Here is a 257,798-nt window from a genome sequence, read left to right on the forward strand (position 1 = left end):
TAAGGATCCAACTCTAAGTATACCAGTGTTATCAACAAAGCAATTAGTTCTAGTAAAAATCTCTTGAAACCCGAGGAAATTAAAGCTCTAAAAATGATGAACTCTTCAGCACCTTCCTTGAAAGGTCTCCCTATGATTCACAAGCCTGAAATTCCTATACGCCCTCTTGTAAATTTCACAACTGCACCGGCATATAAGGTTGCTAAAAAACTCGATCAAATACTTAGATTACATTTTGAGTTCTTAGATAGCCACAGTTTAAAGAACAGCTTAGACTTGGTCGTGAAAACAAAAAATATAGAAGTAAGAAATCACCACACACTAGCCTCATTTGATATCGTTAATTTATATACTAACGTACCCATTCATGAGACATTGCAAATCATTGATAACCATCTTAAGAATACCCAATCTTTAACATCCGAGGCTAGAATTGAACTGATCAACCTGCTAGACATAACCTTAAAACAAAATTACTTCAGCTTCAACAACAAGTATTATTTGCAATCTGACGGCCTTGCTATGGGTTCCCCTTTTTTAGGAATTTTGTCTGAAATATTTTTGAACTACATAGAGAATACTTATATACTTTCAGAACAAAATCCAAAACAGAATAAAATCCTGTTTTATTACCGCTACGCTACGTCGATACCCTGGTCTTATTTGATATTAATGGTAATGCTCGCCAACTGCAGTTACTAAATAATTATCTTAACAACAGTATATGTCCGAAATTAAATTTTACCCTCGAAACAGAAAGCGATAACAAGATTAACTTCCTGGATCTTACAATAGAAAAGCTCAACAATAGATTCGATTCAAGTACAGTATATACAGGAAACCTACTACTACCAACCAAACTATACACGCATCTTCATACCACCCTATTAGCCACAAACTAGCTGCCTAGCATGATTAATAGAATGATCAAGGTACCACTGTCTCCAGAAGATTACAACACCGAAATAAATATAATAAAGCACATAGCACGATCTAACGGCTATGAAACAAAAGTGGTTGACAAACTTTTAATTAAACAGTTGAAAAAACAGTCGTCTGATAAAACTGAACAACAAAATGAAATAAAACCTAAATACCTCCATAATTTATTGAAGAAAGTACTCAAACCATTCAACATAATTCCAGCACCTAGAACCTCCAATAAAATTGATAGCCTACTTAAACCCAAATCACAGCATAATGATAACCAATTAGAAAAAACTGGCGTCTACAAATTAAAATGTAATGACTGTGATAAGTTTTACATAGGGCAAACAGGCAGATCCTTTGCCAAAAGGGCTAAGGGATAACTAAGCAACATAAACCAAATCCCCGAATAAATCATCAAAAATCAAGTTATGCTCAACACATTATGGACGAAGAACATTGCACTGGAAATATTGAAAATAAAATTGAGATAATTGAAGTTTGCAACAAAGGTACATGATCATCAAAGGTCATGATATGGTGCTCTTGACACCCTCGAGGAATTCCATATTTATAAGGCCCTAAAACAGGATAGCAATAACGTATTGAATTAAAAACTAAATTATAGTTCACACTTAATCTTTAATAAAATCATCCAAACATCAAAAGTTCATCAGGCAAGTCTATCTTCAACAGACAACCCCCACAGGACGAGTCCATATCCAAAGAAGGTGCAAGGGTCATGTAATCACAGACGCCGTCGCCCTCAGTGTTCTCCTGCCGGCTCCCGCTACGGTACAAGTAAACTGTTCACCACAGGCCTGTGTTCCGTCCACGAGAACCTTTTATTTTAATCAATGTACGTGTGTGTTTATGTCCGTGTTTGTGTAAATATCGTCCAAGCGACCGACTATGACAAGGATACTTCTCGACTTGCTAACTACGTGACCATGACGCAACTAGCGTCGAAACCATGGTTGTAGATATTACAACTTTTTATTGAACTGGGACGAAAGTAAAGGTAACTAAACCACTATTATTTTATATTACCAGTTCAGGGGCAAGCCACAACAATGAGTAAATTAGATAGCACTCGACTTTTCTATTTTTAGCTTTTTTTCCTCATTCGTTCGTTTAAGGGTTGTTTTAGCCACCACACTGAACTTTTTACCTTAATTTAATAGCATATACCTAATTTTAACCTTACATTTTACGTTTTCATTTTACGGGTGTTTTTGGCTTCTGGGGACCTCAAAATGAAAAAGTAAATCGGTCCCGGATCTAGGTCTTACCATGAGACCTACAGTAATAGCTTATTCCCTAAAAGAAAACTGAATTAGGCCTAACAAAGTGCTGCATTTCTTAGTAATCATTTAAAGAGCCGATTTGCAAACTATGGAAACGGGAAAGTCATAGAACACCATGGTGGAAGTAAATAAGGTGTGCTACTCAGCCGGACGAGTTTGAGACCGTTCTGCGCATCGCGACGTGACGTCACCTTGGGGGCAAACCGCTTCGCGCGCGTATATAGCTCAGCGTGACACTGCTCTATTAACATCAACATTTTGAACTGTTAGAATTGAGGAAAAATTATGAAACTTGACATGGACATCAATCATAAGTGGACGATGCGTGTTGTGGAAAAATAGTTTGTAATTGTTAAAAACTTAAGCGTGAAATCACTCTTTATACTTGGCCTTTCTTAAAACAAAACTAAACATGTAAAAGTTAGTCGGCTACCAAATCACGTACTATTTGGTTAGAGGCATTTGACCAGCGGGAAAGTTTTAGATAAAGATCCAAATTTAACTTTCCTTCAAACTATATACCGTTATGGGCGTTATTTCCTGAGATATGCTAAGTTATATGAGCGCGTGCTGCGAGTCGAGTCAGTTGCCAAGTATTAATCACACATTGCCATCCAACAAATAATGTAGTTTCATGAATATAGTATCATTGATATTTTTATTCCTGTATTTATATTTTTATGTCAAAAAATTTTGTTCTGTTGACTTCAGTGTGTTTTTCCCCGTTTGAATATGGGTTATTTCGTAATAGTTCACAGAGAATATATAATAACTAGGGGAAACCCGTCGAAATCGACGGTTACTTTCAAGGCTTACATTAATTCATCTAACTGCGATGAATTGGGTGAAATATACATATTTTGAGCATTTAACATTGTTCAAAGAGTAAGTGTAAAAACAATAACAATATTGCGTTAGTTGCCAAATTTGGTTGTTCATTCAATGATTAAAATATTTTCTATCCTGTACGTCATCGGAGTTATTATTAGTATGTTATATGGTATTTCTTCCTTTGGTAGAACCTTTAAATAGTATTTAAATCGTATTGGTGGATCTTGTAGTTAAACACTTCCGCGACTTCACCAGTGTTTGAGAAAAAATATATGTTTGTTGAGAAGACACGTTCTAACTTCAAAGGGAGGTATATCCGTTACAGTGTAAGTTTGATTTCCCTTCGTCACGTCGCGTCAGCTCATATCGTACTTCTGTGCCAATGAATGAACCCTCTAGCATAGTTTTGAGAAATTGACTGTGAGGTTACTGATAAAGCTGGAATTCCTTGACATGGGGGATGTCAGTTAGTTGTCTCGGCCTTATCAATAACATAAAGTTGTCAATATAATCTCTCTACGGAATGTTAGGTGTAGTGGAATACATGAAGTAAAGTTGGCTTTTATTCTTGAACTGTTAGGGGCCTCCTAGTTCATATGATCTTGGTGGCTTCATTGGCAATAAATAATGCAAATGACAGCAATTGAACATTTCCAAAAAGCAAAAATACTGTAAAATGGCTGTTACGTATATATTGACGTTTACATATTGTTAATCAACGTATATGATAAATACTTTAATCCTTTAATACGTTTTTTTTTATGGCGACCATTCATAGTAGGTAAGCCAAGTATGAATGGCGATGAGTGTAGGATGAGTGGCGCGATCTTGAAGTCTTGTTAGTTACTAAGGCCGACATTCCTTAGATACAGCTGTTAATTAATAGCCCATACAGCGAATGGCAACCAAGGGATCTACAGTTTTATAGTTGAATTGGAACCCAATTTTTTTTGCATTGTTATTTATGAATTGGTATAATTATCAGGATAGCACTGCGGGTTGTCGTAGTACTCACTCGTACGGACGTTAATCCACACCAGGGAGTATCGCATCCACAGTGCATTCCTATAAATATCCACAATTCGTGACCTCCTAGTAGTTGGATTACAGGACACGCCACCCGTCCCAGTCAAAGGATTATGTGATCTAGTTTAAAAGGAATATGACCTTTCTGTCATGAGAGTAGCTGCTTAAATAGTATTTTCTCTTTGTACCATATTTTACAGCCAAAATGTCGTGTTATTTTCAACAATGTTACTAATTCAGTGCGCCAAAGTCCGTAATATAGGCAGGTGCAAATTATTTGTCAAGATAGGTACCATTTTAGGCAATGTTTCTAAGTTTGGATTTTATTAGACACAATAAGAGCAGATATTTCTACATAAATATTTGATATTTTGTAGAATAATATGATAAAATGTAGGCAAAAGTGGTGAAAAAGGCACACACCAACCCGTACAATAGATATAAGATAGTTCAATAAGAAATAATTTAAGAATTGCTGTGATAAAATGATTTTCCACTGATTTCGTAATGGAACGTTATATTGCAAAACATGGCATGATAAAGAAGAAATTCAATTTTAAAATCAGAAAATAACATTGCAAATACTTATTTGGTAGAATTCAACTCCCAATAAATATGTGTTGTTTGAAATACAATTTTAAAATGAACAGCTGTTTCATTAAATAGTTATTTGTGTAACTAGTGGTGAAAGTGGCACTTTGCTGCACACGAGAGCAATGTTTACGCACGAGCCGCAGGCGAGTGCGGAATGATGTCGAGTGCAGCGAAGGCCTTTTTCACTCGTGTTACACATTATATTTTTCCTACAGTCACTATAAAGCATATAAATAATTAGTCTTTCAAACACTATACAACACGTTTTTAGGTTCAGCTGGCAACATAAATGGTGCCCTAGAGAAAGTAGTACCCGCGGTCCACATCACTCCGCTATTTTTCCTCGGCAAGAAATGTGCTCCGCGTTTTGAGAATATAGTTCCGTATGTTTTTCTAATTTGAAGTGGTTTCCGCAACTAAAAAAAATGCTTTAAAGGTATTTTCTTGTTTATTAAGATCGTAGGCATGTTTTAAAAACGTTTAAAAGAAAAGTCCAGAAAGTTCAGAAATACCGAAACTATAAACACGAAATGACAGGTTAAATCGTAGTTATAATAGTCAATCAGCTGCTCATAGTATTATTATCTTTAAGTGTTGCCAACCTATTTCCAAGCGTACACGGATTACGTCCATAATAAAACCACGCTGTTTTGTGTTGTTTCGTTGGAATCCTGATGTGCGGCAAAGTATAAACCGTACGGCAAAGTATAAACCGTACGGCAAAGTATAAATATGCAGCAATTAGCAGCTTTCTGTACTATAAACAGTACAAGGAAGCCAACTTTGTCGGGTGACTGTAGGGAAAAGTATTATTCTCATGGCCAAAATGTAAACAACTCTGTGGAGGGATCTTTAAAGGCTTCTGGGGCAGAGTCCTAAGGGATTTTGCTTAGTTTTTCTTTTGATAACTCATCTACAGACCAAGACCTTTCTTTGGACACCTCTACCAAGTTTCTACGCCCAACCGTTCTCTCAAATTAGTGGGGACAAAGTTTCCAATCAAATATTTAGATTCCCCCATGTTAATCTTATGGGAAAAACTCCAACTTTGATGGCCTGTGGGGCAAAGCCCGAGGATTTTTACTACATGAATTGTGAAAGGGGGTGTCTACACAAAAAATATTTTATTTTGACTCGTCGTTTGTAAAAATCCGTCCATTATTAACGGAGGAGTAGTGTTTTCAAGAAATCGCCTTCACGTATTATATATTATATATTATACGTACCTTATATATAATACGTGAAGGCGATTTCTTGAAAACACTACTCCTCCGTTAATAATGGACGGATTTTTACAAACGACGAGTCAAAATAAAATATTTTTTGTGTAGACACCCCCTTTCACCAATTCATGTAGTAAAAATCCTCGGGCTTTGCCCCACAGGCCATCAAAGTTGGAGTTTTTCCCATAAGATTAACATGGGGGAATCTAAATATTTGATTGGAAACTTTGTCCCCACTAATTTGAGAGAACGGTTGGGCGTAGAAACTTGGTAGAGGTGTCCAAAGAAAGGTCTTGGTCTGTAGATGAGTTATCAAAAGAAAAACTAAGCAAAATCCCTTAGGACTCTGCCCCAGAAGCCTTTAAAGATCCCTCCACAGAGTTGTTTACATTTTGGCCATGAGAATAATACTTTTTCCTACAGTCACCCGACAAAGTTGGCTTCCTTGTACTGTTTATAGTACAGAAAGCTGCTAATTGCTGCATATTTATACTTTGCCGTACGGTTTATACTTTGCCGTACGGTTTATACTTTGCCGCACATCAGGATTCCAACGAAACAACACAAAACAGCGTGGTTTTATTATGGACGTAATCCGTGTACGCTTGGAAATAGGTTGGCAACACTTAAAGATAATAATACTATGAGCAGCTGATTGACTATTATAACTACGATTTAACCTGTCATTTCGAGTGCATTTATAATGATGTCGAGTGCAGCGAAGGCCTTTTTCACTCGTGTTACACATTATATTTTTCCTACAGTCACTATAAAGCATATAAATAATTAGTCTTTCAAACACTATACAACACGTTTTTAGGTTCAGCTGGCAACATAAATGGTGCCCTAGAGAAAGTAGTACCCGCGGTCCACATCACTCCGCTATTTTTCCTCGGCAAGAAATGTGCTCCGCGTTTTGAGAATATAGTTCCGTATGTTTTTCTAATTTGAAGTGGTTTCCGCAACTAAAAAAAATGCTTTAGAGTCATTCCATGTCAAATCACCCGGGTCATGAAACCCACCATCTCAGAATTTGATGAAACTTTGTGAAAATGTTCATTCCTATGCCCTAAGTAAAAATACAAAAAATTTCGAAGATACTGCTGATACTTTTTTTTATATTAATTTTTTTCCGATACGCCGTTTTTACCATTTCAGGCCTCGGAATCGACAACCAAATATAGCCTGGGCGACCAAAAAATTTAATTATTCACAAACCATTTAAGATAACACTTTCAAATTTTTAAGGCATGTTTCCTATGTCTTGAACATAAATAAAACAATATATAGGTCACTCTAGAGTATAATAAAAAAATTATAAAATTATTATATATTTTAATTTAATTTTTTCAAATTTGACCGTCATGGATTGTGAAAAACGGCTATAACTTTTTTCTCCAACCAGCTAGAACAATTATTTTTTTTGCAGAATTTTCCTTAAGCTAGTACCTGTTTGAAAATATAAAGATATTAGTGGTTTTCTATGTACAGATATTGGAAAAAAATAGTTTTATTAAAATATTATTTGACGCTAAAAATTTAGTAACATATATTTTTTATCTTTAAAAAAAAATACTTAAAAGAATTTGCAGTTATGAAAGCTTAATTCACATAAGTCCTGTACTTCTATGACAATAATAAATTAAATTTTTGAAGATTACTTGATATTTCCTTAAACAAATTTAAAGCTAAAAGCTTTTGAGACGTATACCTTGAAATGGTTGTAACAAAATAGTTTAAAGTTTTTTTTATTATTGGCTAATTTACAGCTTGAGTAAATTTTATGGCATGAGAGATTAGTCACATGACATAGTTATTTTGATTTGAAGTCCTTCCTGACTAGTAGCCATTTCTTTCTCTCCGCCGGTGTTTGGGTTCAGGTTTGATTCAGCCAGCTCTAAGTCCTTGGTTGTAAAGCTCGTTGAAGGCTTACTTTTCTGTGTGTGCTTTTTATGGTACCTCCAAGACCATCTCAGGTTGACTTACCACAGCTTGTGGCATAAAAGGAGTGCTTAGCATTAATCCCAAAATCGTTTTCATGCTCATATATATTTTTAAAGTTTTTCCTGTTTTTATATTGCCTGTCACATCCATCCGTAGAATAGTGCACCTTTTTGACTGATGGAAAACTGTCTTTCAGCCATTTCATTAGTTTTATTTGGACGGCACTAACAAAAGAGACATCACGATCCAAGTCATCACTACCTTGATTTTACACAGTGATTTTAAACCTTTAGTTACAAACTTCGAACTTCAAAATTTGGTTATAACTTCGAAATTCTGCCAAATCAAAATAACTATGTATGTGTGTAATCTCTCATGCTATACAATTTACTCAAATTGTAGTCCTTCCTGACTAGCATGCCATTTGTTCAGGCTTGATTCAGTCAGCTCTAAATCCTTGGTTGTAAAGTAATAAGTTCTACCTGTAGAACTTGTTTGTGGAGCACCAACTGAACATACAATGTTACTAAAAGGGATCAAACCCAAAATCGTTTTCATGCTCATATATTTTTTAAGTTTTTCCTGTTTTTATATTGCCCGTCACATCCATCTGTAAAATAGTGCACCTTTGTGACGGATGGAAAACCGTCTTTCAGCCATTTCATTCGTTTTATTTGGATGACATTAACAAAAGAGACATCACGATCCAAGTAATCACTAATAAAACAGTGGTTTGAAATTTTTAGTTCCCCCTCACTCGCGAAATAAACACATACGGGATGAAGTGTACAACCGCCTCCTGACCAGTGATAGCTCTGAATCTTAATTTTATTTTGAATCACAAAACAATAGTTCTCACTAAAGTCCAACAGTATTACTGCATCATTAGGAGAAAGGTTTTCTGTTAAGACGTTTTAAAGATTTAGCTTGGTATTTTGCCATTAGTACTTTGCTCTTGTGAGGAATACTTCAGATGAATATGAAGACGCTGAACTAGTGTTCATGCATCCATATGGTGCTAATAAATCATTTTACTGGCCACAAAGAGAAAGATTCCGGTTTGATCCCTTTTAGTAACATTGTATGTTCAGTTGGTGCTCCACAAACAAGTTCTACAGGTAGAACTTATTACTTTACAACCAAGGATTTAGAGCTGACTGAATCAAGCCTGAACAAATGGCATGCTAGTCAGGAAGGACTACAATTTGAGTAAATTGTATAGCATGAGAGATTACACACATACATAGTTATTTTGATTTGGCAGAATTTCGAAGTTATAACCAAATTTTGAAGTTCGAAGTTTGTAACTAAAGGTTTAAAATCACTGTGTAAAATCAAGGTAGTGATGACTTGGATCGTGATGTCTCTTTTGTTAGTGCCGTCCAAATAAAACTAATGAAATGGCTGAAAGACAGTTTTCCATCAGTCAAAAAGGTGCACTATTCTACGGATGGATGTGACAGGCAATATAAAAACAGGAAAAACTTTAAAAATATATATGAGCATGAAAACGATTTTGGGATTAATGCTAAGCACTCCTTTTATGCCACAAGCTGTGGTAAGTCAACCTGAGATGGTCTTGGAGGTACCATAAAAAGCACACACAGAAAAGTAAGCCTTCAACGAGCTTTACAACCAAGGACTTAGAGCTGGCTGAATCAAACCTGAAAAATGGCTACTAGTCAGGAAGGACTTCAAATCAAAATAACTATGTCATGTGACTAATCTCTCATGCCATAAAATTTACTCAAGCTGTAAATTAGCCAATAATAAAAAAAACATTAAACTATTTTGTTACAACCATTTCAAAGTATACCGCTCAAAAGCTTTTAGCTTTAAATTTGTTTAAGGAAATATCAAGTAATCTTCAAAAATTTAATTTATTATTGTCATAGAAGTACAGGACTTATGTGAATTAAGCTTTCATAACTGCAAATTCTTGTAAGTATTTTTTTTATAAGATACAAATATATGTTACTACATTTTTAGCGTTAATTAATATTTTAATAAAACTATTTTTTTTCCAATATCTGTATATAAAAAACCACTAATATCTTTATATTTTCAAACAGGTAATAGCTTAAGGAAAATTCTGCAAAAAAAATAATTGTTCTAGCTGGTTGGAGAAAAAAGTTATAGCCGTTTTTCACAATCCATGACAGTCAAATTTGAAAAAATTAAATTAAAATTTATAATAATTTTATAAATTTTTTATTATACTCTAGGGTGACCTATATATTGTTTAATTTATGTTCAAGACATAGGAAACATGCCTTAAAAATTTGAAAGTGTTATCTTAAATGGTTTGTGAATAATTAAATATTTTGGTCGCCCAGGCTACATTTGGTTGTCGATTCCGAGGCCTGAAATGGTCAAAACGGTGTATCGGAAAAAAATTAATATAAAAAAAAGTATCAGCAGTATCTTCAAAATTTTTTGTATTTTTACTTAGGGCATAGGAATGAACATTTTCACAAAGTTTCATCAAATTCTGAGATGGTGGGTTTCATAACCTAAATTTTTTGGGTGATTTGACGTGGAATGACTCTTTAAAGGTATTTTCTTGTTTATTAAGATCGTAGGCATGTTTTAAAAACGTTTAAAAGAAAAGTCCAGAAAGTTCAGAAATACCGAAACTATAAACACGAAATGACAGGTTAAATCGTAGTTATAATAGTCAATCAGCTGCTCATAGTATTATTATCTTTAAGTGTTGCCAACCTATTTCCAAGCGTACACGGATTACGTGCATAATAAAACCACGCTGTTCTGTGTTGTTTCGTTGGAATCCTGATGTGCGGCAAAGTATAAACCGTACGGCAAAGTATAAACCGTACGGCAAAGTATAAATATGCAGCAATTAGCAGCTTTCTGTACTATAAACAGTACAAGGAAGCCAACTTTGTCGGGTGACTGTAGGAAAAAGTATTATTCTCATGGCCAAAATGTAAACAACGCTGTGGAGGGATCTTTAAAGGCTTCTGGGGCAGAGTCCTAAGGGATTTTGCTTAGTTTTTCTTTTGATAACTCATCTACAGACCAAGACCTTTCTTTGGACACCTCTACCAAGTTTCTACGCCCAACCGTTCTCTCAAATTAGTGGGGACAAAGTTTCCAATCAAATATTTAGATTCCCCCATGTTAATCTTATGGGAAAAACTCCAACTTTGATGGCCTGTGGGGCAAAGCCCGAGGATTTTTACTACATGAATTGTGAAAGGGGGTGTCTACACAAAAAATATTTTATTTTGACTCGTCGTTTGTAAAAATCCGTCCATTATTAACGGAGGAGTAGTGTTTTCAAGAAATCGCCTTCACGTATTATCTAATATATAAAATTCTCGTGTCACAGTGTTTGTCTGCAAACTCCTCCGGAACGACTTCACCGATCGTTATGAAATTTGGTGTGTAAATTCTGTAGGTATGCGAATAGGAAGTAAACTATTTCCCGTTTCGAAATTCTTAAAAGGGCTCCGCCCCAGTGGCTCTGGAGTTTCCCATGTTAACCTTATGGGAAATGGAATTAATGAATCTTAACAGCTGTTTCAATTAAACAAGTTGGTTCTGTTCTATGATGTTCAATGGCATTAAAGTTACAAGGATTACCAACAGGGTGCAGCACTATTATTTCTTTTACATTTATGACAACAGCTAATTTGCAACCAAAAGGTGAGTGAGCGTAGCGAACGAACTTCAACCTGGAGGCGAGTGAGCGTAGCGAACGAGCTAACCTAAAGGCAAGTGAGCGCAGCGAACGAGCTCCAACCTAAAGGTGAGTGAGCGTAGCGAACGAGCTCCAACTCAAAGGTGAGTGAGCGTAGCGAACGAACTTCAACCAGGACGTGATTGAGCGATGCGAACGAGATCATCTTGAAAATTAAACGTAACGGTACTTTCTTTCCATCGGTCTGTCTTAGGGGAAACCTATAACTTAGGCGATACGAAGTTCGCGGGGTCAGCTAGTATATTATATATTATACGTACCTTATATATAATACGTGAAGGCGATTTCTTGAAAACACTACTCCTCCGTTAATAATGGACGGATTTTTACAAACGACGAGTCAAAATAAAATATTTTTTGTGTAGACACCCCCTTTCACCAATTCATGTAGTAAAAATCCTCGGGCTTTGCCCCACAGGCCATCAAAGTTGGAGTTTTTCCCATAAGATTAACATGGGGGAATCTAAATATTTGATTGGAAACTTTGTCCCCACTAATTTGAGAGAACGGTTGGGCGTAGAAACTTGGTAGAGGTGTCCAAAGAAAGGTCTTGGTCTGTAGATGAGTTATCAAAAGAAAAACTAAGCAAAATCCCTTAGGACTCTGCCCCAGAAGCCTTTAAAGATCCCTCCACAGAGTTGTTTACATTTTGGCCATGAGAATAATACTTTTTCCTACAGTCACCCGACAAAGTTGGCTTCCTTGTACTGTTTATAGTACAGAAAGCTGCTAATTGCTGCATATTTATACTTTGCCGTACGGTTTATACTTTGCCGTACGGTTTATACTTTGCCGCACATCAGGATTCCAACGAAACAACACAAAACAGCGTGGTTTTATTATGGACGTAATCCGTGTACGCTTGGAAATAGGTTGGCAACACTTAAAGATAATAATACTATGAGCAGCTGATTGACTATTATAACTACGATTTAACCTGTCATTTCGAGTGCATTTATAATGATGTCGAGTGCAGCGAAGGCCTTTTTCACTCGTTTTACACATTATATTTTTCCTACAGTCACTATAAAGCATATAAATAATTAGTCTTTCAAACACTATACAACACGTTTTTTGGTTCAGCTGGCAACATAAATGGTGCCCTAGAGAAAGTAGTACCCGCGGTCCACATCACTCCGCTATTTTTCCTCGGCAAGAAATGTGCTCCGCGTTTTGAGAATATAGTTCCGTATGTTTTTCTAATTTGAAGTGGTTTCCGCAACTAAAAAAAATGCTTTAAAGGTATTTTCTTGTTTATTAAGATCGTAGGCATGTTTTAAAAACGTTTAAAAGAAAAGTCCAGAAAGTTCAGAAATACCGAAACTATAAACACGAAATGACAGGTTAAATCGTAGTTATAATAGTCAATCAGCTGCTCATAGTATTATTATCTTTAAGTGTTGCCAACCTATTTCCAAGCGTACACGGATTACGTCCATAATAAAACCACGCTGTTTTGTGTTGTTTCGTTGGAATCCTGATGTGCGGCAAAGTATAAACCGTACGGCAAAGTATAAACCGTACGGCAAAGTATAAATATGCAGCAATTAGCAGCTTTCTGTACTATAAACAGTACAAGGAAGCCAACTTTGTCGGGTGACTGTAGGGAAAAGTATTATTCTCATGGCCAAAATGTAAACAACTCTGTGGAGGGATCTTTAAAGGCTTCTGGGGCAGAGTCCTAAGGGATTTTGCTTAGTTTTTCTTTTGATAACTCATCTACAGACCAAGACCTTTCTTTGGACACCTCTACCAAGTTTCTACGCCCAACCGTTCTCTCAAATTAGTGGGGACAAAGTTTCCAATCAAATATTTAGATTCCCCCATGTTAATCTTATGGGAAAAACTCCAACTTTGATGGCCTGTGGGGCAAAGCCCGAGGATTTTTACTACATGAATTGGTGAAAGGGGGTGTCTACACAAAAAATATTTTATTTTGACTCGTCGTTTGTAAAAATCCGTCCATTATTAACGGAGGAGTAGTGTTTTCAAGAAATCGCCTTCACGTATTATATATAAGGATGTCTCCTCGGTGAATAAGGTTAACGTTGCCAAATTGCCTTTAAAGTATTGCAAATCGTTGTTGATTAGTTAAAACCAAAGTTTGCAAATAGTGGTTTAAATAGTAAATGATCTTTAACGCAAAGGAATGTATTTAACGTAGTATATAAAATAAAATGTACTCTGTTAAAAAATAAGTTGGTGATTAAACATTGTATTTATAATTAGGTTAAAATATAAAATTGTTTCACTCTTGCAATACCATGATAATAAAATGTGATATTCCAGTTTAAATCGACAGCTAGGATCCTATTTCACTGGGGTTGTTATCTATGTCGCAACTTTGGCTCGGGTGCGGGGGATGATCACGTGTTGTTTGTTTTGTTTTCGTTTCTGTGTTCACCGCGAGTTGCAGTAGATGTCAGTTTTCCATAGGGCACACATCTTTCTACAAAAATGCCCTATTGTGCAGTGTACGGTTGTTGTAATAGTTCGAAAAATAAGAACACGCAACCAAACGTGCGATATTTCAGTTTTCCTCAACAAATCAACAGGAGGCTTAGACAATGCAATTTTGCTAGTGGCGAAAAAAGTAAATTTCTAAAGAAACTTAAAAAAGTTTAGAAAAATCCAGAGGTGATGAAATGTTTAATTTTTTAGATGTTTACTTTCAGGTCGTAAATATTTTTATAAGATTGCAAAATGTAACAAACTATGTTTTTGGTTAAGGAAATGTTATTCATTTCCGATCCTACAAATTTTATGGCAACTTGTTATCAAAGAGAGTTAATTTGTATAAAAACGAAGATGTTGCAACGCATTTTAATGTAAAACTTATTATATCTGTCACATGTTAATATTACATATTTCATTTAAAATGTAGAATACAAAGTATATCCTTATAACATGTAGGTACAGTGTTTTGGATAATAAATGCGTGGCCTTATTATCCAATAAACGGTGGCATCGGCTGAGCGCGCGCTCCGTTGCCGCTTGATATAATTCTTCGTAGCTAAAAAAGTAATTCTTTTATCGAAATCCAACCGATACTACAGTTAAATTAGAACCTTTCCCTAAAACTTTCCCGCAGGTCTCATAAACCTGACCAAATAATACGTGATTTGGTAGCCGACTAACTTTTTTGTGTTAGTATGAAAAAGTTTGAAGTTTGATCGGTGGTTGAATGGTTTTAAATTCAAATAAATTAATAAAATTTAAATCATAAGCATCCTATGTTAATAGTCCAAGACTTTGCAAAGTTTCAGAAATTTTTATCGGTTCTTACTATTAAAAATTACAATTTTATTAGAGCGGCGTCACTGCTCGATATGGTCGCGAGGCATGTTTGCCCCCAAGGTGACGTCACGATACCCCTCCCCCGCACCGCCTGCAGCCGGCTACGATGCGCAGTAGCACACCTTATTTACTTCCACCATGATAGAACACCACCAAGGTGAAGAAATAGAAATAATGTTTTTATTCTAGAATTTATAATTGTTATTATGGATAACCTAATGTGGCTATGAGTAAGACTATTATTTGTAGAAAACACTAAAAAACAAGACCAGCTTTTGAAAAATGATAAGATGATTACAAGAAATGTTGATTATATTGATCTGTTATGTACATCTTGAGTATTTCCATAAAATGAGTCTGAACCTTTTAAAGTCATAAGAAATTATGACTGTTATTCATTTTAAAATAAGGCCTGTAATACTTAGCAATTACTTGAATTCGAGCAACAGGTACACTAGTAGGCTTTTAACTCTTTTAAGTAAGCATATCATAACATCATGAAGTGTTGATTTAGGTATGTTCAACTGAAGACTTCATCATGCAATGGATGTTTTTAGGCTTCTGATGCAGAATTGTTGGATTTCTTCTACTATGTCATCGCTTGTTCTTAGCCGGCCAGGTGAATGTCTTTTCAAAACACTACGGTGCCATGAAACTCATTAAATCAGCGTCAAATTTATTTATCATCAAGTAAATTTAAATTCAGTTGATTTAGCAATCATAAACTCTGTGAAGCCCAGATTACACTCTGTTCCTTCTGTTGCGCTGTAAACATTGCACTGGCATCAGGCGTGTGAGGCGCAATAGCAGCCTACCAACCCGCACCTGTTTTGCACATGCCAAGGTCAAAGTTTCCTCCGTTGCTAACAGGGGAAACAAAACTTTTTAGCTTCAATTTGATGTATAAAACGTTCAGTTACCTAGAATACTATCCAAGCAATTACCATTTAAAATCCCGGCATTCTTTTATCAACATTCTGTATTTCTTAGATTCTTCTTTGTATTCTTAAATTTATTGATATTGAGATTTTTTTTAACTATCTAGACACTATCATAAACAAGGATAAAACCACTAAAGGGAAAAAATAGTCAGGATTTTGAAAATTTACACTTTATTTAACCTTAAGCTAAACGTTTACAAAAATAACAGTGTCATTAGAGCCTAAAATCTACAATTGGCCTTAACTCTCACTAGATAAATGGTTAAATTACATTAAAGTGATAAACTGAAATTCGTAAATTGACTATTAAATCCTCAGGTCATGGAAAATTAAAACAATTAAGTCTACCAAAGGAAGAATGAACACAAGCTAGAAACTACAATAGTTATCACAATAAAATACATAGGTGTGCAGTTATTCTTTTACCCAACCACTTTCTTGAGATGTTCGTCAAACAGATAGATAGCAAGGCTGGGGTCTTTGTTGCCCTTGATGAGTTGATGAAGGTCGTTAGCGTGGCCGGCCAGGTCTCGGATACTGTCAGCATGCTTGGCAACAAACTCTGTCTCCAAGAAGTTGATGGTCTGCAAACAAACATTGAGTGTGACATTTGGTAAAACAGTACCACATGGAACTGTTATCCTAATGGTACAGCTGAATAGAATTTTAAAAATAAGTTTGAGGGAATGTTTTTTGTTGTTCGTATAGAGTATTTTGTTTACTACCGTACACATTTCTTGCGATTTAACTAGCCTAATTTTAAAACCTTTTTAACCAGATGAAACAAATAACTACAGCAATCGACTATGTTTTAATTGGTATTATAAAAACCTACCCTAAAATAAGATTTCTATGACTTTTTGTTTGACATTGCAACACATATTGTGGTTAGCCTACCTCTGCATCATGGAAGGTCTTCTTGCGCACGGTCACTTCACTGTGGATCTCGTGGGCTGTCTCGGCCAACACCTTCTGCATATCAAGAGCAGTGGCCAAACTGCTCAGCTCGGACATCTTGTATGACTGGATCTGGACCTGCAAACACCCATGTTAAAAACTAACCATTCATCGCTGTTGTGAATATCGTCCCAGTAAGGGCATAGGCTACTCCCAGAACTGTGATATTCAATTGCAGAATTGGTTTGTGTGATATTCTACGAAAATGTATTTTGGTAGGGTTTATGACATTGCTAAATGACAAAAAAATTGTAACACCTATGTTGCTGTGTGTTGACGAACTGACTGTTCTTGGGGCAGCCACCTGTCTTGTGGCAGAAAAGAGATAGGAAAACGGATCTAAATTCAAATTCTTTAGTGTTTTTTTTCTGTTTGCCTATTTGTAGTAAGGTATGCCAACAAAATGAGACAGCTTTTCCCCTTTGTGCATATTTGCTACCATTACTACAGGTATTGATATTACATTATAAAATTAACATGAATTTTGTCACCAGTTAAATAAACATTGTTGTCATGGGTGGGTTAACAACATCCACCATTAGCAGTACAGAGTGCAACAGCATTCTGCCCAGCTGTACTACTATTCTACTACATCAATGACATTTTTAAAAGTGTCTTTGACAACCGTAAAAGGTTTGTTGGCCCGTACCAACTCACTACGGACAAAATTGAAAAAGCATTGTACGTTGATTGTCAAACTAACTTACTATAACCCTCTTGTTAATTTAGTTAGCCCTTCAAATTATCCTTTTTGTTCATAGTAAACAAAAGACGTCTTTTATTGAAGAATATATCGTAAAAACAAAGAGGCCCTGTTCGTACCTTCCTCCTCGGAGTTATGTTGTAGTCCATGTTAAAGCCACGTTTTGCCATGTACTTGACAATGTCCAAAGTGTCCTCCCATGCATCATCAGCCAGCTTGCGGTACAGCTTACTGAAGCCCTCTCGGTTAGCTTCATAGTTGTTGAAATAGGCTGACTATTCAAAGACAAAAATATGAAAATCAGACACATCATTAAATGTGATGTGTAAAGTGAAAAGGGACCTCTTGCCGGCAGGGCCGGATCTAGACAATTTTTGAGTGGGGGCAAACTAAAATTTGCCGCCCCTCCCCCCCCTTCACCCACAGCAAAAAATCCCTCACAAATTAAACCAAAATGGAATAGGTAAAGTGGAATAGGTAGATATAACGAATTCCTTGATATAACGAATTTTTTTTAATGCCCTAGAACTCTCCATAAGACACAATGTATATTTTACCTCGACATAACGAACAAACTATAACAACGACCTTGATTTAACAAATTTTTCGTGATTTCGGCTAAAATAAGACACCTTAATATAACAAATTTATCATTGTCAGAACCTCTACATTGCGAATTTAACCTCTGCATAACGAATTGTCTACGTCTTTCACTCGATATAACAAATCCCCCACCCAATTATTGTTTTGGGAAAATCTGTTTCTTTATCAAATGAAATGGAAAGGTCACGTCATCGCTTGCGCTAACATTCGTCTGCTCCGTTTTACATCTTTGTCTGCTGTCTCTGCGCGCGCTACGTTGCAACTGAGAACAACTGATTTCATTCACTGAGGACTGATGACGACGTAATGTTTAGTAAGCTGTGATTGGGCGATATGGGATAACTATGGTGAATTGTACAATTTTTTTGATAAAGAAAAACCTAAGAAAGAATATAAAAACAAAACCAAAGAGAAAGAATAACAACATCGCTATTTTAACATTCCTTTTACGAGTATTTTTACTATCCTTAAGTTGGCTATGATTATACACTTTTATAATGACTTATCTAATAATTTATTGTTTTCAATACGATTTGTTTCAACTAGCATTAGCAACACCAATGCTATAGTTAATGATTATTATTGACATTCCTCTGTTGTGATAAATCAGTACTGTACTGTAAGTAGCCTACCGGCCTATCGCGAGCAGTAGCTTACAAAACTTTCTACTGTTTTGTTTTGTTCTTTACATAATTTATGACTATGCAATACAGTGTTTGGCTAGGTTTTAGGAGGGTTAGAACAAGCTGTGATTTTAAACTTATAGTTTTTAACCTGTACCAAGGTCAATGCCATTGTCATGATTGCGCAATATTCAAGATCCCTCCCCTTTATTATGCCGGATAATTTAGGTTCTACTGTACAATGTAAACACTGTACTGTAAAGTATTGTAGCCCATGCTACTTTAATTGTACTGTATTTTAATGAGGTCAAGTCCCGACCTATATTGATCGACGCTGGTTCTGAACCTCGACTTAGAGAAATGAAATTCCTGCAAACCTAACCTCTATATAACGAACCACGGCAGTGAGGCAGGGCGGGACGGCGCCTTGACAGGGATGGCGATCAGCTGAAATTGTAAACAAACTTTGCTGTGCTTAGGTCTCTCAGTGTTTTCTACTCCGTTGCAATTTATATTGATTTCTATTGTAAAATTATTGTTTGTTTATTACGTTATGCAGTTTTGAAATTACTTAATTGACGTTCCTTATGACGTTCGGCTCATTAAAAACTTTTACAAACTGTATTAACCAAATTTTCTGCAACCAGAAATTTGCCGCCCCTCAACCCTGCCGCCCGGGGCAACCGCCCCTTCTGCCCCCCCCTTGTTCCGGCCCTGCTTGCCGGGGATGCAAAATTTTCAGTACGGCCAATATAAGTAATTGAGGTCGAAAATATCAAAACTCGGTTTTTTATCGATTGTTATAGGCTACCTCATTTAACAAAGAACAGGACAGTATTGGTTAAAATTTCAAATTGAAGATGTAGAAGGTCGAAATAAATAATTTTGTTAGCCTCTGCACGGTCTGAGAAAAGGTAACTCTTGTCGCTCAATGTTATTTCGCCATAACCACATGAGGTCCCATTTCTAATATTTACTTTATAAACAGACTTTAGTCTTAAAAATGAATTGTACTGCATTCTAGTGGAAATGAGAGATACAACAAAGTTCAGTTTACGGAGAACAAAATATCTCACAAATATTGCGGTCCCGACAAGAGGTCCCTTTTCTGAAATGTGATTTTTACGACATGCTTCGATAAAACCATTATTTAAATGAAAACTACGGTGAGTTGAGACGAAAATTGGTAGGCCTATTGCCTCCAAAGAGGACGTAATAAGTTTTCTTTTGATACCAAAATCGTTTCTTAAATAAGAAAAAAAACTTTTTTGCGTATTTGAAATGTTCAAAATTGTTTTTCTGAAAATGACCCTTTTCCATAACAACATTTCAAAGTCCTATAACTTTAACAACAACAAAAAATCGTAGATGCGTTTGGCTTACACCAAGAGCGATTTGGAATTTAATAAGGAATTCAAATATATAGGCCTATATAACTCAAATTCAAAAATTCCCGACAAGAGGCCCCTTTCCGCTTTCCACATCACATATCATGAAATCCTGAATGAACAGCATGACTCAAGTTTGCCCCTTAAAATATAAAAAATATAGTTAGCCTACATTACACATCATGCTATGGTAGGCCTACTTTAGAGTGCAACCACAAAAGAATAGTGTATTTACAAAAGTTTTTTACCTAATTTTAAGTTGAAGAGTGTAAAACCATTCATTGCCCCTGTTAACAATGATATCAACTGTAAAAAAGCGGGGTAGAGAACATTAAAAAAATATTGTTTTATAGTCGGCCTAAGCAAAATGCATTTCCTGTAAAGAGAGTTAATTGTTGTTTTTCGATGATTCTAGTACCTACTCAACTTGTATAGCCTAGGGTCTACTTAATCTCGATGTTATTAAATATAAACAAAAGAAAATTTAAGATAGGGTAGGTCAAAAGTGAGCTTAACAGATTTTAAAACCTGTTTAACATGTCCTTAATTATTTGTGTAGGCTTTAGGGGTATTCCTAGAATGTGCTCACCATCAACAAGTACTTCCAGTTCTGTTCCAAGTGGGTGGCTGCGTAGTGCTGCAGGTCTGATGACACTGTGTTGACTCCGGAGTAGTTGGAGTTGCAGTTGCCAATGTCGCCACCTGAAACATCACAGACCATTGACTGCATATTAGGCCTACTGTATTTCTTATGTTCTCTGACGTTGTCTTTAGAAATTTAATTTTAAGAAATGACAATAACGAGATCTTAATCTATGGATCACAAGAAAATATAGACATTGTAGTTGACTACTAGTATGCAAGACACTTTTGTCGGAAACTTTTATCAAGCAAGAAAAATGTCTTATAACCATTGCATGCAGTCCTACGTAAACACAAGTCTTTTGATGAAATTGTTCATCACTTTCTTGTTCAAATGTTGTAGAATTTGATGGATAGACAAGAATCTTTTAGCTTAGAATCAAGACACCGTTTGGGAAACTTTGTGAGCAACAACTGCACAGTTTTACAAGCTATGACAAGTGGCTTGTTGAAACCTTTTAAAAAAACTTAAGTTGTTCAAATCCTAATTACCACCCAATTCAAGCATTCAAAGTTGTTGCCCAAAATTAAAGCTCAAAATATCCTAACTTTCTCCGTTGACTGTATAGGCCTTAGTGAAATTGCCACGAGCATTCTCCAAAGAAAAAGAACCAATCGTGACTTTGTCTTATAATGTGAACCAAACGTTGAAGGAAACAAGTAAATCAACTCACCAATTGCTCCACAAGATCGAACAACGTCATTGTAGCAAAATTCACATTGAGCCACATTGGCTAAGCCCAAAAGGGAAACTGTCAATAGGGTTAAAAACTTCATTGTACTGCTGAAACAAAAAAATTAAGTCAATATGAGTACCGTACCATTTTAAAAGTAATATATGATTAACCCTAGCAGTGGCCAACGATTGTTCGCCGTAACGCCTAGAATGGCCACCATCGTAATGCGATAGTATGGGCCAAAAATTTTTAACGGTAAAACAATCACTTATATAATCAACTCAGATGTGAACAATATATATACCATCCAAAAGATCACATTCTGAACTTTCATTTTATTACATAAACAAACCCTGTATCAGGTAGGGCCTATATAACAATGTCATGACGATTAGAAATCAAATGATTTTTTGATGCGGCACTGTTCTAACATAGAGAATGAACTTGACTTTTGCAGCTGACACCTGAGAACAGTCTAAACAGGACTTGTTTGGCATTACCCTGCTCGGGTAATTTTCGTCTTGGGATAATGCGGGTGGTACCACTGGATAGCCATTGAGTTTATTTTCATTGTGGTGTTAATTTTAAGAACGAAATGTTGATTGGACAACAGTTACGATTTTATGAAAACAGCTGTTTTCGAAATTTATAACAAATGGCTAACCATCTCAATACGATAGTACGGAAAATACAAATTACTTATATACAGTGTAGGCCTAAGTTATTATTACTAGTAATATAATATGTCATTCTGAAGAGGAAGAAATAAAGCTTTAGAGAGTGGCAGCCCTTTGCTCATGATTATTTCCGTTTGCTCTCAGGAAGACGAGGAAAGTGTGTCACTACTGTCAAGGTCTCATACACAAAGTGCCTTGTATTCGTCATTGCGTGTTGTTGTTGGTGAGTTCTCGCTCTCGTGTTATCCACGATTTATTACTAAATTTGTTATTATGTATAACAGTAATCCTCAGAATGCATTTTATTAAGCATGAATAATAATGAATAGTGTGAAATAGTGTTTATAAAAGGTTGTATTTTTCTTGCGGTTGTATTTTACGGTTTTTCGATGCTAACCAACACACAACCTAAGTTATTTACACAAAAATGTAGTTTATCCGGAAAAACGGTGCTTTTTGGGGAAAATGACAATAATTTTTGAATTCAGGACGTTATTTAGCATAAATAAAAAGGAAAAATATTATTTTAGCGTGCCATCCATGATTGATATAATTACCAAGAACTAGTGATGTGGGCCGGGTAAATACCCAGTGGGTAGGTAAATATAAATTGGGTTTTTACCCGGGTATTTACCCCAGGCCCGGGTAAATACCCAAAAACTGGGTATTTATAATATTTATTAAAGTTAGAGAAGATTGAGATGTTTTTTTGCAATTATTACCCTGGAAGGATAGTAAAATGATGATAAAATGTGTTAAACAAAATTTCATATGGTCACTACTAGCATTTTACTTCTGGTTATAATCGCCATAAATACCCAGGTCTGAGCATAAAGCATAATCAGCATAAATACCCTGGTCGCATGGTTGCACTGGTCCTGACTACTTATGATTTTTTAATTTCTATACTAGATAGATGAATTTATTTTATTGAAAGTGAAGAAAAATAATTTGTAAAGTAATAATTATTATTTAGAAAGACAGGAAAATTTAACCTAGTAGTGGCCTATGTGTAAACAACTTAAGAAAATAAGGGTACACTTCCATATCTGTTGGCACAAACAACCGAATGAGTAATATTGATTATTCGACTGTTAAATTCGATATATCGATCAATATTTTCATTCCATTGTTTGTGCCAACAGATATGGAAGTGTACCCGAAATAATTAAAATTCAATCTGTAGGATGGCAGGATTTAATATTTTTGTTCTAGATATTTTGTTAGTGTCGGTATCAACATTTAAAAAAATAATTTCATAAACTTGTGATACAAAACATTTGAATCTATAGCACAATAAGTATTTTGAAATTATATTGAGTTAGATATACATCCTTTTTGTAGGTTTGTCCAAATATATTATTGTTTCCAACTAAGCGGTAACACAGAAAAGTTTAATTACTTTTAGTATTCTGCCATTCTGCCTATGTCAATCAAGCCTTAGGTCCGTCTAGCCATCCAAGCCATTTAATACAATACAAATTTTACTATCATAATTTAATAACATTTGGATATTAATAAATTAAAATAATTTTGTTTTATGCTATTTAATTGAAAAAAAAATCATGAAAAAGTTAAATTTATTGAACAAAATTATGAAATGAAAAAAATTGAAATAGCCACAACCTTTTTTAATATACTATTTTTAGTAAGTTAAATTTTACTGATGTTACTCGATTTAAGACACGAAACCCCATGCCTTTTGGAAACTTTATGTATTTTTTTTTTTAAGTGCTTCAGTAAATCATTAAATAAAAAGTACTAGCAAAGCTTCAAGTTGCTGTAAAAAGTGTTTTAGACTATCCTAATTTATCATGTAATGATAACAATAACATATTTAGGGGTAAATATAAATTAATTTCAATTGATTTCATAAATACCCAAAATACCCGGGTATTTATGGATTTTGGGTATTTACCCGGGTAATTACCCAGGGTATTTACCCTGAGTTTTAAATACCCGGGTATTTTACATCACTACCAAGAACACATAGTGTAACTTAGGCCTAAAATAATTTCAATAACCAGATAGCTTATAAATTTCACTCTAAGTTAAATTTTGAGAGGGATTATGTGATTGCTTGAGTTACAACAGAAGAAACAGAACAGCCTGAACCAATTTTTTTCAATTTAAAAAATGTAGGCCTACCGTAGCATTTATTTAAATTAATATCACTTCCATATATTAAGAGTCTTCATCACCTCTGGTGTAGGCTTATGTAGTTGCGTTTTTTGAGTATAGCCTTGGGGGGGGGGGGGAAGGTGATGAGAACAATGAGTACCTTAACTTAGTGTGGGGTGATTAAGTTAATTATGTGCGCCATTCTGAAAACATCGTAAACACACAACTACTAAAACGAATTGTCGGTGACTCATCTGCTGCCTGAGCCAAGTTTTGTAAAAGGCTAGTAACTTAGCGCAGTAGGCCTAGCCTCGGACAATTTTTTTTCAGATGCAGTTTTTCAACAGATTCTCTTTAAACTTGGTAACAATGTAACTTACCCTAGTTGAATGAATCAGTAAGGCCTAGTTATAACATTTCAAGTCTTAAGTTAATTTACTTAATTGAAAATGAAAAAAAAATTGTTTTTTCAATGTTTAGAAGTACGGTAACTTGGGACTTACTTAACTTCTAGGCTAACTCAAATATACGTTACTTTAAAGATGTTTTGTAATTAATTGGTGTGAACCTGGCAATAACTCCAGCCATAAGTAGTGCGCGCGGCCAAAAAAAATTATTGCTGGCCGTTTTGCGGCAAAATACGTCCGCGAGCAATATTACCGATGATGCCAACAGATAGAGGACACTTTAACGGACACGACAGTATCAATATCATGTACCTGGGGGATAAGTTAAGGGGGGTAAAACCAGCAATAAGTTGTGCGCGCGCCCGAAAAAATCTATTGCTGGCCGTATTGCGGAAAAATACGTCCGCGAGCAATATTACCGATGATGCCAACAGATAGAGGACACTTTAACGGACACGACAGTATCAACATCATGTACCTGGGGGATAAGTTTAGGGGGGTATAACCAGCAATAAGTAGTGCGCGCGCCGGATAAAATCTATTGCAGGCCGTATTGCGGAAAAATACGTCCGCGAGCAATATTACCGATGATGCCAACAGATAGAGGACACTTTAACGGACACGACAGTATCAATATCATGTACCTGGGGGATAAAATAAAGGGGTTAAAACCAGCAATAAGTAGTGCGAGCGCCGGATAAAATCTATTGCTGGCCGTATTGCGGAGAAATACGTCCGCGAGCAATATTACCGATGATGCCAACAGATAGAGGACACTTTAACGGACACGACAGTATCAACATCATGTACCTGGGGGATAAGTTTAGGGGGGTATAACCAGCAATAAGTCGTGCGCGCGCCCGATGAAATCTATTGCTGGCCGTATTGCGGAAAAATACGTCCGCGAGCAATATTACCGATGATGCCAACAGATAGAGGACACTTTAACGGACACGACAGTATCAACATCATGTACCTGGGGGATAAGTTTAGGGGGGTATAACCAGCAATAAGTAGTGCGCGCGCCGGATAAAATCTATTGCAGGCCGTATTGCGGAAAAATACGTCCGCGAGCAATATTACCGATGATGCCAATAGATAGAGGACACTTTAACGGACACGACAGTATCAATATCATGTACCTGGGGGATAAAATAAAGGGGTTAAAACCAGCAATAAGTAGTGCGCGCGCCGGATAAAATCTATTGCTGGCCGTATTGCGGAAAAATACGTCCGCGAGCAATATTACCGATGATGCCAACAGATAGAGGACACTTTAACGGACACGACAGTATCAACATCATGTACCTGGAGGATAAAATAAGGGGGGTATAACCAGGGTATTGTAACAAATTTTGTTACAATTTGTCTTGTCTGTAGTAAATTTAATGTCACAAACCTCATATTTACTTAGTCTATCATCAAGAAACACTTTACAAACTAAATTTTTAGGCTGCATATTTAGAACAAATGAATTATGATTCAATCATGGAATTTTTGGGAAAGAAATTTTTGAAATGTTACAGAAAGTTTAGTTAGGATATTAAAGAACAGCAGTTTCCTTTCAGAATGCTGCTATCAAACGGAATTTTAAAATATTGCAGCAAGTTTGGTTTAGGTTTGTTTAGCACAGTTTTATTTCATAATCAATATAGTTGTGGGCAGATAACGTGAAGTTTGGAGGAGAGGCATTGCCGTTCCTAATATATACTGTACTAGGTTTTCTGGTGTTAAACCTCTTCCCACACAGTTATACAAGTAACTAAGTTAGTATTTATAATATTTATAATCAAACTAAAACCATACTAGCAGAATCGCCTCGCCAATTCACCGAAGTTATGTTCTATGTTCCAAAATGTAAACATAACAAATTAGCAGATGACACTAGTTCAGAAACAGCTGATCTTGTGGTTCACCGCCGGGCCGCGCATCAGTCGCCCGCGCCTGCGCAGGGTACAGCCGGGGTACAGCGCTGGATGTGCGCGGCGCTCGCCGAGCCGAGATACTAGACACTAGACTAGACAGTGAGTCTGAGTCGCAGTCGGGGTCGGCGACGGCGAGGCGGGAGCATCGATGTATAATAACTACATCGATGGGCGGGAGTCGACAGCAAGGTGGTTTTTCAAATTCGTTTTGTTATCGCGTAGGTCCGTGAGAACACGGTGTTACCTAAAATAATGTGTGGTGTTTAGTTTGTAGTCAATGTTTATTGTAATCTATGTATAAAGTCAAAAGTACCCATGAACTTTTGAGAAAACTACAAGTCACAGCCCCATAAACCATATACTATACTTGTTCGTCATGACGAGAAACCTTGCGCAAAATTATTCATTATTTCATAAACTGCCCTATAAGGTCGTAATTGCTTTCCAAAGGGAACTTTCCATTTACCTAATGTTAAAAATACCTCAGCTGTTATTATTTGTTTGCATTACCATTACTGTATTCTGTTTTGTTTATTTCATCTTAACTTAACCAATCAATAGTTTTATTAATACTATTGTAGTAACAGGGGTGGAGCCCGTGGGTAACAGATAGTTACTGTAGCAGCAATTCAGCTGTGAGATATTTGATTTATGGGAGTAAAAGAAAATAGTTGATTTATTAGAGTGATTGTAATTTTTTGCTGGCTTCTTTACTAACTAACACGCTTTCATTTGTTTGTATTTCAGAACTGTACTAACAATTGCTATACCATTGCTGCACTAACCATTAATCATTGTCTGTTATACTAGAACCAGTGCACAGTAGCTATGTTCTATGTAGTCGCTTAGCCGCTACTTATTGCAATACTTATTGCTGGTTATACCCCCCTTTACTTATCCCTAAGGTACATGATATTGATACTGTCGTGTCCGTTAAAGTGTCCTCTATCTTTTGACATCATCGGTAATATTGCTCGCGGACGTATTTTTCCGCAATACGGCCAGCAATAGATTTTATCCGGCGCGCGCACTACTTATTGCTGGTTATACCCCCCTTATTTTATCCTCCAGGTACATGATGTTGATACTGTCGTGTCCGTTAAAGTGTCCTCTATCTGTTGGCATCATCGGTAATATTGCTCGCGGACGTATTTTTCCGCAATACGGCCGGCAATAGATTTTATCGGGAGCGCGCACTACTTATTGCTGGTTTTACCCCCCTTTTTTTATCCTCCAGGTACATGATGTTGATACTGTCGTGTCCGTTAAAGTGTCCTCTATCTGTTGGCATCATCGGTAATATTGCTCGCGGACGTATTTCTCCGCAATACGGCCAGCAATAGATTTTTTCGGGCGCGCGCACAACTTATTGCTGGTTTTACCCCCCTTAACTTATCCCCCAGGTACATGATATTGATACTGTCGTGTCCGTTGAAGTGTCCTCTATCTGTTGGCATCATCGGTAATATTGCTCGCGGACGTATTTTGCCGCAAAACGGCCAGCAATAAATTTTTTTGGCCGCGCGCACTACTTATGGCTGGAGTTATTGCCAGGTTCACACAAGTTTGTAATTAAACTTATACAATTGATTTTTTTTCAGATCACTTTACCAGGTAGGCCTATGAGGGCTCTAAGCAGAACCAACATTAATATGTAGGGGAGAAAGATTTTAACATTAAATTTAAATCTTACAAGTTCCATCAGGAGCAAGGGACTTACGAGGCATGTAAGTTATTAGGCCTAGCGTTTCCCCAGGGGTGAAGAAGACTCTTCATAAACAAGGCCTAAATAGGCTAACTTACTTACCTCTAAACCTTTATACACACTGGTATAGAAGGTTAACTATTTGAATCAGAAGTCTTCTTACTGCGACTTCAATATACCTAAACAAAGAGGGCAAAATCCGATTGATAACCAAAGTGATAACTTAACTTAGCCTAACTTAGACAATTATAAAATGTCTGAGCCTTGACAAATATTCGAGCAATAGAAAACTCTACCAAGACTATGGCATTCGAGATAAAAGCTCAGTCGATTTGAACAAGTTATACGTTTCCTTTGGGAAATAGCCAAATAATTTTAAATTCAAGACAAAATGCGTTACATACCTTATCTAGAACTCTCCCTGACTGACGTACGGACAGTCGCAGTTCGCAGTCAAACTCAAACTCGAGTCGGAGAACCAATCTTTCGGTTTCTGAGAATTTTTTTAGTTCATGAATCAACAACAAAAGTCCGGAAAAATACCAGCGGAGCATGCGCACTAACTAACTGCGCATTAAATCTCTTCTATCATTGGTCAATGTAGATTTTTTTTCTTCAGTCATCTGACTTGCTATCATCAGTGTGCTTCACATAGAGCTGATAAAGTGTGGTTATTATTTGAGTGCAAAGTGTAATTTGAATTTTGGACATTTAAGTGGCCTTCTACGCCAGTGTGTGTAAAGGCGAACTTGAGACAACCTGTTACTTTCGAACTAATCATGAAGAATTTGGCTGTTTTTGTTCTCATTTTCATTGTTCCATTAATAAATGGTGACCAACTGCATTGTAAGTGTAATCTTAGATTTTTATTGTCTATTACTAATATAGTATATTTTTAAAATATAACACTAGCCTAGGCTTCAAAACAAAAGAGCATTAGTCACTATGTCTTAGCTAAGCATAAATTATTTATACCTCCAAATGTGCTAGCCTCTGCTAACTTAGGCTAAATAAGTTAGTTTGAGTTGGTGTCCACAACACAAACAATAAACATGACTGAGTGTCAAAATCCTTTAACAAGACTATTGTGGCTGATTTTCAGGGGATTTTATTGAGTTCCACCTTCACATCCTAGTATGTTACCACGAGACCAGCTCACTCGCCGGGTAGACTTTCATAGGCCTAAGTGGGACCAAAAACAACCGAATTAATATATTAGTTATTTCATTCAATATACTTAGGCCTATCAAGTTGGGTTAGTTAACTTAGGTTAACCTAACCTAACAAACCAAATGAAATAATTGATGTCCTATTTTCATTCGGTTGTTTTTGGCCCCACTCATGAAAGTCTACCCCACTCGCCAATGTCTGGGTTTATTTTCAGGGGATTAAGTTAGATCAACACATTCTTACAATTCGAATGTCTTAAGGGTACCTAACTTAAGTTATAAGCACACTGGACACGACGCGGCACGATGTGACGAATCCAAAACAAACACTTAGAGTGGCACGGGTCTGTGGGGTGGCACGTTTCCATTTGAACCAGTCTAAGTTAAGTAGTTTGATATTTTGGAGTGGCCACACACGTTTTCCGTATTGGCTAACTTAGTCCTAGTGCTGGATGGCGGATGCCTTATTGACAAATTAAGTTAAGTTACTTAACTTAGATTGTAGTTGTGATTTAACTTATGCTGCATCCCTACAAATTACTGCCACATGTGGCAGGTGAGGCATAAAAATTACATGAACAGAGGGATTTTACCTTCATTAACGTGACCATGGAAGTAAGTGATTTATCTAACTTATCACCAGAAACTAAATTTTTAGTTATTTCAAAGATAATGGTGCAAACATTTTTACGGGATCAAAAATATCAACTGAACTACGGCTGTTTAATGTTGTTTAGGGGCTGTTTTAATCAGTCTCAAGACATAAGAAGTGTTTTAAAAGGACATTCGGCTGTCCACAAACATGTTATGCTGAAGTCTAAGAGAAATCCGACAATACTGCATCAGAAGCTCAAAAACAACAATTGACCAACAAAGTTTTTAGTTAAACATAGGCCTACCTAATTCGACTCTACACAATGTTATTTGTAAAAGATTGATAGGCCCTACTTAGTCCATACCAAATTCAGTTTTTAAGACAGATATTAAACCCGCTGATCACATTTGAAAGCTTCTAACCTACCGACTTTGCCAGTTTCATACTTACCGGTACCATTTAAGATTGATGACAATTTAAATTTCATACAATTTTCCAAAATTGATTTAGGTATGAAAATAACTAGGCCTATATGTTCTTTTCCCTTCAATTTGACATCCAAATAGTTTAATTACCGGTACCTATCTTTAACACGTTCGCTGCTACAGACGTTCCGGAACGTCAAACGGGCCATGGCGCCAGGAGCTAGTGAACGTTCCGGAACGTCTATTGATGTTTAACGTTGCCATGGAACAGCCAGCTCGTCACGAGCGTCCTATATTTCTTTGCAGCTCGCGGGGACCAGGGCCGTTTGGAACAGGGCTTTTTCCCACCTCTTTCCTGCTAGATAGCGACACTACTTTACCGACTGCAACCTGGGTAGTGCTGCTATCTATCAGAATCACTTTATTACTATGTCCAAAGCCAGTTTTATTGCGGAACATTGCCATCCAGTACAACTACTGTTGTTTTTACTGTAATTCAGTGTATCGGCAGCAATGTTTACGCAGCGGCGAGCGTTTGTTCAGCTCCTGGCGCCGTTCCGGCATCTAGCGGTCAGCAGCGAACGTGTTAAAGGTAGGCTACCCAAGCAATGGCTGTTTGAAATCCTGGCATTCTTTTTTGGACACCCTGTATTTAGAAAGAAGATTTATGATCAATTTTCCAAACCTATAAGCCTATTACAGTAGGTAGGTAAATACAGTTAGTAGTTAGGCCTAACTTTGAAAGGCCAGACCACAGAAAGATTATTTTAATTACGGTAGTGAATTAGTTCGGTATAAAATTGCAGTCTAGAAGCAATGACCTTCTTAAGAGCGAAGGCGAGTGCATACCGTATATGAATTTTGCTATTGAGTTGGCATGATTGATGACTGTACGAACAGTACGATATTCGGTTGTTGGGTACAGTTATTAAACCAGGAAGGATCTCATGCCATTCAAAACGACCGGGTTGTTACTACAGTGGAACCTCGATAGTTCGACATAGGCTGTGATGACATGACATGTCATCAGCGGCCGTCGACAGGTTAGCCAAGGTAAAAAACTAGAGCCTTCTTATTGTTTTTCGTGCATGCAAAAGCTCGATTCAGTTAGAAACTCGTTTACACGACCCTCAATGACAAGACAACCTCGATTATGCCTACAAGTGCACTTTTAAAATTCCCTTGAAAATGCTATAGCACCTAATATTAAATTAACGTCTAAAATATTAATATTTCCTTTATAAGAACCTCAATAAGACACCTTTTTCCAAATCACGAGGCAACTCCGTCACCTCTATGACAAGTTGTTTTGAGAACTCAACCTTGATAACACGACTCTTACCTATCTATATGAAAGAGCCCCGACGGGTTTTCATCAGAACAGATGGCGGAAACAACATCAATTCAGTCTAAAACTAATACAATTGCTACTCCACACGCTACTAACTCCCATTTTACAGAACATTAATTAGGCTATCTTCGACAAATCAGTAGAATGTCTATTCATTGCGGTCTAGGTCCTCGTTGTAATACTGATGGTCCGTTTTATCTTAATTCCATTATGCTATTTTGTTGTTTAAATGCTTGTGACCTTTGAAAGTTTTGTTTGTCTGCTGTGTGGTAGCCTAATCATATCTGAAAAAGTAAAATAAATTTATTGTCAGTATAATTTAAAAGAAAGGTGATTGAACATGTAGAAGAAAATCTAAATAGGCCAAAAAAGAAAGCTGATGTTTCTAGGGAATTTATTATTTCATCAACTGCGTTGCATACAATTTAGAAAAAACAGTTTGAAGAGGAAAAAGGAGTTGGTAAACGTGTGAAGAATGAGACGGTATTTCAAGACGTGGAAGGATGTTTAATCAAATGGCTGAAACAATGTCGTTTAAAAAGTCAAACTCTGTAGTGTTTTTTATTAGGCCTACATGTGTACTTATATTTTATATAATAACCTATTAAATTAATTTCTTGAATTTCTTACACAATACAGAACTGCAACTAAATTTTATAATTTGAAATATTTTGTGTTTGCAAAAGTTTTGAAATTCACTCATTAAAAAGCTGATCAGTGATTGTATTAACCTTGATGACACGACTACTGTCCGAAAAGACATTAAAAAAGCACAACCCTCGGCAAGAAGAGCTCCTCAATAGTAAGACAATTTTCTTGAACCCACTGAGACACGTCTTATAGAGGTTCTACGGTACTTGAATATCCCATTAATTTAAATTTTTTTCTAACATCTTAAGTGTAAAGCAGTTGAATATTACAAACTCTTCTATACAGTAAGACGACTAGGAATGTACAGTAGGCTAGAGGTGTAAGTTGATAAAGTTTGTTTGTCTTTGTCAAGTTTAATAGGTACTAATTCATTAAATTTGTTCACTTTATCTCATGTTTTAAATACTCCCAGGTGTATGAATGTCCAATATACTGCCTAAAATTTGGCATTTCAATTGTTGGACACCCCCTTAGTCCACAAAGTATTGAGCTATCGAGGTTCTACTCTACAGTATTTATAGTGGGTCTCTGTCTCTACCTCATGCACATCTTTATAGAAACAGCCTGAATCACTTCCCGCATATTCATTCTTTTCCTAGATTCAGTTTTATGCGTGTTTGCGTAGAAGATTTGTCAGTTCGGCCGTGGGTGAGTTACAGATGCAGTGTATTGATTTTAATAATGAAATATATAATTTGACTCCTGCAGTTGGTACACTAAATCAATGTAGGCCTACCTAATTATTACGTTCGGTACACTGAATTAGAATTTTAAATATTTTTGAACTAGTGTGTTCAGTGTTTGCATTTGTCTTTAAAAAACACTATAAGTAATCAATGACAATAAAGCTTTTTTAAATGTCTTGTTAATTTGCAATTTAATTTCACAGCGTTTTGATTTTCTAGCAAGTTGCCGTACCACAGCTACGGTACCGTACCTCTAGTTGTATTTTAGCTCAGTGTTATTATAGCACATCATGCATTTTAAAATATACACGTTTTCTTATAAATCGAAAAAGTGTAGAGTGTAGATTTAAGTCAAGTTGACTAAGTTTGGTCCTATTGGTCTAAAAAGGTATATATCACCAGTGAATATTACTCCCAATGCTGATAAGTGTTACATAGTGACAATATCAAATCAATTAATCATACTTTTTTAACATTACTTTTTTAACAATTGGTAAAATTTACAATAAGTCACAAAAGTAATATTTGATCCGTTGTAAACTCTACATTGGCCAGTTGGCATCTAAAGGCTGTAAACAATTTTATTTTGACCAGCAAGTATATATACAGGGTGTTTTTTTAAAAACTTGCATCTTTATTTATGTAAAAACCGCAATAGATAGAAATATGCAGTTTGCGGGAATCATCTATTGACGTAGGGGGACCAATTGTTTTGAATTCAACGTTACATTCACATTCCCCCCCTTTCCCCCCTTGCCCCCAACTTATTTTTTTTTAATAGCAAGGTACCCCTTGTGACATATCAAATAAAAGAGCATAAAAAAAGAAAATGTTTGATGGAAAAAAATTGAAAATCGGTTCATAAATTTGTGAGATATTCCCCCCTCACCCCCCCGGAACTTTTTTTTTTTAATAGCAAAGTACCCCTTGTGACATATCAAATGAAAGAGCATGAAAAAAGAAAATTTTTGGTGAAAAAAAATTTAAAATCCGCTCATGAATTTGTGAGATAATCACCCCCCTTTTCCCCTACCCATAACTTGTTTTTTAATAGCAAGGTACCCGCCCTTGTGACATATCAAATGAAAAATAAATTTCGCCAAAATTTTTCTTTTTTCATGCTCTTTCATTTGATATGTCACAAGGGGTACTTTGCTATTAAAAAAAAAATTAAGTTCCGGGGGGGTGAGGCGGGGAATATCTCACAAATTTATGAACCGATTTTCAATTTTTTTTCATCAAACATTTTCTTTTTTCATGCTCTTTTATTTGATATGTCACAAGGGGTACCTTGCTATTTAAAAAAATTAAGTTGGGGGCAGGGGGGGAAAGGGGGGGAATGTGAATGTAACATTGAATTAAAAACAACTGGTCCCCCTACGTCAATAGATGATTCCCGCAAACTGCATATTTCTATCTATTGCGGTTTTTACATAAATAAAGATGCAAGTTTTTAAAAAAACACCCTGTATATAAAATTTCTTTTTCTAGAATAGTAAGCATTTGATATGTTTAAGTTCCTTATAGCAAGCAAGTTTAAGCTATCTTGGTAAATAGCTCATAAATAATATTAAGTTAGATTAACTAGGTTTATTATTGTTTTTCCATGCCTTAAATGGTTTATAGGCCTATAGGTCTAGATGGTTAACTAGGCTAGGCCTATATGAATGAATTGTTGTGGCTCTTAAATTATGATTGCTGGTTGAATCAACGTTTGAGAAAAAAACAAAACGGTTCCTTCTTCTGTGTACGTACAATGCCTCTCTGTTCAGCCAACGCTAATTTGCCTCATTTATAGCTATCATCCTTTCCAATGAGTGTGTGCATTCAGTGAGGCATTGCACCTTACAATTCTTCCTTTAGGGGTTATGTTTAATATTTTGTTTAGTACAATATTATCAATGCAAATTTTGTATTTTAACCTGCAGTAAAGAAACTTTGCAATTGCTATTTTTGTATTTTTATTGGAAGTAATCTAAGTTATATCATAAAAGCAGAACTATTTGCATGCTATCAATGAGCTTATACCAGATCTTAAAAACTATACCACCAAAAAATTAGATTTCTTCATAATTTATGAACAGATTAAGTATTTTTTTTTTTATTTAAAAGTTAATCTTTAATAATTAAAGGACTGACTTAAACTGGTTTAATTTTTTTATAGTTGCATTCTAGTTACCGTACTGTAACTTATGTGACTTGAGCAAATTTAACCTCTAACTTAGTAAATACTCATGGAAAAGTTTTGTTTTAGTTCTAGACAATATAACCTACTCCACCTACCTCTGATTTGTATCAGATCATCAACTATATATATATATATAGCCTACAGTAGGACCTTAATAACTCAAACCTTAATATATCAAATTCTTTGATGTCTCAAACTGTTTATAATTATTTTTTAAATCCCTATACGCCACTATGTTTAAGTACCTCTATAAGTTGAAGGTTTATAATATTTAACCCTGGCAATAAGTCGAATTTGAATTGTTTCCTATCAGTAATATTCATCCTCTATAAATCAAATTTTCCGGATATCGGGCCTCAGTAACTCCAAGTTTTGCCTTGCAGTGCAAGTCAGCTGTGTTTTGATTACGGTCGAGACATGAAAATCAAACTTCCTTTTCGTTTGGAACGGACTACAGTACTAGTCTGCCTGCCAGTTATTTAGATTATACTGTGCGCGTTGGACATAATGTTGTCAGTTAAGAGTAAGTGTTAAACTTGACACACAACAAAAAAAGAAGAGTTATTAAGACAGTTGACAATTGGTTAAAAAGGTGGGAATCGCCAGAGAATTAAAAATTATGCTTAACACTTTATTTAAGATTTGGAAAAACCGGGGCAAGTATGTAGCTGTAGGTGCAATAATAAATAAGAAAATGTAAGAAGTATATTGACTTTAAAGATGAAAACGAATTAAGGTTCTTAAAACAATGTGAAGATTGAAACATTCCTATAGCCTATCAGGTTCGATTTTGCTTCCACAGTTATGCTTCAGTATATATAAATAGCATGATTTTGATTTATAAAGGTTTAAAAAAATGTCATGTTATATAGGTTGTGACGTAACATCACTGTCAGAATCCAACACTTCGGTATCTCAAATTTTTGGTATTGCACCTTCATAACTCTAACCTTGCTTACTCGAAAAACTCGATAACTCAAATTATATTTCCACCCCCTTTAGATTCGAGATGCAAGGTCCTACTTACTATAGACATTGACTATATATATCTAGTCAATGCTATAGACAACACTACTACTAGTGTATATAGCCAATGATCAGATTCAGTTATCATTTGTGTAAGCCTAAAATAGATGAATTTAAAAGACATTTCCAATGATAAAACAAAACTGTAAAGAATTATTGATTCAAGAAAAGTAAGTGTGTGTATCCATTGACTAGTCAAAGCTATTGGATACTGAAGTATCAATAGTCAATGGTGTATCATCATATTAGATTTTTGCTTTGTTAAAAACCTGCTTTACCTGATGACCTGAAACAAAGTTTTTTAATCTGGGTAATAAAACATTGAGTTAATACGAAATAACCCAAGCCTTGCTATTTTATTTCCTCGTTAAATTATAAATGTAATTTTAGTAATTTGTTTAAAAACAATACCGTAGTGGAATTTTATTGTAGGCAATATATATAGAGAGACTAAATAAAATATGCTCTTTGGGAATTTGATTATTTGAAATAATAATACAGTTTACGAAGAAATGTGTAAGGAAAACTCTGTGTTTCTTTAAATATAGTGTTGTTTAAGTCAGATTGTGTGAATAATTATTGTTAAGCTTTGTTAGTCATGAAGATAATGACTTTGCCTAATCTAAACAGTAAACAGAGACCAAATGTGTGGTAAATATGATAAGATTGTTGCCTACACATTCCCTCTTGATTATTTCAAACTTTGGCCATACTTCAAGGCCAAATCATTTCAATTCATTATGTTTTGAAAACTATTACATATTACTATACATGGGAAATTTATTATAACATTTTTCTTGATAATATTGTACCGTATTAATTTCCTTCTAATAGACTAAAATAACTGCAATATTTCATTTTTATGTACCTAATTTAGGTTTATAGAAACTGAATACATTTTGGAGTCCCAGATCAACAACTTTTTCAACCCTTAAAAATTTTAGTAAAATTTTACCATCAAATGTATAAAAAAAAAATATTGAGACTGTAAATAATGTAAGCATTTGAAAGTAAATAGTGAACACTTTGTCTAAACGTCAAACTTGGTAGGTTGCAGCCAATGTCGAACTAAAACATTCAACGGTATTGAAGTAGCCTATGAACAATGTATTTGATGAAGAAAATCAATTCTGTCATAGCGAATGAAATGATGGAGGGTGAATGCAAGGTCATTATGAGGTCAGTTGAGGTGGCACTGGCAGTAACCTTCCTGTTGTGTCTAGGCCATCCACTGATTGCAACGACACACTTACCACTTACAGGAAATATAGCAAGCAACACCCTGCTAAAATGTACTTTGCGACAGTTAGATGTATAAAACTACGACTTATTTTTTTACCTAAAAAAAGACAAAGTTGTGTTTTTAAGTTGCTCTAGGAGTTTGTGAATCATAAAATGGACTTGAAGTTTATCAAAATGTTACTCGTATGTTAACTAGAGGACCAAATCATTTCAATAATTGATTGTAATATAAGTAGAAAGTAAAAATGTTTTCTCATTTTTTTTTAAAGCAGATGTGTTTATTGTATAGTTTTATCCATTCAGTATAATTTCACTAAACATATTCTGATCAAAGATTTAACTTTGAATTCAATTTAACTCCTTGGATTAGAGTTTTAATTTTGGTTCTTTGAACACTTTTTAACTTATAATATAGGCCAATAAAAGATTTTACGTGATTTTACATTTGGATAGCTTTAATTGTCCTTAAATTTAATTAACAAGGCTTGCTGGATACATTGTAACAGTCTTGTCAATACAATCTTGTCAAGTAGAACTGTAGATTCAATTTTACAAAGTTTAACAAAAATATTTCTAATTCAGTATTTTCTAACAACTATAAATTCGGAGGTTGCTTAGCCTTTTTGCAAATAAGTTTTAAATGGTGAGGAAATCGACACTTGAAAATAGAAACATGAATAAAGCCGTTTTTAAAGTATTCTTCTTTTTTTTACTTTTTCACTACCTACTGTACAAATTTTTAATCAAATCAACCTGCTTAAAAACACAAATTATAATTTTCATTAACCCATTAATTGACCAAATCAATTCAGTAGAACTGTAGATTTAGTTGTACAAAGTTTAATTAAAATATATCTAACTCGGTATTTTCTTCCCACTATAAATTCGGAGGGTGCTTAGTTATTTTGCAAATAACTTTTAAATGGTGGGGAAAAAGTGGTAGATGGTATTCTGAAAGATAATATAATTTCCTACAAATTAGTACTAAGTACTAAGTACTTAGTACTAATTTCTTGAAAATACCAAAAAAGGCAGTCATAACTTGCTTCGAAATAAAAAATGTGCAAAACACAGTTTTCAATTGAATATTAATGGAAAACGTGTTTTATTTTTAATTTTTCATCATAATTCATAACAAAATAGTAGTTTACGCAACGATTGCGTTAAGTGAGTCTTTACGACACGAGTAGAAATTTTAAGGCACGAGCCTTGGCGAGTCCCTTAAAAACTTCTACGAGTGTCGTAAAGACTATTAACGCGAGTTGCGTACACTACTTTACCTACGACCGTTTTTTAATTACTATCAATCTGGATTTAATTACTAACAATAACTACTGATAACTTTTTAGAGAGGTTATGTTTTCGTGTATTGTCATTGCCACTGAAAGTGATGCAACGGCTTGTTGTATAATCAGCTGATTTCCTGTAATTACGTGTTTGTTAAACTTCGTTAAATATTACATTGCTAGCAGCATTCTTACCATAAATAATATTGTATCAGGTACAATTCGGCAAATATTTCATTTATTTTTAGACTTCCACCAACTTAATTAAGAATACGTGAGTATCAACATGAACAAGTCGGATCAACAATTAAATTGGTCAACTGATCAGCTGATCAGCTGATTAGTTGACGTTTGAAGCATTACAATTTTAATTCTTTTCTCTCAATACTTGAACCTCATTGGTCCGTTACCTGTGTGGATATGAGAAAACTATGCGGGTATGAAATGAAACTATGCGGATATGAAAGTAAACAGCTGTAAAGTGAAACTTTTCAATTCTAAGAACTGGACTGAAATGGCTACTTTAAAAAACGGTCGTAGGTAAACAAATTTTCATAATTATTTACAAATCTACATGGATGAAGGTTACCATTGACCTATTAATAAATAAAATCGGTTCAGTAAAACTGTATTTATTTGTACAAAGCTTAACAACAATAATCTCTAGTTCAATATTTTCTCATCATTATAAATTTGGAGGCTGCTTATCTTTTTTGTAAATAACTTTTAAATGGTGAGGAAATCTACAAAAGTGGAAGGTGAAATTTTGAAACAGAATACAATTTTCCACAAATTACTACTATGTATTTCTTGAAAATACTTAATAAAGGCAGCCAAAAGTTGGCTATGAATTGAAACTTGAAAACAGAAACTTGAAAAAGCAGTTTTTAATGTATTTATTTTATTTTTACTTTTTTGCACAAATATTTAATAAAGTCACACTTTTATAGTTTATTTGCAAATCTACATTAGTTAGGCTTTCCAATGACCCATTAATTGACAAAATCGGTCCAGTAGAAGTCTAGATTTAGATGTACAAAAGTTTAACTAAAATATCACTAACTCAGTATTTTCTCACTACTTTATAGGCTATAAATTCGGAGGTTGCTTAGCTTTTAGAAAATAACTTTTTAACGCTGAGGAAATTGACCAAAGTGGAAGGTGATATTCTGAAAGAGAATAAAATTTCCTACAATTTGATACGCTGCATTTCTCAAAAATACTCAAAAAGGCAGCCAAAAGTTGTATTGAAATAAAAAATGTGAAAACCTCTGTTTTCATTGTATTTCTAATGTTTCATAAATCATAACAAAAACTTACTTTTGTAATTATTTGCAAATCTGCACGAATTAAGCTTTCCGTTAATCAATAAAATCGGTCCAGTGGAACTCTAGATTTAGTTGTACAAAGATTTTAAAAACTGAATTATACAGACTGTCCCAAAAGTCCCGGACCGGTTTAATATTTCCTAAACGACAACAGATAAATCAATAAAATTTTGCACATCAACACCACACTAAAAAATCTACTTTTTTAAGGAACTATCAGTTTTCTGTCATATCATGGGGACGTCCCACGAAGAGTCAGAAGGAAATCTTAAATAGGAGCATAGGTCAATATGCACATCAGTTTAAAGGGCTTAGCTAGCAGAGTACAATGCCGGAAACCGCGCCTCGAAAGGATCACCCGTTACAAAATGGCGGCCGTTCAAAGATTTCTTGAACCTGCCATTTTGAATCTTTGAACGACTGCCATTTTTTACTCAGGCGTTCTTTTGAGCTTGAATTTACGGCATTGTAATCTACTAGTGAAGACCTTTAATTTGATGTGCATATCGACCTATGCTTACGCTAACAAAAATGTTCTGACTCCTAGGGCTCTGCCCCCAAATGTAAATTAAATGAATCTTTGAACCACTGTTACTCTTGACTTGGTTGTCCGTTTGAGTTTAAATTTGCAGCATTATATTCTGCTAGTAAAGACCTTTAATCTGATGTACATGTCAACCTATGCTTCTATTTAAGATTTCCTTCTGACTCCTTGCGGGACGTCCCCATGATGTGACAGAAAATTTATATTTCCATAAAAAAGTAGATTTTTAGGTGTGATGTTGATGTACCAAATCTTGTTGATTTATCTGTTGTCGTTTAGAAAATATTAAACCGGTCCGGGACTTTTGGGACAGTCTGTATATAAGTAGGCTAGATAAGAATGGGGGGATCATAACATTAAAGAAAATGCTTGTGGACGTTGTGTATTATATCATTGTATGATTTGACACATTGTTACCAACTTATGGTTGACTTTAATAGGTGGGAGGAGTTCCCTTAAACATGTAAAGTGATCAAATGACAATAAAAATAATTGAAAGTTAATCAGTGTTTACAACTATAAATCAAATAGGTTGTCCAGTAATTTAAAATTATTTTACTTCAAATAACAATAGTTATATGATTCCCAGTTATTTTTACCATCCAAAGTGTTTTGTCGTTGTTGTTCCAAACCTTTGTTTCAACGCTTGTCCTACATATTCAGATGGCTACAAAGTCCCATCTCCCAGCCACCACCGAATACCTATTGTAGTAATCATGATTGAACAACAATGGCTGCCTGTTACCACTTCATTGTGATATCTCTACTCAGTGTTATCACAGAATTAACTTTGTAAAATCAAATAATAATGAAATTATTAACTTTTAATATTTTTAAGTAATAAACCAAAAACTAAAAAAAAATATTGTTTGGTAACGCAGTTACAGGATCATGCATTTTATATGGGAAAATTTAGTTTTTGGTTTATTTATTTTAAATGGATTCTTCATATGGGATTTCAATTAAAAGCTTGTGCTACTTTCTGGTGATCAGAGGGTAACTTCATAATAATATAAGTATATATGATCTATATTCAATCAGTTACTTAGTTGATGGCAATGACTAACCACTTAAAATTCAGTTAAATAGACATCGTTTTTGAGCGGTTGTTTGAGTGATTGTTTTTAAAAAACGTGGTTGACATTATAACACTGTGCAAAAACCAATAATAATAGATTGATTTTACCTCAAGAGAATTCCTGTGGTTGCATGGTTAAGAAGCAAACTAGATTAGCCTAAGCGTTGAATTATAAACTCCTAACAAAATTGTTGACTGCAATAAATGTAGGAACATTCATGTATTGAAGGTTTAGTTTGCTGCAACAGACAGGTTATGTGTTTGTTTGTATGTATGCTGCCTGATGTACTGATTACTCAGTTTGTATGCCTATGTTTGTAGGTAAGCTGCCTGATGTCCTGATTACTCAGTTTGTATTCCTATGTTTGTAGGTAAGCTGCCTGATGTCCTGATCCCCACAGAATGGAAGAGCATGGTGACAGACTGCACACGCAAGATGAGGGACCAAGTCCAGATGGAGCTTACTGCATCTGTCACGTACATGGCCATGGTGAGTAACTGTTACTGTTCCTTGTTTACACTATCAGCTGCCAACTGGAGATAAGCCATGAGGATTGTGCAATCACTTCATGTTGGTGTCACAAAGAACTCAATTTGTTTATTATTTTGTGCCACTTTCAACTAATCAAGTTTTTCCTATATTAACTAGACACTTTCGATAAACAACAAATTCTTTTAAACTGTGGCAACAAGTAATTGAGGCTCTGTTTGTTGATATGTATTATAGATGAACAAAAGTAAGGTATTACACTTAAAGCGGTGATACGTAATACTTAATGTTGCTAATGGCGTAGAGTAGCACCTAATATCCAATATTTTGATGATTTGCTAAACCTAAACACCACTGGTTGCTGGTGTTCAATACCAAAACTTCATGTATTTTAACACAACAAAATCTACTTAATCTCTATAAACAAAAAATAAACGTTTAAACCTGTGGATGGCAGGTGTTAAAATTAATCAGAAACAAATCTAAATATATAAAAGGCAAAGCCCTCACTGACTGACTCACTCACTCACTCATCACTAATTCTCCCACTTCCCATTTACCTAGGAGGCTGAAATTCAGTACACCGATTCTTTGGGCATTAAATAGGAAAACTAAGTAGTTTTTATTCTGATCGGGCTTTCGGGCTCCGCCCCAGTGGCTCTGGAGTTTCCCATGTTAACCTTATGATTTTTCATATTTAAAAGGAATTAATGAATCTTAACAGCTGTTTCAATTAAACAAGTTGGTTCTGTTCTATGATGTTCAATAGCATTAAAGTTAAAAGGATTACCAACAGGGTGCAGCACTATTATTTTTTTTAAATTTATGACTACAGCCAATTTGCAACCAAAAGGTTAGTGAGCGTAGCAAACGAACTTCAATGTGGAAGCGAGTTAGCGTAGCTAACGAGCTAACCTGAAGGCAAGTGAGCGGAGCGAACAAGCTCCAACCTAAAGGTGAGTGAGCGTAGCGAACGAACTTCAACCAGGACGTGACTGAGCCATGCGAACGAGCTCACTTGTGAAGTTAAACGGGGCAAAGCCCGCGGGTACAGCTAGTGAGAAATAAATTAGTCTTAAGGTACCCAGTTATAGGCCTAAGTTTTTTGTTTATGCCGTAGTTTTATGTGAACGAACACAGATAATCATTTCCTTCTGGTATGATTCTTGTTCTGTTCTTATGTTACACAAAATTAACTTCCATCGTGGTTTGTATAAAAATTTATTTCAAAAATCATTTATTTTGACAGGGATCCTACTTCCTTCAAGACACTGTAAATCGACCAGGCTTTGCTAAGTTCTTCCTAGAGAGCGCCAGTGAGGAGCGTCAGCACGCACTCAAGCTCATGGAGTACTTGCTCATGAGAGGAGAACTGACCACTACAGTTGAGTTCGACAAACTTATTGACAACCCGGTAAGTGAAAAGTTCCAACTATAAACTTACCAAACCTAAGTGGTCCGAATATCAAATTATAATAATAAATACCATTTAATTCATAGTAACACAGTCTATCTGGGAGACGGTATTGAATAGGTAACTATCGAAGTATTAAATTTTTTTTAAGATTTTCCCCTTCATTGCTGAAACCTAGACAATAATTAGTGTCATAATATTCACTTATTCATGTTCAAACTAAAGATAACTTTTATTTATGAAAATGAACAGTAATGTTTTGTTGTGGCAGAAACCCCTGGCTACCTCCTGGCCCAACGGAGTAGAGGCACTGAAAGCAGCCCTGGACCTGGAGACTAAGGTGACTAACCGCATCAGAGATATCATCGTCACATGTGAGGAGCCCTCCAACAAGTACAACGACTATCACGTAAGTCTTGCAATTGTCCAATTACATCTTACGTTGTTAAGAGTAGTACATTCAAAACGTCAAACTATATTTTTCTTAGGAGGAAATCGTGGTTTAGGACGAAGTATTAGGTGGGAATGATGAGTTATTTGTAGAAAAGGCAGTGGTGTACGCTCACGAAAACAATAAGTAGGCTCTAGTCACTGATCGGTGAACCATTCGAGAACACTATCGGTCGCTGCTACTGTCATGTTGTCACAACCTGTGTCATAATATTCTTGTTGAACTATCATTTGTCAATGAACTGTACTTGGTGACTTAGAATATTGTGTGGATAGTTAGAGGATTTTTGGTAAAATTTGGTTTTGATTGAACACTCTTTTGTTACTTCGTAATATGAGATGATGATCGAATCACCTAATATTAGTTTGATGTGTACATTAATCTTCGTCAATGGTTCAAACCTCGGCCATTTATCACATAGACTAGTTTCCCACTGGACAAGTAACACTCAAAACACTATGAGTTTTAGAATTTTTCGTCAATAAAAGAAAATTCTGTTATGGTTTTTGTAAAGTCATTTTTTTTCCACGACGGGACAAGTTAGAAACTCTGATGAAAGCTTAAATTAAAGCTCTTAAAAAGATACAAATGAAAAGTTAAGCTACACATTAGCTAAGTGGTTTTTAATAATTAAAATGTAACTATAATCAAAGCTGTTCTGAAACGCAATAGTGCGTGAAATTTGTACCGATATCGATCCGCAGGCAGGGAGTTCTCCCTTCCGTGACTGGTTTTGGCAGCACGGAAGCTCGAATGATGAATCATACATACCCCGCGAGGTTATCTGCCTACGAACCACCCTTACTCGTACCACTGAGTCATACTTAAATACCTACAATCCATCCCTACAATGTTATTATTGTGGTCTGAACATATTTTCCTCAGTCTGTCTGTGTTGTTCATTGTAGTCAAGATGCCCAGATCGCCACATTTAGAAGGTGAAATCACTATGATTTTAAAGGCTCGGTTTTGTTTTAAAAAACGAAGGTGTCAGGTGTAATGATACCCAGTTTATCAGAAGGTTTCGGAAGCGTTGGGAAGTCGATTGCATCAGTAAAGAATAAATATATGGTTAGGGGTAGGTACATTGTAGTGATAAGGTCCAGCGGTTTGGTCCGTGCTGCCAAAACCGGTCCCAGCAGGAAGAACTCCCTGCCTGCGGATCGATAGCGGTACAAATTTCACACACTATTGCGTTTCAGAACAGCTTTGATTATACGTCCATTTTAATTATTAATGACCACTTAGCTAATGTGTAACTTAACTTTTCATTTGTATCTTTTTAAGAGCTTTAATTTAAGCTTTCATCGGAGTTTCTAACTTGTCCCGTCGCTGAAATAAAATGCCTTTAAAAAACCAAAACAGAATTTTTTTATATTGACGAAAAATTCTAAAACTTATAAATATGATATATAAGTATATGTTCTAAAACCTATACAAATTTCAAGACGATTGGATCAGTAGTCTTTTTGTTATAAAATATTAAAGTCACCCGTTGTTGGTAAAGCGCCGAAAAACCTGTACTTTTTTCATTCAACCCGCTGAAAGTTTGAGTTGAAAATGCATAAAAAATTTGAAACCATCTCACATAAACGCAGAAATAAATTCGTAAAATTATGATGTAACTTGTATTTTCTTACGTCTACTGGTTACGGTGCAATTAACCCTCAAAGTCGAGTATCTATACTTTTTGACCCGACAGTAAGTTTGTAATTTTCAAGACCAATATTTATTTTAGTAGGAGTGTCAAGAAATGGGTCTTGTTTGTCATTGCAATCAACTTTATAGAATTTAAATTTTCATGTTATAGCCATTATTCAAGTTGTAATACTATTATATAAAGTTGGCGAGAAACATGTGTATTATCTTTGTTTGAAAAGCATTCCACTTATCTCAAAGTACTTGTGGCCTCAGATAACTTATCAGAGTTTATACAATCAGGTTTAGACTTTATCAAACTTGTTACTGTGGAAACAATTATTGTAATATCACTTATCTGTTTTCAATAATTAGTTTTGAGTTGGCCAGGATGTAACTTGACTATCCATTCCCACGTTAATTTGTCGCCGGGTTGAGAATAAAAATGAATGGTTGAAGTGAGCGACTGACAGAGGGCGCTGATGTGATTTACTGATTTCTCTCAAATACACCCATTTTCTAACCAAGCCAAACTGAAGGGATAACACTTTGTTAACTTATGTTATGTTGCATCTTTTATGTTAGAACAACTACCACAGTAACAAAAACTTCATTTTAGAAGGGAGAAAATTGCATTTTAGTTTAGACGACAGCTAATTCAACTTATGTTCTTTTGGAATGAAGAATGGTTCAATGCTGGTTCATAGATTGGATGTCTACTTCAGTATCTAAAAGAAAATGTTATAAGTTTTTAGTACTTTCATAAAACCCCCAGATACTACATTTAGGCGTAATTGAAGCAATTGCTAGTTTATTTTTGCCACACCTACTCTTTTGGACCAGAAAGTCAATATTTATAGAAAGGGACCGATAAAGTTAGCCGGAGTACGGTAGAGTCAGCTAGAGTATGGTAAACTTACTGGTCAGTTTTGCAATAAGTTACAACAATGTTACACTGTTGACAAAGCTACTCCTCCTTAGTGTGTACAGACTTGTCCGCCACATCAATGCGGTCAATCAAAAAGTATCGTACGCAACTCACCTGGAAGGTGTTTACAGTAAATCCCACGATCGGCAAGTCTTCCACGGGAATTATCATGCTCGTAACAAACACCTACAACCTACTTCCCAGCCTTGTATCTTTTGTTTACTGCACTGTGGTGTTTGTTGTGTTACAGTTGGTAGACTGGCTGACCGCTGACTTCCTAGATGAGCAATACAAGGGTCAACGAGAGCTGGCTGGCAAGATCTCTACCCTCAGCAAGATGATGAAGGAACACGGAGTTCTTGGCGAGTTCCTCTACGACAAGACTATGTAAACCATGACATCAGTTACATGTCACTTTACCGAATTTGAGCGACTTGATGATATTTTTATAGTGTGTAAATATAATATGTTAGTTAAGCACGATGATTTCACTCTAGACAATTACTTGTTAACTCTTACGTGCAGACAATGCAACAGTCAATTTTTACTTTATATGTAGACTAGTGTAAGATGTTCAATAAAGTTTTTTAAATATGTATTTGTGTATTTACCATTATTGATGTTTACCTAACAAAATATGCACCAATAAATTTGGATCGTACAATTTTTGCATGATCTCTGTTGTAAAAAACATTTTAAATGAATCTATAGTTATTAATTTATGAATCAATCATGCATTTTAATTTTCTAAATTTACTTTTCTGTGAATAGACTAAACTTTAGTTAACTAAAATGCGAAGAGGCACTTCGCTGCACATGAGAGAAATGTTTACGCACAAGCCGTAAGCGAGTGTGGAATGATTCTTGAGTGCAGCAAAGCCACTTTGCGCCCGTGTTACACATTATATTTTACCTACAGTTACTATAAAGCATACAAATAATAAGTCTTTCAAACACTAAACAACACGTTTTAGTTTAGGTTAAATCCAAGCGTTAAATCAAACACTGCACCTGTCACACCTGAAACACTGATCAAAGTCTTAGTAGGTGTTGCCTTTCTTTAAGTGTTGCCAACTTATTTTCAAGCATACACGTATTACGTTCCGAATAAAAGCACACTGTTTAGTGTTGATGGTTGGAGTACTGGAGTGTGGCAAAAGTAAGTAAATGCAGCAATTAGCTGCTTTGTGTGCCATAATTGGTATAAGAAAGCCCATTTGTCAGGTAACTGTAGGAAAACAAATTTATAAAAAAAAACTTTTTTAAAACAAAACGTTTTTAAACGCACTAAGAAGTAGAAAATAATTTATAAATATGTGGAGAGTATAAATACTTGTAAGATTTAAAACGAAAAACGTGGGGTGCATTCCCATTTAATTTTGAACCCCATTGTTTTTATTCACTGTGTATCCTATCTTCGTCTGGAATCATAATTAATCAAGATTCAAGAATCAAAGTAAATTTTATATTTTGAAGCTCTACATTTTACTTAATGGTTAATACGTACCTATCCATATATATAATACGTGAAGCCGATTTCTACGAAACACTACTCCTCCGTTGATAATGGATGGATTTTTACAAACGATGTGTCAAAATTAGGTATTTTTTGTGTAGACGCCCCCTTTTACCAATTCCTGTAACCAAAGTCCTTGGGCTTTGTCCCACAGGCCATCAAAATCCCAATGTATTTCTTATGAAGAAAAGATTTTGTTTACTTTAAAGAGACGAATAATTTTTGAATTAATATTACAGCTGTTTATAGTAAACACATGATACCATGATACACACAAGAGTTTTCAGACTGAGTTATCATTTTCAGTTTTGATAACCGAAGTCGAGTGATTGATTACATTGTCTTTGAGTTGACTCTTTTAAGTCATTGGAAATTATGGCTGTTATTCGTTTTGATAACGCATGTAATACTTTGCAATTGCTCGAATTCGAGCAACAGGTGCACTAGTTTTAATTATTATTGACGTAAAATCAAAAAAAGCATAAACGTGACTAATTTTTAATTACAAAAATTATATTCAAGCTACAATTAATTATTGGATATTTATACAATGCAACACTAATAAAAATATGTTATTTTAATGAAGTAATCTTTCTTTTGAGTAGTTTTAGCTTCATACAACTATTATAAGTTGAAAAAGTTTTAAGCTATAGCATTTTTTGTAAAAATTTGCAAGTTAGATTCTTTTTGCCGTCATTATCCAAGATTGCGGATTTAGCTGGAGTGGGAATTTTTGGGAATTCTCAGGAAATTTTAACCCATTGGGGAAGGAATTAATCCGCTACCTGCAGCACCCTCTGGCTGCAATTAATTTTACCAAATTTGTAGACTTTTACTCTAACTGCTATAGAAAGAAAACCTTAGGTAATAAATTAATAATTCTTTCACCATTTTGTTCACAGTAAAATTGTCTACAGAAAAGTGTTAATTGGATAGTCAAAGTTCAAAAATAAAAAAATATATATATATAAAGATTATAAAAATAAAAATTTTAAAAACAATATTTTGAAAGTAAACTTGATATACAAATTCCAAGATGAATCCAGACACCAAATAACACTACTATTATAAAGGTCAATCGATTCCCTACGTAGAAAAATCAAAAGTTGTGTACTTTTATAAGTAATAACATTTAAAAAAAAATTGTTTGTTTACCTTACCGCAGCTGATTTTTGGTGATATGTGGTTTCCATAGCAACACAAAATTTTTTGTTATTCGCTAAAATAAATGAGTAAATACGCAAATCAAGAAGCAAGATATTTATAAACATTATAATAGTAAGAAGAAACAAAAAGAGCAAAAAATAATAACAACTAAATAACAAATGGCGCTGCCTAGCGGTGACACGAGCAGCTCTCGTAAGTCGGCCTCCGGGCCTGCAGCGGCCGTACGAGTAACGCTCGTAAGTCGGCGCCAATGGGTTAAGGGGTGTGTCCCAAACATATTCCGGAAGAGTTTACCTTTGAACTAACTTGTTCTAGGTATTTTTTTGCATAACTGTCCTGTACTATGACTTGTGTTGTTGAGCAGGCTCTAGAATTTGGAACAAAAAAAACACTCAGGTTTACTGCTAGGCACTTGGCTACTCTTGCAACAGCATGCCAGCCAGCATTGAAGTAGACCCTGCCTAAGACAGACAGATTCAACATAAATATGCCAATGTTTTTCATTTTCAAGTTCGAGTGGGAACTCAGATTGAGTGATGCGCGATTGTGAGATGTGTAAACAATCTAAATGTTCCTTCTCAAGATGTTCCGCTCATCGGTTTTTTCGATGGCTTAGCAAAAGGTTTGTACGATCGAAATATTTTTCTCAATTGTTGCATTTGTTAAGCCAAAATGTCTATCTGCAACTGTTTACACTTCACGAGCAGTCACGAGGAAGTTAATTATTTTTTTCCAGATTTCTTATAGAATAGTATTGTGTACAACATACACTTTTGACATTAGAATAAACACTTTTGTCACTCCGTGATGTCAGCAGCAATTAACAAATTATTTTTCAGTAATAATAATACTGTTAATGTAACATTGTACAAGAAATTTCAGTCTTGCTACAAACATTTTGCTTAGAAAAATCTCTTTAAAAGATTTTATTAATTAAACCTATTGTGACTACAAGACTACATACATATCACTATTCTGTAGATAAAGGAAGTAATATCCATGAACCTTCCTCATTTTTGAAGTAAGAAAGGATCTCTCATTGGAGGAGAATCCCCGGGAGATACAAGAGAATATGCTAATTGCTCACGACGTGCTATACTAAACGATTGCCATGAGCATTGTTAAATGTCTCTCAGTAAGGACTTCTTGGTTCTCGTTCTCACTGAGGGGAATATGATAGAAATTATATACTTATGCCGTGCTAAACCGTAACAATCGCCACGAATATCTTGTTAAAAACCTCTCGCCACACAAAATACAATCAAAATATAAATAAATAAAAATACCTTTTATTAGCAAGAGCTCCTCAGTACAAACTGTTTTACAGGTCACACTTGTCAATTAACCTAATGCTAACTTAAAACTAATGTCTGAAACAAAATGCAGATCAAACACCTATTTACAATATTTTAGTTATCTACAATTGTGTATACATTTTCTTCAGCCTAGATAAAAAAGCTGGGACACTCAGCATCTTAAGGTCACAGGGGAGGTCATTTTACAGTCATACAGTTTAGGCCTAAAGTACGCAAAACCTCTCTTACCTTCTTCCAACCTCACCTTCGGGAAATGAAGCTGTTTGTCTTGTTGGGTATTGCGCTGAGACACAATCACGGGTGACCAGTCTTTCAATTAGGTAGGCTGGTTCCTTTTCGGATAGTACCCTACCCTGTGTACTAGAGTGCAGGTTTGCCTCCTGCACACAGCTGCTGAGAACAAGAGTCCGGCAGTTTTTTTTTTCAAATTGAGATATATTGGCCTCGTTTCCACAGACTATATACAATTCTCACTGCGGTGTTCTGCAGTCTTTGGAGCCTGTCCATGTCCTCCTTTAGTACAGCACTGACAATACAAACAATTGCATCAACTGATTCTTAGCTGACTCAGGTAGGATGGTTCGGCATTTGTACAGATCCTGCAGTCTACCCAACGCCAGCTGGTAAACGTGGGTGATGTGATCAGAAAAAGTAAGACCACTGTCCAGTACAACACCTAAAGTCTTAGCAGTGTGGCTCACCTTTAAATCCATCTGATCAAGTTTTCACCTGAACGTCTCCATCAATCTTTGGACAACGTTGGGCAGAGCAATGTGGAGAACAGTGCATTCAACTTGAGACCATGTTTCATTGACCCCTCATTGACGTTTTCCAAATCCGAGTTCACTCTCGCAACAGCCTGGTCAACTGAATTGACATCATAGGATAAATTCAACTGACAGTCATCAGCATAGGCGTGCACATTACTTTAATACTTTCTTATTAAATGGCGACCATACAAAGTAGGTATTTTAAGCCAAGAATGAAAGGAGATGAGTGGCGCGATCTTGTAGTCTTGTTAGTGACTAAGGCCGACATTCCTTAGACACAGCTGTTAATTAATAGCCCATACAGCTAATGGCAACTAAAGGACATACAGTTTATAGTGGAATCCGAACCACATTTTTGTCTTGGTATATACAAATTGGTCTAATTATCAGGATAGTACTGCGGATAGTTGTAGTACTCACTCGTGCGGACATTAATCCACACCAGGATTGTGTGTAATCCACACCATTGTACATTGCAGTAGTGTACGCTACTGGAAATGTTAAATATCTCTAGAGGTTCAAACAATCAAACATTTTGATCGTTCAATTTTTTTTACCAAGTCAAACTTATGGAATAACTTATAGTTAGCTATAGCAACTGTTATGACCCATCAACCATGTCAGCATCAAAAAATAAGGTAGAAAATAGAATTTTAGACATTAGCGCATTCTGTGACTGGCTCATACAACTACATTCTTTTTTAGTAAAAAATTGGAGACAGCTGGTCCATTTAGATGGGATGTCTACTTCTGTATCCAATAGTCAATATTAAAATTCATACAGGTGTGGGCAAAATTCAAAAAATAGCTTTTCATCCTATAAAACCACAGGACTGAGAATAAATGGGCTAACAACGGGCTTTTAGGATCATTGGTCATTGATGGATGAACAGTAGTTAGTTCTTTTTATAGTATCAGCTCAGTAAGGTACTTACAATTGCAAAAATACCTCGCATAATTTAGTAAAATCTTACAAAATTAAATATTGTAAATAGTCTAGTGTAAAATATGTTTGCTTTGCACTTTTTTATATTTTTAAATGTTTTTCCACTTTTTTTAACAAAATTTAGTTTGCACAGAGGCTTAAAAATGCAATTTTTGTGTAAAGAGTATACCTTTTTTTGACCCGCTACTTAGTTCTTTTTTTTCAAATATAGGAAACTTGGTAAGTTACCTAAAGCTGAAATTGATTTGAATTATTTATCATTGTCTGATAAATTACAATAATGTGATGTAACTTTCATAGATAGGCATCATAAGTATAGATTGGCGTTTCAAAGGTTGAGAGGCAAACATGTCAAGTGAATGCTTAGGATATTGAGCACCTGATCATGTGCTAACTGAATGAGTACAACTCAACCACAACATGTCAAATTAAATTGAACTGTTGTAATACTTTTTAATACAATGTTAATTAACATTTTGAATATACAAAACTCTCTTTAAAAGTTAGTGTTTCAATAATATCTTACTTCAGAATGCAGCACTTTTTTGCCATAACGTAGAATTATAACTTTTGTCCAAAATTGTTCTAACTTCAGGCCTTATGGTCTAAGGTTTACCTGTTTTATTGATGCTTTTCTCCAACCTGCCTTATGACCTTTGACCAAGGTTTTCTTATCATGATAAAGCGAATTCCCTCATTTATGGTCCTGTCCCAATGTCCCAAAGTACAGTCCGCTTTTAGTGGAGATTATTAATTTGATCTTACTTTGTGCTAAAACTGCTTGGGGGGATTCTGCAGAAAGAATGCAATTACCATTAAGAAGGATTATTCGTATGCATAGAATTGTCTTCGTTCATTCTCATACGTGACTTTGGAGAGTAACGTTACTCTTAGTAATTTTGAACACTTTTAAACAATTAAGGTGAAGAATTTAATCTAGATACTTTTAACCCAGATATTTTTCTAGATTAAAAGTATCTAGATTAAATTCTTTAATATCTAGATTAAAGAATGGAAGAATCTGCCCATCTCAGTAACTTCTACTTGAGTTGTTTCATGTTTGACTTCATAAAAATGCAAATGCTCATTATTTGAGGTAGGCCTATGTTTCTTCAACCAGCTTTAGTATGGTGGATTCCTTTGCCTCTCAGGTATAAGAATATAAATTTGTAATAACGCATAACTAGTTGAGTTGAAACGATCCTACCTTATGCCTGCCAGTAATGAGAGATATTTTTATGAATGATTTTTAAATTTCTGCTGTAGATTAACAAGAGTTCACACGCATTCTGTCATTTTGAGAGTAGTGTCCTGAAAAATTCAAAAAAAAATCTTCAAACTTCATTAGTATCTGTCCTGAAATTTATCCGTGGTCCTTAAATTGTATAAAGGGGAGAAAATTTGTAACAAATTACTTATAAACAAAATTGTATATATTACACAATATGGTACTTTCCTGTTAAAGGGAACATTCATTAATATCAATGATTCATTTTTTTGATACATCGATATTTTATTTTTCGATCCGATATATACAATATTAACAAATGAGATACCAGCTGACAACTAAAATATACAGGGTGTCCAAAAAAAACGTTTCAGGAATTTGGGAAATAAATCCTCATACTAAAAGAAAGAAAAAAGTTTATGAGAAGTTATGTCCGAAAATGCATATTTACCCAGTTGTCCGCCATTTTGTTTTTATGCAAAAATATTTTTATCTGTGAAGTGTTTTATTCGATGATTATGAAATTTGGTAACCATGTTAACATACACAAGACCTATAATAGAAAAATAATAAAGTTGTTCAGAACGTAAGTTTCAAAATGGCGGCCGTTTGAATTTTTCTAACTTAAATAACTCAAAAACGGCTAGTTCTATGAAAAATGTCAAGGATACTTTTTTTGTATTTTAAATTCCCTATCAAACGATACCAAGATTAAAAAGATCAGACAAAAGATAACTGAAATATAACGTTTTTTGTGTAAAAATAAGGCGAAATTTAAGGGTTCCCGGACTAACTTTCCCTTATTTTTACACAAAAAACGTTATATTTCAGTTATCTTTTGTTCGATCTTTTCGAGCTTGGTATCGTTTGATAGGGAATTTAAAATGCTAAAAAAAGTTATTCCTGGCATTTTTTCATAGAATTAGCCGTTTTTGAGTTATTTAAGTTAGTAAAATTCAAACGGCCGCCATTTAAAAGTTTACAATCGGAATAACTTTAATATTTTTTCTATAATAGGTCTTTTGTATGTTAACAAGGTTACCAAATTTCATAATCATCGAATGAAAAACTTCACATGTAAAAATATTTTTGTATAAAAAACAAAATGGTGGATAACTGGGTAAGTATGCATTTTTGGACATACCTTCACATAAACTTTTTTCTTCCTTTATGAGGATTCATTTCCCAAAGTCCTGAAACGTTTTTTATGGACACCCTGTATAAATATATTGTTCAGTATCAACAAACTATTTAAAAAATACTAGGTGGCATTCGTAGAAGCATCCACAAATTTGAGCGGAGTCATCAAGGGTTCATATTATATTATTTTCGTCATACTGCAGTAAAACAGTAGTTTTTAATGCACGCGTTGCAGGTCTTAAGTAGCATTTTTAATATTTATTGAGTAAAAATCGTTTATAGCCTCTATGGAGTAAAAATATGATGAGTATTTTATGTTGTCAACTCAGTAAATTTCGATTGTAAACGATTGCATGTATCGAAAATATGTATCGATTCGTGCTTCGTAATCATTTTAACATTCAGTCTACAGTCTCTTCCCATAGCATTTAATGATTGCAGATACATTAATTTAATAGCCAAAGACAGTTCCCACACTCTGCACTGCTAGCCTTACTACTTCCTTCACCACTTCCTACGTCGTGGGGCCTGTTTCCTCCCCTTCTCATAGCATTTTAGGATTGAAGATACATTAATCTAACTGCCACAGACGGATCTCACACTATGCTTATACTTTACTACTTCCTAAGCCACTTCCTACTTCGTGGACCTGTATTCATAACTTTCCATAGCATTTTAATATTTTAGATACGTTAATCTAATTGCCACAAACATTCCCACACTCCGTACTGCTATAGCCTTTACTACTTCCTTCACCATTACCTATGTCGTGAGCATGCTTCCATCCCTTCGCATAGCATCTCAGCATTGCAGATAGATTAAAACTGCTACAAACGGTTTCCAGTTCCCACACTCCACACTGCTCACCTTACTACTTCCTTCACCTCTTCCTACATCGCGGACCTGTTTCCCTCCCTTTCCATAGCATTTTAGGATTGCAGATACCTTAATCTAATCGTCATAAACAGTTCCCACACTCCGGACAGCTCGCCTTGACTACTTCCTTCACCACTTCCTATGTCGCAGACATGTTTTCCTCTCTTCCCATACCATTTTAGGATTGCAGATACCTTAATCTAATCGTCATAAACAGTTCCCACACTCCGAACAAGTCACATTTACTACTTCCTTCACCACTTCCTACATCGCGGACCTGTTTCCCTCCCTTTCCATAGCATTTTAGGATTGCAGATACCTTAATCTAATCGTCATAAACAGTTCCCACACTCCGGACAGCTCGCCTTGACTACTTCCTTCACCACTTCCTATGTCGCAGACATGTTTTCCTCTCTTCCCATACCATTTTAGGATTGCAGATACCTTAATCTAATCGTCATAAACAGTTCCCACACTCCGGACTTTTTTTTTTTAAAGAGGTTGGCGACCTCTTTTAACCTTGCATTTGCCCGTCCACATAGACTACAGATCTGTGCGTGGAACGTATCAAGTAAAGCAAGGGGTGAGCCGGTACAGTACAAAGGTGAACTGTACTGATACAAGTTTGTGGCAGTGACCAGGATCAGAACCCACGACACTACTGCCTTGGGCCCGAAGTCCGCGACGCTACCAACTGAGCCACCAACTCACCAATCTCGCCTTGACTACTTCCTTCACCACTTCCTACGTCGCGGACTGTTTCCCTTCCTTCCCATAGCATATTAATATTGCAGATACCTAAATGTAATTGTAATAAAGTTCCCAAACTCCGGACAGCTTGCCTTGACTACTTCCTTTACCACTTCCTACGTCACGGACCTGTTTCCCTCCCTTTCCATAGCATTTTAAAATTGCAGATACCTTAATCTAATCTTCACAACCAGTTCCCACAGTCCGGACTGCTTGCCTTTACTACTTCCTTCGGGCAACACTTCCTACGTCACGGACCTGTTTCCCTCCCTTCCCATAGCATCATAGGATTGCAAATAACTTAATCTAATGGTCACAAACAAATCCCACACCCCGAACAGCTTGCCTTTACTATTTCCTGCATCACTTTCTACGTTATGGACCTGTTTCCCTCCCTTTCCATAGCATTTTAGGATTGCAGATACCTTAATATAATCGCCACAAACAGTTCTCACAGTCCGTACTGCTTGCCTTTACTACTTCCTTCAACACTTCCTACGTCACGGACCTGTTTCCCTTCCTTACCATAGCCTATTAAGATTGCAGATACCTAAATGTAATCGTCATAAAGTTCCCAAACTCCAGACAGCTCGACTTGACTACTTCCTTCACCACTTCCTACGTCGCGGACCTGTTTCCCTCCCTTCCCATAGCATCATAGGATTGCAAATAACTTAATCTAATGGTCACAAACAAATCCCACACCCCGAACAGCTTGCCTTTACTATTTCCTGCACCACTTTCTACGTTGCGGACCTGTTTCCCTCCCTTTCCATAGCATTTTAGGATTGCAGATACCTCAATATAATCGCCACAAACAGTTCTCACAGTCCGTACTGCTTGCCTTTACTACTTCCTTCACCACTTCCTACGTCACGGACCTGTTTCCCTTCCTTACCATAGCTTATTAAGATTGCAGATACCTAAATGTAATCGTCATAAAGTTCCCAAACTCCGGACAGCTCGCCTTGACTACTTCCTTCACCACTTCCTACGTCACGGACCTGTTTTCATCCCGTCACATATCATTTTAAAATTGCAGATACCTTAATCTAATCGTCACAAACAGTTCCCACAGTCCGGACTGCTTGCCTTTACTACTTCCTTCACCACTTCCTACGTCACGGACCTATTTCCCTCCCTTCCCATAGCATCATAGGATTGCAAATACCTTAATCTAATGGTCACAAACAGATCTCACACCCCGAACAGCTCGCCTAAACTACTTCCTGCACCACTTTCTACATCGCGGACCAGTTTCCTTCCCTTCCAATAGCATTTTAAGATTGCAGATACCTTAATCTAATCGTCATAAACAGTTCCCACACTCCGGACTGCCCACCTTTACTACTTCCTTCACTACTTCACACGTCACGGACCTCAAGCTAGTGTCGTCATTTGATTATATTTATGATCCATACTGTTTCCGTTCTAATATCTGTGGAATAATGCTATCAGCTATTTCTTTATCTACTGCATTCAAAAGTCAACAGCTGATCATATGTCTTTGTTTATGTGTCAAATACTGCTTCCATAAGGATTACATTGAAACTTTGAGACCCAGTGGGGCGGATTCCTGAGAGACTTTTTTAACGCCATATAGATGTTGGCACTCACCGATATGGTCTTTATCACCATGCAAAATTTGAAAACGATTGATTCCGCCGTCTAGGAGGAGTTTGCGTATTACGAAATGCATAAGAGTCGACGTATAAGAGCTTCGCTCAATTACCTACATTGAAATTAAACTGTTCTAAACTAACCTTACCAACCAACCAAACTTGCGGTAACATTTCAAAATTCTGTTTCTTATTCATGTAGGGCCTTTTCATAGCTGATATGATAATGTAATGAAATTTTGAAATGGTACAGCAAATTTGGTTAGATTTGTTAGGTTAGTTTAGAACAGTTTCATTTCTGAATCTACACATTTATTATTTTTGCCTAAACAAGATCAGTTTTCAATTTGTAATTTAAATGTGTTTGAAGATATTAAAAACAGAGAAGGGATGGATCGTAAAGGAAAACAAAAATATCGATAAGTAAAAGAAATAAGTAATGTCCTCTTTAACAGGAAAGTGCCCACAATACTATGACCAGGGAATCCCTGTAATTTTTCTCTAGAAAATCTGGGGGGTCCTAAAAATAATTTTTATAGATCATCATAATCAAATTAGTATTGAACTGCTTTAATCCTCACACGTGTGATAAGGATATGTCATAATGCGATTATCTGTTATCATGCCAATCAAAGTGCACTTAAACCACTCCACATTATTACAAATACAATTATAACTAGGATTGCTTTCATAGCAGTGAAATCCAGTTGAGCGGAGCAATCATGTTTCAGGGTTTTTAATAAAGCAATAAATTAAAAAAATGTTTATAGGTATAATACAAAACACAAATGTTCCCACATTCTGCACTGCTAACCTTTACTACTTCTTTCACAACTTCCTACTTCCTAGTGGAAGTGTTTCCCTCCCTTCCCATAGCATTTCAGGATTGCCGATACGTATTAATCTAACTGCCACAAAGGGTTCCCACACTCCTACGTCGTGAACCTCTTTCCCTCCCTTACTAGAGCATTTTAAGATTGCACGTACATTAATCCAACTGCCACAGACGGTTCGCACACACCGCACTGCTGGCCTTTACTACTTCCTTCATCGCTCCCCAAGTCGTAGACCTGTTTCATTTCCTTCCCATAGTATTTTTGTATTTAAATAAGTTAATCTATCTGCCCCAATGCATTCCCAGACTCCACGCCGCTAGCCAATACTACTTCCTTCACCACTTCCTACATCGTTGACCTGTTTCCCTTCCTTCCCATTGTATTTTAGTATTTTAGATAAGTTAATCTAACTGCCCCAAAGCGTTCCCACACTCCGCACTACTAGCCTTTACTACTTCCTTCACCACTTCCTACGTCGTGGACCTGTTTCCCTTCATTTTCATAGTATTTTAATATTTTACATACATTAATCTAACTCTCCCAAAGCGTTCCCACACTCTGCCCTGCTAGCCTTTAATACTTCCTTCACCACTTCCTACGTCGTGGACCTGTTTCCTTCCCATAGCATTATAGTATTGCAGATACAATTAATGTAACTGTCACAAACGGTTCCCACACTTCGCACTGCCAGCCAGCCTTTACTACTTCCCTCACCACTTCCAACGTTGTGGATCTGTTTCCCTCCCTTCCCATCGCATTTTAGGATTGCAGATGCATTAATATAACTGCCACAGACGGTTCCCACCCTCTGGAAAGTTCGCCTTTACTACTTCCTACGTGGACCTGTTTCCCTCCATTCCCATAACATTTTAGTATTGCAGATACATTAATATAACTGCCACAGATAGTTCCCACACTTCACACTCCCAGCCTTTACTCCTTCGCAACTTCCTACGTCGTGGACTTGTTCCCTTCCCATAGCATTTTATTATTTTAGATACAATAATCTAACTGCCACAAGCGTTTCCCAAACTTCTTGCCTTTACTACTTCCTTCATCACTTCCTAAGTTGTGGATCTGTTTAAGTTTTCCATTTATGAGATGGATCCATGAATGTGATTTACCTAAAAATTGTTTAGGATAAAATGTTATTTGTTATAACCTTATTTAGCTACGTAAATCAAATCTGATAGATACTGCACTTAAGAAAGTATTATTTATCTATGACTGTACCTATTAGATCAGTGGTTGTTACCAAATTTCGACTTAAATGTAAACCTAAGACTTTCTTTGTATTATTTGATCAGTAAGTTGTCATCATTAATTTTTTTTTCTTTTTACTGTGTTTATGTTGTGGCTTGATTTGAACTTATGCTATGATTCTTTGTTTTGTTTACATTTACGTTATTATTTTGTAACCATCATGCTAAGCAAATTTCCATTTCCCTGATTTGATTTTCAATTAAATATATTTAAATAACATTAGGTTTAACCATAGACTAACCAACACAAGTAGATTTCTCATCCCATTGTAAATTTTTAAGCTCGTTTTTCATGTCTAGTTCATGTACGCCACACTGGGCGCTAGTGTCGACGAAATTTTGTTTCTATTATTTTAGGGTTAATTTCTTGATTTGTACTTTACTGTTTGGTTAAATAACTAGGGGACAATATATTGTTTATGATTAGATCGTATTATTTGGTTAAACGAGGTTTTAAATGACTGTATTAACGGGAAACAAATTGTAAACAAAACACAACCTCTACATAAACCGTACAGAACTAACAATAAAATTGTCTTCAGCTGTTCCATTAGGATGAGAAATCTACTCAGGGAGTATGTTTTACCTATGGTTTAACGAGAGCCTAGGTTTGCTTCTACAGTGATAAAGTGTGTTTTTCCACCACTTTTGGGAATATTAACCTCCTGAAACCCTAAAGACTGGATTAGCAAAACTTGTATTTTTGTTTCAGTTTGAACAGTGTATAAAAGTAAATACCACCGCCGCAGCAAACCTGTAGACTAAGCGAATTTCAACTCGTCTGATTACATGTTTACAAAAATATTTCCATAAATAAGACATATTAACTCCAAATTTAAATAACATTAGATTTAACATGTGCTTAGGTTTGCTGCTAGGGGGGAAGGTAAAAAGTGTTTTTGACGAAACGGTAATAGCATAGGATGAAATAAATAAATTTGCCAAATTTTATTAACATACATCCATAAAAAAGTAAACTACAACAGTTTTCATTTCCTCCATAAGAATAACATGGGAATATTAAATTTACACTTTTTCTGAATTTTCTCTGTAACCGTTAGACATACAACAGCGCATCAATATACTAAATAATTTCTTTTTTTAAACTCTACAAAATAATTTAGAAAGAAATTTCAAAATGTTCTGTGTTTAGGGTCAAAAATGGGGAAAACCCATTTTCATCCCATAAAACCCCCCATAAACACCCCTTCCCATGGTCCAATCATGCTGATTCGCAAACTCGTTCAAATAAATGTAAGTTTACACATTTATACCAAATTTCCAAAATCAGATAATTTTTGCTCGAGTTATCTTGCTAACGGACACATACAGGGTGATTGATATAAGTGTGCCAGCCGTTTTATTTGAAAACCATAAGAGATATCAAAAAAAGTTAAATGGTAACTGCCTTGGACTTTTTATTTAAAAAATTGTAGTTAAGTCGAAAAAATTATTTTAGCCACCATTTTTCCAATATGGCCGCCAACTTAGATTTTTCTAATGGAACACCCTGTATTTTATGATGTATTCTGGTAGAAAATGTAATTTTAAGACGATTTTATTCTTGTGCTTTTTTTTATAAACCTAACCGTTTCAAAGATATTAATGGTTTAAGTTGTGAAATTTTGAATGGTTTTCGAATAAAACAGCTGGCATGCTTGCTTAGGCCTTTATCGAAACTCTTTCTCATGCAGAAATTTCAAAACTTTAACCATTATTATCTTTGAAACGGTTAGGTTTATGAAAAAAAGCACAAGAATAAAATCGTCTGAAAATTACATTTTCTACCAGAATACATCATAAAATACAGGGTGTTCCATTAGAAAAATCTAAGTTGGCGGCCATATTGGAAAAATTGCGGCTAAAATAATTTTTTCGACTTAACTACAATTTTTTAAATAAAAATTCCAAGGCACTTACCATTTAACTTGTTTTGATATCTCTTATAGTTTTCGAATAAAACGGCTGGCACACTTATATCAATCACCCTGTATATAATATAAATAATACAATATATAAATAAATTTATATATGTATATAAGTTTGAACGAACGGTGTTTTTGGCCTCTGGGGACCTCAAAACAAAGAGGTAAATCAATCCCGGGTCCAGGTCTTACCATAAGACCTACGGTAATAGCTTTTTTCTAAGGGAAATTCGCTAAAACATAAAAAAACCCCTTGTGTTTACTAGTGTATTCAATCCACTAAAAAAAAAAGGAGATTTAGACCTCAATAGTGTAGGATATGGTTGGAAAGCTTATAAAACATGCAGTTTTCAACATATTTTGCTACCTTCTTGTATACAGGGCATAGAAAAATGCAATAGACCAATGATTTTTTAAATTTTCATTAAAGACCTTAATTTTAATCTTTGGAACGATTTACAATAGAGTTTTTATTATTGATCCTCCAAAATTTGCAATGATTCTTATTCTAAATCTAACGTAGAACACAAAAATTACATCATCTACTTAAATCCATGTTTTACCATACAGGAAAAGAACCTTCTTTAATAAAGAATTTGGTTTTTTACGATTTTAAGCTAGTTACCAGTTTCCTCAAACAAAAATAACTTTTTAATAGTCCATTACAACTTGTAATCATGTATTATAAAATCAGTAAACTAAATTCATTAGCATAAATCTAGGGTAACAAAACAACAGCAGTTTGTTTAATACCATTTTAAATTATTACATTTCCATTCTATAGTTATAAAAACTCAAACCAAAAGTGCACATTTAACCAACTAAGATTTTTAAATAAGTCCCAATATACCGCTAAATGTGTATTTTTCGAATCTCAAACTTTGCAGAACCTCTATGACTTGATCTGTCAATTTTTGTATATCATCTTTCATCAAGAAAAATGTTACAAAGTATGTTGCTGAAGTGATAAACATCTGTAAAGATACACAAACATAGAATTTAATATTATTATCCATTAAAATATTAATTAACATATTTCCTCAAATGATTGATTGGTAACTATAATCTATACAAAAAGGCAAAAGGCAATTATCTATATATATATATATATATAGTCCAGCATCTATAGGGGGTTGAGTATGCACTGAAAGTGTAACTCTTTTTGACTTTTGATTGTTGTTAGGGGCATCTTGTAGATGACAAAAACCGATGTTGTCGCCCTCCCAGCAGGTGCACAACTTAGGTGGGAGGGGGGGAAGATGCTCTGAGACGCGTTCTAGGAAATCGCTTATATCTCGTGAACTTGGCACGATAGAAACAAGCTCTAAACGGCATTGAATTACCAACTTCATCTGCTTTAAAAAAGTATCCAGGAAAAGTCCCGTATCTATGATATTAGTTGAGTTATTTATTAATTTATTTAAAAATTTGAATAAAAACCCCTAAATAACGTTAAACTATCCATTAAAACCCCTTTAAAACAACAAACAGTACAGTTTTTCATCGAGCATAATATGTTTAACACGCTAAAGTGACTTTATATGGTAATTATACCAAAATATTACAAGGTTATGCGAGGTTTCCGATGAAGCGGCACGGTGACGCGGGGAACGCCGTTGCGCGGCAGAAATCAACGTGTAGTACAGACTTGTAAACATTGGGTATGTACTGAAAGTGTAACGCATTTTGACTTTTGATTGTTGTTGGGGGCACCTTGGAGATGACAAAAACCGATGTTGTCCCCATTCTATCAGGTGCACAATAATAATTGAGTTATTTAACATTTTATTAGAAATTACAAATTTAAATTCATAATACCGTTTATCTACCTTTATAACTCTCATAAAACAATGAATAGTAGGCTACTGTGTTTGGAATGTATTCTATGTTCAACACACGAATTACAAACAATTAAGTGTACTGTATTTTCCTCAAAATAATATGTACGGAGTTCTCGAGTTAGCGAGAAAATATTTATAAGCTGTTTTTAACACTAGGCTATTTTATATATAAAATTTAAACCTAAATCTAGGTACAACTACCAAAGAAAATGCTTCAGTTTGAAATGTGTATACGGTTTTTATTAAAATAATATTAAAATAGACTTGGAAATGCTGTACTTCATTTTAAAACTTAACTACCATATAAATTACACATAAGAAAACAATGGATACTATTTCAGTTATCTTGTTTGAAACGGTCTTAATGATAAGGATTTCTACAATTATTAAAACATTTGCAGTAGGAGCAGCAGGATTAAGAAGAAAAGGAAGCACCTGCAATGACAGCCGCTATATAGCAATCACAACTAATCCATCTGCCGTCAAGGACATTAGTAAAATGCCTTGCACACCGGACAGCTTCAAATTACACCTGTTACGGTGTAGTGCCCAACTATATTTTTGGGTAAAGTCCTCAACAGCAGAAATAGAGCCTTTAGAACTATTCCAGTACGGATTTTTGAAAGACAGCTCAGGAAAATTGCGCCCCCTTCTTATGACCCTGCCCCCGGCTCCTACAAATTTGCTAAAGCCATGTAAATGCAAGACTTGTTCTAGATCAACTTGTAGCTGCTTTTCAAACAAGTCATCCTGCAGATCCTACTGCAAATGTTTTAAAAATTGTAGAAATCCTTATCTTTAAGACCGTTTCAAACAAGATGGCTGAAATAGTATCCATTGTTTTCTTATGTGTAGTTTATATGGAAGTTAAGTTTTAAAATGAAGTACAGCATTTCCAAGTCTATTTTAATATTCGTTTAATAAAAAAAACCATATACATTTCAAACTGAAGTATTTTGTTTGGTATTTGTAACTAGATTTTTGTTTAAATTTTATATTTAAAATAGCCTAGTGTTAAAACAGCTTATAATTATTTTCTCGCTAACTCGAGAACTCCGTACATATTATTTTAAGGAAAGTACAGTACACTTAATTTTTTTTATTCGTGTGTTGAACATAGAATGCACTCTAAACACAGTACTATTCATTGTTTTATGAGAGTTTTATAGGTAGATAAACAGTATTTTGACTTTAAATTTGTAATTTCTAATAAAATGTTAAATAACTCAATTATTATCATTGATATGGGATTTTTCATTGTAAAATATTTAAAGCAGATGCGGTTTGTAATACAATGCCGTTTAAAGCATGTTTCTATCGTGTCTAGTTCACGAGATATGAGCGATGTTCTAGAACGCGCCTCAGCGCTACTTCCCCCCCCGTCCCACCAAGTTGTGCAACTGATGGAATGGCGACAACATCGGTTTTTGTCATCTCCAAGGTGCCCACAACAACAATCAAAAGTCAAAATGCGTTACACATTCGGCACATACCCAATTTTTACAAGTCTGTACTATACGCTGATTTCTGCCGCGCAGCGGCGTCACCCGCGTCACCGTGCCGCTTCATCGGAAACCTTGCATAACCTTGTAATATTTCGGTATAATTACCATATAAAGTCACTTTAGCGTGTTAAACATATTATGCTAGATGAGCTGTACTGTTTGTAGTTAAAAAGGGGTTTTAATGGATAGTTTAACGTTATTTAGGGGTTTTTATTCAAATTGTTAAGTTAATTGTTAAATAACTTAACTAATATCATCGATACGGGACTTTTCCTGGATACTTTTTTAAAGCAGATGAAGTTGGTAATACAATGCCGTTTAGAGCTTGTTTCTATCGTGCCAAGTTCATGAGATATAAGCGATTTTCTAGAACGCGTCTCAGAGCATCTTCCCCCCCTCCCCCCTAAGTTGTGCACCTGCTGGGAGGGCGACAACATCGGTTTTTGTCATCTCCAAGATGCCCCTAACAACAATCAAAAGTCAAAAAGAGTTACACTTTCAGTGCATACTCAACCCCCTATAGATGCTGGACTAATATTGGATATTGTAATTTCTAAAGTGCTTTTTTTGTCGGTATGCCATAATTTCCTTATTTCTTCCCAATTTTCATAAATGAGGTGTCATCTTAAAGCTATTTTTTACCCACTACACTGGAAAAATATACAAATCACTCATTTTTCAGTAGTTTTTCGTAAAACCAATCTATTATATCATTCTGCAAGTAATTTTGAGTTGAAATGTTTATTTACATTATTCGATCAGCTGAAACATGTGAATTAAATTAATCAAAACAAACAAATATTTACTTCTTAAATCCTACACTATCAAAGCGAAGTTGGCCGACTTCGGTCATACTACGCAATAGTCCGTAATCCTTTCAAAGTGACTAAGAAGTAATTTCCCTTAAAAGTTACCTTTACCATGACTTTAAATAAGCCACAAGGACAGACGCTAACTAAGGAAGGATTACACGCGCTGGACCTGGTAGGAGGTTTTAGCTCAGGTTTGCCAAAACGTCAATGAACTGTAGCAAATACATTAAGCAAAAAAAGTTTTGCGGGAGTGCACTCAACTTTCCCTCAAACCGCTTAAATTTTGTGAACAGACTATAATAATTGTATGAAACTTTATGTATATTTACTTACAGATAAAAGCAAGGATTTATTTACATCAAACAGCCCGTCAGCTGATATCACAACTGGGTTAGCTTCTATCTGCTGCAGAAAAAGCTTGACCTTAAATAAAATAGTCAATATAGTAAATTTTTTACAATCTAACATTATAGTTTTTAAGTAAAATCACGATTACTAGAAAAATACCGGTATGGATCATAAACATAAACAAATGACGTTGTTGGCCCAAATCCTATACTAATAGCTTTGAACATATGTTTTGGCAGTTCCATTTAAGCAATATTAAATAATGTTTATTTTCGGGCCAAAAACGACATTTGTTTATGTTTATGATCCATACCGGTATTTTTCTAGTAATCGTGAGTAAAATGTTCATTTTTTTACATTTTACATTCATAATTTTTGTGGTTTATTTTGAGACTGTTAGTGTTTTGAGCAGATTCTTGTGACTTTTACAAGAAAAATATAATTATTATAACGCAAAATTTCCACTGTAAGCAATTAAGTACAAAATATACTGGTTGACCCTTATTAATGTACGGTATGTTTTTTTTACAGTACCTTACCTTGTTAAGTAACTTTTTTTTTTAAATAATTTTCTTTAAAAAGTAACTAAATGTGCCTTAAAGGCAAACACCAACTGTGCTTAGAAAATTACTATAAGTACCTGGGCCTTGGTCTCTGATGTTACATTGCAAAGAGAAATATTTTTTAATATTTTAGTCATTTGTTTGCTCTGAAACAAAAAATATAAAGTGAGAGCCATTATTTTCAATTCTTTGTAATCTAAACTCTAAAATAAAGGGTTTACCATAAGTACAGTGCCAGTCTAGGAAATGATTCTACGGGTTAGAATAAAGAGCAATTTATGAAAACGTTTTGTTTACAAAAGATATCTGGTGTTTGTTTTACGTGTTTCATACAATAATTTTTACCTTTGACTTTGAGCTTATTTAACTGATCTTCACGGAACTCTTTATGTATGCTTTAAGGTAGAAAATACCTATTTGGAAAAAAGTTTATTTCCTTCAATGAAAAATTTTTAAATGGCAGCCTTTTAACATTTTAAATGTCAAACTCCAAAAAAAGTCACTAAATCGAAATGATACAAGACATAAAATCAAAATCCAACTGCATTGGTGAAAAGCAGTTGCAAATCAGTTAGTAAATGAATTAGTATCAACATCAACAACTGAACAACTTGTGTATGGGACAAACAGTGTAAGGCATTTTCTCACTGGCTCACACACCAACATAAATTGAGGATTTGAAACACCTCTCTGTGAAGTCTGGTCTACATCTCATGAGAAGTTACCTGCAGCAGAGCATGCTGGGAGAGATCCACCTAAACTAGACAATAAATGACTCAAGTGGAAGTTGACAAGATAGGTGGAAGTTTTCATAGACTGGGACGGGTGGCGTCGTCCTGTAATCCAGCTACTAGGAAGTCACGAATTGTGGATATTTATAGGCATGTACTGTGGATGTGATACTCCCTGGTGTGGATTAACGTCCGCACGGGTGAGTACTACGACTATCCGCAGTACTATCCTGATAATTAGACCAATTCGTAATTACCAAGGCAAAAATGTGGTTCGGATTCCACTATAAACTGTAGGTCCCTTAGTTGTCATTAGCTGTATGGGGTATTAATTAACAGCTGAGTCTAAGGAATGTCGGCCTTAGTCACTAACAAGACTAGAAGATCGCGCCACTCATCCTACACTTATCTCCATTCATACTTGGCTTAAAATACCTACTTTGTATGGTCACCATTTCATAGATCAGTATTAACAGTATAGTTTGGGTCAAAAAAACATTTTTGGAAACGATTCTTTGAAAATAATTTTGACTTTTGTATTCATAAGGTGAGGTAGGACTAATAATAGGTCTACAGTATTTAAATCTCTGAATAACGCCTGAAATTCACCACAGTTTTTTTTTAATAGTAAAAAATAACTAGGTGGCGTTCGCAGAGGCATCCACAAAATTGAGCGGAGTCATCAAGGGTTCATATTATATTGTTTTTGTCATACTGCAGTAAAAACCATGATCTATTTATTTTCCTTCCACCATGAATTAAAAACAGTAGTTTTTAATGCATGTGTTGCAGGTCTGGGTCTTAAGTAGTATTTTTAATATTTAGGGAGTAAATATCGTTTATAGCCTCTATGGAGTAAAAATCTGCTGTTGTCAACTCAGTTGTAATTGTAAACGGTTGCATGTATCGAAAATATGTATCGATTCGTGCTTCGTAATCATTTTAACATACAGTCTACAGTCTCTTTCCGTCGCATTTTAGCATTGCAGATACATTAATCCATTCCCAAACTCAACACTGCTCACCTTTACTACTTCCTTCACCACACCCTACGTCATGGACCAGTTTCCCTCTCTTCCCATAGCATTTTAGCATTGCAGATACATTAATGTAATTGCCAAAGACAGTTCCCACACTCTGCACTGCTAGCCTTACTACTTCCTTCACCATTTACTACGTCATAGACCTGTTTCCTTCCTTTCTCATAGCATTTAAGTATCACAGATTAATTTATGTAACTGCCCAAACGGTTCCCCCACTCTGCACTGCCAGCCTTTACTACTTCCTTCACCACTTCCTACGTCGTGGGGCCTGTTTCCCTCCCTTCTCACAGCATTTTAGTATTGAAGATACATTAATCTAACTGCCACAGACGGATCTCACACTATGCTGATGCTCATACTTTACTACTTCCTACGTCGTGGACCTGTATTCATCACTTTCCATTGCATTTTAGTATTTTAGATACGTTAATCTAATTAGCACAAACATTCCCACACTCCGTACTGCTAGCCTTTACTACTTCTTTCACCATTTTCTATGTCGTGGGCATGCTTCCATCCCTTCTCATAGTATTTCAGCATTGCAGATACATTAAAATTGCTACAAACGGTTTCCAGTTCCCACACTCCACACTGCTCACCTTACTACTTCTTTCACCTCTTCCTACGTCGCGGATATGTTTCCCTCTCTTCCCATAGCATTTTAAGATTGTAGATACCTAAATCTAATCGTCATAAACAGATCCCACACTCCGAACAACTCGCCTTTACTACTTCCTTCACCACTTCCTAATCGCGGACCTGTTTCCCTCCCTTCCCATAGCATTTTAGGATTGCAGATACCTTAATCTAATCGTCACAAACAGTTCCCACAGTCCAGACTGCTTGCCTATACTACTTCCTTCACCACTTCCTACGTCGCGGACCTGTTTCCTTCCCTTCCAATAGAATTTTAGGAATGCAGATACCTTAATCTAATCGCCATAAACAGTTTCCACACTCCAGACTGCTCGCCTTTACTACTTCCTTCACCACTTTCTACATTGCGGACCTGTTTTCCTTCCTTCCCATAGCATTTTAGGAATGCAGATACCTTAATCTAATCGTCATAAACAGTTTCCACACTCCAGACTGCTCACCTTTACTACTTCCTTCACCACTTGATACGTCACGGACCTCAAGCTAGTGTCGTCATTTGATTATATTTATGATCCATACCGTTTCTGTTCTAATATCTGTGGAATAATGCTATCTATTTATTTATCCACTGCATTCAAAAGTCAACAGCTGATCATATGTCTTTGTTTATGCATCAAATACTGCTTCCATAAGGATTACATTGAAACTTTGAGACCCAGTGGGGCGGATTCCTGAGAGACTTTTTTAACGCCATATAGATGTTGGCACTCACCAAAATGGTCTTTATCACCATGCAAAATTTGAAAATGATTGATTCAGCCGTCTAGAAGGAGTTTGCGTATTATGAGATGCATAAGAGTCGATGTATAAGAGCTTCGCTTGCTTCGCTCGCTCCGCTCAAAAACTTAACACTAATACACCAACAATACATGACATAAAACAAGTGGTGAAAAATCAAATGCTTAGCCTGCATGCACAGTGCACACATCTCACCTTGTTTTCCAATAACTCTGCTTTGCTGGTCAGATAAATAATAGGGAAAAATTCGTCCGGAATCAGTAAACTAATCCTCTCAAGATCAAATGTTTCATCCACAAATTTAAGCAGTGAGATTGCCTGAATAAAGCAATGTAAATGTCTGATGAAAAGTGAACCAAATATCCGGAACCCAAAGCAGGTGTTGATTTTACGGACAACACGACCGAGAAAAAAGTAGTCAATTCTGATTGATTCGATCAACTGACTGAACTCTGATTCTCTGGAGGAGAACTTGATATGCGATGATAATTTGTCACAGAGGGAAGTGTAACGAACTGAAAGTTGTTCATAAACTATTCCAACAAGGGACAACGTCAATATGTCTGAGAGAAATACTATCGTAGTAATGGCTATAAGCATTCTGTTTACCCCTATAAGAAACCTCAGAAGTGTTTTAACAAATGTATAAGAAATCCAACAAATACTGAAATTGGATCTTGTTATTACTTTGCGTTTGAAGATGACTTGTTGATCAAAATGTTCAAAATCTTTAACAATTTCAATAATTTGTTTTTCGTTAATTAGTGCATCTATCATCATCAATACATATACAAATACAATGATGTATAGACAAATTAAAAATACGGTAAGCAACTTTTGACTTATAGGTGTGATAACAGTCAGTTCTACAAGACATGTATAAGTCAACCCTATAATCACTAAACTCCACAAATAATAAAAGTAACCATGAAAGTCAACTGGTCTGAGTAGCTTTGGGGAGTAAAGTCCCAACACTTTCATGCACAGCAAAATTGGAAAGACTGGAGTCAACATTTTAAATTAGTTATCAATTTCCTCCAAATTTCAAAAACAGCAATTTAATGTTGTAAAGTTTTGCAACATATCTTCGTTGGTTCTAAAATGGCTATGGCTATCAGAAATTAAAACTCCTTTTAGTCTTCCAATGTGTTCACTTGTTAGAGACTGAACTGTGATAATTTGTATAACAATAAGTCAAAGACTGTTAAAACCTATTACAACAATTTGATCTATGTAAACTTGTGGTTGCCTCAGTTAAATTCAAAGTTGACAGCTGAACACACGTAGATTAGATCTAGATCAAGGGAGATACCTCTTGTCATTTAGTAAATTTACCTAAGGTTTGTTCCAATCTAGTTGTTACGACAATTATTAATAAAATATAAAATAATTATGCAACTTACAAGTGTATTGCCTTGAAACACATTAAATTGTGGGAAACTAAATTTAGGCTAATGATGAAAAATTGAGAAAACGTATTGTACAATATTGAATCTAGCTAGATGATCTCAACTCAAAAGTTAAGGATGGTACAGTAGTTACTTTTTAATTTTATTCTTAAAAATTGTAGACCCCTCTAATCTATTAACAAATTAATAAGATTCATTGCACTGACTTGTATCATTGGACCTTGTTCAACACTCCCAACAAATACACTTGCCATAGCCTAAGATTGACTCCCAGGTACAGCAAATGCCAGGTATACTTTTTAGCTGTTGTAGCGAATTTCCCATTTACCATAGGTCTCATGGTAAGACCTACCATTATTATGGAGTTTAATAGGGATTGCACACAACACCTTGCTTCTTTTTACATTAGTTAGTATAGAGGGGTAGGTCTCAAAATTTTATTTTTTTACTTTTATTTCGGTTAAATAAGGAGATATTGTGTTGAAATAAATATTATGATAAAATACATAAAAGGACATCACCTAAATAAATAATTAGGCCTAACAGAGAAAAATAGGCTTAAGGTGTTAAGCCTATTTTAAAGATTGCTTAAATAGAGAAAACTATAGGTATAGCAAGAAGGAAATTAATTTCTCAGTTATTCTTTTTCCAAACTAAGCATAACATTTAAATCTGCATAGAATTCACTACATTTTATGTAGGTAGACATCTTGCATTTTTTAAAGTAAATCTAATGGTTTTAACAGAGTTTAGGATTATTTAATAAAAGTAATATTTATAAGCTAACATTTTGAAACGGTTTTAGGATTTTATTCATATGTTGTAATAAGTTTATAATGGCAATATGTATAATGGCCAATAAGATGAAACATTTCATAGAACCTCAAGGCTGTGGTTTAAACTGTCAAGGAGTTATGAATGTTTTTGTAAAAAACACATGCGGACAGATAGACCCTAAACGGAACTAGATAGGACATAAACTTTTGAGCTTGTTTTGACCAAAGGAATTACTAAGTACATCATATACCTTTGCCTTTATATACCTTGTATATAAAAATGACATCAAGTTCACCCCCATTGGTCAATTCTTTTTTTTCCAATTTGTGGTGGCTGTCACTTTCTACTGAGTTGTGATGGATACATTTCTAGGTTTTGATGGACACCTTTTTTTAACGGTATTATCTTCAAAACCTACATACCAGGGTTGTCCATAAACTAAGTGTCTCAGTCACAACCAAGCAAGCTCGTTCAAATCAGAAACCTATCATCAATTTTCCTTCACATCATTGTAAGCTACCATAACAAGACTTATCAATATCAAGCATATAGGTGGGAACCAGCTATAATAGTAGTAATTATCTTAAGAATACAGCACTGGTATTAGATTTGAACTACTATGCTTGGTCACTATATTACTTAAGCTAGTTGGAAACCTTACAGAAAATCCACATAGAGCTGTTAAACTAACAGGACATACGAAAAGCTTGTATAAAGTTTTTAATAACCCAACTAAATTTCATCAGTTGGATGGTAAACAATCTTATATGGCAGTTCCCTGTTTAATACTCAACGGGCGGGACATGCAGTAGTTCTTATTTTCATAGCAAGAGCTACATGCTGGGTATCTACCAGCTTTGACTATTCTGATAGTCAATGCTACCAGTTACCCAAAGATAAATTATTGGGATATTCATTCAGTTGTTTCACGACAATCACAACATGCACATATATTTTTGTCGTACTGCAGCAAAACAGCAGTTGTTAATAGATGCGTTTTGTTTCGGGTCTAAAGTAGTTCTTTTTCTCTCTAGGGAGTAAAAATCAGCTGTTGTTATAAACTTTGATTGTAAGCAATCACATGAATCGAAAGTATGCCATTGTTTTATTCGGTTTTAGCTTATTATTGCATTCTTGTCAATAGTTTCACATTTCGATGGTACAATGTACACTAACACAATCGTAATCTATACTTATAAAAGGCAAAGCCCTCACTGACTCACTCACTCACTCACTCATCACTAATTCTTCCACTTCCCATTTACCTAGGAGGCTGAAATTTGGCACACCGATTCTTTAGGTATTAAATAGGAAAACTAAGTTGTTTTTATTCTGATCGGACCCTCGGGCTCCGCCCCAGTGGCTCTGGAGTTTCCCATGTTAACCTTATGATTTTTCATATTTAATGATCCAAAGCAGATCTTCCCCCTGTGTAATATGAGTGAAAATTATTTCTTGAGCTAAAGAAATGTGAATTTTGTTTTACAAAAATAACACACTCTAATATATACAAATTTACAGTTGTCAGGATACCTGTTGCTTTAGAGGTTTACAATGGTCCCTCAACCCTGAATTGGTCAACAGTCTTACAGCCTTTTTTTGAAGCTTTATGACAATATGATATTATCTCACTTACTAAACAGATGCATTAGCTCAATTGAAAGTAGTTAGAAGTAGTTTTGAAATGAAATGAAATTAAAAATGTCTTTATTTAAGAGGCGAAGTTAGGACTTGCAAGTCCTCTCTACCACTTAACCTCTAAAACATAAATAAATAAAAACTTATTCACTTATATAAGTAAATTTAAATAATCTAAAGTAATACATTAAATTTGTAAACATGAAAAAATAAGTTAAGTAATCCTAAAAAAAAAAAATCCCATTCACACAAGCCGCCAACAACCCCTCACACCAGCGCCAGAGACTCACTCAAGCCTGCTGCTCAATATAATAGATTTGAGAGGTTATCTTTACATATTAATAAAGTATTATCATTTTGTAACTTAATTTGCTTAAATAATAGTGCAATATGATGAAAAGTATAGTTCATCACACAGATAAAAAGTGTCTTATCAAACCTCACTCATTTTCCAATTAAGGCGAAGGTCGTGAAACTTGAGCTCAGGTCGAAAAAAGTCACTTTACGCTCTAGTGATAAAACATACTATTATATGCTGTAAAAATAAATTCTAAATAATGTAATACTTACCATAAGGGATTGAAAAACTTATAAAAATTAACAAGTAGACAAATTTTTAAAGTCTAAACAAACGACAAACAATGAAATTACGTATGACTCTTACCTTGTTTGCCAATAAATCTGCTTTGCTGGTCAGGTAAATAATTGGGAAAAATTCATCTGGGAACAACAAAATTGCCTTTTTGTAGCATAATGTTGGATTTAAATATTTAAGTAATGCATTTGCCTTATTGAAACAGAGCAAATGCCTGTTGAAAAGAGAACCAAATGTCCAGAATCCAGAATAGATGTTGACTTTATGGACAATACAACCAAGAGAAAAGTAGCAAATTCTGATTGATTCAATCAATTGAATTGAGGTCTTGTGTATCTCTGGATAAGAATCTGATATGGAATTTGTCAGATAGAAAAGTGTATTGAACTGAAAGTTGTTCATAAATTATTCCAACAAGGGTCAACATAAACATGTCTGATAGGAATACTATCATATTTATTGCTATAAAGGTTTTATTTAGTCCTGCATGGACCTTAATTTGGATTTGAAAAATTCATACAAGATCCAACAAATACTGAGGTCGAATTTGTTGAATGCTTTGCAATTGAAGCTGATTTGTTGATCAAAAACTCTAGCATCATTTAAAATTTCAAGAATTTTCTTCTCATTGACTAGTGCTTCTATCATCATAAACGAGTATACCAATACAATGGTGATTTGACAAATTATAAATAGGGCAGAATACTCAAATCTTAGATCGATGGTAACACTCAATTCTATAAAGCACACCAAAGTCAGACCTATGATCACAAACCTCCACAAATAATAAAAATAACCATAAAAATCTACTAGTCTAACTAATTTTAGAGAGCAAAATCCCAACACTTTCATGCACAGATAAATTGGAATGACTGCAGTCAACATTTCATACTAGTTTTTCAATTGTGTAAATCTTTATAAACATCAATTTGAGATTGTTAAGTAATACCAAATTAGTTAGTTTAATGAACAAGAGATATTGTTACTATAGCTTTCCATTGTTCCCACTATCAGAGAGACTGAACTGATGATTTGTATAGCAATGAACCATTTTTTATTGACATAATTTAAAAACATTATAGTGATTTGACTTGCCTATATATATATAGGCTTGTGATTACTCCAGTTCAATATTAGTTGGCAGCTAGAGAACACATAGATTAGATCAAATCAAGGGAGATATGTCACTGATAAATCAATTCACCACAATAGAAAGTATATTACAACAGCAACAAAATTGGAAGGAAAGTCCCAAAGTTGTCTTATTCTTTTTGTTTGATAGATAATATCACTAATATTTATTTATTATTTTGAAGATTAATGTTTATGTTTTTAGGGAAATAAGCTAATACCAAGGGTCATGAACGATAGTGAAATGAAGTTGTTTGACGAGTTTATCACTTTATTGTAGTATATGTTGGTTCCATTTTTTAAAGGTCCAGTTTGGGTTTTGGCTGAAAACGGTTCTCGGTTACGAAAAAAAAATACACAAGCTTTAATTTATTTTAAACATTTGAGTTTATTTAAAAATTACAAATACTTCTGTTGGTTGCCGAGAACCGTCTTTTGGAACCAACACATCACTACTTTATTGCCAACCATGATTATTGTACAGCAAGAATTCAGATCCAAAATTAAGCTAGTTGAGGGCCTGCATAGGTTTACTTGCTAAAAAAGATGAAAAAACTATTACATTTTGTCAGTTTATTGAACATGAGGCAGAAGTAGTTACTGTCAAGCAACTACGCTATTACTTGAGAGAGCAAGCACCCTAAGAATAGGATTGATAAAAGAATTAAACTCCTTAAGAAATAGCAATATTTTATTTACAACTACAATAAAAAGTGCTTGATTTACATTGTATCAATCATTATCTTCTGGTATTTGGCTATCTTCGACTGTCTTACTTGACGGATAATAGACTTTGAAACCAAATTCTCCTTTTGAAAATGAACCCTAAAAATACAAAAGAGTTAGTATTAAATTTTATTCGTTATTTTATAGACTTATATGTGAAAATCACGAATAAAAATCAAAATTTCAAAAAAATTAAAAAAAAAAACAGGTTATACTATGGATTAGTTCCCACATACCAAATGTCAAAACCGGACAACAGGTGTATTCTGTAGCTCTGTACACACACACACAAAGACAGAGACATAAATTTGGAAACCCTTTTTCTGGGTTCAAGAGGACCCAAAGGCTTTTACCCACCCAAAACAAAAACAATAATTTCACCATATACATTGTATAGGGGGAGAGAAAGTAATGAAAATCAGTAAATATGTCAGATATTATTTAATTTCAGTTGTTGACTTATTGGATACAGTTAATGTTATTGTCGAATGTCGAGCATATAAAATAAATTGTGATGTGTTGATATTATTTTCCCAAAGTTAGTTCTGGTACTAGTTTGGCCTGAATTGATTCTCGATTCTCAGTATTAGTAACATAAATACCTAATCAGTGCTCATAAAAGTTACAAACATAGTGTATTTGGGTATGTTGCAAGTATTGACACATGTTCACAATAGGACATGTTCATGCTATAATAATATGTTGGTATTAGTTACCGGTACATACAATAGTCATCAATTTTGTGATTTCTTGGTATAGGCTATTTGTGATGATTGAAGAATTGGGATTGGATGCAGTGTTGGGATTGGGATTGGGTAAGATGTATGGGTGCAAAAATTGGCAATTTCCACTATTTCCAGTTAATGAGCAACTTCAAAACCAGGTCAAATGAAGAACTTTGTAAGTTAAATTACAGCAGATTAAATTACTTCCACTTGCAAGTATTTTAGTTTTTTTTATTGTAAATTAAATAAATTAGTAATAGCCAGGGTGTCCAACCAACTAAGAAATAAGGAGAACCAGGAATTGTACATGAATTTGGATGACTGAGAAAAGTGTGTGAATGGTGCAGAAATTCTGTATTGGACAGTGAAATTTGAATTTTAAATAATTTCCATTGATAGCCCATCGTCTACTGTCCATTCATAACTGTGTTATGTTGGTTCTCTTTTCAACTTGCAACATCAAGCAAGAAAATAAAGATACTGTAGCAGGAAATGATAATAATGTAGTTATGATGATCATAAATATCCCTGTGATTGCAGGAGATCTTTATGATGTTGCCGTATCACAACTGTTGCTTCCGGATGTTACTGCTCTTTTACCAGCTTTTCCTTGAATGTTTCAGGGGTTTTAAGTTTTAGTTTAGTATAGACACATTTCTGATGCAAGGAAAAATTTTATGTAAGTAAATGAACAATGAAAATAACTTGGCACCCATGGATGGATTTACGTATCTGCTTACTGCTAAGCATTATCCTAACAAGCTTGCCCCACTACCCCGTAAATAGAAGAAATAGGAAAAACCATTTGGCCGCCTTCTCGATCATTCGCCTGTGATTCGTTTCATGCCGTGGCTTGTAGTCACCAATTGGCTTGAGCCCTGGTGGTGCTAAAGCACCGGTACAAACATTTTAACGTCAGCTCCTGGTGTCATTACTTTTTTCAAGAACTGGGGGTACCGGGAATCACCTTCAGATACAAACTGTTGGTATCTGTTATGATGTGTTACACATCACTAGTTTTAATGTAAGGTTTTACAGATACACCAAACACCCCTTAACATTACTTACAATTATAACCCGCATATCCAATATTTTATGCATTGTGTGAGAAGTAAAACATTTCATGATGGTAACTCTTTCACCTTATGCAAGGATGTTAACTAATGAAAAGAAAAATACTTTTTTAAATCACCATGATTATAAACCTTATTGATAGTAATACTTTACCGGGTTGATAATCGAGCAGTTCATATGACTTGTAGTGAACGCTTTCATCTGATCAGCCACTACAACAAGGTCTGGTAGAGGATAGAGTCGTAAAGCGTGATCATGGTCCCAGTAGACAGGACAAACACAAGGTGGCAGTGGAGCAAGGTGGGCCTGAGCCACCACTGTCTTGGCAAACTGTCAACAATCATCAAGTGTTAGCATTAGATAGGACAAACACAAGGTGGCAGTAGAGCAAGGTTGGCCTGAGCCACCATTGTCTTGGCAAACTGTCAACAATCATCAAGTGTTAACAGTAGATAGGACAAACACAAAGTGGCAGTGGAGCTAGGTGGGCCTGAGCCACCACTGTCTTGGCAAACTGTCAACAATCATCAAGTGTTAACAGTAGATAGGACAAACACAAAGTGGCAGTGGAGCTAGGTGGGCCTGAGCCACCACTGTCTTGGCAAACTGTCAACAATCATCAAGTGTTAACAGTAGATAGGACAAACATAAAGTGGCAGTGGAGCTAGGTGGGCCTGAGCTACCACTGTCTTGGCAAACTGTTAACAATCATCTTGTGTTAACAGTAGATAGGACAAACACAATGTGGCCTGATAACCTATAACAAAGAATGACTAATAAGCAAGGAACTATACTTTTAGTCTAAACCTTGGATTATTATTGAGTTTGGCATATAAGTAGTGAGTTTTGGCAATTCCCAAGCATGTTATTTGTACATTTCTAAGAATCCTTGACATTAAGAATTTTTTTTTACTATCCATCAATAATAAATTATGTTCACAATATTGTTAGGGCTTACTTTTTTGGCATTTCTTTTACAAAAACAGGTTGATGTTAGATAAGTTAGGTTTCATTTTTAGCTTGTTTCTAAAATTATTTTCAAACTTTCAAACTTACATGGTCAGGTATATCATCGGTTGTTGGAAAATGCACACAGTTCCGACACAACTTGGTGACAATATCTTCTCTTATCACCACAATCTCTTGGGTGCAATATTGGATACGGCATGGATTTGTGGCAAATTCTATGTTTGGTATTTGTTTCTTTAGGTCTTCAGTTATATATGAAATAAAAGCTGGCCTGAAATAACAATTATATTCAATTTATATTCTGCTGTGTATACATTTAATCAACAGTGACCTTACACTGAAAAGTACATGTCAGAACACTTAAGTGTACAATTTGAATATTATGCCATCATCTTGTTGAGTAATAAAGTCTTATGTGTTGAGTCGTTGGAATGATCGAGTAGTTTTTTTGAATAGTTGATTATTGTATTGAAACGTAAAATTATTGCTGTAAATTTAATCGATACGAAATTAATTGTATGGTTATTTTTATTCTTCCGATACCAATAAGTGTTGGTACTGAACTAACCAATCACTATTTTATAAATTTAGTAAGGCCATAATTTGAATGTATACTTCATAATTGTACTGTATACTGGTTGTGTATGAGAACATAGTTCTTATCCTTAATCAATTTTTAAGTTTTCAAACTTTTTGCCCAAAGACAACCATGTTGATGAACGTACATCTGATTGTTGGCAGAGGTGAATAGAAAATAATTCAATCACAAAGTTGCTGAATTTACATATAGAGAGCTAGAGATAGGAAATACCGTTACTTTGCAACAATAGTCAGTGACAGTAACGTTCCATTATATTACTTCATTGTCCAGTACTTTTAAGCCAGTTGCTGTTAATAGGGAAACATGGTCAGCGTTTTTTCACTCCCTCGTTCCAACAGTTCAGACGATCTTACAAAAATAATATGGTATTCTAAGTAATCTATTGCCAAGATAATAGATGATACTTCAGTAATAGTGTTGTTTATCCTATAACTTAAAACAATGCCCACCCCTATTGAGAGCATACTTTAATGTTAATACCTAGGCAATATATTAGCTGCCAGACAATCAGCAGGTCCTGGTACTATGATGATCTTGGTATTGGTGATGAGGTTGCGATACTGAGCCAACAAGTCTGCCAACTGCTTCATCTTGGCCTTGAGCATAGACGAAAGTTGGCTACCCTCCTTGCTGGACAGAAAGTTTCCCATCAGGACCATGGCGGTGGGTGGGAAGTCATCGTATCCCCCAAATAAGACTTTTAACTTTTCAACAACCTAAAAAATAAGATCAAGAATCATTTTTAGATTTCATTTTAGAAGCTAGCCTCCGGATTACGTTGAATATATTAAATTGGCGTAAATACCTGCTTCTTGGTAATCCTATTGTTGCTAGTGTCGCAACTAGTTTTGACTTTCTACAAAGTCATCTTCAGGCGAAGGCGTCAAGGATGTCAAAGGGTGGTCACTTCATATGAAGGTCGTCATTACACATAAAGTACATAAAAACACGAAAACGAACACGGACATTAACACGTAAAAACGGCACATTTAACACGATTAAACGAACAACGGTAACTGTTAAGGAATGATGTGACACGACCGGGATGGATGCAAGGTATGTATATTGAATCAAGACTACCGGTCAACGTGGTCGGTCGGTGCGATGACGTCACTCCTTTTGTAGATAGATGCAGTACTGTCATGTTGTTGTCAATATTTGTATAATTATGGTTATCTGAGACAAGTGTTCGGCAAAAGTTGAGGTTTGAGCGGCTGTTGTTTTTCTTGGTAAATGTTCTCTGAATCTTTTTTTGAAGGAACGAGCTGTCTGGCCAATATAGTATTTAGAGCAGTCGTCACAATTTATCTTATAAACGCCAGTCTTATCGAAAATTGGAGTTGTCGTTTTGGGTCGTTCTTTCAATAAATATCCGAGTTTGTTTACTGTTTTAAACGACACAGTGACGTTGTGTCAACGTATGTTTCAACGGAATACGGCTCATCTCTAAGTACCAAATTCAAAAATATCATGGCCAAAAACAACGTCACTGTGTCGTTTAAAACAATAAACAAACTCGGATCTTTATTGAAAGAACGGCCCCAAACAACAACTCCAATTTTCGATAAGACTGGCGTTTATAAGATAAATTGTGACGACTGCTCTAAATACTATATTAGGATTACCACAAAGCAGGTATTTACACCAATTTAATTTTTAGATTAGTACTTTTAATACTTTTTAATACTTTTCATTGAAATCACGACCATACAAAGTAGGTAGCCTATTTTAAGCCAAGTATGAATGGAGATGAGTGGCGCGATCTAGAGTCTTGTTAGTGGCTAAGGCCGGCATATTCCTTTGACACAGCTGTTAAATAATAGCCCATACAGCTAATGGCAACTAAGGTACCTACAGTTTATAGTGGAATCCGAACCACATTTTTTGCCATGGTATTATTACACATCTTCATCAAGCTCATATTGTGATACACTTTAAAATAAGCTATTTTAACACACCTTTATACCCAATAACAAAATTTTTGAGTGTATATTTATACCTGTGAACTCGTCACAATGTACATTGTGATGAACTTCAAATTGTAATTGTAAAAATAATTAATTAACAAAGTATGTGACAAATTATTAGGTCTAACATTTTTTTTTTACTAATGTAGCCTACCCGTATCTTAGTATTTCTCAAATGTTATTACTAGTGATGGGTCGGTTGCTGATTTTATCGGTTCGGTTTCTAGTTGCAAGTATTAATGTTCTGCTTCTAATATTTTTGCTCATTATTTTTGCTTTTCCTTGGTATTTTTCCTAGATAATCTGATGACAATTCACCTCTTGAAACAATTTTATCTCTAAACTGTGATTCCTAAGCTTTTACTGTAAAATCTCATGACTGTCAATTGGCTGTGAAATTAGCTGATGTTTTCGTAAATTTGTTATGGTGGTAACTATATCTGGCTTTACATTTCTTAAAAGTAGATTTGATTTAAGTGGAATTCAATGAATCGTAATTACCTTGTGTTGATCCAACCAAATGTCTGAAATAAAAATTATCATAGCTTCTGAATTGCTCTCCTCAATTTTCTTCAGTTTTTCTGAGCTTTTGACGTTTAGTTCATCCAACCCCCCAAATATGTTATTACAGCCAAAATATATCCTGAAACAAATTTTTTTTTTATTTTAACAGAGGTCAAAATACAATATTTACTGTACCAAATTTTTATAAACGGTCTTTACTAGCTGAATAGTTTAAAATCGAAATTTAATAGTGTTCAATTAGTTAGTGTTATTGGTTAACGTCAAATTATTCCATCGATGTAGCCGCTACAATGATTCAAGCTGCACTTGTGGACTCGTTTCGCTGCAAAGCTGCAGAAAGTAACCGTTTCGATTCCTAACGATTACTTCGTTACCGCCGTTACAAAGTAGCCGCAATCGACCAATTGCACTTGTAATCATCATGGTATTGATACTCTGATGTATTCCAGTTACGGTAATGGATTTTGAATCAATGTTTACAGAAGCTAAATAAATATTTGTTTGTATTTGTATTGCAATAAATACAAGTTTAAATGAGTTTCTAAAATATAGGATTCATTAATTCAAATTTGTATATTATTACACAAATGTATACAACCAATTACTGTAGTAATTTGTAACAATTAAAAAATTCTAAGAAAGATTAGAATAAGCAAAATTACAAGATATGTTTTTGCACAATGTAATTAACACAATTTGAACTAACATTATTTTCAAATCATGGTGGATTAATTTAATCCGATAAACTTATTTAGAGTTTGCATTTAAAAACATCAACTGTTCACCCACGAGGGCGTGGCGGGGGCGGAGTTAGTTTAGTATTAGTGTTGGACTGGACTGTTGGAATGGGGTTATCTCACTTGTCAAGCTGGACACATTTACAGAAGCAAAACGACGTGGAATCATCTTCTTTAAACGATTCCAGACACATTGATTTTGCAACTATAACAAAGTAATCAGAACCGGTACACTGATACTTGAGTAACGATTACTTTAGCACCAACCATGCAATGGCTACAAAGTAACGATTCCAGTAATTCGTTCCCACCTCTAGTCTTGATTGACACACTTGCAGTAAACAGGTTTATAGCAGGAAATAATTCAACCTTTTCTAACAAGTGGGGTTGTTGTGTCAAGCATGTATTCATTGGAATTAACATTTTTAAATAATGTCACAATAAAAATTAATGACTTGAAAAAAGAGAATTGCTTGAAATCAAGGATGCATTCTGCTATTCTAAATTTCATATTTAAGAGAATACTTATTGATGAACAAAAAATATCATGTGTTCATGTATAGTAATATTCAAGTGTTACACTTTATTTATCCAAGAGAGAATCCTAAGAAAGACACAACACAGATGAGATCACAATTTTATTTTAAATTGTTAACAAGATTAAAAGAAGTGGCTTTAATTGGGCTAAAACAAATCTCTACGTTTCTGATCAATATATTTAACCCTTTGAGGTCAAATTTTTTTCCCAGTTTTCGGCGAGTATAGTTTGCCATTCGAGCAGTCGGTAAAATGGCGCCCGGCAACCTATACTCATTCATTGATCTATAATGACTATATTGACCTATATTGAACTATACATTGACCTATACTCGCCATTCGACCGCAATGGGTTAATAGCAAACCTGGCACACGGAATCATGCACATAAGTACCAAACATCTCGAAGCCAAGTACCAAGTACCAAGACACTTACTTTATGGGCTTTTATGTTGGATATGTATATATGAATTTGAATGTAAGAATTTGAATATGAATTGGAACGGATGGTGTTTTTGGCCTCTAGGGACCTCAAAACGAAAAAGTAAATCGGTCCTGGGTTCAGGTCTTACCATGAGTACTACGGTAATAGCCTTTTCCCTATAAGGGAAATTCGCAAAAAACACAACAAATGTTGGTAAATTTTGCCTTTGTTTTTAAAACCTAATTTAACCTTTAAAAAGTGTTATTCAGTGAACACCAGTTTTTTTACCACAAAAATAAAGTAAGCCTCAATATTATTAATCTTTCCAACTAACCTATTAAATTATTTATAGCACATGTTTCCATTTCATGTTCAACATAATCAGCTGTTTCAATAGCTATTTGTGTAACCAGTGGGCGAAGTGGCACTTTGCTTTTGCATTACACATTAGTTATTTGTGCAACTAGTGAGCAAAGTGAGCAATTGACTCACTCGAGAGAAATCCTTACTCACGAGCCATAGGCGAGTGAGGAATGGTTTCTCGAGTGAGGCAATTGCACATTGCACTTGAGTTGCACATTATATTTTTCCTACAGTTACAATAAAACAAATAAATTAGTAAAGAAACATGACATATTTTTACACAGAAGTGAACTTTTAATATGACATTTAATAATCAACACGATCAACAACAGTACAACAGTTGACCAGCTGATTTACAGCCAGTGCTGCCAACGTATTTCGCGCGCATACGACCTTGTCTGCAGGTTACGCGCTCTCTATTTCGTGCCTTCACGTTGCAAATCTGGAGTGAGACAAAGTAATTAGAGTGAGACAATGTTAACATTGTTTCACTGATGAGCGAATTGGCCACTTTGCTTTCTCAAATCAGTGAGAGAACATGTACATTGTTAGGTAGGACAGTTACTATAAAGCATTTAAATAATAAGTCTTTCAAACACTGTACAGCATGTTTTTAGGTTAGGTTAAATCCAAACATTGAACAAAATGGGAAACGCTGCACCACTTGATCATAGTCGTAGTATTTTTAAGTGTTGCCAACCTATTTCCAAGCATACACGGATTACGTGCATAATAAAAGCACGCTGTTTTGTGTTGTTTTATTGGAATACTGGTGTGCGACACAGTAAAAAACTGTGCTACAAAAAAGTGTAGGTCAAAGTAAGTATATGCAGCAATTAGCAGCTTTCTGTACCATAACCAGTGCAAGGAAGCCCAATATTAGTGTAAATTTCAAAGCATCTATCTGTTCAAATGTAAACAAACATCTTTTCCATAACAATAACATGGGAACTTAAAAGGCCACTGGCGCTAGGCCCTGATGGAATTTAAAAAGTTTTATTGTTTTGTTTTATGGCAAATCTATGTTCCACGACCTATCCAACGACGCCTTGGACATGGTGATCAGTTACATGACAGCTTCAAAACAACTATCACAAAATTTGTGTTTCTCTATTTTTCTAGTTATATAATTCTATGTATAAGATAGATAGATAAAACTTACCTGCTAATTTCAGCATTTTCTGGTGGTGGAAAGCCAAGTGCTTGAACATGTAGAATTTTGTCTTTGTAGTTTCCTTCCACCAAGACAAAGGAACTTTCAGTAAAGAAACCTGTGTGGTAGTTGTATATATATGTCAAGGATTATGTATGGTATCATCTATATCTATACTATTATATAAAAATGTAATGGTGTCTGTCTGTATGTGTATTACTAATAGGTGCAAAAACTACTGAACCAACTGGGCTTAAATTTTACAAAAATATAGCTACCATACCAAGGACCATTATAGGACTATTCACATTTCGATACTGACCGTAGGCTTTGCCCAGTTGGCTTTAAAAGTTCTGAGGTGAACATTTTAAAAGTAAATATTGATTGGTCTCCATGGCTGTGATGAGAACACTAACAATGTTAGTGAATCATAATTCGTGCATAAATCCCGGGTTTTCCTTGCTACAACACTGTCACATATAATTTTACTGGTTTTGTTAATATATGGCCACCCTGTATAAACTGATAGAGCTTTTAGTCACAGTATTGGTCACCAGTAACTACAAATCATAATGTTGCTTGTGGATGTAAAAAAGGATATTGTCTGTGAGAGGTCTAGTGGGACACAGCCTGAGGGGTCTTCTATGTAGAAGCGATTCTCCTTCAGTTGGGTGAGCATCCCCAGCACAATGACACGGTTTATGTTGCCTCCATGACTCAGTAGGTACTCTACAGGCTGCAGTTGGAATTGCTGACCGACAGAGAACAACTCATGACGCAATGTTCTCTGCTTCAAAACTGTGTATCTGTAAAAGCATTATTATTTCTTGTACGTTTTCTTGTATCATTAACCAGTCAAGTCAAACGTTTTTGGACTTAGGTGTCAATATTCCGGATTTGATTAACCCTCCAACTGGTATAAGTCACGATCGCGACTCAATTACGTCACGCGATTACTGGTAAGATCGCGATCGCGACCCATTTGCAAGCGTTATGTAAAACACAATTTACTCCGTTATTTTACGTTTAATATCTATGTATTTTATATAGTATTAAAGAGCAAACACTGAGCAATCTAGTCATCATATGTTTAGTTGCATTTGTTGAAAAAAACGAATGTTGGCAAGCCTGTATTTCAGTTGATTGTTTGTGTTCGCTTGCGTCGTCTAGTCTACCGCATTTTGTTGTTAACCCTTTACTTTGAATGCTTTAAAATGAATATTTTAGTGAGTTGTGGTGAGTTTTTAACTTAAAATGAGTGAACTAAGTAATTCTAGTGCAATTAGGGCCTGTTTGAATGATGCTGAACCAATATCTGACCTACAAAGTGATGTATTCAGTGAAAATGAAAATGAAATTGATGACAGTGATGTGGGTTCAGATGTGTATGGTTCTGACATATCTTTGACTGATTTTTCATCTGGGAGTGGGGAATTATACTTTCCAAACAGTGAAGATGAGAACTCAGATACATCTATTACAGATTTTGATCTTCCAAGACCTAGGCCTAGGCCTAATGAAGTAGGCTTGCGTAGGCCTTTGCCAAGTTCTCCAGAACACTCAGATCCAGATGACCCTCCTATCCCTGAGGTAAATAACCCTTTGAACCAACCTAATTATACTCTGCCAGGGCCTAGGATTAGCTCGGGTGTACACTGGGTTAGGGTTTACCCACCTGAACAAATGTTTGACGTCACAGAAAAATTTCAGGTACGAAATCCAGGTCCTCGAAATCTTCCTCCCCGGAATAGCAACCCTATTACATATCTTTTCTTTACTAATGTTATCTGGGGTATGATGGTGAGGGAAACAAATGCTTATGCAAGCAGACAAATAGAATCAGCTATAAATGGAGGTACATTGACGCCAAACAGTAGACTAAGAAGGTGGAAAGAAACCTCTATCAAGGAAATGAAGCGTTTTATGGCCCTTCTTATAAATATGGGTCTGAATTACAAACAGAACATTGAAAATTATTGGTCAACTGTTAGATCTCAGAGATTACCTTTTTTTCCTGATAATATGAGCCTAGTAAGATTTCAGGCACTGAGATCAATGTTCCATCTTAGCTCTCTACAGTATATACCAAAAGGACAGCTCGGACATGATCCATGGTTCAAAGTGCGACATTTCTATGAGCTAATGAATGGATATTTTAAAGTTTATTTTATTCCAAACCAGAACATTTCATTAGATGAGTCTATGATAGGGATGAAGAATAGGTGTACATTTATAAAATATATGCCTAACAAAAGACATGCCCGCTTCGGTATAAAAAAATTTGAAGTGTGCGATAGTGACACCGGGTACGTACTTCATTCTGAGCTGTACAGTGGTAAAGACTTCCTTGAAAATACAAATCCTGATATTGCATTTACAGAAAAGGTAGTTTTACACCTACTAAATAAATGCTACTTACTCAATAAAGGATATCATCTGTACACAGATAATTACTACACTAAATTACCTCTTGCCAAAAAGTTACTTGAACATGAAACTTACATTACCGGTACCGTCAACAAGCGGTCAAAAGAACTCTCCAAAAGTGTTTTAGATGCTAAATTACAACCTGAGACATCAATCTATTTTAGAAAGCAAGGAGTTCTGCTTATTGGCTACAAACAAAAGAAAAAACGCAAGCCTGTTTACCTTATAACAACTGGATACCCCGCAGATGATCGTGTAGTAAAAAGTAAAAAAAGTGGAATAGAGGCTATAAAACCATCCCTAATAAATGAGTACAACCTTCATATGGGTGCTGTGGACAGCAAAGATAAGTCTATATATCACAGCACCTGTACAAGAGCTACAAAAAAATATTGGAAGAAGATCTTTGAAAATTTTTTGGACATGGCTCTCCTAAACAGTTATATTTTGTACCTGAAAAATACTGACCAGCCTATGACACGATACAACTATATGGTTAGCATCGTTGAAAGTTTATCAAGTGATGTTGCAGTGCCTAACCCAAGAGCTCAGATACCAGACGTTGGTCCTGGAGGAGATGCAGGACCCTCTGCGTCCCATGTATTGACGAGATTGCCTGGAGTACAACTCAGGATGTGTGTTGTGTGTTCCACTCCACAAAAAAAGTCCAGGAGTCATTTTTGGTGCCCTGCATGTAACTCAGGAGTGCACCCAGGCTGTTTTCACAAGTTGGAGCACTTTTGGAGAGCACCCAAGAGGGGTAAGAGAGCAAGGGAAAATAACGCTAACGATTCTGACTAGAATTCTTCTTGTAAACGGTTAGCTCCTTTGTCCAAAGTTGATTCTAAGACTTGTATTTTTTATTTTGTAAATAATTTCAATTCACATATAGGCCTAAAACACAATATTTTTATGGTGAAATGAAGTGAGAAGCCTGGGGCAGTGGTTTCCAGCACAGGTCCAGCAGGTCTTGTGTTTCTGCGGAAAAAGTGCTTCGTGTTTTTGTCACATATTTGCTTTATAGACTTTTTTTTGTTATATAAACTAGCAAGTGTTATACATAGTTGGAAAGACAATGAAACTGTAAACATTTTGGCTATCTTATTTTTTGATATAAGACATATTTGACCAGAGATAATATACTAAAAGAAGAAGAAACATTTTTTTTTCAATATTGCTGTACCCACATAGGAGGAATACCTGTTAACATACTTGTAAGTACACCATTAAAACTATTATTTTTGAATAGGTTATTTCTTTCTGAAAAAATCTATATATAATATGTATGTTTTTGTACCATTTTATATGTTTTATGTGGTATTTACTAAATGCTTGCGCGGTGGTCAAAAAAACCTTACCAGTACGGGAAATTTTAATGACCAGTTGGAGGGTTAAAAGAGTATAAGATTTACTAACAGGGTGCAGCACTATAATCTTTTTTGCATTTATGAAAACAGCTAATTTTAACTAAGCAGCAACAAAATACTCTGACATGCAATGAGAACTGTCAAATTAGGATTGTTTACAGTTGTTTATGTTTTTAATTTCATGAATAATTTTTGATATTTTGTGAACTTTTAACAATTTATTTTTCTTTATTGTTTAGGTGAAGTGCTGGAATATTATGGCTATGGTAAATGTGTAATACTATAGTATACTGTAAATTTAAAGAAGCAAATTTGATCAAAATGTGTCCTCCACCATTGCAAATGCAAAGCTTGAGTTGAGTATAACTGCAATAAGCATTTTATACTTATATGCCAGCCCCGTACGAAGGGCGGGTACTCTGCTAGTTAATTCATATTTTAAAACTAACCTCTCTCTGAACATATGACATTTTGAATCTGGGGAACCAAACAGATCTAGTTGTTTCGTTGGCTGAGGAAGAAATTTCTTGCGGTCAATATTATATATGAAGTGAGGAATCTCAAATGCTGATATTACATTTAAAATAGTGATATTTTCTTCTGTTTCACTTTTGCAGCAATCCTAAAATGTAACAACCCAAAAAATATAAGGTAAGACAATATAGGGACAGGTGGAAACTGGATAGAGTTATTATATCTATTTGTTACAAAAAAATACAGTTTATATTGGAATATGTGAAATTTTCAAATAAAAAATGTTTTTCAAAAAGACTAAATTGAAAACTGTGTTTTTCACAAGTTTAATTTGTAGGCAACTTATGACTGCCTTTTTTGGGTATTTTAAAAGAATGCATAGTACTTATTTGTAGGAAATTATGTCTTCTTTCAGAATATCACCTTCCACTTTGATCGATTTCCCTACCATTTAAAAGTTATTTGTAACATAGCTAAATGTGGTGATATTTAATGTTTAGAGCCTCTTTCTCAATCATATGTTTAATTCTGTTTGTTAGTGTTTTCTCAAGTTTTTGCAAACAACATTATGGCTGATTTTTATAATGAAGAATAAAAGCCACATTTTGTCTTTATTTACAACAATTTTATTCATTATAAGTTTAACTAGTAGAACCCCGTCGAAATCGACGGTTAATCTTGAGGTTTTATGTAAATTCAGCTAACTGCGATAGATAGAGTGAAAAGTCATTAAAATCTTAGTTAAATGAAGGGAGGATAAGCATAAAAATAAATATGACGATTGTGTTCCCTAAAAAACGTGATTGATGAATTCGTTTAACACAATATTTCCTACCTTTTTATCGGCTTTAGGTTGCCCAAAAGGTTTTTTAGGAGTCTTATAATTGTTTGTTCATGAGTTTGTTTCATGTCAAAGCCACTTTCACTATATGGGAGAATGAGTTCATATAATTAGTCTATCATGTTACGGAAAGAGTCAATATTTATTACTACAACTAATTCAATCTGCTTTAGGGAAATCATTCAGATTGTATCCGGATTAGTAAGTAAATCTTCATCTTTGGTCATACAAATACAGAATTTTATCAGCATATTAAATCATTTTTTTTATTTGATAAAAATATCTGATTTTCTAGAAAGCAGTAAGATTCTTACTTCGATCTAAGCAATTTTAATTCCTCTCTTGCCACATCGACCCATGTATTAAATCATCCTGTTCTTACTTGATAATTCATTACCTTGTGGGATAGTTTCGCCTTGGCCAGATTGATAACATAAAGCTGTGCATGTATTTCGTGGATGGAATGAACCATAATTGTAGGAAATTTGATCACAAATCTTGAACATTTGCGGAACCAAATCCATAACCTAGTCCAGCCTTGGTAAATTATGCAAATGCGATGAGATGTGATGACACTGTTGTGTTTCCGAATGCTTTGTATGTAGTGAGGTTTAGATGCGTTGTTCGACCTAGCTACATGTGTACAGCAAAGTAAAAACCCTGTACACATTTTTCTAAATACCTGAATTGACATTAGTTCACCTACTTCACACCAAAACCATAGATGAAACATAATTTGTAGAAACTATAAAAAACTTGCCATGCAGTGGAGAATCAATTTAAAATAATAAATAATAATGTAAACATTAAATTTTGACAGTTTCAGTAAACCTTTGAATACAATTTTAATATTAACAGCTGGTTCATTAAAAGTAGTGTAAAATTATCCATATGGTTGAAATGTAAACAAAATTGCAGAGTGAACTTTAAAGGCCTCTGGGGCAGAGCCCCAAGGAAATTTACATCGTTTCTCTTTTGAGGGCTCACCTACAGACCAATACCTTTCTTTAGACACCCCTACCAAGTTTCTACACCCAGCCGCTCTCTCAAATTAGCTGTGACAAAAACCCCGTTTTCCTCCATAAGAATAACATGGGATGGGACTTTAAAGGCCACTGGGGCAGAGCCCCTAGGGAATTTACCACGTTTCTCTTTTGATGGCTCATCTACAGACCAAGATCTTTCTTTAGACACCCCTACCGAGTTTCTACGCCCAGCCGTTCTCTCAAAATAGCTATGACAAAGAAAAACAGTTTCAAATTAATATATAGACTAGTGCTACACTAGTATGGAAAAGATTAAATTTCTTAAACCAGAAAAATCTGAGGTTGATCCTGAATCTCCAACTGCAAATGAAGAATGGACACCTGGTTACATACATTACAAGATTTTCTAGCCATAACAGAACTAACTGATACGAAAGATAAACTGAAAGTGCTCAAAGTTTTTAGATACATAAAAGAAGCAGAGGCATATGAAGATGCTATTAAAACATTATTGAACTCTATTTATTTAAAACAGAAAAATGAAATATTTTCCCGATATTTGCTGATGACAAGAAGACAACAGCAAGGAGAGAGCATCGATCACTATGTAACTGAACTCAAACTTTTAAGCCAAGATTGCGTATTTGATGCAGTGAACGCAGCTCAGTACAGGGAACACTATGTACGCGACGCCTTTATAAATAGCTTATCTTCATCATACATACGACAGTAATTATTTGAAAAGAAAACATTAGATTTAACTGACGCAGTTAAGCAGTCAAGAGCACTCGAAATGGACCAAGCTCAAGTTGATCATTAGGCTATAAAAAAGTTGAATACGGAATGCAAACTTGTGCAGTAGCTGAGACAAAACAGAAATGTCAGTGTGATTCTCACTCGAATTCGGGCGAAGGAGAGACTGTAGACACGGTTTCAGCTGTAAAAAAAATTTCAGGAAAGTGTTATTTTTGTGGATTCTACCGAAATTCCAGAGATTGTTGTCCTGCACGAGAAGCAACGTGTGGAAAATGTAGAAAGGTGGGTCACTATGCAAAAGTGTGTAAAGTAACTATAGCCCAGAATTTCAAAACCAATCGAAAGAATTCTGGAACATCCGCCGCCTTACTTGCAACTGCAGCCAATACATCGCTATTAAATGATTCTTTAGTTGGAGCGGATGTAAATTGTGTCAAAGCACATTGTCTAATCGATACAGGGAGTACACCAAGCTTTATTAAACTTAAATTTTAAATGTCCACCTGCTTACAACTTATGATAAGAAATTTAGAAACTTACTGTGAAACATGGAATTTGAGAGTTAATCTTGAAAAATCAAAAATAATCGTTTTCAGAAATGGGGGTAAATTGGCCTCGTCAGATAAATGGTGGTTCAATGGGAAACGTGTAGAAGTAGTAAACAGCTATAAATACCTCGGAGTGTTATTCACAGCGACGTTATCTTGGCAATCACATTTTAAAGATAAAGCGAGGCAAGCAAAATTAGCAATTAACTCGGTGTGGAATAACTTAATCAATAATAAATCTGTGCCTTTATCATCTAAAATTATGTGTTTTAATTCCGTCATAAAATCAATTGTTAGTTATGGGGCTCAGGTATGGGGTTGCTTCGAATCTGAATTCCTAGAATCCGTTTAAAAATTGTTTTTAAAGAGACTCTTCCGGTTGCCTTATAACACGCCAAACTATGTGATTTATTTAGAAAGTGGATTTAAAAAATTGTTTTTTTATAATATGATTACGAATTTAAATTACCTATTAAAAGTACTACATTTCTCCGATAATAGACTTCCTTTGATTCTAGCCAAACAAATTATAAACCAAAACTTAGATTGGTGCAGACAGTGGAAGATGCTAGGTGAGAAGGTAGGGGTTGATGTAGATTTTGGATCAGAGGCGGTAAAATCGAGATGTCTGACGGTGGTGGAAAAGCTGAGTGACGTATGGAAAGGAGAGTGTATAGGGCGCGCACGCACGTCCATTCACCACAGTCAGCTGATCAGCCTCGACCTTGGCCTTGAACTTGGCGATAGAAGCTACCTTACTGATAACGCCGATGTCAGCTTCGTTTCCTGGATAATTAAGGCTAGGGCAGAGCTGCTCTATTTGAATGGTAAACCTTGGTCAACGGGAAATAAGTTCTGTTCTCTTTGTAATATGGGTGAAATTGAAACCACATTTCATTTCATCGCTATATGTCCAATTTTAAGTAATCTTAGATTAACGTTTTTACACAATAGAGTCCTTTCTGAACGGGATTATATTAGTTTTTTAAATGGCAGGGATTGGCGAGCGTTAGTAAATTATTTAAAAAACGCCTGGCAATACAGGTGGATTTTAATACAAGAATTTAACAATTGAGGAAAAAAATTATCATAAAAATTTAAATATCGTACTCTTCCAAACTTCTAAAAAAAAAAAAAAACCGAAATAACTAGAGAAACTGGTTGGATTGTATTATATTTCTTAACTTAAAATATTGGCCATAATTGTTAGTTTAAGGAAAGATTTCTAATTTTATTTTAAAGGAATTTAATAACTGTTTTGATTTAGTTTTAGACGTGCCAACCCGGCAGACGACCGAGAGGTTAGTGCTGTAGCGCGTAGGCACGTCCCCTGCGTGGGACGAATTATTGTGCACTGGGTATTTTGAAAATAAAGCGCTTTTTCTTTCTTTCTTCTTTCTAAACTTAAATTTTGTCAAGTTGAATAAATTGAGAATGTATAAAGAAAAGGGACAAGTATCTCTAGCTGCGTCCAATTTGAAGTCAATCGTTCAAGGGTATGTTAAAGTCAGTTTAAGTTTGCTAGGACATAAATACAATGATTTAAAGTTGACGGTCCTTGAAGAACTATGCGCTGATGAACTCATTGGACATGATGTTATGAAGCTACACTCAAATGTACAAGTTTGGTTTGGGGGTAAAAAACCTCTCCTTACGGTGTGCTCCTGTGCCAAGGATGATCCGCCAAAGCTTTTCTTTAATTTAACTTGTGACTGCAAACCGATTGCGACCAAGTCTCAACGTTATTGACAAGAGGACATGTACTTCATACAACAAGAAGTAGATAGACTGTTGACAAAAGGGATTATAGAGCCAAGTTATACCCCTGGAGAGCTCAGGTACTGGTTGTAACAAATGCCAAGGAAAGAAACGTATGGTAGTGGACTATTCACAAACTATAAACAAGTTCACTCTACTTGATGCCTATCCACTACTAAATATAGACGACCTCGTGTCAACAGTAGCAACTAATAAAGTATTCAGTGAAATTTACCTCAAACAAGCTTATCATCAAATACCTGTATGTGAAGATGAAAAGCCATACACAGCTTTTGAGGCCGCTGGTCGCCTGTTCCAATTTAGAAGAATTCCATTCGGTGTGACTAATGGAGTGGCCTGTTTCCAAAAGACTAAGGACTAGATAATAGAAAACGAGAATTTGAAGGGTGTTTACGTATATTTAGATGACCTGACTGTCTGTGGGAAGGACCAATTGGACCATGATACAAATTTAGGGAAATTCTTAGAAGCTCTAAACAAGTATGGACTAGTAATTAATGAAGAAAAGAGCAAGTTCAATCAAACATCAATTACACTGATGGGGCATTTGGTTTCCTATCAGTCTATCCGCCCTGATCCAGATAGATTGCAATCACTCATGGAACTTCCAGTACCAAAGGATCAGACTGCATTGAAGCGAGTTTTGGGATTTTTCGCCCATTATTCTAAATGGATCCACCGATTTTCAGACAGGATAAGGAATCTGACTCAAGTTAGGTTAATTCCATTGTCACATGAAGCGGTTAGAGACTTTGAAAATCTGAAGCTAGACATAGCCAATGCACTTATTACTCCAAGAGATGGACAAGAACCGCTGTTGGTGGAAACGGACGCTTCAGATGTAGACGAGACATGCAGACATCTTGGCAGCAACCTTAAGACAAAATAATAGACCGATAGTTTTTTTCTCCAGGACTTAAAATAAATCTGAGAAATTGTATCCGGCAGTTGAAAAAGAAGCCGCTGCAATTGTTGAAGCCATAAGAAAATGGAAACCATTCCTCATTGGAAGAGAATTAAAACTCTATACTGATCAGCAAGCTCTTTTGTTTATGTTTGATAGGAGGCATACAAACCGAATAAAAAATGACAAAGTAATTTGATGGCGCCTTGAACTTGCACCTTACCAGTACGACATTGTTTATCGCCCTGGAAAAGATAATAAAAAGGCAGATGCATTGTCACGAGTGTGTTCGGTACGCTCACATAGTGCAAGACTTCTTGAACTCCTCAAATCCCTGTGTCATCCAGGGATTACCAGATTGTTTCATTGGATTAAGAGTAAAAACTTAAACTACTCTCTCGACGATGCCAAAAGAATGACATCTGCGTGCCAAACGTGCGCTGAAATAAATCCAAGATTCCATCGTTTTCGAGGGAAACTGATAAAGGCTACTACTCCTTTCAAAAGACCAAACATTGATTTCAAAGGTCCTCTGCCATCAAAGAACAGGAATCGATACCTTTTAACAATGGTGGATGAGTACTCACGATTTGTTTTCGCATATCCTTGTAAAGATATGAGTTCTGCGACAGAAATTGCATGTTTTTTAGATCTATTTTCAATGTTTGGTGCTCCTGCCTTCGTACACTTTGATTGAGGAGCTTCATTTATGTCACGTGAGCTGACAGATTTTCTACACAACTACAGAGTGGCAACTAGTCGCACGACTCCATACAACCCAAGAGGAAATTCCCAGATTGAAAGATTTAATGGAACTATATGGAGAACCATTCTTCTTGCACTAAAAACACATAACCTGCCAGTTAGCTCATGGGAAGATGGGCTGTGCGAGGCACTTCACTCTGTCAGATCCCTATTGTGTACTGCGACTAATTGTACACTTCATGAGAGATTTTTCAAACATATCGCAGAACCAAAAACGGAGAATCCCTACCTTCATGGCTGACTAGCCCTGGTCCAGTATTGATGAAGAAATACGTCCGTACAAGTAAATACGATTACCTCGTAGAACGAGTAGATCTCCTAAAAGCAAATCCTCAATATGCTTTAATTAGGAGGGAATATGGTTCCGAGACCCAAGTATCACTAAGACATCTTGGGCCTGCTGGACTACCAACTAGTGAGTATACATCTGATGAGTGTACAAACGATCAACGTGAGGATGATCACGAGTTCAATGCTGACGATTGTATTTATTTCAACGCTGTGGAGCAGCATGAGTTCTCTAGTTTTATTTTAAATTATTTTACACAAACTGTTAAATGTACTCCTTGGGCAAACAGGACTGATCACACTGAGCATAAGTTATCATTTGGATAAGCTGCATCTTTAACCGGCCTAACAAGTACAGCTGGACACAATAGGAATTTAACTTGCACTTCTTGATGATGATATAAACAGATATTATTATCAATTACAATATATAAATATTATTAACTATTATTATCAAGTCAATTGCTCCCTGTATTGAGATAGGTCTATGTGATTTATAACATTTTACAGTAAATAAAGTTATTCCTAATAACGTAACTCAAATCATACGGGCCATATATTATTCATCATTTTTTAATATTTTTTTAAATAACACAGACATTAATACTGAACTAAGTATACCAAAATTGCAGATTCAATAAGTCCTTTCTCGACAAAAGGGGTGTTGAGAGATTGTCTCTGAATGTAGTCTACAACTTTGTCAAGCCATTCATCTCGCTCTTGTTCTTCTAGTGGAGCCAACTGAGACGCAAAGTATTCACATGCATCGCTGCAACAAACAAATATAGAACTATGGATTAGGCCTACAACTTATGACAGACATTTTAGCGAATTTATCATAAAGGGTAGAAGTTATTACCGGGTCAATCCATATCAAGTGATCCAGAAATAAAATAATTGGTTGCTTGACCATTTTAAAAATAAATAATAATTTTATCCTAGATACCTCTATCAATTCTGGGTTCAAAAGTGATTTTAATTTTTTTTTATCTCTTTTGTTACTTCTACGGCGGCCATTTCTGTTTTGCAGAACACGCAAATTTTTGCTCATGTAAGGGTTTGCGTTAACTTGCACAACTCGGTAACCATGAACACTAGAGTGATGAAACAAAAAGCATTTTAATCTGGAAGAAACAGCCTAAATATTATGTTCAGTACATATTTATTGAAATGTGTATCAAAAACAGTTATAAACCCATCTCAACATTTCATAAGAAAACGGAAAAATTTCAACTTTTGAAGGCGTATTACCATTGGAACGAATAAAATCTCAGACTTGATTTTTTTTGTGTGTGTAGCAACTCAGTAGAACTGTTTGTATTTCAAATATCAACCATGAGACTTAATTCCTTTAAAAGTTATCATTTTTCAAAAACTGAAATTTTTTGAAAAATTCAAATTTTGAGTCTCAATATCTTTGTTGGGACAAAGTTTAAAAATCTGAAATTTTTACCAAAAACCCCTCTTATGGTTGTTATACTGCTGTATGAATTTCATCTTTGAGATTTACTTTTAAGCTAAGTTACAGTATCATGAAAATCACAAAAAACCCATAAGCTCGGCCAACGTGGCTAGTACTGTAGGTAGCTTAAAGATTAATTTATAGGTGTAGGTAATTATTTTATTTAATGTAAACTTATCTTAATGTTCATTTCAAAAATCCAAAACAGATTTTTAACTTAAACTTTGTACCCAAAGTACAAATTAGGCCTATATGTACCGCTACGGTACTAAAAATAAATAAAATCCTGCTAAATTTTAAGTTTTATTCATCATTTAACTTAAATAAAACTTAGTTAATTCTATTTATATTGAGGTCTTAAAATTTATTTTCCATTTAGATTTAATGTACCGTAACCTGTATAACACAAATCAATAAGTGTTTATTGTGGTATTTTGAAAAAAAATAACTCATATTCTGTGGGAACTGATACAGTCTCCAGTACCTACAGGAAGTCGTAAATGAGTCACAAAACACAGTTTTTCTTAACAAAATAATTCATTTTTATAACAGATGAAGAAATCACTCAACACCTCAACAACAAACTCCTGGACCGATTTGAGAACTGTTTAAAAATTACTGGAACAAGAAGCTTCCATTGTTTTATTCCTGTACCGGACAGTAGTAATGTTAGGTGCTTCGTAACCTCACTAGCAACTGAAAGCTGTAAAAATTACACTTCATACCAAAGACTCTATTGCATTTGTGTATGACAGTGGTGGGTGGCAGAGGTGATTGACATCAGTTATCAAAATAAAGATCCAGCAGGACCAACAACCAACCGCCTTTAAAACAAATTAGAAAGACCAAGCTTGGGTGCCTATAAACAATAACGAAGTTTTGAGAAAATTAAATCTCTTTTAACTGGACAACCAACAAGAACTTAACAAACCACTGGAAGGACAAACCCAAACTGAATGAAGAAACATCCAAACTTCCTAATTAGCATGATCAAAGTAGAACAAAAAACACTAACAAGTAAAAAAAGTTGTATACTTTAAGAACTTGTCTTTCAAACAGCTTTTTTATGTAAAATTTCTAATATTCTTTATTAAAATGAAAGTGGTTCAATAAATTAATAAATTAGTTCAAAATATTTAGGCCTATTGGAAAAAAAGGTGTAAACCTGAATGAAAATAATCTGATAAAAAGTTTTTTTTAATTTCACATAGCCTAAGACAAGAAATTTGCAAGAAAAGGCTATACATTACTTTAAAGTAAGTTAGGTAAGTTTACATTAAAAAAAATAATTACCTAGACCTATAAATTAATTTTTAAGCTACCTACAGTACTAGCCGCGTTGGCCGAGCTTATGGGGTTTTTGCGATTTTCATGATACTGTAACTTAGCTTAAAAGTAAATCTCAAAGATGAAATTCATACAGCAGTATAACACCATAAGAGGGGTTTTTGGTAAAAATTTCAGATTTTTAAACTTTGTCCCAACAAAGATATTGAGACTCAAAATTTGAATTTTTCAAAAAATTTCAGTTTTTGAAAAAAGATAACTTTTAAATGAATTAAGTCTCATGGTTGATATTTGAAATACAAACAGTTCTACTGAGTTGCTACACACACAAAAAAAATCAAGTCTGAGATTTTATTCGTTCCAATGGTAATACGCCTTCAAAAGTTGAAATTTTTCCGTTTTCTTATGAAATGTTGAGATGGGTTTATAACTGTTTTTGATACACATTTCAATAAATATGTACTGAACATAATATTTAGGCTGTTTCTTCCAGATTAAAATGCTTTTTGTTTCATCAATCTAGTGTTCATGGTTACCAAGTTGTGCAAGTTAACGCAAACCCTTACATGAGCAAAGATTTGCGTGTTCTGCAAAACAGAAATGGCCGCCGTAGGAGTAACAAAATAGATAAAAAAATTTTAAAATCACTTTTGAACCCAGAATTGATAAAGGTATCTGGGATAAAAATATTATTTATTTTAAAAATGGTCAAGCAACCCCTGTTGGATCACTTGATATGGATAGACCCTACCAGGTCCCATGGACCTAATGCAGCCACTTAGCAATATAAAAGCAATTTAGCTCTTCAGATCCCCTCTCTAACCCATTGGCCAACCCTAATCCAGCAGTTCCTAAACTTTTTGGTCTGTCAACCCACCACATGCGTACAGATTGACCAGTGGTTCAAGGGTCTGTTCTAACATATGGACTGGCCAGTGCTCCTAATGAGCAGGGACAAAAAATGGGAGAGGAGCTTACAGCAGCGCTGAGGGAGAAGCTTGTCCATTCATGTGTTTGTCAACAACATAGGTTGAATGATTCAAAAGCATTTACTCACGCTCATAAGTTTCAACTTCTGAAAGTTATTTTAGTTGTTAGCGAATTTCCCTATATGGAAGTAGCTATTACCATAGGTGGCACGGTAAGCCCGGGACCGATTTACTTTTTCAAAATGTCCCCAGAGGCCAAACACCAATCGTTCAAACTTATATAGGTATATATATATAGTTTTATACAGGGTGACAAAAAAGTCTGGAAACGGCTTAATATCTTTTTAACTAAATCCGTTATAAAATTCAAACCTTTCAAATCAACTTATATGTGTGAAAACTACTTTTTCCAAGCATTTCCATTTTTGACTTTCACCAGGGGACGACGACCCATGAGGATTGGGTACATAATCTTTAATGTAAGCATAGGTTGATATGCACATCATTTTAAAGGGTTAGTCAAGTGGAGTTCATTGCCAGAAACCACATCTCAAAAGGCTCATCCGTTACAAAATGGCGGCTGTCCAAAGTTCTTGTAGAATATACCTGCACAGGCCTTAGTATTGGTAGTTTTCTTTTCTTTTTTTTTAAGAGGTTTGGCGGCCTCTTTTAACCTTGCATTTGCCCGTCCACATAGACTAAGCGCCCGTGCGTGGATCGTTTACAGCAAAGCAAGGAGTGAGCCGGTACAGTACAAAGGTGAACTGTACTGATAAATTTTAGTGGCAGTGACCAAGATCCGAACCCACGACATCACTGCCTTGGGCCCGAAGTCCGCGACGCTACTGACTGAGCCACCGACTCACATAAATACTTGTATTCAACATTAGCTTGAGAGCTGAAATTTAATTTAAAGTCAACTGGCTCATAGACTAATATTATTCAATCTTCAAAACAAATTTAATCGGTCTTCAGCTTTCCCGGCTAATGTTGACTATGAGTAATGCTTGCAAAAAGTAGTTTTCATACGTATTATAAGTTGATGTAAAAAGCTTGAATTTTCTAACGGATTTAGTAACAAAGATATTAAGACGTTTTCAGACTTTTTTGTCACCCTGTATGTGTCCATGAACACGATAACTTGAGTAATTTTTGTCCGATTTTGATGAAATTTGGTTTAAAGGTGTAAGGCGGGATAAACTTTCGAACGAGTTCGCAAACCAGCATGATTGGCCAACGGGAACGGAGTTTAACGTGGTGTTTTATATTGGGGTTTTCTCATTTTTTACCCTCAAAACACAAAATTTCCCAATTTCTCTCTAGACCTTTTTAAAGAGCTTTAAAAAAACAAATAATTTAGTATATCAAAGAGTTTTAGAGATCTAAATTGTCTTGCTGATTCACGGATCTATCTGTGAAACTCCAGGACAAGTTCTGGACTCATTTAAGTCCAGAACTTAAAGCAAAAAACATTGAGGGAATCGTAGAGTATTTGGTGTTGGTGTGATGTTGGCAGTGGGTGATAGCCGGCCGTGCCGTGCCGTCTACTTCCCACCTCGTAAACAAGAGATTAGTAAATTTTAATGTTAACTGTTATTATACTAATAATTACTATCCTGGGGAGCGAGCTGGCGTAGTGGTTAGAGCGCGGGACTTCAGTCCCTGAGGTCCCGGGTTCGATCCCCGCCAAGTCACCAATGGATTTGATCTAAGTGATAATGCCGCAACCCCTAGGTCTAGCCTGAAGTAATGTGAAAAACAATCCCAGGCTCGTGCCTAGCGTCCTAGGAAAAAAAAAATAAATAAATAAAAAAAAAATTCCTACAATACCATTCTTGTTTAGTTTAGGTGTATTTAAAAAATGTGTATGATAAGGTCGTGTTGCAAACGTCTGAGCTAAAAGTAAAAAAACTACTTGTTTGTAGTTTTTGAATAGCATTTATATTTAACATTTTTAAATGGTTCATTATATTGACATGCAGTATAGGCTAAAATTTATTTCAAAATTATTCATTAGGCCTAATTTGTAATTTTAGTTGTGCATAAAGTAAGTTGAAATACATTTTTATTTAAAAAAAATATAAAAATAGTGTTGTACAAACTGCGTTAATAATTACTTAAATAAAGAGAACGAATAATGACGTTTTATGTTGTTATCTTCATACCCATTTTATTATTTTTATGCATGATTTTATACTTATTTAAATGAGTTATTTGATATTTTATAGGTTTTTATAAGATGATTGTTTTCAATTAAAGTAACATCAATTTATAATTATCGACGGTCCTCTCTTCCATAAAAGCACTACCAGATGCGTAATAAAGGTCAATGACTTAAAATATCAAGATGAAGTTTGATTTGTCAAAGAATCTTAGATACCGGGTGTCCCATAATACTACCCCCTGAATAATTTTTGAACGCTGCATATATCCTAACAAGCTTCGATACACGTTACTAACTTAGGGTACCAAAAGTACTTTTTGGTGGTATTTTGAATTTAACCCGCCACCGCCCTTAACGTACATAAGTACATAACCTTAACGACAATCCTTATCAAGTAGTACATAATTTTAAGGAGCTTTAAAAAAGAAAATTAATGCCACAAATTTGAATTTTATACAACGAATTAAAAAAAAAGTTATGGCAAGAAATGTTTGACGTTAATTTAACTGGAACTTTAAATTCCATCAGTTTTTTTTCCGTTACTGTACATTTTCAAATAACCTTCAGTTCACGTGATCAGGGTGATGTCACACACGTTTTAACATGATTTTGAATTTCATAAAGCAACCACAAATACGGGTGGTCGGTGGGGTTTTGATTTTTTAATGCCAGCTCCTATTTGCTACCGGTATTTCAAATTCAAATATATTCAAAATCATGGTAAAAGGTGCATGACATTACCCTGGAGGTCCTGGAGGTCGTGTACTGGAGGTTATTTGAAAATTTAAAGCCATGAAAAAAAGTGGGAACTGATTATATCTAACACATTTCTTGCCATAACTTTAAAAAAAATTTTGTATCAAAGTCGAATTTGCGGCATTCCTTTTTTAAAGTTCTTTAAAATAATGTGCTCCTTGATACGGGTTGCCTTTAAAAAAAATTTAAGTTAAGGGCCTACCTCTAGCACCCCTATTTGGGGGTGGGGGGTGAATTTTAAAATACCACTAAAAGGTAGGCCTACTTTACATTACCCTAGTAACGTGTATTGAAGCTCGTTTGAATATATATGCAGCCGTTCAAAAATTAACCAGGGGGAGTATTATGGGACACTCGGTACCTATACACATTTTACATAATAGGTACGTAGCGCCATCGACATAGTTTCAGACCCCAGAAAACATGCCTGCTTCGTCCTATTCCCCTTCAGGAAATTTTAATTATGACCTTAATCTCATACATATTACCTTTGGTACCTTAAGGATAACTCTAAAGCAGTAGACTCTTGACACACAGAGAAGAGTTCCCCTGTGAAAAGTCACGTCAGCAAAAAAAAACAAAAACTTTTTGGAATGCTATGTGGAGCTCTTTTATTATAAACCCTTATTCCTGGAGACAGTAAACGTAATATCTTTTGAAAGATTAAATATATCATCCTGAAAATCTTCATCAGATAACAAGAGAAATGGGTAAGTGTACGACCAAGATGTCTTGTCTTGGTCTACGGCGTGATGCTTTTAAAATACCATAATCCCAATTATTCCATGATAACTATGCGCACAAACCGACTTCAAAACAACAACTGAGGCGTTTATACTCTGTTAAGTCTAGGATCTAATTTTAAATCCTGCCCTTGGCCAGGATCTAAAATCGTAGGCCTTACTGTTTTAAGTCCTGGACTTAGGTTAACGAATTTTGCTAAGCTCTTGACTTAGCAAGAGACGAGAATCTAAGAAGTCCTGGACTTATAGATCCTTGACTCGGCAAGTCAAATTTTAAACTCCTGAGTACTTAGGCCTAGGTATATCTTAACCAGCCAAATAAACTCCAGAGTCTATTAAGTTCTGGACTTCACTAACGCCCTGACTCAGCAAGCCATTTTTTAGACTCCAGAGTCTAAAGCCGGTTTAACACGTTCACTGCGCTACGAGATCCCGAGGTCTCGTATCGTACCTAGCCCGTAGTGCGGGACCCATAATTTGGCTTATTTCCAAAAGCTACGACAGCGATATTTCGGCGTACAGTTATCGTTAAGAAATGAAACTTGTACATATATAATGCATTTTTCTTGATGTATCAACTAGTAAACATGAAATGAACAAGATAAATAGATCTTGTAACACACTGAAGTAATAAACTTTTACTTTATTACGATACGAGACCCCTGGGTCTCGTATCAAAAATAGTTGTTCCAGGCACGCACTACATGAGGCTAATGGGGTGATTAGTAACCATGGTAACCTTTGCTGAATGCTTGGATGAAAGAAGGAAACCAAAGAAATAATTCAAGAACAAAGAGAAAGAATAGCCTAATGGTGTTTTTATGCTGTTATCTTTATGAGCTATATCTAATGTTTTATAGGTTTACATAATCGTTTTCAACTACGGGAACATAAATATTTTGTTTAACTATCGACAAGTTTCTCTTCTAAAACAGCACTAACGGATGCGTATTAAAGGTCACTGGTAAATGACCTAAAATATCACGATTGTGCAATGTTATGTATTTTCATGTAAAAAAGCAAATAACAATAACTTTTTATATATTTAAATATTTTTATATATTTTAATATATTTATATATTTTTTATATTTATATTTTATTTTATTTTTATTATTATTATTATATTATATTATTATATTATTTATTATTATTTTTTTATTATTTATATTTTTTATATATTTTTATTTTTTTTATATATATATTTAAATAAATAACTTTTTATTCTGTAATGATAAAAAAAATTGGCAAAACTGTTTTCTACCCTTCTGTTGACAATAAGGCTACATCTACTCAATCCAATGAAATACCAGTGAAAGTAAATTTGATTACTCATCCTGACTCTTCTTGGAGAATGTCAAAATCAGCTTCAAGAAGAGAGTGTCATCAGTGTAATGTTGAACCAGTTATTCCAACACAAAACAGATTCAGTATCTTTCAAGAAAATTCCACGCACCAGGACTCCCTTGTTATGAATAACAACTGTGAGGATGCTGAAAATAACTACAAGCGCTCAAGTTGCGACAAAAGGACTAACTCAAGACCTACAAGTAAAAAGAAACAAATAAACTATGAATCAACAAATGTTTCTAAGCAAAGAATCAAAATTACTGTCTGTTCAGATAGTCAAGGTAGCGGTATTGCTAGCAAGGTTGAATCTTTTAGTCGGGGTAATATCTGTGCCTTTGGTTATGTCAGAGCGAATGCAACTTTGTTGCAAGTTGTTGACTCCACCACAATTGAGGAACAAACGCCAGTCGTAATCATCGGGGGAACTAATGACAGCCTTGATTTTAGCTTAAATAATATTTACTCGAAACTAGAATCAAAATTAAAACATTTAAGCAAATTACGACCAACATTCATCACTACAATTCCTACCAGGTATGATAAACCATCTTATGACAAAACCACCTCAGATTTAATCCATGCTAATTGTTATATAAGGGAACTGGTGTCAAGAATTGAAAACACATATTTAATAGACCTGAGTGAGCTAAAGCGTTTTCACTACACCAGACATGGCCTCCACCTGAGTAACAGTGGTAGAAAAAAGGTAGCCCGCATGATTATTAGTTCTGTGACAAAATGGACCCTCAACGCTCTGCCATCGACTTCAAATACTGATTATACACCTGTTCCGGATATAAAAAAACGCCTCTTTCCATTTTTGCAGAAGACCAGCTAAATCAATACAATATTACTGATAAAATTTCTATAATTGATGCCAACATGAAAGATGTCATTAATATTTACAAAACTAATGATAAAGTTGCTTTTGGACACTGCATTTCTGCCGATTTCACCTGCAATAAACAAAAGAGTCAAAGTGTGGCAGTCAGCTTTAAGGACATTTTTGGAAAACCGACAAGTTCTGATTATTGCAATAAATATTTAACATGCCAAGAACAACAAAATGAAGCAGTAATTTACAGTCTAGTAACTAAGCCCCGATACTACAATAAACCCTATCCTGAAATTTATAATTTGGCTTTTCAAAATCTAACTGATAGTTTAAAAAAAAGAGATTTCCACACTTTCATTTGCTCTCCACTCGGCTGTGTTAGGGACCGTATACTTCCACGTCACTTTGCGGCAGAAATAACTAAGTTTCAGCGCAGTACTGGTGCCTTTGTTAAAATTGTAACTCATAATGAAACATCGAAAAATAATCTTAGAAATGGTTTATCATTCCCTGAATTTCGGATACAAATAGTAGATGCCATAAAATTGGAAGCAACTAGGACTCCACCTACCCAGCAAAGCAACTCAGAAAATTCATCTTTATTTCCACAAGTTCCAGCCTTTCCTCAACCTGATGGCAACCATGGTGATCCTGCAACTTCCAACAGCAGCCGTGACCTGCAGCCTGCTCCAAAGTCTCCCAGATCTCCAAAAGTGTGTGGCAAGGGGGGTAATAAAGTCAATTCGGGGAATAGTGCAGTGTCAAGTGAAATGTACGAAGAAAATGAAGCTCAAGGGCCAGAAAAACCTTTTTTAGCTTTAAGTCAGGAAAATGTAATAAAATAGGTAAAGTGAATAATTTTAGTATTTTACATCAAAACATTAGAGGAATCCAGTCTTCACTTGATTCATTGGAGATCACTCTAGATGAGTTGAACCCTAGTATTGTTGTATTGTCGGAGCACAAAATGGTGAGTCCATCGTTGGAGAGACTCAATGTTAATGGGTAGCCTACAATGTTAGTGCTTGTTTTGGCCGTAAAAAAAGTAGGGGGGGTGGGGTCATTGTTTTAACAAAGCCGTACCTTAACTGCAAAGAAATATTAATACCCGAAATTCAAAATCTTATTTCAGAAACAATTTTTGAAATTTGTTTAGTAGAAATTCAAAAAGTTTTGTTTAAAAAAAAAGTTACTTATAATTGGCTGTTATAAAAATCCCATAAAACAAAATGAATCAGAAGTTACACTGCAAAGAAAAATTACTATAAATCTGTTATTAATAATTCAAATAATGTAAATAAAACCACTTGGAAGATTATCAACTCAGAAGTAGGAAATAAAGCAAAGGATATACAAAACATAATTTTAAAATCAAATGACATTGTATGTAGGCTACTGAGCCTTCTTTGGTTTGTAACCAATTTAATAATTATTTTGCAGATTTAATTGAGGACACTTCAATATGTAGTATGGAGCAAACTCAAGTTGAGACAGAAAATAGTTCAGAAAATGATCTGTTGTTAATTAGTACTAACAATTTTAAATTTAGCTTCGTTGATGAGAAAGAAATTGATTACATTTTAAACCACCTAAAAAATTCTTTTAGTACAGGATATGATGGTATTCCTGTGGTAGGTACTCCTAAAAAAAGCAAGATTCGTATTACTTAAACCAATCACTCACGTCATTAATTCTTCATTAATTTCTGGTATTTTTCCTGATAAACTTAAAGTAGCAAAATTAAAACCGCTTTTCAAAAAAGGGGACAAGTACTTAGTTTCAAACTACAGACCAATAGCATTGCTTCCCGCTATTTCTAAAGTTTATGAAAAAGTAATCTATAATCAACTAGTAAATTTTTTTGAAAAGAATTGCCTTTTTTGAAGAATGTCAACATGGTTTCCGCAGTGGTAGATCTGTAATAACAGCTGCCACAAAGTTTGTTGAATCTATTATTGATAGTTTGGACAGTAAAAATTGAAAGTGGTAGGATTATTTATGGATTTAAGTAAAGCCTTTGATTCAATATCACATGACCTTTTACTTTCAAAGCTAAGCAAATTAGGGATAAAGAACAATGCATTAAAGTTACTGAAGTCTTACCTTTCCAACAGAAAACAGTTTGTAGAATTAATTCACCAAAACAACAAAAACTATAAAATTCATTACCGATCCTCTATTAGAGATGTGAAATTTGGAGTGCCTCAGGGGTCCATCTTAGGCCCTTTATTATTCATTTGTTACTTTAGAGACTTTCCCCAACTCAGTGACTTGAGTGAACTTTGCCTATATGCCGATGATACTAATTTGAAAATCACTGCAAAATCAAATGATGAAATTGAACTTAAGGCAAATTCCGATATAGCAGTTTTAAATAATTTTTTTTATTCTAATAATTTGCTTCTTAATCTAGATAAGACAAATTTTATTAGTTTTCAAACTCGAGAATTAGGGGATCAAAATAAACCAATCATCAGACTCGAGAACACAGAAATTCTAAGTATGGACAACATGAAATTCTTGGGATTGGTAATTGATAAAAATCTGAAATGGAACAGTCACGTTGAAAAGTTACTTGCCAAAATCACATCAGGATTATTTGCTTTATCTAGATTGAAACCCTTTTGTGAAAAACAAACTTTAAAAGTTATATATTTTTCATATATCCACTCAAGTATATCTTTTGGGATTTCACTTTATGGTGCAACTAGTGATTACAATTTGAATTCTATTCTAAAAAAGCAAATGAAAGCTATTAGAATTATCTGCAATTTAGATTTTGAAACTTCTGTTAATAAAGAACATTTTAAATCGGAAAATATAATGACAATTTACGGAATGTACGTTTATGAAACAATTTTATCAGTAAAGGACAGACTTCATGATTTGGAACGAGTTGGGGATAGTCATAATTATTTCACCAGAAATCGGGAAAACCTTGCAATTGGCCACCATAGTCTAAAACTTTTTGAGAAAAAACCCATGTATGCGGGATCAAAATTTTAAAATAATCTCCCAATTGAAATTAAATCAGAGACTTCCAAAACAATATTTAAAAATAAATTAAAGAGATTTCTCATCAGCAAGGCTATTTTTTCTTTTGAAGAGTTGAATAGTCTTTGAAGTCAAAAACAAATTCAATTTATGTATTTTTTGTTTAGACTTAAAAAAAAAATAAGTTTGTGAAATTTTGTTTTTATTTTATTTTGTTAGAAATGTATTTAATAACTATTAGGCCTAAGCAACTGTTGACACTATTCAATGTATTATGTACAGGAAATGAATAAAGTGGTAAAAAAAAAAAAAAAAAAATCATTACATTAATTGGAATATTTCTCCTGGTCCCTACTAAATAATACAAAAATCAATGCTAAATAATCGTAAAACCGGACATGCAATTTCCGATAAACAACTGTGTATCATTGGTTTTTGTTTTGCGATTGGAATCCCCTTTCCCAGCCCTTTAGGGAAGTGGTGCAAGTCTAAAAAATATAGCTTCAAGGTTGCACCCATCCCTTCCCCCGCCCACTTGACTCACTGTTGGCACGCACACGTTTCGAGGTCATAGCCCAACCCCAAAATTATAACGAAATAAATACAGTAATTTGTAAACATATTTCATTTGTATTTTATTTAGCCTGAAATCAGCCGTAAGGAAACGCATTAATATAAAAAGTGTTAAAAGTAAGATAAAATATATTTTTTATCACGGTTACGATTTTTAACCCTCCGAGTGTCCATAGTTTAGGCCTTAATGTCCACCTATTTTTGGCGCATTTGCAAGGTTTTATTAAAACGGATCTGAGAAGCTTAAAACAATGTTAATTCTAATGTTCTATATACCATTTTGTTTGGAAAATCATGGGCTTCAATATTATATATAAAACATAAGGAACATTAAAAAAAAAAAAAATTTTAGGTAAAAAAAAATATAATTTTGAAAATAAAAAAAAAAATAATAAGTTCGCGCTCAATGAAATTGTATAAATTATAGGCCTATAAATATTTGAAAATAGCCACTTTGTTCTAAATTTTATGAGGATTACAAATATATAATAATATAAGGAAGTAGATTTGCAAATAAATAAGTTATGGGCAAAAAACTGATTTCAGTATATAGCGTTTAGCTAAGAATGCATAGCCTAACCATAGCTAGGAATCTGGCTGATAATTTACATCAATATCACTACCGGTACCTACTTCTTCAGGATCATCAACCAGCACTTCAAAACCACTTAAATCTTCTTATAGGCCTAATGCACCACGTATATCACTACTTTTGATTTTTAACACTAAAAAAATGATAAACGTAATAAAACACATCAGTCATCGGTCCGGGGGAACCTAGCTGTTTACAAATACACGCACGTCAGCTGTCTGCTACAATATTTTCGGAACTAAAATGAATAGCGCTTAGAGACAGACCTCTGGAGAAAGCTTAGAATATTACGGAAAGAACGATACCTAACTCGATCCAGTTCAATCCGATTCAGTCAGTCATAGAGCCTTCGCCGTAAACGATGTTTGTGCGTCTTAAACTAGACGCGTGACCCTACACAAAGTGTGTTGTGCGTCGATTTTTTGACGCGTGACCCTCTGAGGGCTAAGGAATTCGTAAATAAACAGATAACATATTAATTTTCTTAATTTGTTATTGTAGGAAAAGAATAAATAGAAATAAATAATGAACTATTACAGTTAAGGAAAGAAAAAAGATGCCTCTATATTACAGCTGTGCGGTACGAGATCTCGGGGTCTCGTACAATGACAACATATTTACTTCCTGGGCTGGCTGAAGATAGTCAACATTGTAGCCTACTGGTTCACTTAAACAAACACTCAGCGCTCTCTCGTCTTTCTTTGCAAGGTTATGATTCGCAAAAGATTGCGCAACGTAATCTCGGGGTCTCGTATCGCACCTGGGTAATCATAGCGGACGAGACCTATAGATCTCGTAACGCACCATTGGAAAATATACAACGCAGTGAACGTGTAGTCTAGAACTTAGCCAAATCCCGAGCTCAGCAACCGGCCCTAAATGACAGTGTATAGGCTTAGGCCTAAGTTAACAGCCTATAGTTCTCAAAGCCCTTACAGGTTAGACTGCTTACCTCCTAATTGAAAGTCCATTGAATTTGAAAGATGTCAAAATAAACTTCTTAGCAGATGACAAATCACTCATAATTACCAGTTGTAATTCCAATAGACCTAGGCCTAGGCCTAGTTCACTCTTAGCTTGACCAACAGGTTTACCAGTATGTAACTTACTCTATAATAACAGTTAAATCATACGAATAAATTTTTCGATTCGTCACTACGTTTCTTATTATAAACTTAAGAAACTTTTGAAGCAGGTCTTGACTGACTTTTCTTAGAGCCTACTTCGTTGTCAGTAGTCAGTCAGTGGTCACTTTGTTTTTGTCACTCCGACTCGACAATCGACATCACCATCAATCAATAGTCATAACATTCTTCAACTTCTGTAATCTGTTCTGCTTTCTGCTGAGTTCTGTCTGCTGAGTGCTGCTCTGCTCTGCAGTCTGCACAATTTTCCCGCCTAAACCAACGACCTTCAAACACATACGATTCTAGTTCTGAGCACACCACTGAGCTAAAATTATAACTGGAGGTAGCTGGTTATAGCTGGAGGTGCCATGGCAGAAGTCTGTCAAAAGCGAGTCGCTGATTTTGTTAGGTTGGTATAGCAGTAAGTTTTCTTACCATAGCAATAACATGGCTTCTTATAACTAGGTTGGTATAGCAGTGAGTATTTTTGTCATACTTGAATACTTTTAATACTTTAATAATTTTCTTTGAAATGGCGACCATACAAAGTAGGTATTTTAAGCCAAGTATAATAATAGTTATAGCAATAATATGGCTTCTTATGACACCAGACTCACGCAAACATGGCGGCTGGCGACACGCATCTTTGACATTCAGTGCTACCTCCAGTTAGAATTATAGCTCAGTGGAGCACACCTATGTTTTTTCCTTCCACCATGGTTCTAACCTAATGATTCCGATTGAAGATTGTTTTTGATTTTTTAAATTGCATGGATATTATATCATAGGGCCATTGATTAAGCACCTCTATAGACTAACCAACACAAGGGGAGGGAAGTATATTCCATATATATATATATATATATATATATATATATATATATATATATATATATATATATATATCAACTATAGTGTGTATAGTGTATAAAGTGTGTGTGTCCGTTTACAAGATAAATCGTCATTTTGGTATGATTTTGATGATATTTAGCTTGAAAGTGCTAGACCTAGATAAATATGAATGTGTTTGCGAACCAGCGATAACGTGCAAGGCAACTCCAGGCTACGGCCTGGTAGAATTGGCAACGTCGCAAGTAGGGTTGTTTAGTGTCAGACGTCCCATAAGATAACATGACAGACAGGTGACACATGGCCCCCTTTAACGACAGGCCGCGGCCTGGTAGAATTGGCAACGTCGCAAGTGGTGTTATGTTTAGTGACATACGTCCCATACGATAATAACTTGGCAGACAGGTGACATCAGCTCATTAATTCGCACTTTATTGATTTAAATTTAAATTTATGAACATACATTTATAAAAATATTGAAAATAAAACATACAGAATTGAAAACCGAAACAATATGAATAAAACCCCTATATCTGTACATTTTAAGCGAAGTTAATATGTTCATATTCCAGTAACCAATCTTTCGTAAATACAAAAATACCATTCTGCTTAATAAAAAAAAAAAAACAAAAAAAAAAAAAAAAAACAGCTATTACAACCCTACTTGCGACGTTACCACTTCAAAGGCCGCGGCCTGGAGTTATAAAGGCGGCAGTGTATCGTGCCATTGCAACGGAGTGGATATGGGTGTTTGAAGTTTTTCAAATTTAAATTTCGGATCTCATCCGCAAACATATGGAAATATTAACCTTTCATTACAGTTATAGTGTGGTCGTGTGAACTAAAAAGCCACACACTATTGTATGTAAACGCATTACTGTAAAATAATTATCAAAGGTTTAAGAATCAAGAAAATTTGCCATTAAATAACAGAGTGTTACAATAGGCATAGTCAGTGTAAAAATACATCACAGTTAGCCTATAATACAGTCAGTCTTAGACTCTAAAAATTCTTGTACTGTGTAGAAAGCATTATTTTCCAACCATTTTGAACATCCATCAACCATTTTCAACATAAGAAGATTCAAATTAAGGGGAAAACAGACTAACCTTGCGAAAGTCAATTTTTCAGGAGAGCCAAAAGAAGGTTTTTCAGGAACTAATTGCCAGCCCATTGCTTTAAAAATTGAATGGAGGTTGCCCCCTGCCTACGCTCATTTGTGGGTTGTCCTGTTTTCCCCCCGGATTACGTTTGTTTAAAAGGTAATTTACTCGTATAAAGAGCCCGTTTTGTCAATTTTGAATTTGGCAAAGTGTTTAGACGATTTTAAAAATGTATTCAAAACCGTTCATAAAATGTTGCCTTTTTTGAGGAGTAGCCCTTTTTCCCTTTGGACTCTAATAAGCTTATGCTTCTTTTAGTAGTTTAAAACAACACAGTTGTTGGTAGGCCTATTTATGGCTCTTAACATATTTGTGCAATATAATATTAGGTTTAACAATTAAGATTACCTCTATTTCTTATAATTATCTTGTATCACAATCATGAACTATGAATACTGTTGATTAAAAAGACAATGTTACATTTAACAAAAAAAAATTACTGTGAATGTACAGGTAAGTGTCATTATATTAAATTGTGGGAAAATTGTTCTACATGAATATGGATTCTAGCCCAGCTATAACTCTAAGTGCCTTCTTCTGCCATATGAAAGCATCTACAGCAGAGGGTTAATTCCCCCAGAACCGTATTCCATACAACAGATGAGTGTGCAATGGACCAAAATAGGCGAAACGGCACACGGAAGATTTCTCAGGTGCCGTTTGACGTCACTAACTGCTGACGTCACTTTGAAGGAACACCAATACCGCAACGATACGGTTTTGGGCCATCAGCCTCGGTGGTGCAGAGGATAGCGATGCGGGCTGATATTCCGAATGTTCCGGGTTCGAATCCCGCCGGGATTATTAAAATTCGACAAGAGTAGCCTATATTTAACCTATGCTATTGCCTTCCTTAAACTGATATTACGGATCATTTCAGTTTTTGAATTATGGCAGCACTGTTCTGCTACTGTCAGCCTAAGCACTCACTCAGCCTCAGCCAGCTTCAGTCAGTCTTCACTCTTCAGTTCGAGTTCAGTCTAGTTAAAGGCGGCCGTGGTTCAGTGTTCAGTCTCAGTCTAGTCTCAGTCTCATTCTCAGTGTCTCAGTACTCAGTGAGCTTCAGCTCAGCAGCAGCAGCAGGTCAGGTTGGTGTGGTTGAGGTTGAATTGAAACACACGGTGATGGTGATACGAACACCAAAAAAGGTCGAAGGCAAAGGTGATTACAAGAATTAATATGGAGAAGAACCTCTGCGTTCTTTTAAGTTATTAAATTGACTTTGTAAAATGGACTTAAATTCTTGTGCTTATTGTGGTAAAGTTGGCAGTTTATCAAGGTGTTCCAGGTGTAAGTGTGTATTTTATTGTTCGAAAGAGCATCAGACTCAGGATTGGAAGAAACACAAACTACATTGTGGTGACAGATCTAAGCCCTCGACCGATTTTGTTAATTCAGTTGCCAATAATGATGCAGGAAAGAATGCAACTACATCTTCAAGTTGTGTATCTTCTGAGGGGAAGAAAAATAAACACACTAGTCGTTCACAGAAAAAGTTAAGTGTGAAAAATACTGTTCGCAACGTAAGTCCTATCAATTATGATGAAGGTAGTTTTGAAGAAGAGATTACTAATGCCAGAACGGAGGACTTAAATCCAACTTTGAAATTATTAAAACCTGGTATAAACAATTCTCCTTCATCTAGCAACTTAGTTAACAACACATTAGGGCTAAATAATCAAATGTCAACTTTGGGTAGTGTGCAAGCCAAAGACCAGTCCATCTTAGGCATTCAAGGAAAACCTACTCCAGATGTGTCTGATATTAGGCTTGATGGTTTACCACCATTTCACCATCGTAATGGATGTGTTGAACCAGATATTATTGAGTTAGTATGTAGAAATGTCATCAAAGATATGGATACATATGGCGTATGTGTAGTGGACAATTTCCTGGGTCCTGAAAGAGGTATGGCAGTATTAGAAGAAGTTACTAACATGTATCAAGCTGGTGTTTTTAAGGATGGAAAACTTGTTAGCAGTGTAAAAGAAAAGGATCCTAAAACCATACGTGGAGATCAAATCACATGGATTAGTGGAAAAGAATCATTCTGTAGAAATATTGGTCTTTTAATCAGTGAAGTAGATGCTGTTATTATGAGAGCCAATAAGATGGCAGAGAACGGGAAACTTGGGAAATATAAGATTAATGGAAGAACAAAGGTAGGCCTAGGCTGATAAGAATTCTGCATAGGTACGTCTTAGATTGAATATTGACTAACCTAGGCTTAGGTCTAGTTAGAACTAAACGGATAGGTATGCCTATAATTAATGGGATTTTTAAATAGGGTAACTTAATAGTGTCATGAGGTTGTGCAGAATTACATCTGGATCCCCAATGTACAGTTTTTTTCCGTCACATCTTAATTGCCAGTAGGTTCGTGGCACTGGCACTGGTCTCTGTCACCGGTCACTGTTTTGTTATTTTGAAGTAGGCTATAGCCGCTACGCTAGGCTCGTGGCACTGGTGCTGGTCACTGCCACCCATTGACCTGTGTGAACCTGGCAATAACTCAGTAATAAGTAGTGCACGCGCTTGATAAAATCTATTGCTGGGTGTTTTGCGGAATAATATGGCTGAGTACCTATATACCAATAATGTCAACAGATAAGATTACACTTTAACGAACACGATAGTCTCAAGGTTATCCTGGCAAAAAAGTTAGTGAAAAAAAGGGAGGTTAAAGTCAGCAATAAGTAGTGCGGGCACCTGATAAAATCTATTGCTGGGCGTTTTGCGGAAAAATACGGCCGAGTACCTATATACCAATAATGTAAACAGATAGAGGACACTTTAACGGACACGACAGTATCAAGGTTATATAGGCCTACCTGGCAAAAAAGTACAGTAATAGATTTTATCAGACGCGCGCACTACTTATTGCTGACTTTAACCCCCTTTTTTCACTACCTTATTACCTTATTACCACCTTATTACTACCTTATTACTAACTTTTGACAAAGTCACCGGTACGAAAATATAGAACACCACTTAAAGTAGGCTAGGTATCTTCTAGGGGAGAATGACGACGAAAAATCTGTTCAGTGCTCTAACTACGTTCATCTTGCCTATTGTCCTCATCAAGAACGATGGCAGAGAAGTGACTGGGCTGCGAAATTTGTGCTTGTTGATTCTTGATATTGTAGGCCTAGGAACAATAAATGAAGATGAGGTAGGGCCTACAGTAGACTCCCTCTTATCCGGACACCTTTTAACCGGACATCGGTTTAACCGGACTACACTCCGCGGAAATGACTTATGTCTTTAACAAGTTCACTGCGTTGCATATTTTCCACCATTATTCCAATGGTGCGTTACGAGATATAGGTCTCGTCCGCTATGATTACGCAGGTGCGATACGAGACGCCGAGATTACGTTGCGCAGTAATCTTTTGCGCATCATAACCTCGTAAAGAAAGGCAAGAGAGCGCTGAGTGTTTGTTTATCTGAACCAGTACAATGTTGACAATCTTCAGCCAGCCCAGGAAGTAAATATGACGTCATTGTACGAGACCCCGAGATCTCGTACCGCACAGCTGTAATAGTTCATTGTTTATTTGTATTTATTCTTTTCCTACAATAACAAATTAAGAAAAATATATGTTACCTGTTTATTTACGAATTCCCTATAATCGTAATCGTTATAAAAAATATATTTTATCTTTCTTTTGTCACTTTTTATATTAATGCGTTTCCTTACGGCTGATTTCAGGCTAAATAAAATACAAATGAAATATGTTTACAAATTACTGTATTTATTTCGTTATAATTTTGGGGTTGGGCTATGACCTCGCAAATGAGTGCATGCCAACAGTGAGTCAAGTGGGCGGGGGGAAGGGATGGGTGCAACCTTGAAGCTATATTTAGACTTGCACCACTTCCCTAAAGGGCTGGGAAAGGGATCCCAATCGCAAAACAAAAACTAATGATACAAAGTTGTTTATCGGAAATTTCTTGTCCGGTTTGACGATTATTTAGCATTGATTTTTGTATGATTTAGTAGGGACAAGGAGAAATATTCGAATTAATGTAAATGATTTGCTTGTTTACATCAAAATACAACATTGCACAATCGTGATATTTTAGGTCATTTACCAGTGACCTTTATTACGCATCCGTTAGTGCTAATAACAGTATAAAAACGCCATTATTCTTTCTCTTTGATCTTGAATTATTTCTTTGGTTTCCTTCTTTCATCCAAGCATTCAACAAAGGTTACCATGGTTACTAATCACCCCATTAGCCTCAAGTAGTGCTTGGAACAACTACTTTTGATACGAGACCCAGGGGTCTCGTATCGTAATTAAGTAAAAGTTTATTACTTCAGTGCGTTACGAGATCTATTTATCTCGTTCATTTCATAGTTACTAGTTGATACATCAAGAAAAATGCATTATATATGTACAAGTTTAATTTCTTTACGATAACTGTACGCCGAAATATCGATGTCGTAATTTTTGGGAAGAAGCCAAATTATGGGTCCCGCACTACGGGCTAGGTACGATACGAGACCTCGGGATCTCGTAGCGCAGTGAACGTGTTAACCGGACAATTTTTATCAGCACATTGGTTTAACTGGACTAGATCGGCAGGATGTGAGCGGTAATAAAACGACTGATCTCGTGGGAAAGATTTAGACCAGTGATCACGTACGTCTAAATACAATGCTCTCCTAAATTTATGTCGATTATCACAGTAAACGGTCCGTTTAAACAAGTTTTTGGGGACGTTGGTTTAACCGGAAAACCTGTTATCCGGACTGGCCTCGGCCCCGAGGAGTCCGGATAAGAGGGAGTCTACTGTAATTAGAACATAGTATTCTAAGCTATGTAGTGAAGTGTGAGAAATGTGGTTAGGAATGTTTTTCTCAATTGCTAAACGTTATTTTTCCGGTGCAACCGTGTTGTAAGCATTCATCTGAAGAAACAGAAGCCTACTAGCCTACGAGGTTCTTATTCCAAAGTTTTATTTACCTCCTGAATCTTATTAACGTACCATCATTATTAACGCAAAAGAATATTTCTAGCTGATATAAACTTATTATACCTAATTTGGACATCTGTTAATCAGCAATTTGGCATCACTTCGCTTCTAACATAGAGAACTTAAGTGAAGGTGAAGTGAAGCAAGTTGATAAATGATGAGAAGATTCAAGAACATCCTATCGTTGATTAAAGAATAGAAAATTATCATTGACTATAAACTTCTAATGGAACTCATTAGTCAATTAATTTCCTTTAAAGAAAATTTCATCTCATTACGCGGGTATAAATGGGCTGTCTGACCACTTACAACTAGTCCTTATTGAGGCATGTTAGGATGGGAGGTAGTTTTTTACGTTGATTCGGGGCTGTATTAATTGTTTTGAAGTTAGGTTAACTTAGATTAGGAAGGTAAAGTTTAGGTTAAAAAGAACTGAGTTGTTTGTTAGTTTATGTTATCCCCAGACTACTTTTGTCTAATTGTCTAACGCTGGGTTAAGACACTGCTAAATATACTATTTCAAGAATGCTTGCACTAAACTTTTTTTAGTTGAGTGCACCATGTTTTAGGTCTTTTTTCGCTTAAAATAATTTCCCTCAGATCAGGATTTCCCCCGTCCAAAAACCCCAATTCCCACCAGTCCCCTAGATGGTAAGGGGTTAGGATGGGTTAACTATTTCCCTCAATTTATTTTAGTCGCACAGTGGCGTAGCCAGGGGGGGGGGCGAGGGGTCTGTACCACCCCCCCTGAAATGTAAGAAATAAATTTTATTTTTTGTATTAAAAATTGTAAGAAACATAAACATGTGTTATAGGCCTACTGCTTGTAATTGCAATACCAACGATCAACTCAGCTGCTTTAATAGTATAGTCTGGTGTCCACATACAGTAATACTTTTCAACGAGTATACTAGATGTTTCCCACTGTTTCTTAATTGGTAATGACACACTGGACTAGAAACTAGAAATACTGTAGAAGGCAGACGTTAGAATTCGGTCGTGCGAGAGAGCTCGGGTGGGTTCGGCCTACTCAGAGTCGGAGGAGAGACATTTCGGTCAAAGCCATGACACGTCGAGTTGACCTTGGGCCTCCTACACAATGACGGTCGACAACACACACAAACACCACAATACACTTGCACTAGACATAAAAAATTTTAGGGCCTAATGATATAAAACAGGAAAACTCCTTTACTCTCGAGGAGGCGCTTCACCAGTAAAACAGGAGCGGGCGCATGCGGAGATATATTCCGCAACACTACCTAAATAGCATAAACTTTACCCATTTTACTTGTTGTTATAACAAAATATTGTAAATGTTGAATAACCTAATCAGAAACCTTATTTCTTTGTTAATAACATTATTTGTTTAACTTAATATGAGTAATTTTCAAATAAACATATCGAGCAATTATCTAGTATATGTTAAAGGTATGTATTGAGAGAGGGCGCGTGGGTAGTTTTGTTCCACAATAATGTAATTTTACATATGTACATGCAAACAAAATTTGTTTTTATAATAAATAGGCTACAAATGAAATAATACATTTAAACGTGTTTATAATTTTGTATGTATAAAATATGCACGCAGTTTGACAAGAGCGCATGAGGAAATAAACTCTGCGCTAAGGACTTACACGATAGGGCGCACGCGGAGTAAACCTCCGCAAACTGACACCTCGTCACTGAATTGCAACTGACAACAAAATGAGGAGGAATTCCAGGGTAAAAATAGCTTAGGGGCATTCCTGGGATGAGGTGCGTTCGAAGTGTAGAGCCGGACACGACTGCTGACACCCATTATGCATATTTATATTAACAAAAACTACAAGTGTGGAGGAAAACTCCGCAAGCGCCCGCTCGAGGGTTAAAAAGGGCTACTGTAATATGTTTTAATAGTGAGCAAAATACGTTTATGAAGGGTTCAAAATTTATGAACAGATAAGTTTGATTGATGTTGATACGTAGGTAGGCCAATTGAAAATAGAAAATTTTATATATAAGTTAATATACATTAAAACTATATACGGTACACATGAATGAGCAACGTTTACTACTTCAACAATTCAAAGCTACGCTATGTGTCTCTAATGAGGTGGCTAAATCGTGGCAAAAAACAAAAAATTTAAAATTAAAATTAGGCTAATTTGAATTTTATTTTAAAAAAGAGTTGTAAACCAAAATAAAATAATCACACCTATAGTGTAATTATATTGAAAATCATACAAATTGACGGCAATAATCGATAATTTAAATAAACAAAAATATATCAATACGCCTACTTCTAATCCAAATATATTATGGTAGCCTACCATGCTACCATACCAGCTATGCCTTTACTGGTAGGCCCTACTACAAAGCAATTGAAACATTTGGTCAGAGTTTGTTTAAATAATGAATGCAAGAAGTAAGGTTTCAAATATTTGTATTTTTTGTGTAAAAAATAGGTGTTGTAGGCCTATATAAAAATATATTAAAATAGTTATATTTTAAGAATGTTTTGCGAGATAGAACTTGTTTCTTATTTGGCCTTAAATTGCTCTATTTTAAGCCCAAATGTTTAAATTCTTCACAATTCTATACCATATCCCCCGGAGGACCCTCCCCCTGAACCCCCTGGAGGACCCCCCCCCCCCTGAACTGAAATCCTGTCTTCGCCACTGTAGTCGCAATACATTAAGTAGTCGCTGTGATGTGTAATACATTTTAGCTCAAATTTGTGGGTATTCTAGTCAAAATTACTTAAAAATCTCATGTGCCCAAATCTAGAAATTTACCAAACTTTTAACTTAAAATGTTTGTAAAAATAACCTATTAAGTTATACCGGTAATTAAAATCCATGTCTTATCCCCTGAGCTGTGATATAACTTTTTTTTTTTTAAAGAGGTTGGCGGCCTCTTTTAACCTTGCATTTGCCCGTCCACATAGACTACAGATCTGTGCGTGGAACGTATCCAGCAAACCAAGGGGTGAGCCGGTACAGTACAAAGGTGAACTGTACTGATAAAAGTTAGTGGCAGTGACCAGGATCCGAACCCACGACACTACTGTCTTGGGCCCGAAGTCCGCGACGCTACCGACTGAGCCACCGACTCACCATTATAATTTTACCTTTGTCTACACAGTCAATATAGAAGTTAACTTGCGTTATGGCCGCTTCGCAATGCCATTACAATGCCATCATCAGATGTAGAAAATTCAGCTGAAGTAGCGTCGTCATTGTTGAAACACACAACCCTAACTACATTTAACAAATTATACACAAATAAAATTAGACAGGCCTTTTGCACACAGGGTAGGGCCTACCGGTTGACATTGCCACAATCTGAACTTACTTAGATGCTGACACCACTAATTTAATTTGTGTACTATATAGGCCTATTTGTTAAATGTAGCCGAATTTGTGTTGTTTGTTACGACTATGACAACACTACTTCAGCTGAATTTTCTATGTCTGATGATAGAACCATTGTAATAACAAAATGGCCAGAACGCAAGTTATAACAGATTGAGCTAGGCCTATGGATAAAGGTAAAATCTATGTTTAGTTTAATTAAGTTATAAGCTAGGGTCTAACATAAGGTTTATCTTAGTTCTCTTGATAAACTTTGTGGCTGAACTTTTATAAGACCAACACCTTAAAATTGTTACTAGCCTATAGTATATTTCTATAGGTCTATCAATCAAACAGGTAGTTCCACAGAGAAAATGTGATATATTTTCAGATTTAAAAAATATCGATATGTAAGTTGGTAGAGTCTAGGATTTTTATTTAATTTATTAGCAGTTACCCTGCACGCGTTGCTGCGCTTAACAACTAATTTATTATTTTGAATGTTAATTTGTTGTTTACGATAAATAATAAAATAATGTATACCAAAAACAAAAATGTGTAAACAGATCATAATTCAATCAAGTTTTGTCGGAAGGATTCCTAAGTTAAAATAAAATTAATTAATCTACAATTTTAAAGTTTCTTTGAGTGGTTCGGATAATGGTTTGGGCAAGTCCAAGTTTTGGCGGTGACTAACACCACCAAACAAATGATTGAAGTGGAGGAAGGTTTGTGGAGAGCAAAGGTTGTTTACATTTCGACGCAAAACAAACTATAGGCCTTCCACAACACGACAACATGTTTACAACCAAAAGCTTAATGATTTACAACAATTTGACCTGTAAAAGCCAACGGACGTTGCTGCCATTTTGAAAATACTTCACCGTAGGTACTGTAACAGAACTACTACCTATACATAAACTTTTAATTACATCTAGCCTACCATAGTTATCAATAAATTCTATATTCTAATACAAGCTATGTCTGTCTGTCTGTCAGTAATATATATCTTGAAATCCAGCAGAAGGATTTTGTCTAAATTTTGGAATTAGAGACTTTCCGATACATTCGATACATGGGAAAAAAGTGTCGATCAAATAATGATTAATTTACTTAGCTATATCTCACCAAAACTTAATCCCCGAAGTACTGAGGCATTCCAAGTAAACTAATTATATCTGGGGGTTTTAATGAAAAAAGACAGAATCTCAATTTATTTAAAAGTAGGCCTAATAGTCTAAAGTGAAAAATTGTTGTCACAAGCCATTTTAAAACTAAAGTAATATGATTTTTATAATATTTATTCCCAATTTAAATAACATTAGATTTAAAGAGTGCTTAGGTTTGCTGCTACGGGGAAGGTAAAAAGTGTTTTTTGACCATATGTCAATAGTATTGGATGAAATAAATAAATTTGCCTAATTTTATCAATCAAACAGGTAGTTCCACAGAGAACCTGTGATATATTATCGGATTTTAAAAATATCGATATGTAAGTTGGTAGGGTCAAGGACGAAAGATTTTTATTGAATTTACTAGTGGCTTGTAGGGACATAAGTCCCTAAAAAGCTCAAATGTAAAACAACTTTTTGCAATACCGGTATTTAAACAAACTCAGAATAACATTATCTATGTGTCAGAATAGGCATCCCTACACCATATCTTTTGTGTAAAAACCAGTTTGTTGTTCTTCTTTGTTTGCTTTTGTTGATGTCATTTTCAATAAATAATTTGAATCACTCCAGTGGTTTAACATGAAAAGGCAGCCAACATATCATTGTTTGTGAATAAATACTGGTTTACTAAGGTAGCTTTGGTCTTGTGGTTAATGAGGATAAATAAAAGCTTCCCTGTTTGGAATTTAAAAAATTCATTGGAGGTTCGCCTTCAGATGAATTGAAGACGCCTGCAATTTCATCTGCAGTAGGCTTATTATACCTACGACGATCCATATTTATCCTGTCTACAAACCTAAGTTCTAATTCACTGTCACCTTGTACAACCATTTCTTCCGAAGCTCTTTTGTAAATTTATGCAAATGGATTTTCTAATGGAATTTCAGCTAGTTTTGACAATATTTCAGGTTTTAAGTCACTATTTTCTTGACGCCTTTGACGAATTTCTGTTGCTGTTGATGTGTCAATAATGTACAATTGGCCATACACGGGGTCTTCATCATGTTGAGGCAGCAAATCTGAGATTGAACGATAAATCTGTCCTTGAATTTTGAAACAGTATGGTCCTTTTCCTGGAATATCTTTCTTACTGGCTGAAAAATAAGCAAAAGCCATCGCACTGTTGCATTGTCGAATGAATTTATACAGTTGTGGGCTCTCTTCAAACAAACTTTTAAGTTCTACATTAGTTTTTGACTGAGGAAGGTTAATAAGTCCGTTATGGCAACATGTCATAAAATGATTATTCGTTAGTTCTTCTCTAAAATGAAGAGCACTACATTGAATGCACTCTTGGTCCAGTAATCCTGCATCATGAATATTTACATTTCTCTCGTCTACCATGGGTCTCCTAAAAAGGGGTTGTAACATATCTTGATTAAGTTCGTCATTATCTACTCTTGCTCTCCTACGCGCACTGTCATTCCTGTGAACAGTTCCCCGCCTTTGTGGTATTCCCCTGGCGTTCATATTAATTACAGTACTTATAATGAAAAGAATATATATCCAGCAGCCTACATACCAAAACGTCTTGAATCCCTGGTGATTTTATAAAAGTATGATCGAATATGATTACTCTACGTTGTATATTCACTGCACTAAAAAAATTTACTTACGAAGGAATGCAAATACACCATTTTAGAACCAATAACATTTATAGGTTAATTTAGTTGTATATATTTACACAACCTTAACCTTAAAATGTGTAGAAATATAAAGAAAACAACATCATTTAAAATAAACTTGAACATATGATTAAAAATAAAAACAAAACAGAAGTTAGATTTAATTTCGACTCTTTGATTATTTATACAGAATATTTATTCTATGTCGTTTATTCCTTTAACACGACAATAACGTAAAAGCATGAAAAAATGAAACTTGAGTATATGATTTAAATATAAACAAAGAATGCAGACGTTTTTCCGACTAATCTTCAATATTTCAGTTTTATTATAGTATACATTTCATAGTTGACTGGCTAAAAGTAAACCAAATGTGTGTATTGATCACTGTTTTCAAATCTGTGGCACAGCTGTTTAAATTTCAAAAGATGTAAACAAATTAAACCCCATGTTGTTTTAATGGGAAAAGTTTTATTCTGTTGCGAATTTATGGTAAAAAAATAAGAAAAATGAATAGTTTTCCCTCAAAATTCACGTCAAGACCTTTAAAATAAGACCCCTCCCATCCTTCTACGGCCATCCAGTCACTCACAATTTCTTTACAAAAGTTTGACTTACGGAATTATATATATAGATTAGCAGTTAATTTTAACAAATTTACAGGCAATGGTAGCATGTTATCCTGGTCACGGGTCTCACTATGTTAAACATGTGGACAACCCTCACCAAGATGGAAGATGTATTACAGCTATATATTATTTGAACACAGAATGGGACATCAAGGTAACTAGTCTTGTGTCTACAAATTCAATCAACAAAATCCTAGCCCATTAAAACTATTTTAATTTTTAACTTAATGAAGCAGTTTCTAATGAACTGAGTGAGTTTTTAATCACAGCATTGTTTTATTTTTGTTTTAAGGGTATATGTTTTAAGAGAACTTGTTTGGGAACTTCAATGTTGAGAGCAAATTGCAGGCACTTAGAGTGTGCATCTTCTGAAACTGCTGATTTTACAAAAATGTAAAAACTATGAACTGTTGAGATAATTAATCAATAGCAATATTTAGGGGTATACAAAGAATTGAAGATTTGAAATGTAATGTCTGCATAGTGTATACGGTGTAACTGTAGGTATTTTAAAAATGTTTTGCCTCTTTATTCATAAAGTTTTTTATGTTTAGGAGAATGGTGGCTTGCTTCGGATTTTCCCCGAAGGGTGGGATCAAGTTGCTGACATTGAACCATTGTTCGACCGCATATTATTTTTCTGGTCTGATAGGCGAAATCCACATGAAGTACAACCTGCTTACAGAACACGGTATATTTTATTTACTCGGTGATAATTAAAATTACATCAACACTGAGAAATTATAGAAATAATCTACTAAGCATGCACATATTAATGAAAATATGGATTTGAAAAAATAAAATATTAGTAGGATACTATGGAAAATATATATTTGTTTTAACAATTTAATTGATACAGCCCTGTAAAAATGCAGCATAGTAAAGTTGTATTTTTATTTACTAACCTAATTATAATTAAAATATTAGTCCTTGTAAAAATGAAATACATTTTATTAATTTATTTTGCACTATTTAGTTTTTTCCAAATTGTATTTACTTTTTACTAAGCCTATGACAAGTATGGTGTTTCTATAAAATGCTAACTTAGAACCTAAAATATCAAGAGGATCGATGCCATTTATTTAAAAGTTCTGCTCTGTCTTGCTACTGTATTAATACCAACAATCACAATCCCACATAGATTATTGAACTATTAAGATAACAAGAGGTTAAGTTGACTTGGGTTGGGAAGTTTGTTCAATGAGGCGCTATGTAATCTAACCAGTATCCCGGTTGCTCAAAACTGATGTGATATAAACTCTCATAATCCTTGTGTCACTTTTCCTCCACACATTTATGCATTGTTAAGTATTACATGTAAACTAAACTGTAGGTGCACATTGGAAAACTATAGGGAGTCGTCCCCTTTTTCAAATGTAGTTATTTTATTAAAATTGTAAATCTGTTGAAACTTAAACTTGTTTATTAAAATCTGTTATTTATCTCTCTGAATTCTAAATATTTTAAGTACATTTAAACTTGTTTCACAATTTAAGGCTTTTTGTGTTTTTATCCTCTAAAATCACACCAAGCTTGTTTTTTTTGCAAATTAAAATAAGGGAAACTTGGCACATTTGATCTGAAATATGTGTGAATAATAAGAGTAGGATTTATTTTGGCTTGAAAAAATATTGAAAATAAGCTAAGTCTATCAAAATAAAAAGGTAACAAATACCTGCAGACTGCCTATAGTGGTCCTTCATCATCTCAACAGGATAACATGTTTCAGTATTACTATACCATCATCAGATCCTTTATTTACAAAACTTGAATATTTCGATACATATTGTCACATCACGGTTTTTAACACAGTCACATAACATTGAATAAAACGAATGAACTATTTACAGTGTAGGCCTACGAATTGAAAGCGAGAGGCAAAAAAGAAGCAACGCATGCATTTCAAGTGTTGAGTCTCGACTGCAAAGCTGAAATATTAAGCTCAGAAAATTTGTTTTTCACTGATATTTGGTCTTCTAGATTTAATACAATTCTCAAAGCTTCCTTCTGAAATATCAAGATTGTATCTAATTTGCTTTTACTTGTACCACCATAAACAGCTAAACCATAAGATACGTGAGAGTGGATATGTGCGAAATAGTATTTAATTTTAAACTTTGATTGGAATTCTACTGTAGAGGTTTTGTGGATTCAATAGATTCTTTATGTATTGCCTGTTGTGGTACATGGTGGCACAGAATGCTCTTAGGGCCTATTCACACTGGGCCACCATGGTGGCGACACCGGTGGTGACACTGGTGGCCGGTCAAAATGCGCATGGACCACCAGCTCAGCCACCAGTGCAGCTGCAGCCACAAAGCTCACAGTTGGACGTCGAAGAGACAGGTGCAAAGCGTATATATTTCTTTGAAATTATGAAACACAAGAAAAAAACGTAGTTTTTTTGTTCATCCGTTTTTATGAGATTTTTTAAGTACCAGAGAGACTTTTTTCATTCACTACAAAGACCTTAGAAATAACCCTGTCACGTTTCACACTTACTCAAGAATGAGTGTTTTAAGTTTTGATGAGCTTCTGGGACGTCTGAAAGATAAAATATCTCTAGAAGAGAAACTGCTACTAACGTTGTGGAAAATTAAGTAAAAACATAGTTAATATACCATTTATTAATAACACTGTAATACCTTGACTCAATAACAAAAAAAAAAAAAACAGTTTTTTTTTGTTCAACCGTTTTTATGAGATTTAAGTATCAGAGAGACTTTTTTCATTCGTAGACCTTAGAAATAACCCTGTCACGTTTCACACTTACTCAAGAATGAGTGTTTTAAGTTTTGATGAGCTTAGATTTTGAGGAGTTTGAATGACGAACACATTGTACTGACGAAAAGATGTAAATTAAATAGAGTATACATTTTGTTATATCATTAAAATCGTTTCCCCATATTTATTACCTTAACAACTTCAAAAGATTAGTAAACTAGTATACTGAGTAATGGTAGTGACTGGTGGCGCTGCCAGTCGCTCCAATGTGAACAGTCCGATAAGAAAACATGGTGCGACGTGGTGGCGCCACCAGACTGGTGTCTTTGAAAATCGCAACCCCGAGCCATCACATTTCTGGTCGCGCGGCCAGACGCGCCACCAAAGCTCAGTCTGAAGATGTCCCATTTAAATCAATGCTAATGTAACGTACCCACCATGGTGTCGCCACCGGTGTCACCACTATGGTTGCCCAGTGTGAAGGGGACCTTAGTCAGTTTTTAATAATATTCTTTTCTCCTGTTCCAGATATGCTATAACGTTGTGGTATTTTGATGCTGAAGAGAGGGAAAACGCTTGCCGAAGGAACCAGCAAGAGAGTATGTGTTGTGTGCTTTCACATCCTCCCATGGTCACTAATCGTAGCTAACCTCATGGTACGCATCATCTATTATTGAGTGAATGTAGATGTTGAATTCTTTATAAAATTCATGTTTTAATATTGGTCATTATTATTAGGGGCATTTAATTTAGAAAATTCGTAGTCTTGAAGTGCTTAAAGCTCCACCATAACTTGTTTGTTTTTCAATAATCTTGTTGGAGATAAATTTCAAAATATTTCTATTTTCACTCAATAACCTAAATTACTAACACTTCATCATTGCAATTATTGTAACTAACCAGCTAATTTAATTTGATGGTAATGATTTGGGTTATAACATGCTTCTAAGGTTTGTTGAATTATATACTGATTTATATTTATATTTTAGTTTTATAATAGTTTGCTTAGCCTACTAAAGACAATTCTTTAACTTCATCAACTGTAAAGTACTTCTTGATTATCACATTCAAGAGTTGGTTGGGGTAAATAGCTCGATTCAGCCCAACCACTGGCAATATGTATACTTGTCACCATGTGAATAATATAATTAGTTAATGACAACAAAAAACAAAAGGGTTTTTTTAAACAAGGATATTTAAGTGCACTCCTGTAGATGATGAGAAAATGGAAAGAATTATTGGTTCACTTAAGAATAAAGTGTCTAAAGTCGAAAGTTTGCAGTTGAGGGAGGAGCCTATTTACCACGTGACATCGAAGGAGCCAATGAGGATAGTGCGGTGTTGCCAAATCGAATAATACCAGCTGATTTGAAAATATTGTTTAGGAATTTAATTAATGTCGTCAACGGGCGATATGGCAACTTCGCACTAGCCTTGTCTTCTGGTTGGCTGCCGCCAACTGCAAACTTTCGTGGTACCGACTGTAATGGTTATGATGATTTACCAACTAAATTATTAGAATGTGTAGGGAACCTTTTAGTAAAGCCACTTGTACATTTGGTGAATTCATCTTTTGTGTCTGGCTTATTTCCACATAAACTAAAAATTGCAAAGGTAATTCCTTTACATAAAAATACCCCTGCTGCAGCAAACCTGCAGACTAAGCACATTTTTAATTGGCTGATATGGTTTTCACTTAAATATATTTAAATAACACTAGAGGACCCATGCTGCTTCGCAGTGTTAAAATAAATATAATATCTGAGAAATAATCAAATTTATGATTTTTGATTGAGTAATACAGTATCTTCAGGCTGATTCAAATGATCAATACAGTAGCTCAAATAAAAGGCTACAATTTACTGATTACTTTGAGTCTAAAAATATAAAAATATATAAAAAAAAACATGAACAATACTGGAGCTATTGATTTTTAATCATAGACAATCCTTATGAAAAATAATTTTTATGTTGGTTGTTTACCTTGCTTGAAACTCGTCTGATTTGAATGGAATAACTAATAGCTTAAATGAAAGCCGGTATTTCAATTAAGGTTCTTAGACCTAAATATATAGTATTATATAATTATAACTGGAGAATAAATCTTGAATTGATGTAAGAATTCAAAAATTATTCAAATTATATTTTTAGTAGAGTAATACAGTAGGTAAGTATATACCGAAGCTTGATGTGAAATCTTTGCGTGCATGACTTCAATTGAAGACCTCAATCATGAAAATCAGTCGGGTAGAAGAGCCAAACGAACTCTGAAAAGAAAAACCAAATTTACCTCCCATAAGAAATGCGTGGGGAGCAAATTTCGTTTATGTATAAGCCAACTGGATTATATATAAATATATGCCGATGCTTGATGTGAAATCTGTGCGTGCTACCTTCAATTTGAGACCTCAATCATGGAAGTCGGTCAGATGGAAGAACCAAACAAACTCGGAAAAGAGAAACCAAATTTAACTCCCATAAGCAATACATAGGGAGCGATTTCGTTTACGTATACGCCGAGTGGGATCATAGATAAATATATGCCAATGTTTGATGGCAAATCTGTGCATGCACACCTTCAATTTGAGACCTCAATCATGAAAATCGATTGGGTAGAAGAGCCATTCGAACTCGGCAAAGAAAAACCAAATTTAACTCTCATAAGAAATGCATGGGGAGCAAATTTCGTTTACGAAAGAGCAGAGTGGGATTATAGATAAATTTATACCGATGCTTGATAGCAAATCTGTGCGTGCATACCTTCAATTTGAGACCTCAATCATGAAAATCGGTCGGGTAGAAGAGCCAAACGAACTCGGAAAAGAAAAACTAAATTTAACTCCCATAAGAAATACTGTACATGGAGAGCAAATTTTGTTTACGTATAAGTAGAGATGGGATTATAGATAAATGTATGCCGATGCTTGATGGTAAATCTGTACATGCATACCTTCAATTTGAGACCTCAATCATGAAAATTGGTCGGGTAGAAAGGCCAAAGGAACTCGGAAAAGAAAAACCACAAGTTTTAAATACCCAGGTATTTTAGATAACTAATTGAAGCAGTGATAAATTCACTAGATAAGGGTTTAAATTCAGCTGGAATCTTCATTGACATGTCCCAGGCATTTGATAATGTATACCACCATCAATTATTAATAACTGAACTTGATAATTTGGGTATTAAAGGAGTCACTCTCAATTGGTTTAAATCATACTTAAGAGGAAGGTTACCAATTTGTGGAAATATCAACTTCTAAATTCCATGTTGATGGCCCCTGGATTACTTTATATGACTATAGTATAATAATGGTACAATACCTCGTCAAGTAATCCAAATGTTGTTTGAGGTTAACAACCTACATGTTTCGCCGTAAATACGGCATCGTCAGGGTTACAAAAACAAAGACATCGATGTCACACGCACACAATAAATACACGAATACGAACATTTAATTACGGAAAGACAAAGTAAACATTTAATTGACATTGATAGGCCTATCACACGCACACGACACGGACGGTCCCGGCGACCTAAACCATAACATGAGTGAGATTGCTGACGGTCTTGAGGTGCTACATAAATGCAGTAAAGGTAGTAAACTTAACACGTTAGAGGAGTTTGAAATTTACAAATTGTACCATGACAACACCGCCAGTGGACATATCCTCAACGAAAAACTGCAGTTCCAGTCACACTCTATTTTCAATGTGCTAATTCACCAAAATAACCGGCTACCTGACCTTTGTCCTACTGATAACATGGACAACAACGAGGAAGGAGTCTGACACTGCAGTCTACTACCTGCGCCGGGACCGTCCGTGTCGTGTGCGTGTGATAGGCCTATCAATGTCAATTAAATGTTTACTTTGTCTTTCCGTAATTAAATGTTCGTATTCGTGTATTTATTGTGTGCGTGTGACATCGATGTCTTCGTTTTTGTAACCCTGATGATGCCGTATTTACGGCGAAACATGTAGGTTGTTAACCTCAAACAACATTTGGATTACTTGACGAGGTATTGTACCATTATTATAGTCATATCAACTTCATCAAAAAATAACATCATCCAAAAAACAAGATCTAATTTATTAAAGATCATCTGGTATTCCACAAGGATATATTCTTGGTCCTCTTTTATTCATATGTTACCTTTAAAATCTTCAGTATATATGCAGGTGATATTAATCTTAACACAACTGGGAAATCCCTAACTGATTTAGAAATGTCTGCTAAGTCAGAATTAAAAAGTCTGAATCAGTTAAAAATGTATTAAATCTGTTAAAATAGATCATAATTTAACACTTAATGTTAGTAAAACCAATGTAACATGTTCATTATTTTCAAAACAAAAAGAGACAAAAATGATAAAAGTATAAAGTTAGATATAAATAAAAATGCCATTGCTCAAAACTATTGGGTTTAATAAATAGATGAGAATTTAGGCTGGAATAAACATGTTGAGTATTTAATTAAAAAAATTAATTCTTGTATATTCGTCCTAAGAACAATGTCATATCTCTGTGAAGGAACAAGTCCGTAGAATGATATATCATGCAAAGATCTCATATTGAATCAAAACATTAGAATAAGTATTTATGGTTGGACAACAAAAAATAATTTAAAAATATTTTGAAAATACAACAAAAACAATCAGATTGATACATAAATGAAAATATGACCAGTCCGCCAAATCTTATTTATTTAAAGGGATGAACATTTTTACAGTTCACGCCATATATATTTTTGAAACAATTAAATATTTTTTCAATATTGCTGAGACTCAAGATGTGCATAATTATAATACAAGGGGTAACAGTTATTTAGTTAAGGAACAACCAAGACTTGAAATTTTTAAAAATAAACCTTTTTATATTGGAAACAATTTTTTTAGAAAACTTCCTAGCTTTTTTAAAAATGAAAATGACAAATCTAAATTTATGAAAAAACTGAATGCATTCTTACTAGACCTTGCTTTTTACAGTATAGAAGGATTTAATAATTTAAATTTTAAATAATGTGTAGTATTTTGTAATGTTTAACTGTTTCTTATTGTCAATTTAGGTAGTAAGTAACAGACCTGGGACACGTATAAAAATTTGTACTGTGAAATAAGACTTTTTGAATCATGATTTTGCCGCGATCCCGCAAGATGCAGTCACGTTTTCGTGACCGCGGAAGACAATGATGATTACTACACGGCCGCAGAAGATGTTCATGATCATGTCGAGATCGTGCTAGACAATGATCACGTTTTCGTGACAGCGGGAAACGACGATGATGTCCATACGGCCGCGGTGGATGATCATGATTTTGCCGGTATCGTGCTAGACGATGATCACGTTTTTGCTAGACGATAATGTATACATGGCCGCGGAAGATGTTCATGATTTTACCACGATTACGCCAGACGACGATCACGTTTTTGTGACCGCGCGAGATATTCATAATTTTCCGCGATCACACTAGAAGGTTATCATGTTTTCGTGACCACAGGAGACGATGATATCTATACAGGGTTGCCACCAGCCTTGAAAAGCGTGAATTATGCGTGAATTTAGGTGACCATGAAAAAGTGCGTGAATTATGCGTGAATTTCGCCATTGGACCATGAATTCTCAAAATCATTATTAATAATTCAGCCAAAACCCCTAAATGTGCTGAATCAAATACCCCGTATTAAAACCATTCTCGAAATGAACACCGAGATAAAACGTCAAAGTGGGAGTGTCAAGATAAAAAGTTTTGTTGCCATGCCACGAACAGAAACGATTGCGTAGTTTATTCAAGGTCAAATCCGATCGTAACCAACGTCAGCCGAGTAGTCTAGAGATGAGAATTATCGTTGTTTTCCGGCAACGGTTATAACGATAACGCAGCTGCCCAATAACGTGTTGCGGCAACCTGTTATTTCAATAACGATTGCCAACTCGTTGCCGCTATAAACCGTTGTCTGCCGGTCGGTGTTGCGGCGTTCAGTTATCGTTGTCGGTTGATCAGTTACAGTTCAGTTTTCAGTTGTAGTCGGGAGTCGGGCGTGGCCCAGACAGGATGCGTTATTCTTATAGCTCAGTGGTTATTCTAGTTCGTTTCAGAAGTTATCGTTGCTCAGGTAGCGTTACGGCAACGGCACTAATGGCAATGCATGTTTTCGTTTTCGTTGTCCGCGCGGCTTTCCTGCAACATTGTGTAGATAGATACGTTATTATAATAACAGGGAGTTCTCCACAACGTGTTGCCGCGATAACGTTGCCGTGGCCGCAACACTGTTATTCATCCTGTTATGTTATAACGCCCATCTCTACCGAGTACCGATCTACCGATAAAATCGATGCTTTCGGAGCCAAAACATCGATCACATCGATGTTTGTTCCGAGTTTCTCGTCTGTTCTCTGCACTGTAACAGCCAATTAACCTAAAACCAATACAATTCAGTTACGGAAAACATCAATACTGTATTTCATTACTTTTTTTGGCCTAAAAGACCGATGTAACAAACCAAATCATCGGTTCGGTAATCTACCATCGATGTAAACAAACAACTTCGAACATCGATAGAAAAGACATCGATGTTTCGAAAACATCGACAATCGGAATTGATGCTCGCTCTCACTCATTCTCTACTCTCTACTCTAGTGTTCGTGTGGAAGGAAATACAGAATAACCATAACCTTAAAGTTTTAAACTGATCTGAAACTTGTCAAACGTTTGAAGTAGTGGTGGACACTGGACAGTAAGATCACTTTTTGCACTCGTGATTCCGTTTTGTGCTTCTTATAATTGATTACCCAACACTCAGTGGAACAAGTGTTCAGATTAAATATTTTTTATTACTGATATATCATACTTCCGATACTTTACAACGTTAAAATAAGAAGTACCTTGCCTTGCCATAAAGGTCAAAATGGCTTGCTCCGGCTGGAACTTAATCGTCTTCTGTGTTTGTTTGGTCAAATATGTCGTATTTCAAACTACTGTCACTGTCAGTGTTGAGTAAATGTGTTTACGCCACACTACATTATTTTGACGAACTTCCCACGCAAGTATTTAGTCCAGAAAACAGCTGTTTGCCGCCAGCTTATTCAAATGGGGTTTCATTGCGTACTACTGTGCTGCAATGAGTTTTGCCGGACACCAATCAGCTGATTGTACTGTATTTAGTATTTAGGTGGCAATGAGTGGTTATAAACAAAAACATAACCTCTCAATGACTAGTGATTTTTAGTCCTTTAGTTGGTGGAAATATATAAGGATTTGTACAGATTTAGTAGTATGGCGTAAACTATCGTACGTCACTCGTCCAAAAGGTGTGTACCGGACTCGTATGGTAATCCCGTACTTGACTTCGTCTCGCACGGGAACGACCACACTCGTCCGGTAAACACTTATTTTCAGGACTAGTAACGTAGTATACTATTACGCCACACTACATTATTTTGACGAACTTCCCACGCAAGGATTTAGTCCAGAAAACAGCTGTTTGCCGCCAGCTTATTCAAATGGGGTTTTATTGCGTAATACTGTTCTGCAATGAGTTTTGCCGGACACCAATCAGCTGATTATACTGTATTTGCGTGCCAATGATTTAATTATAAACAAAAACATAACCTCTCTTAGAGGTTATGACTAGTGATGTTTAGTCCTTTAGTTGGTGGAAATATATAAGGATTTGTACGAATTAAGTAGTATGGTGTAAACTATCGTACGTAACTCGTCCAAAATGTGTGTACCGGACTCGTATGGTAATCCCGTACTCGACTTCGTCTCGCAAGGGAACGACCACACTCGTCCGGTAAACACTTATTTTCAGGACTAGTAACGTAATATACTATTACAACGTGAGTTTAAGTTTATTTATTTAGGCCTAAGTTGCAAGAAGTCAATGTTGTGCTGAAAAATGGTGATTTCGTTCTGAGGAAGGTAAATGTAAATGTTTTGTTAGAAGCATAGGTGTTTTCAGTCAATACGAATCTAACTAATGAGATGTAAATTTAATTAAATAATTGTTTTAACTGTGATTTAAACCTGTGTAGGCAAATGATAATATACAAACTGATCCAATCGGAAGAAACATCCTTCTAAACTAAGTTTATTTTAACCTTTTCTGTAATGTAATTAATTATTTTTTTATTACTTAAAAGTTAGCCTATGTTTAAACTTACATTTAACTAATCCACTAATATTTAACTATTTAACTAAATATTTATTTACATAATATTACCTTTTTAGAGTGTTTTTATCAGTCAGTCGGTAACCTTTAATCTTCTCAATAAATAAAAGTTGGTTCAGGCCTAACTTAGCCTAGATTCAGCTTTGGATTACAATGTAGGCTAGCCTACTGTGTTACAGTATAAAGTAATAGATTGCATGTGCGTTTTAGTAGGCCTAGATATGGCCCATTACTAAGTTAACCGTTTCTTGATCATGTTCTTAACATTTGTTTTTATTATGCCTATTATCTTAATTATGCGTTATGCCTATTATCTTAATTTGATGTTTAGACAGTAAAGTTCTAGGCCATTGCTGGATTAACTAAGTTAAACCTTTTATGTTTGGATGCAATGTTTTTTAGGTTAGGCCTATACCTAACTACCAATCCGACTTATTATTTATTTATTATTTCTTCTAACGTTTGAATTTATCATTAGGCCTAAGTTATGATGTTGTTAAATCAGATGTTTCAATTTTTTTTAAGAATTACATTGTATTATCACACACAAGATTTTTATTAAATATCCTTTTTCATCTGTGATTTTACTTTTTTTAGACTGGATAAATTTTATTAAATTCTTATTTTTCACTCTAAAATAAACGCATGAAATGTGTTTTATTTTATAGTAGCACACAAAACTATATATTGTCGATAAATTAATGTACAATTCTGAACTAGGCAATACTCTTTTATGGTGAAATTGTGCGAGCATATACCCCATGAATTTTTCAAAACTACCAATGAAAACCTTGAATTATGCATGAATTTTATTATCTCACTTTGGTGGCAACCCTGCTATACGGCCGCGGGAGGTAAACCGAATTTTGCCGCGAACGCCCTAGATGACGACTACGTTTTCTTGACCACGGAATATATTCATGATTTTGCCGCGATCACGCTAGATGATGATTACGTTTTTACGACCGCATGAGATATTCATTATTTTGCCACGATCACGGGAGTCGTTGGTAACGTTTCTGTGACCGTGGGAGACAATGATGTCTATTCTATTGATATTCAGGATTCCGTGACAGATCGTGATGATGTTTCCGTGACTGGGGAAGATATTCCGGATTTCGCAGTAATCCCCGAAGTCGACCATGATGTCTCCACGACCGCAGATTATCACATTATTACCTCTAGTTTTGCTTGATTGAAAATTTCAGCCTGGCGCACCTGTAGTTATAATCAAATGGTATTTTTGTCGTTAGATCTTTATTTACATTTGATGTGATAGTTATTTACTTTGTTGAGAAGGGTTTCATTGTTGCATTTTCTTTTGACATAAAGTCAAGGGTTGATGTAGTATAACCAAATTATTTAGAAAATTTGGTTAAACTATAAAAATCGTTTCAAGAACCGAGAATTGATACAATTTGCGATCGATACATCACTAATTGTCGAAAAAAAACTAGTATTGAAAAATCTGGAATTAGTCTTGAATTTTAAAATGGAAATAAACTAGTCAAAATAAGTTGCAATATTAATACTCAAAATACGATGTATTTATATAAACACAACTAACCTATGTAAAACAAATCTTAAGGGACCAAACTGAATATATGTTATATCAAGGATTTTGTTATTGGTCGTTATATTGAGGTTAGGTTGCAGGAATTTTGCTATGTCTCGGTTCACAAAACAGCATCGGTCCATATAGGTCAAGTTTTGACCTCATTAAAACACAATTACATAGAATAAGCTACAATGCTGTGTAAACAGCCGTTAATGTCACAATTTGCATTTTTTATCAACAAAATACAATATTACATGCACAATCATTGATATGGCGCAATCATGACACTTCTAGTCTTTAAACCTTGTTTTAGTTATACAAAATTTTATATTTAAAATCACAGCTTCATCTAACTCGCCTAAAAACTAGCCAAACACTGTATAGCAATAAATTACGTAAATAATAAAATAGTGGAAAGTTTTGTAAGTGATACGCTAGCTTGTGCTCGTAATAGGCTGGTAGGCTACCGGTACGTGTTGTGTTGTATCACAACAAAGGAATTTCGATTTGATAACAATAACTAGCATTGGTGTTTCCTTAGTTGAAAACAAATAATATAGAAAATAATAAAAATAATACATCAGCCATGAACATTTTTAAGATTATATTTTATGATAATAAAAACCCTTGTAAAAATAATAAAATAAAAACACAGTTTTTATTTTTCTCTTTGTTCTTCTATTTTTTCTTAGGTTTCTCTTTGTCCACAAGCTCGACAATTTTCCTTAAAGTAGTTACTCATCGCCCAATCACAGCCTACTTAAGTTACCATGGTTACTAATGGCTCAATCACAGTTTACAAAGTATTATGACGTCCAGCTAATGATATGTGTTGTAACTTAGCACCAGGGTTGCCACTCCTCCCGATTCTGTAAGGACATTCAAGACTTCGGTCCGTTATACCTGGTTGGGGGGGGAGGGTCACGTCCCGATTTTTTCCTATCAAAGGTGGCAACCCTGCAAAGCACACAACCGACAGAAGTGTAAAACAGAGCAGACGATTCTCAGCGCAAGTGTTGATGTAATTCTTCTATTTCATTTTCACCAAAGGAACTATAATGTTTTAAAAACAATAATGTAGGGGTTCGTTCTATCGAGGGAAAGTCGCTGTCAATTGGTTAAGTAGAGGTTACATTTTTTTCCAATGCTAGTGGGAATATTCAATATATTTAACAACATTCGCTATATAGAGGTTCAGACCATGGTGGAAGGAAAATACGTAGGTGTGTTATTCCCGTCATTTGCCGATGTCACCCAGATTGCAAACAAAAAATCAGCTGATGTATTGCCACATAAATATATATATATATATTTGTTTTGATTTAATTGTTATTGTTTTTATAATTTTTCTAAATGGTAAAATGGTGTTTGCAATCTGAGTGACTTCAGCATATGACGGGAATAGCACACCTAGCCTATGTATTTTCCTTCCACCATGGGTTCAGACAATAATAAATAAATTTGTTATATTCAGATGACTTATATTAGCAGGGATCATAAAAAATTTGTTAAATCAAGGTTGTTGATATGGTTTGTTTGTTATGTAGAGGTAAATATACATTGTCGAAAGCTGTAGCGGATAAAAAAAAGTTATATTTTGGAATACGTTATATTGAGGTTTGTTATATCGAGGTTATACTGTAAAAAGTTAAATTTTTATCTGTACATTGTCTGGGTTAGCATAGTATTTTTTTCCATTTCAGGCAAAAAGCGCAATAGGGCCCTAGTTTAATTCTGTCTTCCTTTCTGTATGTTTGCATGTCTGTTGGTAACGCAAAAGTACTCTTATTTATGTTTTACCGCAAAGTGAAGAGCACCATTGATAATAAAAATATAAACTGGTATGGGTAGTATTTAATGGTGTGGTATTATTTTACTTTTAACCCTAGAGTGGTGTCTTCGGTCTGTGAATTCGATGACGTTATATTTTCAAGTTCCTGCTCTCCCCTAGGGTGTTTCCTACAACATTCCTTCCTCGACTCAGTCCACCACCAGACGCGAGGGCGTAATTTTGTGGTTAAAGATTCATCTGCAATTGTGTAATACGGTCCCCTATACCGAAGACACCTAGGGTGTGATTGGTCCAACAGACCTAAGACCTAAAATGAATAATAATAGTACTATATATAATGTAAAATTATATAATTTAATAATTTAACATAGTTTATGTAATCCCATAGTTATATACATGAAATATTTATAAAATACTAAAACGAAAACGGTCTCACAGTCCAAAGACACCAAAGGTTTAGGCTAATCAAAGTCGCCATTACTCCATGGGTAAAATAGGCATTATTTGAAGTCTCATTCAAACGGTAAAATTATACAGAATTTTGATGGTTTATGTTTTTGAATATGAACCGGTCCATAAACTTTCATAATATACCAGTGAAGGCTTTAGTAATTTAAAAAAAAAACAGCATTTTTGAAAAAGTTTTACTTATTAACTTTTGATAAATGTATTAATTTTTTCAAAAATATTTTACCAACACTCACAGGTTCACGATAAACCCCATAAAAATGTAAACATATATAGGAGGAATAATTTTACACAGTTTTATCATGATTATAGTTATAAACAAAAAAATTTTACAAAAATTTAAAACGGTCTCACAGACCGAGACACTAACAAAAAAAAAAAGACACCACTGTTAAAAATCAAAACACCACTCAAGGGTTAATCAGTGACGAAAGAAGCCCTCAATTTCATTTTAAGACTTTGCCTCAAAGATCTATAAAATTGTTATTTTATACTAAAATCATTGAACATAAAATATATTCAGTTAGCTAAAGATATTTGTCGCATGACATTCATTTTCAAGGTATTTGGTTTGTGTTAAAACTGTCATATATTGTTTGTTTGTTGTTGTCAGAAACTGCCTTTTGTTTTAAAGAACCTACAGGTGTTTTAAACCCGGTTTACAATAAAAAATAGATGGCTTTTGTAAAATATTTATTGAATGTTGCAATGTTTACATCCATCAAGACAAAGAGAAACAAATTTATCTCCCTATTTTTGCAGCATTGTATAGGCTAATTTTCTTTAATTTAAAGAAAAGTGCTTATTGATTGCAAGCTTAATATAATATATGTTTTATTGTTTTGTTTTAGGAAACCTCACAAGCTAACCTGAAGAAGTTGTCACTGTACAGCTTTGTAATATACTCTGTTTAATATTGTATAATTATTAAAGCCTGGAGTATTCTTTTAATTTTGTACATACTGTATCTAGAAATGCCCAATCAAATTTTATTTTTCTTGTCCTTAAACAAATTGCATTGCAATAAACATTTGTCATCTTTATTTACCCTATTACCTCTTGATTAAAATTAAAATTATAAAAACTGACATAGAGAAGACCAAAACTACTTTTTGTGAGTTTGCATTTTAAGTACATCTTACACAAACTTCATGGGTTGTCCTTTAATAAAAGTCTCGATTGTGCTCCTGTCATAGCCATGCAAGCTAGCTTCAATCTGAGACTAACTTCGAGACTAATGTCAGCCCTAAAAGTCAACAACACACCTATCAGCAAGCATAGTTTCCTCAAATTAGGTAGTAACAAGACCAGGGTTCGGACCATTCCCTTAAAAAAACGTTAAATATGCCACTGGCGTAAAAAGACAAAAAAAATGTTTAAAAAATTCAATCACTGTCTTGAAAACTGATGAACACCCGCTGCTGCCTCCATTTAGAAAGTGTGTACGGCTTTTAGGTAACTCCTAAGCCTCTTGCGTACATTTTTTAAGTCAAATAACTTTTCTTCATGAACACGTCTGTCAACTTGCAACTGTAGGCCATTCAACAGGGATTGACCCTCTACCAAAAGAAAAGAATCACAGATCATGATTCATACTTGGTCCATTTTCTTATTCAACGTTTTTGAATACTATGAGGAGATTAACCATTCTGTGGGGGTTGTAGTTAACCAGAAGTGGATGAGTAAGAAACACTACTTTGGTTTAGACTCAAACTATCCTGCTTGGTTGTGATGGAGCTCGATTCACTTAAACTACTACTGTCAGCCGACGTAGATGAAAAACAATACACTGAGCCCTGTTCATCTTATTTTTCTCCTAGTTATACTCTTTGTTGAAGGAAGGAATTGTACAGTATTGTAAACCGGAATATTGAAGAATAATAAAAGACAAAAGTGGACTTTATCAGTAACTGAGCGAGAGACAATTTAAGTGAAAAAAGCAAGAAACAATTCAAGTGAAAAAAGCGAGAAACCATTAACAGTTGGTCTTTGGAACGCTATATTGGCCGATAGTGCACCATTCTCATGCAGGTCAAAGCACTTTTTAATGGCAAGGAGTCTAAAGAGTGGCCTATGAAGGATTACAGATAGCAAAACTATGGCTACTGTATTTGTTAAATCTCTAAATCAAAGCTGTACCTATTTTTAATTTACACATTTTACTATCTCAATTAGTTTTACATGATTTCATATATTATTATTTAAATTTGCCCATATTTCTTTTATGACAAACCCTCAATATATACAAGTATTTACAATTGAAATGTTAAAACACTGCTGCAGACTATAGGTGCATTGATTTTAAAAGAGGCAAACTTTCTCCAAGCAAGCAGGGGCGGACTGGCCCGCCGGCCCACCGGCCGGTGGGCCGATACGCCTTCTCAACATTCCAATATTTGCGCCCTCGTTAAAGGAAAAATTCTTAAAAAATTTTAAAAAATGAGACGAGATGTGTTTTTAGAAAGCAAGAGGAAAAACTTAGAGTAAAAGTTTCAGCAGTGAATAGCAAAACATAAAGTCGGGTGTGAGACCTGAATAGACACTGTCGACAAGCGAGAGCAAAGCAGCTCTTCTCTCTCGTACGTGTAGGCCTACTCCGAGTGGGGCGAGTGGAAGGCACTTTACTCTGTGGTCTGAGGTACTTAAAAACAGCTGTCCTCTTCCCGCGTCATTTTACGCCGAACCCAAAAAAAACTGCACTGCGACTGCATCCGACATCGGTCGGTGTCACAATGTCGTCTGTGGTAAACAACCAGTGAAGATAATTTAATATTATTCATATTTGTTATAATATTTAATTATTTCTCACACTATAACTATTTCACTTTAAGTCATATTTAATTTTTATCAATGTCAACTCAACTCTCTTGTAAAATGGCGTTTGCCGTGCATGTAATAAATAAATAAAGTGTGTGAGCTGCCAATTAAAACGTGTCTCTCTTTAGTGAGTGTCTGATTTGTGTCTCTGTGTCGAAAGCTTCAATTTATTTTTATATCATTTACCTACACAGGAAACATGAACGAAAGCAGTATTGTAGAATCACTACTTTTACAAAATTTAAATTAGATTTAGTGACAGTGTATTTGTTAACTTAACCATTACACAGTAAAGGTTAAACAGTAAACAATATTTTAATACCGTATGTGGCTACCGCCTATTAATTAATTATTTCAATATGCACTATGGCACTAATTTGGTCAACTTTCCTATTTTACTTACAGATAGCCAGCTCAAAATACCTTCGTAGTTCTCTCTAGGCTATTTCGTTTGTAGAAATAGGTTAGGTAGGCCTACTTTAGGGTTACAGTTTTGACTTAATGTAATGCTAAAAAAGTTTAAGTCAATATAAATTGGTTTTGTTCACAGTGAAAGCATATTGTTTGTGTTAAAATAATTTCATAGAAATCTAAAATATATAACTTCTGTTATTTACAGTGCCAAAAAATACAACAGTTGCAAGTTCAGGTTGTAAACAGGAAGCAAATGATTTATATTGTATGCATGCAGCCAAGTCATGCAAGGGAAAATAAAGAAAATACACAAATATAATACGAAAGACCCTAAGAAAATCATTTGTATTTTTATTTTTGTTAGGATATTTACTGTCAGAATAGCACCAAGTCGGGTGGGTAAATAGTCTAAATTTTGTAAACCAAACATTGCACATTTAGCACCAATAGTGTCAGTTATCAGATTTCTGATTTTCCACTGTTAATGCCTCTAGATTGCCTAAAAATGCCAGTTTACAGGTATAATTTGTACAAAATTTCCCGGACCCCCCTCTGTACAGGGGGGTATTCCATACCCCCCAGACCCCCCGGTTGGCGCCTTCGGGCTGGTCAAGGTTTACGCCCTAATAGAGTACCCAGTCCGCCCCTGCAAGCAAGAACAGTGTTTTTAATAGACAAACTTGTGTGGTATTTGCCATTTAATAATAAAAAGGATATACCTTTTTATAACATTATATTGGGTTTATATTTAGATTATTACAATCTGTCGAGCAGTTTCGTAGTCCATAAGGTATATACATACATGCATACATTCTTCCTCTTCTATAGATATAGATTATTATATAAATTCATTACCAGTTCAAGCTGAAGGAAGGTGGATGAAGCTCTTTTTAGACAAGATGCGTTATTGTTCATTAGTTAAATATCTGTACGGAACCTTGTAAATAAAAAGAAAACTACACTCTTTATAAATGACTTTGTCCAGTGTACATACAAAAGCAATTCAGAATGTGTATAGACATATATTAATAATTTTTTAACTATAATTATAGACTAATAGTTAAAGAGTGGTGTCCTCAGCACACTCTGTGGTTTCAGCCACTACTGCATCTCTCACCAGGCTCTCAGCATGATTGGAACAACTGTGGCAACACTTCAAAGCTACATTGAGAGGACTAAGGAAGTGGTTGACTTCAGAGGTTTGATAGTTTTAAAAAAACGTTCTTCTGTGGCAGCACTAAAAAATCTCTATTTTGAACGTATGGCCATGGTAGGTTTGTCGTAGGGGCCTGTGCGCATAGCGGTCGCTGACTTGTATGTATGTGTGGGTGAGTGTGTGTGTGTAAGTATTTTTAAAATTTACTGATTTTTGATAAAAGTTTCTGTATCTATGATTTCTGTTTTGTTTTATTGTATAAGCTGATTATGTTAAAATATTTATATTATGTTTTAAAGTTCAGGTTAAGTGTAAGAAAGGGCCATGTGGCCCTAACATTGCCTGTATAAATAAATGATTTTTCATTTCATTTCATTTCATTACCCTTTTGCAGATATCAAAACTCTATATAAGAGGACCTTCATCCTCAGACGCAGCGAGGAAGTCGGAGAATGGGAGAATACTCTATCTGGGTGGAAGTTATAGATATACCACGAACAAAACAACCTGCGCAGAAACGAAAAGATCACGTGGTTCGCGCAGGTAGGTGGGCCGTACCATTGAAACCTGCGCGGCTCGAAACGGCCGAGGGTTCTTTTGTTTCTGGTATTACTTTTTTTTATAAAGCAACCAAGCTTTAACATGATGCATACAGCTTTGCTACATAATAAAAGAATAGATAAGTTGTGTGTGACAGGTAGCCGAATGAAACGACGAAAATGCGCTACGAATAAATAATTTATTATACTTAAGGCAAATCAATTTCCGACTTGCTGTATAATTTATCTATTTTATAAAATAAGTTATTGGGGAACATAGCCTCCCGAGGAGGCTATGGGGAAAGGTGACGCAGAACGGAACTTTACATGGCCGACCGAATTGAATTTAGAATTTAGACTAATTTACTGAAACTGAGTACTCTCTGCCCATAGCCCAGAGATGGGCGAGGAGGGGAACCAGCCAATCACGTTGCGGCTATGCCGCGTGACGTCAGTGCAAGCACCGGACAGTGCTGCCGCGTCACTCAGGGCGTTAGGCAAACTGGTAGCTGCGCATTAACTGATTTCATCGAGCAACCTGCTGAGCTGTCTCAGTGAATTCCAGCCATGCGCGTAACACTTCGGAGAACATTGGCCTGGACTAGCGCTGAGCCACGGCTGACGGAATATTCCATGGTGAGGCAACTGGCTGACGCAGAAAGTTGGGAGGTTAACAGTCCAATATTACCCTCCTTTTATATTTGAAATAAAGCAAAGCTTTTGTGACGGTACTGACAAGAGTTTCTTAAGGGTGTAGCAAAAACCTCCCCAACTGATATGTAATGGGTCTGGGAATTTTTGGGGCCGTCACATGTGCAGTCCCGCTCCGTCCCCCAACTAACTTGGATGGAAAATCAAACTAGTTGAATATCACCATAGATTAAACATACTCACCTTTTGACACGATACTGTATTTGAGTGCTGATCATGTATGCAACTAGCTCATCGGCTAATATTTATACCTAGAAGGGTTAAGAATTTGGTTGCATGGATAAATTAGATTTTGTCCTGGACTATATATACTATACCTCATATTCCACCGTTTTGTATCCGATGGTCTCTCATGTTTGGAGTCTTTCTCTACAAGTCTCCCATGTATAAACTCCAGTGCTCCAGAAAAAAAAACTATCTGGATAAAACACCAGCAGCCACCACCAACATCACAGCTGTAAACAGCTTATTTTTTCTTCTAACGCTTTTGTGCACAGCCACTGGATCTCCCAATCAAATGCAGTTAAAAACCGAGGAGGCAGGTTGGGAGACCAGAGTATATATTTACAAACACAAACACAATATAACAAGAGGACAAAAGTACGTAAACATTCCACACACACACACACACGACTGAGAAAAACGTGGACTCTACTGTACCTTTTGGCGGTGAGAAAAACTAGTTTAAGTTAGCTTGTTCTTCTAATAACCTTGACCTGACCAATTCCTTACGGCAAAGGACTACGGACGGAGGCATCATGTATGTAAGATTAATATAATTAATTTATGTATCGGGCAGAGGTAAAATAATTTTATAGTCAATGGTAAAATATCTGCACTTCCTAGAGCTGTGAACTACGGAAGAGCTGACAGCTGATTAGTGAAATAATTAATTACTTGGGACTTCGGAATACAGTATTATCATAGACTAACCAACACAAGGGGAGTATGTTTTATCTATGGTATTATTAATTCTCATTCTGTGCTGTAGATAGACTGGAATGAGAATACTATACTGTACTCACAAGTAATGTTTAGTAAGTTATAATCGCTAATTAGCAGATGTACATCGCATCATGGTACTATTAAATCTAAAAATATGTTAAATACTCTTTGTCGCACACGTTTGTTTTTAAATTGCAACTAAAATATTAACAGCAATTAAATCATCCAGCTGATCATAATGTAATCAAATATATTATGTTCTTACAGGAACACTTTAAAAGCCACTGGGGCAGAGCCGCAGAGCCCAAAGGGACTAAGGGACTTTTTCCAAAAAACGTAAGGTACTGTAGATATAGGTGGCCGTGCTAGAAGAAATAATGAACTGGACTGGGACACTGGGACTAGTGGGACTGGAGGTAGTGGACGGATCGGGCACTGTCACTACTGTCAGTCAGTCAGTCTCAGTCAACAACAACAACAACAATAACAATAGTCAAGTGGTCAGTCTCAGTCTCAGTCATGCATGCACTCATGCCGTCATGCCCATGCCATGCATGGTAGGCGTGATGTTATCAGTTGTTTACAATAATTTATCTAACCGTTCTGAGGTCTAACCTAAGTTGTAAACTAGTTAATCTAACCAACGATAAAGGTAAGTTGATGTTGGTTTAAATCTGAAACCAATGAGTGTATGTGTGGCAGCTATTTCAAGTTTCTCGAAATCAAGTTTGAAGTGTGTATTTTTTCTGCAGTAGGTAAACAAGCGGAAGCGGCTAGCCTTATCAATTTAATTTAGTGACAGGTCACAAAAACCTTTAAGCTTCAAATTTCTTTGGTTTTGCGTTAAGTATTTAAGTAAACCAAAGAGATATCTAGTGGATAGACAAACTAAAAAAAATCATTCTAGTAAAAGGTTATATAATTTACAAAGAATTAATTTAGTGTAATCCACTAGATTGTAGGTAAGTCAGAAAAACTGTTGTTACCTAGGTTGCTAAGATAAAACAACATGTATAAATACAAAACATATGGTTATTGTCTTTGACAGTGTAGTAGCACCACATTAGCCCCCTGCGGAGTCTGGAAGTCCGGGCACTTTGAATTTCACGGGACGACCAGATTGGGTCACGTAGGCCTAAGGCTAGGGTTGGCTTGAGGGTAGGGTCTTGAGTGGGAACACTGTGGAGGGTGGATTTTTGGAAAGTTCATTGTGGATGGGTTTATGTGTTGAAGGAGTAAGATCTTGCAATAGATACCGGTACGGTACGCGGGCTTCACTCTGTCCAACGTCACCTTCACACGTTTACCACAATGGATTATAGTCATACTTAGTTTTATCATCATGAGATACCACGGGAAATGGTCCAGTATAAGTTAAGGTGATTGTAGTGATCGTCTAACAGAGTCATCTCGCAAAAATATGTGAGTGCACCGTTTTAACTCCTGGAAAACGAAGGTCTTAGGTTTATCATGCCAAGATGTGGGCACAGGTCTTAAATTTCTAGCGGATGGACACACTAAAAAAAATCATTCTAGTAAAAGGTTATTTAATTAAAAAGAATTAAGTTAATTGAGTGTAATCCACTAGATTGTAAGTCAAAAAACTGTTGTTACCTAGGTGGCTAAAAAAAATTTGCTCAGCTGCCTTCTTGGATGTTAGCCAGGCATTCGATAAGGTGTGGCATGTTGGCTTGTTATATAAAGTGAAAATGTTTTTACCATTTTAAAATCCTACCTTCAAAACAGGACTTTCCAAATTAAATAAGTTATCCAGATGTCCTCACTGACCTACATCCAATTGAATCTGGGATTCCTCAAGGAAGTGTCCTCGGGCCGTTTTTGTATATTCTCTACACAGCAGACCTTCCAGAGTTGATATATTTGCTACATTTGCGGATGATACTGCAATTTTGTCTGTTCATCGTGATCCATTTCAAGCTTCTCTAAATTTTCAGCAAAATCTGAACATAATTACTGATTGGTTTAAAACATGGAGGTTCAAAATTAATGAAACTAAATCCGTCCACATTTCTTTTACTCTAAATCAAAATTCTTGTCCTCCTGTCACAAATAAACAACACCCAACTTCCCGAAGTAACTGAGGTTAAATACTTAGGTATCCATTTAGATAGTTAACTTGGAAAACACACATTTGGAGAAAACGGCAACAACTAAATTTAAAATCTTATCAGTTAAATTGGCTCATCGGAAGAAAATCAAAACTTAGTCTGGAAAATAAATTATTGCTAGGCCTATATAAAACGATATTGAAACCAATATGGACATATGGAGTGCAACTATGGGGCTCTGCGAGTACTTATAATATAGAAATTATCCAAAGATACCAATCGACAATGCTGAGGAAGATAACAAATGCACCTTGGTATGTCACCAATAGAACACTACATCAAGACCTTAAGATGCCTACAGTAAGGACGGAATCATGACCTTAAGTGAACGATATATTACGAAATTAGAATCTCATCAAAATCATTTAGCATTGAACTTATTAAACAACACGGATACAATTTACAGACTTAAGAGGCCATCAATTCTGGACCTGCCCTGCAGATTTTTGTAAAGAGTGTTTTATTGAAAAATTTGATGTTGACAGTGCTTAACAGCTATTTTTAATACTCAAAAGGCTAAGAAAATATGTACTTGACTTTGGATCAATTATATGTGATAAAACACTATCATTGGTTCTGTTTGACTCCTACTTTGTGGAGTTTAAATGTAATAAAATTGGTTTTTTCATGATTTAATGTAAAATTTTGATATGTTAAGTAATCTCCAAGGTTTCCAAGTTCTATGAAAGCAGCCATTTCAGTTTGTTATATTTTAGGTTGTGACACTTAGCGCCACTATTTTATATAGTGCCACACAACTAAATCGCTGGCCTTGCGATCGGCGCGCCTCCTTCGGTCTGCCGCTTGCCTTTTTTCGAGAAACGTCAAGGAGCTACGAAATCGAGTTTTCCTCCGTCTTGTCTGTCGCCGGTCTTCGTTCCCTTCGTTGGATTTTCTGATCGTCCGTTTACTGAGATCGACATGCCCTCGTTTTATCAGGATGAGTCTATAATTATTAAGTAGAGCTAAGACTAGGATGACAGGCTAGATTAACAATATAAGGGGAAGACGGCAGGCTTTCGCCCCACTCGCAGAAATGTAATTCCAAAATAATGATTACCTCGCTTAACGAGGTAATCATTCCTAGACATGCAATAATCACCACGTTGAAAGTTTAAGTATTAATTCATTCAGGAATCGCCTTATGAGTCCAAATTGGTTCAGTAACGAGTTAGGGAACGAAATTTACCTGTTTTATCATCATTTCCGTTTTACACTAATTAGCAGTTTAGTTTGGAAGGTTAGCTATAGTTCTGTTTAATAGTTAAAAATAAGTAATCAAAGCTGGCTTGGCCTGCTTCTGGTCTGGGTAAAGATTTCCGCCCTCTGGTTCCCCAACAACGTTTCCAATTAAATTGTCATTTTAAGATGGTAGTAGAGTACAGCACGTTCTTAATTGCAACATGCTAGGGTCCTCCAGGCCCTAGCACCCACAGCAGCCAATTACCAACACATTTAACTTAATTACAATTAATACATCACATCACCACAGAAACCATAACCAGTTTTTACCCCCAATTATCTCTCCTTAGGGCCACAAGGTGTTGAAATGAGTAAAATTATAGAATCATCCAGCATAGGCATAGTTCACTGATAGGCTTTACATGAAAGTGCTTTGTCCATGTCCTTAACAATAGCACAGAAAAATCAATAGACCAAGGATAGCAATAGACCCAATCACGTCAACATCATCAGCGTCACCCGGGACCACGGCAAAATTGTGAATATCTCCCGTGGGACGCCATTATCATTGCCACCCGCAATCGCAGCAAATTGATAATTTAAAAAAATATTGTTTTTGTTCTGAAAAAAAAGTTTATCGTCAATCCATTGCTGCCCTAGGCCACGGTCCAGTCGGCCTAGTGATAATCACAAAATATGAACACTGCCAATAATCTTGAGTAGGCCTATTCTTGTGGGTGGCAGACGGATATATCCGTCAACTTTAGGCTGTTCCTTCCCTTGTTTTATTTCTTATCCATAAAAATGTAACTGTCATTCTGAAGTAAATCTAAACCACTCAGTTCCGCTCCCATGTCCTCAATACCCCCCCCCCCCAAGACTATGTCCCCGCTATAAAACTATAAAACCCCTCTCAGACATACTTTTATTAAGCATCTCAATAACATCTTAAAATTTCAGATCGTTTGCATGAGTAATTTTAGCTCAATAACATAAAAATAAAGTACAAAACACAAAATAATATAAACATCACTCACTAACAACCATGTGTGAAGTGACAGCAATATTTACTTATGCACACTCTGTGGTGCAAAATAGCCGAAATAGCTGTGGCAATTATTACTTTAATACTTTTTGAAGAAATGTACATGGAGATGAGTGTAGGATGAGTGGCGCGATCTTGTAGTCTTGTTAGTGACTAAGGCCGACATATTCCTTTGACACAGCTGTTAAGTAATAGCCCATACAGCTAATGGCAACTAAGGGGTAGTTTATAGTGGAATCCGAACCACATTTTTGCCTTGGTATATACGAATTGGTATAATTATCAGGATAGTACTGCGGATAGTCGTAGTACTCACCCGTGCGGACGTTAATCCACACCAGAGAGTATCGCATCCACAGTGCATGCCTATAAATCCACAATTATAAATCAATTAAATTAAATCAATTATTTAAGATGGGGACGCCACTATGTGCGTATTTTAACCCAAATATGAGTGAAGGATGAGTGTAGGATGAGTGGCGCGATCTTGTAGTCTTGTTAGTGACTAAGGCCGACATGTTCCTTAGACACAGCTGTTAATTAATAGCCCATACAGCTAATGGCAACTAAGGGACCTACAGTTTATAGTGGAATCCGAACCACATTTTTCCTTGTAATTTACGAATTGGTCTAATTATCAGGATAGTATGATCATGATTATAATCCTATAATCCACAATTCGTGACCTCCTAGTAGCTGGATTACAGGACGACCCCACCCGTCCCACTATTGCCAACCACAAAAACAAAATAACCCATTTTTAATGCAGTGTAATGTTTATTAACGGATTATAAACATTGTGTATCAATTCGTTTTTTGGACGGATACATCCGTCTTTATCCCAGAAAAGAAATTACATACAAGAGTAATACAGAACTGTTATTTTGTATGTTGTAAGTTACAATTGTTCAATGTTTTGACAGTGAAATAAGGTCATATTTAAAAATTATTTAATTAGGTACTGTAGCGGGGTGATGGAGAAAAATAAATGACGCTTAAAAGGGTTAATCAAAATTCTGCAGTAATTAAATTTCTTTAGTCTTAGGTAATTTCATGTAATTTTACCATCTAAATTTATTCAAAGCAATCACAATTTATTTATTATCCAACTGATGAACTATTTAATTATTTTAGAACAAAATAATTGTTCTGACTTTATTTAAAATGTGTTATGTTTATTTTATCTGACAGTTTATTTGGTGTTTTTTAGGTTGAATACTGTGGTGACAACTGACAAGCAATTAAAATGAATGCATTGATTAGGAAGAAATGTTGGCACTTCCAACCATCCCTTTCACATGCCATAAAATATTATCATAACAGATCCGCAGTTTATGGTTATAGGCCAAAGGACTCGACAGGCTTTAATTGTGAGTAGAGTATTTCAATGTTACAAGTTTTATGAGATCTTATGTGGGACTATACAATACATGCCATGTGTTATTTTAAATTCACATAGGCCTATCTTGTTCGTTATTGTAAGGTTACTTTTTACTTTCTCCCTCTATGCATGGTAGGCTAAATAAGGAAAGTCAATGCTAAATAATGTAGTTCACGTAAATGACATGTCTACTTGCAGAACTCACAGTCCATGCTACATCTGTTAAACTTAAAGGGAATGTCTACTTGCAGTAGGTATCTAAATTCAATGGCACCTCTGGTTCAAGTAAATGGAATGTCCCCTTGCAGTACCTATCCACCAAAGTCATGCTACATTTGGTTCACTACTTGCAGTTCGGAGTTCACATTCAAAGTCAATGGTACATTTGCTTCACGTAAATCGGATGTCTACTTGCAGTTATGCAAATAAAGCCAATGGTTCATAATCCTAATTAATTATTAATTTTGTAGCAAACAATGCTCAACGGCATCAATCCGATGCTGGTCGTCCCTTTTGTTCTCTATTTTGTAATGTGCTAGTTTAGATCATATATTGATAAACATATGTTACGACTTTTGTTTACCTTTTTATTGTTATCTTGCAAATACTGTCATGGCAGCCAATTAACCCATAAGGCCCATGTTAAATTTATAAAAGATTAAATTAATTTAGGGAAAAGCCCTGTTGTCTGATTTGTACCATTTCAGATCTATACTTTCCCATAGTTGGTTACTATGTCTGTGCTAAATTTTGTGCTGATCACTTCAGCCGTTCAGGAGGAGTATTTCTAAAACAAAAGCAGGAGTGTAGTATGAGAGCTTCGCTCACCCCGCTCGATAATAGTTAAGCCTGTTAGTTTCCCCGTCCACTTAAATTGTTTTTACTTGAGGTTTTTCCAAAAGCTATTACTTAGTAGGCCTACGCAGGGCCGGTTCTAGGAATTTTTCAGAGTTAAGCGAACACCCGAATCAGCGCCACTTAGAATTCCATGAACAACTTAACCGTATTTGTGAATTTTTTCCCAATGATTTTGGGAAGCACTTTTTTATAAGTTTAGGTTAGAAGAATACTTGCAATAAAAGACTGTTTATTATTCGCAGAAATTTAACATTTTTACACTTTTACTCATCATACAAACTTTAGCAAAACCAAGGCCACGCTAAAAAAACAGACCGTAATGCTCATCAAGCATTATTTGGCAAGCATTATTATATTTATTTGGAAAATAAATTAATAAATACCTACGTCATTGCCGTCTTCTATCGTGACTTCTTTGGGCTGACTGGACTCGCCACCAGATGATTTAAACAAAAATCTACTTATTGATTTGGCTTGATTTTTATCTTCCTCTTCCAAATTCGTATACGCTTTGCTAGACGGTTTATTTTTTTCTGCCATTGTTTTCTTAGTATCAGCTCGTATTATGTTTTACTCATTCATTTAGTTTATACTTTCTTCTTATTTAATGCGCTAATTATAAATTAAACTTAAATTACTCGTAATCATTCACTTATCAACATCAACAATCATATCATCAAAACGATGCCAATACGATACCGATACTGTATACTTATAACGTATACAACTAAAGAGTGCAATACAACGTAATGTTCTGCTCTAGGATCAGAGGCAGAAGGGAGGGAAGGGCGGGGTATGTTTCTTGTTGTGACAAGTGGCGCTGCGCGCTTGCTTATTTCGACTAGTGAGTGAGTCGTGAAATGAAACCCATAGACGCCGCGCTGTACGCTGCCGACTCCGACTGCCGACGAGTGCCGAGCGTCAGCTCACTACAGATCGAAACTGCAAATGGCATCGAGTCCTTGAGTTGTAGTGCTGTACAAATATACGCATTTTGCCATTTTTCAAGTGCTGTTGGTACAAACAGAATAAATGCCTTTACTGTGGTGCTTTGAATACTTGAACTCTGAGAAAAATAAGCAAAATTACGTTGTTTACGTTAAAAAAAATTGTTCCGTTTGCGCCACGGCGCCACTTTTTCGTGGCGCCATATGCGGCCGCGTAGTTCGCGTATGGGTTAAACCGGCCCTGGGCCTACGGACACACAATACATACAGTTATAAAAAAAGATGTAAACCAGGTAGCCTACCGTACTTATTTAATTTTTTATTTTTATTTCCACAGTAAAGATAAATTATTGAATTGCCATGATAATATAACACAAACTCTTATTTACAGTGGATCCAGAAATCATAGCAAGTCGACAGAGAGAGAGTCAGCTGTTTCAACTTATCAGTGCCTACAGGGAACACGGCCATAAATGTGCTAATATTAACCCTGTTGATTTTACTACAAGAAAGCGGTATGTTTCAAACCTCCATTTGATTGAAGTTGCACTGGCACACATATACTTTTAAATAAATTATACAGGGTGTCCACCGACCGAGAAATCCGGGAAAACCGGGAATTATGTGTGATTTTTTGAACCAGGAAAAAACTGGGAATTATGCGTGAATTTTGTATTTCACTGGGAATTTTTTGCCGCGACCGCGGGAAACGACGATGACGTTTCCGTGACCGCGGGAGACGACGATGACGTTCCCGAGACCGCAGGAGACGACGTTGACGTTCCCGTGACAGCGGGAGATGACGATGACTTTTCCGTGACCGTGGGAGACGACGATGATGTCCAAAAATATTGCTTTAAATGATGACTGCGGGAAATTATTTGAATTAAGCTACGATCGAGGAAGATTATGATAACTTTACTGTGATCGCGGGATACAATTATAATGTTTCTGTTACCACTGGAACAATATCAGGATTTTTCACGACCACGGAAGACAGTGGTGATGTTTCTGTTATTGAGTGAGATTTCAGGATTTTTCAGTTATCGCAGAAAACGATGATGGTGTCTTTACGACTTTGTTAGATGATTACAATTTAACCTCGAGTTTGGCTTGACCAAAAATTTCAAAATGGCACTTTTTTAGAAAGATTTTTTATATTTTTTTGTAATATCTTCATATATACCTTTAACGTGGTATTTATTTAAGCAATTTTTGTAATTTCTGCATTATTATTTCTCTAGGCCACTTGGAAAACAACCCATTACTCCAAAATTATACTAAAAACAGGCTTTACCTTCGTCACTGCAGCTCAAAATTCTTGTGGTGTAACTATGTTACGGCCGTTTCGGCATTATAATGCCATCGTCAGACAACAAAAACACAAACTCGGCTGAAGTAGCGTCGTTGAAGTTTAAAGTTTGTATTTTTGTAGTCTGACGATGGCATTATAATGCCGAAACGGCCGTAACATAGTTACACCACAAGAATTTTGAGCTGCAGTGACGAAGGTAAAGCCTATTTTTAGTTATTATACAGCTCAGGGGCTAAAACATGGATTTTAACAAAATTATACAATATGAAAGTACATAAAGCCAGAGGTTGGTGTAGTAATCCTTAAGAAAATTTGGTAAAATAGAAAATCAGTATTAAGAATCTATTTTTCAGGTGTCTGTACAGAGATTTGATAAATTTTGGTATCAACATATCACTATTTTTAGGAAGTTATTAATAAATTGCAGTTTTAAGGATTAGTTTTTAATTTTTGGATTATTTAATCAGTAGTATATAAAAATTGAATACTTGTGTCAGACAATATTACAGCAATCATATTTTTTTCCCCCTTTACTGAGAATGCTCTTTCCGATAACTAAAATAGCGAGGTGTGTTAGAGCGCTAAAACAGCATTGTGGGAGTTGGTGCAAAACAACGTTGGAAATTTTAGTATGAAAAGTACGACCATGGATTTTTTTTTAACTCATGAATTACTCATGAATTTTTTCTGCTTGGCCTGGTGGACACCCTGTTATATTGCAAATTTATGGGCAGTAGGTAAAGTTTCTATTTTGTGAAAAATAGTATCATTTCCTTTCACCGCCGTACCACTGCTGTCCTATTCATAAACATTGGTTCAGACATTTCTAAAGTTAAACCACTGTCTCACACAGCCTTCATTTATCACTCCTTTGTCCTTCACTTATGTTTAGCCCTTGCCGTAAACATCACAAATCTGGCAATTAACTTACCAGCCACACTAAAATTATTCATTCAGGATCATGAATAGTTCAAAATTAATTAATTTACAATATAAGTGGATGCCACAAATTTTCTTTCATTGTAAATAAATTTATCTTTTTTACCTGAATTTATAATTTTAGTGTAGATTGTAGATTGGTAGTGTAGATTGGACATATACTCAAATGCCTACCCATCCATTCAGAAAACCTTGTAATATAGAGATTTATTGATTTTATACTTCTTTTAGTGTTATTATAATCTAAGGCTTACCTTATGATCCAATTGATTTATTGTGGAGACCTAGGTTTCTACGCCGGAGCGTTATCGTCAGTCCTAGGCTAAGCTAAACTTTTTGTGTTTCATCTTTTACTTGAGATATTGTCGGGTGAATAGAATTTTTACAAATATAAACACTGATTATACATAAATATTTACAAAGACACAGTGGAGAAGTTAGATGCATACGGCCATGATCTTGTCAATCCTAACCTCCAAAACCTCTTTTAGTGTAGTAAATTGACATATTAAAAAAGTAAGTTTTAGTTTCATTGTGGATGTAGCCTCCGGATTGCCAAATAATATTAAAAAGGTTTAAATACCTGCTATCAAGCAATCCATTTAATTGCAGTTGCAACTAGTTTCAACTCCTATGTGGAGTCATCATCAGGCGGTACAAGGACTTCTTCTTTCTTCATATGAAGAGCGTCATATTTACTGTAATATTGTTACTCATGAAGGTGCCATATTTAAATAAAATATGGCACCTTCATGAGTAACAAATTTAAAAATCTTATGACAAAAAACAATATTACAGTTTCCTTCAGAACAGAAAACAAACTTGGCGCATTGTTAAAAGAGCGCAGTCCTTCATTGACGCAACCCTTAGACAGATCCGGCGTATACAAGATCAATTGTACCGATTGTACTAAATTTTACATCGGCCAGACGGCACGCTCCTTTACAAAACGTTTCAAGGAACATCTCCCAAAAGTGTCAACAGTACACCAGACTTCATCTTTTGCAGAACATTTAATTTCTCAAGGCCACCATTATACCAGCATTAGTAACAACATGAATATTTTACATTTCTCAAGAGACAGATTTAAATTAAACACCTTAGAAGAATTTGAGATTTATAAGGCAGTAACATCCGACCACGAAAATGTGTTAAACGACCAACTAACGTTTTCGTCCAATTTTATATATGACACTGCCATAGGGATACTGGAGAGTGGAAGTGTGTTAGACAGGACTAGGACCTAACCTGAAGTGATAAGATAACAGACGTACACCACTGCAATGACCACCCGCAGTCTGGACTTAAACTCCGTCGGGTTAGCGTCGTCTGTTGTCGTAACTGATCAGTAAATGTTTTGTGTCCGTAACGTGTTTTGTGTCGTGTGTAAATGTTTATTTATTTTTACGTGTTAAATATGACGCTCTTCATATGAAGAAAGAAGAAGTCCTTGTACCGCCTGATGATGACTCCACATAGGAGTTGAAACTAGTTGCAACTGCAATTAAATGGATTGCTTGATAGCAGGTATTTAAACCTTTTTAAGTAAGTTTAGGACTGTCAGTTAATTTTACTATAGAAAACTCATACTATTTTAATATCTATGGCCAAATATTCTTTAACAGAAGCATAGATCAGAGTGGGCATCATTGTAAACATGTTAAACACAAAGTTATATTCCTGATTTGAACAAGATGAATTCAAGTTTGTAAAAATTGCCGATGTCAACATTTTTAAGATTGTCTAATTAATTGTAGTATACCTAGTTCATGCAACATGAAATTATTTTGTAGATCAAATAAAAAATAGTATGTATAAGAATAAGTACATAAGTAAGAGTAGTGCATATACACTACAGTAGACTCCCTTTTATCCGGACACCTTTTAACCGGACATCGGTTTAACCGGACTAGATTGGCAGGAAGTGGGCGGTACTGAAACGACTGTTCTCGTGGGAAAGATTTGAGACCAGTGATCACGTGTCTAAATACAATGCTCTCCTAAATTTAAGTCAAATATTTGGATTAAACATACCTAACAAGTTTGTGCGGACGTTGGTTTAACCGGAAAACCCGTTATCCGGACTGGTGTTGATCCCGAGGAGTCCGGATAAGAGGGAGTCACTGTATGTACATTCCTATGCATCAGATACACAAATCTTACCCATTTCATAGGTACTTTTTTTATTGTGCATTAATTCAAATTCAAGAATTGTACCTAACTCCATTTAATATAAATTTGTATTTACAAAAATTATTTTAGGACTGTAGCAGAATTGGACCCTTTAAGATATGGACTAACAGATGATAGAAAATATGATTTTTCCAATTTGATGTGTTGGCGCAAGAGTGATGGTAGCTTGAGAGATGCATTGGAATTTCTAAATAGTGTGTACTGTGGAAATATTGGTGCAGAGTTCTCCTACCTACAAGTGTGTAAGCATTTAGTTCTGGCTCGAAAATAAGATACCGTATGTTTAGCTCTAAATAGAAAATGTTGAAGAAAATATGTCAATATAATCTTTGATTGATATACAGTAGAGTCCTGCTATTCTGAACCCTGCTATTTACAAAGTTTTTATTAGCTGTAAACATAGTGACATCCCAAACTAATGTTTTTTTTTAAAAAAAGAGATGCTACATGCTATGTCACCGTGAACTTTGTCGAAGCTAGCAATGCCATTGAAAATACCAGAAAAGCGAGCAATGTTGCCACAAATTTTGAAAACGCTTGCAATGTCGCCCTAGACATCAAAAGATCTAGCAATATCACCACAAACTTTTCATGAGCTGTCGCAGAAGTTAGCAATATTAAGGTTCTGTTGGCGATGTTAGACATAATGCCGAGAACGCTGAAGATTTTGCAAATGTCAGCAAGGCTATCTATATGTCACCGCAAACTTTGGCTATTATATGAAAGGATGTTGCCCGAAATTTCCAAGATTTGAGTTATGATGTTGCAAACGTCAAAAAGTTGGCAATGTGTCTCCAAGAACGGTGACAATTCAGGGACATTATGAATTTTGGTAAAATTTTTATTGTTGCAGCAAATGGTGGAGAATCTAGTAATGATACCACAAACTTCGGTAAATGTAGTTATGAGTCCATGACGAATAGGGAAGTTTTTTTTTTTATGTTCTTTAATACTGCAGCAATATTATCATCATCTCTCGTAATTACAGCTATATTGCTAAAATCTTTCACAGCCGCTTCTACACAAATGACATAGTCGTTTCTACACAAATGACAATCACCATCGCAACATTTTCTCCATTGATAGGTTGATAATTGTCATCATTAAATAAATCAGCTTATCCCGAATCCTTGCTAATCTGAGCAGGGTTCGGTCCCAGTTAGTTCGGAATAGCGTGACTCTACTACTATATTGAATTCTCAGACATAAGAACCATTTGACTAACTGTATATAATGTAACTGCAATCACATTATAGGGGGGGGGGGGATTTCTTTACATTAAATATAATGTTAGGTTTGATACTCAGTGTTTATTTTGAGCATGTAACAATTCCTAACTACAGTATAATGTTTTTGTGCCAAAAGTGATCAATGTTAATACAATTTGGCTGAAAAATATTTTAAAGTCTAAACTGTGTATAATTATTAATAATATTAATATCTATAAAAGAGGAACCATGTATGTATGTATATATGTATGTACCTTATGGACTTAACAACCAGAAAGTTAAGTGTAATGAAATCACTAACATAAATATCTAAAAAGTTTATTCATTTCCACAGGAGGAAGAAGAAAAGGAGTGGTTTGCCAGCCGCTTAGAAGAATTAACAAATGAACCAGTAAACAAAGATTTTGAAAGAGTTGTGGCCCTAGAGATGCTGAAATGTCAAGCTTTTGACCATTTCATGGCGAAGAAGTTTGTCTCTCTCAAACGGTATGGGGCTGAAGGGGCAGAGTCAATCATGGCATTTTTTCTTCAGTTCTTAAAATCTTGCGTCAATGGTAAGACAAATGTTTTGTTGTCTCCTAATTTTTGTTTCAAAACTTTAAAAAAATTACATTGTATGAATCCTAGAGCAAATATAGTTTTTTTACAAAATTAAAGTTGAAACTTAATATTTTTAGTACGGTAGCAGCAGGCCAATATCAGGAGCACATTAACGATGTCCCTATACGTCAAGCATGTTTAAAATAATCCTATTCCTGTTATTCCATTCTTACTGTTGATTGAGCCTTAGTTTGGTTCAATTCAACAAATATCTATACTTATAAAAGGCAAAGCCCTCACTGACACACTCACTCACTCACTCATCACTAGTAATTCTCCCACTTCCCATTTACCTAGGAGGCTGAAATAATAGGAAAACTAAGTTGTTTTTATTCTGATCGGACTCTCGGGCTTCGCCCCAGTGGCTCTGGAGTTTCCCATGTTAACCTTATGATTTTTCATGTTTAAAAGGAATTAATGAATCTTATCAGCTGTTTCAATTAAACAAGTTGGTTCTGTTCTATGATGATCAATAGCATTAAAGTTACAAGGATTACCAACAGGGTGCAGCACTATTTTTTTATTTTTTATTTATGACAACAGCTAATTTGCAACCAAAAGGTGAGTGAGCGTAGCGAACGAACTTAAACCTGGAGGCGAGTTAGCGTAGCGAACGAGCTAACCTGAAGGCAAGTGAGCACAGCAAACGAGCTCCAACTTAGAGGTGAGTGAGCGTAGCGAACAAACTTCAACCAGGACGTGATTGAGCCATGCGAACAAGCTCATTTTGAAAATTAAGAAGTTAAACGGGGCAAAGCCCACGGGTACAGCTACTCCAATATATACCAAATCACTATTTCCTTTTGTTGTAAACAAAACATTTTTACTTCTAGTAGAAGTTGGGAAAGTTAGTCAAAAATTCTAACTAGTTAGAAGTTATAAGTTAGTCCCGTAAAAAGTAACTGATAGAAGTTATAAGTTAGTTAGTTTAAAAAGTAACTGATAGAAGTTATTAGTTAGTTGAAAAACTAACTGATAGAAAATAAAGTCAGTTTTAGTAGAAATTTAGTTGTTCACTGGGCAGTTGTTTTAAAGTATTTTTTTATGTCACATCTTGGTTACTAATATATACTATAATATGAGTAAAGATTGCGCAAGATGATTTAAAAAATGGCTCCTACGATTTCCTCCAATTTCAATGCTATTGAAAATTGCTTGTATAATACATTTGCATTGTATGATGTCTTACTAACCAAAGGGATAATTACGACTGTTCAAAAACATTAAGTGTTTTACTGCAAAACAATATACACTGACATTGAACTAAAAATCTAAAGGAAAGGCCAAGGAGATTTGTATTTTTCGACGATGCACCGCACGAATTGATGCGTTATTACACCATCCCGTAATTATAGTTGCAACGTTCCACGATCCCAGTGACTTAATGCAATAACGGTCGTCAGATAACAGATGTTATGTATCATGAGTTTTATATTGATTGAAGCTTATTGAGGACATTTTATAGATTGATCGTCCAAATTAAAAAGTTTTGTAGACTAAATAGAGGATAAAAGATGTCTAACAAAAACGAATTGACTTTACTACTTAATTAATCGTAGTAAGACTGAAAATATTTGTAGGCTTATAAGCTCTATTTTTTACCTCTTGAACAAATCAAACACCTCGAGCGAGATCGGTCCCCTACTTGTGTTTTAATCAAACATTGTCACATTTATTTACATTACCTACTACAACATAAACAAATGACATAAAACTTGTCAGATAATGAACATCAACTAAAGACAATGTTTTGACACTTGAGATGATATATCAATCACCAAACAAACATTTCCCCTTCCCACCCATCAGTGCTTGGGGTGTTGATAATGGCCGTCACTACCCTTTCACAGGCCCACTTATTGGAACATTGACAATTTTGCTTATGTACTGTTTAAATGTACATTGTCTCAAGATCATATGTTTTACTTTTTATATTAAGCTGTGTTCATGTTTATGTTTGTGTGATCAAAAAATAAAAGTGTGAATTCCTTTCTTTAATATATTTTGTTTCTCATTAATTTAAAAGTTTATTCTTATAAGTAATCAAGAGAAAGAATGCCTTGGACAAGTACGTATCTAAAATTGGTTAGACATTATGGCAAATGCTAATGAAAAGATATGTATAGAGAAGCTTTTGGGTGCAAGTAATTGGACTAAATGGAAGATGCTTATCCAGTTGTTGTTAAGACAACAAGGCTTGTTGAGTTTCATAATGGGATCTGAAGTCAGACCTATTACTAACATCTCTGGATCTGAGCAAAATGCTATTGCAGATTGGGACAGAAAAGATGCTTCTGCTATGTTATACCTTATGTCATCTCTAGGCGATGAACCATCTACACTGGTTTTGACTTGCTCGACTTCTAAAGAAGTTTGGGATTGTTTAATATCTGTGTATGAACAGTCTAGTGAACAAAGGCTAGATCGTTTGCTAGAAGAGTTTTTTAGGTGGGATCGGGATCCTAATGAGGACATAGCTACCCATGTTGCAAAGCTTCAAAAACATTTTGCCGAATTAAATGATGCGCTTGAGAAACAAAAGGAATCAAAGCTTAGTGATAGAGTTTTAATTGCAAGAATTTTATCTACTTTGGGGCCAAGCTTTCGTGAATTCAGAAATGTATGGGAAGCTATGGCATCTAAGGATAGAACAATTAAAACACTAGTTGAAAAGCTTCGCACTATAGAGCAGCGTGATAACGTGGAGTTACTTAAAACTGCTTTATATGTTTCAAAACCCATGGGTACAAGGGTTAAAACAGAAAAACAAGGGCAGAGTAATCAGAATCAAAAGCAGGTTACTAATATATTTTGTTTTAAGTGTAAACAAAAAGGGCATAAGGTTCCTGATTGTCCACTTAAAAAGAAGTCTACGGGATCTACATCTGATAACAAGAAGGATGTGTCTGCAAAACATAGTTTTATGAGTGGTAATGAGTTAACTTTTGCAAATCGGGACGTTTGGATTGCGGATTGTGGTGCTACTCATCATGTAACGTGGTGTAAAGATTATTTTACAGAGTATTCACAATTTTCAGAACCACAACTTATGTCTGGCTTCAGTGATAATGCTTCTGATAAAAAGTGTTATGCCGAGGGATCTGGGATCATTGTTGTTAAAACTAAAGTTGGTAAGGAGCTAATTCAAATGACTGTAGAAAACGTTTTGTATGTACCTAATTCTAGAGCTCATCTGTTGTCAGTCAGCAAGGCAGCGAAGAAGAACCATGTGTTTTCTGCTGACAATCTTGGATGTAAATTTACCCTAAATGGTATTGTTACATTGACTGGACGTTTGCATGGGGATTTATATTTTCTTAACATGCGTGCTATTTGTCCTATACAACCCACTGTACAACTTGCATGTAAGAAAGATTCTTTACAGCTATGGCACGAACGGCTAGGTCATCAGAATCAACGCCATATTAAACAAGTTTTGAAGATGAATGGAATTAATGTGACTGGAGACATGGGTCTGTGTAATGGATGTGTTCTTGGTAAATCTCATCGTGGTCCATTTCATTCTCGTCCAACTTGTCCTGAGGTGGTTGGTGAACTGATCAGTACAGATGTCTGCGGACCTATGGAGGTCACTTCTCTTGGAGGTAACCGCTATTTTGTATTGTTTAAAGACTACTACAGTAAGTATCGCCAAGTATTTTTCATAAAGAATAAAAGTGAAGTAGCTGATTGTATGCGCATCTTTCTTGCAGAAGCAAAACAAGGTGGAAAGATCATAAAAGAAATGTTGTTTGATAACGGGTCTGAATTCCTATCAAAGGAAACTACGAGAATCATTCAGGAGTATGGCATTAAGATACGTACAACTTCTCCCTACTGCCCTGAACAGAATGGTTCTGTTGAGAGGGACAATCGAACGATTGTGGAGTCTGCTCGTTCTATGCTTCAGAGGAAAGTCTTACCGAAGTTTCTTTGGGCTGAGGCTTGTAATACTGCAGTTTACCTCCTTAATCTTACAGGACCAAGTCCTGTAGAAGGCAAATCACCACTGCAATTGTGGTCGGGTAAGAGTGTTCCAGGTCTGCAACACCTCAGAGTATTTGGAACTAACTGCTTTGTACATCAGCCGAAGCAAAAGCGGAAAAAGTGGGATGCTAAAAGCATTGACGGAATCTTTGTTGGGTATCATGGTTTGAGAGATGGATACAGAGTGTATGTACCAAGCAAACGGCAAACTGTTATAAGCCATGATGTTATCTTCGAACCTGAGATATTCCAAGGAAGTACTGTTCCTGATAATGAGCCATTTTCGAGCGATGTAGTTCATTTTGACATCACTTCAAAAACAACAGAAGTGGAAACTGACAAAGCGGCACCTCCTATTGTTTTGGAGGGAGGTGAGCAGTGTGATGTATTGTCTCAAAATGAAATCACGGAATTGGAAACTGATGAAGTGGCAACTCCTATTGTTTTGGATGGAGGTGAGCAAGACGAGTGTGTTGTATTGTCTAAAAATGAAACCACAAAAGATGTGTTGCGACAAGGAAAACGAGTGAAAAATGTACCAAGTTGGATGAGCAGTGGAAATTTTGATCTGATGCTGGTTCAATCAGAAACACAGATGTTTCCAAGGTCTTACAAGGAAGCAATGGTGTTGGATGATGCATCTGACTGGAAGGCTGCTATGGACGATGAAATAAAATCTATTCATGAAAATAAAACTTGGATTTTGGTGGATAAACCAGAAGGAGCTCGTGTCCTGGGATGTCGTTGGGTACTTCGAACCAAACCTAATTCTGATGGTTCTCATGAAAAATACAAAGCTCGACTAGTAGCCAAGGGATATGCACAACGTGAAGGAATTGACTATAATGAACTGTTTAGTCCTGTGGCACGTTATGACACCATTAGATCTGTGCTAAGTACGGCTTCCGTTAAAAATCTGGAATTGCGTCAGTTTGACGTGAAGACTGCCTTTTTATATGGTGATCTTTCAGAGGAAGTTTACATGGAGCAACCTGAAGGTTATTCTGATGGAACTGGACGTGTGTGTAAACTACAAAAGTCATTTTATATGGTCTGAAACAATCTCCTCGTTGTTGGAGCTTGAAACTTACAAAGTTTCTTGAATCTCAAGGTCTTAAGAGAAGTAACTCGGATCCCTGTCTCTTTTATAAAAACGATCAAGGGAAGAAGCTACTTGTGATTATTTATGTAGATGATGGATTAGTAGCTGGGACCGACAATAGCATCATTGATGACTTCATGAAAAGCTTATCCAAAGTTTTTAAAATCAAATCTGGTGAACTTGACAGTTATTTAGGATTACAGATCAAGAAAAGTTCAAGTGGAATATGGATTGGTCAATCAGCCTATACTAAACGCATATTACAACGTTTTGGTATGAGTGACTCGAATTCCATTTCTACACCATGTGAAAGACCTGTAAACAATGGTCCAGTGGAGTCTGTCAGTGGAAAAGTTCCATACCGTGAGGCTGTTGGAAGCTTGATGCATTTAAGTTGTGTATCAAGACCTGATATTTCCTTTGCTGTGGGATTGGCTGCGAGGAATATGGAACATCCTACTCAAGCGGATTGGTTGAGTGTCAAAAGGATATTTAGATATCTTCGAGGAACCAAAAATGTTGGTATCTTGTACAAGTCCTCACCGTGCAGTAATCTGGATGTTTTCACTGATTCTGATTTTGCTGGAGAAGAAAGTACTCGGAAATCAACGTCTGGGTTTATCAGTTGTTATGCTGGAGGTCCAGTGAGCTGGCGAAGCGAGAAACAGCGTTCTGTAGCACTGTCTACGACAGAAGCCGAGTTTGTGGCTGCATGTGAAGGAGCTAAAGAAGCAATATGGCTGAAACGTCTGTTTGAAGAAATAAGTTGTCACTCACAATTGACACCTGTTCTGAAAATTGACAATGGCAGTGCTGTGAAACTCATAAAGAACCCTGAGTTTCATCGCAGAACGAAGCATATCGAAGTTAAGTACTACTTCGTCAGAGAAAAATTCTTGGAAGGACTTGTTGATGTTGAACATGTATCTACAACATATCAACTTGCCGACATCCTTACTAAACCTCTCAATCGAGTAAGGTTTACACAGCTTAAAGTAAACATTGGACTTTGTGACATTTAGTTTCAAAATTGTGAAGGGAGTATTGGAACATTGACAATTTTGCTTATGTACTGTTTAAATGTACATTGTCTCAAGATCATATGTTTTACTTTTTATATTAAGCTGTGTTCATGTTTATGTTTGTGTGATCTTAGGGATGGACGGGATTGAATTTTTAGTTCGGGACGGGACGGGACGGGATTTTTATTTCCTTCCCGATTTTCGGGACGGGACGGGACGGGATTTTTTCTGTGCATAAAAAGAAAGTCCCCCTTGTAGTTATCAAGTATTGCAGTTACCAAAAAAGGCATACGAAATCAATCTTTACCGTTTGTGGCACTGATCTATAAAACCAAAAAATGGGTAACAATTTTTCAGGTACCTATAGAAACTTGTGACTCGCGGTATGACTCACGGTCACGGCGCGATCGTCGGTATGACTCACGGTCACGGCGCGATCGTCGGTATGACTCACGGTCACGGCGCGATCGTCGGTATGACTCACGGTCACGGCGCGATCGTCGGTATGACTCCGCGGTCACGTCGCGATAATTGGTATGACTCCGCGGTCACGGCGTGATTGTGGGTATGACTCCGCGGTCACGGGGTGATCGTCGGTATGACTCGCGGTCACGGCGCGATCGTCGGTATGACTCCGCGGTCACGGCGCGATCGTCGGTATGACTCCGTGGTCACGGCATGATCGTCGGTATGACTCCGCGGTCACGGCGTGATCGTCGGTATGACTCCGCGGTCACGGCGTGATCGTCGGTATGACTCCGCGGTCACGGCGTGATCGTCGGTATGACTCCGCGGTCACGGCGTGATCGTCGGTATGACTCCGCGGTCACGGCGTGATCGTCGGTATGACTCCGCGGTCACGGCGCGATCGTCGGTATGACTCCGCGGTCACGGCGCGATCGTCGGTATGACTCCGCGGTCACGGGGTGATCGTCGGTATGACTCCGCGGTCACGGGGTGATCGTCGGTATGACTCCGCGGTCACGGCACGATCGTTGTTATGACTCCGCGGTCACGGCGCAACCGTCGAAACGACTTCGTCTCCTACGTTCGCGGACCTATCGCTCGCAATAGCGGCGTCATCGGCACTCGCGAAGCGGCAAAATCGCCGGCGATCGGACCAAATCCCGTCCCGAAAAATTCCCGAATCAAATGTAATCCCGTCCCGATAATCGGGAATATTTTTTTCCCGAAAAATTCCCGAAATTTCGGGACCCGTCCATCCCTAGTGTGATCAAAAAATAAAAGTGTGAATTCCTTTCTTTAATATATTTTGTTTCTCATTAATTTAAAAGTTTATTCTTATAAGTAATCAAGAGAAAGAATGCCTTGGACAAGTACGTATCAATACCACTGCATTCCAAAGCAACTGACTTTCTCTTTCCCCACCCCCCGCGTTGTTTGTCTACAAGGGCACTGATCTCTCACGGCCGCACGCAACCCTCACTGATCACGTGAAATAAATAACCAGTATTTGAGATGCTTCCGCATAATTGGGAAAGTTAGTTGAAAATTCTAACTAGTTAGAAGTTATTAGTTAGTCCCGTAAAAAGTAACTGATAGAAGTTATTAGTTAGTTAATTTAAAAACAAACGAATAAAATAGAAGTTAGCCAAAAAAACTAATGAATAGTGCTATTCGATAGAATTTCTATTAGTTATTCCCAAGTATGACTTCTACACTATTTTACAGAGGAAAAGTTGGTTATTAATTTTAGATATTTTGAAATCTCAAAACTGCTAAAGGTCTCAAACCATGCCCAGTTGTATACTATTTTATATTACTGAAATCATTAAAATGTTCATCATGTTCTCTAAGAGCTTTTAGTTTCAACAAATTCAAACTAAATACTTAAGATTAAGTGTTTTAGATGCTAAATGCTTGTATTGAAAGAGCTCCAGCATGGAGATTTTTATTTTAAAACTCAAAGAGCTTGGCATTAATGTCCCTAACAAATTTGATAAACAAGTTTTTATTATAGCTTAAGATTAGGGATGGGCTGATTCCAATTCTCAATGAAGAATCGCCGATACTCGATACTTCGCTTCAGTGTACTCTGTACCGATTCTGAAAAGTGAGGTTAATTATGGTACAAATTTCGACTGACGAAGGTTGTAAAGAGTAACACAACATAATTATTTGAAATACTCTGAAGTCAGCTAATATAAATAATTCCAAGTTCATTATCTCACATCACATTTGTAATAGTTATACAATCTAAAATAGCGTGCCCTTGCATTTCTCAACGAATTACGTGTACAACTAACAACAACTAGTAGAACACTAGTTGAATGATAGAGGCTCAACCACTTAGAGCCACATAGATGTGTTATCACTTGCCGCTATGTTGTCAGATCGAGGGCAATGTTGCCAGATTGGCCACATGGTACAAGCATTGAATATATAAATATAATAAATTGTATATAGTTAATGGTAATAGTATAAATCATGTTAGGCTTTATGTACGAACCACAGGTTACTTGTCCATTTTACGCCTCTTCTGCACAGCAACATAGACGTAGCACTTTGAGCTGACCCCTCGATCCTTGGCTTTTTAACCAAACCAGAGCTTAAAGGGTGATTTGTTGGCCACTGCTGTAGAGTATCCACTGCTGACTTTCCCACTCGATTCAAAACATAGCCAGCAACCTATTGAATATTAATCTATACTTATTTAATACGCAAGCAGGTTTTTTGTGACAATTACTCCTCCGAAACTACTGAACCAATTGACATGTTTTTGGTGTCATTGGAAAGAGGGTAACGTGAAGTTGTGCAGGAAACTTTCTTTTTAGGGAAATAATGAGAGATTGAGGGCCTGGAGCCCTTTAAAGTTTCGTATTTCTCCATAAGGATAACATGGGATATAATTTTTATTTACAGAAACATATGTTTGTTACTTGAAAATAGTCAAAGGCTACTAGATAACAATTGCTGTGTATTATGACTCTTAATGTGTACCTACTACATTTCAATCAAGGATTGTGTACCTTAATGTTTACCCATAATGGATCTTACTACTTTATTTTAATGCTGGGAATAGTAAAATTTAGTGGAGAATAAGTTACCATGATTTAGAAAACTTTACTATAATAATTTATGTATTTAAATCATAAATCTTTGACATTATTAATTCATTTGAAACTAAACAGCTGATCGACAAATCAAACAAATCATCTACTTCATCTGAATAATGTTATTACACAACCATAGTTTTTTTTAACCAATATCTTGATACCTTTTTACCTGTGGGTGTATTTTGAGTTTGCAGTTATGAAAGCACCAAGCCAAGTAACTTTTATCAAATGTTCTTTATAAACTAACAGTATTAATGAATTACTACATGAACTTGACAAGTTAGGTAATTAATGGTCAGTATGCCAAGGGGAAGAAGAGTGAGTCCTCAAAAACAGACGAAAGCGGAGACATCCATCTAAAAAATCCAACTGAGTTTTTAAATATAGAGGTCAGTGGATTGCCAAGACACAGATTAGACTAATAAAAGGGGGCAGGGGAATTATTGGTGAGGAATAAATACTCAAAAATCAATAAACAATCATAAAGGGCCTTATTAATGGCACAAGGCTTCATGTGATCAGAATGGTTAACAACTTAATAGAATGTAAAGTCTTAACTGGAACAAGTGAGTGGGGACGTATTTTGATTTCGAGGATAAAAATTCACCCGTCTGAAAAAAACTTACCTTTTAAAATGGAAAGATGCTAATTTCTGTTACCTTTGGCATTTGCAGCGCTGTTCTTACCCAGACCAATTTCAGTCATGAGCAACTATATTATATGTTGTTTTTAGTAAGGCTACATCTTTTAATAGGATACGCATATTCGTTACGGAAAACTCTGACGAGGGTAATCTTCCTGAAGGTAACTTTAAGGCTAAAATCGTAGTAGGTATTCATGGAAGTGCTTTTGTGATTAAAATATTGTTTTTTAGTGTTTATTTTTAAAAGTGTGTTTTCTTCAAGCAGCATTTTTATGACCCTCAAAATATGCTACATAGGCCTATTGGTTTGATATTATAAAATGTTTTGTTAAATGTGTTTTTAAAATCTTTAAAAATAACTACCCTATAACCTTGCTCGCTGCCTATAACATACTTGAACTTGAACACTTATTAATTTACTAAATATAATACACATTACAGCTAGAAAATGGCTGGACTGCTTCCCTTCCAAGGCTTCATTATTACTGTTTAATTTTTGTCGTCGAGTCAATAGGTATATATAATACGATGAATTTGTTTTCTAAATTCATATGTTATTTTGCGGGGCATTGAGCCGCACAGGTTCACTAGTTAATGAATTAATTATTGACTATTAATTTTACCTCAATTAAGTTTCAAATGACTTTGATTAGTCATATCAAAATTCAGAAATGTCTACTACAGACAGCTGAAGTTGGGTTCCAGATTCCAGGAACCAATCAGCAAGCGATGACAGATTTCAGTCATCCAAAGGCACTGGACGTGAAAACAAACAAACATCAAAACTGATGAGTCAGTCCACAATAATTTAAGAACAATGTGTAGCCAGCAGTGATGACAAGTTCCGCCCACATTGCTACAGGAAATGTTACATTTGGATTGGCGGATTTGAAGGTACGGGCCATTTCAACAATCGTTCTGTTCTCTCTCTCTCCACAGCACCATTTTGTCCGGGTGTATATGGCGCTGTCAGACATTGGTTTACACCATATTCTTTGAGAATTTGACAAACTTCGGCGTTGTCAAATTCACCACCGTTGTCGCTGAAAAACTTCACAGAGAGCCAACACTTCACACAACGCTTCCTTGACAGCAGATTTTTTCCTTGCGACAAAACAAAACAGTAGCAGTACCTTGAAAAGTGGTCTTTTATGACGATCAAGTAACGACAACCTCCGAAGGATGGGTCAAACGGGCTGCAAACATCACCTGATAATAACTCACTTGTTGCTGAGGGGTGTTCCGAATGGTAGACGGTGTGCCTTTCCGAACTGACACGGTTCGCAGATTTCGTAGTTGGCTGCCACTCTGATACCCATTTTGGATTCGAGCTTCGATCGGACGTAGCGTTTTCCATGTGTCCCCAGCGCTCATGATTGCAGAGTGTGATTGCCTTCTGCTGCATTAGCGCAAACCTCAGACGGTTGAATTTGTGAAATGATGCACGATACAAAGTTCCACCACAGTTTTGAGTACCTTTGAATACAGTTTGTTCGTTAATAGTGAACCAATTAGTCAACTCAAACCTACTATTAGGGTTTCGATCATGAGCTGCGAGTATGGACACAAATTCTGAGAAATGTCAGGAACATACTAGACATCGTTGAGTGTGAACGTTTCGAGTTTTCCATTTTCATACTTCGCTACTTCAACGATTGCACTGCCAAGGGCTTTTATAACTTCCTTTCCTGCCACTATTTACTGTTACAATCGAGTTTGCAGGAAAAGGTTTGTAATCCGTAAACCAACACAGATTTGATGTAATGTGCCGCGAAGCGCCATTTTCGATACACTACTGGTCATTCGCGGTCACGATATTCATGTCACTGCTGATGGAAATCAGCACACTTGGGTTGTCGGTCACATTAACTTGTGAGCCCTTCGCTCTCTTCTGATCAGTGTCACTCATTTTTGAGCTAGTGCTAATGACATTAGCTCGAGCTGGATATGCAAGCTTGCCGTCACCTTTCCATTTAAAACACTGGTGAATCCAATGACCTTTCCCTGAACAGTATTTGCACAAAGTGTCACCTTTTGGTTTCCTATTCTTTTGACCACCGCTGTTTGTGTTATTAAGAATGCCACCAGCTTTTGAAGTATGAGCAACATTGCACTCATGAACGATCAATCCAGATGAAACATCTTCAAGTTTCTTGCTCTCGTTTGCCTTCATAAGTAAGTAGCTAGATTTAAACGATTTAAAGTGCTTCGGCAAAATGTGTAACACTTTTGACACAAACGGGAGCTCAAGAAAATCTTCAACTGTTTGGGTGTTACGTGTTTTTAGGCCAGCTGCAAATTCGGGGTTTTGGTTCTTCAATCTTGAAAGCACGTTCAGGGCATCCTCGGTATCAACCCATTCCATACTGAAGAAATCCAAACACTGGCGAAAAAACTGGTCTTCTGTCTTGTTATCAAACTGCTAAACCAAAATGTCCCACGGTTCCTTAGCTGATAATCTTCCGGAAATACCTTGATGTAGATCATCACTGACACCCAGAGAAATAACTATTTTTGCCTGAGTCGTGGATTTGTTGAATTTCTCAAGTTCTTCCTTTTTGGCTTTAGTCAGAGGCTCAGAGAGGGTAGACTTTACTCTTTCCCTCGACGATATCAACTGCATCAAACAACTCCAGCACGTCCTACCTGCGATCTTTCCACATGACAAATGACAAATGACAATTCTTTATTGCACATAACATCTGTTAAAGTTATTACAAATGTAATACACAGACAGGTACATTGTCAAGGTTTCTAATAAATAAGGAAATCTTAATAGGTATATAAAAAACCTAGGATTTAGCCAGTAAGTTACCCCTACAAAGCTACAGCATGGTGGAACTGTTTATGTTAGGAGAGGTTGATGAGAGATTGGGTGTCTGTTACCAGGAGTCGTTGAAAAATTCCTCAAGAGTGTAATATGCTTTTTCTACTAAAACTGTTTTGATTTTGTCTGTAAATTTTGCTAAGTTTAATTGCTTTAAGGAGTTTGGAATTTTATTGTAAATTTTTAACCCCATATAGAGAGGACTTGTTTCATATTTTTTAAAATTATGAGTGGGGTATTGAAAAATGTCTTGTCTTCGGGTATTATATGAGTGATTACTAAGATAATTTTGAAACATACCAGGATTTCCATGAACCATTTTTAAAATTTCAAAAACGTTTTTTGAAGTTAGAGTTAAAATTTTAAAATTTCGAAACAGTTGTCTACATGATGTTTTTTTGGGGCAATTTGCAAGAGTTCTGATTATTGACTTTTGTTTTTTAAAAACTTTGTGGACATCTGTGGCTGTCCCCCATAATGTAATACCATAGCTTAAAATAGAGTACACATAAGCATAATAAACATTTTTACATACTTCCAAGGAGGTAACCTGAATTAAAACACTTAAAGCATATCTTGTTGGACTGAGTTTTTTGTTTAGAAAATTAATATGTTCTGTCCATTGTAGTTTACTATCCAAATATATCCCTAAAAACTTTACTACATTTGTGGGCGAGGCAGTAGTTTCTGTTCCAGTGGTTGAATTTCTCAATTTGAAAATTAAAACACTAGTTTTATCTTCATTCAAAAGTAAGCCATTTTTTAAAAACCAATTTGCTATTTCTCCAATTGTTTCTTTGACATCATCATGTAACATTTTAACAGTACTTCGTCTGATGAGAGCTGTTGTATCATCTGCATAAAGGGTAAAGTTACAGATTTGACTTGAAAAATGAAAAGGTAAATCATTAATATATGTGAGGAATAAGAGAGGACCTAGGATTGAACCTTGCGGAACTCCATAGTTATTATTTGCCCAAGAAGAGTATTTGTTCCCAGAGGCGGTTTTAATTACTGTTCTTTGTTTTCTATCGCTTAAGTAAGACTTCAAAAGTTCAATTATTTGTCCATGAAAACCAATTGCTGTAAGTTTTTTGATAAGAATTTTGTGATTAACACAATCAAAAGCCTTGGATAAGTCGCAGAACACACCAGCTGTGCACTGCGACTCATCCAAGGCCTTCAAAGCGCAATTTACAAAGTTGTTTAAAGCTGATTGGGTATTTAGATTTTTACGGAAACCAAATTGTTCCTTGCAAAACTTGTAGTTATTTTCCAAAAAGCTAGATAATCTAGTGTGAAGAATTTTTTCATAAACCTTTGAAACATTACTTAATAAAGAGATCGGTCTGTAGTTCTGTACGTCATTTAAACAACCTTTTTTGTGAATGGGTACTATTTCTGAGAGTTTTAGTAGTTGGGGAAAAACACCTTCTGCAAAAGATTGATTAATTAGTGTAGCCAAGATGTTTGATATTTCATTTGCTGACCATTTCAATAATTTAATGGGTATACCGTCCCAGCCACAGGCATTACTGTTCTTTAAACTTAGAATAGTTTTTTTTACTTCAATTTCATTTGTTTGACGAAGATTACCTAATTTTGTCACATCGGCCAATCTTCTGCTCTTTTCAATGGTTTTATACCTTTCACGTATTCCATTTGTAGAACTGGATGAACTCGATAGAAAGATATTCCAAAGAAATATTCGTGAGACAGAAAATCGCGTCAGAATAAATCTTTCTTACCGTGTACTTTGCAGACTAGATTTCCTAACACTGTTATGTACATAAAACGACGCTGGGCCCAAAACCTGTTGAATTATTCTCCCAAGTGGAGTTGTTTAGGGAAATCTAAGTTTAACTAAAATGTAAAACCAATTTAAACTATAAAACAAAAAACAAGCAAATGTATTTGCGGTTGAAAACATGCAAATGTATTTCTGATCAATGTTTACAAGACATGGAACAAAATTAGACTAACAAAACAGACAGCTGATAATAAACACACATTCACATCATCTGTCCTATCATCTGACTATTACAAATAAAAGGCAGGCATTTTCAACTGTGACATGTTGATGATTTTACCGTTACCTGGGAGATGGAAAAAGGTGTATAACACGGAGAATGGATAATGGTTTGGATTTTTTTTATGGTAATGAAAAAGTCAGGAATTCCATTTGAGAAATCTTGTAGACACCCTGCATAGCATTATTAATTTACAACCCAATAACTAATGGCATCTCGGTCTAGTAACAATCTCGCTTGGACTCAAACCAGCAACCTTTATATTTGAAGGCGAGCACTAAAAACACTTGTTAGATTTTAATCAGACAAAAGTGATGAAGAAGCTCCTTATAAAAGTACATAATTTCTCTTTAGTCAGTTTCCCACACTGTCGCTGTTTCAGGAGGACTCACGGATCTGATCATTGGAATGCCACACAGGGGAAGATTGAACTTGCTGATAAACTTACTTAAACTCCCTCCAGAACTGTTGTTCCACAAACTGTCGGGCAAATCTGAGTTTCCCGACACAGCAAAGGCCTGTGGTGATGGTGGTGATGTTATTAGCCATCTCAGTGAGTGTTTGTATTCATATTCATCATAGAGTAACATTTTATTCTAGAGACACGTATAAACTATGAATAAGAATTTTGAAATTAATTATTTAAAATTTTTATATTTCCGCAAGCATTAGATCATATTTTTAACCTATATATATATCTGTCCTAGGCCATGTGACCCATCTGTTCGGAAAAGCTTAGGTCAATGACATAAAAATGTCAATGTGTTGTTAACAACTCACAACTTTAGATGTAACATGTTTCTTAATTCTTCTTTTCTTCATACTATAAGATCTAGAATTGGTTAAATTGTGTTTATTTTATATAGTGATGTTTTTCCCATTATTTCCATATAATCATCTTAGTTTGTTATGCACACTAAAACTACAGTAGAGTCCCGATAGTACGAAATGGTTGGGACCGTACCCATTTCGGATTACCGCATATTTAGGATTAAAAGTTTTTTTCTTTTTAGTTTTTTTGTCTTAGGACGCTAGGCATGAGCCCGGATTTTTTTTCACATTACTTTAGGCTAGACCTAGGGGTTGTGGCATTATCACTTAGATAACATCCATTGATGATTTGGCGGGATAGGAATTCAGGACGAAAATGAAAAATGTTTACTAAAAAAATGGTGAAATATTTACTAAAATACTCTATACAACAAGTCTATCTTGCCCGGCCGCTACAGAATACTTCGACGAGGTACATCTAACTGTCGTTACACACAGTTTCGGCTTTTCCCAATGGGTGACAGCACATATTGGGTCATCACTTTTTGTGTCTACAATAAATTGCATTAATTTTGTCACGCTACGGTGAGTTTCGACTTTCTCCAATAAGTTACAGCACTATCAGTAAAAAAATGTTGAGTAAAAAATTAACAAAAAAATTAAAGTAAAAAAAAATTATTTTTCGGTTTTGGATTAAGCAGACTTTTGGATTACCCGGACTGTACTGACTTTTAGCAACTAGGTTACTTAATACTGTTGTTTATTTATGTCTACTGTACTTTGTTTCATTTACAGCTCTTTCAGTAAGCTCTACATGATAAATATTTCTAAATTACATTATATGCAATTTTTCAGTTTCCAACACAGAGTTAGATATTGATGGCATTCCACTTCAAGTAACTACTCTGCACAACCCTTCTCATTTAGAGGTGCGTCTTTCATATTTTTAAAATTTTTGACTCGTTGACTATTCTGTTTGTGTCAAATATATCGTAAACAATAAGTACCCCAAAAATTAAACAAAAACAAGTTGATTTACCTGTCCAAACAATTTGTAGCTTCTTAAAACGAACAATTTTGCCTCGGATATATTGGCTCCCTGATTTTGTTTATTATCACACAGGGAAGAGTCTATGTGATAATTTATTGGCAGCAATTGATGTCAGCAATGTAATGCAGCATTTAATTGCTGCCAATAAATTATTACATAGACTCCTCCCTGTGTGGTAATATAAAAAAAAATCAGAATGAATATATCTGAGGCAATATAGTTTATTATAAGAAGCTAGTTTATATTGGTCAAACAGGTAAATCAACTTGTTAACTTATTTGTTTTTAATTAGCCTGCTCATAATATTAAGTTCTTTACGGGGTTTGTTTGATAATCGAGGTACTGTTTTGAAGTTTGACTAATCCTAAACTTCAGAGCTGTCATCATCTAGTTATGTTAGTGAACCTCCATTATAAGTTTTATGCTCATGAAATATTTGTTTTAATATTGAATTAATGTAATTTAATTTGTGTGTCATTGGTTTTCAATTCGAGTTAGTCAATAAGGTTATAAATTTGGACTTGTTTCCCAGGTACTCTTCTGATTGAAATAGGTAGACCTATGTGCTGTCATTCAACCTCGTATAATAGCAAATTGACAATCAAGAGAGTTCATGGTTTGTCAAGAAGCCCTTTTGCTGTGGATACAATTGTACTTATTGTTTAGTTTTATAAATGATTTTCACCTTTCTTCCAGGCAGTAAATCCGGTGTCTGTAGGGAAAACTCGATGTCGTCACCTAGAACTTGGAGAGGGAGGGTATGGAGTTGGAAGTTGGTCTGACAAAGTTCTTAATTTACAGGCAAGTTTTGCAACATATAGTTTCAATTTGATTGAATTATAAATTCTCTGTGACAACAACGCACTCTTGGGTTTGTAGTTCTGAGTTCATGAATATGAATGCAAGGTGAGTGTGAATGAAGTGAGATATTCTGTGCAGCTTTGTTAACCCTTTGAGCCCCAAGTGCCGATATATCGGCATGTCAATATTGTGCTGAAAATGACACAGTGCCGATAAATCGGCACCCCAAGGTCATGAGCAGAAAGACAATATGCCGATATATCGGCCATCTACTATTTTATATAGTACAGCGCTATTTTAACGTATTTTGTGTATCAGAAAACGTCATTGCGTAGCCAAAGCATAAATAAAATATATTACAAGTAATATTTTGTCAATTTTTATTTTATATAGTATTTATTATTGTTTCTAAAACGATATCGGCAGGCTGTGTCGTCTGTATCGCTCAGCTGTCTCATGAGTCAGCAACTCTGTTGTTTGTTGTTGTTTGTTATTTGAGTAACTGCCGGTGTTTGTTATTGTTTTTTTACGAGGATACCGTCATTTTTACTACAGATTTGTGTTGTTTGAAGTTCATTTCAAAAGTTTTATTATTCTTTTAGTGAGTTTATCAAAACATCATAATGGTAATCAACTTTAAACTTACGTCTGTAACTGCATAATTATTTGAGTGCATGCTATAGCCCTTGCATGGACATGGAAACCTATTTTCATAACTAACTAACTAACTAACTTAGGCCTAGTTCCTTTCTTTAAGGGGATACGCCACTATCTGTAGGCCATATTTTAAATTTTTTTTACATTTTCCAAAAGTTGCATTTTTAGATAGGTCATTTAAATGTGAACATTTAGCTAAAATTGTTTGCCAATCTGACAACTCCTTCTAGTATAAAAAAAAATAAAATATAAAACGCCGCAACCAGCAATTTAACAAAATTTTGAACTATTTTTTTTTGTTCCTGATATGTACACTTTTAATTGTGTATCATAATTATGTATTATGAAGGTATAAAGTAGGGTACATTTATGTAAAACAAAATAAGTACTTTGCTATTTTTATATATAATATAAAATAATAAATTAGTGTAGTTATGGGAATTTTTCTCCTGCCAACCACCTGTTACATCACCTGCGATTATCTCAATACCGTGTTTTTTAGGTTATTATTGTACAAAAGTTTGAATAACTCCGTTAGTACTATACTTATAGTATTCAAATTTTCACCAGACCTTCTTTATATAGTAATAAAGGATTTTGTGTATAGTAAGCCCTATAGCATTACATTTACTAAAAATATTTATGTTTACGCAAAAATTTTAAATATTTTTTTCAGCTTTTTTATATTTTGAATAAAAGGTGTCCTAAAAATTGGGTTTTTTTAGTTACCATAACGATTATACACAGAATTACTCATTATTTCATCCTGAATCAGGAAATAAATAGAATATGTCATTCTGATCAGTAGTTGAAAAGTTATTCTCAATAACGAATTCTTAAAAATTTTGGTGAAAAAAAACTAAAAACGCATATAAATTTAGTAAATAAGTTATAAATTCAATATTTTTGTACCTAAATCTTCTAACTAAGTCTAGTATAAACAAAATATACTAACTAGGTTGACAAAAATAAAATAATAAAAAAAAAGTTGGAGATAGTGGCGTATCCCCTTAAGTTCTTTATCCTTTATTTCTTGCATGTTGACTGTTTTTATTTGTCTAAAATATGAGTAAAAAAAGAACTAGGGCAGAATCTCCTGTTAGTGAAAACACTCTGTTGTGTAACATTCAAGAAGCAGGTTTGAATGTATATTCTGCCGACAAGAACAGTGATGACTCTGACTTCAGTGACAATATTGCAAGTTCTGATGCTGATTCATCCTCCTCAGAACTAGTTGACGACACGGATGAAGACCCGACATATAGCCCGGAAAATAGTGGTAGGCCTAGACTAGGTTTTTTGCAAAGACCGATCAGATCACCTCATATGTTTTCCTCTGATGAAGAAGACATTGATGATGTCCTTCCTCTGGCAGATTTGCCTCAAGAAGTAATTGATTTTAATTTAGGCCAACCATCAACTAGCAGTGACACTAGGTTTGGCTTAGATAGGCCTATGCCTACAGAAGAAGCTAGACCTACTGATGCTATACCAGATTTGCCAACAGATACCGGTACTCAAACTGCTAGGGATTGTGCTAGGCCTAGGCCTAGAGGCAGGGGTTCACACAGAGGGAGAGGAAGAAGTCAGGCTCAAGCAAATCGTAGTAGGCGAAGACCTGTTGAACCTGAGTCCAGTGACTGGGATGAACTCGAGGAGGATAATGATCCGGGTTACCAGCACAACTTCACTTTCAATGAAGTCCCAGGTCCTAAGCATTGCCCACCCAGAAACTCCTCGCCAATTACCTATTTCTCTCTGTTTTTTACTACTGAATTGATAGCAAAATTTGTAGTAGAGACAAACAGATACGCTACAAATTTCTTGCGATCTGCTGAACATGGCTTGTCACCTCAGAGTACATTGAGATCTTGGGTAAATTTAACCTCTGAGGAGTTCAAAGGCTTCCTTGCTGTTATTATAAACATGGGCATAATCCGGAAGCCTTCAATCAGAAGCTATTGGAGCCAGCCATCGTCCCTGTCCACTCCTTGGTTTGCAAAAATGTTTTCTCGAACACGGTTTGAACTTATCTTAAAATTTTTTCATTTGGTTGATGGCAGCAAACTTGTGAAACATGGCGAACCGGGCTATGACCCATGCGGAAGATTTCAACCACTCATCGACCATCTGAACCGGTTAGCCAAGTTTTACTATGTACCCTACCAGAAACTATCTGTCAATGAGTCGTTAGTGGGGACAAAAAAGCGGATTGGCTTGACCCAATACCTCCCAAAAAAAAACATCACAGGTGGGGAGTGAAGCTGTGGGTACTGTGTGACGCGCTAACCCATTACTGCATGGCACTTTTTTGCTACAAAGGTGCCAAATACAGAGAAAATGATGAAGAAACCACTGAGCATGGCCTGGCATTCTCTGTAGTCAACAAACTAATGAACATCGCCAACTGTTTGAACAAAGGCTTTCATCTATTTTTGGATAATTTTTTCACTACTCTTCGCCTGGCTAGATACTTATATTCTAAATTAACTTGGCTTACAGGAACTGTTAGAGTTGACAGAGTAGGTGTGCGCACTGTGCTACGGGGGAAATATGCTGTTGGACAAAAAAAATACATTCGAAAAGGACCCGCCTTGTACATGGCCTACCGAGAGAAACCGACCAACAAATCTCAGTTTATTCTGTTATCAACCGATAGCAAGGCAGAAAATGTAAGATATACAAAAATGAGAAGTAGGAAAGTAATTGTAAAGACTAAGCCTAGAATAGTCCATCAGTACAACAATGGCATGGGGGGCATAGATGGTACTGATCAAATGTTGTACACTTACCTTGATGAGCGACATTCGATGAAACCTTGGAAGAAAGTGATTTTTAACATATTTGGCCGCATGATGCTAAATGCATATGTTTTGTACAAACTTAACACCGAAAAACCAATGAGCCGTGCCTCTTTTATCACAGCTGTGGTGGATGAACTAGCAAATTCTTGGTTCGAAAAGAAATACGGAGTTGCCGGTAGAGGTGGGGGTGACGCAACAGTTGGAAAAGGGTTTGGGTTGGAAAAAGTTCCTGATAACAAGGAAAAGAACTGTTCTGTATGCAGTGGAAAAAAAAACCCAGATGGAAAAAGGAGAAGAGCGCGCACTATGTGTTGCTTTTGTAAAGCAGGACTGCATGCGGAGTGCTACAATCGCCACAAATGCAACTAAACGTTAACATTTGGATTTGTAAATACTGTAAATAGCCTTTTTTAATAATTTTATAAACTAGTGTTAGTTGAATACTATTTTCTTCTTTTCTGAGGTCTTTCTCTGATACAGCACATAACAATTTTTAAGACATTATGTGAGTTATTGGTGTTATTTCCATTTACAAACTAAAACTTTTGGTGTTACGGAACATGGTGAAAAAAACTTTTTGGTGAGTAAAACAAAATATTTGTATCAGATATATTGTTAAGATTCTTAGTCTTAGGTCTGTTCCATTAGTTTCTTTCAATTTGATATGCATCTCCTACATTGATACTTGTATACTATAATAAAACATGTTTGTTGCGGTAACTAGGCCGATAACGGATATTGAAGTATTTATCATAATATACCATAAGTTGGTCATTTATAAATATTTTTGCACCAAATCTTTAGGTATTATTTAGAAATGTATAGTGACTAATAAAAATGCAATAGGATGTGCCTCCTCACTTATTCACTTATTTTTTATACATCTCAAAATAAAAAAATAAAAAAAGTTTTTATTTTTTTATTTTATTTTTTTATTTTTGTCAACTAAAATTTTTATTTTTTATTTTTATTTTTATGCCAAATTGTTGCCATAGCAGTAAGCTAAAAAATAATGCCAAAATAATTTTTCTATCTCAATATTAAATAAAGTTATAAACAAATTAATACAATGCTGTAAAAACCGCCTATTTTGGCCTGTCATTCCCAGTACTGACCATGCAGTATAGGCATGTCACCTCCAAAAAAATCGCAAAAATTTTTTTGGGGCCCAAAGGGTTAATGACCAAGACCAGCTGTCAGCATTTGTATATAGTTTGAAACCAGTTATTTCCCTTACTCGCTCACTATAAATTTCTCACACAATATCAGAAATAGTAAAACGGCTGTACATCGTGGTTACAAAAATAATTAAAATAAACAAAACAGTTGTTAGAGAGTTTTTATTACAAGCATTTTTGAATGTCTTGAGAGTTTTATTAAGATATATATGTTTTGGCCAGTAGAATATCAAGTCTTGATTCACAGGGAAGACAAGAGTTTTCTCAATATTTAGCTTATCAAACTTACATATTTTAAAATAATAATTTAGAATTCTCAATATAAATCAACACATTCACTACCAGGACTCACAGGGCCCCTCATATCTGAAGTGTGATGGCTGGTAGCCAATGTGTCAATATTTTATGTAGGAAATGAAACAATAATGTTAGATTTTACCTAAGGATGGTTTATTTTTGAAAGACATGTTTTTTAGGCGAGGTTTATTATACTGTATTGATCAGCTTGTGGGCTTCACTCACCTTAATTTGTTAATTCAGGACTCGTCAAATGTAACACAACGAAGACACAAACACACATACACGCACATAAAAATCGTCCTTGGATTAATTTACTCCGACGTTTCGCGGGACCAAGATAACGTCCCGCTTCCTCAGGGAATTAAAACTTTGTTTCTCTCGCGTACACGAGCCGAACGCCTAACCACGACTGCCGGATCAGCTGTTCCAGTAGAGGGGGGAGGGCAGGGGGGTTGGTGGACGTACTGGTTATTGTAGATAAGCCTTTGACATCCTTGGCCTTGTCTCTCAGCTGTTCTAGTTCTTCTTTAATTATTGGTAAATAAACAGTACTAACATCCACCGATGGTCGTGATAGAGGCTCATCTTCAATAGCCATAAATAGCGACTCTGCCATGTTCCGTTTCCTCCAATCCGGTTCTTTGTATAGAATTTTGCTCGAATCCCATTTTACTGTATGATTTGTCTCTAATACATGTTCACAGATTCTCGAGCCATACCTATCCTTATTTTTAACCTTTTTAACGTGTTCGTTAATCCTCACCGTCACTGGCCTTGACGTTTGCCCTACGTAGTTTCTACCAATTTTCAGGTTTTAGTTTGGTGAGACGGCTACGAATTGTGTCTTTACTTTTGAAAACTGTACGAATTTTGTATTTTGAATTTATGCGCCTTAATTTTTCTGAGACATTTTTAATATAGGGTATACAAAAAGTAGTAATGGGTTTTTCCTCAGTGGTGGGTTCCAATTCTCTGGAGTTATTTACTTTGTTTAGGGCCTTATTAAAAATAGATTGGGGATAGCCACAGTTGTTTAAATGTTGTTTTATACTGTCTAGTTCTATTTTAAGTATGCTGTCGTTGCTGCAAATAGATTTAGCCCGTTTGATAAGACCGATAACCAAGCCTGTTTTGACATGAGTTGGGTGATTAGAAGCAAAGTTTAGATATTGTCCTGTAGCAGTGGGTTTTCGGTAGACGCTAGTAAGCCAGCCTTGATCAAATTTTTCAACTAGTACGTCTAAAAATGGTAACCTATTGTCTTTTTCAAGTTCAATAGTGAATTGTATGGAGTCTAATTGATTATTTAGGTGGTCTTTAAATTTCATAAGCTCTTCCATTGAATCCTCCCACATACAAAACACATCATCTACATAGCGCAGCCAGATTCTTGGTTTGGTTTGAAATGATCTAATTGCATCCTGCTCAAATTTATCCATAAAAATATTGCTTAAGATGGGGCTTAGAACCCCGCCCATCGCCATACCCTGGGTTTGCTCAAAAAAATAATTTTCAACTTGAAAGTAGTTTGACTTAGTACAGACTGTTAGTAGTTCCATAATGTTGGATATGGGGATCTTAGTTTTATCTTCTAGATTGACGTCGTTTTCAAGCTTTTCCCTCACAATTGTCAAACAAGGGTCGATCGGAACGTTAGGGAATAAGTTCGTCACATCAAAGCTGACGAGGATAGTGCTATTGCTGGGTTTGTGTGGGTTTATTTTGTCAATAAAATCTTTTGAGTCTCTTATAAAACTATCAGACTATGCTTCAAATCACCCAACTCATGTCAAAACAGGCTTGGTTATCGGTCTTATCAAACAGGCTAAATCTATTTGCAGCAACGACAGCATACTTAAAACAGAACTAGACAATATAAAACAACATTTAAACAACTGTGGCTATCCCCAATCTATTTTTAATAAGGCCCTAAACAAAGTAAATAACTCCAGAGAATTGGAACCCACCACTGAGGAAAAACCCATTACTACTGTTTGTATACCCTATATTAAAAATGTCTCAGAAAAATTAGGGCGCATAGATTCAAAATACAAAATTTGTACAGTTTTCAAAAGTAAAGACACAATTCGTAGCCGTCTCACCAAACTAAAACCTGAAAATGAACAGCAAAACACAAAAAATATTATCTATAAAATTCCTTGTTCGTGTGGTAGAAACTACGTAGGGCAAACGTCAAGGCCAGTGACGGTGAGGATTAACGAACACGTTAAAAAGGTTAAAAATAAGGATAGGTATGGCTCGAGAATCTGTGAACATGTATTAGAGACAAATCATACAGTAAAATGGGATTCGAGCAAAATTCTATACAAAGAACCGGATTGGAGGAAACGGAACATGGCAGAGTCGCTATTTATGGCTATTGAAGATGAGCCTCTATCACGACCATCGGTGGATGTTAGTACTGTTTATTTACCAATAATTAAAGAAGAACTAGAACAGCTGAGAGACAAGGCCAAGGATGTCAAAGGCTTATCTACAATAACCAGTACGTCCACCAACCCCCCTGCCCTCCCCCCCTCTACTGGAACAGCTGCTCCGGCAGTCGTGGTTAGGCGTTCGGCTCGTGTACGCGAGAGAAACAAAGTTTTAATTCCCTGAGGAAGCGGGACGTTATCTTGGTCCCGCGAAACGTCGGAGTAAATTAATCCAAGGACGATTTTTATGTGCGTGTATGTGTGTTTGTGTCTTCGTTGTGTTACATTTGACGAGTCCTGGATTAACAAATTAAGGTGAGTGAAGCCCACAAGCTGATCAATACAGTATAAGGATGGTTTACCCCACTTATCAATTACAACTTGTATTAGCGAATTTCCAATATAATAAGGGAATAAGCTATTACCGTAGTACTCATGGCAAGACCTGGACTCGGGACCGATTTACTTTTTCGTTTTGAGGTCCCTAGAGGCCAAAAACACCATCCGTTCAAATTCATATATATATATATATTTATATATAGGCTATATATGTGTCCGTTAGCATGATAACTCGAGCAAAAATGATCCGATTTTGATGAAATTTGGTATAAACGTGTAAACCTACATTTATTCGAACGAGTTCGCGAACCAGCATGATCGGACTATGGGAACGGGGGTTTATGGGGGGTTTTATGGGGTAAAAATAGGTTTTTCCCATTTTTGACTATAAAAACACTAAATTTCACAATTTCTTTCCAAACCATTTTGTAGAGCTTAAAAAAACAAATAATTTAGTATATTGAAGCGTTATTGTGCGCCTAGGCTAATGGTTACGGAGAAAATTCCAAAAAATTGTAAATTTAAAATTCCCATGTTATTCTTATGGAGAATAATTCAACTGTTGTAGTTTGCTTGTTTATGAACATATTTTGAGAAAATATGTAAAATACATTAATTTCTTACTAAACTATTAACATTTTACAACAAAAAACGCCTTTTTACCCTCCCTATTGCAGCAAACCTAAGTACTCGTTAAACTAATTCTATTTAAATAGGGAAGAAATGTGATATTTTTCAGGAGGCATTTTAGTGTCAATCCAATCAGGCAAATGGAAATTCGCTTAGTCTGCAGGTTTGCTGTGGCGGGGGTATTTTTAACTCTCACATGAAGTAACGTCAAATGTCCAATTAACATTTTCTTTAAATACTGTCAAATTTTCAAGTAAGTTAATTTAAATTTTTAAAAGTACTGTCCTAAGCCTGTGAGACTTAGGTACTGTTTAAAAACATGGATAAATGTGCAGATTCATGGAGACGGAGCCATCGTAGGACAGGGCATCAACCAAGAGACTCTGTTCCTGGGCAAAATCCCTCATTTTGAGGTCGGAGGGAGTGTTCACCTGATAGTCAACAATCAGGTGGCCTTCACCACCCCACCTGAGCGAGGCCGCGGCACGCCGTACTGCTCGGACATCGCCAAGATGATAGCTGCACCTGTGGTCCATGTCAATGGTAACATGCCTCAGGTAAACTATCATCTGTTCAAGCCGGCAACTAGTCATAATTAAGAAAACCACTATCACCATCATTATCATTTTAGCAGTGCTTGTTTCTTGGGTTTGCTAATAGGTAGTCAATAAAATATGTACAACACTTGACATGTATATTTACACTTAACAAGACGGTAAACATGTATAAAAGATGGCTTGTGGTGATGGATATCCATAAGACACCATCAGACAGGTGAATGACAAGAATCTCGTTACAACGTAAACTGACACTAGTGTACCTGCTGCTCGAATTTGAGCAATTGCGAAGTATTACAAATTACAGGCATTATTTTAAAACTAATAACAGTCATAATTTCCGATGACTTTAAAAGAGTTGACTCAAAGATTATAGAAATACTCACGATTTCTTCTACTTGTTGGAAATGCAGCACAGTTTTAATTCTGTTTTCTTTTTAGTATATCAAATCGTCCAGGCTTTCTTGCTTTTTTTCATTGTAATATTTACGCCAATCCAAATTCAAATAGTAAATATTTCATTTCATCCAAGTCAGTAAATGTTTGTAGCACATTTTCTTAAATTGCAACTAAAATATCTACACACAGCAATTAAATTATCCAGCTGATCATAATTTAAACAAATATGTTCTTCCTAAGGATAACATGGGTACTTTAAAAGTAGAGGTGTGCGGATATCCGAAAAATCGGTTCGGTTCGGATACGGATATCCGAACCGAGCCCAAATTTGATATCCAACTTTTTAGGATTGACAACATATTTTGACGGTTTGGACAGAAAACTAAATCTTCATAACCATCATTAGTTTCCCAGGACAAAATTACAGCAATACGTTTGCAACGACCTAACAGCAAACGACAAAGAAGCGGTATGACGTAATACCGATATCTAGTTTAGTCGTTATCGGCTGTTTTGCTTTACGATTAGATTCATCTGGTTCTAACAGACATAAAGCAGAAATGGTCAAGTGAAAGTCAACTCGTGCTTGTCTCCTGATACTAGGGGCGCTGCGTAATAGTTTTTTTTTACAGTACTGTTTTAAAGTAGAAAAATCTAGCCTACTACTGTGCTGTTACTTAAACAATAGATTTAATGTTTCTCCAAAAAAAAAAAAAAAAAAAAAAAACAATAGAAGCAATAGAAAGGCAACACAATAGAAGGGTGGGAGGGGTTGGGCAATGACCTCGAAAGGAGCGCGGGTAGCAACAGTGAGTCGAGTAGGACGGGAGGGAGGAAGGGGTGGGTACAACCTTGAAGCTATATATATATATATATATATATATAGACTTTGCACTACTTCCCTAAACCACAGAACACATATTACTATAACCCAGAATGCCAACCGCATGGTAAAAAGCATTAAGTGATTTGAGAGAGCTTTGGCTGTCAATCGTAGGCAGCGCCACCAGCGTTGCCATGCACTCAGCATAGCAACGCTGGTGGCGCTGCCTACGATTGACAGGCAAAGCTCTCTCAAAACACTTAATGCTTTTTACCATGCGGTTGGCATTCTGGGTTATAGTAGTATGTTTTCTGTGCCTAAACCTGGTGATGGTGAGTGGTATTCCAATCACAGGACAAGATACAACGTTGTTTTTTGGGTATTCATTGCCCGGTTTGACTTTGGATCATCTTATTGTGTAGAAACTTTGAATAATCAAAAATAAAATTAGAACTAACCACGATTATTTAGCATTGATTGTGTATATTAAATGATTATATTAAACATTAGACTGGGACGGGTGGCGTCGTCCTGTAATCCAGCTACTAGGAGGTCACGAATTGTGGATATTTATAGGCATGCACTGTGGATGCGATACTCTCTGGTGTGGATTAACGTCCGCACAAGTGAGTACTACAACTATCCGCAGTACTATCCTGATAATTAGACCAATTCGTATATACCAAGGCGAAAATGGTGTTTGGATTCCACTATAAATTGTAGGTCCCTTAGTTGCCATTAGCTGTATGGGCTATTAATTAACAGCTGTGTCTAAGGAATATGTCGGCCTTAGTCACTAACAAGACTACAAGATCGCGCCACTCATCCTACATTCATCTCCATTCATACTTAGCTTAAAATACCTATTTTGTATGGTCGCCATTTCATCGAAAAGTATTAAAGTATATTAAATGATAGGGACCAGACGAAATATATAAACTTTTGTCATGATTTGAATTTCAACATCAAAATACAATATTGCACAATCATAATATTTTAGGTCATTGACCTTTATTTTGCATCCGGTATTGCTGTTTCAGAAGAGAAGCACGTTGATAAATTATAAATTGATATTCCCTTAGTTAAAAAGAATTATTTTTAAAAACCAATAAAAAAATCATAAAATCTTACATAAAGATAATAACAATAACAGCAATTGTAAAAAGGGTATAAAGATAACAACGTCATTATTCTTTCTCTTAGTTCTTCTATTTCTTGGGTTTCCCTTCATCACGCATTCAACAAAATGCCATGGTTACCCATGTCGTTATCAGCTTTTGTGACATTGCGCACAGCAGAGGGTAAAACTTGACGAAAATCGGTTAATTTTTACATATTATTTAATTACCTATGCACTTTATTGGTCCTGCAATCGGTGCTTTATTAGTATAATAATCGGTCAAATAGGCCGATTTTTGTCAAATTTTACACCAAATTTATTGCAATATCAAGGGTAATATCAATAAAACAATTATTACCAAATATTTTTATTCATTTAAAAGATTGATTTATGGTATTGGGTTCCCAACTTAGTGCAGCCGAGCGGCACTAATGGCGGTGGACAATAGACGGCTTATCAGACCCTCCTCTCCCCAGTGGTCTGGAGAAAGTTTGTAAAAAAACTATTGCACAAGCGTGACTCTACCTTGGGCTGCTTCAACTTTAATTTTGTCAAATGAACTGTGATGTTTCAAAAGCAAAAACAATAATTTGGGACTATACTATACTGCATAACAATAATGGACTGCAATTGTTGAACATCATACAATCCATTTTTATTTTTAACAAACTAAGAGTATGATTCAAATACAATTTTAAAAATTATTTTGGTATTTTGCTTGGGGTAATGAAGTTATATGTAGGCTAGTGTAATTCTCAGTTCATCAAGGTTCTACTGAATTATGTTTGGCAGTGAATAAGTGTAGAATGAAATTTATAAATTTAGGGATACACACCTTTTACAGAGTTATAAAGCCTAATTGCCGTGGACTAATTAACTTGCCGCAGGCATTAGTGATGTTTTGTAAACTTGGTAAACTCGCAGAATGCCACTTAAGCCCAATAATCCGTTCCAAAAACGTAAGGAAATACAATGTGAAAATAAACTTGAGATAGAACTCCTTGTCTTGAGAGAACCAGGAAACAACATAAAACATAACCTCAAGTAAACAAGCTCAAACCTTTGACATCAGTCCTGCTGAGCTAAAGTATTGTGTGAAGATTTTCGGCCGCTAGTGTACTTAATTCAAGCAACCAACTTTTGAAAATAGATGTTGTGAATTGTGATTTTAAAGAGAGAAACTGTGGACGTGGCTAATTTGAAATTCTATAATTCAAAATCATCATTTCAGTTTATTTACACAGCTTTACAGTGTTTTATAGGTTAAAAATACATATGTAGCTTATTATTAAACACGCCGAACTATCCGAATCCGAAAATATCCGAATCCGAACCTCCCAATATCCAAACCGATCCGAACCGAGCCTCAACTATCCGATCCGAAATGAAATTTCACTATCCGCACACCTCTATTTAAAAGCCACTGTGACAGAGCCCAAGGGATTTTTCAAAAATGTAAGGTCAGTTTTCAAATCTACACACCTAGACAAACATACCTATATAATACCTATATAATACGTACCTATATAATATGTGGGGATAAATCTTAAAACATAAAATCTTTATTGTTTACAATGTTTCATGTAGCGTATGAATAATATAGACTAGTAAACACGTTGCTCGAAATCGAGCAATTGCAAAGAAGTAATGTAGTTATTAGCTATTTAAAAACAGATGAAAGTCATCATAATTTCCGATGAGTTTAAAAGACTTTGAATTGAAAAATAAATAACAGCAATTAAATTATACAGCTGATGAAAATATAAACAATTATTTTCTCCAAAAGGATAACATGGGAACTTTAAAAGCCACTGGGGCAGAGCCCAAGAGACGTTTTCAAAAATGTAAGGTCAGTTTGCAAATCTACGTGACATGCTCTTTCCAATGAGATGTCAATGGATAAAATCGGTTAAGAAATGGCGGAGGAGTTCAATCGACAAAGTTTCATGTAGGTAGCGTATTAATTATATCGATTTCTCTTAAATTAGGACAGATTTTCCAACCGTCACAACCGCTCTCTTGTTCACTGCTATTTAAAAATCTTTAAATTTTTGAACCCAACGTTCAGCTTTACTTGTGTATCTTATTATGTATGGCTCCAAATCAATACGCCATCATCAAAAATAAGGCAATTAAGTCTGTTCTCATCACTGCTGCTATGATCTGTTTACTTACTTCATAATAAAAAAGCTGACTATGCAACTAAAAGTTTGTTTAGTTAAAATTGTCATGGAATGGGGTTTACTATACGTAAACATTTTAATTTTTTTAGGATGTCATCAGAGCCACACAGCTGGTTACAGAATACCAACGCAAGTTTCGAAAGGATGTGTTTCTCGATCTCAACTGTTACCGTCTCAGAGGTCACAATGAACTGGACGACCCAACATTCACCAATCCAAAGCTTTATGAAGTCATTAGAAACCAAAGGTATGTTACAGTAGTGTATCCTCAATTGTTTGGTACAAGACGTTCACTTTCTATAAAATAAGCTGCAGAGTTTTTTTGCATGTTCGAAGTCAATCATTTGTAGGTGATGCAAAAGACTATATTCAATATACCATGTTGAATTGAACAACTCAATCAACATTTTGGGGTTAAACACTATCAAAGACATCATTACTAGATGCCCTCTTAACCAGGAAACTTGGGACCAAACCAGTTGGATTACGATTAGTCTAGTTGAATTATAAGTCTTAAATGCTTTGACTAAAGTTTCTATTGACAACATGTGTTTATTCAGACTCATTCCATCTTTTACATAGTGATCTTGATTTGAAATAAATATCAAATAAATAGATCATCGATAACAAAGGTTAAATAAATATTTAAAATACCCCCACCACAGCAAACCTGCAGACTAAGCAAATTTCCTACTTGAAGCAAATTTCTACCTGGTTGGATTTATACTAAAATATTCCCTTCAAATTGTCAGATTTATTTCCTATTTAAATAGCATTAATTTTAGTGAGTAATTAGTTTTGCTGCTACCGTTAAGGTATTAAGGTGGGTTTTTTTATCGAAATGATGATAGCTTAGTATGAAATAAACAAAATTGACAAATTTGATTAAAATTAGTGATGGGCGGATCCAAGAAAATGTCGGTACCGGATCCGGATCCGGATCTTGAAAAATTCGGATCCGGATCTTCGGATCCGGATCCAGATTCACACTGTCATAAGGGCGGGTTAAAAAAAACGTAATTAACAGAATGCCAATTTAAATCATACTTTTATTATTTTTTATCACGAAGCATCGGGTGAGATTAAAATACTAACGGGATATTTTTGAGACAAAATTATAGGCCGTTAGCTTATCATCCAGGTACAAAACTAAAAACTAGAGGTGTGAAGATATCCGAAAAATCGGGTCGGATTCAGTTCGGAAAGATACATGCCATTGCCATATATGTTATTTATTAAGAGACAAACACTGAAACATGGCCTTGCCATATAAGTTATTTGCACCAGGAGACAAACACTAAGACATGACCTTGCCATATAAGTTATTTGAATTAAGAGACAAACACTGAGACATGGCCTTGCCATATAAGTTATTTGCATCAAAAGACAAACACTGAGTCATAACCTTGCCATATAAGTTATTTGCATCAAGAGACAAATATTGAGTCATGGCCTTGCCATATAAGTTATTTGCATCAAGAGGCTAACACTGAGACATGGCCTTGCCATATAAGTTATTTGCATCAAGAGGCAAACACTGAGACATGGCCTTGCCATACATGTTATTTGCATCTAGATACAAACATCGAGACATGGCCTTACCATATAAGTTGTTTGCATCAAGAGACAAACACTCGGGGAAAAAACGGTCTTGTACATGGATACAGACAGCTTTGTGTTAGTAAAAAAATCGGGGTTGTACAGTGATACAGACAGATTTGTGTTGGTAAAAAATCGGGGTTGTAGAGTGATACATACAGCTTTTTGTGTTAGTAAAAGATCGGTGTTGTAGAGTGATACAGACAGCTTTGTGTTTAGTAAATAAATCGGGGTTGTACAGTGATACAGACAGCTTTGTGTTTAGTAAACAAATCGGGGTTGTACAGTGATACAGACAGCTTTGTGTTAAGTAAACAAATCGGGGTTGTACAGTGATACAGACAGCTTTTTGTGTTAGTAAAAAATCGGGGTTGTACAGTGATACAGACAGCTTTGTGTTAGTAAAAAAATCGGTGTTGTACATTTATACAGACAGCTTTGTGTTGGTAAAAACTCGGGGTTGCACAGTGATACAGTTTTTTGTCTTAGTAAAAAATCGGGGTTGTACAGTGATACAGACAGCTTTGCGTTAGTAAAAAAAATCGGTGTTGTACAGTGATACAGACAGCTTTGTGTTGGTAAAAACTCGGGGTTGCACAGTGATACAGACAGCTTTTTGTCTTAGTAAAAAATCGGGGTTGTACAGTGATACAGACAGCTTTGTGTTAGTTAAAAAATCGGTGTTGTACAGTGATACAGACAGCTTTGTGTTGGTAAAAAATCGGGGTTGTACAGTGATACAGACAGCTTTGTGTTAGTAAAAAAATCGATCCGGAATTTTTGGGATCCGATCAGGTGCCGGTTCTAGCTCGGATCCGGCGGATCCGGTAGTCCGATATCCGGTTCCGACCATCACTAATTAAAATATATCGATAAACAAGCCAACTACAACAGTTTATTTATTCTCCATAAGAAAAAACATGGGTATTTTAAATTTACAATTTTTTTAATTATCTCTGTAACCTTTACGCATACAACAACGCTTCAATATACGAAATTGTTTATTTTTTTAAGCTCAACAAAATGTTGTTCAAAGGTTTATTGCGGACATTTTCCATCACGAATGTAAAAAACAATACACAACGTTTCGGGATCTGGAATCTGATCCCGTCCTCAGGTGAAAAAAACTTAACTAACACATTACAACTAACAATACACAAACACCCAACCTAAGTTGGAATACACTACAGAGGGTAGTAGTGAAAAAGTCATGATACAACATGCAAATAATAACAAATCACAAAACACTATGATCTATAAAAGGTTTAACGTAAAAAACTTAAACAATGGAACACTAATAGCACCGTTCGTAATGACTCCACCAATGAGACTGAAACAACATGGCTGACCAATCGGAAACACGGAGACAACAGAAATGGCTTCCGGTCCCTGGAAAAGTAAAACCAACAAAATGGCGGAGCGATGTACGATGCCACAAGATGGGTGTTAATTCTGTTTATTCCTATCACGAGTTTTACTACGAGTTAACATAATGTGCAAATTTTGAGGAGAACTTGTTATTTCCCTATTTATTGAACAATTAAGTTCCCTATCCTTTAGTTCCTTGTTCAAAATGGGTAGCCAAAGTGGCCTGATTTCAACCGATGACTGACTTATTGGTTGGTCTGCTAATTTAATATATGAGGCTTCAATGAGTTTACGTTTGAAAAAATGAGGTTCCTTTTGGAAAATTTTTGCCTCTTCAAAAATCTTACGATGATTTTCAGACCAGCAATGATGAGCGATCTTAGATTTTTCCACTAAACCTTTTTTGGTGTTTTCTCTGTGTTCTTTGATTCTAATGTTCAACGGTCTTTTTGTCTCGCCATAGTAAGGCCTGGAACAATCATTGCAATTTATTCTGTAAACACAGTTTTTAGTATCCTGAGTGTCATTTTTGGGTTTTGTTTTGACGGGACTCTACCTAAGTGTGTTTTGTGTCCTAAACGCTGTTTGCACATTAAATTTCCTAGCAACCCTTCTGATTTTTTCCGACAGACCTGACACATACGGGATTGACATGTGGACGAGCTTTTCCTTGCGATTTTGTAAAAGTTCACGCGTAGCCCTATCTTTCTTGCATTTGTTCCTCAGTATAATGTTGTAAAAATTATTGGTCTATCATAGACACAAGTACCTTTAGAATTACATAACTGTATCTCTTCTAAGATAGTGTTAAGCTCCAAGATAGTGTTGAGGGGCATTGAAAGAATTGAATGTAATATAATTATATTTATTTTTGTCCCTATTTTTGTTTCATTAACAAAGATGTACATGCTCTACTTATGCAGCTCATGTGATGCATTTTTCTTGACAAAATGACCTCTATCATGTAAGTTAAGTTTGCATTTGCCAATAAAATATTACTCATAAGCCTTGAAGGACCGGCTTTGGCTAATGCACCAGCTGATCTTAATCAGTCTCATTTATACTTCAATATTCCTTCACTCATCTTCACCTTATAAAAACACAGCCTGCCATTTTGGTGTGGTATAAATAAATATAAACCTGTATTATAGTAATGGATGTGTCTAAAGGCTGAAAATCACACACTCGAATTGTTTAATATTATATGGCCACTTAATAGTTACATACTTTTCACAGAACTGTGCCTGATCAGTTTGCTGCGATATTGAAGGAAACAGGAGTGCTGAGTGAGGAAGATGAAAACCAAACACTAGACAACTACACTACTTGGCTCAACAATTGTTACAAGCAAGCAGATCAATACTCCCCTCCGGTAAATTAATGAGTATTATTCTGTAAATTTGTGAACAGTCTGAATATCCATTCCAACATTGGAAGGACTTGCATACAAATTTATCAATTTATACCATAAAAGGAAATAGCCCAAAGCTCAAATTTAAGCTGATATATTTTTACATGTTATGTATTTTTATTCTTTTTGGTGTCTAAACATCTCCACTTGGGAGAATAATTCAATAATCATCACCAGCGGTCGTGGGGAGATCATCTTTGCCTTCTGGGATCACTGCAAAATCCAAAATATCTTCCTCAATTACGGAAACATCATCACTGTCTTTTGTGGTCACGGAAGAATCATGAACATCTCCCTCTGCTGTGTGGACATCATCATTGTCGTCTTCCGCTGTCATAGAAACGTGATTGTGGTCTTCCGCGATCGCTTCAAAACCACGAAAATCTTCTGCGGCCGTGTAGATATCATACTTTGACTCCCGCGGTCACGGAAAAATCATTTTTGTCGTCCTCTATCGCGGCAAAATCATGAACATCTCCCGGGCTCTTAAGATATCATCATAAACTTCCGCGATTACAGAATTCGTCATCGTCGTCTTGTGTGATCAGTGCAAAATCATTTAACATTTCCCGCAGCTGTAAAGACGTAATTTATGTCTCCCGTGGTCACGAAAACGTCGTCGACTGCGATTGCGGGAAAATCATAAATAACCCCCCGCGGCCGTGTAGACGTCATCATCATATTCCACAATCGTGGCCATGTAGACGTCATCGGTGACTTCCGACTCCCGTGTCTTGGAACCGTCATCGTCTTCCACTCGTCACTTGACCACAGTATTCAAGATTAGGTCGCAATCACAGAAGGTTTGCATTTGGTGCAAGACCGCAGAAGGTGTGCATGATTTTTCCGTCATTGTGAAAAACGAGGATAAGAAAACGACCGCGAGAGACTTTTTGGACTTTGCTGCGATTACGGCTTCTGTCTTCTGCCTTCTTTAACATGAATTCTTATGATTTTGGCCTACTGTGGTTTTAGGTCTTTAAAAATATTTTGTTCTGTAAGCAGTTAGAATAAATGTAGTTTGGATAGTTGTAGTTCTCACACATTTGGGAAGAGTAAATATGTCCTATTGTTGTGGCAGGAGAGTTACTTCAAGTTGCAGTGGAGAGGGTTCACACAAGCCCCAGCTGCCATCACAGTGTGGGACACTGGCTGTGACATCAACCTTCTCCGCTACGTAGCCACCCAGTCCGTCACCTTCCCAGAACATTTTGTGAGTAAATCACCGACGCAAACGTAGTTTAGTTTCTACAATTACTAGGTGATTGCCATCTCTATAAATTATCATTTAAAGACTTTAACCGCTAAAAAGCATGTATTACCAACAATTTGCTCCACAAGCATGTACAATTGTGCATAAAACTTTAAAATTATGATGGCATGTCTACCCAGCCAATGGTGTCCTGATTATTAGCCGATCTGCTACTGTAAGTATAATGATTAAGCTTCAGGTATCATATTTTTTTGTTTGATTACTCAATTTTATTTTTACTGTTTCATGCAAACTCAAATCAGGCCATATTTCAGTTCCGGTAAGCGTTAGGATAGTTGATTTATTTTCAGGAATGTATTTAATTTTTAGTGATTATAAACTTATGTGAACTGCCTTATTTATAGGTAAATTCCACACTTAATATCCCAGCATTGACTTAAGGATTTGTATGCAGTACTTTTTAATATGTTCAGCAAATAAAATAACAACACACTCATTGTTACTAATAATAAACTGATAAAAACATTTCAACCGACAAGGAAGCAGTATTCAAAAAACCTGTAACGTGCATATAATAGTTTTAATCTGGATCTAAGTGTAAAGCTGTGAGTGGAAACTCTGAAATCTTCCTGTTCATCATCAAATTGAAGATCCAGTCATCTGCAGTTATGCTTCAAGCATGAAAAACAACTGAAGCTCCTTTTCACAAATATCAGCCTTTGAACCACATTCAAACAGTAAAACTTTGGTGTATATACTTACATTTATGCAATACAAAATATTACTATTGCACAACTAGTATAACTCAAAAGTTGTCACCTTCAGACTAGACCCAGTACAAGATGTCCTGTTCTCATCACTGTACACAGACACCTTGCTGACAACATTCAAATAAAGGGACAAAACTTTCAAAGACGACCACTGGGTTAGTCTAAACTAGTTCCCCTATAGTCCAGTTTTAATTCCATACATACAGATAAACATAATAAATATTTTAGCATAACTAAATCAACTACGTAAAACAATGATACTTGATTCTTATTTTGTATTTTCCTTATTGAACTAATAATTTATTGCAAACTTTACAGAAAGTGCACCCCACACTGCTGAAGAATCATGTCAATGGCAGGCTGAATAGAATCAGTGAAGGACATGATATAGACTGGAGTACAGCTGAAGCTATGGCATGGGGCAGTTTGCTTTATGAAGGTAATAATGACCTTTGGTTCTATGTCACTGTTAGGCTAAAGGAGTACAATTAGGACAAGATGAGTGAATAATATAAAATTGTCTGGGCATTACAGAATAAAGTGTTTAAGATGTTTTTTTTTTACAATACAGTAGAACCTCGATTATCCGTCGTAATGGGGGGGAAGGGAGGCCACGAATAACTGAAAACCACGGTTCATCCAACACGCCATAAACATGTATTACAAACCCATAAAAAAGACTAACACAATATAAATGGACGTTAATGTGATGATTAATTTGCATTTTACATCAAAATACAATTAGTATTGCACAATCATGATATGTTAAGTCATTAACCTTGGTTCAGTAATAAAAACTGTTATGTTTAAACCTGCTTACTAAAACAAAACAAAAATTGCTAATCATTGTACAAAGAGAGCACGAGTGAAAGAAAGTTGAAGTTGATCCGCCCCCAGTTAATCGAGGTTCTACTGTACTATCTTTGAAAAAGTACGCCAATGGGTTATAAAGAATTTATAAAGACTGTACTTTTGTTAATAGGCATAGGCAAATTTTATACTTAATATTCCTGCACAGTGTCCTTATTATTTGAAGAATTATTATTTTGTTTAAATAAGCCTCAGGTTGATTATTGGAACTTTGAACTATCATATCAAAGAAGTTTATTCTTTTTTTAGCGAATTTCCCATATGGGGAATTTAAGCTATTACCGTATATCTCATGGTGATACCTGGACTCAGAACCGATTTTTAGTTTGGTTTGATGTCCCCAGAGTCTATAAACATCATCCGTTGAAGTTCATGTATATATATGTTAATTTTAAAAATAAACCTCATTTATTCTTAGAGAAATAGATGAATTGTTATGAATTTGCTTGTTTATAGATTTATTTTGATCAAATTTGGTCAATTGATTTATTTCATACTAAGCTGTTAGCACTGAAAAATATTCACACATTTTTTAAGAAATATTTTAGTGAAAATCCAATCAGGCAAATGGAAATTCGCTAGTCTGCAGGTTTGCTGCGAAGGAATATGGTTTGATCGAATAGTGATGCACTAATTGTTTATATCCCCAGGTTACAATGTGCGTATCAGTGGGCAGGATGTTGGTAGAGGCACCTTCTCCCACAGACATGCTATGCTTGTAGACCAGGACACCAATGACCTGCATATTCCTCTCAATCACTTAGCTGAGGGTCAAGCCACTTTCCTTGAGGTAACATGTACTCTTCAAGCATCAATCACTTAAACACATTTATATCTAATGTACGGAATTGAAAAATCAAATTACAAATTAAAATTTGAATCACTACCACAACCAAGACCTCCTGACAATACTCCAGGTATCCTTAGTTACAAGATGTGTCCGAGGAGACTGATTGGGATCGGCTGTTTTCCTTTTACTATTCCTTGATCAAAATGAGCATGGTACCGCAATATTGAAGAATATGAAGGAGGTGGTATTTGATCACAGTAAAATATTGTTTACTGTACTAAAAAGTATCTATTCGTTTTACAACAACCTAATTTTTATAAATTCAACTAGCTGACCCGGCGAACTTCGTATCGCCTAAGTTATAGGTTTCCCCTAAGACAGACCGATGGAAAGAAAGTACCGTTACGTTTAATTTTCAAGATGATCTCGTTCGCATCGCTCAATCACGTCCTGGTTGAAGTTCGTTCGCTACGCTCACTCACCTTTGGGTTGGAGCTTGTTCGCTACGCTCACTCACCTTTAGGTTGGAGCTCGTTCGCTGCGTTCACTTGCCTTCAGGTTAGCTCGTTCGCTACGCTAACTCGCCTCCAGGTTGAAGTTCGTTCGCTACGCTCACTCACCTTTGGGGTGGAGCTCGTTCGCTACGCTCACTCACCTTTAGGTTGGAGCTCGTTCGCTGCGCTCACTTGCCTTCAGGTTAGCTCGTTCGCTACGCTAACTCGCCTCCAGGTTGAAGTTCGTTCGCTACGCTCACTCACCTTTTGGTTGCAAATTAGCTGTTGTCATAAATGTAAAAGAAATAATAGTGCTGCACCCTGTTGGTAATCCTTGTAACTTTAATGCTATTGAACATCATAGAACAGAACCAACTTGTTTAATTGAAACAGCTGTTAAGATTCATTAATTCCATTTCTCATAAGGTTAACATGGGAAACTCCAGAGCCACTGGGGCGGAGCCCTTTTAAGAATTTTGAAACGGGAAACAGTTTACGTCCGATTCGCATACCTACAGAATTTACACACCAAATTTCATAACGATCGGTGAAGTCGTTCCGGAGGAGTTTGCAGACAAACACTGTGACACGAGAATTTTATATATTAGATTGACTAAATTGAAAATCCATAAAATTATAAACTAGTGCCAAAAAACCTTATGTAAATCCTATGCATTGAAGCCCATAAAATAAAAAAATAGTTATCTCTGTCCCAGCTTTTACCATAAAGACTATAGTGATAGCCACTTTCTCTTAAGCAAATTCGCTAAAACAAACATTTTAAGGATTACAATGATGTTTTTTAAATACTTAAATGTTCTGATACTTTCATTACAAACATTTGTATTGTTTCTAGATTGCCAACAGTCATCTATCAGAGGAAGCTGTTCTTGGATTTGAATACGGAATGAGTTTGGAAAGTCCGAAACATTTGTTCATATGGGAAGCACAGTTTGGAGACTTTTTTAACGGAGCTCAGATTCAGATAGATACGTTTATTTCTTCTGGAGAAAGTTAGTAGTATTTGAAGTTACAGAATTAATCTAACCAAAAACAATTTGGATACATTGAAAATGGAATGACTCGTACAGAGTTGGGAATATAAACCGAATCATTTTAGGTAGTACATACATTTTTCAGTTCAACCTATTTGTTGATTCTAACTTCAAACAGATTTTAGTTAGGTATACTACTAGAGGTAGAGTTCATTTATGGATTTTTTAAGTTCTGTTCAGGACTTTTTTACTGATAATTGAACCTGGATAATATATAGTAACTATATTTAAGAGATTAAAGATGTGGATGAAAGTGACCGTTCTGTAATTGGGATCTTAAAATGCATCCTGTTTAGTTTCCCCTCTAAAAATTTTACGAACCACAACCATAACAAATTTTACCTCTATAAAGCAAGAACTGCCCGTATTTTTTGACACCATTGTATTTCTTTAATAAATCACAATTAAGTTCAAATAAAACAATAATCACAAATTAATAAAATAAAAGAATTGTTTAATGTTTATATTCTCTATATTAGAATTTTTGACTTAACAAAATTAACTGAATAACTCCCTCTAATTTAAACAAATCTTCTCTTGTTTGAATAAGGTGTAGAGGGTTAGAAGCTCCAAAGTTGTCCAGGCCAACTCAGGACCTACAATAGGTTCACTTATGAGGCAAGTTATTCATTTGGATTTTAACTGTGTAAGATAAATACTTTCAATGATACATTTTTGGACAGGCAAGTGGATGAGATGCAGTGGGTTGGTAATGCTGCTGCCCCACGGCTACGACGGCGCAGGCCCTGAACACTCATCCTGTCGACTGGAGAGGTTCCTCCAGTTGACAGACTCCAGTGAGACTTCGGTGGATGGTGAGGACGTCAACATGCACATAGCTAACCCTACAACACCTTCTCAGTACTTCCACTTGCTGCGACGACAGGTCTGACCAATCTGTTAAAAATCATATAAATAATATAGTATGTACTCGATTAAACACAGCATTTTCATAAAAAAAAAACTTTTAAATCCAATTTTTTTGTTTTGTAAAAAACATTTGTTTTTTTTTCAAAAACCTGTCAAGCATGAACAGGTCGATTACTCTTACTTACTCCTGTGGCCATTAAAAACCAAGGCGGTCTTTGGCCTCGCCAAATATGTGCCTCCAGGATCCTCTGTCCTCTGCCAGCTCCAGGTCTGCTCCCATACTCCTTAGGTCCTTTGTAACTCCGTCAATCCATCTCTTCCTTGGCCTTCCCAATGGTCTCCTACCCTCCAGTGTACCTCTTATCACTTGTTTTATCATCTCCCTCTCACCTCTGCATTGAATGTGGCCCAGCCACCTCAATCTTCTACTCTTAACCACTCCCACAAATGAACAGGTCGATGGCACAGTTAATTGTGAGAGGGACTCTAAACCTAATCAGTATAATCAACATAATCTAATCAGTATAAATTAGCATTCATATAAGCTTGAAGAGAGTTTGTTCAAGTCCTCCTAATTAAATACAACAAATCTAAAATAATGTGACTTTTTCTCTGATTTTCAGATGGTTCGAAACTACCGAAAGCCATTGATAGTTGTTGGACCAAAAATGTTGATAAGATATCCAGAAGCAGTCTCTTCATTGGCTGAGTTTGGACCGGGAACTCGATTTAATCCTGTTTTAGGTAAGGGTAATTTCAATATTTTTACTGTGATAGTTTTAAATAGTGATACTTATGTTTAATCCACTTGCTAGGGGGGTTCCCGTGTGCATTTTATGTATAGAAAAATACCCTAAGGGATCATGTAGGTACTATGTGGGTTATCATTTTTCACGTGGGTGCCAGCTTGGCAGAGTGGGCATAACCTCAGAATCCGCCATTTTAAAAATGGCGGCGGCATTTATTACATGAAACTCATCGGGAGCTTATATCTCGAAAACGGTAATATATAGCGAGTTACTTTTATTACAATAAATGTTGCTTACACAATAAGGAACAACTTTTGTATTTACAAAAATGCCCTAAATATAACTATTTAGGAGTAGTTGAGCAATTTATGCTAATTTAACCTATACATTTTTACTTTGTTTGGCAAAAAAATCTAATATCTTAAAAAAAAAACTGTTCTTTTTAATTTTTCACATAGCACTTATTGCTCTTTACATTTAAGGTCAAAATACCCCCACCGAAGCAATCCTGCAGACTAAGCAAACATTTACGTGGCTGCATTAAAATTGTCATATTTAACCTATAAATTTTATCTCTGTTGCCAAAAAAACTAATAATTATAAAAAAGCTGTTATTTTGTAATTTGGTACATAGCACTAATTTTTTCACTACACCATCACTGTATCCAAAACTCAAAGGATCGAGTTGAAAAAGTGTTCTTCCAAGAAATGAATTTGGAAGTATGTACAATAAAAATCACGTAAGATATGCTGTCTAGTAGCTCTACTAGACAGAATTTCTTCACGAGCAACGGATGCAGTTCTTAAAGAGTATTCGTTGTACAGTGACAGTGTACATCCAGTGTCTTACATTATTCATAGTTTCACACTGAGTATCCTTTTTTAATGTGAACTAGATACTTCTCTGTGTTTTTCAAACTTTATTCTATCTCTACCTCCCCATCTTTTCCTAAGTACATTAGCAAAGTATTTGGATTACATTTTAGGGTAGCACGCTTTGTTCCAAATTTGCTGGCAAAGTCACAGCCCGTTAAAATATTGAGTGCTGGGAGAACTGAGCAAAGGTTACTTCCAAGCCTGTTTGCTACAACGTGAACTAGTACATATCATGAAGTTCTGGCTGAACCAAGTCGCATCCACAATTCCTGCAAACCTTCCGAAGAGAATCCATTCACAATGTGTAAAGCCAACACTACGAAATCTGTATCCGAAGATAGAACTACGACTTAATTTGATAACTCGAGCAAAAATCATCCAATTTTAATGAAATTTATCACAAACGTGTAAACCTACGTTTTCAGACGAGTTCGGACTATTAAACAAGCACGATCGGACTATGGGAACCCCCGTTTATGGGGTAAAAATATATTTTTCCGATTTTCGACCCTAAAAACACGAAGTTTTATAATGAACCAAATTATGTTGTAGAGCTCAAAAAGAAATAATTTTGTATATTGAAGCGTTGTAGTATGCCCAAAAAGTACGTAAATAATAATAATAAAAAAAAAATTATAATTCCCATGTTATTCTTATGAAGAATAAATAAACTGTTTTAGTTTGCTTGTTTATGGATACATTAGAATCAAATTTGAAAATGTTGTTTCATTCATACTAAGCTATCAACATTTCAATACAAATAAAAAAAAAACAAAAAAAAACACCTCAATACCTTCCCTGAAGCAACAAACTTCAGTACTTCAATCAATACTACAAATCAATGTCATTTAATAGGAAATCAATCTGTCAATTTTAATATTTTAGTAGAAATGCAGCCACGTAAATGTTTGCTGATTCTGCAGGTTTGCTGCGGCGGGGTATTTAGACCTTAGATGTAAAAAGCAATAAGTGCTATGTGCCAAATTAAAAAGAACAGTTTTTTTTTTTAAGATATTAGAATTTTTTGTCAAACAGAGTAAAAATGTATAGGTTAAATTAGCATAAATTGCTCAACTACTCCTAAATAGTTATATTTAGGGCATTTTTGTAAATACAAAAGTTGTTCCTTATTGTGTAAGCAACATTTATTGTAATAAAAGTAACTCGCTATATATTACCGTTTTCGAGATATAAGCTCCCGATGAGTTTCATGTAATAAATGCCGCCGCCATTTTTAAAATGGCGGATTCTGAGGTTATGCCCACTCTGCCAAGCTGGCACCCACGTGAAAAATGATAACCCACATAGTACCTACATGATCCCTTAGGGTGTTTTTCTATACATAAAATGCACACGGGAACCCCCCTAGCAAGTGGATTAGTTTTATATTGTGCCAATCTGTTTTTGGTTTGTGGTACACAAGAACTTGGAATGCTGGATGTGTTTCTAGAGACACTTGATGTTGTACATTATGTCCAGGTGATAAGAGTGTCAGAGCTCCTGAAGCAGTGACCAAGGTGTTGTTGGTGAGTGGCAAACACTTCTATGCCCTGAGGAAACAGAGAGATGATCTTGGATTGCTGGATGTGGCTATTGTTCGAGTTGAGGAACTTTGTCCCTTTCCCACTTACTATCTACAACAGGAACTTGAAAAGTACTCAAAAGCAAAGTGTAAGTAAAAGTACTCCTCTCACAAATATATTTAAAAATCAAGTGAATTTCCATAGTGAGGTTGATAATTTAAGAAAACTTTCACAAGATCCATTATGCCCAATTCGCTCAATTTGTTTGTTGATACAAATAATATACAATTAGAAATTTATAAAAGTCCATTACATATTGGAGGTGTTTTGTGACTTATCCAAGGTTTTTGACAGTGTCAAGCATGATATCCTCATTAAAAAACTAGAGTTGTATCCCTTTTCTGTAAATGCAGTGTCATGGTTGAAATCTTACCTAAATAATCGCCATCAGAGAACAGTCATTTGTAAAGATTATTTAAAAGTAAATTCAAATGGAAAAAATTTAAATAGGTGTGCTTCAACGCCCTCAAGGTTCAACTTTTGGGCCTCTTCTATTCCTTATACATATCAAAGATCTCCCAAAAGATGTGTCTTTATGCAGATGATACTACTGCCGTAGTTAAAACAAAAACAATGAGGTATTAATACATAAAATTTAAGAAAGCCTAACCGAATCGGGGAAGGGGTTTGAGATCAATGGATTGAAATGAATGAAGAGAAAACCAAATTTGTAATTAATAATAATAGGTTAGATACCTTATTTACGTCTTCAATCCAAGTAGTCTTATTTACTAAAAGTTATTGTAGCTTATGCTATTTTTCATAAAAAACCCAAAACATAGGTAACGGAAAATAAGATTCTCGACAAAAAGCCGGTTTTGATTAAAGTTACAAATGAGTTAGATGATATTGATATTAGCAGCTACCCAAATCTTACTTTACTAAATGTAGAAAACAAAGTGTGTCATGGTCCTTATTTAAAAAAAAAAAACATAAAATTGAGCAATATCTTTCCAAACAATTTTGTATAGGTTGAAAAAACAAATAATTTATCATATCAAAGTGTTATTTTGCACCTAATGGTTACGGAGAAAATTCCAAAAAATTGTAAATTTAAAATTCCCATTTCATTCTTATGGAGAATTAGTAAACTGTTGTATTTTGCTTGTTTATAAACATATTTTGATCAAATTTGGAAAATGCATTTATTTTTTACTAAACCATTAACATGAAAAAAACACTTTTTTACCCTCCCTGTTGTAGCAAACCTAAGTACTCGTTAAACTAATTCTATTTAAATAGGAAATAAATGTGATATTTTTAAGGAGGAATTTTAGTGTAAATCCTATCAGGCAAATGGAAATTCGCTTAGTCTGCAGGTTTGCTGTGGCGGGGGTATTTTTCATTATATCGACTGGGACTATATTCAATATATAGATATAATATATTTTTCTCAAGCATTTAATATTTATTTGCAGATTTCATTTGGTGTCAAGAAGAACATCGCAATATGGGTGCATGGACTTATTGTAAGCCTCGATTTGAGAACCTTCTTGGTATAAAGGTAATGTCAACTTGTTAGTAAGTTAATCATTGGTTGGTTGTATAAACATGTTCATGTTGTAAAAAAGTGTACACAATACAAGTGTATAAGTCTGTTTGAATTAGAAATAAGCATTATTGCTATGTTGTATGAATGAATGAATGAAAGACACTATGTTAATAGCAGTATAATCTTGACTTTTTTGTGGTTCACAATTAACATATAGTTTACCTAGCAAGTTAAGTTTTGAAGAGATTCGAGTGGTGGGCTTGTGACATTCGGTTGTAGCTTCTAACATGGGTTAGACGCTTGTGGTTTGTTGCAGCCAATACATTACACTTACACTTAACATTTGATTACTTCATTATATTGAATTTTAGCCTCCTGATCACATTTAAATACTAAAAATTGATGTAAATACCTGCATTTATGCGATCCCGTTTGTAGCTGAGTTGCTACCAGTTTCAACTCACAAAGGAGTCATCTTCAGGCTGTTAAAGATGTCTTCTCGCTTAATTCGAAGGTCGTCAATTGATAATAAATAAATAATCAAAACATCAACTCGTACACTAACATAAATAGAAACATTTAACTTATGGCTAAAAAATACTGAAACTGTAGGCCTACAGGACACAACGTGATCGGGCGGGAGTTATGTCTAGACTCCATAAGTGTTCCTTAATGTTTTTATTTATGTCAGTGTACATGTTCATGTTTTGTTAATTTATTTATTATCAATTGACGACCTTCGAATGAAGCAAGAAGACATCTTTAACAGCCTGAAGATGACTCCTATGTGAGTTGAAACCGGGAGCAACTCAGCTACAAACAGGATTCCATGAATGGAGGTATTTACACCAATTTATAGTAATATATTACTAATTGCCAATTCTGTTTACAGTTGATGTATTCCGGTCGAAGGACGTTGGCCGCCCCAGCTGTTGGTATTGGGGAACTGCACAAACAAGAAGTGGCTTATGTCATAACACACCCTTTTGAAATATCATAGTAGCAAAATGTCAAGTGATATTGGCAGTACTGTGAATCACAACAGAACTCTCCTCTTTACGAATTAGTAAATTTTACCATTTCATGTAGAGTTGGCCAGATAGTAAAAAATCAGTTTGTAGGTTGTTACACTTACCTTCAATTCTGAATATCGAGGTTTAATTCTTAGAATTTTAGCCTATGGCTGTAAAGAATTGCGGCTTATTTAACACTCATAGCCGAATAGAATTATTTGTTCATGTCACCATAGACAAAAAGAATTAAATATAGACCGAAAGCCGTGCTGCGGTTAGCATAGGTTCTGGCGTCCACTGCTGGGAGTGCCCTGTAGTTACGGCGTGCTAACCGTAGCACTATATTGTCTATATTTAATTCTTTTTGTTTATGATGTCACATACTCCAAGGTATCTATGTAAGAGGAATGGGGATAAAACATGAGTTAAAAATGAATAAGAGTGAAATAATTAATAATCACTTGAAAAAATGTAAAGTTTAGTAATTTGTTTAATATTAACATTAACCCTCAGTTTTGATAAATAGTTACTGAATTTTCACTTTTCGATGCTTTTGTGTTCATGGTATTTTTAGGTGCTATGAATGTGTTATAGATAAAGTTAGAGGTAAAAGACAGAGGTTTTATTTTGTGTTATTTTTTTAAATCCTCATATATTATTGTACCTATACTGATTATATTGTACTGTACTGTGAATGTCCATAACATAATGATGTGTTAACTTTAACAATTTTAAAACACTATTTGTTAGGATATATAAAAATTTAGTAGTTAGGAAAAGTCAGGGTTATTTTTATTGAATGTTATTTGTTATATTATATGTAGGATAATACTGATTGTTCTTCACTATTTCGTTGGATTATAAAACCAAGTGTTTAGGGCAGAAGTTTGACAATACGACATTAGTGCCAAGTGGCAGTGTCTACCTATCACCACATCACTGTCTTGTTACATGCACTCCAATACAGTTTCCAGTCAACTTTACCTTTGATAGTTATTTGAAGTGATTATTGTACAAGTATACTCTTATATTAAGGAATCGTATGTTATTTAGGTATAAGTAGACTCTCGATTATCCACTTAACACGTTCACTGCGGATGTATCCGATCGGATACGGGCCGTGCGCTGTTCAGGTGCTGCCGTAACCGATCGGATACGCTCGGCAATGCCTTTCGTATATCATCGTTTTTGCTCTAGCGTCGGTCGAAGGCAGACCTATTCCACGTTAGCGTGTAGTGGGTGACTTGCTTTTTGTTGTGTTGTAGGTTGGTAGTAAAATTTCCCCATATAATCCCCGTCTGGCAAACTTAAAAATCAACTTGTTGTCCCGTCTTTCTCCCTCCAATTGGCAATACGATGGAACCGGCTACGTTCCAAGCAGTGCTGCTATCTGTAAGTGTTTAGCGAACTACGTCGACTCTTGTTATAAAACAGGACATCACCGCACGCTATTTGCTATTCGTCATACCGAAATATGAGAGCCAATCACCCGGCAATCGGGTTTGTTTGACGCTGCGGGCTGCGCCGCACTGGGGCTACGCCTGCTATTTGATGGCCCGCAGCGAACGTGTTAAGAGTGGCTGAGTAAGTGTGGATAATATCAACTCAGCCTAAAATGCCTGGGAAATAACTAACATTGACTTGAATGTATACTAAGCTGTAATACAGGTTTAGGTAATAATAATAGTATAATTTCATCAGTAGGACGTAAAGTTACTTTTGGAAAAGAAAGACACTTTTTGCCTGTATGATGCACTATATTTTTTGTCTTGACCCTTCCAGGACTATAGGCAGATATATCCGCCTATCTTTTTGGGCTCCCCGGACAGTAGGCGGATATATCCGCCGATTATTACGGTAGCTATTGTTATAGTTCATTGTCTATAACATCATTAATCTTCGTAAAACATTCTTTTTATTCAATTATATCTTAACTGATGTACTATAAGAATAAAAAAATTTTTATAAAAAAGAAAATATAAAAAAGTCAAGAAAAATTATTTTGGACAAAATTACTGCATAGGTCAACTATTTACAACATTCCATAAATTATAGATATAACAAAAATATTTTTTTGTTTTTATATATAAAATAATTTTTCACCACACTATGATGTTTTTGGCTGTATTACATACGTTAATTGGTGGCTGAAAGTTACGTGTTGCTGACCATGCCAGCTGTCATCGTAATTTGGGGACCGAGCAGGTTTTTACATCCCGGGGCCGCAAAATCAGCTGTCCGCTTGCATATTAATTACACAAACAGTATCCATACCATTGAAATAGAATTGTTTTCTTTTCACCGTTGCCTAGCAACTGTTTAGTATTTTTTTTGCTGATTCCTGAAATTACTTCTTCACATAACCTTAAAGTTGCGTTGACTATCAGTTTTCATTATTATTATTGTGAATAGTAGTAGTGTGGTGACAAATAGTGTTCGTACCACGGACCAAAAATGGTTTTGCAGCTCTCGATCGACTAAAAACTATCTCAAGCCGGCAAAACCTCATTTTCGGCCCTAGGTACGAAATATACTATTTCACCACACTATGATGTTTTGGCTGTATTACATACGTTAATTGGTGGCTGAAAGCTACATTTTGCTGGCCATGCCAGCTGTCATCGTAATTTGGGGACCGAGCAGGTTTTTACATCCCGGGGCCGCAAAATCAGCTGTCTGCTTACTTACTAAAAACATGAGAATGCATTTTAAATACACAATCAATCAAAATCCATAGCATTGCAATATAGAATTGTGTTATTGTCACCGTTGCCTAGCAACTATTTATTTTTATTTTTGCTGATTCCTCAAATTATTTCTTCACATAACCTTAAAGTTGTAGTTGGGTTGACTATCAGTGTGCATTATTAATCAAATCAAATCAAATCAAAACATCTTTATTTTCCTTACATGTACATGGGTACAAAAATAGTGTCAAGTATAAAGTACTAAACTAGCTTAAAGATATAAATACATTTTAAGTATGAATAGGTATTTATTCAATGAGTTCCTCCATTGTATAAGGCGCCTTTTCTATTAAATGTTTTTTTTTTTATTTAGATTTAAATAATTTATAATTTGATTCCTCCTTTATAGAGGCAGGCAATTTCCTTAGAATTAGTGATCCAGCAAAAGTTGGTTTTTTTTTGAGAATTCCAGCTTATAGGTTGAAGTTACAATATCCTTTTTATGTCTTGTATTGTAACTATGTGGCACAACTGGCTCATATTTTAGGCTGTCTCTTTTAGCTATACATGCTATTTCAAAAGTATACGCTGCAAAAACTGTTAAAATATTTAGATTTTTAAAGTGAGATTTAACTGATTCATCTTTTTTAAGGTGTAACATAGTTCTAATGGCTTTTTCTTGCATGATTAGAATTTAATTTAAATTTTTAATCGTAGTTGCCCCATATAGTCCAATGCCATAGTTTATGTGAGAATGAATATGGGCAAAATATATTTTTTTAAGTGCATCTAAATTGCACAAATAAGACATTCTTTTCAATGCGTACACTCCAGAATGAAGCTTTTTTAATAATTTTTCAACGTGTTTATTCCAACTTAGATGTTCATCTACATAGAGACCTAAAAGTTTGGCTTCAGAAAGTTGTTCTATTGATTCTGAATCAATGATCAAATTGGGTTCAAGTTTCTGTTTACTTTGTTTAGTCGAAAAGGACATAAAGTTTGTTTTTGTTGTATTAAGATTGCTTTGTTTAGTCGAAAAGGACATAAAGTTTGTTTTTGTTGTATTAAGATTCAAATTATTATTTTTTAGAAATTGTTGTATATTATACAATTCTACAAAGGCCGAAATTTCCAACTACTCTTTACTTTTCCCCGCCACTGTTAAATTTGAATCATCTGCATATAAACAAATCTTACTCTTTTGAGGATTAACAATACTTTTAGGCAATTCTTTTATATAACATAAAAACAAAATTGGTCCCAAAATTGAACCCTGTGGCACCCCCCACTTAATTCTACGTTTATGAGAGTTAAATGTAGTTAAATAATTGTTTTTCTTTGATTTTATTTCAACAAATTGCATCCGACCATCCAAATAAGATTGAAACCATTTTAAGGGGACTCCCATTATTCCAAGACTTTCCAGTTTCTCTAGCAAAATTGAATGACAAACACTATCAAATGCTTTAGAGAGATCCATGTATATCCCTAGAACATTTTCATAGTTTTCAATTGATTCTATTTTCAATTAATTATAGTGGTGAATGGTGGTAATAGGGTATAGTGTGGTGAAAAATAGCGTTCGTACCACGGACCGAAATGGTTTAGCAGCTCTCGATCGATTTAAAAACTATCTCGAGCCGGCAAAACCTCATTTTCGGCCCTAGGTACGAAATATACTATTTCATCTTCATGCAGCTGTTTTAGTAAGTGATTCAACCATTTCTTCTATTACGATGGTGTTAGGCCTACTGTACATTATACCACAGATCGATATGTCGAAATATTGACAAGAATGCAACAATAAGCTACAACTGATTAATTAAATCGATAAATAATTTCGGTACATTGGATTTATTACAATCAAAGTTTAAAACTAACGGTTTACAACAGGTGACCTTTACTCGAGCTTAGAAAAAAAGGTTTTAAAGAAACATACTTGCCTATATAAAATACCATGAACTGTATTTTTCAGTTGGGAAATAAACATTATTTCATTTCTTAATGTATAGGCTAGATTAAATATGTGTTTAGAAATGTTCCTAATACCATCCCTTGGGTGAGCTTCACCTATGGGCTTTCTTACGGTGCTTTTACTAAAAAATACCCACTGAAGTAACAGTTGTTTGCCACACAGCAGTTTTTAAATTTACCACTGCAGGTATGAAAACCACTTTTTAATCTTAATCAGAATGAAAATACACATAGGCCTACTGTAGTATCTTGTTGATATATTTTTACTAGCTTACCTGTGGCATGTTGCTACGAATTTAAAGGATGTAACTTAAGACTGTCTGGAAACCAAATTGCCTTAGCTTGGTTTATATTGACCACAGTTTGTAGGGAAAAATATATTTGAAAGGTCATTTCACTTTAAAAAACTCAATTCCAACGATGTGTGTTGGCATTGGGTTAAATGATTTCTAATCTTACTTTATATTGCCCATTTGTTTCTAAGGTGGGATACACACTGAGACATCATACAAATTCTGATGAAATTGAAAGAGACTTGCATTTTGCTAGACATTGACTTGCACAGTTGCATGGTTTGATATTATGTCCTGCTGTTAACAGCATTTTTAATAAAGTAACAATAATTAGTTAGATTCTGTGATAAGACCGAGCTGCAAACTGTACTCGTAATTTTTTTAAATTTGAAAGCATTCCTTGATCACTGCCTACAGCTAGTTAAACAAGGAGGTTGAAAAATATTTGCCATTACATACTACGTTAACTATTTTTAAAGCTGTGCTCAACTAGACTTTGTTTATTGTTAAGCAATATTTTTAGCTGTACTGAAAAGCCGGGTATTCCTAGGTGCGGAAGCAGTGAGTGGAGTGCGAGGAAGAGATTTCAATGACGGTCCACTCCGCTTCTAGGAAAACAGTAAATTACCTAAGACAAAATAAAAGCAGACTCCACACTCTGTGTCCCGCTTCCGTTCCTAAGAAAACCCGGCTTAAATTATATTTGTTGTTGTTAATAAATTTACTACGAATAATTTGTTTATCTTCCAATATTATAGCTGGTTTTAAACTATTTGTGCCATGAAATAATGATTATTTACTGTTGTAATTGATTGTACTCACCGTTTATTACATTAAAATTTATTTTGTTATTCTTTTGTTTTAATGGATAATTTATAAAACACATTAACAGTACGGCCTGCAAGAATATTTGATTTATATTATATGTAGCCTAATTAACAATACAAACGGTATAGAAAAATATCAAGTTGAGAAACAGAAGATTTTTTTACACATTTAATCAAATAAAGTGTACCAGATTGGAGCCAATATGGGGGATTGGTTTCTTGATGGCACAAAGTTCTCAATCTTACATTTTCAACACTCCAAAATAATTAACAAGAAAAAAAACAATATTATATAAAAACCATGTTATTTTCCTATAAAATAACAAAAAAAAAAAAAACTAAATTTTTGGAGAAAAGCTGGCTTTTAATATGTTATGTGTGATTTTTAACTATAAAATATCACATTTACTCTCACCGCTTACCCATGATAAAGGTTATTGACATGCTTATGGGAGAAATAATGTGTCAGATTGCTAATACTGTTTATTAAAAATTTAGAGATTAAATAAAGGATTTGGAACAATTTTAAAGCTACCCTAGGACTTAATGGGGAGGACTTAATTACCCCTGACATTATATTTGACAACTGGTATACCCTCCCCCCCCACCCCCCTAAAAGATAACCTGCTTCCCAAAACGCACACACTCGCAAACTCACGCCGATACCAGGGTGTCTACTACATTCTGGATCAAAAATTCATGGACAATTCCTGTACATTTAAGGGCACGTTGCCGTAACCTTTGTCGGTGTCATTAGGCCTACCGAATAATTTTCCTGATTTGTCAAACTGTATTAATCTTGTTATTCACTGTAGTTACCAGAGAAAAAAGTAAATAATAATAGATAAGAGTTAAAAATTTCAAAATAGAAATTTATTGAAAGTAAACAAACATAGGCCTACCTCTATACTTTAGGTAAAGCTTTTATAGTGTAACAGAGAAATGCAATCATTGTCTCCTGCGATAGCGACAAATATCTCCATCGGTCACGTAAACTTCATAACATAGCTTATCCGATCCAGGCCGATTAATTTGGCATGATTCGCCCTGGCACAACGTTAGGTTCTCGACTACTTTTGAACAAAAATTTTTAATGCATATTGTTACTCAATTCTTAGTACAAAATTAAGGTATGGTTAGCGGCTATTAATAAGCAATAAGCACAGAGTAAGATTATTGTATTTTCATTTGCAAAGTTAATATCGACACATAGCAATCATTGGTTGTTTATCTTAGGCTCAATTACATGTTCTTAATATATTTTACAGCTCTTTCAAGAATCAAAATACCCAGGCCTAGACCTAATTATTTAGGAGGGCCTATATAAACTGAGTAACTAACAATGAGGTTATAATAGCAGCAAAGTCACTATCATCATTCTAGTTCATAATATTTAGATTGCTTAAAGCATACAACTCAATAAATAAATATATGGGAAACAAAAAACATTGAACCCACCTGAATAGCCAACAATATAAGACTAAGATAAAGAAAATGCAATGACATAATTTTGAAACCAAGCAGGCCTACATAGTGATAAAACATTAATGCAAACAACAATGCTTGTGGTTTTGTCAATTGAAAGATAAAATGTCCATAAAAAAGGGGTTAACTTACAAAATAAGACAGTAGATTATTTACTGTTTAATATGAAACCTGAATCTTCAAGCCGAAAGTACAAGTAAGAAGTGGAATTTAACAGACATTATAAAGCTATTATTTTCACGATAAAATAGGTTTAGGATCTAATAATAATTACCCTAGTAATAAAAAAAGAAGTTGTAAAGGAATAAAAGTGATACAACTTTTATGAGTTAGCTGCTGAGTCAACAGTTCTTGGAAGTACTTGACTTGACACTTGATTGTCGTGATAAAATATTAATGGGTTTGAGATTGCTAATGGGATTTTTATTGCATAATTATTGCGTTAATAAATTATGAATATGTAAACAAATATCTGATAAACCTTTTATGTGCTCCTAACCAACTAGCGATCAATAAAATTATGGCCCATTAAAAATTTAAGGACATAGTCTGGCATTTAAGGACAATTCCCGTACATTTCATGGCCATTAAAAATTTAAGTACAATTCCCGGTTTTCCCGGTTGGTAGACACCCTGGATACATACACCGCCACACAGATTCACACTATTGTCCTTGTCCTAACACCAACAAGCGGCTGGTAGCCCTTAAGTACTCGGGCCGTCAAAGGTCTGTCTCTGTGGCACAGAATTGAGAACTCCACACACACACACTCAAACGGGCGCGACGTTTACTCTGGCATTCAATCGTACTTTCACCCTATCAGCTGACATGAATTTAAGTTGTTGTCTTTAAGTTCATTGTCGTAGATTGAGATCATACAATTTTGAGCAGCTATTCCTCCACCTAGTGCTTGTAGCTAGTAACGTTATTTAGAGTAAATATTTTAATAAATAAAACTTATAAACTCTGGGGAAAATACCATTTTCATTTGATTATTTCAGTAATCAGGACGTTTATTTAAGAAAGAATATGTACAAAGAAATTATTTATAATTATCAGCTCTCTGTGTCCTCTTTGCTGGAGCCCTCTTTACTTGCCAAGTATTCATTATACTGCTCAGGAATTCCCTTGAACTGCTTGATCTTCCTACGAATCTGCTGCCATGTTTCCTGATAATAATTCTTCTTGTCTCGTGCCATGGCCTATAAAAGTTAGATTACTCGTTACAAACAGTGGTGTTGATTTCCTTGTTTTTCAATGGACGTAAATTCTTTTATTGGGTAGCTTAGAACTGACTGGCATCACTGTTACCTGCCAGAGAAGGTGTGTTTGCATAAGTGATCGCAAGGATATATTAATACTCATTGAATAGGCATATGAGTCTATATTTATCCATCAGAAAAAAAAGTAAAAAGATACAACAAATTTAAAACATTTGTACATCAGAAATATTTTTCACAGATCCTTACCTCGTAGTCTTCACCATATTTATCCATCAAGTATGTAACCCACTGGACATGACTTTTAGGCAATCTTAATCCTCTTTCCCTGGGAGCATGGGCATCTTCTTCTAGTTCAGAGATCACTTGTAACTTTTCTGGTTCTTTCTCATTCGGTTTTACATGTTCAGTTTTAATAAGCTGAAACAAGGTTAAGGTACAAGTTAACAAAGACATGGTAACAGCTACATTTATAAAACAACAAGTCTTTGTTTTTAATTTTATGTATCAGGTTTAGAAATGAGCAGACTGCAAATCAAAAAAACATTCTGTGCTAAATGTGAGCTTAGGCAAAAGCATCAGTGTTGTCTGATCTACTTGCTTATCTAGACAAGTTCAAGCTCCCAATTCTGAGGAACGAAAATCTAATCATGTGATCAGGTGATTTGGCAATTTTGGAACCCAGTAAGGTGCTGGTATGAGGACCGCAGGAGCGTCCTCGATGCTTTATGGGAAAAATTACCAAAAGAAAATTTTGTCGGAACTGAACCTTTACAGAAGGGTGTGTGCAGTGAAATAGGTTTAGAAAAAAATTACATTGCAAAAAAAAGTAGGCTACACTTAAGTTTAAGGATCTGCACAGAAAGGATTTAATGGTAAGAATCCAAGAGGCCAAAGCGGCCAGAATTGAGACCTGGGGCCAAACTCAAGGAGACTCCATAAGTTAAGTTAAGACTGATGATCTTACAATCAATTTTTCAGCCAAGCTGTTCGGAGCTGCAGTGAATTTAGTATGTAACAAATAACATGCATTCTTCAGTTACAAACATTATTCTGCATTTATAATAAATGCATAATAATTGTGGTAAATAAGCCCAATTGCAGTGGACATGACACGCTGGTTCCTTCTTTGTCTTCGTGAGATAATCTTGCTGAATGAATCTGGGGTTAATGATTCTATCTCTCTGCTAAAGATTCAGTGACTAAGGACAAAATTAAAATACCCTGACACATAAAACACTGCTTACACAAAAAATCAATCAGAGAACCATTTCATTGACCAAAACAAGTAGCCTAAAGTAATTTTGATGAGACCATTCCAGAGAGGCAGTCCATCTCTTCAAACAGATAATTTAGAGGGTTCTCCTTAAAAACTATAGCCTACAAACAAAATAAACGGTATCAGCATTCTGACACATACTTTCTCCCATAAGTTTGTCAACAACCTTTATCATGTGTAAGCGGTGAAAGTAAATATGCGGAAATGTAATTTGTACGAGTTTGTTCAGAATTTAAAGGACTATATACTATTTTTTTTTTCAAAATCGTTCGGGCCATTTTTGTGAAAATCTGATTTTTCCGTTATTTTATGGGGTTTTTATGGGGAAATAACATAATTTACAATAACGTTTGAACCATAATTTTTACAGAAATGGGATTTGTACCATTTTGTTCAGAATATAAAGGACTATAACATACAAATTTTTTATCAAAATCGTTCGGGCCGTTTTTGGGGAAATCATATTTTTCTGTTATTTTATGGGGTTTTATGGGAAAATTCCCATTAAAAATTAAATTTTTCTTAAAATGAAAAAAACTATCAAAACTTTAAGGACCATAACATACTATGTTAAAATAAAACCGGATTTTTTTCTAAAATCCTATTTTTCGTTATTTTATTGGGTTTTTATGGGAAAATAACATAATTTACCATAACTTTTGAACCAAAATTTTTACAGAAATGGGATTTGTACCATTTTGTTCAGAATTTAAAGGGCTACAACATACTAAATTTTTATCAAAATCGTTCGGGCCATTTTCGAGAAAATCCGATTTTTCAGGTTTTTTATGGGTTTTTATGGGAAAATCCCCATTAAAAATCAAAATTTCAAAAAAATGAAAAAAACACCTGGAGATATCATGGATTAGAACCTACATACCAAATTTCATCGAAATCGGACCACAGGTGTAGTCCCTAGCTCTGTACACATCCAGACACACAGACACACACACACACACACACACACATACGGGGTTTTACCGAATACTCGCAAACACCTAATTGTGGCATCTTTCAACCTGCGGCCACCAGTGGATGAAGGAAGGTGGTAGAAACATGTCTGCATCGATATTTTTAATGAACACTCCATTTTAACATCTAACATTCCAGTTTTTAAATTGTGGCACCATGCCACAAATCGGTATATATCAACAGTGTGTGGACAGGATGCAGTGTTGGGGAAGCTACTTTTAAAATGTAGCTAGCTACAACTACTGCTACATTTCCAAAAAAGTAGCTTAGCTACAGCTACAGCTACAGTTTCGAAAAAGTAGCTAGCTACAACTACAGCTACTATGAAATGTAGCTACAGCTACAATTTTAGCTACTTTTTCCAAGACGTTACTTTTTATTTCACGCTCATTAGGTAAATGTAAAATTAATTGCAACTACATTTTTATTGAATAAACATTTAAACAAAAAATTTCAGTATTGTATCATTGATTATATATACCTACAGGTATATATAGTCAATGATTGTATCCATGGAAAACAAATTATTCCTGGATTGTATTTAATTTTTTGGCATTATAAACCTAACATTACAACAACAGAACCAAATGTTTGAGTTTCCCATTATATTTAGTACTTATTTTTAAATATTGCATTATTTTTAAGCATCTTATATGTAAATTGTATTAAGTTCAAAGGATATACAACCAAACTATATAATATATTTTAAAAGCTCATTTTATTTCTTTAATATAGATTCATTTATAGATGTCTTATATCAACAATTAAGACCAATAAAACTGTAAAACGGTTATTTAAAAATACTTGTTTGTGTTACAGAGCCTAGCCTACTGAAATTGGAGTTTATTGCCTTTCTTAACTTTTAATGTTAAAAACGACATTGCGACTTATAACTTTTAACCATAGTGATAAGTTACTTGTTCTATGAATAACACTTTTCAATGTCAAGAAATCATCCTTTATTGTCATTATGCATAGGGCAAATTGTGCTTCAACCTAGTTGGTACAGAAAACAGTATTCAGCAACTTATACTGAAATCGGCTTTTAATTTAAACATGATGAAATTTGTAAAGTAAAAATAACATTTAGGCCTACTAACTTGGCTATGTAACAAGTTGGCGATAGTAGGCTTGTTCTTGCAAGGACTAAACAGATATATTCTTAATAATTGAACTTGGAACTTGGTATTCGTCTTAAACCATAGCATAGCCTAGGAATAGTGCTAGAGCTGTTAGCAGGAGCAAACTATGCTATTTTTTCAATGTAAGTTTCATGTTATATGGAGATTTTTTCGTTACAATAATTATCATTTAGTCTAGGCATATCTTAAATCACATCAGGTGATTTCCTCTTTGTTAATTTAGTAAACTTTAAAAAATCTTCGTAATCCAACCAAGGAAGGGCTTGTGATGATGAACCACAATCAACAGGTTGATAGACCAGCTTTCTCATTATTTTAAGGTTTAGCGTTGGTTTCCATTAAAACCCAAGTTGAAACACTATCGATATAATAAAGAAACTAAATTGATTACTAATTTCCCTGTCAATCACTTGCAAGCATTCAATAGCTTCTCTTGTCAGTCTTGTCACCGGTAGCGTTTAAACGTCGTCTGCATCTAGCGATTTTATTTTATCTGACAGTAATCATAGAGTAGTAAATTAAGGAAATGAGAGCCAAAAATGTGTACAACACTCATTTTTATGTGGCCTCCATGTCCACACAACGTTGTATAGGGAATGAAACGGCTGCAACCAGCTGTATGAAGCCAAGAAAGTAGGCCTATTTTTCTTTTAACTCAGTTTGAAAGGTTTCACGTAAGGTTGAGGTTATGATCAAAATCACTATCTCAAACAATGTTAATGTAGCGAGAAAAGTAGCTAAAATTCCGCTACAACTACTTTAAAAATGTAGCTAGCTACAGCTAAAGCTACAAAATCTTAAAAGTAGCGTAGCTACAGCTAACGCTACAAAAAAAGTAGCGCGCTACTGTAGCGTCGCTACTTGTAGCGCGCTACTTCCCAACACTGACAGGATGCCACTAATGCGTTGTAGTGCTTGAGCGGTGTGTGCGCCCCCCCTACTTCTCGCGTGCACTGTTGCCAGTTCTCCGTTCTAGTTCCTTCATTCCGTTCTGTATTCATGTGGCTATGCCCTAGCCGCTGTAGCTCATTTCCCGCGCTCATGACGTCGTCTTTTATTAGTGTAAGGATTTTATATGAAGTTTTTTTCAAAGCTCCAATAATTTTTACAATTATTGGATTTAAAGTCAATGGACCAAATGAAATGTCGTGAGGATTACATAAAACTACATGCTATTTTGTTGATATTTTATCGTCACATTGTATGTATGGTTTACGAACTGAGATACTTGGAATAAAGGCCTTAATGTGCTGGGTAAATTATCAGTTTCATGGGAATCTATATATTAATTACGTAAGCCGATTCTTTGCGTCAAAATTGTGGGCGACTGGGAAGTCGTAGAACGACGTGAGAGGGCTCAAATTAAAGGTCTTTATCCCGTGACGGCGGGAAAAATAGTAAAATTCCCAAAATCTTAACACAAAATTAGATATAACGTACAATGTTCTCCATAAGAATAGCATTAGAAGGCATTTACTGCTGATTTTTGTTTACTTCAATCCAGCTGATCGTGATTTTATCATTAGCAAGTAAGCTTACATTTGGATTACTCATTTGCCAGTCAATTCTGCAATGTAATCTATATAAATAAAATTAGAGTTTTGTCTGTACATTGCTTAGAATAATGAACTTTTTGGTTATTTTTACATTTCATAGGTCAGAGAAACCGAATCAAACCTTATCTCAATTTCTGTCTGTCTGTCTGTCTGTCTGTCTGTCTGTCTATCTGTCATTCTCTTGGTAACGCTAAAATACGCACTTTATTACAACTACTCCTCAATAACTATAGCACTGTCCCGCCTGAAACTTATTTTCCAAATACTATACATATATGAGATGGTTTTAGACGTATTTCATCGAATATGAGACAGTTAGATATTTAACAGTAAACCCTTGAAAATCAAGTTTTTGTCGATTTTTGACGTGGAATTTCTGGAAGCCCATGTTAACCTTATGAGAAATGAAATTATTGAATCTTAACAGCTGTTTCAATTAAACAAGTTGGTTCTGTTCTGTGATGTTCAATAGCATTAAAGTTACAAGGATTACCAACAGGGTGCAGCACTAGCACTATTATTTCTTTTACATTTATGACAACAGCTAATTTGCAACCTGGAGGCGAGTGAGCGTAGCGAACGAGCTAACCTGAAGGCAAGTGAGCGTAGCGAACGAGCTAACCTGAAGGAAAGTGAGCGCAGCGAACGAGCTCCAACATACAGGTGAGTGAGCGTAGCGAACGAACTTCAACCAGGACGTGATTGAGCCATGCAAACGAGATCAGATAGTAAAAATAAAAGTAAGCCTACCGTTATAGGATCGACCGGCAGACACAGAGGTAATTTAACCTTTTATTGATTGTCATACCGATCCGGAACAACAAAAAACAACATAAAATGAAGCTATGTATAATAGTTTGGCCAGCATATCTTAAAATATGCAAACCAACTGCTGTTCGTTATATAAGAAGGTTTCAACTGAATATTATAAGATCCCCGTGCGTAGAACGGGTACACAGCTAGTGTATACTATATAAAACCAACTATACAAAGGGATAACGTTACCTTTAATAATCAAGACTTTTTAGTTATGTCAAAGTTGAAATAAATTGTTTTCAAGATTTAAGAAACGATTCAAGATTAAAAGAAGATCTTCTCTGTTTTTATTTCAAAACATATGTAAAATATTTATTCCAATTTTTTTTTTTTATTTACTAACATTTATATTTGAGATTTATTGTAGTGTTTAATCAATATTTTGTATGAAGTGGAATAACCTCAACGGTTACTCTTAGAAAACAATTTGGGAATAGAGATGAAGTAGGTTCGTACAGGTATTTAAACGAACCAAAAATATTTATGTCGTGATTAGTTTCGATAACTGGGTAATGGAACCCTAACTAGCCGCAAAATAGTTGGTAATTAGACGTTGACTAGGCCCTTTTTTGGTAGAATATGTAAATCAATCGCACCTTTAGGAGGATTAACACCACATACTTACACTAGGCTAATAGTGGTTTTTTAATGTTGATCACAAACAAATTTAGGTCCAAGTTCTGTCAATGGGATGCCTTTACTTAAGAATAATTTTGTTAAACCTTTAAAAATGAGCATAGACTTAGAAATAATAACTGGGTAGGGTATCTCAACACACCATTTTTTGCCTTTTCTTATTTGACGAAGACAATTTCCAATACTGTATTTCAATCGGGGAAGCCTTGTTATCAGCATTAACCAAAAAAACCAAAGCTACCTTAATAAACCAATATTTATTCATAAACATGTTTGCTGCCTTTAGCAGTTAAACTCAGGAATCATTCAAATTCTTTATTGAACATAACGTAATCAACAAAAGCAAACAAAGACAAACAACAAACTGTTTTGTTTTTTTGCACAAAAGATATGTTGTAGTGGGATATCTAGGCCTATCCTGACATATAGATAATTTGATTCTGAGTTTGTTTAAATATTCCAACAATAATTCCTTTTCCGTAGCTTTTTAGGGACTATGTCCCTACAAGCCACTAGTTTACATTAAAATACGCAATAAGTATGACTCCGTTTTTTCTGTATGCATATAATTAATTATGGTAATGTAAAAGTATGCGTAACGAATTTTTCACCTCACTATGATGTTTTTAGCTGTTTTACATACATTTAGCTGGTTTATATTGGTGGCTGAAAGTTACGTTTTGCTGGCCATGCCAGCTGTCATCGTCATATGGGGACCGAGCAGGGGTTTACATCCCTAGGGCCGCAAAATCACTTGTTCGCCTATTTACTTAAAACATTAATGTATATTAAATGCACAAGCTGTATCCATGGCATTGCAATAGACTTGTTTTTTGTCACAGCTGCCTAGACAACTATTTATTGTTATTTTTGATTTTGCTGATTCCTCAAAATATTTCACATAAATAAGAGGGACGTTATATTGCAAAACATACTTGGGTAAAAAAACCGCTCGTACCACGAGCCAAAATGGGTTTGCAGCTCTCGATCGTTTCACGTTCTCGACTTCGTCCCGAACTTAAAACCCGATATCGAGTCGGCAAAACCTCACTTTAGGCCCTAGGTACGAAATATACTATTTTTTTACGGTGGAATTAGAGACCCAAAGATTCTCACCCCGTTGCGAAGCATGGGCAGATAGTTAGTTATAAGATTATAAAGTCTTTACTGTTTTGTCTGTACATTGCGTAGACTCATGAAGTGTTTGGTTATTTCTACGTTGTATATAATGAGATAGCCGAAACGAGTCTTGTGTATATATCTGTACGTTTGTTTGATTCTTACTGTCATTGTGCCTGCAACGCAAAAATTCCAATTCACGTGTCCTACCTTGGGAAAACTAGAGTACCGTTCATGATCCAAATAGTTTTGTAATTGTTTGAATAAATTTGCCAAGTTTGATCAAAATATATCCATAAACAAGCAAACTACAACATTTTACAATATTCTTTATACGAATAACAAGGGAATTTTAAATTTACAATTTTTGAATTTGTCCTGTTACCAATAACCGTACAAAAACACTTTGATATACTAAGTTATTTGTTTTCTAAGCTATTTAAAAAGGTCTGGATATAAATTGGGAAATTTTGTATTTTTAAGGTAACGTTTTTCTCCATTTCATATATTAGTAACAATATGTATAGTATCAAATTCAGTAATAACATTGACTACTGTATTTAAACCTTAAAACAAGTGTTTATATATTCATTGAGGCTACTGGTGCTACCGCTGATGGCTTATGCATGTGTACGTTAGTAGCTAGCAGACAATTTGCCAACTAGGAGCATGAAATCAGCTGTTCCCCGTCCTCACTGTCGCGGTTGCTCGCCTAGCATGTCAACAGCTGACTGCTGTAAAAATTGGATGAGGCGACAGTAACTTTTTCTAGTACGCTTCTTTACCATGGCATCTGCTAATTCAATTTTGTCCTAAAAAATGTATACACATCTCTAAGATTTGTTGCCAACTAACAAGCAATTTAAATAAAAAAAAAAAAAAAAAAAAACTATTGTTAATCATCCTGCAAAACTGCTAATAATTCATGATCAAATTTTCATCAGAATTCCGTTAGTTTAAATCAACGATCACACAAGACCAATAGATGGAGCACATCTATATAACTAACATACAAGCAGTTGAAGCCAGGTCCGCCATCTTAGTACAGGTTAGAAGTGGTAGATGCCAATGAAAACGGTACCAAAACTCAATGTCCAGCTTCAAAATAACTTGTCATTTAGACTAAAGGTAAATCGTTGACACTTCGTGTGAAAGATGTCAATTAGTCTAGGACACTATTGGTTCTAATTAAAAGCTCAAAAGTTTATATTTTCTATTTTAAATCTTAAAATAAAGTCGGTACTTTTAAATGAGTTTTTAAATATGACATAACAAAGTTCGTCGGCTGCTACTGTTTTTATTTCTTCGTCAGGTAAGTAAAAAAACGGTGGATTTTGTGGCTAAAGAGCTCAATTTCTTAGATAATATTTTTTTTTAATTTTTATAAAGGAGAGTTGTATAAAGAGTTTCAGAAACCATCTTGTGACTTTGAAAATTTTTACATTGTAAACCAAACGCTAAACCTTTAACACACTTTAATACGATATAGATACATATATTATAAATTAATTTGTAGCTTTTTAGAATTTTTCTTTCGCCCAACAAGTTTTTGTAATTATTGTTAACTAACTTTTTTTAAGATACGGTAAACGCTAGGAAACAAATTAATAGAGTATTTTAAAGGCCATTGTTCAACCGTCATGAATTGTTACATACCAACCTTTAGGGCCCATTGGTGACATTGGGGGGTGGAAGTCTAAATTTAGTTCATTACAATTACGTCAATGACCTTGAGCTCTGCTAGTAAGATGCTGTGGTATGGTAGCGTGTCAGGGAGAAGGGTTATTGTTCATGCTTACTCATTAGCTCTTACCCACAAACAAATTTATTTCAAGCCTAAAATGAAGAATGTAGATCTAACTTCTATATTCGTTTGGAAAACGTCAGTAAGAGGCAAGTCTAGACTGTTCCTATGTCTGCGCGGTCCATCACGAGTTACTTTCTTTACTTATTTTTTTTTAAAGCCTATGTGTCGATTATGTATCATGAGCAATGTAAAATCAAGATGACGTTGTTCAAACTAAGATATAAGTTTGGACTTATTTTATTTATTTATTTATTTATTTTACCTTCCAACGGTCAAGAACCAATTTACAATAATATGTTGTATACGATGACTTAATCTAACTTAAACATATACATACAAAAGTATTTTTGACAAAATGACATGCAGTAAGTTTAGTAAATAATACAATTTCAGCAGTATCCAAATGGGGAGTGTTACACGACGTCCAAGTGCCACGACGTCCAATAATATTTTTTCAGTGCCACGACGTCCAAAACATAATTTTTAAGTTGTTGCACGACGTCCAAGTACCACGACGTCCAAAAGTACAGTAACTGCCAAACATGCAGTCTTTCTACAAGCTTTGGACGTCGTGGCACTTGGACGTCGTGCATCCATTTTTAAGTGGATGCATTGCACGACGTCCAAGTGCCACGACGTCCAATAATATTTATTCAGTGCCACGACGTCCAAAACATAATTTTTGAGTTGTTGCACGACGTCCAAGTGCCACGACGTCCAAAAGTACAGTAACTGCCAAAAATATAGGCTTTCTACAAGCTTTGGACGTCGTGGCACTTGGACGTCGTGAAACAGCGCACTATAGAATTGTAAAAAAGTAACATTTGCACGACATCCAAAGTCGCTGTCAGTTGCACGACGTCCAAGTGCCACGACGTCCAATAAATATTTGACTGTTGCACGACGTCCAATATAGCTCAGCGCTGTTGCACGACGTCCAAGCTCCTTCATGATGACCGGTTACGATGACCGGCTACTTGCCGAACAGTGTTCTCTCGTGTAAAATGCTTAAGGAACTTTTATTAGTTATATATACATGGGTATATGTTCTTGTTCAGAAATATATATACTATGAATATTTGTACCATTAATTGAAATACCTATCATAAAGTAAAAAAAAAAACATAAAAAGGAAAAATAAACAAGGTGACAGTTGGAAAACTATAAGGTTTACATGGTTTGAAAAATTATGACATTTTGTTAACAACCGATAAACTTCATTATGTTTGGAGTAAGCTTTTAAATGCTCATTTTTTCAAGACTAGATGAATGTACATTGATCAACATGATCTTTGAAAACTAGTTTTTATACCCTCATTTTAATTTTTACTAGTATAAAGAATAGAATGCCTTTTTCGAACTGTTTTTAGGCATCAATTAAATGTTCTTATGTCGCAAATATGTTTATTAATAGTATTCACTTAACATTGACTTAATTTTATTTCAATAAATTTTGTGTTTGTGTTTTGCTACACCACTGCAACAAAAAAAAAACCAAAATTTAAATTTATTTAATTTAAATTGCAACCAATGAGAATATCATAAGTTGTACATAGGGTTCTTTTGTTTCCCCAACTCTAAAAAACAACGCACATGAATTGAAAATGTTATAGGTTTTAATAGTACTGTAGCAAATCGAATATCAATAAAGGTAACGTATGACAATAAATTTACATATTCCTAGATTATAATTGAATGTGTTTACGAAGGAACACCACAGCCTCAAAATTCAACATTACAGTATATTTACTCAAGATTTATTGTTTTCATATAGCACAGTTGATGTTGCCAACTAGCGTGGGAGCGGAAGTCCTGATAAAGGCTGGTTCTCGGAAAAGTAATAAACTTGTAGTTTGAATGAAACATTTTTTTATTTTGTACAGGATTCATGGGATCCTCAGCATAAAGTACAAACCACATACAAACTGCAAAATGTGTGTCGAAGGTCTGATTAGACCTTCCGAGATTTAGACCTTCAGCAACTGATCCGTTTTTTACCTTCCTTAAATTTATTCTTTTTCATGTTATGCTTCATGTAACATACATAGACTAGAGGGCCGCACATGCCCTTGACAAATAAATTAAAATTTTCGCACAAATACAAATCAATATCGTCATTAGACAAGAATTAAAAAATAAAATTTATAAACAAAACCTACCACGGCATATTCTTGAACAAGTATGCCTACAAACCTACGATAAGCATGTTTGTTATTATTATACTTAACCTACAAATGCTATGACTTAGGGCATACCTGCTTTCCTAGATAAAATATCCGAACTAATTGCGAGTGCAACGTGAACTTAGAAAAAGACTAGTAAGAATTTACAACTGTGAATTTCTCAGAATTGATTGACAGTTCAGACGAACCTATGGCTACAGACTGCGGAAACCTACATTACTAGTGGCTTGAAGGGGCAATAGCCCCTATATATATTCTAGTAATTATTTTGTACAATTTATTAGTCTCATGGGTTACCCTACCTTGATTGTAGTTTAAGATTTTGTATATTATAATATGTATAATAGTTATTACATACCTGTATAAAGCATTTTGATGTCTGCTCTGTTAAAAATTAAAATTCCAAAGGACTTTTCATGCCCCCAAATTATCATGCCCAGACCTTTAACATAAGACCTCTCCCAGCTTTTTACGGCCTCCCGTTCGCTCACAATTTCATTGTAAAATGTTGGGCTTATGTGAAAATTTCCCTTGTAAACTTAAATGGCATATTACGATCTGTAGTTATTAGTTTTATTTTTGGCCAGAAAAATTGTTCACTTTGCTTCTCAAGTAATTACTACTAATTTTACACTTTTTTTTGACATAGGTACCTAACACAACCAATCGTACTCCATTAACTAATCCAGACCCTAGGTTAATATTTCTAATGAGCATTACTATTGAACCAACTTTTAAAACTAATTTGTGTGGTGGCATTCCAGATGGTGCAATTGAAATACGGTTGTATATAGTCAATTAGTATTTTAAACCTCTCTTTAGGGTTAGTATACATTTTACAGTACATACTGTATTACCATATGCTTTAAATAAAGTTAAACCACATGTTTTAAAGTAAACAAAGCAGATATGACATAGATTCCCATGTTATTTAAATGTGAATTATTTTATTCCATAAGGACCTTTTGGTGCATAATTAAGAAAAATGAATAGTTTTCCCTCAAAATTCACGTCAAGACCTTTAAAATAAGACCCCTCCCATCCTTCTACGGCCATCCAGTCACTCACAATTTCTTTACAAAAATTTGACTTACGGAATTATATAGGATATAGATTATCATAGATGAAGTAATATAAATTGTGTTTATTTATTCTATGGTATTATTGTATTAGTATACTGTATTTGTATTTGTATTATTGTGTTACTAGCAGAGTACCCGTCCTTCGTACGGGGTTGGCATATAAGTATAAATGCTTATTGCAGTTATGGGAGAGGACACTATTAAAAAAAACAATTGGCCTTTTAATTTATACGGTATCCTATAGTGTAGCACACATCTACTATAGTCCTGATGTTCTACCACTGCACCTAAACCATGGAAAAAAGTACACAATCTGTTCTCATTGTGTACCACAACTTTTTTTTGCTAGTTGGTTCAAATTAGCTGAGGTCATTAATGCAAACAAACAACATAATAGTGCTGCACCCTGTTTGGCAAGCCTTATAACTTTTTAATGCTGTTTAATATCATAGAACCAACTTGTACAGTTGAAACGGCTGACAAAATTCTTTGATTTCTTTAAATATGAATACCCATAAGGTTAACATGAGAAAGTCCAGAGCCAGAGCCACCGGGGTGGAGACTGAAAGAATTTTTGAGGTAAGAATATATTAATCGGGGATGTCATCTATTATCATACCAAATTTCAACCTTGTCGGTTTAGTATTTTTCGCGTTTGCTTGTCACAAACATCCATCCATACATCTATCCATCCACAGATCCATACATCCGTGGTTTGCACTGTAAACATAAAGCTATTACAATAGTTCCAAACCGACAAATAGAAAAATAGGAAAATATAAATAAATATGGAAAATAGGGTAATTTTCTAACATATTTTAGTGAAATTATATAATCAGGCAAATGGAAATTCAGTCTACAGATTTGCTGTGGCAGGGGGGTTATATTACGGTTTACACAAAAATAAATCAAAACATAAACCTCATAACACTCAGGAAAAGGGCCTAGGTTGATAGGGCAACGATTATAGAATCTTAATTATTTCCTATATCCATGATGAATGATTTCTTTTAATACGAATTATTCCCAGTAAAATATTATTACAGCATTTCACAAAAATAGAACAGACTCGGTATAATAGATCATAAACATAACTAAATGAAGTAACTGAAAGAATCATATACTAATTAAATTACATTAACATATGGTTTGACAGCTACATTTAAGTAATGTAAAAAAATGTTTACATTCGGGCTAGTAACATCATTATTTTAAATTTATAATCCTTACCCTCTCTGTTCTAATATTCGTGCATTATTTAATATGTTTGAACCAGCTGTGTGGAATTGTGAAATCAAAATTCATTTGACAGTTAAAACAAAACATTGAATAATAAAAATACATTTGTATGAAAGTAACAGATAGATTGACAAAATTGTAAAACGATCGTATAATATCTAACAATATCAAATTATTTACAGTATCACGGTTACAACTTTTAAACTACTTTTGTTATGACTCAATGTTAACCTCTTTAGGACCTTTCATTTTATGCTTTTGTTAGTGGGGACTGGTTAAAACACCACAGTAGGTTTTACAAATATGATTGTGAGATGATATTATAATCTGAACTAGATTATGCGTGTTGATAATAATATGTATTTTAATTTAAGTACTTTAATTGATTCGGTTATATGTTTACCTCATATAACATTTGAATATGGATTGAAACATTAGATGTCTTTGGAATACTCTGAGAGTGAGAAGCAAAACATAACTTTCAGCAATGATGCATCGAAATCTACCTTTACTGACTGATTCAGAAATGTAATTGCAAAATATTTTGTCAACATGACTAAAATGTTAAAAAAAAAATAGATGTATCAGCACGAAATAGTTTGTAAGATAAAAAAAGCAGTCTAGGACAACTTATATAGCGTTCTAACCTCAAACATTGTTATCGTTTCAGTGTACAAATTCAATTGATACAAAATAACTACGTTACCAATTTATGTTTGTAAACAAAAATCAATTTTTTAATGGTTGCGTAATAGCTATTTACATTACAAGTGTAGTAAGAGCGTTTTTACTTCACGCACGGTGAATGTTGTGCAACGAGCGGAAGCGAGTTGCATAATTCACCTAAGTGATGTAAACAGCACGCTCTTGCGTAACGTGTAACGTACAAGATTTTACCTGACCCGACAATAAACATGGGTTTACGTACAATATTTTTCACTATCCATTTCACTCATCTTCTATCAGTAACGTTCTTTTACTAACAAAAGCTAGGTTAGGTAGGAAAATACTTTAAAGCATAATAATAACATTCAAGCGCACAGCTGATTTCTAGCGTTGAACATCGTTGGCTCCATAGAGTTATATTTTTTTAAATTAAGCACTCAATGTTATTTAAATGGGTTTCTTTACATCACCGAGTGAGTTTTTGATACTTTACATCACTCGAGAAGTAAGGAAGTTGTATACATCACGCTTGGGATAGGGAAGTTTAACATGGCGGGTTAGGTAAATCAATTTAAATTATTATTTACTACACAAATTATTTGTAATGTAAAACATTGTTCACCACTCGGAGCAAAAGTATATTATTTATGGTACTTAAATTGTTTTATAGTACGTGGCAGTATAGTATTATTAGTTTATTAGTTGCTTGTTACACTGTTCTACACACTGCTCAAGCTCTACAACTCATTAAGTGGCATCCTGTCCACACACTGTTGATATATACTGAATTGTGGCATGGTGCCACTATTTCGAGTGTAGGCTGGCGCGAGAATTGGCAACGTAGCATTAGGAAAGTTATAGTTCCGGCGGACGGCGCGAGGCGCGCTAGCTACCTGTATGGTTTCGTGTTCCACAATTCGGTGTGTACCTGCGCTACTTAAACTCACATCAACGAGTTCAAAAATACTCAATTGTGGCATGTGATGTTTAAACGACGTAATAATGCTGGAAAACCTCAAAAATGATCGAATTAGCTGTGGCACCCTGAAAAAGGTGCCACAATTTTTGAAGGTGCCACAGTACGGCCGTGTGCCTGTGAAGGATGCCACTATTCGGTGAATACAAACACACACACACACACACACACACACACACACACACACAGACATCACTTCGAAAACCACTTTTTTGGGTCCAGGGGGACCCAAAACGAATATATCCACTCAAAACTCAAACTCGAAAATTTTGACGAAAACAATACTTTCTCCATATACTATGGTATAGGGGGAGAAAGTAAAAATTCATTAAAAAAACTAAGTACAGCAGGCCTGAGTTATCCACACTTGGAACCCACTATCAATACTAGAGTAAAGGATAAAATTTACGATAGCTTACCTTGTTACTGGATATCGAAGGTATAATGTTAGCATCATATGCTAATCCCATGTTTTTTAAATTTGATTTGACAGAAGCTTTTACCACCCAAGCTTGTTTTACTTGTGGACTGCAAAAGAATCATTATTTGCAACAGTACTGAATTGATAGTATTAGTATATATCTCGTACCTAGGGCCGAAAATGAGGTTTTGCCAGCTCAAGATAGTTTATAAGTTCAAGACGAAGTCGAGAACTTGAAACCATCGAGAGCTGCAAAACAATTTCGGTCCGTGGTACGAACACAATTTTTCGCCACACTATAGTCACAGAAATCACCAAAAATGCCTTGCCACTATAGGCTACAGAGTTCGCCCATTGCCAGTTGCTAACTATATCAATTAGGCCTATATAAAGCCCCCTGCAGACGGTGACAGTAATAGCGTCCAGTACTGGCGTCCACAAGTGGCGGCCACTGCACTGTCACGACAGTAGCCCTACACACGGGGACAGTACTGGCTGCCACCGATATTGTTTTAGTGGCGGCCAGTGTGACATCACGGTGTATTTTTCGGATCCAAAATGGATGAATTTGACGAGGTTACGAAGATGCAGTATATATTGAAGAAAATGGTGATGAAGTAGGCCTAATTCATTTTTGAGTGAAGAATTGGAAGATGTAGTAAAAAGTAGTCGGTCTTGTTGGGTCAAGGATTGGGCGGGACGTCATAGTAATCAAGGAGCTTCAACAAAATTTTAATTAGGCCTAAATAACTTCTTCATCAGCATCCTACGTGTTATTAAATTACATGAAAGTTACAAAAAATATGTCTAATAACACTTGTAATAATATATTTGCACTTATACCGTACTCATTATTTAAAAGATGGCAAATATATATAAAAAATAGTTATTGGTGATTGATTTCGATTGGACAATCCAATAATACTCCGACCCAAGACGAATAAATTAGGCAAATAAACCCATTCGCCTATTGGGTCTGATGATGATTGTAGTGTCCAATCAAAATCGATTACCACTTCCTATCTTTTATGTGTACACATACCATCTAGTGAGTAAACAGTAACCTAAGTGTAAGTATATTATTACAAGTGTTATTTGATGTTGTTTTTTTTTTCACTTTCAAGCAATTTTCAGAGAAATTGCCAGTGAAGATCCTAAAGAATTTAGGAGGATGAGTGCCGACCAATTATAGTCCAGGAGCTGAGGGGGATTGAGCATGCATGAAAGTAGTACGCAATATTATTGCTGATGATTGTAATACAGTAGACTCCCGATTATCCGAGGTAATTTACACCGGGACTACCTCGGATACGGGAAAACTCAGATAATAGGGAGGTTAAGTACAGTTTTATGGTAAAAATTACGTAAAACCCAGAGAAAGTTTACAAAACTGGTATATTAGAAGAAAGAACATATAATAGACACAATTTAATACCTGTAAGCAAGTATGAACACAGATTATTTCTTTAGATAAAGACTTTGATCGTCTTCTGAGCTAAGTAAGCAGTGTTTAATTTAGTGTTATCACATTAAATTTGGTTTCAAGAGAAACTACAACTCTTTTCCCTTTCCCACACACAGCAAAAATAAAAATCAACAACAAACGATAAATATTCGGTAACAGTAAAAGTCAACAATAACGATAAACAATCAATTAAAATTTGGCAAAAATAAACACAACCACGATCAGCACGAGAACAACTAACATCAACCACATTCAGCGCGAGTTCTGAGCTACTAATCTGAGACTCAGGACTCAAGACTAAAATTAAAAGTGTCAGGTCCAGGTAGATAAGGAAATACGCAGGTTTCCAGTGCACCGATAAGTTAATTCATAGAATGCTCGACCTAGCAACAGCCAGTAAAGATCTCAGGTGCTACTCAAGGCAACACTAAATAAACAGGCCGTAAGGCTACTCAGACATGACGACGTCATAGGCCACGGCAATAAAATGACGTAGCCTAATTTTTTTTATTTACATTTGTGTTTTCCAAGAAAAGATTTGATTGCAAACAGCAAAAGTTACGTCTTTGCCGTCGCCTATGATGCTGTTTTTTAGTTTCATTTTTGTTTTCCAAGAAAATACCTATTAAAACAAGCAGCTGATCGCATACGGCAAAAATTACGTCACTGCCGTCGCCTACAATGACGTCATGCCTAAGGAGCATTACGGCCTGTTTATTTAGTGTTGCCATGTGCTACTGTAGTTCTCATCGAATTTATTGATTATCTGTGTATTCACTATTTGTGCATTACGGATCGACGGCTCGGCCTAGCAACAGGCACAGAGTACAGTACAGTAGAGAAGTCTACTACTCGACCTAACAACAGCCAGTAGAGACTTCCACTACTCGACCACGCTTGTTAAACACATAAACATCCACCTCCCCGTAGATGTCTCGGTATAAAGACCTAGTTATTATTTTTTTATGCCTGGCTCGGTTAACCCGGAGGCTCAGTTAACCGAGACTCGGATAACCGGGAGTTTACTGTATGGACTGTGGTGATCAAAACTACGTATGTCGCCTATTTCAAAAGTGGTCGATAAGGTGGGGGGGAGGGGGCAATAATGGCGAGGGGCGCTATGCGTTAAACCGCTGATATCACTACTGTCCCAGTCTGCAGGGGACTTAAGACCAGGGTTGCCACCCGTCCCGATTCTGCCGGGACAGTCCCGATTCTGCCGGGACAGTCCCGATTTCAGTTCCTTCTGCCCGTATTTAAGCCTATGATAATCCGGGGGGAGGGAGGGAGGCCATGTCCCGATTTTTCCCTAACCAAAGGTGGCAACCCTGCTTAAGACTGTCATAACCTAACCTAACTAACCAAACTTGGCTGATACAGTAATGGAAAAATCGATGAAGGTTTACTAATCAAATCTGTAAGTAGTTTCAATCGATATTAGCATAGCCCAGTTAAGAAACTGTACCCCTAGGATATGCATGACTATTAATAAACTCACCATGATATGACAGGGGTTTTTCTTATTTTGTTCCTTAACCTCTTCCTGTTGACATTATAACCATATCTTTTTCGTCTTCTTTGCTTCCGTAACTTAGTCATGAGGATGTATTAATAAAAATAGATCTTATGTGCACAAAATATTAATCACCTTTCTCCTATGCTTTTAGTGGTATAAAAAGAGAATGTATTTTTAAGTAAACAACGTTGGGTATGGGTATGATGTTCTATTCTTTCGTTCGTTCTTCCTTCTTCTTCTCTTCTTCTTCTGCAGTTTACTTCTTCTACTTTCTTTACTCCTACTTTTCTAGTTAGCTTTTTAAAAAAGGCTGGCTTTTTGAATTACCATGTAGCCAATACATGATTTCACCCGGGCTTTTTCGAAATGCTAGCATGGTGCTAGTTTAGGAAATTATGTTTGTTTTTCTAATAAATTGAGTTTACCGGGGATGATGTTATCAAGCAACGACCCCTTCTCTCCGAGGAGGTGTCGACTGTTGACTGGAAGACGAGAGATTTTTCATTTTTCAGGTACCATTATGACGTCACTAACCACTTGCGTTACCGCTCCAGCTGACACACACACCGCACTACAGCGAGCTGGAGCACGGCCGCCTTTAACTACAGGCCGCGGCCTGATAGAATTGGCAACGTCGCAAGTGGTGTTGTTTAGTGACAGACGTCCCAAAAGATAACATGGCAGACCGGTGACATCAGCTCATTAATTCCCACTTTATTGATTTTAATTAAAATTTATGAACATAAATTTATTAAAATATTGAAAATAAACCATACAGAATTGAAAACCGAAACAATATGATTTAAAAATCTATATCTGTACATTTTAAAAGGGTTCAATGTTGTCATAGTCCAGTAACCAATCTTTCGTAAATACACAAATACCATTAGCTGCTTCCAAACAAAACAGCTGTTACAACACCACTTGCGACGTTGCCACTTCAAAGGCCGTGGCCTGGAGATGTTGACACTGTTGTTACAGGAGGAGGTAGGTTAGACCTATGTTTGAACAAAGTTTTATTGTTTAATTTAACTATTTCCGCGATACTATGAAACAAGTATTAAGAACAAATAAAGAATTAAACTTGTCATAACTTTAAAGAGAGTCCGAGCTCAAAAATACGTAAAAAAGATAATTATTCACAGAGCAAAAATCAACACAGTCACTATAAATAAGAACCAGTTGTATCCACGGGTTTAAATTTAAAATTTGTTTGTTTTTACCAGGCCATCAAAATTATACGCCATTTTACATATGTTGCAATTTAAAAATGTTTATTTACAAGGCTACCAAAATAAAAAAAATAGAATCATTAAAAAAATAATTCGTTTTTAAAATGTTGACATGTCACATATAAAGTTAATGCTAAACTCACGAGTATTAGAATTTTCAAACAGAACGAAAATTTGTTTAGTGATTTCCAAAATACAGGGTATTCTGTAAATATCAATATTTTCCATACAAATGGCCACCATTTTGAAACGGATAAAGATAAAGGAGTATTGTATTCACTAAATTGTTTGCCTAGTCTAGGGCTTTAAAATGCATAGCATGGCATATGTTTAAATGTGAAAACTCTGGGATTCGAACCCATGACCCCCAGTTTCTCGAATACCCTGTGTTTTAAAAAAGTTTAAAATATTTTTACGTTGTTCCTTGGGTATGAATTATTATCTCTGTATGTGAAGCCGTTCGGCTGTAATATGTTTAGGACAGCTTAGAGGACTCACCGTGTATATTCAAAGTCAATGGATCACCGACGTCGACATATACATCGATGATTTTTCATCTAGGGTTTGACATCCAGCGGTTCACAGTTGTTTTTTGCACACCTGTTACGGGGCCATTTTTTACAACAATGCCACCATGGATTAATAGCTATTTACCTTACAAGTGTAGTAAGAGCGTTTTTACATCACGCAGGTGAAGGTTTACCTAAGTGATGTAAACACGTTTGTAAATGAACGTTACTGTTAGAAGATGAGTGAAATGGATAATGATTAATATTGTTCGTCTGTATATTCGAACTATTTAATATTTAGGTCCTGTATATTGTCGGGTCAGGTAAAATCTTGTACGTTACACGTTACGCAAGAGCGTGTTTACATCACTTAGGTAAATTATGCAACTCGCTTCCACTCGTTTATCCAGCTTAAGGCAATTTTAAAGTTTTTTTTAAGACGGAGGATTCACAATCCGGACGTCAGTTTACTGTTTTCGTAGTACATTCAGGCTCATCATACACTTTCCAGCTTTTAAAATGACAAATGTATTTTTTATATTTTTTTATTTGATTTCTGAGAACAAATTTGACAGTTTAAGGACTTTATACTACATGGTGACAAAATAGTGTAAACATTTTAGGTAAAATAATTTAAAATTTATTTTTGTACATACAATTTAATTAATATAATATCACAGTTTCTTGTTACTGGTAAGTAATCTTAAGCATAACATGAATAAACTAGTTAAATAATAGATTGATGTATATACATTAACTTTTGTCATTGTACATAACATCGACCTTAATTTAAAAACACGATATATACACTGACTAATAATAACAATATTAGGAACTAATATGGAGTATATCTCAAGTCTGGGTAACTACATACACAATATTTGAGGAAAATGAATTTTACTGCTCATTCGACGTCTCACTTTTCCTTTGGACTTTCTTTTCTTTCAGTTTTTGTGATTTGTCTTCAAAATAACATTCGATTTCTTCCAAGGACTTGCCCTTCGTTTCTGGCAACAAAATTGTTACAAACACACAACTCACAATACACAAAACAGCGTAGCTAAAGAACACACCATGGTCCCCTATCCAGTACTTTAAATCGTGATAGGACTTTATGATCAGAAACATGGAACCGAGATTCATCGCACTCGCGACGGAGCTCAGGATACTTCTCTGTGCCACTGGGAGAAGCTCGCCCATCAGCAAGAAAGGTACGTTACAATATCCTAGAGCGAATGCAGCAATAAAGACCATGAGGGATATGACGGGCAAGAGACCTAGACTCTTTGCTATAGGAAGCCCGTGTTCGTGAGCGTAAAAGTAGTATCCGAGGGCTGCCATAGCAACAGACATGAACGCTCCAGAAAATATCAACAAAGGTTTCCGCCCATAACTATCAATAACAAACAGAGAAGCTAAAGTCGCTAAAACCTGTACCAGCCCAACTAAAATTGTGGCGAGGTAGTCGTTAACAAAAGATCCACTAGCATTGAATATTTCTACCGTGTAAAATAACACTGTGTCTATTCCACTGACTTGTTGAAAAATAAGAACACCCGTAACAAGCCCAAACGGGATTATCACCGGTCTTCGTAGTAATGCTTCAGCAGAGTACGCCCCTTTCGCTATAGATTTTGCAGAACCAGTTGTCATTTCTTGTTTCCTATCTACTTCTGCTATAGCTGTGGGAGTCTCTGCACCGTTAGTCTCTGGATTACGGATCGTATATAGCTCTACGTTAACTACTTTTTGATGACGCAGCCAATTGGCTGATCTTTCAGCTTCTTCTTTGCGCCCGCGAGAGCGTAGCCAACAGGGTGACTCTGGAAGTGGAATCAGGAACACTAGCATTGCAGTAGGGAATATGGCGGAGACGAGAGCGAGGTGGTCCCAGGGCAGCCATGTGCCGATGATATACGATATGAGAACACCTGTTGCCATGAACAATGCAGGCAAAGACCCCAGCACACCTCGGATCTCAGGGTGAGCACACTCACTGACCTGCAACAATAAATTATTACGTGTGTTGAGTTATCTAGTGACAACTTAACTATGAATTGTACGAGTATTCATAGTTAAATTATCACTAAATATTGCGTTATATTTATGTGTTTTCATTAATTGACAATGGTGCTTCAAGACATATCACTTCTGGTTCGTAAACTACACACATGTATCTGACAATTCGGCCGCTTCAATGAGTGCGGCAGGTGAAGTAATGACGGCTCCAAATAAGCATACAGTGGAAGCGTACTAGCCCAGAACCTCTTGACATACTTAACAGAGAGCTGTCAAGGGCTTATCAATCTAGCCTTAGTGAAACGGGCATATCAAACGACGTTCCATATATTAATATTATAAAATTGAGGTGGTGTCTGTCTGTATGTCTGTTTATTGAAGTATATAAAACTAAAAACTAAACATCCTAACAGAACAAGACTTTCCACTTAAATTCACTTACTATTTTACAATTCAAGAAGAAAAATAAAATTATTTCTAACCCCTTTTAATAGTTTGAAATTGAAGATAGGATATTGAAAGGGTTTTTGTTTGTCTTAATTCCACCCGGGAACATCAGCCCTTCTTGTGAAGGGAATGATCTAGGAGACCAGTTGAACCGGGAGCCGCTATACAAATCGTCATTCTGTTTTAGCAGTCGAAGGGTTACCCCCACTACTTTACATTTTTGAACTATTGTGTCATCACCTGACTCATCGCTCCTACCCTTGTTTACTTTTGTTTTCCCTGCATGTTTTCCTTTATATGCCTATGTACTTGAATTTATCACGCTAATGAACATTAGTCACAGAGAAGTAATATAAATTTATTTTACTTCTCTGTGCATTAGTTAATGTATGAAATTACTAAATAAATACTTTTCTTATAACAAATAGTGTGATATAGTGTGTGAATTCAATGGCATTATTCTGTCGATACTACGTTCACTAAGCATAGTAAAAATTTAAGAATATGTTATTAGGACAGTAGGATTATTAATGCTCACATAGACTTGAGCTGCAGGAGTTATGATGCCCGCACACATGCCAGTCAGTAGACGACCTACTATCAGCATGGCCGTGTTGACAGCTGTTCCTATCAGCACCCATGACACAGCGAAGATGGGTGCAGCGATTAGCATTGTCTTCTTACGACCAAACTTCTGCAAGAACGGCCCAGTCAGAAGACTTCCCATGAACGCACCAAGGGGTGGTATAGCAGCTGAAAGAAAATTAGTTTCAATACCACGTTACATTTATAATATGTCAATGTTTTTATTATATTCCGAATCCAAAATGACCAGCGACGTTTGTGGGAACAGCACCATGTTTGTAAATGTATGATGTATTAATCATATGAACGTACAACCAGTTCTCAACACATTACCCAACAGTTAATGTGAACCTATTGTTTCTTATACAGTACGAGAATACCTTTACTATTAAAACTGCATAGTACTTTTTTTTTCTTATAAAAACTTTTCTAGTGTATTCAAGAGAACAAGTTTCCTCCTGGGCAAAATTAAAGTTTAAGTGCATATTAAGGCAGTTTTTAAATACTTTCTCTGACGTCGTAACTGAAGAAATGCATTTTGAAACAGCTTAAGTTTATTAATTGCCAATACACAATACCGATCAATCCAAATATAAGTGGTTTGGGTTTAATTACCTCAATGTACATCAGCATGTATTCAATGTTCTTAAGTAAATAGTTTTTGTTTTAATAGTTACATGAAAAATATACCAATTTAAAGTCAACCTCCTTTTCAGATGCGGTACGATAACTAATAGGAAGCCTTGAACCCATCCACCTCCTATTATTCATACTAGTCAAAACATTACCTATTTAATTGTATTGGCAGTTTGTTGGACTTACTAAGCAGATTTACTTACAAACCCAAGAGCCGACATAGTCAGAGGGTACGAGATGTGGGCTGTAAAGCTTGATGGAAGGCATGGCAGTGGAGGACCAGCCTCTGATGAGACCGATGGTCAGGTATCCGAGGGACGCGGTCATGGTCAACATCAGCTGTAGGACAACATCACATTATCACAAAGGTGAAAATGAGAACCGAATAATCAGCATAGTCAGCTGAGGACATGCAAAGCAAGAAAAAAGCGACAAAAGTTGTACGAGATCACTTCTTTACCAAGAATCTAAACTCACAAGTCTAGATGATAAGTTTGCATTTCATTCGTAGTTCGTTAAAATGCTCTAGGATAGCCGTAGATACTTTTTTGGTTTACAGGCTCCAAGATGTGGATCAACTTTGGTTGGCCTTTATTATAACACAAGTTGTATGAAAATATAACAAAAAAATTGAGTGTAAACAAACTTTAGTTAGGGGATTAGTTAGTCCCATTATAGATTGAAAATATTAAATCATATTCATTTTACTACTTTTTGACTAAATTGAAGTGGAGTGATAAATTGTTAAATAAGTTATTTGGTTTGATCTTTTTACATTTTTGAAAATTTTGATGAGGAAACTAAGGCATTTCTTCACGAATGACACTATTTTTCAACCGTTATTGGATACGGTACTAGTAATAGACATTCCATCCACATGTTTAAGAGACCGATGCTTCTAGGTGTCGAGATTGCTCCGGCAAAAACCTCAAACAAACAAACCCAACAAGACACACCCCTTCTTAAATCAAAATATACATAGTTGACAGTTTCACTGATGTTAACTGTAGAAGCGGCGGAGGGTTGTCTGTAAAACTTCGATGACGTACAAGAAAGTGTCGGCTTTGGGCCGTATCGTTGCGTCAGGCGTCCTTCGATTGGCTACGAGGTGGCGCTACAGTGCAAGGATCACGGGTCTACTGGAAGTAATCTATTGATGTAAACGATCATAATTCAAGACTAGGCCTAATAATAGTAGCGATACAATTAAATTTCTTGATGAGGATGGATAAGGAAAGCACATATTCTCAAGCAGCGTTGACGTGACAGCACGAATAAATATATCTACGAGCATACTTTTTTCGCTGAAACGAATGTAGAAACTACTATCGGGGAAAAAAGTTTAGACACTCGAGTTTGGAGCTCTATAGAAAAGTAACCAACTAACTTAGAAAAACACGTAGTATATATAAATTTTCGTTGTTTAATTCTACGTATCCCTGTGAAAACAACAATTTTTTAGCTTGTTTAGGAATTTTTTTATGGCAGTCGGAAGGTAAAAACTCCCTGTTTTTAGAGGATCAAAAACCATCTTATGACTTTGAAAATTCGCACAAAGTAAACTAAACATCAGAACTTTATCAAACTTTAATACAATATAGATACATATATAATGAATTAATTTGTGTAGTTTCAGAATTTTTACTCTACCCAAAAAGCTTTTGTTGTAACTTTTGTAAATCAACTTTTTCTCAAAAACGGCAAACGCTAGAAAAAAATTTAAAAGCTTGTTTCGAAGGTGATTGTTTTTGTATTTGAAATATTGATACTGCTCAACCAAATTGTTACGCATGTTATTTATATAAATAAAAAAAGTAAGTTCCTTAAGTCAAGTCAAGACAAATACTTGTGGATATTTAATCATGGATCTACTAGACTGAAGTATTTGCGTTTTTATAAATTGAATGTTTAAAACTCGTTTCAATTATAAATGAACTTTGTAAATAAATGTTGATTGTAGGAAATGCCGTCTTAAATTCTTGTTGTTAGGTTAATGATAGAATTGAAGTTTTTAAAATGGAGCCTCTTTTTGAGGGATGTTCTTTCTACGAATCTATTAACTTGTTGTACTATTATTACATTCTCTATTAATAATTTACATAGGTAGTTAAGAAAAACTCGAGTGGGTTTTCTAGGGATATCTAGAGTTTAAATATTCTAGAGAATTGTATAGAACTTGAAGGGTAATACAAATAAATGTACCTACAACTGTAAACGCGCGCCGATAGTTTCAGTCAATTAGGTAAAGATCCATAGTCTTTATTTATTGTGATGTAGGAGTTGACGATCAAAATGGTTCAGGCAATCAAGATCGAGTAACGATGCTGTTCTAAAGTAGTTTATGAATAGAATGTTATATAGCAATTTAATAAAGTTCATTTAGAAACTAACTCACTAAAAATACAAACATTAGTGTCAAAAACAGCAAGAACAAACAAACAGTGTACAAAACTCATAGTTATGACAATACGTCTTTCAATTGGAAATTGTTTTTATAACAAACCGCCACAAATAGAACAGTTAGTTGTGAATTCTGGGTTCGAAACTAGACCCAGCTGTCCTTGATCATTTGGGCTTTCAATAAATGGTCCTGATTAATGAAACAGCTGGTCTTATTCAGTAAAAAGCTACACAAGGCAACTCCATTCTACACTCTTCCTTCACTCATATTATGGGTACCCCTTATGAGTTAAAATACCCACATAGGTGGCGTCCCCATCTAAAATGGCAATATTAATAATAATAATAATAATAATAATTATTATTATTATTATTATTATTAGGATTTGATACTCCTTGGTAGCTGTCGACTCCCAAACTTAGGTTCTTATCAGATACAGAGACGCAAAAAATTGGGTAATGTTAAAAGTGCATTGAACATTTGTATTATTCCCTGCATATGAAACGCATTCGTTGCATGAAGATGCTCCTGTATAGCCTAAGTACTGTGTGTCGTTATTGCAAGACCAAACACAGCTGGTGAATGAATACACGATCTGTGTAAACAAATTAGTCATGTCAGCACAAGCGAATTTGCCTTTGGGTGAACAATCTCATTCCATTACAATAATGTACTAAGTATGGTTTTAAGGGATGTTCTTTATATGAATATATACACTTTTTGTATTATTATTAAATTTTGCATTATTAAATTTCATTTAGAAAACATCGAGTAGGTTTTCTAAGGATTTCTAGAGTTCAATTATTTAAATAATTTCTAGAGAATTTACCGCAGAATAATAACCCCAAATGAAGGATGTATACATGCTACCTATAAAAACAATGTTAGGACCAGAGAAATTTTAACGCGCGCAATAAATGGGTATTTTTTTATTCCTACTGAGAGAAAAAAACGCCACGTATTCCAGTCAATAAACACTCGCATTACGCCCCAATGACGTAATTAAAAAATGTAAATAATCATGCTCCTTTGGCGTAAAATATTCTAACGCTACAGTAGTGATACCTGATGAGCAGAGAGGCATTGTGCTGAAATCTGGAGTTATTTTGGTAGTTATGAGAACTGAGAAGTTACAGAATATATTTTACATATTTTGAATCAATAAATAAAAAAAATGTTCAGAATTATCTTAAATTTTAGTTTGGATTATGTATTGCCTATGTGCCGGTAAGAGAGTATGTACGAGTACCGGTAGTTGAAGATCATAATCGTATCTTAATCGGATTGAACCCACATTTTTTAATTCATGTTATTTTTGGTTAGTTAGGTAATCAGAATTGATATTCTATATTTACGTTTTATCAAATACATACTTTTTAAATATTAGAACTATCAAGAGCAGATTGTTTCTTACTTGATTCTTGAGGGCAAGATTGTTGTCTTCCGACATCGATCCTAGATAACATCCACAGCTGAGTTCCAACCTGATTTGCGGCGTTTTGCACAGTATTACTGTAGATCAGTTGTTTGATCAGACTATCCATGACACATCTGACACTGACACTACTCTGCCACCGCTACAGTACCTCACCTAAACAGCAGAGCACCTACCTGATTTATTGATGTGTTTTGCACAGTCTTAGGCCTATTAACTGTGGATCAGTTGTTTGATCAGACTATCTATTACTGTAGGCTACACATCTGACACTGACGGCGTCTAACACTACACTGACTGACACTACTCTTTCACCTAACCTAAACAGCTGTACCTACCTGATTTGCGTTGTTCTGTACAGTCTTACTGTAGATCAGGTGTTTGATCAGACTATCCATGACACATCTGACACTGACGGTGTCTAACACTACACTGACACTATATTCTGCCACTACTACAGTACCTACTAAACAGCTGAGTACCTACCTGATTTGCGTTGTTCTGTACAGTCTTACTGTAGATCAGGTGTTTGATCAGACTATCCATGACACATCTGACACTGACGGTGTCTAACACTACACTGACACTATTCTGTCACCGCTACAGTCACTCTAACAGTGAGCAAGTCGTGACTCCACACCGTGACGCGAGGTAATCAGTATTGTCATACAAATCGAACGTCAAGCAAAAACGCCGTTTTATTGTTTAGTGCATCTGATAAACAGTTTATTACCCATTATAGGTTTAACTAACAACGGTAATTGGTTATTGTCTCTAGAATATCAACGGCTTTGTAAAACTCGTAAACATGTTCTAGTTACCAGCTAGCTTAGAGTTCAAATTGATGTCACCCACTACATACCTTATAAAAGATCGTGTTGAAATCTTTCCGCTTACCACCAAGTAATTCATTACGGCTATGTAATAAATAAGTGAACAGACCAGGGGTGTCAACCCATCTTAAGCTCTAGGACCACACAATCTAGAAAATATGGATAGATTTCTCAGGCAAGGAGCACTTATTCACCTTTGGAGAACTCTCTCCACTAAAAGCTACACGATACTGTAAGGACCAGCAACAACGTCTTGGTTATTATAATCTCAATAATTTTCGCAGGTTGTCCAAAGTTCACCTTGGACAAAACCACTCATCATATCGTAGGATCTAATATTAATTCGATTAATTACTAAACATACGACGTAAGCGTCTTAATACTCTGGTGTGTTCGAAGTTCCAAGTTCCATCGAAAATACGTTCTGCTGAGGGTAGAGTATGTGATAAAAACTCCGCCGTAGCAAACCAGCAGAAGCGAATTTTCTACTCGTCTGATTGGGGTTTCACTAAAATATTTTCATAAACACGTCAAATTAATTCTCTCCTCGAACAAGATTAAATTATGCTCAGCCGTGTTTCTAAAAATCCGATTTTGTCGTGATTTTATGGTTATTTCTGCAAAAAGCGCATAAGCTGCCATAACTTATGAATTGCAATGTTTACAGTAATAGGGGTTGTAAAGTTTTTTAAGAGCTAAAAGGGCTCTAACATACTAAATTGTAAGCAAAATCGTCCAAGCAGTTTCTAGAAAATCCGATCAATCAGTTATTTTATAGATTTCTCTACGAAAAAAATACCATTAAAAATCAAAATTTCTAAAAATGAAAAACCCTGTATTTGCTATGGATTAGTAGGTATCCACATACCAAATTTCAACCACGGGTGTGTACTTAGCTCTGTACACATCTACACACACACACACACACACACACACACACACAGAATCGAAAATTTATCGAGCCAACTACGGTAATAGGGGTAATAGGTATAGGTTCTCTCCTATAGGTTAATAATCGTTTAAAGTACCAAGGTGCTCCCGATAAGAGTTGTGTCAACCATACATCAGATCACAACACCTGTGGGAGAACACTCGTAGGGCGTCCGTCGTGGAAAGATGACACATGCTCACATTCTGCAACCTTTGAATCATTGAATCCTCCTCAAATCTATGAGATGGTTTACTTTTTACTATCACGTGAAAAATTAGTACCGGTAAGAAGATTCGGTTTGAAACTGCAGAGTGGTGTTGATATATAATAAAATTATTAATGTTTAAACTGTTTAACCAAAGTTAACGTTTTATTATACAATTTCAATAATATATAAACAAAATTGTATATAAAATACAATGGTGAGCGATGTTTTCAATTGTTTAATAGGATTATTCCGAAGTGTACGCAGTCAATATGTACGTAGGGAATTGTGTAGTGAGTCGGGCAATCGATAGTATCCACCAGATGAAAATGGAAATGAATTGGTAAACGTAACCAAGGAGCTTGAGTATATATCAAAGTTTATTATATACTAGTTTGAGTGAACATTTTAAAAATGCTATTCAAGGATTTATGTAGCGAAGGCTCATCATTGGCAGCCAAGAGTTGATAAGATGACAAAAGAACTCGTTAAGGTTGGTAGCTGTTAACATATGCGACTGACCAACTCAAGTTACAACAAAGTTGAAACAAAAAAAATAATTGGACTCGTTGCAAAGGACATAATAAAAATAGTTACACTACTCTGAGATCTATTATTTATTCATTGCAATAACTAAAGCTTTTTGGAACATATGTGATGTAGGGAAACGGGCAAAGTATCAATACATGAGAAAGAAACAATGGCAGATATTAAATGCTTAGCTTTAAAGGCCTACTGCAGTTTGATCTAATCGACCTATTTAGCAGTGGTTAACCTCTTTAAACCTGGGACCTGTTTAGCAGTGTAAAAATATGTTCTTCTCATATTTACATTTTTAAAGTATTCTGTTCTGTCTATAAAACTAAGGATTGCGCAAACAAAGTGCAAAAAATCGAGCAAAAGTGATATTAGTTATCTAACCACCGTGAAAATGCATTCGTCGCGAGTTCCCGAAGGTCTAGTTGCCGCGAACCAAGCGAACCCGGCAATTAACATAATTATATTGGGACGATGACAATACTTAAAAAAAATAAACTCACATTATTGGTCAAATTTAGCTTCCATATAGTTAAACGATTTTATTAGATACTGTAACTAATACTGTTGAAAAACAGAGTTTTCGGTGAACGTTTTTAATAAATACCAACAACTTTTGTATTCAAAATGTTGATATACTATCTGCCGAAGTAAAATTTGATAGATTCCGGTAAGACGTTAAAAGAGGGAACCATAACCATATGGATACAATTGGCAATACAAAACAGTCACGAACTAACAGTAGTTTCTACGGTACATTACCAAGGGATGTTATCAGAAATTCTATTGTTTTATTGACAGACCAAACTCTATGCAATAGTTTTATTTCAAAATTATTATAATGGAGCGTAAATTAAAATATTAATACTCACAAAACTTAGGTTGATCAACAGACTAGAAATTAAACTTTCCTCAAAGAACACAAAGTAATTTTTAGATGATTTACAAAGTGTTTATTGAAAAAATACATAAAGTAGGACAATGACACAAAATAAATACTAGGGTGGTCTGCCGTTATACTTTAGACGCATAAATGAGCGAAGCATTATTTAAAGATTGTCAATGGCTAAAGCAGCTAATACCCTACAATATGTTCCCTTTTAACAGATTCACCGTTTGTTTGCCCGATATTATTTAAGTTCTAAAGAATGACAAATTTATCTGATAGTCCATACTGAACCTTTGTAGTGAAACTGGCCATCCTGACCATTTGCTTGTACTTTGTAAATGGACATAGCAGGATGTACTCGTGCAATCAACATTTGTTCTACAATCGTCAGGTCAGTTAATTCGTTCGGGACACTTGACACATCCATATTATTTAACGCCGTGAATTTAGTTGCATTTGAACTACAACGCGAACAAATCGGTGATTGGTTTGAAGCTTAGTTGTTGGCGATGACAGTTAGTGCAAGTGTAAAATTTTAGTGCATCTAATTCATGTTGGAATTGATTAGCTATAACTGCCTATCATTATCAGCTTCTTCCGCCACTGCTTCATCTGGTTCTTCTTGTTCACGACGCCACTCTCTTACAATATTTGCATTATTTTTGCGACGACCAATATTACGACGTGGCCTTTGCGGCATGCTCAAAACAAATACAGCAAAACTGTTACTTCCATTGATCAACTGTTACATTCCAACTTTAACGTTGGATGAAAGTAAACATTGAAATGTAAACAAAACAGTTACAAACAATTAGCATGTTAATCTTATTTAAATGAAACGAGATAAACCCATATGTCATAAACCCAATATAATTTTTATTTCAACTTACATTAAAATAACAAGCGAAACTGCGTGACCCGTAAAATAAAATTCAGAAGGAAATTCGCAAATATTTTTTACCAAAACATTGTGCTCAGTATTCGTTGGCCAAATTTCATATCAATTGGTCAAGCCATTACATTCTGATGCTCTTACAAAGAAGTTACAAAGTGAGGGAAAGTGAGCTTCGCTCAATGAAACAAGTAACCATATAGTACTGTAGTATATAGTTAGAAGTTCACAAGATTCTGACGTACTAAGTTCCCTGGTGATAGGCCTGCCATATCAAAACACGAAAAATATTTTAATACACTCGCCGCAGCAAACCTGCAGACTAAGTGAATTTGAATTTATCTAATTGGATATTTACTACAATATGTCCAAAAACAAGACATATTATACTCCCTATTTTAATATCACTACATTTAACGAGTACCTAGGGTTGCTGCTGCAGGGAGGTTTAAGAGTGTCATTAAAAAAATAGTAATAGTACGGGATGAAATATACATTCGCTAAATTTGTCAACATTATTCACAAACAAGCAAACTGCACGAGTTTTCTTTTCATCCATAAGAATACCGGTACCATGAATAATAACGGTCAGTTAGTTAACTGAAACAGTTAGTTTAAACTTCTGGTTAACAGTTTTTTTTAATAATTTTAAGTATAAATGAGCTTTGATGTATTTACCGATCTTTAACTTAACGTATTATTTTTTAATGATATTCTATGAAACACTTCCCTCCTTTTCCCAATGCGATATAACCAACCAACGACCAAGTTTCCCTTGAATAAATTATGAAGTCAATATATATTTGAGGCTTGCTGTAAAGTTTTCCCTCAAACTTCCATCCATACTAGGTCACGCTCACGCACACTAGTTATCCGTATCCACCTCCACCACTGATAACGTGGAAATAACGGCAACTACGCCACTGATTATATCCTAGCAATTCTTCCTTGTAATCTCTCTGATGTTTTGTTTACAGGTTACAACTTTACTTATACAAGCCTTTGACGCTAATACTTGTAGCAAAACATGCCTCCCAAACAAAATACAGGATTGTGTTAGTAATTACATATTTGCCGATCGTATTATACGAGTAGGTTTGTAACTACTGTATGAGTCAGTATAATTTACAATATTATTTTTTGTGTACCTGGTGTTTTAAATAAGCCCTAAGGGCTGTTTTTAGGATTTGCGATCCCTAGTGAGGACCATAGCAAACCTGCAGACAAATTGAATTTCCATTTGCCTGATTTAATTTTCAACTAATTCTATTTAAACGGCATTAGGTTTAACGAGTACCTAGGTTTGCTGCTACTAGAAGGCTAATTCAGGATATGTTTTAGTAGAATATAATATACAGCTTAGTACAAAATAAATACTATTTCCAAGCAAACTACAACAGTTTAGGCCTGCTTATCCTCCATAGCCTACTTCTTGGAAATTTTAAATTTAATTTTTTTATTTTCTCCTTAACCAATAACCGTATAAATACACTTCAATACATACTAAATCATTTAATTTTTTAAGCTCTTCACAATGGTTTAGAGATAAATTGGAAAACTGTATGTTTTGAAGGTCAAAATGAGATCCCCCATTTTTACCCCATAAAGCCCGTTCCCATGATCTGATCACGCTGGTTCGTAAACTCGTTCGAATAAACTTAGTCACGTTTGTATTAAATTCCATTGAAATCAGATCATTATTTTTGCTCAAGTTATCGTGCTAACAGACGGACACATATTATATATGCATTTGAACGGATGGTGTTTTTGGTCTATAGGTACATAAAAACGGATAAGTAAATTGGTCCCTGGTCCAGGTCTTACCATAAGACCTACGGTAATAGCTCATTCCCAATATGGTAAATTCGCAAAAAAAATCAAGAAGCTTAGAACTTTTGGAGTCCTGAATTACTAGATTAGATGTAACCTTGGCTCTGGTTATAGGCTACTGTATAGCTATCTGCTGTCGAGCAGAATAACAGAAAAACACAAACAAGCCATTAATGTACAGTCAACACGATCGCTGGCAGGTGGCATTCCTTTGACCCTACCTGTACTTTTAAACATTCGGATACTTCTATGTGGTTTAATGTAGTTGTAGGCGCGATTTAAAACCATCCTGGCAATCCTATTTACTTGAAGAGGATCGTTGACTAATTGTTTGCGATTCTTTGTAAATAAATATAAAAACATGAAGAGAACATTGCTGCAGTACCAGCGAGGGACAAAACATGTCAAACGAAATTCAAGAATAACGAAAAAAAACTCGTTGTCTATTTATACCTGACTAAAAGTCATCTTATGTTGTACAGTAGTTTAAAATATTTAAAAATATCGTAGCTTAGACATGATAACCAGGAAAGTAAAGTTATTTTCCCTCTACGTCAGTTTTAATGGACATAATTGAATGTCGTTCGTGAGAAAATTAACTATGGAATTCCCTACTTTATCTGCCATTGTTGTGACACTTAGAACCTTACAATCTGACGTTACATCTTTTTGGCGGAATATAATATTTTGAAAAGTTATTAGGCGAAGTTACTTCAACAATGCCATGTACGGAGTAGAGCCATTTTTATTCTTTCTATCTGTTGGAAAAAATACAGTCGATGGACGGATTTAACAGTTTTTTAAAGTAAACTGACATCCTAAAGAATATGAACAGGAAGGTAAGTGTAAATATATTCTATATTTGTGTCATGACTTATAAAATCATTAGTCTATCGTCTACAGCGTAGGTGTGAGATAAACAATATAAATAGATTGATATAGGCTAGTATAAATAAGTAGGATGATAGTAAAGAAAAGTTGTTATAGTGTAAGTCGTTGCAAATAGCTATGTCAATGTATATAGGGATTCTCACAGAATTAGACAGTTAAGAATACGTTTAGCATACTCAATAACCCAATACCATGTACTAATATGTACACTTAGAAATAAATACACTTGTTTGATTAACACCTTGGCAAATACCTATCCTAATGTATGAAGAAGTAAACGCATAATTGGACAGTGCATAACAACTAATGATTTGTTTAGTTAATACATTTTAAAGCTATTGAAAGAATGATTCTCTTGTGGTGTGAAAACCAGTGGTGTGAAATCACAAAAATAATATAATAACTGTAATCACAATAGAAGGTGTATGCCTTAGTTTATATGGCTACGCTACATTTGATTCTTTTAGGATTTTTTTGCGAACAATATGTTGAATATTTGTCTGTTGAATCTTGATATGGTAAATGAGTGACATAACCATACTATGGCGAATGTAAACGCTTACAACACCTCATCTCTAGATGGATCGCAGCTAAGCAAAGAGCTAGAAAACCTACAAAAGTAAAACGGAGGAGTGTATCAGTAATAAAGTTCATAAACGAAATTTCCATAGGACTTATCCCCGAGTTTTTGAACATATTTAAACCAAACATGAAAAATATACTCTTACTTTACTGCAATTGGAACCATAAAAATACCCGGGTCCACAAAATTATTATTTTAGCATCTTTCATTGTCTGTGTATCGGTCGATATACGATTAAAAATTAAATCATGGCATCGGTTCTTACTTTTTCGTATTTATTAGTCCCCCGTTATGGAATTCATTATGAGTAATAGCGATATATGTTTCCAAAGAGGTTTAATCATAAAAATTCTATTCAAACACAAAATATACTCTAAATTAAAAATAAATATTTTTTACCGAATCATCCATTTATTGTCAACACGTGAAGTTCAATATGATAAAATTAGTTTGCTACCCACCTGTTTGAGCAAAGTAATGTTGAGGCAATGCATGGCTGATGGCTGATGTTGCGAGTGCCAATGTCGGGTCAACACTGGGACACTTAGGCGAGGCGTTGGCTGTTGGCTATACTGTATCATGCACCCGAATTGTGCGACTATCAGCTAACAGGTCGACAAGGGACTAGAATGTCTGTGACGTATATCTAGTGTAGGACAACACATGGCATTGTACACATTGTCACTAGTTTAGTAGCGACTGTCCGCTAACAGGTCGACAAGGAGATAATTGATGTCTGACATGTATACCGTAACCGTAGACTAGCTGGCAGGTAGTCGCTCATTAGTGGAGAATTCCCAGGAACTAAGTTAGATAAGTATATTGATTGGTATTAAAAATAAATAAATAAATAAATTTAGTCTTTCATAGAAAATTACCCACGGATAAAAAACTATTTTACAATAGGCAATTAGTCAGTTTATGCATCTGTTACGCTCAAACTACGACACTTGTACCCACTTCGCGATGTGGACTGTGTTGGCCGAATCAAAATAATGCTCACAACAGGTTGTGAATAAACTGATTTACTCATTATGGTGTGGGTAGCCTCCGGATTGCGAATAATAACTATGATAGTGGTTTAAATACCTTATTCATGCAATCCAATTGTTGTCTCCACAACTAGTTTCAACCTGCTAGGAGGTCATCATCAGGTGAGTACAAGGATGAATTACTTCATATGAAGGTCGTCAGTAACAGTTTTTTTACATTTACACAAACACACGACGAATAATAAACACATAGTGCGCACTATGTGTTTATTATTCGTCGTGTGTTTGTGTAAATGTAAAAAAACTGTTACTGACGACCTTCATATGAAGTAATTCATCCTTGTACTCACCTGATGATGACCTCCTAGCAGGTTGAAACTAGTTGTGGAGACAACAATTGGATTGCATGAATAAGGTATTTAAACCACTATCATAGTGATTTACTCAATTGCAACTGCTTTACTCAAGTGCCGAAGTCAAAAAGTTCTTCAGGGATTGAGAATGTCCAAAATACTTACATTACTTACTTACAGTAACTTAACGTTCGTAAAGGAGTGAAGGATGTCATCCGCATGATCCAAGCAAGGTTTCATCAGATGTAGTTAAAAAATACCCCCGCTGCAGCAAACCTGCCGACCAAGCGAATTTCCATTTGCCTGAGCGTTGATTTTCAATTATACTATTATAAATTAACATTTGTTTAACGAGTAACTAGGTTAGCTGCTACAGGAAAACTAATAAAGTGGGTTAAAAAAAAAAAATATATCAATAGCTTAGTATGAAATAAATAAATCTGCTAAGTTTATCAAAATAAATCCATAAACAAGCCAACAACATTTTACAATATTGTCCATAAGAATAACATGGGAATTTTAAATTACAATTTTTTTGAATTTTCTCCGTAACCATTCACCGTAAAAAAACACTTTGATATACCGGTACTAAATTATTTGTTTTTTAAGCTCTTTAAAAGGGTCTTGAGAAAAATTGACAAATTTTGCGTTTTAAAGGTTAAAAATAGAAAACCCCATTTTACCCCCCGTTAAATCCCGTTCCCATGGTCCGATCATGCTGGTTTGCGAAGTCATTGAAGTTTATCCCGCCTTACACCTTCAAACCAAATTTTATCAAAATCGGACAAAAATTACCCAAGTTATCGTCCGGACGGACATATATATACATATATAAAAATTTGAACGAATGGTGTTTTTGGCCTCTAGGGACATCAAAATGAAAAAGTAAATCGGTCCCGCTGAGACCTACGGTAATAGCTACTTCCCTATAGGGAAAATCGCTAAAAGGACTGTTTAGTTCAATCTTGTGAATGTGAGTCGATAATAAAATGCAATTCTAAATGCCATAGCAGCACATATTGTCATGACAAGTGAAATACAAAAGTAACAAGAACTGTGTAATGACATTAACACTGTTATTTTTAGGGGGGGGGGGGGAATTATTTCAATGCCTTTGTAAATAACAACTAAACAGTAAACTAGTTATACAACCAGTCAAGAAAAAAAATCATAAAATGAACCCTAAAATAATAGAAACAAAATTTCGTTGACACTAGCAATCAGTGTCGCCAGACATGAACTAGACATGATAAACGAGTTTCAAAATTTACAATGGGATGAGAAGTCTTCTTGTGTTGGTTAGTATATGCATGTAGCGTTGTCGACAAGAAGAACTACCGTACTGTCGACGACTTGAGCTGATTGAGCCATTAATATTACCACGGATACATACGTTTCCACGGAAATCTATAAGTATAAAAGAGGATGTTTGTATATATACATATATATATATATATATATATATATATATATATATATATATATATATATATATTTGTTTGGCAGTGATAAACTCAGACACCGCTGAACCGATTGCCACGAAACTTGGTACATACGTGTAAAATTTCATGGAATAGGTTTATACACCATCAATTTCGTGATCCGTCCAATCGGCTCCGCCACAGTGGCTCTGGAGTTTCCCATGTTAACCTTATGAGAAATGGAATTAATGAATCTTAACAGCTGTTTCAATTAAACAAGTTGGTTCTGTTCTATGATGTTCAATAGCATTAAAGTTACAAGGATTACCAACAGGGTGCAGCACTATTATTTCTTTTACATTTATGACAACAGCTAATTTGCAACCAAAAGGTGAGTGAGCATAGCGAACGAACTTCAACCTGGAGGTGGGTTAGCGTAGTGAACGAGCTAACCTGAAGGCAAGTGAGCGTAGCGAACGTTCTAACCTGAAGGCAAGTGAGCGCAGCGAACGAGCTCCAACCTAAAGGTGAGTGAGCGTAGCGAACGAACTTCAACCAGGACGTGATTGAGCCATGCGAACGATATCATCTTGAAAATACTGTCATTAATAACCATGAATGAAAATAACCATTAATAATTAAGCTAGCATAACCTAGCATCAATATTAAAGCAATAATAAAGAATCGGTTATCCTTTGTACTATATGTGTTTCATTAGTTGTCGTACGTATTTTAATTTAGTTATAAGCACTTCATATACAATAAGACAATTAAACGTTACGGTACTTAAATTATAAATAGTCAAAGGCAAGACAACGTCTGCCGGGTTCAGCTAGTATACATATAAAACACAAATACATACATACCAATTCGAACAAATAGTGTTTTTGGCCTCTGGGACACAGAAATGAAAAGTAAATCGGTCCCAGATCCAGGTTTTACCAAGTTACTTCCCTATAGAGAAATTCACTAATAAATGAGATAATCGTATGTTGTATTGTATTGATCATTACGGTTTCCCTGAGTTGTTATGCTATAATCTGTAATATATTTTAATAAAAATTGTATCTAGAAAGAGGACTATTTTGTCTACATCTTTGTTCGCTCCGCTAAAATGGCAGACTTGAGACCGAATACAGTACACCATTACAATAGTTAGTAGTCTCATGGTATTATGACCACCGAGCTAGAAATACAACTGGAGGAAGCACTGACACGGAAACTCTGCTAGAAAGTCGAATCAACAAGCTTCAAAGTTTTCTTATGTTGGTACCAATTAATAGACTTCTAATCCAATGTAAAGATTTAAAGCTAAGAAAATAGATTAAGTTCAGGACCATCTCACCACAGTGGTGTATTGGGTTAAATATTTTTTTGCCTTTAATTCTTTATTTAAAACGGTTTTAATAAAAAATACCCCCCCCCGCAGCAAGCCTGCCGACTAAGCGAATTTCCATTTGTTTGAGTTGATTTTCAATCAAAGCATTACAGAAAGAAAGGCGCTTCACATTGCCGAAAACCTAAAGTTTTCATGTCAAACTGACTACGTTGACCGAAAGGTGAATTCCGTCCGGCATCTTCGCTTCGTGTTACGTCACCTTGCTCCTTTCACAGAAAAAAAAAACAGTCCTTCTATCTGCTTACTATGCGGTGGTTTTCACATTTGTTATATGCCGTCACTATCTGGGAATCTGAATCATCTACAACAAAGCATATCTTTGCGCTCCAGAAGGAGGCTGTACGGGTCATTGCTGACATTCGCCGGAGAGAGTATTTGTAGATCAGCTTTCGTCAAATTAAGACTTCTTACTTTCCCATGCATTTGCATTCTCAATCCCTTAACAGTTTTTAAACAAAACCATAGTTTTTTTGAACATTTGATTCCCCAATCCAGTTACAACATTAGAAAAAATTGAAATTGAACCATTCCATACCACAAACCCTCCTTTTTCAAAACCCCCGTTTTTATAATGCCTATAATTTTATAATACTATATAACTCACTGCCTGACAATCTTTAAGTCAGTTAGAGATATTAGGGATTACAAACGTAAACTTAAATTACTTTTTAGAAAATGGTTTTCATAGCGTAAAAGATTATGTAATTAAACAACTCAGCATAAATATGTAGTAATTAATTTTTTTCTGAAATAATGTTGTGTATCTATGTAATTGTATTTTATTTATAAATTATGACAAAAGCCATGCATGTAAACATGTTAACTGGCAATTAAGGAATATGTAATTTTATTTTATATAAATTTCACCTAATGCATCTTTCAATTAATTTGTGCAGCGATACAGGGCTCGTTTATCTGATGGAAACCTCGTTAGATGCTATCTTCTTCGTGCTACTCGTTTTTGTGTTATTATGTCACATATATTACCTTCACTCTCCAGTTCAAAATAAGTCGGTTATGGTGACCTAGGTTTAAATGCAGCGTACCTATGCAGTTTAGGTACTATACAGTACTATCATTTCCTATGGCACACTGTTTGTGTCTTGTGAACTATATAGTCATAACTAAACGACGACAAATAGACTGAACATTTCTGACTGGAACGCTTGATGATAGCACAACGTCGTGCTGAAACCTTAGGTCACGACATAAACGTGTCTCGCAATTCCCTTATTCATGTTACCTCCAATTATTGTATATTCAACTCAGTGATTATGACCAAAATGCAAAGCGCAATCATCAAATCAGCCATAATATGAGAAATAAGACATGTAGTTTACACAATTGTTCAAACGTAACTTACATGAAATCATACATAAAAGATAAAACGTATTATAAAACATACTCCCTGAAGATTTCTCATTGTACTGGAACTGCTAAAGCCAATTTTATTGTTAGTTTTGTCCGGCACACTGTATAGGTCGTGTTTTGTTTACGATTTGTTTCTTGTTATTTCAGTAATTTAAAACCTCGTTTAACCAAATAAAACGATCAAATCATAAACAATAACTAACTCGTCCTCTAGTTATTTTACCAAACAGTAAAGCACAAATCATGAAATTGTCATTAAAATAATAAAAACAAAATTTAGTCGACACTAGTGGTCATAGTGTCACCGGACATGAACTAGACAAGAAAAACGAGCATCAAAAGAATTAACGATGGGATGAGAATTCTACTTGTGTTGGATAATGTATGATGAAACCATTGAAACACACTTAGTAAACCATAAACCATGTGTAGATATTATAATAAGACTTGTACTATCCAAGTCAATGGCACAACCATTAATTGATTATATATCTTGGATTGGTTATGGCAAACATAATAACTAAATCAGTCTTATAGCTGTCATAATCCTTCAATATTTTAGATGTAGTATTTTTTTTCTGTGTCAATAGCAACCTTATTTATTAAGGTTGACGTGTTTATTTTTATTAATAAATGTTTTCTCTTAAAACATTGTATGGAAAAT

At 35.3% G+C, this 257,798-nt stretch overlaps 7 protein-coding genes across 17 annotated transcripts; 3 read left to right on the forward strand and 4 right to left on the reverse strand.

Annotated features, from left to right (window-relative positions):
* Positions 1 to 15,968: 15,968 nt before the first annotated feature.
* Positions 15,969 to 28,773, reverse strand: LOC128986807 (ferritin heavy chain). Of its 4 annotated transcripts, none has more exons than XM_054407358.1 (7): positions 28,647 to 28,773; positions 28,345 to 28,421; positions 21,405 to 21,511; positions 20,678 to 20,790; positions 17,594 to 17,749; positions 16,712 to 16,849; positions 15,969 to 16,398 (listed from the first exon to the last, which is right to left on the reverse strand). In XM_054407358.1, the coding sequence occupies exons 3-7, from the start codon at positions 21,505 to 21,507 to the stop codon at positions 16,237 to 16,239; spliced, it is 672 nt and encodes a 223-aa protein (XP_054263333.1). In that variant the 5' UTR covers positions 21,508 to 21,511; positions 28,345 to 28,421; positions 28,647 to 28,773; the 3' UTR covers positions 15,969 to 16,236. The 4 variants fall into 4 exon arrangements, with proteins under 4 accessions (XP_054263333.1, XP_054263316.1, XP_054263325.1 ...); XM_054407341.1 differs by having other exon boundaries at positions 21,405 to 21,514; XM_054407350.1 differs by lacking the exon at positions 28,345 to 28,421 and having other exon boundaries at positions 21,405 to 21,514; positions 28,647 to 28,765.
* Positions 28,774 to 28,867: 94 nt separating this feature from the next.
* LOC128986827 (ferritin subunit) lies at positions 28,868 to 47,330 on the forward strand. The gene is made up of 5 exons (XM_054407382.1): positions 28,868 to 29,088; positions 42,183 to 42,301; positions 43,551 to 43,715; positions 43,987 to 44,124; positions 46,983 to 47,330. The coding sequence occupies exons 1-5, from the start codon at positions 29,022 to 29,024 to the stop codon at positions 47,121 to 47,123; spliced, it is 630 nt and encodes a 209-aa protein (XP_054263357.1). The 5' UTR covers positions 28,868 to 29,021; the 3' UTR covers positions 47,124 to 47,330.
* Positions 47,331 to 76,544: 29,214 nt separating this feature from the next.
* Positions 76,545 to 111,812, reverse strand: LOC128986835 (DNA polymerase epsilon subunit 2). Of its 2 annotated transcripts, none has more exons than XM_054407394.1 (10): positions 111,442 to 111,812; positions 97,419 to 97,575; positions 89,915 to 90,087; positions 86,272 to 86,477; positions 85,681 to 85,801; positions 82,435 to 82,576; positions 80,447 to 80,682; positions 79,453 to 79,636; positions 78,550 to 78,726; positions 76,545 to 76,696 (listed from the first exon to the last, which is right to left on the reverse strand). In XM_054407394.1, the coding sequence occupies exons 1-10, from the start codon at positions 111,510 to 111,512 to the stop codon at positions 76,604 to 76,606; spliced, it is 1,560 nt and encodes a 519-aa protein (XP_054263369.1). In that variant the 5' UTR covers positions 111,513 to 111,812; the 3' UTR covers positions 76,545 to 76,603. The 2 variants fall into 2 exon arrangements, with proteins under 2 accessions (XP_054263369.1, XP_054263375.1); XM_054407400.1 differs by having other exon boundaries at positions 97,428 to 97,575; positions 111,442 to 111,802.
* A 2,917-nt stretch (positions 111,813 to 114,729) lies between these two features.
* Positions 114,730 to 141,117, forward strand: LOC128986850 (egl nine homolog 1). 2 transcript variants are annotated; one of them, XM_054407415.1, is made up of 5 exons: positions 114,730 to 115,791; positions 125,411 to 125,530; positions 125,931 to 126,067; positions 128,629 to 128,756; positions 140,941 to 141,117. In XM_054407415.1, exons 1-4 carry the CDS (start codon positions 114,859 to 114,861, stop codon positions 128,747 to 128,749), a joined length of 1,311 nt encoding a protein of 436 aa, XP_054263390.1. In that variant the 5' UTR covers positions 114,730 to 114,858; the 3' UTR covers positions 128,750 to 128,756; positions 140,941 to 141,117. The 2 variants fall into 2 exon arrangements, with proteins under 2 accessions (XP_054263390.1, XP_054263399.1); XM_054407424.1 differs by having other exon boundaries at positions 128,629 to 128,699.
* A 6,084-nt stretch (positions 141,118 to 147,201) lies between these two features.
* On the forward strand, positions 147,202 to 209,337 carry LOC128986860 (2-oxoadipate dehydrogenase complex component E1). 3 transcript variants are annotated; one of them, XM_054407436.1, is made up of 20 exons: positions 147,202 to 147,323; positions 152,238 to 152,397; positions 154,605 to 154,728; positions 158,730 to 158,898; positions 160,224 to 160,443; positions 175,560 to 175,730; positions 176,804 to 176,877; positions 177,696 to 177,800; positions 186,479 to 186,700; positions 191,315 to 191,472; positions 195,429 to 195,564; positions 196,685 to 196,816; positions 197,905 to 198,025; positions 199,107 to 199,246; positions 200,597 to 200,753; positions 201,479 to 201,681; positions 202,289 to 202,409; positions 204,770 to 204,961; positions 206,292 to 206,377; positions 207,258 to 209,337. In XM_054407436.1, the coding sequence occupies exons 2-20, from the start codon at positions 152,274 to 152,276 to the stop codon at positions 207,363 to 207,365; spliced, it is 2,763 nt and encodes a 920-aa protein (XP_054263411.1). In that variant the 5' UTR covers positions 147,202 to 147,323; positions 152,238 to 152,273; the 3' UTR covers positions 207,366 to 209,337. The 3 variants fall into 3 exon arrangements, with proteins under 3 accessions (XP_054263411.1, XP_054263419.1, XP_054263427.1); XM_054407444.1 differs by lacking the exon at positions 147,202 to 147,323 and adding an exon at positions 147,605 to 147,633; XM_054407452.1 differs by lacking the exons at positions 147,202 to 147,323; positions 152,238 to 152,397; positions 154,605 to 154,728 and having other exon boundaries at positions 158,801 to 158,902.
* Positions 209,338 to 215,652: 6,315 nt separating this feature from the next.
* Positions 215,653 to 234,954, reverse strand: LOC128982969 (nucleolar protein 16). Its single transcript, XM_054402079.1, has 4 exons — positions 234,726 to 234,954; positions 231,761 to 231,869; positions 216,118 to 216,288; positions 215,653 to 215,850 (listed from the first exon to the last, which is right to left on the reverse strand). The coding sequence occupies exons 1-4, from the start codon at positions 234,824 to 234,826 to the stop codon at positions 215,704 to 215,706; spliced, it is 528 nt and encodes a 175-aa protein (XP_054258054.1). The 5' UTR covers positions 234,827 to 234,954; the 3' UTR covers positions 215,653 to 215,703.
* Positions 234,955 to 237,101: 2,147 nt separating this feature from the next.
* On the reverse strand, positions 237,102 to 253,203 carry LOC128982970 (facilitated trehalose transporter Tret1-2 homolog). 4 transcript variants are annotated; one of them, XM_054402082.1, is made up of 5 exons: positions 244,346 to 244,411; positions 243,987 to 244,163; positions 240,375 to 240,510; positions 239,489 to 239,703; positions 237,102 to 238,485 (listed from the first exon to the last, which is right to left on the reverse strand). In XM_054402082.1, exons 2-5 carry the CDS (start codon positions 244,020 to 244,022, stop codon positions 237,382 to 237,384), a joined length of 1,491 nt encoding a protein of 496 aa, XP_054258057.1. In that variant the 5' UTR covers positions 244,023 to 244,163; positions 244,346 to 244,411; the 3' UTR covers positions 237,102 to 237,381. The 4 variants fall into 4 exon arrangements, with proteins under 4 accessions (XP_054258057.1, XP_054258058.1, XP_054258055.1 ...); XM_054402083.1 differs by lacking the exons at positions 243,987 to 244,163; positions 244,346 to 244,411 and adding an exon at positions 253,122 to 253,203; XM_054402080.1 differs by lacking the exons at positions 243,987 to 244,163; positions 244,346 to 244,411 and adding an exon at positions 252,060 to 252,180.
* Between the last annotated feature and the right edge of the window lie 4,595 nt (positions 253,204 to 257,798).

Source organism: Macrosteles quadrilineatus, unplaced genomic scaffold, assembly GCF_028750875.1.
Source record: "Macrosteles quadrilineatus isolate MER2022 unplaced genomic scaffold, UCM_ALF_1.0 Scaffold_1__1_contigs__length_201487025, whole genome shotgun sequence".
Classification (NCBI taxonomy): domain Eukaryota; kingdom Metazoa; phylum Arthropoda; class Insecta; order Hemiptera; family Cicadellidae; genus Macrosteles; species Macrosteles quadrilineatus.

Bases quoted from the DNA above. Each gene is read 5' to 3' on its own strand.
- LOC128986807 (XM_054407358.1), bottom strand. From the start codon at position 21,507: ATGAAGTTTTTAACCCTATTGACAGTTTCCCTTTTGGGCTTAGCCAAT. The intron at 17,750-20,677 runs GTGAGCACATTC...GTCTTTGAATAG, and splicing joins ACTGGAAGTACTTGTTGATG to TCAGCCTATTTCAACAACTA. The intron at 16,399-16,711 runs GTAGGCTAACCA...GTTTGTTTGCAG, and splicing joins AGACCTTCCATGATGCAGAG to ACCATCAACTTCTTGGAGAC.
- LOC128986827 (XM_054407382.1), top strand. From the start codon at position 29,022: ATGAAGAATTTGGCTGTTTTTGTTCTCATTTTCATTGTTCCATTAATA. The intron at 42,302-43,550 runs GTGAGTAACTGT...TTATTTTGACAG, and splicing joins CTGTCACGTACATGGCCATG to GGATCCTACTTCCTTCAAGA. The intron at 44,125-46,982 runs GTAAGTCTTGCA...GTTGTGTTACAG, and splicing joins ACAAGTACAACGACTATCAC to TTGGTAGACTGGCTGACCGC.
- LOC128986835 (XM_054407394.1), bottom strand. From the start codon at position 111,512: ATGAGTGATTTGTCATCTGCTAAGAAGTTTATTTTGACATCTTTCAAA. The intron at 78,727-79,452 runs GTAAGTTTGAAA...GATTGTTGACAG, and splicing joins CCGATGATATACCTGACCAT to TTTGCCAAGACAGTGGTGGC. The intron at 76,697-78,549 runs GTAAAGTATTAC...TTGTATTTTTAG, and splicing joins ACTGCTCGATTATCAACCCG to GGTTCATTTTCAAAAGGAGA.
- LOC128986850 (XM_054407415.1), top strand. From the start codon at position 114,859: ATGGACTTAAATTCTTGTGCTTATTGTGGTAAAGTTGGCAGTTTATCA. The intron at 125,531-125,930 runs GTAACTAGTCTT...TTTTATGTTTAG, and splicing joins ACACAGAATGGGACATCAAG to GAGAATGGTGGCTTGCTTCG. The intron at 126,068-128,628 runs GTATATTTTATT...CTCCTGTTCCAG, and splicing joins CAACCTGCTTACAGAACACG to ATATGCTATAACGTTGTGGT.
- LOC128986860 (XM_054407436.1), top strand. From the start codon at position 152,274: ATGAATGCATTGATTAGGAAGAAATGTTGGCACTTCCAACCATCCCTT. The intron at 199,247-200,596 runs GTAACATGTACT...TATTGTTTCTAG, and splicing joins GTCAAGCCACTTTCCTTGAG to ATTGCCAACAGTCATCTATC. The intron at 206,378-207,257 runs GTAATGTCAACT...TTCTGTTTACAG, and splicing joins AGAACCTTCTTGGTATAAAG to TTGATGTATTCCGGTCGAAG.
- LOC128982969 (XM_054402079.1), bottom strand. From the start codon at position 234,826: ATGACTAAGTTACGGAAGCAAAGAAGACGAAAAAGATATGGTTATAAT. The intron at 231,870-234,725 runs GTGAGTTTATTA...ATTCTTTTGCAG, and splicing joins AAAACCCCTGTCATATCATG to TCCACAAGTAAAACAAGCTT. The intron at 216,289-231,760 runs GTAAGCTATCGT...ACCTTGTTTCAG, and splicing joins CTTCGATATCCAGTAACAAG to CTTATTAAAACTGAACATGT.
- LOC128982970 (XM_054402080.1), bottom strand. From the start codon at position 252,179: ATGATACAGTATAGCCAACAGCCAACGCCTCGCCTAAGTGTCCCAGTG. The intron at 239,704-240,374 runs GTAAGTAAATCT...ATTTTCTTTCAG, and splicing joins CTATGTCGGCTCTTGGGTTT to CTGCTATACCACCCCTTGGT. The intron at 238,486-239,488 runs GTGAGCATTAAT...TTATTGTTGCAG, and splicing joins CTCCTGCAGCTCAAGTCTAT to GTCAGTGAGTGTGCTCACCC.